This window comes from Mirounga leonina, unplaced genomic scaffold (genome assembly GCF_011800145.1).
Source record: "Mirounga leonina isolate KUSES-001 unplaced genomic scaffold, KU_Mleo_1.0 Mir_357, whole genome shotgun sequence".
Classification (NCBI taxonomy): domain Eukaryota; kingdom Metazoa; phylum Chordata; class Mammalia; order Carnivora; family Phocidae; genus Mirounga; species Mirounga leonina.
In genome coordinates this window covers 1,018,802-1,307,159 of record NW_023270702.1, presented here as the reverse complement: position 1 = coordinate 1,307,159, position 288,358 = coordinate 1,018,802, and the positions used below count along the sequence as shown (strand labels likewise).

Here is a 288,358-nt window from a genome sequence, read left to right as displayed (position 1 = left end):
TAGAAATCATGTCATGAATCTCTTCTCCTTCACTTCGGCCTTACAAATAAAGGAATTTGATAGCCTATCTAGAACAAGGTTGCTGTTTTAAATTGGTCCGTGGCTCTTTTATGTTGAAAATAAAAGACAAAACTTCTATTATCTTGTAAAGTTTTGAAATCGTTTAATACCAATGCATGTCTTTTGAGGATCTAATTTATATGTATTGGGGTCTTTGTTTCCTGTTTCTAATTCTGATTTTGGATGATAAAATTATAGTCTGGTTTCAATTTGGGGTTGTTATTCCCCAGAACATTTTAGAGAAGGAAGAACTCCAAATAGATGTATTTCCTTTGGGTAGTTAATTCTCATTAATGAAGAAGACTCATTTCAAACCAAGGATTAGAAAGTGATCCCAAAATGGGGGGGGGAGCTGACAGAAATCAAGCAATATGCTTCATTTCAAAAGTTTCTTTATTGTTCATTATTACAACAAGAACATCTGGAATAGCGATAAGCATTAGAAACCTAATGACAGTTTCATGAGTTAGAAATATTTATTTATTTGAAACTTTCTTTTAAGTCCTAAAATCTTAGACTCTGAGATCACACATATATATATGTGTGTGTATGTGTGTGTGTGTATTATATATATATGTACGCACATACACAAGTTATGTTTGAGACTACGATATGTGGCAAGTCTGGCTAACAGAAAAATTGTGAAGGTGAAACTGAAATCCTGTAGAATAAGAAAGGACAGAAAAGAATAATAAAATGAAGACATTTCAAGCCAAATATAGTTTCAGGCTGCACTGGAAAGACTTAATATTAAATTAGAATTTATGTCTCTGCTTTCATCTAAAGAGCAAACCACATGGTGGAACTCTTATCCTTTATCCACATTTTTGCCTTATCCTAATGTTAACCACAGGCCCGTCACTGAATATGGGATCAGAGCAGTTTTTTGCATCCCTCTACGAAACCATCTAAATTGTATACAAGAAAATTATCTCCCATCGTCTCCTTTGAATTATTAGATAATTCTTGATATGTAATATCATGGGTCCAGAGTGTCTCCCCACTTCTTTCTGTCTAACTTAAAAAAGCCATTCCCAACTTTTTGAAGTGTGCAGTTGAGAATAAGTGGCCCTCACGTGGCATTTGATTGGTCCCCGAGGAATACCTCTATAAAGGTTTGGTTATATTATTTTCTATCAAAACTGTATTTAGGGGCGCCTGGGTGGCTCAGTCGGTTAAGCGACTGCCTTCGGCTCAGGTCATGATCCTGGAGTCCCGGGATCGAGTCCCGCATCGGGCTCCCTGCTCGGCGGGGAGCCTGCTTCTACCTCTGACCCTCCTCCCTCTCATGCTCTCTGTCTCTCATTCTCTCTCTCTCAAATAAATAAAAATAAAATCTTTTAAAAAAAAAGAATAAAAAAAAAAAAGAATTCAGTGTATAATAGTATATGGAGCCATCAGAAAAGAGGATTAGGGGCTCCTGGGTGGCTCAGTTGGTTAAGCGACTGCCTTCAGCTCAGGTCATGATCCCGGAGTCCCGGGATCGAGTCCCGCATCAGGCTCCCTGCTCGGCGGGGAGTCTGCTTCTCCCTCTGACCCTCCTCCATCTCGAGCTCTCTCTCATTCTCTCTCAAATAAATAAATAAATAAAATCTTTAAAAAACAACTGTATTTAGTTGCCCTGATGAATGTTCGAGACAAAATTTCATCTTAAAAACGCCCATCTGCCTTGTGCATCTGGCAGCAGCACATATACTAAGAGCCATTAACTTAGAAATTTTCTTGCGGCTGTAATTATTGTCATTTCTGGACATCTCATCATATGTCCTATAATAATTGACAGTTTGGCTTGGGGGAATATTATGTTTTAATATAAAAAATAGAAACATTTAAGGGCACCTGGGTGGTTCAGTCCATCAAGTGTCTGCCTTCGGCTCAGGTCATGATCCCGGGGTCCTGGGATCGAGCCCCATATCGGGCTCCCTGCTCAGCGGGAAGCCTGCTTCTCCCTCTCCCTCTGCCTCCTCCCCCTGCTACTTCTGTCTCTGTCTCTGTCTGTCTCTCTTTCTCTCTCTCAAATAAAGAAATAAAAATCTTAAAAAAAAATTCTGAAGACCCACAAATTTACCTGGAACATTTAAAAAAAAAATAGAAGCATTTAAAGATTTATTTATTTGAGAGAGAGAGAAAGAGAGAGAGAGAGAGAGCAGGGGGAGGGGCAGAGGGAAAGGGAGAGAGAGAATCTTCAAGCAGACTCTCCGCTGATGTGGAGCCTGACGTGGGGCTCGATCCCAGGACCTGAGATCATGACCTGAGCCCAAACCAAGAGTCAGCCACTTAACCAGCTTGCACCACCCAGGTGGCCCCAAAGTAGAAACATTTAGACATACTAAAGAAATAAATAGCTCTAGGGAACACAGTGGTGATAGGATTCTTGTTCTGTCAACATTGACACATAACCCGAAGTTGGTAAGCTTGGTAAAATGCTTGCAAAATGAACAAAGAATGAGTAGGAATATAAATTAGGAACTTCATAAAGTATTTGAAAGTTGAGGTGACCGTATCAAAACCATGATAGTGTTAAGAATAAAACATAAAGGGAGCTATTCCAAAGAGCTGTCCAAGGACTTACAGCTATAGAATAAGTGGGGCCAAGGAAAGAAAAGTTGATTTGGGTGGTTCAGGCCTAGATGTCTAGGAGGATGAGAACATTTATGGGAAAAACTCAGCAGTTTCAGGAGAAATGAGTTTGAGTAAAAGTGACACACATAGCTCCAGCAATGTCTAAGCGGGATTTGGAAGTGGAATCCTGGAAATTGGAAACAAAATCTGGGCTGGTGTTAGAGGCTTGGAATTAAATGTCATCATCGAATCAATTGGGTGTAATAGGCCTCCAAAGTTGCTGACATATCGGAAAATTGAGGACCGATCCTTAAGATTAACCCTTGATGAAGCTGGAGAAAAAAGACAAAAGGAGCCAAAGAGAAAGGAGCAATCAAGTAGTAAGGACCAGGATTATAGAGCGGTTCAGGCAGCAGCTGTTAAAAATATTTGCACCAAATTTTACTGTGAGATGTAAGTCTGGCCCAAAAATGAAATATTAGGACATCACTATGCTTGTCAGATATCAGATTATTGAAAAGAGGTGTTTATGTTAGCTGTGGTATTTACAATAGCTAAAAAAAGAAAATAGAAATAATTGGCAAAGGGCCAAAAAATAAAATTTCAGACTACCTCAATTTTCATATCATGTTATATTTTTATTTTATTTTATGTATTTTTAGTTCTCTGTAAAAATATTTCTTCATAGAATATCTTTTTCTGCGTATGCAGGGGCAGGCAAACACGTGGTTTCTGCCTTCGTTGAGCTGAGAGGCTCGGGCAGCAAGAAATGGATTTTAAATATGTTGTCTTACAGAGGCTTGACAAGGTTGAGGGAGGGAGCATGAATTGGGACAAAATAGTTGATAACTAAAGGAGAAAATTTAGAGGACGTCTTTCTTGTCTTCTACTTCTGACAAGGAAAAGAAAAACACTTTATGTATTTTACTGTTTTTGGAGGTACAGCCGTGTGAGAAATCCATGTCAGTGTTCTAGGAAACAATATGCAAAGATGGGTATTAGTTTACCAGTGTTAAGTTCTCTTATGTGTTTTATAATATTTGAGTTTGAGTGAGATAATCGGAGAAAGGAAAGACATACATTAGAAAGAAAAATTATTCAATATTTTGTAAAAGGTTTTGTTATTTTTTTCCTCAGGATTTTGTTAATTACCTTCCAGTTTAGTGTTGATTTTTTTTTCAATTACTTAATAATTTGGTCTTTAATTTAGAATGTAAGCCATTTTTGTCACTATAAATGTATCCTTTGTACTCTGTACCATTGATGGTATAGGTAACTGCTTTTTTTTATCATGATTATGCCATAAAAAGGAAGCAAATAGTTATATCCAGTATATCATTAAAATTGAAACATGTCTAAAAAATACACAGGGATTTTCTAGGTAGTAGGCTAGAAATTCCCATCATATTTATGGCTATTAATGTTTTGGGGCCTTGACTATCATACAAGGTGCCTGGTTAGCCATCATATTGTAATCAGTATCATCAAGTCTAGCTTACCATATTTAATTGCAGTAACTAAAGTCCTCTTAAGTTGCTAATTAAAATGATACAACAAGACAGACATTGAAAGTACAGCTTTCTCGTCATATTGTACTACCATGATTTAGCACAAATGTGTTTCTTTATTACCTCACGGGATTTTCACATTACATAGAAGCCAAACTTTGCAGAACAAAGTAAAAATGAAAAAACAGCCATATCCTTGTTATAGCTACTTGGTTGGGTAGTGTCCACCATTGGCTAGAATATTATGCTCACAGTAAGATGATACTCTCCAATTGTATGCTGTATTTTCATAGACGCATGTATTTTACACATGTACAGTATTTATACACAGGTTTAAAAATCATTAATTTTTGTAGCATTTGAGCCTTCCTCCAACTAATGGTGACACTGGCCAACTTACACAAAACATTAGCCATTGCGTATCTAAGCATACACTTCAATTAAATGTATTTGAGAAAGAAATCCATGTTGCATCATAAGAAGGGAAAAAAGCTTGTGCTCTGTAAACCTGAATATAGTCTTTATTTGAAGGGAATTGAAGTGAAGAGAGATCTTTTTCCTCAGTGAAGGCAAAGATTTTGTATATAGGTATGTCTATATTTTAGAAAAACATTACTTCTCACAAACAAGGTTGAGGTAATTGGCATGTGAATGAGGCATTCATCACAAAAGGGACTATAGTGGCAATGGAAGCTTGCTGAAAAGTGATACCATAAGAAAAGATAATTCTTCTTGTATTTTTGGCAGAGCTTTCATGATTCTCTTTGTGCCAAGGCATTTTATAGGTACAAAGTTGTCTACCTGAAGATTGTGCTTATATGAGAATAATTATTAGTTAATTGAACAACTGCAGACAGAGTTGTTGTGAGTCCAACGTTTGTAAAACATTCTCTTGATGATAATTGCTTGATCTCTGATGACAAGTCTAAGGGCTCTATGAAAAAGTTAAATAAGTGCTCAGAAAATCTAAAAAAAATTTTTTTTTAAAGATTTTATTTATTTATTTGACAGAGACACAGCGAGAGAGGGAACACAAGCAGGGGGAGTGGAAGAGGGAGAGGCAGGCTTCCCGCCAAGCAGGGAGCCCGATGCGGGGCTCGATCCCAGGACCCTGGGGTCATGACCTGAGCTGAAGGCAGACGCTTAATGACTGAGCCACCCAGGCACCCCAGAAAATCTAGATTTTAAAAATATTTTTCTATGAGTGTAGTCTGTTTTTGCTCTTCCTCTTTACTTATATGAGAAGCTATAAAACTTTTCTTCCATTTTTTTTTTTCTCAGCACAGAAATAGAAATCTTGATTCTATTTGGTCAACCCACCTTTTTGGAGTGTTTCTTTTCCTTTTCTTTCTTTCTTTTTTTTTCCTGAAAAATGAAACCAGCAGCATCCTGGCTGCCGGCATTTTCCTCTGGTAAATGTGCCATCATCTGGGGCCCAGCGTTCCCAGCCTGGCTGGCACAAAATACAACTGGGGCCCCAACTTAGGGAGCTTGATATTAACAAAGATCACACAATCAGTCTTTTAATCTACAGTGAGAAGTGTGAGTGTTAGAGAAACTGGAATGTCCACCTCTGCACAAACATTTTTGAGTACTTCTCATGTACCAAAGCTCTGTGCTAAGTGCTCTAGCACGCATGTTTGTTAAATGTTAAGAGCGAATGAACGCATTACTTATTTAATTCTTCCACCCAGCTATGAGGTGGATCAGTCAACCTGCTAACTGTAAGGGATTTTGGCTCTGGGTCAGCACTTTTCAGCTGTTGACCTTATGCAAACAAATCACCATCTCTGTTCCTGTGAATCATCCTAAGGACGGTGGAGACTAATAGTACTTCCTCCTGTGGTTGTTGTGAAGGTCATGTGAAAAAAATGCAAATAAAACACTTCGAACTTCCCTGACTTTATAGATGAGGAATATGGACGTGGAGAAGCTTAGTCATCTGTCCAGGACAGCACAGCTAGTGAATGGAGTTGCTGAAACTCCAAGCTAGGTCTTTTACTCCCAACCAAAAGTTCTTCACCACTGTTCCCTTCTACCTCCCACATGCCAGTGTCTTTGGGTCTTCAGAAAAGTGAATGGGCCAGCTATTTATGATCCGAAGCCTTGTACTAGGGCCAGAACCCTTGAAGACCTTTGCCCCCTGGACAGTACTTCCCTAGACATTTCAGATGTTTGCCTCAGCTTCTCTTCTGTACTCTGCCTCTGTGGTCCACCAGTACATGTTTGATTGGCATATCCCTTTCCTCTGATAAGATAATAATATCTTTGGGTATTGTTTAAGTCTCACCTAAGTCGCCTATATATGCCCGTGCACTGATCATTGGCCACAACCTAATGCTCATTTCTTTATTCTCTTTCTTGGGCAAAACATCACTGCATCACCCATGTGCTGGCAAAATACCCCACCTAGGTCTTGAATAGCATCAGAAGACCTTTGTTTCAGATGAGCTCAATACATGTCTGTGCCTTGGGGGGGGCTCCACTGTCAGACCAAGGAGTTGCCTTACTTATCCCAGCCTGTTTGTTGTGCTGTCAGATGGTGCTCAGTTAATTTTCTATCTAGCATATGACATGTAGGACCATGAAATATAATATTTTACTCTGTCCATTTTCCCCCTTAATTTGTATCATTTCAGTGATAAATTTAGTTTAGTTTTGATAATTTAAATGTAGTTCTAGCATTTGATAAATGCATAAATCCATAAGGGTCCAGAATTCAGTTCTAGTGCATGCATTCTTTCGGCATTTAGCATGCATGCATAATGGGGTCCTTAATAAATACCTTTTTGAAGCTTACATCCTCACCTATACCCAGAATAATCCTGGATAGCTCAAACATCCAGGCATTATGATTGTTTCTCCTATAGACAATAAGTCTAAATTATTAACTTGACATTTATTATTTTATTTCATTTTGCTTTGATTTTCACTTGTCAATTAAAAAAAATGATGTGTTTCTGTCATGATAAAGAGGTCAATCTGACTAGGATTTCACATGCCATTAGTTTCTACTTTGGTAAATATAAATCAACTCCAATGTTCTTTGTAAGGCATAGTTTGAATATGTGATGGTTTCTCGAAAAATCAACAGAAGTTCTCTAATCTACTTTAAGGTCTTTAGTTTTTACCCAAGTTAGAATTATGCGTATAACCAATTTCTACGATTCTACTGAGGAGTCCCTGAACAGATAGAACAAAATGTCTCAGAGAACAAAAGTCCATGGAATCAAATTAAAGCTTGTAAACAGAAGTAACTTTTAATTACATAGGATAAGCAAATAATGACAGCTATTTGACATTTGGGAGTAGTCTGTACATTTTGAAGATTTCCTATCCAAATAATTAATTTATGTTTTATGACAAGAAAAGTGGAAAAAAAACAATCTAGGCTGTACTGGCCTTTCTTAGAATCCATTATCTTCTGTTGCTTTCAAAATGGGATATGAGACAGAATCGTCTTATGCCAAATATCACACTATTGCAGGGTCTATTATGTGCTGAGATTTTAGTTGAACTAAAAAACATATGGAAAAAAATTCAGAATATCTGGTTTGGAGTGAATTTGGCGTGAGTAGCCATTATATCCCAATTGTATCACCTACGGCTATGTCTTATGGGAGAATGAAAATCAAAATTAAAAAGGTATTCCAGGGGCGCCTGGGTGGCTCAGTCGTTAAGCGTCTGCCTTCGGCTCAGGTCATGATCCCAGGGTCCTGGGATCAAGCCCCACATCGGGCTCCCTGCTCGGCAGGAAGCCTGCTTCTCCCTCTCTCACTCCCCCTGCTTGTGTTCCCTCTCTCGCTGTGTATCTCTCTGTCAAATAAATAAATAAAATCTTTAAAAAAAAAAAAAGGTATTCCAAACATTTTAGGTTATGATCTTCAAAAAGATGAAGTTTTACAGGAATTTTTAAAATCTGTGATCCAGAGGATGTTTTCCTGCCTCAGAAAGTAACCTACATAAGCGTAGGTAGAGCTATTCGGCGAGGGCCAGCACCTAACAATCTCTTTGGACTAACTTGAACTGGCACTGATGTCAAGCGGATGAGCAGAGCAGATCTCCGAGTTATGGCTAGCCAAGGAACTCTTCCAGCAACCATCAGCTCTAGAAACTGAGCAGTCTCTTTCTTGATATAGCAGCAGCCTTCGTGCTAGAACATTTGTACTACTGGAGTCAACCAAGGATGTCTCAGAGGGAGTTTCAAGGGAATCCATCTTCTCATCCTCAGCTTCCAGATGTCCTCCTTCCTAAAACTCTCCTGAGCTGGAGGGTGCAGGCCTCGTTACAGCTTCTCCTTTTCCACCTTTTCTTTCGCAATTGCCCTCCTCCCACTTTAACAAAAAAGTGTAGGTCTCTGGAGACATCACCATTGTGAACCTTGCCTTGAGACGTTTAGTACTGGAGTACCAACAGAGAGATGCTGGAAAACTCAGTGTCTAGAAGTCTCCTTAAGCAAGGCAACATAACCCCCTCCCATCCTTGTCACTAAGGGATGCATTCCAATAATACTTTGTTTCTATGCTTTTAACATATTTTTAAATAGTTATCTTATATTTGTGCTATCTAGCTCAGTTATGTACTACTAATAATTGTGATCTTGATTACACAGGAATTTTTGAACACTTAGGGCTTCATTGTGTCAGGAAATTTTTTAAAAATACATGTAACTTGGGGTCGCCTGGGTGCCTCAATCAGTTAAGCGTCTGCCTTCGGCTCAGGTCATGATCTCAGGGTCCTGGGATCAAGCCCCGCATTGGGCTCCCTACTCAGTGGGGAGCCTGCTTCTCCCTCTCCCTCTGCCCGCCGCTCCCCGCAATGTGTGCTCTCTCTCTCTCAAAAATAAATAAATAAAATTTTAAAAAATATAGTTAACTTAGATTTTGAAACATATTTTTGATAATAAAGTACAATGTAGTCATAAAACTATTTTAAAGTATAAATATATAATTCACTAGAGTAAAATCGGGGAAATGGAAATGGAAATACAATTTCAGAGAAAAACAGGACTCATGTAAGATTTCTAAGTGTCAATGAATAGCTTGTTCATGGATTTTTTTCTTTACATGGATGATGGTGGGATGAAATTGTTGTGATATTTATATGCCATTAGTAAAAAAAATGTAATATAGTCATTTCATTTTAAAATGGCAATGTCTATGATATTATATTCTCTACAACTATTTAAATTTGGAGGTGGGAATAGTATACTTTGGAGGATGGTCTTTACTAGATGCATGAGTAAAAAATGTAAAAGCTACAGTTTTTTTTTTTTTTTTTAGTCAGTCTAGCAGAGTGAACACAATTAGCCAGTGTTGATGGTGCTATCCCTAAATCCAAGGGCTCAAATGCCTGATGGTAAAGGCAAATGTAGTAAAGAACTTGTCACACTCATGGCCAAGGGCAAAACCAGGTGGATGTCTGAGTAACTTATAGATAGTATCACTTTGTTGGCATACAGAAGCCCAAGATCTGTTATTGCTAAAGTAGGTCAGAGAAAGAAGAGACAAGAGAGAGTAAGGTTTAGGGGATTATAGCACATGGTTTGGATTCATAGCCTTATGGTGCCATGTGTTCTCCTAAATAAGCTAGTCTGTAGACTTATGATTTTATCATCATCATCTGTGAAAAGACCAATTATGCAAGGTTTTTAGAGGCATCTGAAGACTCTTCTTTGTATGATATCTTGTATTTCAAAGGTGCTAATTTTGGATGGAAACCTAACTAATTTTTGTCTTTAACATAACACAACAAAAGATATTTTTTATCTCAACATCTTATGCTTCATTCCATGAATAGCCTTTATTCAAATGCAATACTTGCTCTATTTGATGAAAAATACAACCTGGGGGTACATCTAAACTCTGCTTAATAATAATGAACCATGATAAAATTTTACTTTCAAATAGAATAAGTTTCCTACAGAGATAAATTTTGTTATTTTTTTAACAAATTTGGAAAAGTGGTAAGTTTTCTCTATTAGTTTCCTAGATTCTAATTAAAAAGGTAGAGATTTGAAGCCTACCAGCAATATATAGTTCCTAAAATATCTTTCCTTTGAAAAAAGTGCAAAATGTTAGTGTATATGCATACTTTTGTATAGAATATATTTTATTTAATAATATATGCTATGAATAAACTTGTATTAAAAGGCCTTTAAAGAAAGAAGCCTAAATAATAGCAAAAATTGAGGCCACTGTAATAATGAGGTGGAGAATTTCTGCTACTGTTCACATTAAAAAGTAAACACCTCACTTTCTGGGGCGCCTGGGTGGCTCAGTTGGTTAAGCGACTGCCTTCGGCTCAGGTCATGATCCTGGAGTCCCGGGATCGAGTCCCGCATCGGGCTCCCTGCTCAGCAGGGAGTCTGCTTCTCCCTCTGACCCTCCTCCCTCTCATGCTCTCTGTCTCTCATTCTCTCTCTCGCAAATAAATAAAATCTTAAAAAAAAAAAAAAACTAAACTAAAAAAAGTAAACACCTCACTTTCCTCTGCTTTTTTTGGAAAAGAAGCTTTTTCACATTCTAATAATATGACAATATTCCTATTTTATAAGACATCTGAGTATAAAATTTTTTGTGTAGCTCATCATCTTCATTTCTTACAATTACCAAAAGGTATTGAAAGCAATTAGAATCCACTGAACTGGGCATATAAAACAAGACCTTACCAGGTCAGTTTTCTCCTGGAGCGGAGGAGGGACGGAGTATATGTAGGAGCACTGAGAACTTCCCTTCATTGCTTCCTTCGGCCAGCTTATGCATCCTCGTTGTAACACAAAGGGAGGGATGGAGACACCTCTCTTCGCAAATCTGCTTCTCTTTTCCCTCAAAACCAAGCTTCTTCCAAAGGTAGTTTTGGGGGGGGTTTTTGGACATTTTATTATTAAAATATTTTAAATATACAAGACAGTTGAAACAACTGGTTGGTGAATACCCATGTACCCATCACTTATTGTCTGCAATTAACATTTGACTATAGCTGCTTTGTCACGTATCTGCCTCTCTGTATATCCTTCAGTTCATCTCTTTCTCGCTTTGGTAGATACGTGACAAAGTACGTTCTGTAAATCTCTACTAGGAGTACGCTAGTACGTAAACTTCTTGCCTGCGTGTACTGCCATGCTCACACCTTTCCAGGTTAGCCCAGGCCGCTTCTGCTTCTCACCGGGGCATGTCTTCATCCACACCAGACTTCTCACCCACCCCTGAACACAACGTGGATTGTTGTGGCCTCCAAAAGTTTGCAAATTTTCTTCCTTCTACAGAGAATACCCATTCTCCTTGTTCTTTCACTATTACTTATCCTTCAAGATCCTTTAACTACTACGATTTCAGTGAAGTTTTTTTCTCATGCCTCCAGGCAGTTAACATCTGCTTTCAGTGGCATGCTGGTACACCTTTAACCACTCATCCTCCAGGGGAAAATGGCCCTAGTTGGTGGCATTTGCAGATTCCCATCGTATATATTCTCTTCCCTACCGCTGATGTCAGGCTGCCAACACGGAGTTAAGGAGAGATGTGCTCAGGGTCACCTGGTAGTTCAGTCGGTTAAGCGTCCGACTCTTGATTTTGGCTCAGGCCATGATCTCACGGTCCTGGGATGGAGCCCGCGTTGGGCTCTGTGCTCAGCGGGAAGTCTGCTTGAGATTCTCTCTCTGCCCCTCCCTCTAGACCTCCCCCTTCTCGTGCTATTTCTCTCTCTAAAATAAATAAAATCTTAAAAACAAAAAGAGAGATGCGCTCAGTCTACTCTCGCTAGTGGACCCAAGCCAGCTTGGGCACACCACTGCTACAAACACTCCATTTGTCACACTCTCTTGTTGTCATTCACGTGATTTCCTACAGCGGAGATCATACTTTATTCATATTTCTGTTGCAGGCAGTTAGCACATGGCAGGCGACATGGGCTAAGATTCTCAAGCACCCTTAATGAATAAATGATTTGGGTAGTATTGTATTCTATCTAGCACTTCTCACATACTCTAATTCAGTTACCGCGGAGGAATTCGCAGTAGTTGCTCACCGGGTTGGAGCTGTGCGCTGGATGACAAAGCACGTGTGATGTGTGGCAGATACCCCGTGTGCTGAGAGTCTCTCTTCACCCCAGCAGTTGGCCCCTCTGGGCACTGAAGCTGCTGCACTTTCCCAGTCCCCTTAGAGGCTGAAATCCACCCTGCGGGGATGCAGCACTCACTCAGCAAGCCACTTGGCATGGGTACCTTTCCAACTTCATGAGAAGTCAGCGAGGGGCTAAGTTAAGGTCAGAAAGGACACATGTTAAAAGCAAATCTTTAAAGATGCCCTAGGTCTGTACATGAGCCTCTTCCACTTTGAGGAAAACTGAATGTGCAGGATTGCCTCGACTCTGGATATATTAGCATCATAGCCCAGGCATAAAAGAAGATCAGAACTTAAAAGTTGAAGAGAGAGAGGGGCTCAGAAAAGAAGTGGTAATTATCACAATGGAAATGCAAAATGAAATTTTACTTAAAATGACTGTTGCTTTTTAAACATATGAAATGTTGCCCTTCAGTTAGGGACTTGGAGGTTAAAATGTTCTGTTCTTTTCAGTGAAAAATAGTTATTTCAGTTTTAGAGTGAAAGATATTTTATGTGCCTTCATTATTTGATATGCTGAATTTTAATTTGAGCTACTGTGGTCATTTCCACGACTTAAAGAGAGCAAGTAGGTTGAATGTGACATTGTATTTGCATGTTGCAACTGATAAAATTCTGAAAAACGTGCCTTTTCCTTGATCCTTTCATAGAATATGGACTATGAGGACTTGCAATGGAACAAACATTATTTGAATATTTCCAGTTTTTGTGAGGTTATCCAAGTGTGGCATTAGCTTAATTTTGATTTTGAATATTTGGAAAATATTGAAGGCAATATCTACCTTGAGAGATACTCATTTTGAATGTCTCTTCACACTGTTTATGATTAGGTTATTTTTGATTTTTTGAGTAAATGTGTTCTAATTTTATAAAAGTAGTAATAAAACTTTTTTTACCTATCTGTGTTATTGAGAAATTTAAAAAGAGACAGCAGTTCTTCATTAAGAAAAGTGTTGTCGGGACGCCTGGGTGGCTCAGCCGATTAAGTGGCTGCCTTCGGCGGCTCAGCTCATGATCCCGGGGTCCTGGGACCGAGTCCCGCATGGGGCTTCTTGCTCAGCGGGGAGCCTGCTTCTCCCTTGCCTGCTGCACCCCCTGTTTGTGCTCGCTCGCTTGCTCTCTGATAAAAAAAAAAATAATGTAACATACTGTGAATCACCGTTTATTGGGAGTACACCTATGAATACAATGAATACATAAAGTAGAATAATCTATTACATGCTCTTCAGTAAGTCATTTGATCTGAAAAAAATTAGGAATGACAGACTGGCTCGGACTATCAGAATGTTCATTTTACATTTCAAATTTAGAATTTATTTGCACATTTTTCTGAGAATCAGTTAATGCTGAGCTGAAAAGGACAGATCTACATAATTTCTTTCTCTCCCTTTCCAATTTAGTTTTACTTTTCTTTGCTCTGGTTGTGGTTTTTACAAGGCCTTTATTGAAAAATGTCTGGGAGATTATCCTTCTTAGATATTTTTCACTTACTTTATTTTATGTTTTCCCTTTCTCATTTCTCTTAAATATATAGTTTTATTTCTAGTTATTCCTTTTTGCTGCTTTTCTTACTGTGCTTCTAAATATAGTCACCACTTTTGGAGTTCACCCACATTTTACATTCTTTGTGTCTGTTGGATGGATTTATGATCTGGCCATACTGTGTGTTGGAGAGGGTCAGAATCTTTTCCGTCACTTAGCACCTCATGACCCCGGAGTGGACTGGGTCAAACAGACTGGAAATATTAACTATAGAGTAGGAATAGCACAGTGTTAGACTGAAAGAATTTAACAGAATAACGGAAAATATATAGATAAGAAGAAAAGCCACCTTAAGGAGACAAATTGCCATCCCACTTTTTTTCTTTTCTTAACAAATGTTCCTTAGTAGTCTCTTGATCATAAATTACCTAAAATGCAGCACAGGGACATCTGACTTTTAGATGGTCTCTAGGAAAGGATTTATTGTATAAAGCATCTTTTTTTAAAAAAAAAGATTTTATTTATTTATTTATTTGACAGAGACATGGTGAGAGAAGGAACACAGGCAGGGGGAGTGGGAGAGGGAGAAGCAGGCCCCCCGCGGAGCAGGGAGCCCGATGCGGGGCTCGATCCCAAGACCCTGGGATCATGACCTGAGCCGAAGGCAGACGCTTAACGACTGAGCCACCCAGGCGCCCCTGTATAAAACATCTTAATTACAAATCATAGGTAGTAAATATTGTTAGAAACCCAGGATAAAGTTCGAGGCAGGGATCCAGCACACACACTGTTTTCTTCTCAAATGTTCTGGCCAACAGCATGTAATTCAAGGAACCTAGCGGATGAGAATCCATGGTTCCACTTAATCATTAGAAAAACTGGATTGGAGAGTGGTTTTCTCTCATGCATTGAAACTTCCTCTACTCATCTTCAGGCAGAATAGCTGCTAGTAATAAGTCCCGCCAGGCAGTATGTTGGGAGATACCTGCCATGGTGTGACTGCCACAAGAGAGAAAGAAATGGTCAAAAATACAGGCTGTGTTCAGGTCAGAGAGACAGGGTGAAGAAGCTGGCTTGCTGGGCTGCACCTTCTGGGGAACACCTATGGTTGTGTGAGGTGGGTGTGCCCTAAGAGCATTTTTGGCAAATTCACCCCCTCGGGAGAAGAAAGTGGCCCATTATGTTTTCCTTTTCCTTGGGGAGAGAGAAAAGCAGAGGATTTGTTTTTTTGTTTGTTCGTTTCTTTTTCCTCCAGACAGTTCAAAATTGTGTGTGTTGATGTGTTTTCTTTCTTAGAGAAATGTTAGGGTGGTGATTAATTGTTTGACTCTCACCAAACAATGAAAAAGATTCCAAATCACATTCCTGAATGTGAGATGAGAAAAAGCAGAACTCTTTCCTTCCCAAAAGGTCAGAAAGCTTGTCCTCATCACAGATTAAAAGACCAAAACTTAAACCAACTAGCACTCAGGGGCTGCAGTCTCTGAACAAATTACCCGACTTAAGTTGTTCATTTGGATTAGGAACATTTCTGATATTATCTGAAAAGAATATTTTGTTGTATTTGTTAGTGGCAGTAGAACTGGAAAAACAATCTTCTTGTGTTAACACTTTCTACAAAGTCCCATATAATGTATAAAAAAAGATATCTTAGCCCCTTTACCTTGGATTATAATAATCTTAAGAAGAGAGGTGTTTTCCTGTGATGTGCACTTCTCCAAACATGCTTTGGGAATTTAATAAAAAATAAAATAGATTCACTAAAGATCATATAGTATTATTTTTAAAACATGATAAAAAATGTTTACAGTAACAATAACCTGCATAGATTAATTTTTTTTCATTTGGAAAATACAATAAGTGGTTGAAGTTACTCAGACAGACCCGTGTGTAACTTTTTACATAAGTACTAAAATACAAACCATGCCACCATCTCTCACTAAATCCAATGCAGTAGTTTTCCATTTTCCCCTCTAGAGCTTGTGAACCAGCAGAAGATGAAAGAGTATCAAGTGCTAAAACAAATGTTTTATGGCCATTAAATAACATACATGAGGTTTCAGGGAACTTAGGGAGTTGAGACTCCCTAGTTTCATCACTTCAAGGGAGAACTTTAGAAAAAGCAGTTTCCTAAAGTAGTCTTCTCAGCATGGAGTCCGGAAATGAGTAGAAAATCCTGGTGACTCACTTGATTCTTCTTGCCAATACACACTCTCTCTGTGTAAACAGAAGAGAAGGGAACTCAATCAGAAGAGAAGCATAGGAACCTACCCAGTCAGCTCCATGATTTTTCTCTTTACCCACTTCCCTTTGGAAAAATCTCGAAAGTTGCGCTTTGGCATTTTGGGGACCTCTCAAGAACCACATCCAAGTATTAATGGCCAGATGGATAGGTTTTTAAAATTAATTCAGAGATAAATCCACCGGGGGGGGAGGGGAGATGGTTTTGCTTACTATAGTCGGTTATATATCTAAACTTGTAAAATAATTACAGTTAGATAAAAGGTCACTGACTACTTAACTCTCTGTTTTAAAATATAGGAGCGACAGCTGCAGCCCGGAAGGAGGTGATAAGGAACAAGATCCGAGCAATAGGCAAAATGGCCCGAGTGTTCTCGGTTCTCAGGTGGGATCATTGTTCTGGTATTTCTGTTTTGAATGTGATTATGTGTCACTTAATAAAAATTCTAATACTGTAATCTGGTAACTTAAGTACTTTACTAGAAAATTTGCTTTTTTCTTATTCTTTTCTTTTAAATGGGATTGTTCATTCCTCACTTTCTTAGTCAAATTGAAATATATCAAATCATTTCCTTAGAAGAAGCCTTTAAATGGGCTAGTTCACGTTTTATCACTATTTTCCCCTGGACTTTAGGACATTTATTTCACAATAGGTTGAACTTGTGGCGAAATAGGAAAGCTCTTATAATTCATTTTATTTTTCATTCTGGCTCTGTGGTAAAAGATGAATTTATCAGGTGCATTTCACTAGATTTTTAGGAAATGAACATTAACCATTGAGCTGGTTCATGTGAATCTGTATTAGTCTAATAAGTCATTGAGAGAAAAACAGTTATTTAACGCTTCAATTCGCATGCAGTAGTTATTTTTTAAATAGATCATGAATCATGTTATTACTGATCCTGCATTGTGAAAACAAATGTTTTCTTGAAGAGAACTAACTACACTTTTCTTTATTTAAATTCTATTATCTACTATTAGGTAAGACAAAGTAATATATTTCTCCTCAAAAACTTTGAAATATGGCATATTTCTATGTGAGGAGTATATGGTCAATTCACAATTACTCATTAACAAGGATAAATAGGCATACCTTGCAAAACAGACCATTTCCATAGTGTATGATTCATAACCAAATTTTTGCCAAATTTTTGTCTCACCTCTTCCTCCTGGAGTAGCTATATGGGCTCTTTGGATTTCTCCTCTTGCTGTGTCTAGTCTACTCCTGGTAGAGTCACTAGAGAATAACCAAATAGCTTGTTGCCAAAAGTGAGGAGCCATGAAAAAGATGAAAGGCAGTATCACCCTTCCTTAAAGACACCAAATCAAAGTCAATAATAGCTCTGCATCGGCCAATCGAACCCTGAAAAGTCACGTGAAAGCTGAAAACAGAGCATCGTTGCTCCTTACAGCCTAATGAATGAGCCTGCCTGTGCTGTAATGCTTTATATTCCTGACTGAATTTCTAGGACTCGCTCACTCATTCAGTAATAGATACACATGTAAAGCATTGATTATATACCATGAAGAGAAAAGGCAATATAGGGGGATAGCAAGTGGGAGATGAGGCACTTATTTTAGTGGATGGCCAACAAAGAACTTTCTGAATAATAGCATTTGAGTAGGAAGTGTGGAGTGACCTTCATGAAGACGCAGAGTTAAGAGTGTTTAAGGCAAAGGGAATAGCAGGTGCAAAGATTCTTAGATAGAAACCAGTTTAGCAGTTTTGAGGGCCAGCAAGGTCTATGTGGCTGGAAAAATGTCTTGTGGGAGCGAAAGACCATGTGAAGATCAGAAGAAAGACCATGTGAAGATCTGAAGTCCACTGCAGAATCACTTGCTTGTTTATCATGCCTCACATTTACCAATAAACACCTTGATTTTTTTTTTTTTTCTATCTGTAGTCTCTGTGGGGAGAAGTAAAAACAGCTCCAAAATTTCCAAGTGAAAGTATAGTTAAGGAAGAAGGGGAAGCCTTTCTTAATATAAAAATTTGTCTCCATCCATGTTAGTTTTCAAACCATATGAAGGTGGTAGGGGCCATGCTATAGAATCATAGGTAGGTCTTAAACTCGGAAAGTGCTTCCAGTCCCCTGCCTCTATAGGCGCGTAGATGGAATTACTCCCAGCTGAGAAATGGTCCATTTGCACCCAGTGATAATCAGTGACTTGACTGAGATTGCACACATTGATGGAAAATAAAAGCAAGGTATATTGTATTGCTCTCCTATAATAAAAGCATTTATAGTAACTCTGCAGAATGCAGGGGGCATCTAGCCTGAGAAAAGAAAGTGAAGCTTAATAAGTAATGATTGAGTGTTAGACGTGTACCGTATACTGAATCAGGCACAATGAATACCAAACTGGAATGACAGACATGTGGACTCTAAACTAATATAAGACAATGAAATGTGAGCTAAATACATGAAGAGATGCTCTGTTGTCAAAGAAGACAGGGCTCCATGGAGCTCTTCTATTTCCTGAAAAAATAAAACAAAAAAGTTCCTGAAGAGGTTGACATTGAAGGAGCGCTGTGAAGGATGGGCTGGATTCCATTAGGTGGTGAACTGTGGGACAGGCATGCCTGGGAGCTAAGTCATCAAGCACACAGTCACATGGTCCTAAAAGCAGTGCTTTATGGGCTCTTGCTAAGTGCCAGGTGCCCTGCCTCGTAGTGTATGCATTTGACAGTAATCCACACAGCAAGCTTGCAAGTGAAGCAATGTGTCCAAACTCAGTGTGCAGCACCACTGAGTGTCTGACTAAATTCTAAGTATTCAAAAGAGCTGGGTCTTAAGACATGAAGGTAAGTGAGGAATCTAGGGAAAAGTGAAGCTGAAAATGTATTTAAGTCCAGATCCTTGATAGCCTTGAATAGCATGGTCATGGTAAAATATTTAATTTTTTGCATGGAGGCAGCGAGAGCCACAGGATGGTTTTCATAGGATGGGAGGCATGCTCTAACCCATGTTTAGCTATTATGTTAGTGGCAGCGTGAGGACTGGATAACAAGACAACTTACTGATGTCAGGGAGGACATCTTGGAAGCGACTGAACTAATCCAAGCCAATTGGGCTATAGGAGGAAAGATACAAAGGAAGAGACAAAAGGAATTTGTGGAGCTGGAAAATTTTAAATGTAATGAGTGGATGTGAATGGATGTAAATGTGTCAGGCCCAGCTGTCCAGCATATCCCTTACACTGTGGTAATTTGCCACGTTACAAGGGAATCAGAACACTGTCTTTCAGCAGCGTGGGCAGGGTGGGTGCAGGCGTGTTGCCTACGATCCACCAATTAAATGAATGCACAGAAAACATCTGTTTCAAAATGAGCATCGTGAGGAGGCAGGAAGTGATGGAGGGACGGTGATTCCTCTCTCAGGTGTGAAACCTGAGGGGCCAGCAGAAGAGCTCCTTTCTCAGCATTTTCGGGGCTAACTATACAACATTAACATGAGCCTAGGTGTTGGCTCTGAACAGTGGCAGCAGCAGATTCCGCAGCGTGGATGGGCACCAGTACTTTTCTGGGCTGCAGAGAGTTCAAGTCTGGCTCTCGGGTTCTGTGAGCTCTTTCATATCCTTTAGTACATCTCTCTGCTGTCAGAATTAGCCAGAGTAGGTTCTGTCATTTGCTCTAAGAATTCTGACCTATGCAAGGGGTGATGAGGGAGAGGATATGTTCTAAGAATTTCCCATACAGATTCTAGCCTCTGCGATGGATAGGATGATAGTGCTGTTATCTAAGAAAGAGGAAGTATTTCTCCATTTAAATATCTAACAGGTATTTTGGGGGAGGACTATGATAAATTGAATTGGGCCTATTTTCCTCTGGGGTGCCGGTGGAATATTCGTTCAGAGACAGGCAGGAATTCTGCCCTGGAGCTTTAGAGAGAGACGAGGGTAGGAAACGCTGTCATGAGAGGGAACACAAGACTAAAGCAGCATAAGTGGATGGTCTCGCTGTGAAAGAGAGTGGACGTAGGAGAAAAAGATAAGAATCCTCTCGAACAGTGCTTTGCAGTAGAAATATAATGTGAGCCACATCTGTAAGTTGACATTTTCTAGAAGCCACAGTAAAGGAGTAGAAAGAAACGGGTGAAATTAATTGTAAGAATGTCTTCTATTTAACACATACATTGAGAATTTTATCCCTTCAACGTGTAGTCGGTATAAAACTTCTGAAAGAGATGTTTCACATTCTTACTTTTGTATTAAGTTTACGAAACCCTGTGTGCATTTCGTACTTATAGCACCTCTCGAGTTGGGTTTCGAGTGGGTACGAGCCACACGAGGCTGGGAGCTTCCATTCTAGAAAGCACAGGTGTGGAGCCAGAGGAAAAAGATCATCCAAGGGACTGAGAAGGGGATGCTAGAGGAAGAGGAGAACCAGGAAAGAAAGTGTTCCAGACCTGGGCAAAGAGTCTTTCCGGAAGGGGGGTGTGGTCATCAGTGGGAAGCACAGCAGAGGTCAGAGGTGTCTGTTTGAGTGAGAACTCAGCGGACATGGTTGGAATTGAGGAATCCCCAATTCCAGAAAGCTGCCAGAAACTGTGAAAGCTTGGGTTTTGTGTGCAGCCGCAAGGAAAAGAAGCAAGGAAGCCTGATTTCAAATATGAATGCAAAGAAAAAGATATGTTCATTTCTTTAGAGGTACTCCCAATTTCCAAATCCATATATTAGCATTTAAGATGATTTCTTCTTTATGTGATCTCTCCTGGTTTGACAGCAGAAGCCTGAAAAGGTTGCAGTACCTACATGAGGGCAAACAATGATTAATGGCCATCTCAGACCTAACACTGCCACTCTCCATTCTATTTCTTTTACTCATTACTTTATAAATGTGTTTTGAGTGTGGACTATGTACCAGGTGCTGTTCTGGTCTAGATACTTAAAACAACAACAGCAACAGAATAAATAAACTGCATAGTTTTTCAGGGGTAATAAGTGCTTTAGGTAAAAATAAAATCAGCAAGGGGAGATAGGGAGTATATAAATAGCCTTCTAAAGAAATCCTCACTTAGAGGGCTATACTTGAGCAGAGGTTCGAAGGCAGGGAGGTAGTGAGCCATGCAGATACTGGAGGGAGAGTGTGCCAAACAAGGGTAGAGCCCTGAGGCGAGGTGTACCAGATGTGTTGGAGGGACACTAAGGGAAGTAGACACTGGTAGGAAATGGAGTCCGACAGATGGGTGAGGTTAGGAGAGCGTGGGGTGGGAGTTAGTTTTCAAAGGCTGTGGTCAAACCTAAAGATTTTGCCTTTCACCCTTAATGAGAGGAGAAGCTTTGGGAAAGCTTTGAATAGGAAGTGGCAGGATCTGCATACGTATTAAAAGGCCCAGCCTGTCTGCTACACTGAGAATAGACAGGGATGGGGGCAGGGAGCGTGATGAGGATGGAGCAGGGAGACCAGTAAAGAAGCTGCTGGAAAAATCCAGGCAAGAGATGCTGGTGGGAAGCAAAAGAAGTCAGCCGCCGTGAAAGGCTACACGTTGTATGATTCCGCCTATCTGAAACATCCAGAAGAAGCAAATGTACAGAAAGTAGATGAGTGGTTATATAAGGGTGAAAGAAATGGAGAGCCACTCTAATGGACACAGGTTTTCTTTTGGGGACAATGAAAATATTTTAAAATTGATTAAGGTGATTGTTTCACGACGCTGTGAATGCACTAAAAATCATTGATTAAATTACATACTTTAAATGGATGAATTATATGGGATGTTACTTCTACTGCATAAAGCTGTTTTAAAAAGAGAAGTGATAGGATTGTGAGAATGGCAAGCTGCTGGAAATATTTTGAGCGTAGAGCCCTCAAGGTTTGCTGGTTGAATGAAAGTGCGAGGAGGTGGAGAAAGGACATGACAGGAGCGAAGGGGTGATTCTTGAAGCTTAACGAAAAGATGAAGTTGAAGGAAGGTTGTGGAAGTAGCTGGTTTGGGGGGATAGTTTAAGACTTCTGTTTGGGTCACGTGAGATAGCTTTATAAAAACGTGACTTTGGTAGTTCTACATATTGCAGATGTTATATATATGTTTGTATTATAAACACTTTCTGATTGTAGAATTAGTGTCTGCTACGTGCAAAGAGATGAGCGTACTCCTATTTCATGGTTATTTAATCATGATGATTTGTTAATAAATCAAAGTGATTAATAGTGCTGTGACTAATAAACAGCATTGAAATGATGATGTACAGAAGACTGCAAAACAATCGTCACAATGAGTAAGACAATAATGTTCTATTAGCAAATCAGTGGGGGGAAACACTGCTGAAAAGAAAAGGTGGTTGCTTTCCTGGCTGGTGGTCATTATTGGTCTACTTATCATGTGATATCAAAATTATTTAATAGCCCCCTGAATGTAACTTCTAGTTCCCTATTCTATAAACTGCAGAGTTGTTTGTTTTTATCTCTCATATATACTCTTTGGTTTTCTCTCGGGAGAGAAATAAGTTCCACTCATTTCTGCTGAGCCTTGGCTGGAAAACTTACATCAGCACTCTGTGGGGCTCATTTTTAACATATTTATGGGTGTCACGGTGGATGCCCAGCAAACACTCTGTATGGCGATGCCTGCTTACAAAATATGAATTGTTTTCTGTATCTTTGGGACTCGGAAGAGGCTGAGCCAGCGCAAGTGTATAAAAACTAGCATGGCAGCTGTCCATTGACGTGACATGGCTTCTTTATGAGTGTATAAAAACAGTACGTTTGAGGGGCGCGTGGGTGCCTCAGTCGTTAAGCGCCTGCCTCTGGCTCAGGTCATGATCCCAGGGTCGTGGGATTGAGCCCCGCGTGGAGCTCCCTGCTCGGCGGGAAGCCTGCTTCTCCCTCTCCCACTCCCCCTGCTTGTATTCCCTCTCTTGCTTTATCTCTGTCTGTCAAATAAATAAATAAAATCTTAAAAAAAAAAAAAATCCAGAGAGCCTAGGTGGAGGTAAATGCGAGTTCCACTATGCATTTTTCTCTCTTTTTTTTTTTGAAAGAAAATCCAAGTTAATGCCCCCCCTCCCCTTGTGCCTTTGCAGAGAAGAGAGCGAGAGTGTGCTGACGCTGAAAGGCTTGACCCCCACGGGCATGCTCCCCAGCGGAGTGCTTTCTGGAGGGAAGCAGACACTGCAAAGCGGTAAGCAGGCCCAGTGGTACGAGTGTGTGCGGGGCAGCTCAGGCCGCGGGGTCCTTAGAGCCCTGATTTTTCACCCACGTTAAGGGCGGCCTCAGTCTTCAGCTCCTCTCAGCCGGAAGAAGGGCTGAAACCCCCCATCAGTTTGACCAGTCTTGTTGGACAGAATAGCTCCCTCGTCCCCGGACTGCAGTCTTCGCCCCCACCCACCGCCCACCCCGCCATCGCCCATGTATCACCGCACCTGCAGGCCCGGGACAGCCCACCGAGGCTGGCCGCACGCGGGATAGCTTTGACAGCTTTGAGCCATTCCGCTGCTAAAAACAACTTCTTAAATTACGTTTCTGCTCAATGTTCCGGCTATCTGTGTGACTGAAAAAAAATAAATCAATAAACACACGCGTAAATACACGGCCCTAGGTCGTATTGTAGTGGAGAACGGAAGGCCATCAAAAGGGTGACTTCATTATCTACTTGAATAGAAGTTGGGAGTCCTATGTGTCTTTTCTCTGATTGCTCCATCCAAAACATAAGAGACTGAGTAGAACCACATTGCATTTTTGAAAAAAATATCTTCTTTTAAGATAGAGATTTTTTTTTTTTTTAATTAAAATGTGTAGCTTTCTGGACTAGTGCTGTCTAGTAGAACTTTTTGTGATGATGGAAATTTCTGTATCCGTACAGAGGCCACTGGCAACATCTGGCTATGGAGCACTTGAAATACAGCTAGTACCACTGAGAGACCGAAACGGGAGTTTTTATTTCAGCTAATTTGTATTAATTTGCTTTACGCAGCCACATGTGACTGATGGCCACCACATCAGACAGCAGAGCACTGTATATTCTTTTACGTTTGTGATTTTGTCTTGCTATCTATTTTAACCAATACCGTCATTAATTAGAGTCCAATTTTAATAATACATGATGAAAATTTGCTCTTAGATTAGACTTTAATTAAATCAATGAGTAAAAAATCAATAAAACAAAAATCCGTTATAACATTTTGAAAACTAATCTCAGCCTCTTGCTTATTTTCCCATATCTTTCCCTGAATCTTTTTTTGTGGTTTTTTTTTTTTCCATATCTCTGTCCTTCAATCTAGAAGATACAAGTATTCCTATGGTTACATGATTTAGACACACCTCTTCTATGTAGAGAGTCATGCTCAGCATCACTATAGTTTTCTTTATGTTCACATGAATTTATTCCAAAATCAGTGTCTCTGGTTTCCACAAAAAGACACAAATTTGTAAATGAAGATAGGACAATGCATAGAAGTCCATTTCCCCCTGAATTTGTAACTAAAAATTATTCTAATAACTTAAAAAAAAAACAAAATTTCTCCCACCAAAATAAACATGCTCTCTAAAAAAGTTAGCATAAATGGATCATTTGTATGCACAAAATTCACAACTACCTAAAAGACTGAAATCTGCATAGTTTCTGATAAGCACATTTTTAAGGTACAGCAAGTGTATTATCAGAGACTATGGGTCACATTTGCTTTGGAAGGATACATTTAATAATGGGCAGTGCATATTACTGATACGTTGGTGCTGGTGTGGTTCCAGATTTTTGCTTTATTTCTGAAATTAAGTTATTTAAGTTCTTAAAATTCTTTGTTTTGTTTCTAGATTTTCACTTGTATTTTAAATTAGGTTATTCAGTTTTCTTTTCTGTTACTTTATGTTGAATCCGTTGGTTTGTGTTATTCTGTGTTGAACTCTCGCATGCACAAACACATACAATATAACAGACATATAGGCTGGAACCTCATGCGTCCTGAGAACTTGAAAACGCAATATATATTTTAAACCACATCCATTAAAACAATTTCAAAATCCACTGTCTGGATTTCAAATTGTCAAAAAGAAGAAACTGCTTAAAGCTTTACTGTTTAGCTTTTCTCCATGGTGGTAAACATTTTACATTCTTATCAGAAGGAATTTAGAATGCACTGTAAGGAAATTATAGTGCACATTTGGCAGTTGCTCTAGTTTTAAAACCTTAAATTACAAGAAATATGCAAATTAGAGCCAAGGGGTAGAATTTTAATATTAAACATTTTGGAGTTACAGAGAAGTTTTGCATTTTAGCCCTTAATTAGGGAAATATCAACTAGCCTTAATAACATGGAAAGATTCATACACCTGTATTAGTGAGAATATAGACCCTAACCTTATTATGAAAATTGCTGAGAAAGCAATGGGCTTTTAAAGTGTTGCCTCTGAAATATGCTGAGGTTTCAGTATTTGAGCTGCCTCTTTAAAATTCTGATAGAATTATTACTGCAACTGACATGTTACCACTTGATTATAGTAGCATTTCAAGAATTTCCTTTCCATAGATGGTATTCCAGTAAGGAAAACTGACTTTAAATTGGGTTCCCTGGCAAAGGAAGTCCAGTCTATATATATTGTTGCCCACCTTTTCCCCTTCTCTCTCACCACTCCAGACAAGCTCTGTGTTTGTCTTTAAAGGAGTTACATGCACTATCAGCTCGGATGCATTGATTTTATTCTTCCTCTAGATTCGCACACACATGTGCACACTCTACTTTTCCACTGCACTAGGAATCACACTATTTAATATTAAATAGTGTGAATCATCCCACTGATATTATGACACTGCTTCGAGTTGTGCCATTTTGTCTGGTATTTTCAAATCATAAATCGCCAGGCATAGTAGTGGTTTTATTATACGTTCTGTGTCAGACTAAGATTGACCTAGTCTCTCACTGATTCAATCTAAACAAAAGAAAATTGTCCTGTTTTTCAAAAGGGTTGACCATGTTGTCATTTATTTCATGAACAAACACAGTTCACTCAGATTGGTGTATCCAGCTCATAAAATAAACTTCTCATTTTTGTCATGTTTTTTCCTTTCTTTTTACCATTTCTGTTTTGTTGTCTGTGCCAGAACCCAGCACTTACAGGAACATTAATTCTCTGAGCTCCCTTGATCGTCACTGATTTGTTCTTAGAGTTAAAAATCCTCTGCTCATTTTTCTCATTCATTTTGCACCCCCTTTCTTCTCTTCAGCTACTGTTGAGGCTATTGAGGCTGATGAAGGTAAATTGGCCAGTCCCCTTTCTGTTGTACCTGCAACAGATAAGGGCTCTGCTGGGTGTATTCATTTTTTTATTTATTTTTTATTTTTTTGCTGTAGCTTGTACAGAGTGTGTGGGTGTTGGGCTAACAGTTGTGGCTCAGTATTAACCAAAATGTTCTTGCTTTAAAGGGGAAAATGTCCTTTTATGGTTTGTTTGTTTGGTTTTTTTCCCCTTAACGCTATGTTTGACTTTGTACACAACGAACCTAGTGTAGTCACAGAAAACCAAAGGATTACATATCTTGAACGATGTGGGGTGGGAGTTATGGCAGCTGTTTGGACAAATATCACATAAAATAATATTCTTTGAGCTGAACCATGTCCCTCCCTCGAATCATTTTCAGTCAGCACTGAAAAGAAGAGAGGAAAAACAGCTTTATTAAATCTCGTCTCCAGAAGTTTCTAGCCAAAAAAAAAAAAAAAAAAGTGTTCATTTGAATAGTGCTTTGTTGTAGTTCAACATTAATTTATGTCTCAAAAAAATATTCCAACGTGAGACAGCTATGTCTGAGATAAACAGTTCTGCTAGTCTCACAAATTTTAACCTACTGGTATTTGTAGGACGGTTAGCACCGTTAAGATATTATAAAGAGCTCAAAAATCCCCAGTGGTTGTGGCCGTGGCCATGACAAGAACAGTGACTGTCCAGTCCTCACTCAGTTGATGGTTCACTGAGTGTCTGCTTGGCACCGGGCACAGTGCTAGGCGCTATACAGAGAATCAGGAATTGTACCCCACCCACTGTGTCCTTGCGCTGCAAGAGGACAACAGCGTTGGCCCTCTAGAAGTTACTTTTGAATCAAGTGCTTGAGCAATATACAGTTATGAGAGGACTGCCTATCAAAATAGTTTTTAATATTATCCATACCATACCCTCCGGAAATTTTAAAAAGAATACTTTGAAGTTCCCCTTTAAAACAAAATTCTTCAGTTGTATTTTGTTCTTGCAAGATCACTTTTTTTTTATTTTTTCCCAAAATTGTGTGCATATGGTCCTTCAATCCGTTGTAAAAAGTGCCACTTTAGACTGTCGAATTTGCATATGATTTGGTTACGGTAGGGGAAATGATAGCACTGTAAGAGAAAATACAACTGCTTCCTAAATAGCAGTGAATAAACTGCTATTTATGTGGGAATTCTCTATTCCTCTTGGCAAATTCTAATCTGCAGTGTGCATTCTTGTTGATAGTTTGGCTGTTTTCTGTGGTTTCTGTGACTCTGTGTTGTGTTAAGTATACTACCAATGTAAATTGCTAATACCCATTGTCTGACCAGCAACTACAGCAGAGCACATTCTTCCAGACCAGGGTTAGAGATTTGATTAGAGACAGAGCCCCATTCGGGACATATCCATTGTTCCAGCTAGAGTTTCAATTTCTACGCTCTCACCCTATTGGCTCTTAAAACCCTGGGATGCCTCTTTTACCATTTAAATTAATAAAATCGCTTCATAAATTATCATGTTGACAAACTTCTGTATTTATTCATTATGATGAAATGATATTCACAGTGGTTTAGAAAAAGAATAGAATACCACTTTGTGCCATTATTTTGTCAAAATAATTGAGTATTCAGGGTGGGTGCTCATTAGACAGCTCTATTATTTTGCAGTTTATTACCAAATTAGAGAAGAATTAAGAAGCTTTGCTTTGGGCCTTGGTCTTTCCTCGTTTCCCCATCTTCTTCCTCTCACAGTTGACTAATCACCATTTTGCTAACCTTTAAAATGCAGAGGGGTAACAAACTATTTCGCATCCTTTAATGAGTTTGGAAGCAACGGTGTAGATCTTTTAAGAATCTCATCCATATTAGTGAAAGGCACTGCACATTTGTGTAGGACTGGCTGGCAAAGTTTCAGCTTGAAACTGCTTTCCTTTTTTTTTTTTTTTTTCCCCAAATAAGGTGGGAAGGATAAAGGTACCCTGAAATTGTCCCCGATCAGCCATGGAGATGCAGCCCAATTCAGCACTCGTGATTGGCCCTTCAGTATCTGGCTTGCACATCACAGGAAGTAAAGCAAACTGACGTCATTGTTGGTTCCCCGTATGTGCTCTGTTTTCAGCTCGCTGGTGGGTGCACCCACTGAAAAAGTCATTAAGTTTCTTGCACAAATGCCTGATCTATCTCTGCAGCACACTAAGGGTTAATGAAAAAAAAATCAAATATCCATATGCCCCCTTGAGAATGCCATGTTTTCACTGAGTAGGGCCCAAACCGATCCTGTCATTTTTGCTGGAAGTTGTGAAAGGCATTTTCCCCTTATTCTTGAAGCGTCGCTTACATCTGCATTGATCTACTAAGAAAGAGTTTTGCTTTGAGTTAGGCAGTAATGTTACCAGATGAACATCAGTTTGACCTGTTTTGCTGCTGAAGGGCGGACACCGTTTTTCTGCTTGGTGATCCAATCTTGGTTTTTCTCAGTTTCTCTTACCTTGTCACCCCCACATGCTTCCAAAGTTGAGTTAGAGAAACAGGAGCTTACAATTTCTTTTTTTTTTTTTTTTTCTTCATGCAACCGTTGAGTTGTTTGCCAAGAAAGTCTTTCTGGGATTCTGAGGTGGCATGGAAATGCCCTAAAGTTAATTCCTTTTAGAGCTCCTTTTAGCTTCTGCTCTAAAGCTCTCTACTAGACTTCTAGGCATAGCTCGCCTGACTCTCCTGACTTTGCCATTACTGGTACAGTGGGATAGCCAGAGGAAGGCTGTGTTACGGTCTGTCTGAGGTTAGGCTGTCTGATGCAGTGATCAGCCAATGATGTGGCCAGTTGATTTTAAGTCTCGATTCCTGTCCCCGGTAGCAGCTTTCCTCTTGACATGTCCACTTCGGATGTCATTGATCTAAACTCTCATGAAGAACCAGAGCAATGTTTACATCTTACTAGCTCGAAGAGGACATTTTGGTTGGCAAGAGACATTGGCTGTTTTCCAAACTTTTGGTTATCTTCGGGTATGGTAAGGACTCTGTTGTGTTGTGTTCAGGTCCTGTCGTTTTGTTCTCTACTAAAGGATTCCCTCACTCACTGCGAAATCTCTAACCTCACCTGATGCAACAGCTGTGCCCTTTGTTTTCCTCTGGCTAACCTAATTTTTCTTTCTTTTTAATGATTTTCTGTTTAGCAATCAAAGGATTTTCACCACAACATAAGATCACTAGCTTCGAGGAGGCCAAGGGCTTAGACCGAATTAACGAGAGGATGCCACCTCGCAGAGATGCCATGCCCTCTGACGCCAACCTTAACTCCATCAACAAGGCTCTCGCCTCAGAGACTAACGGCACGGACAGCAATGGCAGTAATAGCAGCAATATCCAGTGACCACTTCCTGTTCACTTTTTTTTTTTTTTTGAGCTGCAGGGCATGATGGGGATTGCTGCGTATCAGCAGTTGGATGTTCTTGCCTCTGACGGTAGCTTATTTGCTCTGGGGGCCAGGAATTGGATTCAGTTTACACTATCATTAAAAAAGAGGGAGAGAGATAATAAACTATATTTTGGTGGGGGTGGTGATTAAACACCTCCTTTGGGTATGCCTTTTAAAAATGCTTATAGGAAAAAAAATTTAAAAAAGAAAGCTAATGCTAGTATATACTGCAATGTTAGGGGAATGAACATGTTTTCCTACTGCATTGGGGACTTCTAGATAGGTTAATGAAAGGTCTTTTATTATGTTACTGGACACGAAAACTTTGTCTAATTTCTTACTCTATTGTACGTTTACAGTTGCAGCACTAAAAATGGATGACATCAAACATTTTTAACAAAATGATGTACAAACTAAATAAGGACTATTTATTGATAATGTTTTGCTACTCTTGTCAGACAATGGCTATAAAATGAATTAGGCAGTCTTAAAAAAAAAAAAAAAAAAAACAGAAAAAGAAAAAAAAAAAAGAATGTTGCAAATTTGTTAAAATGCCAAAAAGGACAGTTTAATTTTGTACAGATTATGCTTACCTCAGGTTTCTTTAGTGTGCTTGAATGCCCTTCTTTCCATATAACACTTACCTTATTAATTTAGCAATGAGTATCTTTTCTTTAAGTTTTAAAAAAACTGGAATAATTACATCTATCTTTTTTTGCTGTTTATATTTAGGGGTTTTTTTTTTGTTGATAAATCAAGTCTTGGTTGTGGCTTGCTGAATTAAATATTTATGAGTGGTGCATTTTTAAGTATAGTGAACAAGACACCATATTAAGTACAGTGATAAAGCATCTATATTCTGTAAAAAAAAAAAAAATCTGCCTATGCATGTTTTTTAAGAAAAAAAAAATGGCTGTATCGGCCTGTATGGGACTGCAATGCGCTTAGTGGTCTGACATATACTGGAAATGTATGTATCCTGGCGTACTTTATATTCTCTAAAATGCTTAATGCCTTTGAAATTTTGTAATCAAAAAAGCTTTGAAAAAATCTAAAGGGGAGAGTATTCTTAAAAGTTTTTAACATAAGCTTGTCAGTGCACATATATAGATGGTGAGCATGTTTAGCAAACCTTGTGACATTTAAATAAGTTTGTAGTTACATGTGAAACTCTAAATGCATGGTAACTGTTAATGTCATAATGGTTTAGTTATTTTGTTCTGTTCTGTCAGGTGCCACAAAATATGTACTTTTTTCACTTTTTTCCCTTTGTATATCAGTTACGGGTTACAACTGGCTCATTCTGAAAACCACAACAACAAAAGTCCATTCATATTTTTTAACAATTGTATAAGTGCCCAAGTAATTCACTACAGCCTAAAGCCTTGCCTTTGTAATTTGACTTCTGAAATGTTGGCAATCAAAGCATGCACTTGTAACAATGACAAAGAAAAAGCATTTTATATTACTACTCAATAAAATGTGCATGAACTTAAAGAACTCTCATCCTTTCCCTGAGTCTGCTGAAGGGATTTCTGTGCACAACCACCACGCTGTTTTCGAGGTGCTGGGCCCCCCACCGCACATCACAGATTTACTTATTTAACAGGCTTCCTTCCCCAAGGGCCTGGTGATCTGAGGTGTGGCGCCTACTTCCGCTGGAGGAACCTTGGTGGATTTGTGTCTCAAATCAGACAAGAGAAATAAAGAGCAAATGCCATCTTCTGGCTCCCTCAAATGTGGGAGCCAGTTAAGAAACCAGAGCATTCCTTTTTATTGAAAAAAAAAAATTGTTATCAGGTTGTTTCAGTTGTACTGGATGCCCTATCTGGTCAAGCAAAAAGAACTAAGCTGCTAAGTGCATTTTCATCACGGAAGAGAGTTGCATTTGTATTGATATGAAATTTATATACTGGCGCTCCAGCTCATATCTAATCACCAGAAGATTTAAGATACACCAAATTCTAGTTTGTTTCTAACATTGTCCATTTTCAGTGCACTTTGTTTTATGTAATAAAGTATGCCTGTTATATCAAATAATAAGAATATGGCAATTAGTGATATAGTGTACCAAAACAAAGATGTTCTAGATATATTCTCTGGCAAAGACTATCCCAAATTTATTTTCATGAATACAAACATTTTTCCCCCTGTGGATATTTTTCCACTCTTAAAAAAATGACGTCCAAGGAAAATATTTAGATGCAACTTATTAGAATGATGTGGAAGAAATGGTAATTCTTGATACCGAGGTGTTTCTTTTTGTCTTATAACTGCGGAGAAAATATCCTGACCAAAAAAATCATTTTGGGGATTCTTTTCTTTTACAAATTGTGCTGAGGCAACTATGGCATAGAAATAAACATTTGACATTAAAATAAGCAATTGATGTGAGTATGGCTTGGTCTTTCTGGTCAGTAGTTAGGAAAGTAATACTGTTTATTTTTGCATAATTGTTCAGTCTATCAAAGAAATCAATGTATAACTGAAGTTATTTCTTCAGATGGATAACACTAGTTATTAGAGCTTTCTCCTTCATTTTTAAGGAACCTGTTGAATTCTTGAGTTATTCATGCCAGTGAATCTTTGGCCTTACACCCAAACACACACACACACACACAAACAGCCTCCTGTCCCCTCCTTCACCACCCTTAAGATGACTTACCTCCTAAGAAGTTCAGAGTCCATGCTGAGTGGTCATCTTGCTTCTTTTTTTTTTTTTTTTTAAAGATTTTATTTGTTTATTTGACAGAGACACAGCAAGAGAGGGAACACAAGCAGGGGGAGTGGGAGAGGGAGAAGCAGGCTTCCCACGGAGCAGGGAGCCCGATGCGAGGCTCGATCCCAGGACCCTGGGATCATGACCTGAGCTGAAGGCAGACGCTTAACGACTGAGCCATCCAGGTGCCCCAGTCATCTCGCTTCTTAAGGAGTCAGAGCTAGATTTGACAGACCCTCAGTTAGCACTATTTATTATCCAAAGTATCCTCTACTTTTATTCTTTTAAAATAGTTTTGAAGAAAAGAAAGAAAAATCTTCAGAGACTATACTTGTATGATGAGGGGAGCAAAGTGGAGTGGTGGGGGACATCTCTGCACATTGACATTGGCATGCCTAGAGCATCAACGTGGAAGCATCTTGCCCTGTCAGCCCAGAACACGTCATGGTGATGCTAAAGCTTCCAGAGTGCTCTTGTCCTGAAACATTTCTTTCCCTCCCACCCCACCACATTCATGTGAAGTAATAAACCTGAGTATGCATCCATCTTTCTGCCTAGAAACCAGGGCCCTGACGTGAAGTCAGCACCACAGATGGGACAGTGGGAATGGCCTTCCTAAAATGTCCAACACTTTTCCTTGACTACTTCATGTCCCAATCACTGGATCCTTCTTGTCAGGGACCTTGCAGTTTGCCCTGGCTGAGTGCCTACGTTCCTTCAAGACTGGAAACCCTTGAGTTGGACAAATCTGAGATCCCCAAACTAAAGATATGTCCATTTCCCTTGGTATGTGGCTTTCCACTTAATTCATTCAACAAACATTGAGCCTCTGCTATGTTCTCTCACTATTCTCCTAGGTTCTTATTTTTTGTACACACACACACACACACACACACAAGGTGGTAATCATGACAACATACCAGTTTTTGCTATGACGTTAAATGTTAACGTAGTGAGTCAATGTCTGGCTTAACACTGCTTTTTAATGCCATTTTTACTCTATTTCATGGATATTCTTTTTTGATATATTTTATGGTAATATTAACCATAAAAGCCCCTGATGAGGCCCTTTCATGATAAATTCACTTTTTTTTTTTTTTTTATAAATCCATATGTAGTAATGGGAGGCAAGAAGTCGGGAAAGAAATGTTGGACCTATATCTGGTGATCATGTTTTCAAGAGGCAACATTGACAAATTGGAATGCGTGTGGGGGAGTGGAAACCCAGCAGGGTAGGAGAGTTGTTTTAAACAAAGATTGAAGAAACCTAAAAAGTGAACAGAAGTTGACATGATAGCTATAATATTAAGTTGGTTATTCCAATAAACCTTGCTTAAATCAGAAAGATGCTTACTTGTCATAAAGAAGTAGTTAATGAATGAGCCTGTTTAACAGAGAGTAAACTACAGGAGAATGTGGGTGCTTCCCCTTCCCCGGAAGTGTTAAAACCTAGTCAGACTTGATTCAGTGCCCCAAGCATCTCCTGAAGGATGCTGCATGGAAGGAGCTGTACTAGACATAGTTGAAGCGGTTCTCTTCAAAGATAACATCAAAATTACGCTTCTACAGTAGGATCCTAAATATCCATTCAATCATTCAGTTTCCTGAAAGCATAGAACTCTGATTTGCAGGCTGTTCCCTAGAACCCGTGTTTACAGGAATACTGCCATGGGGCTGAGTGTCCTGCATCAACCAAAGCACCCCTTTTATCTATTTTGCACATTGAGCTTCTATACAAGCTGTCAGCTGAGACGTGTCTCTACTAGATTAGCAAAGCCCAAAACTGACTAATGTAGAACATTAGCTCAGAACAAAGTCCCCTTAAACTCCAGTCCTAAGGCATTCTTGTCAAGTTATATTTTGAAGTCATTTTATATCCAGTGCTGGGGATATCTAGTTTTCTTCCCAACAGCATCTTCTTGTCTGCAAGACTGAGTCCAGCCTCTTCGAGGTGGTATGTAAGGCTGTTCACAATCCACATCTCACCAGCCTCATGTATCCCCACTTTTCCCAACTTGACGCTGGGCTCCAACCGTGCCAGACATTTCACAGTGCTCCGAAAACACCGGGTTTCTTTAAGGCCCTAAGTCTTTATTCTTATGTCTTCTATGTCGAATGATCTCACCTTTGTAGAGGTCAAATTTGCCTTAAATACTCAGACAAGGCATTTCCTCCTCTCTAAATGCCATAGTATCTTGCACTATCTCTATTTCAGCACTTAACATACTGTGTATAATTGTTTATTGTCTTTGACTCTTCAGTGAGAATTCTTATCTTTTTTTTTTTAATCAGCATTTAAGAGTGCGTGGCATAATGTTCTTTGGGGAAAGAGCAAGTTGGGAAAGAGAAGAAAAATGTTTTCCAGCATGATCTCACAAAATGGGTTATCCCAGAGCCCAAGTGTTAAATCTTTACTGAACAACAGCTGACACACTTGTCCTAGTTCAGCATGTTCCACTTGTTCTCAATAAGTATCTTCTGGAGACTGAAGGTCTGGAGTGAAGTCTGTATTTTAATAAGTATCCATCAAAATTTTTATGATCAGAAAAGTTTGAGAAACCATGTCCTAGTTTATTTCTATAGTAAATTTAAAATTCAGTCCTATAGTTCCAATTCAACAGATGATCCTACATGGACAAATATTTTATTTCTTAAAATTGTTGCTACACAGAATTGTGCCTAATGAATTTACAGTTGCTTAATAAATAGGAATTTAGATGAAAATGTGGGAATTATTTAAGTATTTATGTAAACCTTAATATTCACTATTAGCCAGGTTATGGGGAGAAGGCAGTGGCATTTTTAAATTTATAATACTTCACCCAGAAAAGATTAGGGTGGTAAAGCATCTGGACGCTTCTCTGAGAAAAATCAATAAAAAAGCCCCATGTGTCTTGAAGAGAATGAAATGCTTTCATATTGAGGAGACTGCTTCTTTCACACCACCCCTCTCACTATAACAACCAGCTTGCCAAAATTTGTTCAAAAAATGTTTCCTGAATGTATATCCAACACAGTTTACCTTCAACAATCTCATAATGTGCTTGACATTTTACCGTGAAAGAGACATTTCTTTGGGTTCAGCAGCACTTTCTCCAAAAGTCCATTATTAAGAAATACACATTAGAGAAGGAAACCACAACCATTGTCAGTTGCTAACGTCCTAGTGTGAATTAACTTATCACAGTTCTCCCAAGGCTGGTCCAAGGCTAATAAGGATGGGTGTGTTTGTAGAGAAGGGAAGGCTACAGCCGGAGCCTGGGGTAGTACTGACAGCAAGCTGGTGGGAGCTCTGGCAGTCAGAGAGGATGGCTGCCCATTGATCAACGGGTGCATTCATTGTGTCTCCGTGCTGGGCACATGCCAGCAGAGAGGGGAACACAGTGAAATTCAAGACCGTCTCTCCTCTCATGATACGCAGTCTAGTGAAAATAAAGCAATGTTTTGTGCCACACACGCTCAGTTCTGCGTAATGCTCTCTACATCAGTTCCAGTCTGGAGTTAGACCTAGGTTGGAATTTTTATAACTCTGCTACTTAGTGGCTGTCTGTGTGACCTTGAGAAACTTACTAAGCTTCTTTAAACCTGATTTGTTCTTTGGTAAAAATGAAGACAGTAAGAGCAATTAATTCGTAAACTTTCCATAGAGATTAAAAAGGACAGAGCAAATAAGATACTTATCATGGTGGCTGGCAAAAACTAAGCAATCAATGAACTTCAGATTTTGTTGTGGCATTCAGCAACATGCTGCATTGCATGAGTGCTTACAATCAATATTCTGTAGATAAAGATTGTGTGTGTGTGTCAACATGTATGTGTGAATGTGGTCAGGGCTGGACAGGTATGCGTAGTCAGAAAATTCTCCTAGAAGAAATGGCCTTTGGTTGGAACCTTCCTATGAGGGTGGTTTGGTAGAGGAAGGAAGTTGGGGGAGGGAGCAGAAGGCACTCCAGACTCGGAGAAAAACTAAGAGCAAACGAGAAGATCCAGGAAAATAGTGATATGTCACCTGCTGTGGATAAAGCATAAGAGGGGTGGGGTGCACAAGAGAATGGTTGGCAACACCAGTTACTCGTAGCAGGAGGTCTTTCAGCTGCAAATAACCGAATACCTGATTAACTGAGCTCAAACCATAATGACATGTACAGTTACTGACAAGAACATCTGGGACTATTTGGTCCTAAGATTCGTTTGGTGGCTTAACATTATCAGCAATGACCTAGGTTCTTTCCATGCTCCTTCTCACACTTTTTTGCTTTTGGCTTCAGTCTTCATGGTTGCAAAGGACTGTCACAGCTCCTGGAGTGATTTCCTAGCACAACACCACCTGCCTACTGGAAGATACCACCAAAATAACCTATAAATAAAGCAAAGCCAAATTTCTTTCTTATCACGGTCCTGTAACCCCTACCTTTGCAGAGCCATAGTGAATCTAAAGGAGCGAGGACAAGGCGTAACACTTATGAAGGTTTTTTTTTGGCTATGGCGTATCTTTCTCTGCAGGAATCTAATAAGGTTAGGCAAAGTGTAAGATATAATATTTTAAGATTGGTAGAAGCAGCAAAGGGAAAGTTAAGTGAATTTTAAAGAGTAGCAATAAATATTTGGGTTAAAGTAATAGACTTTTTTTGGGTATCGTAACTTATTTAAGATATGCATGACTATTGAAAGTAAAAATTATAAAACTATAAGATGCTGATGAAATAAATCAAAGATTTAAATAAATGGAGAGACATGCTGAGTTCACGGATTGGAAAGCTCAGTATATTTAAGTTGTCGATTCTTCTCAAATGAATCTATAGATTAAACACAATCCCAATCAAACCATAGCAAGGGTTTCTTGTAGATATAGACACGTTGATTTTCAAATCCATATTGAATGGAGAAATATCTGGAATAGCCAAAACAGTTTTGGCAAATTCAAAGTTGGAGGGCTTACATTACTCAATTTTTAAATATACTCTAAACCTCAAAATAGTATGGTATTGATGAAGCATAGAAACATAAATCTATGAAACAAAATAGAGTTCAGAAATAGACCCACACAAATAGTCAATTGAGAAATGTACAAAGACAATTCAATGGAAAAAGGGTAATTTTTCAGCAAATGATGCTGGGATAATTGGAGTTCCACTGGCAAATAAATAAATTCAACTTCACGCCTTATGCAAAGTTAACTCAAAATGGATCATAGACTCCAATTTAAAACACAGGATATAAAATCTTTACATGAGAGCACGGGAGAATATTTTTGTGACATTGGGTTTGGTAAAGATTTCACATGTATGACACCAAAAAGCACAAGTTATACAAGAAAAGAAAAATGATAAACTGAACTTCATCAAAATTACAATGTTTTGCTTTGCAAAGGGCATTGTTAAGAAAATGAAATACAACATAACCCATAGTCTGGGAGAAAGTGTGTTCAAATCACATCTCTATCAAGTGGCTTGTATAGAATATATACAAATCTCAGAATATATACAAATCTCAGAATATATCCAAATCTCTCTAAATACAACAACAAACAAACTAAAAGAGCGAAAGATGTGAATAATCACACCAAACAAGATATACAGGTGACAAATACACACATGAAAGGTGCTTGACATCATTAGTCACTAGCAAAAAATAAATTAAAGTCACAATGGGATAGCACTATATGGGTATTTGAATGGTAACACACACACGCATACACACACACATGAACACACACAGAGCAAAAGTTTTTAAAATGATAATATCAACTTCTTGTGAGTATAAGGAGCAACTGGAACTCTCATATACTGCCGGGGGACATCCAAAATGCTACAGCCACTTTGGAAAACAGTTTCTTAAAAAGTTAAACAGTTTCAGATATAGTGACCATTTGATCCAGCAGTTCCATTCCTAGATATTTACCTTAGAGAAACAAACACTCTGCTCACATAAAGCTCTGTGTGCAAATGTTTATAATAACATCACTCATAATTACCAAACCTAGAAACAACCCATATGTCCTGCAGCAGGCAAGTAGATAAACAAATGGTGGTACATCCAATCTTAATGGAATAGTACTTAGCAATAAAAAGAGATGAACTATTTGTTATGGGTTGAATTGTGTCCCCTGACCCAAAGGATATGTTGAAATCCTCACCCCTAGTGCCTAAGAATGTGACCCTATTTAGAAATAGGATTGTTGCAGATGTAATTAATTAAGAGGAAGTCATACTAAAATAGGATGGATCCCTAACCCAATACGACTGGTGCCCATATAAGAGGATGGCCATGGGAAGACAGAGTCACACCGGGAGGAGGCCACATGATGCCAAGACAGAGATTGAAGTATACAGCTGCAAGTCAACGACTCTACGGATTGCTGGCAACCCACCAGCACCTGGCAAGAAGCAAGGAAGAATTCCCCTCCAAGTTTCAGAGGGAACATGGCCTTGCTGACACTTTGACTTGAGACTTGTAGCCTCGAGAACTGGGAGGCAATAAATTTCTCTTGTTTCGAGCCACCCAGCTTGTGGTACTTTGTTATGGCAGCCCTAGGAAGTCAGTGCATTACTAGTACACGCGAAAACGTAACGATCCAAAATGCATCATGCCAAATGGAGGGAGCATCAAGAACTGTGAAGGGTCTGAGGCTTTACCTTACACGCAAGCTAACAATTAAAGCTGCCGGTGTCATAGGTGCGGACAGAAGACGGGAGACTCCTAAGTGAGAGACAAAGGCCACAGCACAGTGGCCAGCATAGGCTGCATGTTCAAGTCCGTTCCCCTGGGCCCTAACCCATGGGTACGCAGGCAGATCCAGGTTAAAACAAAACAAAACAAAAACAAAAACAAACCAAAAACCAGGACTGTGGATTTTTGTCACAGCTGAGGAATGCCACCTTAGAAAACCCCAGTCTTACAAAGGAGGCTCAAGCAATCCTACCCAAGTTTGCCTTAAAATCATTACAAGCCTGGTCAGTAAATGAAATTGCCCTCTCCCTCAGAGGGAGTAGCTACCTCCATCTTAGCAAATGGCCTTGGAATTATCACAGCAAAGGGCCTCAAAGACAGTCTGGAATAAAAGCTGTCACAAGACGTGTAAAACTGCAGTGAAGAATTGACCCCCCACAGAAGCCAGTCTCAAAAGATTACACTGTGTGTATCTGTGTGATTCTACTTCTGAGACATTCTGGAAAAGGGAAAGCTGCTCTGACGGGTTACAGCTAGATCAGTGGTTCTCAGAGGTTCGGGTTGGGGTGAGGACTCAAGATGGGGGGGATTTTTGGTGTGATAGAGCTGTTCTTTGACTAGATTGTGGCAGTACTTACGTGAATCTATACATCGACTCAGAACTGTACATCAAAACCGAAGCTAAGTTTAGTGTATGTAAAATATTTTTTAATTAACAAAACCTTCACCTTTTTTATTGAGATATAATTGACATATAACATTGCATTAGTTTTAAGTGTACAACATAATGATTTGATGTATGTATATATGCAAAATGATTGCCACAATAAGTTAATATCCATCACCACACACAGTTACAATTCTTTTTGATAAATAAGACAAATAATATTTTAAGATGAATAAAATCTGAGGATGTAATGTGAAACGTGGTGACTGCAGTTGGTAACACTGTATTGTAAAATTGAAATTTGTAAGGGAGTAGGACTTAAGTGTTCTCACACACACAAGAAAACATAAATATGTGAGGTGATGGTTGTGTTAATTAACTAGATGGGGGAGTCATTTCATGATATATATATATTATATATATAAATTCATCATTATGTACACTTTAAATATACTATAATTTTATTTATCAATTATAATTCAATAAAACAAAAAAGAATAAGGATTCAAACATATTATTTATCAATATGGAGGTCTATACCAGGATAAATAGCTATTAGTTGAAAATAATTATCTGTAGGGAGTAAACATCGAGGGCTGGAAGATATACAGAATGGCAATGTTACTTAAGTTGAAAGCCTTTTAGCAGTACTTGAATTTTTAAAGCCCTGTACATGGTTTAATTAGATATTTAAAAGAGAAAGATCAAAACCCCAAAATAACAAAAAACCCTTTTATCCCCCCAAAACATTGGTAATGTCATAATGAGTCATATTTTTCTGAAAAGCTCAAAATGGTATCTAAGCAAATATTCTTAAAAAAAAAAAAAGAAATGTTATCCATTCAATCACCTATAGGTAGATATAATTTTTTTTTAACCTAAGGAAAAAGTGGGACTGGAAGAAATTAATGCCCTTATTTGTGTTATATTTTATGTGTTGTTTTTTTTTAAATTAACAGAAGTCAAATGCGAATACACAAAGAATACTTATTATAAAAAGAGGGTGTTTGTTCTGAAAGAGTTACAAATCACTGTTCTAACCATTCCTTCTATTTCAAGTCCACTAATAATTTCTGCAATGCTCCATCCATTGAAGGGATCAGTGGTCAGAGGCAGCCTGTTATGAACCATTTACATAAACCTGGGAAAGTTTGTGTACACAAGTCCACAGGAAACACACACAATAAAGACTCTGAGAATTAGAAGACAAACATTAGCTTTTTAATGTCTGGTTCTGACATTTGCTCAATTTAAAAGGAGTGAGTCTTCCAGGGAAATGGTTTTCCAATTGTGCCAACTTTCAATTACTTTCAACAACCAATTACATGATCTATTTCTTTAAAAGATAAAGTTTTGACCTGACCTCCTTGGCTGAATCGGAAGCACAGACTTTTTCTGCCAATATGTAGGTATTTTTCATCTTAGAAATGAAATGGAATGCTTTGTTACTCCTGACCTCTTTTCCTATTACAAACCAAGCCGTCTGTGCCCAAACTCTTCTTTTCCCTCGGTTTTAATTCCTTTTCCAATATTCTTTTTCTCTTGTAAGGAACATCACTACTTTAAGTGCTCTCAGACCCTAAGGCAAAACTGATGCTTTGGGGAACCTGCTCAGAGGGTAGTTAATTATATTCAAAGCAAATGTTTTTAACCTCCTATTACCAAGACTTTTTGCAAGGAGTGGATACTGGGAGTAAATTAAGCCACTTAGGTCAACAGATAACAGTAACTGGAAAAGATGGTGGGATGTTGCTGTGTTTAATTTAGCACAGAAATCTAACTTCTCATGTGTGACTTGTTTTATAACCAAAGATTAAAGCCATTTCCTCAAACTTGTTGGTTCTTAAAAGAAGGAATGAAAAAATTTAATTCTTTTACTGCACTTAGGAAATTACTTAAAACAGTGTTAATTGTTCTTGTTCCTAGATGCTTCCCCAGATTTAACGTTTTTATTTTCCCCTAGGTTCTTTATTGAGATCAGCTTCCTTGGGCTGCTTCCAAATGACCCTTCCCACAACTCTGCCACATCTGGTCTTTACAGGTCATGTACCTTCCAGACTCATATTTTCTATATGTTACCTATTTGCAGCCTTAAGCTGACATAATATTGTGTTCTTTTGTCATTCCACTTTGGGGGTTCTTTATAATATTTATATATTCATACTCACATTTTTGTTATTAAACATAGCACAACATTTTTGCCTACAACAGTTTTGGGTACAATCACAAACACAAATAAATTAGAAGGCAGAATTACTCACGTGACCAACTATGACTGGGCCCCATTCTAATTATAAGAAAAGTTTTCTACCTCAGTTATCTGAAGACGCACAAAGCAATAACTAAAATGGGACTCAGGTCGAAGACTTTGTCTTTTAATCTCACGGCTCTGAGGAAGAGACTGGGGCAAGCAGATTCTGGAAGCAAAGTAGAGTGCTTCCTTGGAAACTAAAATGGGAAGAGTGGTGAATTCTTAGCAGATTCCTAGCAGAGTCAGAGGCCACAGCTCTTTCTCTTAAAGATTTTATTTATTTATTTATTTATTTATTTATTTATTTATTTATTTATTTATTTATTTTAGAGGGAGAGAGAATGTGTGCCCCTCCATGCATCCAAGTGGGAGCAGGGGCAGAGGGAGAGGGAGAATCTTAAGCAGACTCTGTGCTGAGTGTAGAGCCCGAGCTGGGGCTTGATCTCATGACCTAAAATCATGACCTGAGGCAAAACCAAGAGTTGGTCGCTTAACCAACTCAGCCACCCAGGCACCCCACAGTTCTTTCTCTTAGATGAACATGGTTTAATCTGAACCTTGGAGGAACGGGTCATTGCACTTTCCAAACACAACTAGTTTGGAGCATTTATCTTGGCTGCCCCTTCAACATTTATCAATGCCTTCACAGTCCCATCCTATTCAAATATGACCTTTTGGTCATTGCTATTATAGTGCTCCACCATCTTCTCTCACCCCTACCTTAATCCTACATCATAGTCCTTCTTATAGCCTTCTCATGATTGCTCAATGTCATTCCCTCAAAGTGCCTTTCTTCAACTGGCCCAGTGTATTTAAAAAGTGATTTTTAAAATTTAGCTGCTAATTGTTCTCGTATGAGACCCCTGTGTTTCCAAATCAAATTTCACTTTACCAGTCTGATGTCATACAACATTGAGCTGGTCGCCACAGTTCAATATGCACGTTGACTTCCAAACTCATTAAAGAATAACTGGCTGTTCCTGGAAGAGGCACTCAATATAGACTGCTTGAATAAATGAAATAATGAATGGCAAGTAATCTTTACTATCATCTGGGGGATATATGGCATACTAAAACAACTTATAATTTATTTCTTAGAAATCTGAGTTTGGATATAGCCTGTAATAAGTGATGGAATCCATAATGTAATAAATGAAATGGACTTTACTAGAGGATGAGAATTCTCCTTGAAAGAAGGTGATGGTGGTATCTTGTGCCTTGCTTATCAAAAACTATAAGAAATAATAAAATTAAAGAGAAGTACAGGCCAAAGTTAATAGCAGACTGGGAATTATGGGAGGAATATGGAATCTGATTTTACAAAAGAAAGCATAAATATAGATAATAAACCCAAAATACACTGAGTTTACCTGAAGATCAGAATGACAACCAGTTGCCTGTGAGCAGCTGATAAACCTAGATCACTAGAAGTTTCTATTGTAAACTAAATGTACAACTTGGAAAGCAATTATCAGCTTCTGGAAGTCATCAAAGGGCATCTGGAACAAGGTAAGGGATAGAGTGTTAGACTCTGAAAGACATCCTTAACTTGGAGGCTAGTACTCCTCTAACCTCATATCCCCCACCCAAACACATACACACACATGCACACACACATACACACACACACTTAGGTGTGCACAGTATGAGTCATCCAAAAAGGGAAAGGATGTACAATATCTATACTTAGGGAAGCTATATGTAATATTCACATTTCATTGGGCAAAGAAAAGTAATGATCATTTGCCAAGACATCTGATAGGGCTGGAGAAGAAGTACTTGAACCAGATAGGCTGAATTTAAATTACTTGTTGAGATTTGGCCCAATTAGGAAGGTCCCTGTCATTTTACAAGAAAAGCTACTCAGAGGTTTTACCTTCTGAGTTCAATAAAAAATAAGCACAGCTGAATCTCTAGCCTGCTGATACTTGAGAAAAGAATCTATAGGATGTCTATGGTTCTTGGACCAAACCTGAAGCAATAGTCAGGAACCCTAAGGACATTTTAAATGGAAGGGAATGGAAGATGATGGAGGAAAGAATGTCTTCATCAGAGTTTAGGAAGAAATTAGGTTAGACGTGGATGGTGACATGGTCCAGGCATTACCTAGCTCATAGTGATTTCTGAATTAGGTTTGGGAATTGCCTAATGAACCTGCCAACTAATTGGTTTAGCAAAATTATCTTCTCTGAACCAAAATGGAAATATACTGTTTTACATTCTTGTGGTGTAAAACAGAGAACAGAACAGAAATATTTCTACAGATATATTTATAAATACAAGTGAGATGTCTATGTAAACATACTAAGCATACTAGCTAAATACTCAGGCTGTAGGAAAAATGAGGAGGCAGTTAAAGCCTTATTAAAAGATCTTCATACATATAGTCGACTTATTCTTAAAAATAATTATTTTGTTCAGTTTTGAGAGCAATTTCCTTAACTCAGAAAATCTATTTCTATTCAGCAGTGATGGGCAGATATTGCTCAATGACAGGCTACTCTCCCTTTGTCTTCCTCACTCCCATGTCCCCCTTTCTCTCCCCCCCTCTCCTCTTCCCTGTCCTCTGGTCCCCTCCTTTCCCTCCACTCCTCTCCTCCCCCACCCTTTTTCTACATTCTCTTTCCCTTTCATCCCCTCCCTTCTTCTCTGGTCTTCTCCCACCCCATTCTCCTATCTCATCCTGTCCTTCATCAGGAACAGAGAAAGAAAAAATAAAGTTGAAGAAAGAAAAAAAAAATGCTTTTATTCATTTAGTGAATAACTATTGAGAGCCACCAAATTCCAGGACTGGATCTAAGCTCTCTTGGTTATGGAGTAAAGAATTTAACCATAGTACCCACCCTCACAGTGCATATCATTTAACAGGGAGGCAGACAACCAAGTGAGGCAAAAATGTGTGTTGCATGTCATGGTTGGTTTTCTGATAGGACAAACCATTAAGGGATCCCAGAGTAAGATCACCTCACCTTCACCTCAGCCACTAGTGTCTCCATGCTATTTCTATGCAGACATAGGGGAACATGATCTTACTAAATTTCTTAAAAGATTCTAAGTATAAAGGAACTATTAGATTTTAATGAGTTTGAATGGATATTTAATGGATAATTTGACAAATTGCTCCTGGCTATTGATTTGATTTTATTTTTTTAGCCTTATGGATAATTGTTATAAAACCAAACCAGGTGAATAAAAGATTCTTGAGTGGTATTTATGCAATTCCAAAAGCAGTATATGTTATTTCTCAAAATTATGAATAAAGAATGAATTTTCTTCTGCCTCATTTTAACTAATTTAGTTTTTTTAGTCAGGGATTTCTTGACTCAAGTGATTATGCTGGGCTCTGGGAATAAAATGGTGGGTAAAAATAGGTATTGTCTTTGCTTTTAAGGGCATTTAGTAAAACAAGCAGAGTTAAATCTAGTTGCCTTCAGTAAATTTTCAAAGGAGTAAGTGGGGTTTTAGTTTGGGTTTCCCAAAAGTAGAGCCAGAGACAAAGCTTAGGGTGCTAGTAGTTTAGCCTAGGATGCAGGAATGAGGGAACAGAGAGGCTAAGACTGAAAGGTCACTAACATGGACCATGCTGGCTTGATTCCAGAAGGACCCACATTAAGAAGTGCACAATGCCTCCAAGAGCTGCTCGCTGAAAGCCCAGAGATGGGAGCACTTATCTACCTCTCCTACTGTGTGAGGGCTGCTCCCGGGGGCATGAACTCTCCTGTATACCTGCTGTGGGTTTGCATGTGGGTCAAAGGAGTTCATGCCATGTCTGAGAAGGTTGCGGGGTAGAATGCGGAGGCATGTTTGCTTGGGGGCTGACCCTTAGGTGAATCCATGAGCAAAGGGAGCTGTCCACTGCAATGGCTGGAAGCAGAAAAGCAAGGTTGAGGGGTTGTGACCGAGGGCCAGGGGCATCAGCTACAAATGGCATTCTAAGACTTCCCTTCTCGATGCTGAACAAAAGGATTCAAGTCTCCGAGAGAGGTAATTTGGTGGCTCTCAATAGTTATTCACTAAATGAAGAAGTAAATCTGCTCGACTGATCTTATAAAATTGGTCTGGGGCAGAGTTCCAACCCCCAAATCATTTCTCTCCATTAGTCATTCCCAACTTGGGAAATACCTTGGCAACATCCAAATAAAATATTCTGGTCCTTATGGCTTTCTTTTCTCCCTTCTTTAGCCCCACGGTCCCATGGCTTATGTTGTTTGAAGAAGAACTGACACTATGATAATGAAAACACATAAGCACGATCTTCAGATAGAAGCAAACAAACTGGCTTTGCCAAAGGAATATGCAGGGACTATTTTTATCTATAGGAGTTATGCTCTCATTTGAGCAGTGCATTCTAACTCATCACCGGCACAGTATAATGCTGTTTTCCCCCTGAATAATACTGATGGGTTTACTTTCATCATTCCACACATTAGTTACCCTGGACACTTTCTAGCCAGGAGCAAGTATTTGTCATTGAGTGGTGTAGATGAGAGTGGTATTCACCCTCATATATCTGGGACCAAGTTCACAGATATATGATATATTATTTATAAGTGCCAGTGTGATTAAAGTATTTCATAATAATGTTTGCAACTTAACAACATATTATGAACTTATAAATTAAGGTGGAGGCTATTTGGGTGTCTATTATTTTTATAACTTTTCTGTAAGTTTAAGATACTTTTTTCCCCCAAACTAAATGTTAGCAAACATTACATGATATATAGCTACATGAGATGATTGATGAAATAGGTTAGAAAGTGTAAATAAGTGTGATTTAACAATTAAATAAAGAAATACTAAAGCCCAAAAGAGCAGCCTTTGCTATATAATCTTCTAGATTTTTTTTATGACCCACAAAGAGGAAACCAATCAATTGAAACAAATACAGAACTGCCACAGGTATTAGCATGAGCCCTTGAAGTCATTAACAGAATTGTTATAACTGTATTTCAAACAACAAGGTCAGCACGTGTGCATCCTTGAAAGCGAATGCCTTCTTAAACTTTGTACCCAGACACGTTCTCCTACCTGACTCTAGTCCTGGTCCTGGTTCCAGATATTTGAAAGTGAAGTCAAGACAACGAAGACGTAAAAAAAAACCTCAAACGAAAGCTCTAGGAATGGTAACGACAATGTGTGAGATGAAAAAATATACTATATGGGATTAATAGCAGTTGACATATTACAGAAGAAAAGATTAGTCATACTGAAGTCATAATAATAGAAACTACCCCAAATTAAATAATTTGGAAAAGAAAATGTAAAAATAATCTGTGAACTGTGGGATAACTCAAGAGACTCAACATATATGTAATTAGAGTTTACAAAGGAAAGGAGAACAGTAAAAATATTTGGAAAAGAATGGTCTAAAAAATTCAAAATGTGACCATTACAAACGTGTATATGTAGGAAGCTTAATCCAAAGCATAAAAATCATAAAGAAAACTACACAGAGGTACATCATAAGCAAATTGTTCATAACCAATGATAAAGTGAAAAAATCTTAAAAGCAGCCAGAGGGACAAAAGGCACATGATGCATAGAGAAAAAAAATAACAACAAGGTCTCACAGGAAACAACATAGGCACAAAGAGAGTGGAAGAATGTTTTTAAAGTGCTGACGTTTAAAGAAAGAAAACTGTCTCCCTAGAATCCTATAATCGGCAAATATATATTTCAGAAACGAAGGCAGAATAAATAGTTTGCCAAACACACAAAAGCTGAAAGAATTCATTACTTGTAGCCCCACACTCCAAGAAATATTAAAGGAACTCCTTTAAGGAGAAGGAAAATGATACCAAATGCAAATCTGGATCTCCATAAAGAAATGAAGAGCACCAGAAATAAAATTACCAAGAACTATAAATGGTGTGAAATTCTACCCTATTTGCAAGCTAATAAGTTAGCCTTCCACAATGTCATGAATGCTGGCAGGAGATACGAGACTCCTGCATCAAAGACAAAGAACTTTATCACTAATAACGTAGCAAGATGCATGAGCTTTACGTTTGTGCTGAGTGACCACGCCACTCAGAGTCCCATGTGTTGAAGAAATCCCATGTTCACAGAGCTGTGTTTGTAGTAACCAAATACCAGAAACCACCCAAATTTCTGTCTCCACGTAAATGGATAAACACACCGTGCCATGTCTACACAATGGAATACTAGTGTCTGAGTTAGGGGTGCTAGGGCAGAACACCATAGACTGGGTGGCTTACACCACACGTATTTTTCATGGTTCTGGAGGCCTCAGAGAACCAGCAGAGTTGGCTTTTCGGTGGACGTCCAGTTCCTGGTTTACAGACAGCCTCCTTCTTGTTGTATCATCACACAGTGGAGAGAAAGAGAGCTAGTGCTCTCAAAAGGACACTAATCCCATCATGGAGGCTCCACCCATGTGACCCAATTACTTTCCAAATGCCCCACCTTCAAATACCATCGCATTAAAACGTCAACAGATGGAAGGGGAGAGGGGCACAACTATTCAGTCCATAGCAACTAGTCATCGTTACAACAGAATACACTATTGATATGTGCTACAGTGTAAACATCAAAGTAATTATGCTGAGTGAAGGAGGCCAGATGGCAGGATACACTCCGTATGATTTCATCTCAGTCATATTCTATGTCATATTTGTGGACGAGAATGAATGTCAGGGATGATTGTCAGAGTGAGATGACTAAGAGGAAATTTGGGGATCGATGGATATGCTCATTATTTTGCTGATGGCAATGGGTTCACCAGTGTCAACGTATGTTAAAACTTACCTTATTGTGCACCTTAAATATGGGCAGTTTATCGTATGTCAGCTATATTTCAATAAAGTGTTTTTTTAAAAAAGCCTACCGATAGATAATGCTAATTTGGGGGGGGGGGTCTAGTAAGGCTCCCCCCATTGCTTTCCTATCAGCACTATGGAAGAGCGCAGGCTTTTCCTCATCATTGTATAGCACTTGCCAGTCTGAGAGGTGAAGGGGCACCGCATTATTTTCCTTCGCCTTGATTTGATTACTAGTAAGCTGACTCTTTTTCCAATATTTGTAAGAATGGTATTGTTGCTCTCAAGTAGGATGGAATTTGCCCAGTACTAACTGGCTTTAGTCATGACATTTCTGGGTGGGGTGATTCCCAGAAGACCTTGGATTCTGAATTATTTGGCAAATCTTTGTGTAAATTGGTGGGGGGTGGGGGAAAGGAAAGAAGACTGACCAGGAGACGGGACAATGTATAAATGCAAGTTGAGCAGATTTGGGTTTGGAACCACTGTGTCAATGCATTTGTGTGTTAAAGGGACCTGGCCTAACAGAAGAGGGACAACACAAATAACGTGATCCTTGTTTTCCTATTTCTCTTCTAGTCCGGTCTATCCTCTGAACTTCACTCCTATGCCATATTTGGACCACAGAAAATACAATGCTCCATCCAGGTGTACAGAGATCTCCCTGCACCTCTTCTTTGTGGCATTTGTAAGAATGCTAAAATATTTTTGAAAATCACTGAAGAAAGAACAAGGACCTTTGTAACAAGTGCAGCTGGGCCATGGCATGGAGCCAGCTGGAAAACTTCCTCTCCTCGAGAGTTTTGCCAATCATTCCTGGCAGGAGCCATCACCGTCTGCTCCACTCCTCTGGAAAGCCTCACACGCAGTTCGCAGAGAAGCTATTAGGGCTTTGGGACCAGAGAAATTGTTCCATCTATGAAAACTACTTGCAGATCTTGGGGGTTAGGACTGGAAACACAGTAGAAATGGCCCTAGAGTCCAAGAGGCTTGGAGTGAGCCTCGTGAGGACACCATAGGGTCAGATAAGGGATGTGCTACTGATCAAGTCCTAGACCCCAGGGCTACATGAGAGAGAGTGAGGCGAGGAGGAAAAGAAACAAAGGTCTGCTTTCGGGTTATTCACACGCTAGTCATCCTTCTCTCTGATTTGGCTTTCTTGTTGGGAGAAATTTTTAGGGTGGTACATTTCAGATACATACCAATATAGAGAGGACAGTACCCTAAAGTAACTCACACTGGCTTAAATAACAGCCAACTGTGTTTTATTAAACCGGAGCTTCTCAAAATTCAATGAACATAAGAATTAACCTAAATGTTACAATGCAGTTTTTTATTGTGTGTACTTGGGCCTGAGATTGCCCATTTCTAATAAGTTGCTAGATGATGTGGATTTTGCTAGTCAGTGAATTACTCTTGGAGTAGCAGAGTTCTATCCCCCACCTACCTTCGCCCTTATCTACTTATTTTCCAGATATCTTCTCGTTTCATCCATAAATATTTCAGCAAGTATCCTGAAAATATGAGTTAATTTTAAAACCATGCCATGATGTCATTACTCTACTTTAAAATTTAATAATTCCTCAATAACATTAAATGTTCAATCACTGTTCAAATTTCTCTGATGTCTAATAGTTGTTTTATTTTTTCCTTCACATTTTGTTGGAATCAGAATTGAAATAAGGTCTGTACATTGCAATTGGTTTTTCTTTTTTTCCCTCCTTCCTCTTTTTTTTTTTTTTTTTTTTTTGAGAGAGAGAGCACATGAAGGGGGTCCTGGGGAAGGAGAGGGGCAGAGAGAGAGAGGGAGAGAGAGAATCTCAAGCAGCTCTACACCTGACATGGAGCTCAACCCCACAGCCGTGAGACCATGACCTGAGCCAAAATCAAGAACCAGAGGCCCGACTGACTGAGTCACCCAGGCACCCCTATTGATTTTTCTTAGGTCTCTTATAACCTATAGATGTTCTTTCTCTCCCTTTTCTTTCCCTTTTCCCACCTCCCATTTATTTTTCTTTGCAACACTTCTTGAAGAAATTGCAGAATTTGTTTTGCAGAGTTTCAACAGCCTACAGTTTGCTGATTGCATGGTTTTCATGAACATTTAGTAGCCTCCCCTCCCCCTTTATCCATGGTTTCGCATTGCACAGTTTCACTTATGCCCTGGTCAACCGGAGGGCCAGAAACAGATGATCTTTCTTCTGACATCTCTTCAGAAGGTCAGTAGTAGCCTAACGCTGCGTCATGATATCTGCGTCATTCGCCTTCCTTCACCTCATCATGCAGGCATTTTCTCATCTCACATCATCACAAGAAGAAGGGTGAGTCCAGTACAAGAAGGTATTTTGAGAGAGGAACCACACTCACATTACTTTTATTACAGTCTTTTGTTATAATTGTCCTAGTTTATTTTTAGTTGTTGTTAATCTCTTACTGTGCCTAATTTATAAATTAAACTTTATCATAGGAATGTAAGTATAGGAAAAACATATCTGTAGGGTTGGGTACTATCCACCATTTCAGGCATCCACTGGGGGTCTTGGAACGTATCTCTGAGGACAAGCAGGGACTACTGGATTCCTTTTTACCTTGTTTTTCCTGTAAAATGGTAGTTACAGCTATAGAGGTTAATTTGGGGGGTGAGGGAGTGAAGGAGGCAAGACTATTTCATGGATGATGTTTTGGAGGTAAGCAAATGTGTGGTTCTCTCCCATTTGGTCATGTTACCACAGTCCGAAAATTCTGGATATTTCACAATCAGCTCTAATGATCTTACATATCCTCCCTCCAGTCTACCACTGCTCTGGATAACTGTTGGTATAACCACTAAAGCCTGGAAGTGTATCCTTGCTGCCTGTATGACAAGCTATTTCAGGTTTGTCTTGTACATGTCCTGCCCCAGGCCTGGAATAGGCCTTTTCTCTAAGCAGCCGTTTCTCTTTAGTGGGATAAGGGAATGTTGGCAACAAGGGATAAGCTCCTGTTTCTAGACCTAATCCATGAATATGGCTAGAAAAATTGCTTCTTTTCAAAAGATAATCTATTTATAGGTTTCTACTAGTAATTTCCATTTCAATTCAAGACTACAGTATTTTTACTAAAAGTTATCTGTTATCCACTCCTCTTTTCTCCCACACAGAAAATCCCAGGTCCCAGTGAACCAACAGAATTGCTCGTTGGATTTATCCCCCAATTCATGTGCAGTCATCTTAGGATAACAATACCAGTACTATCTTCAACAATGTGGTTACTAAAAAATATTTTAAGACTTGTTATTTTTTTCCTGTAGTTCTTTTTGTCTTATGTCTCTGTCTTATGACATATCCCATTAGGAACATGTGAACACTTTGCTCTGTTGTTAAGTTGATTCAACTAATTCCTTCCATGAAGTTATGCTACCCGTTTGATAAATACTTAAGTTTGTTTCAATATTGTTTTTGACTTTCAGACATTGCTTTTCTAAAATATTTTTTTAAAGATTTTATTTATTTATTTGACAGAGAGAGACACAGCGAGAGAGGGAACACACGCAGGGGGAGTGGGAGAGGGAGAAGCAGGCTTCCCACGGAGCAGGGAGCCCGATGTGGGGCTCGATCCCAGGACCCTGGGATCATGACCTGAGCCAAAGGCAGATGCTTAACGACTGAGCCACCCTGGTTTTCTAAAATTTAATTTTGTGTTACAATTATGCAAAAATTCCAAAGTCAAATTTATAAAGCAAGGTATATTCAAAGAAGTCTATATCTATCTCTGTTCCTCCACCCTACTTCCTCTCTCCCACTACAGATGGTATTTTTAATAAAATGGCTTTTGGTTTATCTTTCCATTTAAAAAATATGAATATGTATATACATTCATATTCATCCCCTTCTTACATGAACTATACTATGCTCATTTTTTTCTCCATATTTTTTAAACTTTATGTTATGGTGATCAATCCAACTCACTATATGGAAATACTTCTCATGCTTTGTTTACAGCTTTATAACACTCCATTATACGGACAAACTGTTGTTTATTTAACCAGTGCCTCCGTAGGGAAGTTTTAGATTGTTTCTAGTCTTTTTATTACAGATGTGTTATGTCTGTATTTTCTTTTCTTTTTTTTAAAGTAGGCTCCATGCCCAACATGGAGCCCAATGCAGGGCTTAAAACTCACAATCCTGCGATCGAGACCTGAACTGAGATCAAAAGTCAGACACTTAATGGACTGAGTCACCCAGGCACCCTGTTATGTCTGTATTTTTGCCATCATATCGTGGGGATAGATTCTTTGAAGTGGCTTTTCTAGGTGAAAAAATAAATGTGTACATAATTTTGCTAAGTATTTTTTTTTTTTTCAGTTATTGACCACCTTTAAGTGCAAAAGGCAGACAATAGTAGAAATCTTGAAGCTCAAGTTCACCGATCACTGGTACTGGTTTTTGAGTTTTAAGTCAGTCTCCCTGACTTCAATAAACTCTTGGTACTGCTCTAAGAAATCTTCCCTTTGCTGTTTTTCATGACTACTCCATTCTCTTTTCTAGGAGCATCAAATGTTTTCAAGGATTTTTAACATGACTTAATTTATCCTAAAAATAATATGTATAAAATTATAACACAAAAATATAAGATTTATAAAATTTTAAAGTTGGAATGGACATTTAAAAAATATTTCCCTTTATTAAGAATGGAGGAGTATGGGGCGCCTGGGTGGCTCAGTTGGTTAAGCGACTGCCTTCGGCTCAGGTCATGATCCTGGAGTCCCTGGATCGAGTCCCGCATCGGGCTCCCTGCTCAGCAGGGAGTCTGCTTCTCCCTCTGGCCTTCCTCCCTCTCATGCTCTCTCTCTCTCATTCTCTCTCTCTCAAATAAATAAATAAAATTAAAAAAAAAAATTAAAAAAAAAAAAAGAATGGAGGAGTATGGATAGATATTAAACAAAATAAGACTAAAGAGTATATTACTGGTAGAAGCAGGATTAGAATCCAGGCTTCACTGTAGAATCCAGGCTCAAGACTCTTTCATCTACATCTGAGATTCTCAAACTAGTACGTCAAAAGACACATGATTCCATAGGAAAAACATGGTATATCTTTTTGAATTTGATTCTAAGAAGTGATTTGATTCCATGGTAAGTCAATTTTATTCTATGGTAAGTAATATAAAATATTTTTGTATTTTTTTTTTAAGATTTTATTTATCTGAGAGCGAAAGATAATGACAGAGAGAGCATGAGCAGTGGGGAGAGGGGGAAGTAGGCTCCTCACTGCGCAGGGAGCCCGATATTGGGCTCGATCCCAGGATGCTGGGATCATGACCTGATCCAAAGGCAGAGGCTTAACTCACTGAGCCACGCAGGCACCCCAATACTTTTGTATTTAAAGATATAATTGGAGTAGGATTAAAAAATCATGTGACAAATTTAATGATAAAGTACAAAACTTTGCAAACCTTTCCAGCTTGTAGCATCCCATGTAGAAGTGACATCTCTAGACTTCTAGGGTATCAGTTCATTCTCCTCTTCCTGAGAGCACTTGATGGGAAAGTTTGAGGAGCATTGTCCATCACTGAGCCGACTTTCCCTTGGAGTTGATGGGGGTCTTTTCTACCAGTCTAGTAGGCAGCATGTACATACATCCTGCTCGAATTGGGCTAGGTACATGACTAAGGAGGAGAAAGAAAATGAGGAAGCTGCTGGTTTATCTTGTCCTCAGGGATCAATTGACCTCATTTGATCCACATTAGATAAAAGATAAAGGGAGGAGCGCCCTGGCCTCCTGACCCAACATGGGCTGAGAAGTCTTGGAACCTTCTCTGCTGCTCACTGTGTAAAGGCTATCATAACATGAGGAGAGGTTGGGTTGGGAAGGAGTTGCTGTAAAAAAACAAAACAAAACAAAAACAAACCCATAATTTTCCTTATGTATTAAGAGGAATAAATAGTCCGAAGGGCTATCATATAAATATCTGAAGCTAGAACATCACATTCTAAACAAAGACTAATTATGAAGAAAAGTTGCTCATGGCCTAGCCCCGTGGTTCAGTCTGAATGCTTTTTAATTCCCTCGAGGCCCCATTAGCTCATTTCTTTAGCAGAATCACAGGGATCAATCTCTAAAATCAATGCAGAAAGTGAAAACAACGTATGGAAATAATTACCATTGTGAATCCCTTAAATCAACGTATGGAGTATATCGAGTGTACATGGTTCTACACACACAACCTTATACAGAGATTTCTTTGCAAATCCAGAGTTTGAAGGATGGCAAGAACAAAAGAAAGAGCTGGGTGCAGATGTCTGGGCTTTCAATTCATTTTTTGTTTTGTTTTGTTTTTTGAAGTTACCTATCAAATCCCTGGGAGTTAATAATAGAAAGAAAATTCTAAAGTTCTCTTATTTACAGGGCTACATGATTGTAGGAATCAAACGAGATGCAGGAGTAGATGTATGTACAATATATTGGGCACTTCATGTTACTGGTCACAGGAAATGATGTTTATATTTTATAGTGTTATTTCCCTTCTGATGAAGTATCTTTGCATATCTTGGTCATCTGAAGTTACTATGATCCGAACTGCATACCAACAAGGCAAAATGTGATTAAATCAAATTAATTGAGCTGTCAGTGAAGCCCTAGGAGCTTGTTCAGCTAATTAAGATCAAAGGTTCTGAGGATTGTCCATAATGGACGATTTTAAAGAGAAGCCTGTCTTCTTGTGTGCAACTTCCTCTTAAAAGTCTGGGTGTTTGTGCTCTGTGGAACAGCAGAGTTCTGAGTTGGAAAGTTGCTTAAGCCCTCACGCAACTGAAAAGCAGAGCTAGTGGCTTACAATCAGTGGAAAAATAAAACTGGCTGAGAAATGTTTGGGGAGGTTTTTAATGCTTTTGGATCTTTTGCCACGATATGCTCTCAGTTATTTGATCACCAAATGTGCACCCTTCCAAAATGTGCCCCCTTTTTTTTTCCATTGAAAGGTTTGCATAAAGTATCTGTTTAACTGGACTGACGAGTGGGAGAGTCGGCAGTATCGAAAAAGCACGGAGTTGAAGCGGGGGAAATCGGAGGGGTGGATGAACCATGAGAGACGATGGACTCTGAAAAACAAACTGAGGGTTCTAGAGGGGAGGGGGGTGGGAGGATGGGTTAGCCTGATGGTGGGTATTGAGGAGGGCACATTCTGCATGGAGCACTGGGTGTTATGCACAAACAATGAATCATGGAACACTTCATCTAGAACTAATGATGTAATGTATGGGGATTAACATAAGAATAAAAAAAAAAAAAGAAAGAAAAAGCACGGAGTAGTGAACTGTGAACACACCGAGCGAGGAATTGACCAGTCCATTTGTCACACCCCAAGGTTTAATACTGATTCAAAAGCCTTTAGTGAGACCAGGAATTGAGAGATCCATTTGGGGAAACTTGTGCAAACTTGGGAATTCAGGGCAATAGCCTAGTGCTACCACGATCACTTCAAAGCCTCTGAATCCGTAGCCGTGGTGGCCTGCATGTGCTGTCCTGAAACAGTCACACTGTGTGAGTGACGGGGAGGCTGCTGCCAAGGTGCACACACAGCTCTAGGGGGCTGTCACCCCTCCCCACTACTCCCCTCCCCAGCCACGCAGCCTCTCAAAGCATTTCTCCCCACGGACACACAGCACTCATCCTGAGAAGAATTATGGTCATTTATTTCATTTTCTTGTATTTGCCGTAATGTTGAATCCCTCCGATACACGGGTCCTTGGAAATGGCCCAACTGGCCTCTGCGGAGGGTTGGAAGCCCGGTGTCCATCAGAACACAGTTCTAAGTCCCAGCTCTCTGCTGCTTACAAGTTATGTGCCAATGAACAATTTACTTAACTTTTACCAGCCTCAGTTTTCTTTTCTGTAAATCGAGGCTAATCATAATACCACTAGGATTGTTGTACGCCTTAAGCGAGACTTCTTGTGCAAGTCATTTCACGCAGGGCTGAGTACATGAGAAGCACTCCACAAAGGTTAACTAACCATATATTTTTCAAAATGTTAAGAAGGGACTTGAAACTTAAAGATGAAATACAAAGGGGCCTCATTCATCTCAGGCGGCATCAGTTTGGTGTTGGAGTGAATTCAAGGTAATCGTTGGTATCTATAGAAATGGCAGTTGTAGGCATTTAATCTAATGTCATTGTGTCCAAAGAGGAAGTACAGACAAAGGATAAACGTGATGATTAAGAATTTGGCAGGAAGGTGATTCTGTGTGGAATGTTTACTATGCTCCCCTCCCCCCTTATCTCTCAATTGCTTCTATACCTGGCTTGAGACAGAGGTGATTTCTGAAAGCTACGTCTGCAACTAGAATATAAGTTCTTTACAAGACAGTTCCTGTGCCTTTCTGTATTTGCTCCTGGAAATGAAGTCTCCTTAACATAAAATCTCAGTATCAGATAAAGCATAAAATTTCTGTCAGGAGAATTCTGGAAAGGACAAAGGGAAAGGAAAGGAAAAATGTTGCTCTTTACTTGTGTTTTGCTTTGCCTTTATATGTCCCTGTGGTTTTCCTAAGCACGAATGATCAGGTCACCACCTATATTGGAAAATAACTTTATTTTAAACATATTGTTCAGGGCCGTTTATTTTCTCAAACTCTTTCCCCTAGGAAGAAAGGAAAAAGAGTGTGTTGTATCTTCCATGCCGGCGTCAGAAGGCAAGAACTTTGAAATACACACCACGCATCTCATTTAGAGACTTCGGGCAAGAATCACAAAGCAATCGTACTTGCGGCAAAAGCCAAAATGAAAGTCAGTTGTTTCTTCTTCTTTTGCCAATTCCAGTGGCAGGCTCTGGCCTGCAGATCTCAGGAGTTTTAAATGTCTTTCCAGCACAGATCTCCTTTCATGTCTGTATCCTTCTTGCTAAATCTGGACCTCTTCTCTCAACATCCTTCTTGCATTGTGTCCAGGAGCCCTTTTTTGTTTGGAAGTGTTCTGGGTTTTCTCTTCATGGAAACCAACGCCCCAGTTTGCACTGATGTAAATGTCTTCCCCACCTCCTACACTGCGCAGCACTCCTTGCCAGAATGCATTAAAATGCAAAACCATTTGAGGAGAGGCCATGAAATCAAACTGTTTACGAGCCTGCATGTTCTTGATTGAATACTTCAGAATTCCAGTTTTAAATCTTTCAATACGGAAACCATCAAGGGACTCTCACCCAGTCTCAAGCACCCGAGAGTAATAAAATCCTAGCATTACCGATGTCCTGGAGTAGTTGTGATGCCCTATCTTCCAGATGTCTTTCTTCTTCATTCACTTTCTTGTGTCCTAAAACTGGGATGCCTGTGAAATTTTTGTAAACAGAAGTTTGTTTGCTTTCTGGCAGTTGAAGAAGAGCTTGGAGAATTGAGTCCAAGCTTGGTATTGGTGTGCATCTATTCTCCTTCCTCAGTAGACACTGATGATACAAAGACAAATGAAAGGCTATTCCTGTCCAGAAGGATTTCTCATCCAGTTAGCGAGGAAATGAGAGACATCAAGGATCAGGATGCAGGCACATGAGGGTTGTCACGGGGAAAACTAAGGGAGGTGACCAAAGGGTTGCAGGAGAAGATATGTTACCTGTGTCCTATAAGAACAGCAGGGGGAAAAAAAATAAAGATGTAAAAGAGCACATTTCCAGCCTAGGAAAAAGCAAATGTAAAGGCGTAAGCAGTGGGTGTTTTAGTTTCGGGCTGCAATAAGAAAATCCCATAAATGGGATGGCTTATAAGCAGCAGAAATGTATTTCTCACAGTTTGGGATGCTGGAAGTCTGAGATCAGGGTACCAGCACGGTCGGCGTCTGCTGAGAGCCCTCTCTTGGGCTGCACACTACTGACTTCTCACTGTGAGCTAATGTGATGGAAAGAGAGCTAGAGAGCTCTTTTATAAGATACTAATCCCACCCATGAGGCCTCTACCCTCATCACCTAGTCACCTCCCATAGGCCCCACCTCCTTATACTATCACATGGGGGTTAGGATTTCAGTATATGAATTCTGGGGAGGCAAACACAAGCATTCAGTCCATAACCGTGGTAATATTGCACTGGTTCTCAAACTTGTAACCACCAAACAAATTTTAAAAGATACTTATGCTTTAAATAAAAAAATAAAAAATAAATAAATAAAAATAATAAATAAATAAATAAATAAATAAATAAATAAATAAATAAAGGGCGCCTGGGTGGCTCAGTCGGTTAAGCGACTGCCTTCAGCTCAGGTCATGATCCTGGAGTCACTGGATCGAGTCCCGCCTCGGGCTCCCTGCTCGGCGAGGAGACTGCTTCTCCCTCTGACCCTCCCCCTCTCATGCTCTCTCTCTCTCTCATTCTCTCTCTCAAATAAATAAATAAATAAAATCTTAAAAAAAAAAAAAAAAGATACTTATGCTTAAGTTTCATCGTTAGAGATTCCAACTGAATTGGTACAAGATTCTGTCCGGGCATCGGGATTTTTGAGAAGCTCCCTTGAGTATTAGAATGTGCTGTTCAATGTGGAGAACCACTGTTGGAAATTATCTTCTATCTGGACTGTAGAGCTCGTGGGGGATGAGTAGAGAAGAGACTTATAAAGCAGATGGGGTTCACTGCAGGAAGCTCAGACTCAAAATAAAGGTCACAGAGAGGTCCTCAAGGATTTTATGCAGGTGAATAGCAAAATCAAATTTGTGGATTAGACCAAGACCTTAGGTAGGTGGCAGTTGAAGGGACTGTGGACAGGACATTGTGAGTATATTGTGGGTGGGGTGGGAAAATGGATAATCCTGGGGGGGAAAAACAGACTCCTCAGAGGCAGTCTCTGGCTAGGAGGCAGGAAGGACTTGATGACAGGTGGCACTAAGGTGGTGCCAGGACCCCACAACTGTTGCAGCCTAATGGAGCAGTGACACATGGGCATGGGAGTTCTTAGCTGGGTAATTCCATGTGTACACCCACATTTTCAAGATAAGGGGAAGGCTTTTTCAGGTTTCCCCAGATAACTGTCCTCGGTGCCTGCCTCCGTTTTGCTTGTGGAGAACAATCCTCAGGGAACTGCTGCTGAGCTCAAAGCTAATCAGATTGGGAAGCATCTTTTAAAAAAGAAAATGAGGTAATTCGATGGGCTTTTCTTTCCTTCCTTTTTGCAAGCCAAGGCACATTTCTTCACGTTTCCTATCCTCCCTCCTCCGGAAAAGCTGCAGCAATTTTAATAAGGTCATTTGCCTGAGTTCTCTGAGATTATCTGACTTTCTTGCTGGAAATACTACCACCCAACAGGGTGGATTCACCAGGACCCCACCAGCTACTTTGGCCTCAAGGTGATTTCTCTGGTCCCCCGGAACTGCTTTCTTCTGGTACAGTCCTGAAGCAGCAGAAGAGCTCGCAAATGCTCTATCAGAACCATTGTGGCCAGAAGAAACCATTGTGGCAATGGTTTCTGGCTAATTGGCAGCGTGAGCTCTGGCTTATGTAACGGTTACCTCTGGCAATTTGTCCCAACACCCCTTTTGGCAGCAACGCTGTGGTATTTTTAATGGTAAGAGCTTGGCCAGCATTCAGCCAATCAGCTCGTTCGCTTTGCTGGCTGCAATTAGAGTTACTGTTTCTTTCACCTTGTTTCCAGCCAGACCTGGTTCTGTAAATATGTCAGTGGGGGTTTGGATGGAGCTGTGTTCTGCCTCAGTGCCTTAAATCCATTATTTCAGTTCAGAAAGTCATTTTACCTTTACACAAAGCGGTCCCCTGATGTATCTGACCTTAATCCCACATGTCAGTCGGACCCGTAGAGAGGGAGGTAGATGTTCCAGATTTTAATGACACTTTACAATTTGCAAGGAGGATTTGAGGATTGTCAACAGAAAGGAAGCAGCCTGGCTCTCTGGTGTGGTGGATTCATTAGGAGTTGCTTTCTGTCCCTCGTGCCGGTCATCACCTGGTTGTAGCCAGCTGCTGGAAAAGAGGTATAACGTTTCCTGACGGAGCGCAGAAAGGGGAAAGGAGATCCCATTTTCCAGAATTCGGTATCTCCTCTTTTTACCTTCATCACCTCTGCCAGGATTTATTCTGGCATTGCCAGTATTGACGATGGATATAGAACAGAGCTTCCTTATTTACCTTTAGCAGACCTACAAGTGTTCTTGAACATGGTCTTTAAATCGAAGGGAAAAATTAGATGTACTATGTAAGAAATGCACTCCAAAATTTACAAATACTGTTTTCCTCAGAGAGGAAATTAAGCCTTCTTTCATCTTAATTTCTCTGAGGAATTGAGACAAAGACAATGGGGAGAACTCTTTTTTTTTTTTTTTTTTTTTAAGATTTTATTTATTTATTTTGACAGAGAGAGACACAGCGAGAGAGGGAACACAAGCAGGGGGAGTGGGAGAGGGAGAAGCAGGCTTCCCGCTGAGCAGGGAGCCCGATGCGGGACTCGATCCCAGGACCCTGGGATCATGACCTGAGCCGAAGGCAGACGCTTAATGACTGAGCCACCCAGGCGCTCCAATGGGGAGAACTCTTAAGAGTAGCGTGAAAAGACACTGTCCGCACCCCAAAAGAGCCAGGCGGCTCTGCTTTGTGGTCTCTCTCCCACCACCTCCCTTATGTTGAGAGTCCTGGGAGGTCACTTCTAAATTATCCTCTACAATACAAATTTCCCCTAAATAACTTTATTGCCTAGGGGAATATTTGGGGCAAAATAATATAAAATAAATATTTATATTACTACAGGTAATTTGGGCCACATGAACAGAAGAATGTCTTGGATAAATTTTGAATGAATATGTTTAGAAGTATTTCCAGTCCAAAATAAATAAGCAGCATATCTGCCAATCTCCATAATGTTTGTTTCTCTCTCTCTCTTTATGTATTCTTACTGTTCTGATGATATCATTGCAATTTTTTTCAATTAGGTAGTGATGAACTCCATTAAACCTGCTAATCTCCTTTGTAAGAGGGAAGGTCCAGATATTCCTCCTTTGGCATCAAAGGCAATTCTGGGGATTGGGAAAAGAGAGAATAATGAGAGGGCCCCAGGACCCAGCAAGAGGAAATCTGTTCCCTTAACTCTCCTCTATCTTTAACCTTGCCCAACCTGGTTAATGAACTAGTCAGCAGCACCACTCGAATTACTTGGCAAAGTAAATTGATCTAAATCCTGTGGAAGTAGTCAGCGTTCTCAAGCAGGAATTAAAAAAGAAATCTAGTTGGCATCAACCTAAATGGGTGTTTTTTCTGGCACACACGTGCAGGCAAAGTAAGCTGAAATTATAAAAGTAAATAATTCATGAACATGCCTAATGCTTTCTCTGGAAGCAATGATTATTTTATTATCCAAATTTTAACTCTTTAACATGCATCTCCAGAGGTAGATTGGCTTGGAAAATCTCAAAGGGAAATTGAATGCTGTATGAATTTTTTCATATGTTGATTTTTTTTTTCTCCCAACACTGAGTTTTCTTTGGCCAGTAGAAAAAATTTAATCGGTGACTTTGCACAAAGTTTACTGCTTGGTGAATTACTGCAAAATGAAGATACATGTCCATGCCACCCAGAAAAGAAATAGAACATTTCCAGAACCTCAGAACTTGGAGCTGGAGGTCCCAACTTTGCAATAAAGGAAGAAAAATAAACAAAACGGAAACAGTTTTGAAAATAAGGAAATAAAATTGTCATTTTTCATCCTGATACTATTGTATATGTAGAAAATCTGAAGTTATCTACAAATAAAGTATTATTAAGCAAATTTAGCAAGGTCACAGAATACAAAGTCAGTATGTACAAATCAACTCTATTTCCATATCCACGTAGAAAATAATTAGAAAATGAAATTTTAGAAAATAATACTATTTATAATAGCATAAAAAAAATCAAATTTCTAAAGTAGTAGTTTTCAAGGTGTGGTCCAAGAAGCCCTGGGATTCCTAAATTCCATTCAGATGATCCTTTTTTACTCTCATTCTTTTATGAGTGAACAGTGGAGTTTTCCAGAAGTACTTTATGTGTGATAATACATCAAATTGAATGCAGAAGTAGATCTGAGAAGCTAGCTGTTTTCTATTACACAAAGCTTTAAAGGGATTTGCAAAAATGTAAAACAATGCCAGTCTTTTCTGTCTGATTATACTATCAGTTAATAGGAGATGTGGGTTAAAATTTTCCATAGAGTTGTGGATTTGTATATTTCTCTTTTTTTTTTAAGATTTATTTGTTTATTTGAGAGAGCGAGAATGAGAGAATGAGAGAGAGAGCGAGTACATGAGAGGGGGGAGGGTTAGAGGGAGAAGCAGGCTCCTCGCCAGGCAGGGACCCCGATGTGGGACTCGATCCAGGGACTCCAGGATCATGACCTGAGCCGAAGGCAGTCGCTCAACCAACTGAGCCACCCAGGCTCCCTATATTTCTCTTTTTAGTTTTGATAAGATTTCTCCTTTTAGTTTCAGATTTGCTTTATATATTTTACTTTAGAATTGCTTTATCTTCCTAGTGAAATCATTATGAAATAGCCCTCTCTACCTTTATTACAGATTTTTGCCTTAAAGGGGCCTTCATCTGGCATTAATACAGTTATAAGTGTTCACTTTTTCTAAGTGTTTTCATGATACCCTTTTTAAAATTCTTTTTTAGTATTTCTGTGTCCTAATAGAGAAATATTTCTTTTATAAGCAACGTATGTTTTGATTTTATTTTTTTGCAACCTGTCTGAAAACTTTGACTTCTAATTTGAATGCTTAGTCTACTTACACTTAATGTAATTGTTCTTATATTTCCATTTAAATCTATAATCTTACTATTTGTTTACGATTTTTTCAGCTTCCTTTATATTTCTTTTTCTCTCATTTCTTATCTGTTTTGATTAACTGATTTTTTTATTATTTCATTTTCCCTTTTATCAGAGTCTAATGTCAATTAATTTTATCCATTCTCTTACAATGTAAGCCTCTTACTTGCTGTTATATTTTTATCACGTTTTAATTTTACATGTATTTTAAACTCAACAAACATTACTATTGTATTAATAGTCAGTATTTATTTATATTTGCTCACATATTTACTCTTTTTGTTACCTCGTATTCCCCCTTGCATCTCCACTTCCTTCTGGGATTGTTTTCCTTATGCCTAAGTAACTCTGCATCTATTTCTTTTAGTGTAGGTCTGCCAACAATGACCTCTCAGTTTTAGTTGGCTTGGCATGACTTTATTTTGACTTTGTTCTTGAAGAATATTGTTCCTGGGTATGAATGCTAGGTTGCTGGTTATTTTCTTTCAGCATTTTGAAGATACCATTCTGTTGTCATTTGGCTCAATCTGCTGTTCCTATGAATGTGATAGGTCTTTGTTATCAGTTTTAAAATTTAAGTTTGACAAAACAAATATCTTTATCACCTATGGATCTGTTTTAGTTATCTCTTTTCCTTTTGGGTTTTGAGCAATCGATCTGTGTTCTGGTGTGCATGGTAATATTTTATCTGCTAGATATTGTGTATAAATAATTGGAAAGATTCTGAATGTCTTTCCTTCAGATAGTGAAATTTTGTTAATCTGGGATTAAGCTGATCAAATATGAATTTAATTCTGTGAGGTTTGACCTATTTCCAGTTCACCTTTACCTCTATTGCATAGTTTTCCAGGAGTCCCCATAGAAAGTTTATGATGCTTGCCAGGTCTACTTCATCTGTGTGGTGTCGAACTCTATGTCTCTCTTGTATTTATGAGAGTGTCAGTCACCCTGTTTAGCTTCTCTATCTCTTTCATTTTGAGGCTCTTGGCTCCAGTTTACTTATGAATAGCAAATGCATCTAGGGGCAGGGTAATGAGAATACTTGACTCACCTATTAGCATTTTCCTTTTCTCTGGGACCTTGAACACCTCAAGTCTTGGCTGCTGGGTAGCTCTCTTATGTCTTCAAATAGTGTTTCTGTTTTTTAAACCCAGATTTTCTTCTGATTTTTGGTGTGAGTTTGGCTAATCTGGAAAGAAGGTCCCCAGAGATCATCATTTTCCCTCTCATTCCTTTGATCTATTTGGTTACCAAGTTCTGAAACTGTACATGTGATCTCTAAAATCTGACCCTTTCCCTTCATTCTGAGTGCCATACACTTGAGTTCAGGAGCTGATCTTCTACTATCTGAATTATTTACCAAGGGCCAGCTAGTAAATATGTCTGGCTCAATCATTTTGCATTCACCTTAGATATTACTTCCAGGATGAAACATACATAACTCCCCAAATTGAACCTATCTTGGTATTTATATAACCTATAAAATAAAAATCCAATTTGTATAGGAGGTACATGGGCATTGCAGTAGATAGATGCTAGTACACAATTAAAAGTTACAAAATTTTTGAATGGACAAAGAATAATAAACTGAATATAATAATTGCACAAAACAGGAGATAAACCAGTGTTTTCCCAGAGGTTGGTTCAGGCTTTTCAGGTCTACCAAAGTGCCCTGTGGAAATGTACAACTGATGCTGATTGTACTGATAAGTTGAAGATCCAGACTGGGTGAAAAATTCTCCTTAGTCTTTTTCAATTTTTTTCATTATTCTGTGTAGACCTACTCTCAACCCCTGACTCATAGGTATGCTGGCTCCAGGCCTGCCTTTTCTTCAACTGCAAATAGCAGATATAAAAAAATAATATCAATAAATTCTCAGTGTTTACTCTGAGACTATGTGAATCAAAGGACACATGTCCAAGGACAGCATCTCTTAGCAGGTCCAGATTTCAAGACTGTGTCTTCACATCCTATTGCTCCCCTAAACTCTACACTCTGCTTCACCAAAATACTTGCCTTTCTTCTCATTTTCATAAATTCACATCTATTGTGGATTCACATATATATTGTTTCTGGAGTACCCTTCTCCACTTTTCTCTTTGGAAAATCCCTCATTACCATTCATGAACTAGCTCAAGTTCTACCTCTTCTAGGAAGATTGCTTGAACCATCTTTGCCTTACATTAAAATTAGATCCTCCCCTTTCTCTGTTTTCATATTTTGCACAGTACCTCTATTAGGTCATTTACCCCTTTGTGATTTTTTGTTTATTACTGTCTTCCTGACAAGAATGTAAGCTTTTCAAGGGCAGGTTTTCAAATCATTTCTTTGCAAACCCATGACCAACAGAGTATTTAGAACATAAGAGGAACTCAGTAAATATTAGCTAGAAGAGTAAGGTTTTCAATATTATTGAATCTACTCAGCAACAAGTTATTTCCTTTATCTGGATACAATATTTGGCAAAGAAGAGGTATTCAGTTAATATTTGTTCAACTGATGAATCATATTAATTATTGGACGGAAGTGGTACTTGATTCTGAAGATGTAGTCTTTTTTAATAAAAAGAATTTTGAAAGAATAAAAAGTTTGGGTGAGAGTTTACAGGCTGATAGTTGGAGAAAATATTTCTGAAATCATTTCTCTGGAAATTAAACCTAAATTCTTTTTCATAAAACCAAGATTAATTAAGGATAAAATCACCAAGGCATAGATAATTTGAGAAAAATTAGTTAGCTATAGGCCTTAAGAAAAATATGTCAAATGTCACTATACATAATTTATCTTAGATTTTTGATTGGTGAGCCATGAAAGCCATATTCTGCAAATGTTTAAAAATTAAAGAACACCATGTCTATTTCATACTGCTCCCATACTCTGTGAAACCTTCAAACTGTGCAGGCAAGGCTCAATTGCCATGGGGCTATATATGGACACTTAATCCAGAGGGATTTAAAGGAGCAAGTTTTGCTCAATGAAAACCATTGGCAGAACTTCTGCAACATATTTTTATGCACATAAAAATTAGCTTCAGAGATATATAATTGTGAGTTTTTATTACAGAATCTTCAGGTCAAATTGTATTTTACCAGAAGATTTTATGAGTTTTTAAACACAGACAAATGTAAAAGATTACTTTTTCTGCTAATGAAGCTGGTAGTAGCTTCTTTCCAGGTACTGAAATCAGGGCAGTGGGTTGGCTGCCTCACAAACTTTTCAATCTCTGCATGTGCAAGAAAGTTGAAATACATGTTAGACTGACTGGACCACACTCACACTCCCCACCTGACTTTCTGTATGAAGATAATTGCTGAGGTTCACAGTATGTTTTGTTGATCCCACAGCTGACATAATAAAAGGGAAAACTTACCAAACTTGATTTATAATGAGAAACTTGGACATATAGATGATTGTTCTGCAAACATCTATTCAGTCACAGCTCAATGTAAAATAGACTGTGTTTGAAAAGTCTTCTTGACATTAGTTATTTATAATATTCTTTTTTATATGTATAACATTATAAACAGCTATTGCTTGGCCAGATCAGCATTTGAAAACCTATTTAATTCACAACGTGACTGAAAAATTACACATTTATAATGAAAGATACTACACAAAATCTAATGGCCACACTAGGAATTAAACAAAGTTAAATCAATATTAAAATTTAATTCATTTTTATTATTAAATATAAGTTCTTGAGAAAAATAAAAAAACAGTAACAGAAATGCAAAGCTTTGTGGGGATTTGTTAAGGAACTTCTGGAACTGTTAAGGGGATTTATATTTTGAGAGCGTAAATTCTTTATTGCTTCCCATTTTGTGTGAAAATTCTCTGGGGATTTTTCTTGATAGAGATCCATCTCTGCTCCATGTTTATACCAGACAGAGTTGATATTTGGGTTGATACTGGGTTCCCTAATGGAAAAGAGGTAAAAAAAAATAAGTAAAGTAAGGACAGATGTTGGCGGGGATGCGGAGAAAGGGGAACCCTCCTACACTGTTGGTGGGAATGCAAGCTGGTGCAGCCACTCTGGAAAACAGTATGGAGGTTTCTCAAAAAGTTGAAAATAGAGCTACCATATGATCCAGCAATTGCACTACTGGGTATTTACCCCAAAGATACAAAAGTAGGGATCCGAAAGGGTACGTGCACCCTGATGTTTATAGCAGCAGTGTCCACAATAGCCAAACTGTGGAAAGAGCCAAGATATCCATCGACAGATGAATGAATAAAGAAGAAGTGGTATATATATATACAATGGAATATTATGCAGCCATCAAAAGGAACGAGATCTTGCCATTTGCAACGACGTGGATGGAACTGGAGGGTATTATGTTGAGCGAAATAAGTCAAATAGAGAAAGACATGTATCATATGACCTCACTGATATGAGGAATTCTTAATCGCAGGAAACAAACTGAGGGTTGCTGGAGTGGGGGGTGGGGTGGGAGGGATGGGGTGACTGGGTGATAGACACTGGGGAGGATATGTGCTCTGGTAAGCACTGTGAATTTTGCAAGACTATTGAATCTCAGATCTGTACCTCTGAAACAAATAATGCAATATATGTTAAGGAAAAAAAAAAAAGAAGACGAAGAAGGTAGCAGGAGGGGAAGAATGAAGGGGGAGAAATCGGAGGGGTAGATGAACCATGAGAGACGATGGACTCTGAAAAACAAACTGAGGGTTCTAGAGGGGAGGGGGGTGGGAGGATGGGTTAGCCTGGTGATGGGTATTGAGGAGGGCACGTTCTGCATGGAGAATGGGTGTTATGCACAAACAATGAATCATGGAACACTACATCTAAGACTAATGATGTAATGTATGGGGATTAACATAAGAATAAATAAAAAAAAAGAAATAAGTAAAGTAAAATTTTCAGAAATAGTCAGCATAGAAAATGACAAAACATTTCAGAAAGAGATTAGTGAAGAATTAGTCAAAGACAGGATGTACACATAGGACCAGGAGCCCAGAATGTGCAAAATCTTACCAGAAATGGAGACAGAAAGAAGGAGCTGTTTCCATGAACATTTCATATTTTTTTAAAAGATTTTATTTATTTGACAGAGACAGACACAGCGAGACAGGGAACACAAGCAGGGGGAGTGGGAGAGGAAGAAGCAGGCTTCCCACGGAGCAGGGGGCCTGATGTGGGGCTTGATCCCAGGACCCTGGGATCATGACCTGAGCCGAAGGCAGGCACTCAATGACTGAGCCACCCAGGTGCCCTAACATTTCATGCTTCTAATCCAGAAAGTAAATGGCCATCTATAGAATCTTCTCTTTGTTATTCTCAAAAAGAGTATCTCAGTTGTGATGAACTCCTGGCAAATCTTGATTTTAAATGTATTACCCTTACCTTCTCTGCCCAGCTGCTTGATGATAAATGTCCCTACTGATCTTGCCTGTAATTTTTCCCCCTTAATTGACATTTTAAGGTTTTTTTAATGTGTTATGCAGAGAAAATCTTTGAAACACTTCCCTTTCTTAGGACTTTTTTTCTTTTAACATTCAAATTTTGTTTTTTTTTTAAGCTATTAAATCCGTAATAGCTCTAAGTAAGTAAATTATTAGCTTGAATTAGGTTACCCTCCAAAAAGACAAAATCGGGAAATTGAACAGCTTTCCAACTTCTTTAGCTGATGTTCTCCTTGTAATAATAATTGATGCTGGGTGGGCATATCCATAGAGATGAAGGGAAGGGTGGGCAGAGTTGACCCTATGCTGCAGATGATAGTACATATGGTCATGGGGCCAGAGCTAAGAAAGAGCACCAAGCATTATGAAGCATGAGTGGAAACTAGTTAATGTTAGGATTATGGGCTTGGGTTGGGAAATTGTCAGGGATTTCTTGTCCCTGAAGAGGACACAGTAGCTCTAAATGAAGTACTTGTCTAACCATTTTTGCTACCCCTTCCAAGAATCCCATCTTCCACATCCACTACTTGCTTGTTCCTGTTCTTGAACCTTGATTAGAATTCTTTTTTTACTGCAGTTATCAGGAGTAGGGTAGAGAAATAGAGCATGAGATTGCACCCCAGACACACATTTCCCTACAGAAGGAGGTAAGGAAGGGTAGTGGCATAGAGATCCATTTCTCTTTGCCTGCCAGCAGCTCTGGGAGGGGGCAGTCTCAATGTTGATACTATCTTGGTGGTGAAAACCTACTAGTAGTCATAGAAGTGCTGCATAAAATCCTTTCTTCTATATGGTCCCAACTAGTACCCTCTTAACTCATTTATTTGCTTTGAACTAAATACAAGAATATTAAACACAATGCAAATAGAAATATTTGCATGGAAACATATTTCAAGCAAAAAATAAAGAAATTTTGAATGCCAAATCACTTTGAATTATTTGCAGTATATCCCCTTTCTCAGGATAAATAGATATTTGGATATATGTATTATAAACATGTGTCTATTTTTATGTACCTTCTTTTTCTCTGATTCTGGCAAAAACCCTCAAAATATTGCTTTTGAGTTGTTCTTTTGATTTTATCCCCAGAACATTTATTCAAGAGAATAAATTTGGCCATTTTCAAACTGTGAGAATATGGAATGCATAAATTTTCCTGGTATAAAATACGTTTTTGGTGTATTTATGTAACTCAAAACAGATGCATCTACAAAGTTTACACATAGAAGCAGAGATTACTGAAGAAAAAGAGTCAGGTCTGACTAGGAGAAGATTTTGGTATTTTTACCCTACAAATGCTTCCAATGTATAAAATTGGTACTAGGGACTTGGTTCCAATGGCTGGGTTCTGGGAAGATTTTTGTAAAATGGCACAAGATGAGCATCTGACTACAGAACATTTCAGCTTTAGGTCTACCATCTTAAGCATAATTATGTTTATTTTTAAATTGACCTGGAGAGAACTCAAAGGTTGTTTCTGCAAGATCTTCTAAATAGTGGTAGCATGGTCTAGTCTGAAATTACACCAAGCTTAAAAGTTGAATTTTTCTGGCAGTTGATCAAATCAACAATATGGTAATCTGAATTGGCTGCTAAAATGAAAATGAGACTTTTAAAAAATGGTTTCTGGAGTCCAGAATTTATTATGCAAGCCACAGACTCTGTCTATGGTACAGTTACTGAAATGAGGTCTCAGTGTTGGCCTGTGGACTGAGGTATCTAGGTGAATGAGTTTCTTTCCTAGAGCAGGCATAGGACTAGCAGTATTTACTAGCTCTACTAGCAGTATTTAATTGCTTTAAATAAGGTTCTTATCTATTTGCCCTCTGAGAAGAGGGAAGTCCAGCAAACACATGGGAATGTGGACAGGGACTGGTGGATGTTTTGGCTCTAGCAATATCAGGAAGTTATTAGGTATATGGTTGCTGATAAGGCTAATAGAATATATCAAATCCTTTATGATTCCTCCCCAAAAGCTTTGGTCCCTTCCTCATTAAATAAATGGTCACATTGTGCACCTAGATCTCCAGTGGATTAAATTTTAAGATAGATTTGGTCTCATTCTTTCATTCAATACATACTTGTTGAAAAATTACTTTATTGCAGGCACATATCAGTACTTCCTAAGGGTTTGTGTGTGTGTGTGCTTTTCCCCCCTTCAAATTAACAGGACTGAAAATATTAATTTATTTCATTAAAATCTCATTTTTCTCTTCAAAGTCTGATAAATTGAAGCAACCACTTTTAAGGAACTTTAGTATTTTTATCCTTTATACTTTGAAGATACTTAACTCTTTTAACTATTTCAATAATATGACCAAATGAAACTTACAAAGGACTGAGGAAGTTCTTTACTGCAACTTGACTAATGTTACAAATAGTTTATCATAAGTTTGTGATAAAATATTTTTATACTTTTGGTTTTAAAATCACAAGTGTAAATTAGTAATTAGACATTTTAAATTATAGTCGCAACTCTAATATACCAAGTTCTCTTAAACATTACAAGTATATCAAATAAATAATATACAAAGGTTATTTCTTAGTTTAATGCAAAAGTACTAATATTACGCATTTAATTTACTTCATTATTTCTAACCTTAATCCTCAATCTTCCTGGAGTTAGACATTTTTACCCTCTAATTAAATAATTTTTCCATCTCCAAGCAATTTGTTTTTCATCCCAAGCAAATTGGTGTTACCTTTTCAAGGAGTGAAGGATTTGGGTAGGAAATGAGATCTGCAGCCCCTGACGTTAGGAGATTTTTCTCATGATCATGAGAGACAGGTCTAAGCCCTCCAAATGGTAGATGAGATTTGGGAAAGGGTAGCAATAATAAATATGAAGTTTTTGGTGTGAGCAGTTGGGCAGATAGTGGTACCATTTCAAAACTAAGAAAGATGGAAGAAAAGCACACTTTGGGGGGAAAATGTAAAGCTGTGGTTTCAATTTCCTAAGTATGGGGGGCCAGTGGACGTTGAAATGGATTTGTTAGAAGGCTGACTAGAAGTTTCTGGAGAGAAGGCTGGGTTAGAAATTTAGGTTTGAAAATCACAGGAGTAGATATTCTTTAAGTCTATGGAACTGAAGGAAAGAATGCTGGGGGGAGAAAAAAAGAAGACAGAAGACTGAGCACCAATGGGTGAAGGTTTAGAGTTCAGGGAAAAGGGAAAGCACTAGAAAAGAACAGTGAGGGGGAGTGCGGGTAACTCAGTTGGTTAAGTGTCCAACTCTTGGTTTCAGCTCAGGTCATGACCTCAGGGTTGTGAGATCAAGCCCCGCATCAGTCTCCATACTCATTGGGGAGTCTGCTTGAGATTCTCATTCTCTTTCCCTCTCTCTCTCTCACTCTCTGCTCCTCCCTACCTATGCTCTATTTCTCTCTCTCTAAAATAAATAAATAAATCTTTTTAAAAAGAAAAGAACAGTGAGAAGGAACAATGATGCAGGAAGAAAACATAAACAGCTGTGAGATGCAGCATGAAAACCAAGAGAAGAGAATGCTTAAAGGAGAAAAAATTTCAAGAAGGAAATGGAAAAGGAAAAATATAGAGTTGAAAGCCATACTTAAACAATTAGAATAAAAGCAACTGTGAATGGGAGAATCTGTGGGTAGGCTTAACGAAATCACACATAAGGAAAAAGAAAAGTCCCAAAAATATAGCATAATTTCAGAAAGAGAAATAGATGTGGATGACATAGAGGGACAGAACGTACAGAAAGCAAAAGAGCTCAGCACATAGGGACTAACAACAAAAATATCTAAAAATATGAATAATAAACAATTTCCTGAAATAAAGTCCAACTTGAATCTGCAGATGACTGCAGAAAATTGATACAGAGCTGATGACAAAAATTTATATCCTTGTCAAATAATGGAAATTATTGATACAAGGAGAGTGAAAGAACCCAGATAGGGTTGTTGTGAAGATAAATTGTGTGACGCATGAAGAATTGCTGCTGGAACATATTAAGTACTCAATAAATGCAGCTGCAGCTCTAGTTTTCCTCTTTCTTGTCCTACATTCATGCATTATTATTGTTGTTAGTATGATTATTAATTCTTGACTATTTCACTGCTGAGTATTGATATTGTTCAAGACTGAGTCTTAGACCCCTCTGTCTTGTCAGTATATTCTCTCTTCTCAGGCAATCTATTCTATACACAAAATTTTAGTTATCCTCTGTTCACTGATGACTCTCACCCATACGTCTCAACTTGGATGTCACAAAGCACCTGAAACTCAAATGCCCAAGATGTGTTTCATGCTCTCCTCCACATCAGTGATTCCTCTGCTATCTGGCCAGAAAGCTCATTCCTCTCCCAGTATTGCTGATCTACACAAATGGTACCACTCCTCCCTAGGTGTGGGGGTCAGGTGCTGAGGAGTCATCCTTGGTCTCTCCTCTATCCACGGCATGACAGCATCTGCTCCTGCCTCCACAGTGTGTTCCTCACACAGTGGCCAGAATGACTTATATAAGCCAGATTATGAAATTCTTCTCCAAAATTTTCCAGTACCTTTCAGTGTCATACCGCGTAGTGGTCTCTGGTCCCTACTATTTCTCTGGTTTCATTTTCAATCTTCTCCCCCTTGGTCATTCCACAGAAGCTAGAATGGAATCTTTCCTCTCCTCACATACAGCAAGAAGACTCTCACTTCAGGTAACCAGCTGATTCACTACTTGGAAAGCTCTGTCCACAGCTACCCACATGTTTCCATCCATTAGTTTCTGCTCAAGTGTTACTCTATTCCCTGATCTCTCTCTGTTCCTCTTATTCTTTATTTTTCTTCTAAATACCTAACCACTATCTGATGTATTTCATTTCTATTTGTCTCCTTTTTTCTCTCTTGTACTCTAAACTCAGCCATACTTTATTATTCAATCACTTGCTCTTGCCACAGGGCATTTGCACATGATTCTCATGCTACTTGAAACATGTTTTTCAACATCTTCCCCCACCATTTTACCTAGTTAATTTCTTTAACTATTTTTATTTTACCTTGGATGTCACTTCATCAGGGATGCCTTGCCTGATTCATAACTCTTGTCAGTTGCCTTTATTTATGATTTATAAAACTATTTTCCTTTTCATTTATAGAACTCATTTATGTCTGTTACCATACACTTAATTGTATATATGATTATTTTACCACCACCCTCACTAGTTTTTTTGGTCAACATTATGTTGTCATCTGTGTTTAGCTCATAACCAGCACATTCAAGAACCCAAAATATTTGACAAATAAATAACTGAGCCCCTGGATGATTGTAGTAGTCTCTCTTTTTTGTTTATTGGCTTGCCATCACACCAATAAGCTACTTTGTAATAATTAACTATCTCCGATTTCTCTTCCTTCAGCCTCCCTTATACTATTTCCAAATTAATGTTATTAAAACATATCTCAAGTCACATCTCATCAGTGGCCTTCCATTCCTTTGAAAAGAAAATGAAAGTCTCCCAACTTCAAGCCCCTCCCTCCCTTCATTTTTAGTCTTACCTTCTCTGCATGGATAATATAAGTGTGAATGTTATTAATAAAGAATTTGTCTCATTACACTGGTGACTAACATCTAATTAAAAGAAATAAAAATGAGGCTGGGGGTATGATATGGTTTATATAATCTTGAGAAAGACACTCAGGTTTATAATTGTATCGTGTCATTTCTTAAAACATATCACTAACAAGATCTACAGCATTAATAGTGTACATTGCAGAGAGAGATTATTAGTTTGTTGTGTTGTACTGTACCTTGCTTTGTTGTACTGTGACTTTTTTTTTTGAGAGCTTTTCTCTTACTTCGGGGTTCACTTTCATTATGGCCCATGATTGAGGAGAAAATTCTTTTCTTATTCTATGAATTAAACATATTGTCCTTTGTTTTATGGTTTATTTTTTGCTTCTAGGTTTTAAACCTAATGAATCTCACTTGATATGACCTGATATCCTGCACATATTTTGATAATTGGATCATCCTAAGAAACAGGAAACAAGCTGTTTCGTTTGCTGATGGAGTCAGAGTGAGACAATGGTGTCCCTGGTGTCACCTGATGATTAAAAATTTGGAAACAGTTTGTCCTATTTAAAAGTTGTCACATTTCTTATTTGAAATAAAATAAACATTATTGAAAAATGTTAACCCACCATATATATTTAGAGTGTGATCGTCATACTCCTTCATATTTTTATAAAGCTTTACAATGTACAAAACACTGACATGCAGAAGTTATTTTTGGATATCTCTTAAAGTGCCCATACAGCCTCTATTTTCTTATTTTATAAGTAAAGTCCCTGAAGCTCAGAGAGGTTGTAGGTGGGCCAGGTCCTATGTCCTAATTATTTTTACACTGTACCACAACAGTTCTCCACAAAGTATAATCCTGCAAATAGTTCTTTTAGTTCTGAGTCCTTTTGTTATTTTGAAGATCTCTGGTATAAGCACAGGGAGAATAAAAATGTAGAAATACAGGGATTTTCAAATATGTGGATCTAATTTTCCATCTCATTCCCCTTTGGTTTCTAACTTGGTGAAGCTGTTCAGACAAAAGCTAGGTTTATTTATTTATTTATTTTTTAATCTGGCGTGGGTCTACTCAAAAGATCCTTATCTACCCAGAGGATTCACAGAACTAATGATTAACTTGAGCTACCTCTAGCCCATCTGGCACCTTTCTTCTTCTTCTGGACCAATAAAGAGTTGGGTTGAACACGGCTTGGTGAGTAAGGTCTGGGATGTGATCAGCCCCAACCCACCCTCTCTCTCAATGCCATTGTACAGGCTTGCTCCGATTCAACTCAGAAATACTGGGTCTACCTTTAGGCAACTTCAAAGGGGGGAAGCCTTATCAGGCTAGGTTGCTCCCTGAGAACTTAGTGCTATTATATCACTCAAGGGTCACTCAAGAGGAAACTTAATATTTTCATCATACACACCATTGCTGAAGTGTTGAGCTGTCCTATCCATGGAGTCATGTGAACTGGAATCTACCCAGGTCCATTTTTAGGAATCTTCATGGATGTTAAAGAAATGGCTTGGACGTTATCTGGCTATTATAATCATATTGCTGTTTTCTGGATGCCTAAGGGAGTCATAGATAACTAACTGATTACCTCAAATGAGCCTCACCCAATTGATTATGGAAATTCTGCCCAGAATCCCAGTATGGATCTATATGGAATTAACACCTGTCTGGGTTTCTCTGAACAGCTATGAGAAGTTTGTCTGCATGAGGACAAAGGAACCTCTCAGGAAAAGTCATCTCAAGGGAAAAAAGACCCAAGCAGGAGCTTGGGTCCTTTTTTAGCAAGAAAGAACTTGTCACCTGAATGGTGGTGGTGATCTGAGTTTGATTTGCTGGCTGTCAGTTGAGTCAATCTCCGGCTAGCTTCTGAAAAAGTGTCTGATTCCTAGGCATAAATGGAATTACAAGTAAAATTAAGAGAGTATTCTATTAAGAATTCCATACACTGGGAATATTGGTTCAAGCAACGTAAAGAGGGGGTTCTTTTGATAAAATATGATATGGAGGGGAAAAGACATTGAGTCCCTCCATGCTTTAATACTCGATCATAATGTTTCTCTAGGCAAAGATGCAGCTTGAAGATGAGGCTGTGCTTCTTTTCAGAACCATAAGCACCCAGATGCACAATTAAAGGCTTAACAAGTCCTTTTAGATGAAGATGGTAAGGTATTAGAGAAAGGTATCAGTGCTTCTCTGCTTGGCAGGTGTCCTGGTCAGTTAGTTTGAGGAAGAGATGAAGCTGCCTTTGTTAGTTACAAATTCTGCTGTCTCATCCCAGGAATCTGTAGTTGATTTCCAGTCTCATGTAATCAGTTTATGCTTCTAATACAGGCATATTAAATGCAAGGCATGTGTACTTGCATTTTCTCCAAGCATGTAACCATGGGAAACATGGTTGATCATCCATAAAACTGTTTTCTAGAGCCCAAACGTGGCCTGAGTAGTATCCTTAACACAGTCCTCCAGGAAGTGACTAGAAACTAATTTGCAACCCCTGTCCTAACATGTTTTGGAAAGAAAATATGGTAAGCTCCTGGGATCGTAAGTTTTATTGGAAAGGAAAGTCCCAGAGCATGCTCTATTCATGCAAATGACATGTTTAAGGTAGTTGCTATTGTCTGAAGGGGAATCCTTGCAAGAGGAAGTGTCTTTCCTGAGCCCAAAGTTCCCATCCAAGAAAACGGAGAGGTCCTAGCCTGAGTGTTCAGATTGTATTTTGAACACTTGAAATGCTGAAAGCTTCTTTTAGCCTGTGGTTGCCCAGTAGGTATGTCAGCTCACCTTTGGTTTTCAAGAACATACCGAATAAAAGAGATTCAGTATAATAAAATATGTCAAATATGGTAAAGATATAAATACAGGACTTTTCTGCTCTTGCCTTCTTTGATTCTTCTTAGAAAAAGGCTCCATTCCTGGATCCAACCTACATGTGTGTGTGTCTCAGAATACAACTAGATAAAAGGAAATAGGTCCCTGTTCATTGAGGGGCATATAAACTTCTTTTTCCAGGTAAATGACTTTAAAGTAGTGAGGTTATTTTAATAATCTCTTTAGTGTGGAGCATGGGTTCTATTGGTTCTTTCAAAGAGACCACAACCAATGGCTGGTCAGGACAGATACTGCACTTATTTGTCTATTAGTTATTGAAAAAGACAGGGTAGAAAATTCTGTTCGGATAGCATTACAAGTGAACAAAGAGAGCAGGCAGCCAGGAAGTAGGTGGAAATAGCAGGTGAAGTGCTTTATTGATTAAGCAATTTCCCAGCCAGGTGAGACAATGTAGGATGGGCATGGGATTTGGGCTTTAGGATGAGTGGCACATAGATCAAAAGGGTAAGAAAGGAATGGTTCCAAAATGGATGCATATTTTTAAAAAATATGAAGGCCTTATCACATTTTTGATACTCAGGTCAGCTGGTTTCCTTGGCAACTAGAGCCCACCTCATTTAGGTGCTCAATCTATAGTAAATGTAGGCTACTCTTGGACTGTACCAAGGTCTCGTCACTCTTAACTCAAAATTCCGCTCATCTATGTGCTGTAATTTTAATATCCCCCATTTGACAGTGTGGATGATCTCTATTTAGCAGAGGTATGATATATGCAGCAGTATAAAAGAGAAACTCAGCAGCATAAGGAGGATTTAGGAGCCCAGGACTGAAATCAGACATCCAAGTACAACTCGTGCATTGACACTGGAAACCTCAGTGTCCTCTTCAGTAAAGTGGGGTTAATAAAAATAATAAAAACTCCTTTATGATACTGTAGTGTGAACAAACCAGGCATTTTCTATATGTCTTAGATAGGGTGGCCAGGGAAAATACACAACACTGAATTAAATTTGAATTTCAGATAAACAAAATTTTTTAAGTATATTGTATGCAGTATTTAGGACATATTTCCAAGAAACATTTATTGGTTGCTTCTCTGTTTTTTTTTAAAGATTTTATTTATTTATTTGGGAGAGAAAGAATGAGAGAGAGAGAGCACATGAAGGGGGAGGGTCGAGGGAGAAGCAGACTCCCCGCTGAGCAGGGAGCCTGATGAGGAACTCGATCCTGGGACTCCAGGATCATGACCTGAGCCGAAGGCAGTCGCTTAACCAACTGAGCCACCCAGGCGCCCCAGCTTCTCAGTATTTTTATTTGTTAAGTCTGACAGCCCTAGTCTTAGAGGATGAGTGGACATGGAGCTTTCACTCTTAATGGGGTGGTACAGCCTGACTTTGGTGGACAACTCTTATAGACAATGCCCAAGCCTGTAGGAGCAATGGTGAGTTGTCTTTATGGGGCCTTTAAGATTTTAATGGCTGAGGCAGCAGATATGTAGATAGGGATTTCAAAGTAGAGCAAAAGAGGAGAAAGATGGTGGCATCTGACTGATAGCTCAATATGCTATTGATGAGACACTTCCTGGGGGTTCCCAAGATTGAGAGACTGGAAAAGGAATGGAGATTCCATAATCAACTCAGGAACCCAAGATAAGAGAACATACCATTTACAAATTAAAAAAAAAAAAAATCCCTAGGCAATGATGTAGCCTGAAGAAACATAGGAATGTAGGATCCAGGACAAACTCTAACTCTGTAAAGAGCATGGTGAAACCCGAGTGTTGGGTAAATATTTATAACAGAAATGCATAGCAACCTTGAGTTCCAATGTGATTTAAAATGGTTAACCCATTGTTTCTCCCTGATGAAGAGGTAAGATTTAATAATTAGTCTGTAGGCTGCTATTTTCCCTGGTGCTGTCCTTGTGGAAGGCGGTCAGCAACACAACTCCCTCCTGGGTAAAGTTTGAATTTAATTACGTTCAGGGACTACACGGAATGCACCAATTCATTAACCTTGTTTACTTCAAGATGCTAAATTGATGCACTTATTCAAATAGGGTGGTTTCACATACTCATCTTAGGCCTCTTACTTGCAAAAGAAAAATGTCATCTTTAGCAAGTAATTATAGCCCAAAAGGCCATAACTAGGAAGCAAGGCCTTATAAAAGAAACACTGAAGATGCCATTAGCAGCTGGTCCTGGGAGAACCCAAGGGCCCGGCTGACACGTTTTGAGCAAAGTGACCAGCTGTAGCCCTCAATCTATATGGCCCACACTGCCAGCCCACACCGTGAGACCCACATGGCTTAGATTTTCAAAACTGTAATTTCTGCTCATGGCTGATGGATGACCAGCCTGATAGACTTCTAACACAGGGAGCGAAGGAACTGCCCTCCAACAATCTCTAAAGAAAAAAGTTACATCCACAGGAGGTATTATTTTTCTGCATTATTTTCGTGTCACTCTAGAAAAATCTCAAAGTGCACAAAATCTCCAATTCCATGCTCTTAGACCACAGTCACTTTAGGAAGGTTTGCCAAGTCTTATCTCTTTCTCATTTTTTTTTTTTTTCTGTAAGAACCCATCTTATAATTGGCTTCCTTGACCCAGAAATAATTCTGGAGCATCTAAAGCTTAGTGTCGGTCAGCTCGGCTCTTGGCTACTCTGAATTCACTAACTCTAGGCCTCTGGAGTTTCTTGACAAAATTGGCTCAGATCACATTTTCCTGGATAGCTTAATTTCAAATGAACTTTGTCCAACACTAAGGTTATTCCAGGAGTTTACAATGGCCCTAGGAAGACTCCAGCCTGCTGCATGAAAGCTGCATGGTTGAATGAGTGCTAGGGATAGCAGGTGACACCTGCCCAACACCGCCAACCTATATTGTTCCCTCCCCAACTTCTCTGTGAACTTTCTCTCCTGATACTTTTTTCCTGCTGAGAAGCTTCCGAAATTTTCTCCTCATAGTAGTCAAAACATCCACCACCAAACAGAATTACCCCGCTAGATGAAACAGGCTATAGAACCAGAAGATTCTATACTGTGGGAAGATCATTCAAGTCACTTCCCTCTAACTCTGAATCCTGATTTTCAGGTCCAAGAACAATGAAAACAACAAGAACACACAATAATAACAATGTCAGACACGTGCCAGATGCGTGCCATGTATTATCTCTAACGCTTGAAATAGTCCCGCAAGCATTTCCAAACAGGAACATGAGGCCCACAAAGACTGAACAACTTGGTCAAGGGCATACACAATCAGGAACTGGCAGTGCTAGATTCATACTCGGGAATGTCTGTGTCTAAAGCTGATGCTTTTTCTTCTAAAATATTCTGTTGCCCCCAATTATGGAAACTGTTCTTAGGAAAAACTTTGCACATTAGTTTGCCAAAGAGAGGTTGTTCTGGTTGTAATTCCTGCCTATATAAAAAACTGTGAGTTTGGTTCATGCCTCAGTCAAGTCTCTTTTCAATCCCCTAGCTGAATTAAAGCTTCCTGCTTTGAGTTAATAGTATAAAAATCACACTCCTAAACATATAATTTTGTTTCCTTTAGCCCTTAGCCCGTGCCCCTTTCTTGATAGAGCACCCAGCCAAGTGGGCCTTTGAATCTGTTTCTAATAAAGGAGGCTGATTCTGCACCTTTTATTTTAAAGAGGAAGATAAAGGAAGGTTGTCTGTCACTGATTTGTCTCAAGGCATGTAACAGCAAGACATCTTGGTAGAGCTGAGGCTTAGCCCTCGGGCCACTGCATTGATTGTTATTTCTTCTGATGTCCACACCTCTTCGCAGGCTTCCAGAGCGGGGCTGGGATATTGCAGAATATCATGGACGTAACCGTCTGCACTACTGAAAGGAATATGCTCCAAACAGTCTGCTCATTGCTGCAGAAAGAAATATCATATGAGAGACCAACTCTTGGTCTCCGTTTCCTCATTTATAAAGCAGTTGGCAAAATTTTCAAAACTACAGGTTTCTTTTATGAAAGAAAATCCTATGCAGAAACCCCGAAACTGATAGAACGGGAAACACTGTGGCTGAAACACAGGGTTGGAAAGCACCACCAGGGGCCTCACCTGGAGTCTTCCCTATTCCTCGCCCTGAGTTGCCTTTGGGGCACTTGCCTAAGAAGCTCTCCAAGACACAGCGTGACAACGACTGGATGAGATTTTCTTGAGGCTCGTCTCCAGCTCTGGCATTCAAGGATCTGTGGATTCCCTTCCTCCACGCGTCTGTCACATCAGGGGCACGGAAAGGCGTTGTCCCCTCCTGTAGCCATTGATCCCTCTCAGCCCACACTGGCGACGCTCCTACGATTCTGGAGGGTTGATGTTAGCTTCTCTCCTACTCCCACGCCTCTGGACCTTGTGAGTTCAGGGCAGGAGCCCGTCCCATTGCCTCGATTTCCCCAGGCACTGCTATTCCCGACTCGCTCTCAGAAACTTCGCGAAACAGTTATCTTGCTTCTCATTGCATACAAAGGTCAGGACATTCCACGTTCTTCAACGGTTTTCAAGAAATATTTCAGCACATTCGACTCTGGATGTCTCGGGGAGGAAGAAAAGTGTTACATATTCACTTCCTTGTAGAGCTAGAGACCCTTTGTAGAGGAAGCAAGCCAATGGTGATGACTTGAAGGTAGGATGCGGGGTTCGGACTACTACTGCCTCCCAGTGGTCCTTCGGGGGATCGCAGTAATGATGCTCCAACAGAGGGAAGAGAGTTCTAATGAAAAATCACAACAGATCCAACATAATCCAATGCGGAAGAGCCCTTATCTGCTGTTTTTTAGTAGTAGCACCGTTAGAAATGGGCTGAGTATCTTTTGAGCAAATGTGTTCGGGAATCTGCATTTGTATATCAGCTTTGCCAAATTATAAGCTGTGTAAAATAGGGTAAAAAACGGACCCCCTCTGAGCATTAATTTCCTTTTCTTCAGTAGAGATAATGACACCCACCTTGCAAGGTTTTGTGAGAATTAAATGACGTGGCGTGCTAGATTTCCCACCAAGTGCCTGGTACATACTTGGGGTTCAGTTAAACGGTAGCTATTTTCCTTTAAATGAAAGGGACATTGGACAAACTGTGAATACATCCTGTGGCCGAAAGCAGAAAGATCATTTCACTGGTGTTCAGTAGGGGAAATATGATTAATTTTCCCTCTTCTTAGACAAATATTTGTGAACACTGCAGACATTATGCCATTTTAGTACAAAATCAGAGTGGTCTTGAAAATGGTAAAACAGCCAATGATGTAATTTCCCCTAAAGTGTATCATATTTAGTTCTCGTCTCAGAAAATAAGAGAGAGGAGGAAAAAAAAAAAAAAAAAAACAGAAATAGAGACTTGACAAGTAAAAAGAATCACATGCTTTTAACAGTGCCATGTAATGGAGTTCAACCAATAAATTCTTTTTCCTTTCTTTTAGATAAATCTTCAAGGAAAAATCATGAGAAGAATGCTGGGGATATTTCTTGGTTTGGATACCAGGTTGTGGCAACTTCCTTTCTTTTTAAAACTTCTTTCAATTTGCTTAAGTTGTTTTCTTAGCTATTTTATCATAAGGAGGAGTCGATGGGGGTGGGAATGCTATTTGGGGATCATCTTTCAAGAAAAACGATCCAAAATACTCCACAAGGATGAGCCAAATAAAATAGCATTTGACAGGTTAGAAGCTCCACTGGTAGGTTTTACAATCCATATTCCAAGCACCCAGAACTTCCTGACAAGAGCTGGTGCAAATTATTCTTTTCACATGTTGATTATCACCTGAAATTGTATCTGTAATATTGCTTCCAGGATCATAACAGCTGAGGGATCAGAGACACACTATCTAGAAAGGAAAGTTTTAAAGAAAGAGCATTTACAAACATGAACTCAAATATCCCATTTCAGAAAAATATAACAGATAGGCGGATGTTACATAAGCTCCAGGAATACTCTGTGTGTGTGTCTCTTCTAATTGGGACTGAGTACATGCAGAGCTATGTTTAAGCAAAACCAGTTACCATGGTGACACAGTACCCCATCTAAGTGCAGTGTGTGACTTCTAATTCTGTTTGTGTGTTAACTATTTAGCTGAAAACCAGGGAACATCTTAGAAGCCCAACAGACCGATCAAGAGTACCTCTCCAGGTTTCTTTATTTTTGCCCTGTCTCTGTCCTGGTCAACCTCTTCTGTCTTCAGACCAAATATTCAGTTTTCTTCTCTACATGATTATGGGTGAATACTTCTTTTTTCTTTTGACTGTACAACTTCAAAAAGAATCCAGAAAGGCTGACTGTTTCTCCTGTTACTACAGGACAGAACTCCAACCTGCTAAACAAGTCAATTCATTTTTAGAGAATTTATTTGTTAGTTCTCATTGGAGGTGGCATTTTCAAAATAAATCCCTAATATTAGAGCCTGTTGGTCTCTCTAATTTTAGACTTTTCCCTCCCACGCCCAGTCACGAGTTCTTCATTTTAGAGTCATGCTCTCTGGCTGAAGTATGAGGAAGCTGTTTTTTAGAAAAAAATGGAACACCAGTACATGTTGAAATAAACAAGAATATATAAATTCCAATCCTTTAGAAATTATGTTCTAAAAACTTAATGTTTGATAAGAGCTCTTTCAATATTTATAAGAGCAAATTATACCCATTTTTCGTGATTTCGTAGTTAAGCACTTGCTGTTTTGTCAGATCAATGGCAGGGGCAATTCCAAGTGAAACTATGAAAGTTACTTAAGAAGCTTAGTGAGTCCCTGACAAGAGCCAACCCTTGGTTAACCAAGTCTTGGCCCCATGGTCTGGAGGAAAGAATCACCTGGGCCAGGAATTAAACATGATCTCCAGCCAACCTTCTGACAGAGTTATTTAGAAGAACCAAATCTATTAGTTGAATTTTTACCTCTTCTCCCTTTTCCACATTGTAATAGGTGTCCTGATAAATTAAGCTTCCAAAAAAGCTAGAGGAACAGAAGAATTGAAATATTACACTTTATCAGTGAAGAAGTGAAAAAAATTATGGCCAGAAAGCCCAAGGAAGAACAGTTACCTGTCGCTTCTGTGTGATAGATTTAGTTTTCATTGACTGAAGTAAATGTCTGTTCTTGGTTAGTGCTATAGGAAATTAGATTGAAAAAAAAAAAAGACTCCATCTGGCCTTCTGAGTCCTTGCAATCTAGTGTGGAAATAGGAATATAGAGTTTTGTAGCTAGTTATTAAGTGGTAATCTTTGCGACTTTAATGTCTACAGCCTTGGGAGTCCACTTATGTAAAAGGAGTAATATGTGCTATAAGACTATAAGCTGAGAGTCTTTGAATACCAGATAATCACAGAATTTATTCTGAAAAAACTCAAATTATTTAAATTAGATGGTAATAGTATGAATTCCTGTGCTGTGTGGATGAATAGAGCTAATCTATAGAGTGCTGAATGTGGGAGGTGTGCTGTGTGAGATTTCTTTTTTCTCTTTGTGTAAGCGATCGTGAAAATTTATGATATGCCTATTTCATTTGTTTGCACAGCTAAATAGTCATTTCCAAGAATGTGGAACAATTGCTTTTCTAGGAAGTAAGATTTCAGAACCATTTTTATTCCAAATTTGGGGTCAACTCTAATGACAGATGCACCATCCTTAGGAAAGTCAAACTGACTTTCTCCTGCTCAGGCCTAATTAATGTATGAGCTAGCTATGGTTTGGTTGAGCTCTTTTTAAAAATTCCTCTTCATTTTTAAATTATGGGACATAATTGCCATAAACCATTCCCTCCCTTTGTATCTCCATTCCCTTCTGATCTTTATCTCACTAGTACCTCTCTCCCACCAAAATGCAACCATCTACTCCATGAGAACAATCACTGTTAACACCTTGGTTTGTATCTTAAGATTGTTTTTTTGCATATGCAATTATATATGTAAACATACATATTTTGCCACCTCATTATACCAGGAGAACCTGGAAGTGTGGACAGTATTGACACACTTATCTCTGGAGTCCCGAGGGTGGAGCAAAGCATTTCCTTTAATTCATGCCACCTGTCAGTTCAGACAGATCCCAGTTGAGACATAATCACAGAGATCTCATCCCTCTCACTCTGGTTTACTCCTTCTCCTCCTCCACAAGCTCCTGGTCTTACCTATGACTTTCATTGAAAACTTTGATGCTCAAGTGCCTGGATGTCACCTAGAGACAGAAGACAGAGTCCACCCCTTCTCTCCTGAGCTCTACAGAGCCAAAGAAAGCTGGAGCACCTTCCAGTCTTCAGAGTAAAATATCTACAAGCCAAACCAGTACTTTTCTGGCTAATAGTGACAGTTTCTCCTGGCAAATGTTTGTGTGTTATGCTCAAAAATCTTTATATTATGTCTCACCAAGGACCACTCACCCTTAATAAGACATGACAAGAGCAGGGAGAGACAGGAGAGGAAAAGAAAGTAAAGAGGAGGCCCCTGAGTGCTATCTAGAAATATTTGCCCCCTGCCCCCGCTACACATTTATATATTTTAAAAATGAAACCATCCTATATAGATTATTCCATGTTTTATATATATTTTTTTATTTAACAGTATATCATGGAGAATATTTAAAGGTCAGGATATTTTTGATGGTGTATAAAATTCAACTGTATGAATGTTATCACTTATTTATTTAACAAATCTATTTTGGAATATTTAGTGTCTTTTTTTTTTTAGTATCTTAAATAATGTTGCAAGGAAAATCTTTGTATGCATAGTACACATACTTGAATGAGTGTATCTGTAGGATAAATTTCTAGAAATGGAATTGTTGGCTCAAAGTCATGCACATTTTAAACTGTTATGTGTATTGCCAAGGTGATAAACAATGCTGAGAGATTCTAGTAGTATGCTTGATGGAGCATTCGGGACACATATTTTAATTATTAATTATCAAATAAGTTTCTAAAGATATGGTTTATTAATCTGGGAAAGAGGAGGAGTTAAATAGGGAGGTGGGAAATAAGTAACCCCTCACTAAGACATCCTGGATTCTTAGGTATAATTTTGCTTTAAAGATAATCATCCTGTAGACCTTACTCTGGAAGCTCTCTTCTTTTTATCTTGATGCCATTTATTTTTAGTAGTATCTCTTATTTGTTTATCTGCCAAGTAGTCCTTCAGTCCATCCATCCATCCATCCATGCATCCATCCATCCATCCATCCACCCATCCAACACTGATTATGCTTTTTGTTTGGCTCTGTATTTTACAAGTAAATGGAATTGCTTGGGAACAAGATATACTTGCTCTTAACCTTCAAGAAGCTTATTATCCTACAGATGGATATTAATAAATAAATGAATTAATTGTACCTTAGATGAGTGACACAAAGGAAAAGTACTAGGTGGTACGTAATAGAGGAATCAACTGAAGAACACTTCTTTGACAGTCATCTACTGACTTCCCTTTTCCATGTTTTTAATAACTTTAGCACTTGACTCCTACCCTCTATCATTATCCTTGTGTTCAACGCCTAACACCCTGACTCACAGTTTCTTCTACCCTCCTCTATTCCATCAAACTTATTTTCAGCAACTCATCACAATAGCCTCATTGTAAAACTCCAAAATCCGGAATGGTTTTACCACTATATTTTCAAATTCTGATACTCTTTCACTATGACCACCTTATTTTCTCACCCCTACTGAACATACTCTTATCCTCCTTAGAATTGCACAACTTGAATGACTATTTACAATGCAAGTGTTTACATGCAATTGTCTCATGTAATCCCTCTCCCAAATCGCATGAAAGAGTCACTATTGTGATCTCATTCAATGAGTATAGAAACGTTAGAAGTTTAGACTTACCCAAGGCCTTCTAGGTCATTGAGTGACTTGAAATAGGTCTATTTGACCCCAGATCTGGGGCTTGTAACTCATATATCATTCTAAATCAATTATCATTTCGGTTTGGGTATTTATAAAATAAACAGATGAAGATGAAAAGGGAAATATAGCAGATTGCAAAGTAGGGGCAATATATTCACAGTGTAGCCTTCTAAGATTTGATAATTTTTTTAAAGATTTTTTAAAGATTTATTTATTTGGGGGGAGGGGCAGAGGGAGAAGGAGAGAGAAGCTCAAGCAGACTCCCTATTGAGTGTGGAGCCCTGACACAGGGCTTGATCCCAGGACCCCAAAATCAAGAGCTGGCTGCTTCACCAACTGAGCCACCCAGGCACCCCTAGCCTTCTGAGATTTAACAAAAGCTCTGACAATGTTAACTGGACTTATAACCCTCTTACTCCATCTCTGGGAGTTCAGGGAGGTGAGCGCTTGTACAGAAGACCGACAAAGTCACGTCACTGTGTCTGCTGCATGCCATGTGCTTTGTCAGACTAACCGTGGGTGATGTATTAGACCCTAATACAGGAACCTATTAATAAGTGTTACTGGTACCATGGAGATTTCCCCTTTTTTTATGCAAATAAAATTTGCCAAGTACTTTTGTCTACGTCAAGCATCTCAGAGAGCAGCAGCCTATTTTAATTTTCCTAATGAATCTACCCTCACTGTTACTTGTCTCACTTTAGTTTTGTTTCTATTTGGTTGTATTGCATTTTTAAAAACATTTCCTTTTTTATGTCTCTTTTCATAGAGAGAAACTCTGAGAGCGGGGACTTTGTCTCCTGTTTTTTACCTAGCATCTCAACAGTACCTGTTGAATGCATCTGTGGAATTAAATGGAACCTAGGATCTGACGGTTAACAAAACCAAGTTTTAGAAATATTCATTTGTCCATTTGCCATGCTTTATTATTATTATTATTTGTTCATCTCACCAATGTATTCTTTGAATCTCAACCACGTGCCAGGCACTGTGTTAAGCACCAGGAAAGTAAAGATAAATTAGACACAGCTTTGTCCTGGTGGCCTCACAAAAAGACATTGATTGACATAAAACTAGACAGAAAAAGATGTTATATTGCACTAAGGAAAAGTAGTCCATAAAAATCTTGTTGAAACCCTGGGGGAGATACACACTGAAAAAAAAAAAAACCTATGACAAAAAAGAAAAACTAGAAATCGCTTATTTCTAATTTAAGATGCATACCATTTCATTTTTGTCTGTGTTTTGTGTTTTGTTTGTTTAGTGTCTGTTGTTTTATATTAATGGATATTATAAATATATTTTTGCATAAGATCTCAAAGATGTCAAAATTTACTTTCCTAGGCAATATTATTATTTAAGAGTAGAACAAACGATGGTTGAAAATAGAGGGTAGGGGCACATTGGCTCCAAACCAAGAGAAGTTTATGTCTTGCTCAAAGATGGAATGAGGTTGATGTTCTTGATCAGCTAACATTTCTCCTCTCCAAGGTCCCCCAGGGAAGCAGCTTCCTTCTTTTGGCTCTACCATTCTTTAGAACAATAGTTCAGACCCATGTGGTTCTCCAAGTGTGGTCCCGAGACGAGGGGGACTGGCCTCATCTAGGACCTTATTAGAAATACAAATTCTCAGACCCCACCCTAGTCCTACTGAATACAAACTGAGTTCTGGTGATTAACATTTTTAAAAGCCTTCTGGATGACTCTGATCCATGGTAAAATTTGAGAACCACTGCCCCCAGTGTGGAGCCCCACACTCTGTGCATCTAGTAGGTGGTGGGGTAAAAGGAACACCTGCTTCATAAAAATCTTGACCCAAAAATGTCACACATGAGTTACTTCCTCCACATTTTATCGTCTAGAAATAAAATAATGATACAGCCACAGGATCTCTTCTACAGAGTCTTAAATGCAAACTCATATAGGATGTAGGAGAACTGTGCTTTGGGGGCTGAGGTATGGCTGTGGTGGGATGCTCTGAAACATGATACTGAGAGCTGGGTTCCAGAACATCTGTGTGCTATGTGGTGGCCCTAATACAATTCAATAGATACTGGCAAGATTTGGGGACGGAAAAAAACTTCTTTTGCATACTGATGATCACCAGCGGGAGAGTATATCTTGTTTGAATAATGTTGTGTGAAGTGACAAGTGGGAACGATGACTTCACCACGAAGAATGATTTAAAAAAAGTAACGGGGCAAGTAGAGAGATTTGCCCCTGCTGAAGGAGAGACCAGGCCAGTTATTTATTTATTTATTTATTTATTTATCCATCTATCTTTTGGAGGGGGTAGAAGAGGATGTGGAACTGAGGAAAACAAGTTAAAGATGAGCATGTGTCAACTCGTGGAGAGGCCTTCTTGAAAGACAGATTCCCTGGCCCCAGCCCCGAAGTTTCTGATTCAGTAAGTCAGGGGGAGAGTAGGGGATTTTGCATTTTCTAAGTTCTCTGGTAATGTTGCTGTTGCTGTTCAGGGAGCCTCACCCATTAAGGATTGTAAAAGGAGCCTTTCAGATGAAGCCTGGATTTGGGGAAAATCCTCCTTGCCCTGGGGCTTTTTGACAGGTGTTCACGTGAAATGCAGGCCAGAGTAGTTTTCTTTTTGCTGGCAAAGTCAGACGTGTGCGCCTGACCTGAGGGTTGGAGAAGAGATGTTGGCTGCTCTCCAGAGGAAAAAACAACAACTTTGCACTTTGAAGGAATGTTTATTAATCCTCATTATACCAGCAGTTCTTCTTGTAGTGGGAATAAGGAGCTAAAGGTGTAACTCATTTCATTAATTAGACAATCTTTTTCAGTCACAAAAGTGTTTTATTACTCTTTCTTCCTTTCTCACCCTACCCATCAGTCCTGTTGAACATTTCCTAATATGCACAGACATACATACATAGATGTAAACACACAGACAGACACACATACACATACACACACACACTTCCAGTCCCTTCTACCTGTAGACGGAGGTTTGACTTCATGTAGCTACTAAGACATCAGCCTTCATTGTAGCCAAGTAAATGCATTAGGAACACGAAATTATCTTGCTTAATTTAGTTGTCTCCTATAGGATAGCTTGCCTAATAAGTATGGTTTTTCCTGCAGTTTAGGCTGAGTCTGTGAATTTATTGAATCCAATTGCTCTTGCTGCCTTCCGATCGCTCTTTGTTGCTTCTGAATTAAAATTCTGTGTTAGCTACAGCCCGGTATTTCTGCAAACTGCAGGAGGTGTGCATTTTCCTTGTGTGTTATTGTTATTATGATATTAATTATACTACACTCAACTGAATGTCAGCAGTGTCCCAGGAAATGTACTGAGCAAAGATTTTGAAAAGGTCCCTGCCTAGGGATTATGTAAAAGCCATTCAAGTAGAATTGAATTAACATATGACTTAGTTTAGTGTGGCTGAACTTGAATATTGATTGATTCTTTGGATGAGAAGTGAGTTTGTGGGAAAGTAAAAGAAATGAACTCTAGAAATTTTAGGATCTAGTTTTCTGTCACATCCCATGATTTGAAGTAAGAACTGGGTTGCATCTGCAGCAGATAATTTGTGCTTATCCTTCTATTTCTTGGAGTTGAAATAGTAGGATGCATGGACTCAAATTGGCAGTAGGGGAGTGGGAATGATGTCTGATGTCTTCATCACACCATTTTTCAGACCAACTGTGCTCTAGCTTCTTAGCTTTAAATTCTTCATTCTGTTTTTCTCTTACAGGTGGATGAGAGTAACGTTTTGTTTCATGTTAAAAAAGGTTGTATATTTTCTCTATTTTCCTGGGCCACTTCTCCCACCTTGTTTAAATTTTTTTTTTACAGAAGTTTATTATATGTGAATGAAGTACATAAAGTGCATTAATTAAAAATGCATGGATTGATCTATTTTTCCTGTCTACACCTATATAATACCTGGCTCAAGACAGACTATTCTCATACCAAAGAATTTTCCTCATTTTTCAGTCAATACCTCCCCCAAAAGTAATCACTACTCTGATTTCTATGTTCTAACATCTTGAATTAGATTTGCATGCTCTTGAACTTAATATAAATAGCACCATATAGTGTACTTTTTGTGTCTGGTTTCTTCTGATCACTATAATGTCTGGGAAAGTATGTGGTTGCATGTCTGTGGTTGTAATCTATTTTTTATTTCTGTGTAATATTCTGTTTTATGAGCACATACAATTCATTTCCTCATTTTCTTATTATTGGATATGGGTTGTTTCCAGTTTGGGCTGTTATGACGAAAGCTGCCATCAATATTTTTATACGTGTGTTTTGGTGGTCACATGAAATAATTATTCTTGAATCATGGAATCAGCATATGATTAGCTCTAATTTGTAATGGCCATATTCCAAATTATTTTATTAATTTATACTTCCTCCAGCAATGTTTCAGAGTTCCAGTTGTTCCACATTCTCATCCGTGTTTGGTATTGTAAGTCTTCAAAATGTTAGCTATTCTTGTGGGCATGCATTAGTATCTCATTGCCAACCTAGTTTTTTTTTTTTTAATCAATTAATGAAACTTCTAGATTAAATGAAAAAGAATTCTTAAGGTTGTTTAGAAAATGTCAGTTTAATCAGCTGTCAATATTTTAAAGCCATGAGAGACATCTACACAGTTATTAACTAGTCAGGTTCAGTGACAAATGGTGAGCTGAGATTCACACAAGAAATTATTATTATTAAATGCATGCTAGGTAACAATTAATTTGCTAAAGTATTTATTGTTGTGACTGTGATACAGCACTAACATTGTTTCTAAACACTCCACAGTTTGTGCTGCTTTCAGACCCTAATGTAATCCAGATGTCCTCACCCGATCTAAGTACAGTTCTTTAATGAACTCCACAGTCTTTAGAGCCCCAAGCATTTACTCTAAGAACAGAACCCACAAACTAAACAAGATAATTTTTTTTTCTGAGAAGCTGCTATCAACATTTTTGTACACTTTTTGGTGATCTTATACTCCTGGGTCATTAACTTTTTTCAAATAATTTCGAAAATTTGTCACAGGGCGCGTGGGTGGCTCAATCGTTAAGCGTCTGCCTTCGGCTCAAGTCATGATCCCAGGGTCCTGGGATCGAGCCCCACATCAGGCTCCCTGCTCCGCGGGAAGCCTGCTTCTCCCTCTCCCATTCCCCCTGCTTGTGTTCCATCTCTCCCTATATTTCTCTCTGTCAAATAAATATATAAAATCTTAAAAAAAAAAAAAAAAAGAAAATTTGTCTTTGTGCCATAATGGGAAAGTCAAACGATGAGGTGTTTTCTCTATTAATTGTTTTTGGGAAAAGGCTGTTCTTTTGTCTCCATTGGGCCTTTTTTTTATCCTTTTCCAGCTTACCTTTGTTCTGGGTGTCAGAGTAGGGGCTGACTAGGCCAGAGACGCTGCTGCAATCTCACTTTCAACGAGTGGTGTTTGGAAATCCAGATTTCTGGGTTGGATTAGAGGCAAACAAGACTTGAAGGAAGGGGACCACATCTCAGTTCAGGCAGTTTTGTAGTTTCTTTGTTCAAGTCTTCTGACAACTTCTTTTGATGAACAAATACTGAGTAGGGTGGAGCAATAGAACAATAAGTGAAAGAACAATGGAATTCTTTAAAGTGGTTTTTAAAACATCCTTAACAATTGTCGGAATGACTTCTATCTGCAGTTGAACCCAAATGCTGAGGCCAGAGAAGAAAGGGAATCACTGACACAGAAGAGGGAACTACTTTAGCAGTATGTGATGTTGATGAGGTCCAACACAGCAGTGTAATATAGTTAATAAGTACCAAGACAATTCAATGGGAGAAAGAATAGTCTTTTCAATAAATGTGGACAATTGGGTATCCACATGCAAAAGAATGCAGTTGGACTCCTACTTCACAACATATTCAAAAATTAACTGAAAAAGGATCAAAGACCTAAGTGTAAGAGCTAAAACTATAAAGCTCTTAGAATAAAACGTAACTGTAAATCTTTGTGACTCTGACTTGCGCACTGATTTCTTAGATTTGACACAAAAAGCACAAGCAACCAAAATAAAAATAGATAAATTGGACTTCATCAAACTTTAAAATTTCTGTTCAAAGGACTCTATAAAAAAAGTGGAAGACAACCCACAGCATGGGAAAAAATATTTGCAAACATATATATCTATAAGGGACTAGTATCCAAAATGTATAATTATTCACCTCAATGACTAAAATACAAATCACCTAATTTTTAAAAATGGGCAAAGGATTTGAATAGACATTTTCCAAAGAAGATATACAAATGGGCAACAAGCACATGAAAGGATGATCAACATCATTAGTTATTAAAGACTACAAATCAAAATCACAGTGAGATACTATTTCATACCTATAACAATGGCTAGAACTAAAAAGCCTAATAATAGCAAGCACTGGGAAGAATGAAGAGAAATAGGGACCCTCTCACATATTACTGATGGGATTGTAAAATGACATAGCCACTTTGGAAAAACAGTTTGGCAGTTCCTCAGAAAGTTAAACGTAGAGTTTCTATATGACCCAGAAATTTCATTCCTAGGTATATACCCAAGACAATTGAGCATCTATCTATACAAAAACTTATACATGATATTCATAGCAGCAATATTCATAATAGCCAAAAAGTATAAACCAAATATCCATCAATTGATGAATGAATTTAAAAAAGTGGTATATCTATGCAATAGAATATTATTCAGCCATAAAAATGGACAAAAAGGGGCAACCTGGGTCAGTCAGTCAGTTATGCATCTGCCTTAGGCTCAGATCATGATCACAGGGTCCTGGGATCAAGCCCCAAGTCAGGCTCCCTGCATAGTGGAGAGTCTCCTTCTCCCTCTGGCCCTCCCCACTCTTGTGCTCTCTCTCTCTCAAATAAATAAATAAAATCTTAAAAAAAAAATCTGGGATATGTTACAGCATGGATGAACTTTAAAAACATGCTAAGCAAAAGAAACCAGATATAAAAGACCATATTTTGATTCCTTTTATATGAAATATCCAGATTAAGCAAATCCACAGAGACAGAAAGTAGGTTAATGTTTGCTAGAGAAGAATGGGGAGTGATTGCTAATGGATATAGTATTTTGGTGAGGGTGGTACTCTTCTGGAATTAAATAGTGGTGATGGTTGCTTAACTCTGTGAATATATGAAAACCCAATGAATTGTATAATTTAAATGAGTAAATTATATGGTATGTGAATTATATTTCAATTAAAATATTGTCTAAGAAAAAATAGTTAATGTAATATTTGTTTATTTTCTGAATATGCAATATCTTTATATTCTTGTAAATCTAATATTTAATATTTTAATATTATTTATTACTGTAATAGAAATATATGACTTTGGATTAGTTCTTCAATCTTTATAGGCTTTCGGTTTCTCAATATAAAATAATGAATCAATATGAAAATAATTGTCAAAATCTCAATAAGAAACTACCAGTTTCAAATATTCTGTGTTGAAATAGTCTGTGTAAAATATATGAAATATAGAAATCAAATATCAGCAATTTGATTCTTATAGACTGTCTTGTATGAAAAAATATGTAAAATTTAAAAAATTATAATAAGCAGTGTGTTTTATTGACAAAGTTTTCATTTTATTTCCTTTTATTCTTCTATGGTGAAGTAGGAAATTCAAAACACAAAATCAAATGTAAAGATTTTATTCTGGAAACAACTAAGTGTCCCTGAACAGTGTCCATGGGGATGAATGGATAAAGAAGATGTGTGTGTGTATGTATAATATGCATATATATATATATATATACACATATATATAATACATATAACAAAATATTATTCAGCCATGAGAAAGAAGGAAATCCTACCATTTGTGACAATATGGACATTGTGCTAAGTGACATAAGTCAGACGGAGAAAGACAAATACTGCATGGTATCACTTATATGTGAAATCTAAAAAGAGGTCAAAGTCATAGAAACAGAAGTAGAAAAGTGGTTGTCAGGGACCGGGGATGGGGAAAATAAAAAGAGGCTGGTAAAAGGATACAAACTTTCAGCTATAAGATGAATAAGAGCTGAGGATCTGATGTACAATATGGTTACAATAGTTGATAACAAACACTGTATTGTATAATTGAAATTTGTTAAGAGAGTAAAACTTAAGTGTGGGAAGTGTTTTCATAAAAAAAAAAGATATGTGAGTTGATAAATGTGTTAAAATTAACTAGATGGGGTGAATACTTTCACAATGTGTAACAAACCACCACAATGTATACTTTAAAAATCTTACAATTTTTTATGCCAATTGTAGCTTAATAGAGCTGGGGAAAAATTTTTCAAAAAATTGAAATGTCAAAAAAATGACAGTAAATTTCACCCACCCTCCTCCCCAAGGAAAGAAGTTAGTGCAAGAGATTTGTCGCCTCTGTTTGCTATGGACATATTAATGAAGAGGGTGATGTGGCAGAGGAAAAGGGAGAGGGGAGTGGGGAGGGAGAAGAAGGAAACGGGGTAAGCGGAGAGGGGAAAGGGGAGAGAAAAACATCAAACTTTCTGAACAGCTATTTAAAATAAAGTGAGCAATCCAAATTATCCCCCACCTGCTTTCTTCTAATTTCAGATGTTCTAAATTCTAAATCAACCAGAAGTATATTAATTATAAATACGACCAGTGTTAAAGCCAATATACTGATTTTAGTTTTATTCCTTTTTAACAATACAAGTGAAGTTTTCATTTTCTATGTGCATTTTTAGTACACTGGGGCCTATGCATAAACATTGTATAACACACATTTGAGACCATTTTTAAGACTTAGAATGTTATTTGACAAGTATATTTTGATAAAAGTTTTATTCTTATTATATTTTTGCTTCTGTGACATACTATTGGGCATATATATGATTTCTTTGGATTCTACATAAAAAATAAAGCCTCAAATATCTAAAGCAAAATGTGATTTGCTTTTAACCTGATTTCCAGGAATGCATTGGACAGAATTGAGATGCAAATGAAACAAACACGAAATTGGAATAAATTGAAATGCAGGCAGTCCCCTGCTTTTAGATTCAGGGAGTTCCTGAAAACCAGACTTGTTATTTTCACATTTTAATGAGTGATTACTTTTAATGGGAAAAGGGTTTTGACTTGCAAGTCTAGAACTGTTCTGTTTTACTGCCATAATGAGTGTCGGAGGGTGATTCATTTCCATGCAAAGGAAATGGTCCGTTTATTGGAAGTTTCCTAATTTCTTTTCTAGGACAATGTCATATCTGCATTATGAGTAATCAACTATATATATCATTATGTTTCCAAGAGTGTAAATTTATCAGCGTAAACATAACGGTTCACGATGTTTCCCAAATCTTCCTGGAATATACTTTTATGAAGGACACAAAAGATGTTGTTGACTTGATTTCTTTACAAAAAATATCAGTGAAGGTACTCTCTTGATTTCTTTTTTAATGATTCTTAAATGTCCTGAACCTTTTCCTGGACTTGAAATGATGTGCCTATCTTAAGTGCGGGGAAAGGGGGAGAACGAGCCACGTGACAGCTGAGCGACGGCAGGAGGGGCTGGGGCTGGAGCTTCAGGGCACCTTGAGGCAAAAGTCCACAAACCCGGTGGCAGAACCCAACAAAAATGTCTGTAAGCCCGTGTTACCAAAGTGGTAAAGATAATAGTATTATTTTAGGAAACTTATATTTGTTTTCACCTTCATACTTTATTTTGTTCACTACAGTTTCTATCCTCTAGCCATTCTACAGACCCCAGAGAATATTGTCTTAAAAATGTATGAAACAATATGTGTCTATTGTTAAATATGAGGAAATGTAAATAATGAAAAAATAATGGGGTGGGGAAGAAAAGAACTAACCTATTTTGGAAAATAGTATTTTTAAAGCAAAAGACCAAAAGAATTGTATACACATGCTGTCTTCTCATTAGTAATTATTTTTTTCTTGTAGCAATATGGGTTAGCAATTCTGAGACTGCTTTTTGGGTGTACTAGGATTACACAAATAAGTAAAACATATTGTAGATAATTAAAACCACATTTCTTACGGTCGGAAAAAAAATGTTACAAATGAGGAATAGGAAAAGGCTAAAATGAACGCTGTGGTGTTGAATTGAAATTGGAGTCATCAGTATGAACCTGTGGTTTTTAATATAGTTTTACAGATAGTTACACAGATAAATATAGATGTGTGTGTATATGTGGTTGACTGTACATACATAGATTTTTTAACATGTCCACTGAGTGTGCCTAGAAGAAAGGCAAACCCAGTAGCAATGAGCATACCTAGTGCCCAGACCTTGGTTTCTAAATATCATTCTCCAACTAAAAAAAAAAACAGGTCTCTGGAGAAATAGTTGATTCCCATACTGGGTTAGGGAAAATACAAGATCTGAGAATATCTTTTTGTACCAGAAAATAAGGAAGTGATTGAAAAAGAACGGATTATGTTGAAAGGACAGGACTCACACTAAAGGAGCTCCTGGTGGCCAAACCTGGAACAAAATAGATGAGAGTATTGATTTATAACCAATAGAATAAAATGAATATTTACAAGCCCATATTGATATAAATAAATAATCAGACAAGTAGAAAAATGGGGGAGAAGAGAGGTAACTCTTTCTTACAGAAGAATTCCAATTCATCAACATAGAAGAGGCAAAGGAAATACAAACTTTATTAGGTAATCCCCACAGTAGTAATTGTAGGCACAATCCATGGATAGTTGCTAAATTAGCAGGTAAAAGTTTTAGGAGAAGCAGGGCATGTGCATAATTTCAAAAGGTCTTACACAATATATTTATTAAATACAAAGGGAAAACAGGGAGATAATTAGCAAACACCAACTTAAAATTATTAATGTTAATATCATCATAATTAAGATCTTTCAACATCAGGTATACTATATTATGATGCAGAGGATACCAATTCTGTGATAGCCTTGCCCAAAATGCATAACTTCAGTTTAATTATGAGAAAATATTAGTAAAACCCAAATCGACAAACATTCTGCCAAACCATTGACCAGCAGTCTTCAAAAGTGTCAAGGTCAGGAAAGTTAAGACTGGGGAACTGTCACAGATTGGAGAAAACTAAGAAAACATGATGATTAAATGCAATGTAGGATCCTGGTTTGGGTCCTGGAACAGAAAAAGGACATCAGTGGAAAAATTGGTGAAATTTGAATAAGGTCTGTACTTTAGCTTATAGTATGTACCAATATTAATTTCCTGGTTTCAAAAATTGTATTCAGATTATGTAGGATATTAACATTAGGAGAAGCATGGCAAAGACTATATGGGAAGTCTGCATAGTAGTCTTTCTACAACACTTCTGTTGTAGAAAGATTTAGACATCTCAAAATAAAAAAAAATTTAAAAATACAATTAAAACCATGTGAAATCCCATCTCTGGAAAATGCCGATATGACTCTTCATGACTTTTTCCTATGTGTGTACATATTTTAAACAACGACAAAAATTTTTCCTTGGTGGTTAAGAGTACAGACTCTGGAATAAGAACCCCAGTTCTCCTACCTATGAGCTTTGTTACCTTGGAAAAATTTCCTTGCATCTGTAGCTTATTGGAACAATAGGAAGAGTAATGATGGTAGCACCCTTACAGGCGTGAAGATTACATGAGTTAATACATTTAAAGCACTCAACACTATAACTAGCACATAGTAAGTTCTCAATAAAGGCTAGTCATTGTAAAGATGGCTTATTGTTTTGTAACCCTGGACTAGGTAAGTGTTTAAGGACACTAGCATGCATTTAATGGCATGCATGAGATACTTGCGTAGGTAAGAAACATTCCTGGACTAAAGGAAGTAAAATCCTAGTTGCAAAATTCTAGAATTACACTACATAACACTAATATAATTACCTTGCCTTTTGCCTAACTGGAAAGTATTGAAGTTGAAACTCTTCCGTGTTATCAGTTACGACTCTAAATGTAATTATATACAACCACAATTGAATTGTGTTTATTTTCTTCTTTAATAACATGAGCATTGTATTTAAACAATTATAGAGTAAGATTATATGGAAATGGCGTAATAAAAACCAAATATGTTTGATTCCCACTGACTTCCTTTCTGAAAGTTCAGAAACAACAGGGAATCAAAACAACAACAGAGCCAGCAGCACCCATTGCCAGAAGCCATAATCCAACAAGTCTGGAAATCCTTTGCCTCGACGTGACATGCTGAATTAGCTGGCCCCAAAGGGCAACAGCATCTCTAATAAGCCGAGTAGATTTTGAGAATCTGGTCAGCATTCTTGGAAGTTAGTGAACACAGAGCCAATGCTAGAACCCAGTCCAATGACCTTTCCCAAATCTTCAAGTGAACAGTGGTGCATTGAAAGGAGGAAAAGCAAGGTCACTTCCTGTCTGGGAAAAGTCTGATAGTCCATTCTGTGAGTTAAGATTACTGGGGACATTGAGACCCTCATATTTAAGCTTTGTAAAGATTAAAGCAGCAGCAATATCATTCGGCTGGCTTTTTCCCTTGTCACCCGTCCCATCCATATTGTTCAGGCTAAAGCATTATTGGACAGATGGGCAATGTCCTGATTATAGGAAAACAAAATAACAAGTCAGTGGAAGACCAAATTGCTAGAGAAAGAAATTTCAGAGGTATCACTGTGTGTTGAAAACTCCTTACCGTGAGAGAGAACTTATCTCTAAAGCCCACTGGCATGTTGGGAACATGGTAGATGATTTTACATGAACAGTTCTTCAGGGAAACGTAGAAGGGTAAGCTCATAGCTGATTAAGTAAATATAGATTTATCCATAATTAACACAAGATCATGTAGTTTTTGTCACAATAAATTGCTTTCTGTTTTTCTTTTCCCATTTGGTCTTCTTTAAGTCCATAAAATGCCAATATTGGAAAGAGTCATTTCACTAAATTTTACTTTTAACTGGTGTCACAGAAACCTGGTAAAACCACTCCGACTGTTTTTAATTAACTTCCCAACAGTACAGGGAGTGTGTCGACTTCAGCTCTGAAATACCTATCTCTACTTGCTGGATTCTTCTTTCTCCTTTCCCACTGTCTTTATCTTTTCTCCTCTGCACTATGCAATGTCCTCAAATAGTCTTCCTCTTTTTATTCCCTTCCCTGTTGTGAGCTGTTTTTTAAGTCCTAAATAATTATGTCGTTTCTCTGGATTGGATTCTTTGATAGGTCTCCCTTTCCTACAGATTGAAATCCAACTTCTTAGAATGACTAGCAAGGATTTTCACAATTCTTCACAACCTGTCTTTCCAGTCTCACCTACCAAAATTATGTTTCATATCCTGTGCTACATGACACACACCATATCCTTTCATGCCTTCATGTCTTTGTGTTGCTTGCTCCTTCCAGCTGAATTGCCTTCTCCCTCACTTCTGCAATGGTAACTTGCTGGTATTCGAATCATTCTTTCTATCCTAGCTTGAATGTATTTTTCTCTGATGCTCTTCTCTTTATTATTACCCAGTTTGAATTAATCACTGTCTTATTGCTCTACTTATACAACTACTACAGAGCATATCATAGAACATCATATTTAATTGTGCATGTAGAATATGAGTTCCCTGAGAGCAAGCTCCATGTATTACTCATGTTGGTTTATCCCAGCTTTTCTATACTTAGTAGGAATTTAATAAATGTATGTATGAGTAGATGAATAGACAAATAACTGTGACCCAGGGCCTCAGGTACTCCTCAGAGACTTAGGTAAATTTAGACTAAACTGATTGATGTTTGGATAACACTATTCTTCAATCTGTGGGACCATCCCTTGCATTATGGACATTAAGCCTATAAATGGTGCTCTGCGGTTGTCATGACAATCTAAAACACAGCCACACATTGCTCTCTACCTCCTGTAAGGGTGGTACTTTCCTGGTTGTAAACAATTGCTGGCTTATCCTTTCATTGTGTTTCATAAGAAATCCAAACAGACTTGTGATCTTATGAGGAAAGAGTTGCGGAGTAGAACATCTTGCATTGCACAGGATTCTCTCAGCTCCCTGGCAGCACCTCTCCATTTTCTCCCCAAACTTCACACTTCCAACACTTGATCCCTCTTCTGACTTCTGTTCTACAGGAAGTATTATCCAGTCCCTTTCATGCTAATTCCTTTTCCTAAGGAAAGTGTCCCCACCTGAATGGTCTGTCTTCTTTTCCCTTATATTCCATGGAAAGTCTTATCATTGTATTATTAAAGCAAATATTATATATTATGTTAATAATCAAATCAGAGTTCTAAATTTCCTATAGGCATCCTCAAATATTGCTTATAAGTTCCTGGGAAAGCCCATTCTATTTAGGGGCCTATTATGAACTGAATGTTTGTGTCCCCCGGCATCTTTCCCAAATTCATACCTTGAAGTCCTAATGCCCAGTGTGGCCGTATTTGGAGATGGTGCTTTTAAGGCACAAAATTAGGGTTAAATGGGGTTATAGGGGTAGACCCTGATCCAATAGGATCAGTGCCTTTATAAGAAAAGACACCTGTGCTTGGTCCCTCTTTCCCTCTCTCTGGGTACACACGAAGGAAAGGCCATGGGAGCATGCAGCTAGATGATGGCTTTGAATGAGCCAAGAGAAGAGGTCTCAGAATGAAACCTGTGTTGTCTCTTTTCCCATCGTTATGGCGTGCGGTACCATGAGCAGCAAAGTCTCCTATGACACCGTGTACAAGGCAGTGTGGGAAGTCCTGCATGCAACCAGTGCAAATGCCAGAAGTTTTTGGATATGGTGGAGCTGCAGATCAGCTTGAAGAACTAGGACGCTCAGAAGGACAAATGCTTCTTGGACACTGTCAGGCTTAAGTGCACTCCTCATCCCAAGTTCCCCATATGTGTTTTGGGAGACCAGCAGCACTGTGATGAGGCCAAACTGTGGATTTTGCCTACACGGACATCGAGGCGCTGAAAAAACTCGACAAGAATAAAAAATTAGTCAAGAAGTTGGCCAAGAAGTATGATGCTTTTTTGGCTTCAGAATCTCTGATTAAGCAGATCCCACGAATCCTGGGCCTGGGCCTGAATAAGGCTGGCAAGTTCCCTTCCTTGCTGACCCACAATGAGAACATGGTGGCCAAAGTAGATGAAGTGAAGTCCACGATCAGATTCCAGATGAAGAAGGTGCTGCGTTTGGCAATGGTTGTTGGCCACGTGAAGATGACAGATGATGAGCTTGTGTACAACATCCACTTAGCTGTCACTTTCCTGGTGTCAATGCTCAAGAAGAATTGGCAGAATGTCTGGGCTTTATACATCAAAAGCACCATGGGCCCAGCTTAATAAACCCTGTGCTACCGTTACCTGTCTGTCTGTGACTAAGGAGAGGGAGGTGTTTTCTGAGCTGACATTGCATGCTATAGCACTGTGTGGATGATTGCAGTTTCTGGCACCCAGTGATGGGTGATCATTTTCTCCATACTGCAAACCAGGAAGTACGTTGCATCTACCTTCAAAACCATGCAGTCTTATTTATTATTTACATCTTTTGGATACTTACAACATGTGACAGTAGGGCTGCTAACCAGGACTCAAGCTTTTCTGAACCTAGAGAGGGGCAGATCTGGGCTAGGACTCCAGCCTATAGTGTTCCCACTGCTTACTAGTGGAAAGAGGGGTAGGACCTTCACATTGAGGATGTTGACAGGCCTTGGCAGCATGCTTAATCTGTGGTCTGCAGTTGCTTCCCTTTATGCCATAGGTTCTTTTGTTTTGTTTTATCTCTCTAAATCATGCATCTGGGCTCTTGTTCTGTAGGGATGACAAGGAATGTTCCAAATGGAGATTGGGGTCCTAGATTCTTCCAATGGGAGTGGTCTGAAACCCTGATTGATCTAGAATTTGCTTGTCTGACCCAAATTGCATACTCTATATTCAGGGTAGTAATTTACTGGTTGGATGGTTAGGAAGACACAAGTAGGAGACCTGGGCAATATTGTAATTCATCGACCTTGTTTTCTAGGGGGGTTTATTTAGCAAATGGGTAGAATCAGGCTGTGGAAACTTCCAGGTCCTCTGCCCTCCAGGTATGCTCTTCCCCCTTCCTGACCTGAGGCAGTTGCCTGTCAGAGTTCTGCCTCCAGCATCTAGTATTGGAAGTCAGTTTCTGGTGTGATGAGAAATACCTATGATTTAATCTTTGACTTGAATCTGCTTTGTTGAACTTCAGTAAAGTAACAAGTTCATCCCTCCATCTTTTAATACAGCTCAAAGGCTAATCCAAAGCACTAATAAAAATGCTACATCTTCTAGAAATAAGCTTGAATCATGAAGAATACAAGGTTTTCACACACACACACACACACACGCACACACACACACAATGAAACCCATTGCTGGCATCTTGATTTTGGACTTCCAGCCTCCAGAAGGTAAATTTCTATTGTTTCAGTCACTCAGTGGGTATTTTGTTATGGCAGACCAAGCAAAGCGCTACAGGGCCCCGTATTCCTCAGTGTCAGGCATGAGAGAGCCGACATTAAGGAAATTAAATTTCCTTAATTAGGATGTAATAGTACAGAAGCCCAAATCACCTTCCTTCTCACCAAAGCCCTGCCTCTGGGGTCCCATTCTCATGCCCTAAGCTTCCCTGTAAGTCACTGCTTGGGGTATACTTGCTTCCTTCCCATGTTATTAGTCTGTGGCATGTCTGGCTGGCCTCAGCTGTGTATCCTCATCTTGAGGGTTTCTTGCCTCACAGATTGTGCTGAGTCTTGGTTTACATGGCCTGAGATTGGGACTGCAGAATCCCTGCTCTCACAGGCATTTTTCCACCTTTCCGCTCATCTTCTTCCTAAGCCCTACATGAGGGCTTGATGGGCGTTGGTACAGTGAGGTAGAAAGAGTCAAAGCCTGGCTTCAAAGAGTGCTGGGCAGTCTGCTGGGATGGGTTCTCAATGACTATGCTGCTGTTGGCCAAGAGAAGCTCAGTGTACTGAGGAATGCACCTAGCACCTGGCAGTGGAGTGACCCAATGTGGAGCCTATGGATGAATGGGCACCCCTGAGATGCACATTGCATGAGAAGCTCAGTGTGCTGACACAGGGAGAAGCTGCCAGTGACCTGGAAACTGCAAAGTGAGAAGTCATGAGGGTAAGATGGGAGAGTCTGGGGGAAAGAAAGCCATGGGACAGCCTGTGCTCCAAGGAAGAAAGTGTGAATAAAAAGCTGCATGAGCTCATTTCTCAGAAGGGCTCTCTGATGACCAAGAAAGGGAGCAACATTTTGGATAGGCTTAGGAGAACCAGGGAGACTTGACTATAAGTTTGCTAGTGATTGTGCTGGTGTCCTAGGTGGTAGGTCACAAAAGCTTGGTCAGTGGTCCTAAGGATGGTGGTACAAACTCAAAGACCCTTGTGAATGATCAGGAACAGAAACCCATACTCGCCACATCCTAGTATGCTGGGGCTGCAGTAACAAATTACCAGGGACCAGGTGGCTTAAACAACAAAAAGCCATTTCTTGCAGTTCTGAGAAGTTCTAGATCAAGTTGCAAGCAGATTCAGTGTCTGGTGAGAACCCACATCCTAGTTTGCCAATGGCTGTCTCTTGCTGTGTCCTCACATGGCCGAGAGAGAGAGGAAATAAGCACTCTCATGGTTCTTCTTCTAAGAGCACTAACCTCAACACGAGGACTCTACCCTTGTGCCCTATGATGTGTTAATTTGATTGGGTTAAGGGATGCTCAGATAGCTGGTAAAACATTATTTCTCAGTGTGTCTGTGAGGATGTTTCTGGAAGAAACCAGCATTCGAACTGATAGACTGAGTAAAGAAGAGTAGTCTCACCAATGCCAATGAATATCATCAAATCTCTTGAGGGCCTGAATAGAGCAAAAAGGCTGAGAAAGGGCAAATTCACTCTCCACCTGAACCAAGATGTTCATCTTCTGCGCTCAGACATTGGTGCTCCTGGTTCTCAGGCCTTTGAACTTAGACTGAATTATACCACAGGTTCCCCTGGTTTTCTAGACAGCAGATTATGGACTTGGCCTCCACAATAATGTGAGCCATTTCCTATAATAAATCTCTCTCTCTTTCCATCTCTCTCTCTCTCTCTAATATTTTTGTTCTGTTTCTTATGAAAACTCTGATACATAGCTTGATTACCTCCCAAAGGCCACATCTCCTATTACTTTCCCATTGGGGGTTAGGGAGTCAACATGTGAATTTGTGGGGGACACAAACAGGCAGTCCACAACACCACGTTAGGCTTGCCCAGAAGAGCTGCTCTAAGAAAGCAGAAAGAATTGGCAATGAGGCCCTCTAGTCCCTGCTGAGCAGGCAGTTGGGGGCAGCATGGTCCCATGTAGTTACCACCCCCGTGAGGGAAATGGAAGTGTGGTGGACTTGGATGAAGTATTTTGACCTCACATAAACAAAGCCCCAGTGAATGGGTATCTTGTACAAGGTGCTCTAGCAGCTGGGGCACTCATCTCCTCTCCTGTTGGCTAACCTCCTGCAATGCTGGCCTGGTTCTTCTCAGAGCACCTGGGGAAAGATGGCAACCTCTCTAAATCCATCCACATTTCTCTCTCTTCCTTATACCTGCCCCCTGGAGGACCTCTATCCGATGTCTCTCACTGCCTGCTGGATTTTTTCATCCCAGAAGAGAAAGGCTCTGACATGGTTTGAACCCGAAAGTGGACTTAAATGTGTTGGCAGCCTGAGATCTTTAGCTCCTCCAACCCACTCTGATAATTCTCATGCCACGTGGTGCTGGCAAACCACGTCTCTTCCCGCCCTCGGAATTCTGCTCAATCTGCTTCATTGCCATGGAACTTTCCCAGGTGGACTCCGTCCTGCTTACCACACGTCAGTCACTTCACAGTCCTCTCCGTGCAGATGTCTAAATATAGCTTGTTTATGCTCCTAACTGTGCCTCTGCCTTTATTTTCCTTTTGTTGTGTTCTTAAGGATTTGGGGGACCTCTCCCGTCTCCCCCTCTAACGGCAGCTGCTGTGGTGACAATAGCAAAGTACTGTCATTTGTGCAGGTCTACCTCTGTGACTGTCCCTGTGTTTCACACCTCAGGAACAAACATGATGTTGTTGAAACCTCACAATAATCCTCCGAGCTAAAGATTTTAAGATGCGTTTTCTTTGAGAAGTCATATATTAATGTGTGCATATTGCAAAATATTTAAAGAAACAGAACTGTTTATAATAAAACTGAAGTCACCCCTCCCGTTCTCTTCTCCATGGTTACCATTAATAGCGCTGGGCTGTGGTTCCTTCCAGATCCTGTGTGCGTGTGACTGTGTGTATGTGTGCGTACATATGTTCACACGAAAGCTTGGATGTAGATTTTTAATATAAATGGAATCACAGAATAAATATAATTTTGTGATTTTCTTTTTCACTGAACAATATATCTTACAGCTAGCAGGAGGGAAATATAACTGTCCCCATGTTATAGGCAAGGAAACGGAGGTTTGGGGAGATTAAACAGCTTGATCCTATTAGGTAGGAGTTTCCATTACATGATAGGTTCCTTGAAAACAGGATAATCTTCCTGTTTTATGCAGAGTTTCAATGCCTTGTACTCCAGTATTTATAGCTGTCTTATTCCAGAAGTTTGGTGCTTCTCTTCTGAAGCTGGATCCTTATTTCCCTCTGTGTGCCCGAGTCTCAGCCTACCTGATACCTGTAATTTAAGTCATGCTGTACTTTTACTATAGCTCATCTAGGTAGTGCATTCTCCACCAAGGAATTCGAGCCCCTTCCATCTGCTGGCAGACTTCTGAGGCTGCCTGCTTGCTTGGGGAATTCTCTTTGTCTCTGACCTGCTGATGCTACACTTTTCTGGCTTGACATTAACTGGCACTATCTACCTGCTCATCGTCTTTCCTGCCATCTACTGGGCTCCCAGGCTGGGCTTCCTGCTAGTGCTGCAGCCGAATCTCCTTTCATCACCTCTCTCAGACCCCAATACCTGCTCTCCATCACGGAATGGTCCCCTTCCAGGTCCCTGGCAGCATGCTTGATCCTACTGAACTCCTGCCTGCCCTATGTTGAGATGAAATGCAACTTGCCATTACTTTAGGAGAATACCAGATTGACACTCAACATAAGATGAGATTACAGTATACTCCATTGAGAGAAAAACAAATATATGGTCAAGGCGTTGGCATAAAGCAGAGCAGATAGAGTGAGCCAGTGTTTTACATTTTTATTTCTCATTTCTTTAACATTTATGAAATGGTTATCCTGCTTAGGCTAATCAGCAACATTTCCTCTGGCCATCCTGAGCTTGTTGGTTTCTTTTATAAAATATAATACTGCTTTTTGTTTTAAGAATTAATTATCTAGAGGGGCGCCTGGGTGGCTCAGTCAATTAAGTGCTGACTCTTGATTTCAGCTCAGGTCATGATCTCAGGGTCGTAAGATGCAGCCCCACATCAGGCTCCACGCCCAGCGTGGACTCTCTCCGTCTCCCTCTGCTCCTCTCTCCCCATGCAGGTGCTTTCTCTTTCTCTCTTTATAAAAATAATAATAACAATAATAATCATCTAGAAATTGAAGGATTTTTTTTCAGAGACCTTTGAAACTCTTACTCATGAGGCTTTTCTATTTTAGTAAATAGTCTTTCTTCATTTTTCAGCAACCTGTCTTATTTCTCTCATTTCTTAATCAATGATGCTATGATTTTTTAGTCACCTGGAATGTATACATGGGAATCATCATGTATCTTCCTCTTTCTCCTCTATTGCTGGTACCTGGGCCCTAGTCACGTACTCAGAACTACCTTCTTGTTGATCTTCCAGACTCCAGTTTGCTCCTTCCTTCACTGTTCCCCACCTCCATGCTGTGATATGCTTTTCCTATAGGCATTATTTTTATTACATCATTGCCCCCTCCCCCCAGTGCTCTCTCTCTCTCAAATAATTAAATAAATAAGTCTTTTTTAAAAAGTAAATATACACATTATTTTTATTAAATCCAAGTTGCCATTAATTATAAAATACATCATTATTCGATTTACCAGTAAAAAATTAAAAAAAAAAACACTGAAAAATTGAATTGTGATTTACATTTCTATTTTAAATTTATCGAAAATAACTTTAATTTATTTTAGAAAAGTTTGGTTATACAGCACTCTCATACATATATAAAATGGAATATATACACTAAGTATATTAGTTAAGATACTCCTAAAGCTTCACGGATTCTGACTATTTTGAATCATATTTCTGCTCCTCTGTTGAGGCCTGTGCTTTTCCACAGTGTGGTTCTCTGTGCAACTAAGAGCAATGCTGATGTAATGGTTCTTTCAAGAGCACTTCACTGTTGTTTGGGGGATTTTCTTTCTTCTTCTTTTTTTTTTAAGATTTTATTTATTTGACAGAGAGAGACACAGCGAGAGAGGGAACACCAGCAGGGGGAGTGGGAGAGGGGGAAGCAGGCTTCCCGCAGAGCAGGGAGCCCGATGTGGGACTCGATCCCAGGACCCTGGGATCATGACCTGAGCCGAAGGCAGCCGCTTAACGACTGAGCCACCCAGGCGCCCCTGTGGGATTTTCATTCAAGCTACACACACACAAGTTTTGATGCTGTATATTTCTTGATATTATCAGAGAAATATCTTGTCTTATATTAACAAACTGTCTTATATTAATTCCTCAAAAGTTCTTACAGAACTTTTTCAGTCAAGTGTCAAGGGGTTGTGTTTGTCCAGTTGTGCCACCAGAATATCAACCAAATTTGTGTATGAATGGCTAATGACATATCTTTACTGATACCAGGCTATCAGCAGCATTAAGATACCAGTGCCTCTAAGACTCATCACTATTTTAGAGGTATTAAAAGGTGGAAAAATGTGTTTTAGTAAGATGAAATATAAGAATAATTGTTCAGTTAATTTACCTCAGTGAATTAAAAGTGAATATATTTTTTTTTTAAGATTTATTTATTTATTTGAGAAGGAGAAGGAGAGGAGAAGGAGAGAGAGCACATGAGAGGGGGGAGGGTCAGAGGGAGAAGCAGACTCCCCGCCGAGCAGGGAGCCCGATGCGGGACTCGATCCCGGGACTCCAGGATCATGACCTGAGCCGAAGGCAGTTGCTTAACCAACTGAGCCACCCAGGCGCCCAATATAATTTTTTTTTAAATAAGAAAAGTCATTGTATGAGGCAGCGCTATTATGTAGAGAAATGATTGGACATGTATTTTTTTTTTTTAAGATTTTATTTATTTATTTGATAGAGCGAGAGATAGCAAGAGCAGGAACACAAGCAGGGGGAGTGGGAGAGGGAGAAGCAGGCTTTCCGCTGAGCAGGGAGCCCGATGCGGGGCTCAATCCCAGGACCCTGGGATCATGACCTGAGCTGAAGGCAGATGCTTAACGACTGAGCTACCCAGGCGCCCCTGATTGGACATGTATTATCAGGACTGTGGTCCAGGTTTTATCCTTAAATCGCTTGTGACATTTAAATTTCACCTATCTGGATTTCAGTGTCATTGTTTAAAAAATGAGGGCAGTGATCTAAATGATCTCTAAAAGTTTTCCAACACTAATAGTCATGGCACCTGAAACCAATGAGATTGAAATTTGAAATCACTAGCCCAGATTCTTGTCCAACAGAAAAATCCCTTGGACTACAATTCTGGCCAAGAGATTTGAATTTGTCTGATGAAATTTGGCATTAGCCATGTGTGGCAAAGGCTGGACTCACTGGGGTTGATAGTATGCAATCCTTATCCATCTGAGGAGAAATTGTCCATATGCAACCTCTCCTGGTGGAGATGGTGGGGGTGGGGAGGAGAAAGTAATCAAGAAGATTAACCTGGAAGTTCATCTGTATGGAGAGTGCTAGACCCTTGGAGATCTCATTTTTTTTTCTGCCTGAATATTGACAAGGGACCAGAGGCATTCTGCTGGAAGGAAATTAGATTGCAAAATGGTTAATCCTCCCCAAATGGCAATCTGGTCAAGAATTTATGCGTGGAGCCTGAAATATACACAGCAGAGCCAAGTGACTCAGTCAATTTAGAAAAGATCACATTTTAATTAAATGCAATGGGAGAGAGGAAAGTGGAGAAATATTACCCTGCTTTTTAAAGATATATAGAACCTCTGTAAATACAATAGGTAAGTAATGTTATTTGTTTTTTTATTAGCAGTAAAGCCATACAATACAAACATAAGGGTATTTCACTTTATTATCATGACCTGTTAGGTCCTTTCCTTTGTAGTTAGTCCTCAAAATGCAAGGACTGTTTTTTTTTTTTTTAATTAAATAAATTACATGCAAAGAAAGGGACTTAAAATGAAGTACAGTTGCTAAGAAGATTGAATGTCTTGTTAATTTTTTCTTGCACTTTAAACAAATAAACAAACAATCACAATGGTTAGGTGGGACTACACCCTGGGTAAGAATATCTTTGTGCCATCTTAGAGTTACATATTAGCACCATCTTTTTTGAATCCATAGATTAGGAATTGTAATTGCACGTAGTCTATTTCCATCAGACCTAAGGAATAAAAGTAAATCTGAAATTTTCAGTTTTTTAAAATAAGCATTTGATTGATTTCCCTAAATTTCAGTCTTATAGGTGAGAATCTTTAATTATCACACTTTGTTATATCCCGAATCAGAAGTCTTAACACCTAGTCCCTTTATCAGCTTATTTATTTTTTTTAAAGATTTTATTTATTTATTTGACAGAGAGAGAGAGAAAGAGAGAATACAAGCAGGGAGAGGGTGGCAGAGGGAGAGGGAGAAGCAGACTCCCTGCTGAGCAAGGAGCCTGACGCTGGCCTCCATCCCAGGACCCTGGGACTATGACCCGAGCTGAAAGCAGACGCTTAACTGACCGAGCCACCAGGCGCCCCCTTTATCAGTTTAATAAGAAATAAGCAATGGAAAGAACGTGGGTTTCAAATTTAGACAAAACTGAGTTCAGATTCCGTCAGTCACTTACAGATAATATGACCTCAGTTAGGTTCCTTAAGCCCTCTAAATCTTGGTTTACTCACCATTAGAATGACTGGTACCCAGCCCAAAGACTTTTTGTATGGCTTCAGTATAATAGATGAGAAATATATCCTAAGCACACCGAAAACCTTCGATAAGTGGTAGCTACTATAATAAAAACAAACAAATAAACAAACACACTTGGAGTATTTGGACCCAGCATTAGAATCATGAAGGAGTGCAAAAGGAAGTGGACACATAGGTCTTGATTGCCAGGCATTGTGACAAGCAACAGTCATATAGATTTCTAGTCCCAAAAAACAAAATGCTAAGAAGTAGATATCAAAATATCTCTCGGCATCATGCACCTAGTTCAATTCATATGGTCATATGAAAAGGGCACACATTATGTCAAAATACCCACTGGGCAATTTTTAAAGCATGAGTAATTTGACATCACTTGGTCAGGCACCAAAGTATGGCCAAGGCCCGCTTGTCCAAGGCACAAACTGGTGTGTGGAGGTATACATTATTACCCTCAAATAGGAGCCATTGGTTCCCGCTGACTTAAGCTACCTCTACAGAGAGAGCTTCAGTTTCCTTTTGAGGGATATCAACTGAGGAAGAGAAAGTTACATTTGAAATTAGTGCTTAGTCTCAGACTTTGGACAGTACCCGAAATTAGTAGTAATAGAGTTTTTGCTACTGATCTTCTAGGCACTACCACTAATAAATCTGCTATTCAACCTAGGTCTTAAAGCAACTGAAATCTAGTAGTTTGAAAGCATTGTGGAACCTGAACTTGCTATGTTTTTTTCCCTTTGCCTTGTGGCAGGTTCTCTGGTATCAAGAGAAAACTGCATTTGAGGAAACCCTTTCCTGTTTTGACTCATTTGTGGTTCTCACTTAAGTTTTAAATGTCTCTGTTTTCAGGCTATTGAAGAGTTCAAATACCATTTATAATACATTTACTAAAAGAGTTCTGGAAAACAAGTCATTAGTCAGCCACTTTGATAGGATTCTCCTAATCAAAGATTTATTGGGACAGTTTAGGAAAGAGTCAGATAAATGTTCTCCCTACCTGGGAGATGGGAGATGTAAACAGTGCTCTGTGGAAGATTTATGCTGAACTGCTCCATGCCATCTTGTATTTGATTAACTTTTATCAACCAGAACAAAAAACCCTTCCCAATGCATCATTTATATGAACTTTATAAATGAACCATCTTTCTATTGCCAGCATAATTCACCATGATATAGCCATTTAAAAAGCCTCCAAGGGATAAGCAATTAACACAGGACATGTTTGTGTGATAATTCTGCAACAATTTTATTTTGAAAAACCTGAGTGTATTACTCTGCAATCTAAAACTCTAAAGGATAGACATCAAGTTTTCCAGATGTTTTTTTTGAGTATGCTCTATGCCCAACATGGGGCTTGAACTCATGACCCCAAGATCAAGAGTCACATGCTCTATTGACTGAACCAGCCAGGCACCCTGGATTGATATTAAGTTTGAAGTGTTTCTGAGAATAGATAGGAATAGCAAATCACCCCAACCTACAATCTTCTTGATACCACAAATTGTTTTTGATCAGAGAATACCAAGTCAAAGGTGAAATAAAACAATTAGCTTATGAGGTATAAAGTGTGAGTCCCCTAGGATCTGGACGACAGTATATATATTTACTCTGTCTTTGTGCAGTTTATATTTCCTCAACCTGAGATTTCAAACAAATAGGACAGTGGCATTTTAAAATCTGAATGACAAAACCTAAGTAAATTGTTCTGAGTGCTCAATGATGACACTTTGAATCGATTTTTAATCCTATCAAGAAAGACATTCTTTAATAAATTAAAAGATCCTTCCTGGTGAATGTGAAAAAAATGTTAGGTCTCCTGGGAATACAAATACCTATTGAATCTTCTTGTCATTTTACTTCATTAGCTGTATCTTCTTAATAAAAAATTACTAACATAGACATTTCTTTCATAGTTAAAAAACGAAAAAGAACAATTAAGGTAAAGGGCTTATGAAAACATTAAAAGTAGAGATGGTTTCCAAAACGTTTTTGACTGTCCTCAAATGATTGATTGGCATTTCCAATCTCCTTGACATTTCTGTGACCACAGATTTTTTTTTTTACATGCTTATGTAAAAGGAAATTTGGTATAATATTCTTCTCCTTTCTCTTTCAGACTTACTGTCTAATTTTCTCTTCTTTCTGCCACAGGAGACTGGCCTCTATGGACTCCTTTTCCCTCTGGTTTCTGTTGGGTTTGGCAGTGAGAAATCCCAGTGGAAGGTTAGAGATTGGGAAGAGATAGAAGGTGGGTTTTCATTCTCCTGCTCTCTCCTGGACAAAGTGGCGATGTTCTTCTACATCCCCAGATGCTGTCTGTGGGCTTTTCTTCTATGGCTATAGCTCTTGCTGTAGAGGTCTGTACTGTTGTTTTAGCCCCATAGCCCCAGTGGTGCTATGAGATCCCCACAACTGCAGTCACCACATTCTATTGGTTTTCTTGACCTTGTGTACATCTCTGAGAATGTTCTCTTTACTAGACTCTCTTTAATAAAATTCTTTTAGCTCTGTAAACTTTTAGTTCTGTCTGCTTCATGTTGGGACCCTGACATATGTACTTGGCATTTTACCCAGATAGATGTGCAGCCCACTAATAATATAACACAGACACAGTTAGAGTGAAAAGAGCATTTATATAGAAGGAAAAATAGCACTGGAAATTAGTCCCAGGATTCTTTCTCAGCCCTGCCAATAACCAGCTACGGTACCTTGGGAGTGTCATTTAACTTTTGAGTCACTTTCCTTATTTGTAAAACAAGGGATTAGGCCAGTTTAATGTTCAACTTTCAATAATCTAAATTTGTATAGTGATGTTGCAAAATGAATCTTTCATCTAAAGCCATAGAAAGCAGGGATTATTGTGTTCTTCACAATGTTTAGCTCAGAACTTCAAATACATGGATACTGAGGACTTGATGAAAAATATTATTCTGAGTATTCTGAATATATTAAGTTACTTGGAAACAGTTTGATCCTTTCAAGTCTTGCTTTTAAGCTTTTAAGCTATGTTATGCAAAGCTTTAAAACAAGATTCTGAAGGATCAAACTGGCTGATACATTTGTAACTTAACTATATCCCAGAACAGAGCTCAAGGATATCTATGGGGACACAAATATATCAAGCACCCAAAAAGGTAAAAATCACAGTCTTACATCTAATAAAAATGTTCCAGATATGCAAAGAAGCAGGAAAATACAGCCCATATGTGGAGAAAAATTAATAGTAACTGACCCAGAAATGACACAGAAGATAGAATTAGTAGAAAAAATATGAAAACTGTTATTATAAGTATATTATATATGTTTAGGAAGCTAGGAGGATGATTGTACATGTTAAATAAAGAAACGGATGCTATAAAAAATTCCCAAATCAAACTTTAGAGATGGAAACTTCAAGTAGATGAAATTATGTCTGAGATGATGAATACAGTTGTTCCATGTTATTTTGGTAGTTAGGATCTATAGAGTTGTTATAAACACTGGATTAGTAAATAATTAACAATTGCTCCCAGGGAAAACATGGGATTGGGTTCTTATGAGTCTCTGATCATAAATCTTTCATTGACCAGTCACAATGAATTCAAGGCCAACAGCACCATATGTCGTGCCTGAATGAAGCTCATCTATCACATATATTTTTTTCTGTAAGGCACAGCATAATGTTTTTGTGCTTAGGAACACTGGACAGCACTTTAGGACTATTCTTGGGGGCATCTTGAATGCTGGAATCACCAACAAAAAGTGCAAAAATGTAAGAAGTGTGGCATTAAATGAACTGGAAAAAATACTTGTTTACAGTATGAGAGCTGAAACAAGAAGACAGGGTTTTGCATCATTCCACCTCAGTTGTGAATATATGCATTCATTGGGAAACTAATTTTTTCTTTGCAATTCTGCTCATGTCCAAGAATGATCATGAAAGTGCAATGAGAACTGATTTTGAGGTTACAAATAAATTTTACTGACTAGTGAATTTGCAAATACAGAATCCATGGATAATGAGAATTGACTGTATTCTGATGGTATTAATAGAGATTAGGCTTTAGTGAAGAAAAGATTAGTGAAGGTGAAGAAACAGAAGTAGAAACCATCTAAAATAAAGCACTAAAAAGAAGATGAACATCTTCAAGTAGAATAGTATACATGTAATTGGAATTCTCAAAAGTGAGAAGCAGAAAAAGTATTTGAGAAAATAATGACTGAAAACTTCCATACTTGATGAAAACTATAAGTCCACAGACACATGAAGCTAAAAAAGAAAAAACCAAATGCCAAAACAAGAAATATGGATAAAAATCACTAGGGCACATCATATTCAAATTGCTCAAGACCAATGATAAAGATAAAATCTTAAATGCAGCCAGAGGGGTGGGGGTTGTATTAAATTATGTACAGAGGAAAAAACTAAGCATGACAGTAGATTTCTCATCAGAAACAATTTGAACCAGAAGACAGTGGAGCATGATCTTTAAAGTAATGAAAGAAAAGAACAACTAACCTAGAATTCTGTACCCAGAAATAATCTCTCTCAAAAATGAAAGTAAAATAAAGACAGTTTAGACATACAAATTTGAAAGAATTCACCACCGCAGGCATGCATTAATATCAAAGTAGATTTCACAAGCACAATTTTTTTTTTAAGATTTTTTATTTATTTGTTTGACAGAGATACAGCGAGAGAGGGAACACAAGCAGGGGGCGTGGGAGAGGGAGGAGCAGGCTTCCCGCTGAGCAGGGAGCCTGATGCGGGGCTCGATCCCAGGACCCTGGGATCATGACCTGAGCCGAAGGCAGATGCTTAATGACTGAGCCACCCAGGGGCCCCAATATCAAAGTAGATTTCAGAGAAAATGACATGACCTTTGAGAAAGAAGCCCATTTCATAATGATAAAGGGGTCAATTTATCAAGAAGAACTCACAATCTTAAGTGTTCATACATCTAATAAAAGAGTTTTAAAACTTGGGGTGCCTGGGTGCCTCAGTTGGTTAAGTGTCTGACTCTTGGTCTCAGCTCAGTTTTTGATCTCAGGGTCGTGATTTCAAGCCCCATGTTGGACTTCATGCTGGGCATGGAGCCTACTTAAAAAATAAATTAATTAATTAATAAATTAAATCTATCAAGCAGCATCTGGTAGAATTGCAAAGAGAAATAATAGACATATTCACAATGATAATCAGAAATTTTTATATCCCTCTCTCAATAAATGATAGAACAAGTAGACATAAAATCAGTAAGGATATGGGAGACTTAAACAACACTGTCAACCTACTTGACCTATCTGATATTTATAGAACATTCCACTCAACAGTGACAGAATTTTCATTCTTTTCAAGTGTACAGGAAATATTCACTAAGATAGGTCATATGTGGGCCATAAACAAGTCTTAATAAAGTTAAAAGGACTCAAGTCATACAAAGTATCTTATCTGACTAAAATTAAGTCTCCTTACAACTTGCAGCCCACTGATAAATCCCTGTGACCTGCAGAACATGACATTCCTCAAGGAACTCATGGCTGCCTTACTGTTGATATTTCATTAAAGACTAAAAACAATCCTCACAATCCCAGTATGGCTCTTTCTGCCCACAGGTCTTGTCCCCATGCTATAATAAAAGCACCTTTTTTGCACTGAAAAAAAAAAAAAAGAAATCAGTAATAGAAAGGTATCCCCAAACCCCCCAAATATCTAAAAACTAAATAAAACAATCTAAGTAAACTGTGGGTCAAAGAAAAATCAAAGTGGATTAGAGCATTTTGAGTGAAATGAAATGAAAATTGAAACAGAGGGTATCAATATATTTGCAACACTGCATTACTCAGTGGGAAATTTATAGAACAAAATGCCTGTATTATAAAGAAAAAAGTTCTCAAATAACCTTGCTTCCATCTTAAGAAAGTAGTAAGAGAAGAAAAGAGCAAATAAAACCCAAAGTAAGTGGAAAGAAGGAAATAGTAAAAATCAGAGTAGAAACCAATGAAATAGAAAACAGAAAGACAACAGAGAAAATCAATGAAACCAAAATTTGGCTCTTTGAGAAGATCCATAAAATTGATAAACCTCTAACCACTAATCAGACAAAACAAAACAAAACAAAAAAAACACCGAAAAATATGAGCGTCGCCAATATCATGAATGAGAGAGGTAACATCATACAGGTTTTACAGATACTTGGTAGATGATAGGGAATCAAATGAACAACTTTATGTCAATATATTCTACAACTTATAGAAAATGGATAAATTCCTTGAAAGTTGTGAACTACCAAGGCTTACTTGAAAAATAAATATGTAATACAAATGTCCCTGCGTATTTGTAATAATTTCAAATTTAAGTTAAAAACTTTTACATAAAGAAAATCCAAGACAAAGATGTCTTCAATGATGAATTCTACCAAACATTTAAGGAAGAAATAATACTGATTTATATACCTTCTTTTAGAAAATTAAAGAGGAAATATTTTCTAACTCATTCTATGGAGCCTGAATTATTTTGATACCCAAACCAGAAAAAATGCATTGCAAGAAAAATAAAACATTATATTTCAAAAGATGCAAAAATTCTTAACACAAAGTTTAGCAAATCAAATCCAATAATATATATAAATGGTAATACATTATAATTAAGAGAGGTTTATCCCAGAAATGCAAGGTTAGTTTAATATTTGAAAATCAATGCAATTCACCATACTAACAGATACACACACACAAACCCTCAACGGATGCAGGGAAATCAGTTGCTAGAATAAAAAAATCTCATCAAATTAATAATAGAAGGGAAATTCCTCCATCTTATAAGGGATAGTTTAAGAAAAACCTACATCTAACATCCTACTTAGGAGGATAAGACTGCTAGTGAGTATTTCTTTCTAAGGGTGTCTGCTCTCATTCCTTATATATAACATTGCACTGGAGGTTCAAGCCAATAAGGCAGGTAGAAGAAGTAAAAGATGTTCATATTAAACATGAGGAAACAAAATTAGCTTTTGTTACAGACTTCATAATCCTCAATGTAGAAAATCCAATGGAATCTACAAAAAATTTACTAGAGCCAAAAAATAAAGTTAGTAATTTTTCATGATACAAGATGAATATTCAAAAGTCAATTATGTTTCTGCATACATTAGCAAAAAACTATCAGAAATTAAAATTTTAGGGACACCTGAGTGGATCAGTCGGTTAAGCCTCCGACTCTTGATTTCGGCTCAGGTCGTGATCTCAGGGTCGTGAGATAGAGCCCCACGTTGGGCTTTGAGCTGGGTGTGGAGCCTGCTTAAGATTCTCTCTCCCTCTCTCTTTGCCCTCCCGCCCCCTAGCATGCATGCTGGCGTGCTCTCTCTCTCTCTAAAAAAAAAAGGAAATTAAAGTTTAAAACATATTATTTATAGTAGCATTAAAATATGAAATACCTGGGCATGAATGTGACAAAAAAATCTGTAAGCTTTATACAGAAAAAACTATTAAAAAAAATCATTGAGAGAAATGAATGCAGTCTTAAAAAGAAAGATGTACTGTGTTCCTGGATCCTAAGACTCAATATCAAAATGTCAATCCCCCTCAAAGCAATCTATAGATTCGATGCAATCACAATAAAAATACCAGAATAATATTGTATAATGCCCTTCCATAAGCTGATTCTAAAATTCATATAGAAATGCAAAGAACTAGAATAGCTGAACACATTAAAAAGAATAAAGTTGGAGGACTTACAATATTGGATTCCAAGACTTATTATAATGCTGTAGTAATCAAGACAATGTGCCATTTGTGTGAAGCTAGACAGATAGGTCATTGGAACAGAATGGAGAGTCCAGAAATAGACCCACACATATGCAGTCAACTGATTTCAACAAAGGTACAAAGATATGTCTATAGGGAAAAGTTAATCTTTTCAACAAATGATGCTGGAAAAATTGGGTATTCATATGCCAAACAAGAAACAAAACTTGAATTCATCCCGCACGTAATATCTAAAAATTAACTCAAAAATGGATCATAAACTTAAATATAAATCCTAAAACTAAAAAATATCTAGTGGAAAGCATAGGAGAAAAATCTTTGTGACCTTGGGTTTGGCACAGATTTCTTAGATACAATGCCCAAATCATAATTCTTAAAAAAAAAACAACAACAACAATAAATCAGACTTCATCAAAATTAAGAACCATTACTTTTAGAAAGACACCATTAAGTGGATGAAGAAAACAAGTTACAGACTTCAAGAAAAGATTTGTAAATCACATATGTAATAAAAAATCTGACCCAGAATACATTAAGAACATGTAAAGCTCACAATAAGAAATCAAACAACCCAATAAAGAATTAGTGGAAGATTTGAAGAGACACTTCAACCAAGAAGATACATTGATAGCAAATAACTATATAAAAATATACTTAACAGCAGTAAGCAGTAGAAAAATGCAAACAAATTTAAGTGACAGTGGCTAAAATTAAAAATCCCGGGGCACCTGTGTAGATCAATCGGTTAGGCATCTGCCTTTGGCTCAGGTCCTGATCCCAGGGTCCTTTACCTATAATGTATGTATGTTTATATATTATATACAAGTACTAGTTTATATGTTGTAAAACATTTCAAAATGCATATCAAATATAAAGATGGAATAAACATGAATTTTAAAGTGATATATTTTATTAATGGAACCAAAAGCAGTATTTTGAAAGCAATGTGAATGAATAGCTTTAACTATTAAAAAATCTTGGTTTAATTCATTGTGCTATACAAAAGTGATTATTTGGCTTAGTTTATTTAACATTTAAATGGTTAAATGATTAAAATTATTCCAATGGCTTCCATAGCTAAAAATGTTACTACAGAAAGAAACCGTTAGTGCAAATAGAAGTGATGTACACTGGTTGTGTTTCCTAAATCAGTAGCTTCCACTCAAAATTTTCTTTTTTGCCTTGTTTTGTTTTTGTGAAATTCTGTTGTTTTAAAACAATTCTTTTTTTTAAAATTTTATTTATTTATTTGAGAGAGACAATGAGATAGAGCATGAAAGGGGGGAGGGTCAGAGGGAGAAGCAGACTCCCTGCCAAGCAGGGAGCCCGATGCGGGACTCGATCCCGGGACTCCAGGATCATGACCCGAGTCAAAGGCAGTCGCTTAACCAACTGAGGCACCCAGGTGCCCTTAAAACAATTCTTGTAGTAAATTTCCATCTCCCAGATGTAAATCAATTGTTCTTGCAAGTTAATGGGAAATGTGTTGCATTTAAAATTTTTTTAACAAGTGAATTCAAAACCTTTCGGGGGCTCCTGGGTGGCTCAGGTGGTTAAATGTCCAACTCTTGATTTTGGCTCAGGTCATGATCTCAGGGTCATGAGATAGAGCCCTGCATTGGGCTTTGTGCTCAGTGGGGAGTCTGCTTAAGATTCTTTCTCTCCCTCTGCCCCTCACCCTGCTCATGCTCTCTCTCTCTGTCTCTCTCTCTCTCAAAAACAAAACAACAATATCTTTCAAACCTTCATTTGGAAATTGCTGCTAACAGGTTTTAAAAGTGTAGATTTTTTTTTATATGATGCTCATTGTTTTCAACAAAAGAAATAATGAGGGAAATAACTTCAAATATCCATTTCAAATGTTTTCTCTATAGCTCAATTTTCTTTCATAAAACAGTTATTTCCTTATTCCTTGTAAAAATGTCACCTTTACCAATGAAGGACAGATTACATCTGTTTGTTTTCAATATCTGCCTCACAACAGCCTCTCCGTATCACAGAGGAAAGCAAACTTGGAACACTTTTCTCTTTTTTAGAGATAAAAAATATCGAAGCTGTCTTGAAGTTCTGTAACTCTGATATATGCTTTGTCACATGATGACAAGTAAACCTCTCTGTGGAACGAAGGATTTTCACAGTCATTCCTCATTTCATTACACCTATTGTACAGACATTTTTAATTTAAAGGTCCCATTGGCAACAAACAAACAAACATAACCTGATAGATGAGAATGTAGCATTTGGGGCATTTGGGGCTCAATTATTTGTTGCAATGGCTTGCCCATGAAGGATGCAGTGATTGAATTGCAGATGTTTGGCCATTTCCATGACCTTCTAGATTTCTTCTTAGAACACCAAAGTGCCTACTATAGCAGAGGTTAATTTATACAGTATTTTTTTTCATTCCACAAATCATGGTGACATAAGACATTTACACTGAGAAAATATCCTCTGCAGTACATCTGTCCTTTAATGGCTCACAAATTGTAGTTTTATGTGTATTTTGTCACTGAAAGAGAATCTAGCAAATACAATAAGCTGAGCATAGTAGAAATGTCTGTTTCTTTAAGTCTTTAACATTGTTTCTCTGTATCTTCACAGTATGTGCTAACAGTGAAATGAACATTGATTTATCATCATATTAATTTATTTATATTGTTTTCGTCATTTTTGCCCCAGCAGAAAGATGTTCCTCAGAGATATAATGACTTCTGTGCTTTGATAATAAGCAAGAAAGCCCAGAAGATGTATTTAAAGCTTTTTCATTATAGTGAGTGGATATTTATAAATTAGTGAATTGGCTATTGTATGATTTCAAATATTGCTAAAAAAAAATTGTGGAGGCGTGCTTCCTGTCAGGTGAGTTTCTGCTAGTATTTTCTTCAATCAACTGTTTCTTTGTAAGAATCTTTTTAACGCCCTCATCTATTGTGTGAGGACTGGTTTAGTTTAAAGTGGGCGTGGCCTGTAAACGCACCTGTGTGACACGCGCTATCGGAGTCAAGGGAGCGCATGGCCCATACTCCCGTCGTGGCGCTGCCGCTCTCTATCCTGGCTTCTGCACTACGTGAGGGGCCTGCGTCACTAATGCTCGATGTACTACGTGTCATTTTTTTACAATAAAACTAAATATCAATAAAATTCCTAATATGCACTTTTTTGTACTTTAAGCAGCTTTAAGAGTACCACATCAGTTGTGTCTCCATCACTTTTGAGACCGTTTTTACAGAGCAACCATTGTGGGAAGAAGACTGGAGTAAAAAAGTTGGGATTTCTGGCCTTTGGAATGAATGAATGCACCTTGAGTGTTAACGTATAGAGAAACGCTACACTCTGACAAGTAAGAAAAATGTCGAGATACTGAAGGGCAATTTGTGTCCCTGGAGTAAACAATAGATTATAAGGATTTCTAGAGGCTCCCTGGTTTTCACTCAGCCTCATTCATTTACCTCTGAGATAACTGAGCTGACATTTTTCATATTTAGACAACTTAGGGAAAACTTAAGGAAATTGATGAGCTTTTTATACATGACCTCTACTGGGAAAAATCTTTAATTAAAAGAATCTTTAATTGCACACCAATAATTAAAAATCAGTAGTGCTTTCGACTGTCAAACTCCTCCATCTCAAAGAATATTAGCATTGCTTTGATAATGGTCTAATAGGAATAAAACAATATGAAGAAGATTGGGAGGAGCAACAATTTTACATCTACTGAAAGGTGGAGCTCTTTAGGAGTTTGACCAAAGAGAATATTCAGCTTCTTCTTGGAGACTGTAGTTTGTATATAAGAAGGTCGATAACAATTTTAAAATGATGGACATATAAAAAAATATATCATGCCATCAATGAAGTGAAAGAAGATGCACATCCTGTATCGAACTGTCCATCAGAGAATTACAGTTTAAGTTGGTTATATATTAAGTGATTTTTGTATGAAATGGAGGAAGCCTTCCAGCAAAAAGTAAGAAAGCCAGAAGGTCGCCTTTTTTAGCTCTCATGTAATACACATCTGGGTCAGATAACCCCAGGGAGCCCCAGAGCACCCTCTTCCATTAGGACGGTAATGTGTGAACCAGGACATTGTGGTAAATACTTAGGGATAGAGACCAACAATTCACATTCAAATACTATTGCATTCCTAGGACTTTACTTAAGCAAGTTTAAGAGTAGTTTTGTTTTGTTTTGTTTTGTTTTGTTTTTAAGGAAACACTGTGACTAGGCAAATTCATTTTTTCTTCCTGCATCCGACTCTTCTAATGCCAGTGACCATGTGTGCGATGCCCCCCTCCATCATTATCCACGGCCCTCTGTGATTCTCATCCACTCAGAGAATCGAAATATGGATTTTGTCTTTTTAAAAAAAATTAATTCTGCTTAGGACTTGGTAAGTGCTTCAGTGTTCCTACCTAAAAAAGTTTATGTTTTGGACATTGCTTATCCCCCATTTCTCTGTTACTTCTTCTGTTGGATGTCTATTGGAACTTCCCCTTCTGTACTCCTTGTCTATTAACTCCCCTTTAATATCTTCTATCTCTTGATACTTCTGTGCTGCATTCCAAAATGATTTCTACAAATCCATCTTCCAATTCACTAATTCCTTCTGCTGTACCTAGTAAGCTTTTAACCTAAATTTGGGTTGTTTTTCTTAATTTTGATTTCCATATTTTCATTTCAAGATTTCCTTTTAGTTCTACTTAACTGGAGCCTGTCTGTTCATTTTCCATTTTATCTTACTCTTGCTTTAGATTTCTGTTACTACTGTTATCTATTGGACCACTTTAAACATACTTATTTTAGGATTCTCCCATAGTTTTCTATTATTTGTTGTTTCTGTGGTATAAATTCTCCAGCGTATTGCATTTGTGGTATGCTTTGTGGCAATTTGTGCCTTCAAGTTTTGTGGGTTTTTTTCTTTTGTTTGTTTGGTAAGTTTGTGAGCTCATCTTTTGAAGAAATTGTTTCTATGGAAGTCCTGCATACCTCATCTGAGGCTATCTCTGGGGGATAGCTTCCTGGTTGCCTGTGCCTGAGCTCCATGTTTTGCCAGAACTGAAATAGTTTTGTGTTAATTTCTCCAATTGGAATTTCCTAGCCTTACACACTGAAGGATTGAGTCTCAGATCTCTCAGCTTCCTTCCCCCATCAACTGGAATGGCTGGCTTCCAGGCCACGTCCCTTAGTGCAGTGGCAGAGATTTTGTAATCTTTTCAGTAACGGGTTAGCCCTTCTTTACATGACTTTATGTAAAGAGCTAAGAAACAGCACTTTGCACTGGGACTGTGGCTGTAATTCCTGTATCCATAAAGCATGCCCTTTAACCCACTGGGCATGTATCTGGTTCTGATACCCGCACGCAGGAAGGGGGGCACATGATGCTTCCTTATTGGTCTGGTTTTGAGCTCTGTATTTCCTGCACTGAAACATTTTCTGAACTTTGAATATATTTTAAAATGTTTTATTGTCACTTATCTAGCATTTATGTCACTTAAAAGAGACTAACTTTATTTTTTTATGTAAGTAAAATTGACATATGATATTATATTAGTTTCAGGTGTACAACATAGCGATGTGACAAATCCGTATATTACTCAATGCTCGCCACAATAAGTTTAGTCACCATCTGTCACACAATAAGTCATACGTTATTACAGTTTTATTGACTATATTCCCTATGCTGTACTTTTCATCCCCATGACTTATTTATTTTATAACTGAAAGTTTATACCTCTTAATCTCCTTTATCTATTTTGTCCATCCCCACCCCTCTGGCAACCAGTTTGTTCTCTGTATTTATGTCTGTTTTTTTGTTTGTTCATTTGTGTTGTTTCTTAGATTCCACATACAAGTGAAATCATATGGTATTTGTCTTTCTCTGACTGACTGACTTCACTTAGCATAATACCCTCTAGGTTCATCCATGCAGTTGCAAATGGCAAGATCTCATTCTTTTTATGGCTGAGTAATATTGGTGTGTGTGTGTGTGTGTGTGTGTGTGTATCACATCTTCTTTATCCACTCATCTATCAGCAGACACTTGGGTTGCTTTCATATCTTGGCCACTGTAAATAATGCTACAATGAACAGGGTTACATATATCTTTTTGAATTAGTGTTTTCATTTTCTTTGGGTAATATCTAGCATCTGTTATAATTTGAGTGACAGAGTCCTATGTTAGCTCAATCTATTATACAGATTACAAGTTTGGACATCTTTTTATAATACTATTTTGTGTTTGAATTGTAAAATTTGTTGGAGGAGGGAACTCTTGAAAATCAGGGGGAATCTTTTGTACGGAGTGCAATCTAGATTCTAGGTAACTGGTTACAAAACTTAAATGAAATCCCCCTTCCTCCAATGTTTCTGTCATGGAGGAGGACTGAAAATAAAGTTTTTGAAAATAGCGTCAAATGTCGATGAACCTCTGCCACTCTGCGTCTCTAACCAAATTCTTGACCACATTTTCTCACTTTAGTTTTATTCTTGTTTATTTAGTTGGATGTTGTACTCTGTGGAAAAATATGCAAATAAAACATCTTTCTTTAAATTGATCCATTGAATGGTTGGATTAAAATAGTTGAGAGTCACCAAGAAATTAGTGTGGCAGTCTGACTGGTGTAAATGCTGTTCTGACCAACCACATCTCTTATTCAAGACTAAGGGATCTTCCTCCAGCAGCTGAGAATGGTATTGGCACCTCTCAACTGTTAGCCCTCTCCAGGAATTGCCTCATTGCAGAGAGCCTCTTTCCCTAAATTTAAGCCCTCCTTCTGAGGCAGTGCACACCCAATACCTTGTCAGTGTGCGAGCTCAATGTCTTTTCTTTTTTTTTTTTTTACCATTTTTTTATTCTTATGTTAATCCCCATACATTACATCATTAGTTTTAGATGTAGTGTTCCAGGATTCATTGTTTGTGCATAACACCCAGTGCTCCATGCAGAATGTGCCCTCCTCAATACCCATCACCAGGCTAACCCATCCTCCCACCCCCTCCCCTCTAGAACCCTCAGATTGTTTTTCAGAGTCCATCATCTCTCGTGGTTCATCTAATGTCTTGTTTTCTGACGTCTGGTTGTGATTTCACCACAGCTCGCTCTCCTCAGTTTTCTTCTCCTCTACTGATCACGTTGATCCTGAGAGCACTCCCCAGTATCTACCTGGACACTAATTTCCATCTTGGAATCTGCTTCCTGGGGCACCCAACCTGTGGGCATGAGACCCATCACCTGTCCTTACATTCAAAATAGTTCAGTGAGAAGAACACTGAACCTAGTTTTTGTTTTCATTTTTTTTTTTTAACCCTGAGGTATAAATCTCAGTTTTGCCATGAACTAGTGGCATGATCTTGGGAAATTTATTTTGTATTTCTGATTATTCATTTCCTCCTATTCATGTAAAGTGGAAGTGACTATATTAACATCAAGCCACTGTGGAAGTAAATAGGATAACGGATGTGAAACTGCCTAGGGAAAGACCTGGTAAAGAGTAAGTGCTCACAAAAAGTTCGATGAAATTGTTCAGAAGACATGAGTATTTTCTGAAAATTGGGCCTATATGCCTATATATATATTTGTCCAAACATCAGGAGGGGAGGAGGTTATCCAGATGCTTTGTACTGATGTATAGGGATATTATATCACATTTTTTGATAAAGGGTGCTATTAGGCTTAGGGGAGGAAGGAGAGGGAGGGCACAGGATCAGGAACACTGGCAGATGGAAAAACAATGTTTCCTTCATGGCTTTTACAGTCAGATGATTCCTTTGTATTGGAATTTGAACTAGAATACATATTTATTAAAGGCCAGAAACCTACCTTCTCCTTTTTTTTTTTTTAAATTTAGGATTTACTAAAGTGGCTTGAAGCGAGTAGCTACTCAATAAATCCTTCTTATATAATGAATTACACTTCTTCCTACAGAGGTCAAAGAATTTCAGAGAAAGACACAGAAACCTACATAATCCATTTTTCATTTTTCTTTCCCCAGAGAGAATCTAAATCCTTGAACTTGTTCTGGAAAAGAAAATATGAATACATGTTATGAATAGTTCACACACTTCGTAACTGCATGATAAATGATGCTATTAGAAAATGTGTTATGAGAAAAATATTCAAGAAACATAACGCCATTGAAGTTAGAAACATCTTGATAGGAAACACATTTGTGACCCTTCCTACCATCTTAACATGACAACAAGGCCACAGACAATAAAAGACCTGAAAGCTTAGACCCCCCAGTCTCTTGTTTTCTCATAGCTTACATTTAAATTTCCATCTTCTCCTTTTTTTCAAACTATGCTGAATAAATATTATGACATGATTTTGTGTGTGTGTGGCAGTGATTTCATAAAGAAACACATTCTGTTTTTAAATATCACATTTTCTTCGTTTTTTTTACATCTATTGTATATACCATTTTATTATTTTTTTATTATGTTATGTTAATCATCATACATTACATCATTAGTTGTTGATGTAGTGTTCCATGATTCATTGTTTGCGTATAACACCCAACACTCCATTCAGTACATGCCCTCTTTAGTACCCATCACAGGGCTAACCCATCCCTCCACCCCCTCCCCTCTAAAACCCTCAGTTTGTTTCTTAGAGTCCATAGTCTCTCATGCTTCATCTCACCCTCCGATTTCTGCCACCTTCATTTTTCCCTTCCTATCTTCTTCTTCTTCTTTTTTTTTTTTTTAACATATAATGTATTATTTGTTTCAGAGGTACAGGTCTGTGATTCAACAGTCTTACACAATTCACAGCACTCACCATAGCACATACCCTCCCCAGTGTCAATAACCCAGCCACCCCATCCCTCCGACCTCCCACCACTCCAGCAACCCTCAGTTTGTTTCCTGAGATTAAGAATTCCACATATCAGTGAGATTGTATGATACATGTCTTTTTCTGATTGACTTATTTTGCTCACCATATACTCTCCAGTTCTATCCACGTCGTTGCAAATGGCAAGATTTCATTCTTTTTGATGGCTGCATAATATTCCATTGTATATATATACCACTTCTTCTTTATACAGTCATCTGTCGATGCACATCTTGGCTCTTTCCACAGTTTGGCTATTGTGGACATTGCTGCTATAAACATCGGGATGCACGTGCCCCTTCGGATCCCTACATTTGTATCTTTGGGGTAAATACCCCAATTGCTGGGTCATATGGTAGCTCTATTTTCAACTTTTTGAGGAACCTCCGTACTGTTTTCCAGAGTGGCTGCACCAGTTTGCATTCCCACCAACAGTGTAGGAGGGTTCCCCTTTCTCCACATCCCCACCAACATCTGTCATTTCCTGACTTGTTAATTTTAGCCATTCTGACTGGTGCGAGGTGATATCTCACTGAGGTTTTGATTTGGATTTCCCTGATGCCGAGTGATGTTGAACACTTTTTCATGTGTCTGTTGGCCATTTGGATGTCTTCTTTGGAAAAATGTCTGTTCATGTCTTCTGCCTATTTCTTGATTGGATTATTTGTTCTTTGGGTGTTGAGTTTGACAAGCTCTTTACAGATTTTGGATACTAGCCCTTTATCTGATATGTCGTTTGCAAATATCTTCTTCCATTCTGTCTGATGTCCTTTGGTTTTGTTGACTGTTTCTTTTGCTTTGCAAAAGCTTTTTATCTTGATGAAGTCCCAATAGTTCATTTTTACCATCGCTTCCCTTGCCTTTGGCAAGGTTTCTAGGAAGTAGTTGCTGCGTCTGAGGTCAAAGAGGTTCCCACCTGTGTTCCCATTTAGGATTTTGAAGGACTCCTGTCTCACATTTAGGTCTTTCAACCATTTTGAGTCTATTTTTGTGTGTGGTGTAAGGAAATGGTCCAGTTTCATTCTTCTGCATGTGGCTGTCCAATTTTCCCAACACCATTTGTTGAAGAGACAAATGTCTTTTTTCCATTGGACATTCTTTCCTGCTTTGTCGAAGACTAGTTGACCATAGAGTTGAGGGTCCATTTCTGGGCTCTCTATTCTGTTCCATTGATCTATGTGTCTGTTTGTGTGCCAGTACCATACTGTCTTGTAATAGAGCTGGAAGTCCGGAATTGTGAGGCCACCAGCTTTGCTTTTCTTTTTCAACTTTCCTCTGGCTATTCAGGGTCTTTTCTGGTTGCATACAAATTTTAGGATGATTTGTTCCAATTCTTTGAAAAAACTTGATGGAATTTTGATAGGGATTGCATTAAATGTGTAGATTGCTCTAGGTAGCATTGACATCTTCACAATATTTGTTCTTCCAATCCATGAGCATGGAACGTTTTTCCATTTCTTTGTGTCTTCCTCAATTTCTTTCATGAGGATTTTATAGTTTTCTGAGTACAGATTCTTTGCCTCTTTGGTTAGATTTATTCCTAGGTATCTTATGGTTTTGGGTGCAGTTGTAAATGGGATCGGCTCCTTAATTTCTCTTTCTTCTGTCTTGTTGTTGGTGTATGGGAATGCCGCTGATTTCTGTGCATTGATTTTATATCCTGCCACTTTACTGAATTCCTGTATGAGTTCTAGCAGTTTTGGGGTGAGGTCTTTTGGGTTTTCCACATAAAGTATCATATCATCTGCAAAGAGTGAGAGTTTGACTTCTTCTCTGCCGATTTGGATGTCTTTTATTTCTCTTTGTTGTCTGACTGCTGTGGCCAGGACTTCTAATACTATGTTGAATAGCAGTGGTGATAGTGGACATCCCTGCCGTGTTCCTGACCTCAGGGGGAAAGCTCTCAGGTTTTCCCCATTGAGAATGATATTCGCTGTGGGTTTTTCATAGATGGTCTTTATGATATTGAGGTATGTGTCCTCCATCCCTATACTATGAAGGGTTTTGATCAAGAAAGGATGCTGTACTTTGTCAAATGCTTTTTCTGCATCTATTGAGAGGATCATATGGTTCTTGTTCTTTCTTTTATTAATGTATTGTATCACATTGATTGATTTGTGGATGTTGAGCCAATCTTGCAGCCCAGGGGTAAATCCCACTTGGTCGTGGTAAATAATCCTTTTAATGTACTGTTGGGTCCTATTGGCTAGTATTTTGGTGAGAAATTTTGCATCCATGTTCATCAGGGATATTGGTCTGTAATTCTCTTTTTTTTAAGAGATTTTTTACTTATTCATTTGAGACACAGAGATACAGAGAGTGAGACAGAGAGCAAGAGCAGGGGGAGAGGTAGAGGAAGAGGGAGAAGCAGGCTTCCCGCTGAGCAGGGAGCCCGATGTGGGGCTCGATCCCAGGACCCTGGGATCATGACCTGAGCCGAAGGAAGACGCTTAACCATCTGAGCCACCCAGGCACCCCTGTAATTCTCCTTTTTGATGGGATCTTTGTCTGGTTATGGGATCAAGGTAATGGTGACCTCATAAAACGAGTTTGGAAGTTTTCCTTCCTTTTTTTTTTTTTTTTTTTTTTGGAACAGTTTCAGAAGGATAGGTATTAATTCTTCTTTAAGTGTTTGGTAGAATTCCCCTGGGAAGCCATCTGGCCCTGGGCTTTTGTTTGTTGGGAGATTTTTGATTACTGCTTCAATTTCCTTAGTGCTTATAGGTCTGTTCAGGTTTTCTATTTCTTCCTGGTTCAGTTTTGGTAGTTTATACATCTCAAGGAATGCATCCATTTCTTCCAGATTATCTAATTTGCTGGCATATAGTTGCTCATAATATGTTCTTATAATTGTTTGTATTTCTTTGGTGTGGGTTGTGATCTCTCCTCTTTCATTCATGATTTTGTTGATTTGGGTCATTTCTCTTCTCTTTTTGATAAGTCTGGCCAGGGGTTTATCAATCTTGTTAATTCTTTCAAAGAACCAGCTCCTAGTTTCGTTGATCTGTTCTACTGTTCTTTTGGTTTCTATTTCATTGATTTCTGCTCTGATCTTTATTCTTTCTCTTCTCCTGCTGGATTTAGGCTTTATTTGCTGTTCTCTCTCCAGCTCCTTTAGGTGTAGGGTTAGGTTGTGTATTTGAGACCTTTCTTGTTTCTTCAGAAAGGCTTGTATTGCTATATACTTTCCTCTTAGGACTGCCTTTGCTGAATCCCAAAGATTTTGAACAGTAGTGTTTTCATTTTCCTTTTTTTCCATGAATTTTTTAAATTCTTCTTTAATTTCCTGGTTGACCCACACATTCTTTAGTAGGATGCCCTTTAGCCTCCATGCATTTGAGTTCTTTCCAACTTTCCTCTTGTGATTGAGTTCTAGTTTCAAAGCATTGTGGTCTGAAAATATGCAGGGAGTGATCCCAATCTTTTGGTACCAGTTGAGACCTGATTTGTGACCTAGGATGTGATCTATTCTGAACAATGTTCCATGGGCACTAGAGAGGAATGTGTATTCTGTTGCTTTGGGATGGAATGTTCTGAATGTATCTGTGAAGTCCATTTGGTCCAGTGTGTCATTTAAAGTCTTTATTTCCTTGTTGATCTTTTGCTTAGATGATCTGTCCATTTCAGTGAGAGGGGTGTTAAAGTCCCCCACTATTATTGTATTGTTGTCGATGTGTTTCTTTGCTTTTGTTATTAATTGGCTTATATAACTGGCTGCTCCCATGTTAGAGGCATAGATATTTACAATTGTTAGATCTTCTTGTTGGATAGACCCTTTAAGTATGATAAAGTGTCCTTCCTCATCTCTTAATATAGTCTTTGGTTTAAAATCTAATTTGTCTGATATAAGGATTGCCACCCCAGCTTTCTTTTGGTGTCCATTAGCATGGTAAATGGTTTTCCACCCCCTCACTTTCAATCGGGGGGTGTCTTTGGGTCTAAAATGAGTCTCTTGCAGACAGCATATCGATGGGTTTTGTTTTTTAATCCAGTCTGATAGCCTGTGTCTTTTGATTGGGGCATTTAGCCCATTTACATTCAGGGTAACTATTGAAAGATATGAATTTAGTGCCATTGTATTGCCTGTAAGGTAACTGTTACTGTATATTGTCTCTGTTCCTTTCTGGTCTATGTTACTTTTAGGCTCTCTCTTTGCTTAGAGGACCCCTTTCAATATTTCTTGTAGGGCTGGTTTCGTGTTTGCAAATTCCTTTAGTTTTTGTTTGTCCTGGAAGCTTTTTATCTCTCCTTCAATTTTCCATGACAGCCTAGCTGGATATAGTATTCTTGGCTGCATATTTTTCTCATTTAGTGCTCTGAATATATCCTGCCAGTCCTTTCTGGCCTGCCAGGTCTCTGTGGATAGGTCTGTTGCCAATCTAATGTTTCTACCATTGTAGGTTACAGATCTCTTGTCCCAAGCTGCTTTCAGGATTTTCTCTTTGTCTCTGAGACTCATAAGTTTTACTATTAAATGTTGGGGCGTTGACCCATTTTTATTGATTTTGAGGGGGGTTCTCTGTGCCTCCTGGATTTTGATGTCTGTTTCCTTCCCCAAATTAGGGAAGTTCTCTGCTATAATTTGCTCCAATATACCTTCTGCCCCTCTCTCTTTCTTCTTCTTCTGGGATCTCAATTATTCTAATGTTGTTTCGTCTTATGGTATCGCTTATCTCTCAAATTCTGCCCTCGTGATCCAGTAGTTGTTTATCTCTCTTTTTCTCAGCTTCTTTATTTTCCATCATTTGGTCTTCTATATCACTGATTCTGTCTTCTGCCTCCTTTATCCTAGCAGTTAGAGCCTCCATTTTTGATTGCACCTCATTAATAGTCTTTTTGATTTCAACTTGGTTAGATTTTAGTTCTTTTATTTCTCCAGAAAGGGTTTCTCTAATGTCTTCCATGCTTTTTTCAAGCCCAGCTAGTATCTTTAAAATCGTCATTCTGAACTCTATTTCCGACACCCTACTAATATCCGTATTGATTAGGTCCCTGGCAGTCGGTACAGCCTCTTGTTCTTTTTTTTTTTTTTTTTGAGGTGATTTTTTCCATCTTGTCATTTTGTCCAGAGGAGAATAGATGAATGAGAGAACAAAATGCTAACAGGGTAACAACGACCCCAGAAAAATATACAATAAACAAATCAGAAGACACCTTCCAGAAAGTGGTCGCTTTTCTGTTTAGAGATTTGCTGCTCTTCTTCTCTTCGATCCCCTGTTGAGTTTGTAGGTGTTCGGAATGGTCTGATTCCTATCTAGATGAATTCCTGGGACCAGATGAAATTTAGGTCTCCTACTCCTTCCCCATCTTGTTCCTCCCCTGCAAGGGTATTCTTAAAATTGCCCTGGACCTTATGTTTCTTACCTCCCTTAATCTCACTCCATTCCCATTTGGCCCTAAGCTCTTGGCTCCACAGGCCATGTCTGATCCCACCTCTGGCAATTTAGAATTGGTGTCTATAATTTGTCTCACTGGGGTTAGCTTCTCAGCTCTTTCTAAAAGATTTTGGTCTAAATTTTGATTCTCTCCTTGGCAGAATGCCTCAGATAATATAGCCCATCTTTATCCTAGCCTCTCATGACTTGGCCAACACCGTAGCCAGACTGGCCATGGATTTTAATGGAGTAGAAATCATGATTATTGCACACTATTCATTTCTCCTTCTGCCCTTCTTTCTGTTTCATATAGGTAAACAAAGCCTCATGTGGCTTGAGAAAATACTGTAAAAATAGTGTGTAATGGCTTTAATAAAAAGCGAGTTGGAAAAGTAAAATTTAGAGTGTATTTGGCTTTTGGAAACATAGAGATCATAAACAGCAATTGACATGACAGCATTCCTGTTTCATGTTGCATTGAATTTGTTTGATGGTACAGAGCAGAGTCTCACTTTTTCCAAACAAAGAAAATCACCAGGACTCTATACACTTCGTACTGATTTCACTGAGCACATTCAGTTCCATTATTACAGGAAGAAGAGTGAGCCTACTGTTTCTGAGAGGGAGCTGGCCCTTTTCAGAGACCACAGGAGCATATTATGCAGCCACCTGTTTAAAGAGCCAGCAAATTGGCCAGCAATTATTAACCTGCCTTTTTCTGTCAAAGTGCTTAGAATAAGATTGCAATTATGAACAGTAGAGTTAACACATTTTTCATATCTGTTATTAACCACATGCAATGTCACCAAATACATAAAATGGATATTTAAAAACCATTTCTCCCCTCTCTTTGCATTAATAGGCTTTAGGTTTAAGAGCTTCCAGCTTATTTCCTATAAGAGATTTCTACCTATATTGATTTTCACCATAGACTGTAAAGCTAGAGCAATTGACCCTTTATATTCATTTAAAAGTGGGGACATAGAGGCTGGAGAGTGTTTAATATCTTAGTCACCATCAGAAAGGAGGCCAAAAAAGTAAAGAAACAGACTGACCCAGGTTGAATTGCTGTGGCTTAGGCATCAGCGAGATCTAGGTTTGGTATCTTATTTTGATCTGAACATGTTTTATGATGTCAGGCACCCAATTCAAGCTCACTAAACCATAGTTTTATCAGTATAAAAGGTTTTAAAAAACGCTATATCATAAGATTAATGAAAAATATTGAATAAAAGCATGTAATTGGCACATGATAATTTTAACTAAATAGTAACTATTCCTTTTGAATTTTTTTTTACTAACTTTATTTAGAGCCAATCCTAGAAACATCAGTCAGTAGACCTAAGTATTAAAGTGGAAAGAGGATCTTTCTATCAATCAAAGAGGTGAGCAATTACAACATAGGAATTACCATGCCATTGGGGTTGAGTTTAATGACTATAATTTGGAGAGGAGACTGGGTGAATGGTAAAGTATACAAAGGTGAGTACTAGAGAAAAATCTCTGAAAGATGATTTTGTAGTCATCAATGGAACCAAAGATTCTTCTCTGCAAGAAGAATGGCTCTTTCTGCAAATGCCATTGACTCAAAATCATCTGGCTCTGCAGAATTTACAAATGATTGTATAAACTCAAGGGTTATCTACTTTGCTCTGAGTGGTTCACATTCACAAACTCATTTAATTTTGCCACAGTTCTGTGAGACGGTACATTCCTAGATGTGGGAAGTGAGACTGTAGAGATGATGTATCCTGTTTGTGGTTTAATGATTCATGAATCAGAGACAAGGAAACTCAGATCCATCTGACTTGAACACTCAAATTCTCACCAGTCTTCTAGGTTCCTCCCCCAGAACTAGAAGTCCACCAATAAAAACATAAGTGCATTCTGTTTAAGAAGAAAATGAGAGGGGGAGGAGCAAGATGGCAGAGGAATAGGAGACCTAAATTTCATCTGGTTCCAGGAGCACAGCTAGATAGGGATCAAACCATTCTGAACACCTACAAACTCAACAGGAGATTGAAGAAAAGAATAGCAGCAACTCTTTGAACAGAAAAACGATCACTTTCTGGAAGGTAGGACAAGCAGAGAAGTGAATCCAAGGCAATATTTGGGAAGATAGAGGGCGGAGGAGGGTGCCTCTGTCAGCCGCTACTGGCAAGTGATAGAGCCACAGAGCACAAAATCAGAACTTTTAGAAGTCAGCTATGCTGAGGGACATCACTCCAGTGGCTAAGCGGGGGGATGGAACCCTCGCTGGGACAGTGTGGTCTCAGGACCCTCAGGGTCACAGAAAGATCGGGGGGCCTGAGTGTGGCAGAGCTCTCAGGTATTGGAGCAGGGAAGTCGGCTGCAGAGACAGATCTGAGGAGTGGGCTCTTAGCTCGGGGTTGCCATAAACCATGATCTGCGGCACTGTCAGGCCACTGCTCTTCCAGCAGTGACCCAACAAGCAGCAGATCCAGGGAGACTCCCCTTCCTCCCCCAGGAGGAGTGGTGTGGGAACACACCACAGGACTCTGCTGGGTTTGGAGACTCCACACGGGGTTGGGTGCCAGAGATAGAAATGCTCAGTCACAGGCCAGGTGAGCATGGAGTGTGACTGAAGACCAGGGAGATGGGAGCAATTGACTGCTTTTCTCTGGTGCCACATTGAGGAGTGGAGCCCCGAGTTCTCAGCTCCTCCTGGGCGGAGATTGGAGGCCGCCATTTTCACTCTTGTCCTCCAAAGCCGAACGGAAAGCTTGCAGGGAACAAAGCTCCTGAGAGCAAACCCAAGCAGATGATTTAGCCTGGACCTGGCAAGGGTGGGACAATTCCGCCTCCGGCAAAGACATTTTAGAACCACGGCAACAGGCACCACCCCCAGAAGATCAGCGAGAACAGCGAGCCAAGACCAAGTTTACTGATCAATGAGAACGGCAGAACGCCAGAGCTAGGGGAATACTGCACATAGAATTCATGGCTTTTTTCCCCCTGATTCTTTAGTCTTTCAAAGTTAATTTTTTAAAACTTTTTTCTCTTTTTTTTTTTGAATTTTTCTTTTTCCCTTTTTCAACCAACGTCTTATCAAACCCTTTTTTAAAAAATCTTTTTTATTTTTCATTTTTAGAGTCATATTCTATCCCTTCATAGTAGTTACCCTTATTTTTGGTATGTATATATAAGTTGTTCTCTCTTTAAAATTTTGGGATACAGTTTCTTCTAACAGACCAAAATATACCCTAAATCTCTAGTGTATGGCTTTGTTCTAGTCTCTTGCCTGACCACATTCTCTCCCTTTTTCTTTTTTTAATCCTCTTCTTTATTTCTCAACCAACTTATCTTATCAATTCCTTTTATAAAATCTTTTATAATTTTCATCTTTACAATCATATTCCATCCCTTCATTGAATTTACCCTTATTTTTGTACATATATAAGTTTTTTTCTTTAAAATTTTAGGAGGCAGTTTCTTCTAGCAGACCAAAATTCACCCAAAATCTAGTGTGTGGCACTGATCTATGCACCAGCCTGATCATATGTGATCATACTCTGATTTCTTGTTTTTGTTCTTTGTTTGTTTTATCTTCTTCTTTTTCTTTTTTCTTTCTTTCCCTTTCTTTTCTCCCAGTTTCAGGCCTCTTCTGATTTGTTTATTGTATATTTTTCTGGGGTCATTGTTACCCTGTTAGCATTTTGTTCTCTCATTCATCTATTCTCCTCTGGACAAAATGACAAGATGGAAAAAATCACCTCAAAAAAAAAAAAAAAAAAGAACAAGAGGCTGTACCAACTGCCAGGGACCTGATCAATACGGATATTAGTAGGGTGTCGGAAATAGAGTTCAGAATGACGATTTTAAAGATACTAGCTGGGCTTGAAAAAGCATGGAAAACATTAGAGAAACCCTTTCTGGAGAAATAAAAGAACTAAAATCTAACCAAGTTGAAATCAAAAAGACTATTAATGAGGTGCAATCAAAAATGGAGGCTCTAACTGCTAGGATAAAGGAGGCAGAAGACAGAATCAGTGATATAGAAGACCAAATGATGGAAAATAAAGAAGCTGAGAAAAAGAGAGATAAACAACTACTGGATCACGAGGGCAGAATTTGAGAGATAAGCGATACCATAAGACGAAACAACATTAGAATAATTGAGATCCCAGAAGAAGAAGAAAGAGAGAGGGGCAGAAGGTATATTGGAGCAAATTATAGCAGAGAACTTCCCTAATTTGGGGAAGGAAACAGACATCAAAATCCAGGAGGCACAGAGAACCCCCCTCAAAATCAATAAAAATGGGTCAACGCCCCAACATTTAATAGTAAAACTTATGAGTCTCAGAGACAAAGAGAAAATCCTGAAAGCAGCTTGGGACAAGAGATCTGTAACCTACAATGGTAGAAACATTAGACTGGCAACAGACCTATCCACAGAGACCTGGCAGGCCAGAAAGAACTGGCATGATATATTCAGAGCACTAAATGAGAAAAATATGCAGCCAAGAATAGTATATCCAGCTAGGCTGTCATTGAAAATAGAAAGAGAGATAAAAAGCTTCCAGGACAAACAAAAACTAAAGGAATTTGCAAACACGAAACCAGCCCTACAAGAAATATTGAAAGGGGTCCTCTAAGCAAAGAGAGAGCCTAAAAGTAACATAGACCAGAAAGGAACAGAGACAATATACAGTAACAGTTACCTTACAGGCAATACAATGGCACTAAATTCATATCTTTCAATAGTTACCCTGAATGTAAATGGGCTAAATGCCCCAATCAAAAGACACAGGCTATCAGACTGGATTAAAAAACAAAACCCATCGATATGCTGTCTGCAAGAGACTCATTTTAGACCCAAAGACACCCCCCGATTGAAAGTGAGGGGGTGGAAAACCATTTACCATGCTAATGGACACCAAAAGAAAGCTGGGGTGGCAATCCTTATATCAGACAAATTAGATTTTAAACCAAAGACTATATTAAGAGATGAGGAAGGACACTTTATCATACTTAAAGGGTCTATCCAACAAGAAGATCTAACAATTGTAAATATCTATGCCTCTAACATGGGAGCAGCCAGTTATATAAGCCAATTAATAACAAAAGCAAAGAAACACATCGACAACAATACAATAATAGTGGGGGACTTTAACACCCCTCTCACTGAAATGGACAGATCATCTAAGCAAAAGATCAACAAGGAAATAAAGACTTTAAATGACACACTGGACCAAATGGACTTCACAGATACATTCAGAACATTCCATCCCAAAGCAACAGAATACACATTCCTCTCTAGTGCCCATGGAACATTGTTCAGAATAGATCACATCCTAGGTCACAAATCAGGTCTCAACTGGTACCAAAAGATTGGGATCACTCCCTGCATATTTTCAGACCACAATGCTTTGAAACTAGAACTCAATCACAAGAGGAAAGTTGGAAAGAACTCAAATGCATGGAGGCTAAAGGGCATCCTACTAAAGAATGTGTGGGTCAACCAGGAAATTAAAGAAGAATTTAAAAAATTCATGGAAAAAAAGGAAAATGAAAACACTACTGTTCAAAATCTTTGGGATTCAGCAAAGGCAGTCCTAAGAGGAAAGTATATAGCAATACAAGCCTTTCTGAAGAAACAAGAAAGGTCTCAAATACACAACCTAACCCTACACCTAAAGGAGCTGGAGAGAGAACAGCAAATAAAGCCTAAATCCAGCAGGAGAAGAGAAAGAATAAAGATCAGAGCAGAAATCAATGAAATAGAAACCAAAAGAACAGTAGAACAGATCAACGAAACTAGGAGCTGGTTCTTTGAAAGAATTAATAAGATTGATAAACCCCTGGCCAGACTTATCAAACAGAAAAGAGAAAGGACCCAAATAAATAAAATCATGAATGAAAGAGGAGAGATCACAACCCACACCAAAGAAATACAAACAATTATAAGAACATATTATGAGCAACTATATGCCAGCAAATTAGATAATCTGGAAGAAATGGATGCATTCCTTGAGATGTATAAACTACCAAAACTGAACCAGGAAGAAATAGAAAACCTGAACAGACCTATAAGCACTAAGGAAATTGAAGCAGTAATCAAAAATCTCCCAACAAACAAAAGCCCAGGGCCAGATGGCTTCCCAGGGGAATTCTACCAAACACTTAAAGAAGAATTAATACCTATCCTTCTGAAACTGTTCCAAAAAAAAAAAAAAAAAAAAAAGGAAGGAAAACTTCCAAACTCGTTTTATGAGGTCACCATTACCTTGATCCCATAACCAGACAAAGATCCCATCAAAAAGGAGAATTACAGGGGTGCCTGGGTGGCTCAGATGGTTAAGCGTCTTCCTTCGGCTCAGGTCATGATCCCAGGGTCCTGGGATCGAGCCCCACATCGGGCTCCCTGCTCAGCGGGAAGCCTGCTTCTCCCTCTTCCTCTACCTCTCCCCCTGCTCTTGCTCTCTGTCTCACTCTCTGTATCTCTGTGTCTCAAATGAATAAGTAAAAAATCTCTTAAAAAAAAGAGAATTACAGACCAATATCCCTGATGAACATGGATGCAAAATTTCTCACCAAAATACTAGCCAATAGGACCCAACAGTACATTAAAAGGATTATTTACCACGACCAAGTGGGATTTACCCCTGGGCTGCAAGATTGGCTCAACATCCACAAATCAATCAATGTGATACAATACATTAATAAAAGAAAGAACAAGAACCATATGATCCTCTCAATAGATGCAGAAAAAGCATTTGACAAAGTACAGCATCCTTTCTTGATCAAAACCCTTCATAGTATAGGGATGGAGGACACATACCTCAATATCATAAAGACCATCTATGAAAAACCCACAGCGAATATCATTCTCAATGGGGAAAACCTGAGAGCTTTCCCCCTGAGGTCAGGAACACGGCAGGGATGTCCACTATCACCACTGCTATTCAACATAGTATTAGAAGTCCTGGCCACAGCAGTCAGACAACAAAGAGAAATAAAAGACATCCAAATCGGCAGAGAAGAAGTCAAACTCTCACTCTTTGCAGATGATATGATACTTTATGTGGAAAACCCAAAAGACCTCACCCCAAAACTGCTAGAACTCATACAGGAATTCAGTAAAGTGGCAGGATATAAAATCAATGCACAGAAATCAGCGGCATTCCCATACACCAACAACAAGACAGAAGAAAGAGAAATTAAGGAGCCGATCCCATTTACAACTGCACCCAAAACCATAAGATACCTAGGAATAAATCTAACCAAAGAGGCAAAGAATCTGTACTCAGAAAACTATAAAATCCTCATGAAAGAAATTGAGGAAGACACAAAGAAATGGAAAAACGTTCCATGCTCATGGATTGGAAGAACAAATATTGTGAAGATGTCAATGCTACCTAGAGCAATCTACACATTTAATGCAATCCCTATCAAAATTCCATCAAGTTTTTTCAAAGAATTGGAACAAATCATCCTAAAATTTGTATGCAACCAGAAAAGACCCTGAATAGCCAGAGGAAAGTTGAAAAAGAAAAGCAAAGCTGGTGGCCTCACAATTCCGGACTTCCAGCTCTATTACAAGACAGTATGGTACTGGCACACAAACAGACACATAGATCAATGGAACAGAATAGAGAGCCCAGAAATGGACCCTCAACTCTATGGTCAACTAGTCTTCGACAAAGCAGGAAAGAATGTCCAATGGAAAAAAGACATTTGTCTCTTCAACAAATGGTGTTGGGAAAATTGGACAGCCACATGCAGAAGAATGAAACTGGACCATTTCCTTACACCACACACAAAAATAGACTCAAAATGGTTGAAAGACCTAAATGTGAGACAGGAGTCCTTCAAAATCCTAAATGGGAACACAGGTGGGAACCTCTTTGACCTCAGACGCAGCAACTACTTCCTAGAAACCTTGCCAAAGGCAAGGGAAGCGATGGTAAAAATGAACTATTGGGACTTCATCAAGATAAAAAGCTTTTGCAAAGCAAAAGAAACAGTCAACAAAACCAAAGGACATCAGACAGAATGGAAGAAGATATTTGCAAACGACATATCAGATAAAGGGCTAGTATCCAAAATCTGTAAAGAGCTTGTCAAACTCAACACCCAAAGAACAAATAATCCAATCAAGAAATAGGCAGAAGACATGAACAGACATTTTTCCAAAGAAGACATCCAAATGGCCAACAGACACATGAAAAAGTGTTCAACATCACTCGGCATCAGGGAAATCCAAATCAAAACCTCAGTGAGATATCACCTCGCACCAGTCAGAATGGCTAAAATTAACAAGTCAGGAAATGACAGATGTTGGTGGGGATGTGGAGAAAGGGGAACCCTCCTACACTGTTGGTGGGAATGCAAGCTGGTGCAGCCACTCTGGAAAACAGTACGGAGGTTCCTCAAAAAGTTGAAAATAGAGCTACCATATGACCCAGCAATTGGGGTATTTACCCCAAAGATACAAATGTAGGGATCCGAAGGGGCACGTGCATCCCGATGTTTATAGCAGCAATGTCCACAATAGCCAAACTGTGGAAAGAGCCAAGATGTGCATCGACAGATGACTGTATAAAGAAGAAGTGGTATATATATACAATGGAATATTATGCAGCCATCAAAAAGAATGAAATCTTGCCATTTGCAACGACGTGGATAGAACTGGAGAGTATATGGTGAGCAAAATAAGTCAATCAGAAAAAGACATGTATCATACAATCTCACTGATATGTGGAATTCTTAATCTCAGGAAACAAACTGAGGGTTGCTGGAGTGGTGGGAGGTCGGAGGGATGGGGTGGCTGGGTTATTGACACTGGGGAGGGTATGTGCTATGGTGAGTGCTGTGAATTGTGTAAGACTGTTGAATCACAGACCTGTACCTCTGAAACAAATAATACATTATATGTTAAAAAAAAAAAAAAAAGAAGAAGAAGAAGATAGGAAGGGAAAAATGAAGGTGGCAGAAATCGGAGGGTGAGACGAAGCATGAGAGACTATGGACTCTAAGAAACAAACTGAGGGTTCTAGTGGGGGGGGTGGGAGGATTGGTTAGCCTGGTGATGGTTATTAAAGAGGGCACGTATTGAATGGTGTTATATGCAAACAATGAATCATGGAACACTACATCAACAACTAATGATGTAATGTATGATGATTAACATAACATAATAAAATACAAAAAATACACAAAAAAAAGAATACCCTTGCAATTTTCATATACATCTATATGCCTCAATCTGTGCATGGCATGTGAGGTGTCTGTGTGGCTGAAAGCACATCAGGATGCATAAATTGTTCATTCCTCTCTAGAAAAGCTGTATATAAGCAACTGCTTGTAAGATATGACTGAAAGAACATGTGGTCAGAGGTGTCATCTTTCCTTAAGAACCCTTCCAGCACAACATAGCAATTCATCCTTTTTCCCCCAATGTTCTTACTGCAGTGTTAGATACAAAACTGTTACTCAATAAGCATCCTCTGATGAAGTAAATTCATCTTTCGATTAAGTAAAGCCCCTTGAAATAGGTTTAGCTGGAAAAGATACATATTTAGAATCTATAAATGAAAGGCATTGTCCTTTTTTTTTTTTTTTTTTTTTTGGCTGTTAGATCTTATGCCACTTTATGTATCAGTTAGGTAACTTACTCAAAGTCAAAGAGTTAGTAAGTATAGGATTAAGGGTATGAATTCAAGTCTGTCTGATTCCAAAATTCTCAGTCTTTGCAATATGTTGGAGTTGCTGAAAACAACACCGATGGCAATGATAATAGTAACAGAGGGATACCTTCTGTAAGAATGACTTGATTCATCAAATTGTCATTATTTTCACTATAAATGTAGACATATTGACATATTTTTATTCATCAGAAGTTGAAAAAGAACATTATTTTCTGTCCAAAAAAAAAAGTCAGATAAATATGCAATGTTTTAAGACTGAAAAATTAGAATTAAGAATGAGTTGAGTGTGATCTGATATAAAAGATAAATTGAAAAAATTATTGAAGTAATCACATGTTATCAGTTAATATTTTTATGAGATAAGGGAACTTTAGTTTTCCATCATAATTGATATAAGAGGTTTTATGATCAAGAGATCACAAAAATATAGGAATTCTTATTCTATATAAATAAAAAACTTGAAAACACACACACACAAACATATACACACTTGAAAATAAATGTCTCAGTCTCACAGAATTCAGGTAGTATGATGTTTTATTTATTTTTATTTTTTTTATTATGTTCAGTTAGGCACTGTACAGTACATCATTAGTTTTGGATGTAATGTTCAATGATTCATTAGTTACCTATAACACCCAGTGCTCATCACAACACGTGCCCTCCTTAATACCCATCAACCTGTTACCCTCACCCTCACCCTCCTCCCCTCTGAAACCCTCAGTTTGTTTTCTGGGGTCCATAGTCTCTCATGGTTCATCTCCCTCTCTGATTTCCCCCTGCTCAGATTTCCCCTCCCCTTCCCTATGGTCCTCCATGCTATTGCTTGTGTTCCACATATGAGTGAAACCATATGATAATTATCTTTCTGGAAAACAGTATGGAGGTTCCTCAAGAGGTTAAAAATAGAGCTTCCCTATGACCCAGCAATTGCACTACTAGGTTTTCACCCCAAAGATACAGATGTAGTGAAAAGAATGGGCACATGGACCCCAATGTTCATAGCAGCAACGTCCACAATAGCCAAACTGGAAGGAGCCAAGATGCCCTTCAAAAGATGAATGTATAAAGCAGGTGTGGTTCATATATACAATGGAATATTACTCAGCCATCAGAAATGATGAATACCCACCATTTGCACTGACATGGATGGAACTGGAGGGGATTATGCTAAGTGAAGTAAGTCAAGCAGAGAAAGACAATTATCATATGGTTTCATTCATATGTGGAACATAAACAATAGCATGAAAGGTATTGTCCTAACACACAGGAAGAATAGTCTTCAAAGGCTAGTGTTTAATAGTAAGTCAATGGAGAGGCTCTGGAAGAATTGGCTGACTAGTGCAATGCACCTGCTGAAGTCCTAATCTGTACCTAATGCTCTTACTGTGGTGTTAGGAAGATGGAAAATCAGGTGAATTTGGTTCTGTCAAACTACCACACATTTGTTCTACTCTAATATATTGTCAAGGCTGACCATTTAATGTGGAAAGCACCCTTGGAGAAAATATTGATAAGGTAAATTATGAATCTTAAAAAAAGTCACTTGAACTACAACCCAAGTGGTTTATTGGTAAATGGAAAGTTACCTTGAGCCAGTTACCTTCAAAGAGAAGCCAACGGGCTGAAGGGTAGCTCTTGAGTTTCATAATAATCTGTGAACGAACAGTTAATTATTACAATTTATTATATTTTGTATCTGTGGCTATTAATTAGCAATAATATCTCATTGGCCACTGGGAGTTTTTCTTTTATGCCTTGTATTCATCTGTAAACATTGACTTGTTCCACTCTAGGCTACAGAAACTAAAAAGTCAACAAGATGACAAAATGCCTCATAGTGATGACTGTGGGTAATCTGGGTTTTTCCGTTTTATCCTATCTGGATTTCTTTTTTTTTAAGATTTTATTTATTTTTTATTTTTTGAGAGAGCAAGATAGCGAGAGAGAGCATGAGCAGCGCAGAGGGGCAGAGGGAGAGGGAAAAGCAGGCTACCTGCTGAGCAGGGAGCCTGATCCCAGGACTCAGGGATCATGATCTGAGCCAAAGGCAGATGCTTAACCGACTGAGCCACCCAGGCATCCTTATCCCATCTGGAGTTCTGTAACTGAAACAAAACTAGATGCTATAAAAATATTACTTTGGAAGGTAAATGAGAAATAATTTAGAGTCTAAGTTAAAGTGTCTGTCAATCTTTGTTAGGTTGTGGTAACACATTCAAAATCTCAGTGGCTTAACAAAAAGCAGTTGTTTTTTGTTCATGTAAGGGGGACCAAGTAATTCTCTGTGTCACTATTATTCATATTTAGCAGTTTAGCATTTTAGCTTGCTTTAATCTTACAGTATTTTCATGTTAATAGCTGCTTCTGCAATTTGCCAAGATAGGGGAAAAATTAGAGTGTTATATTTTAAATAATTCTACCTGCAAATGCACATATGACTTCTACTAACATTTCACTGGTCAAAACAAGGGGACAGGGAAATATAATTTTCCCTGGGCTCAGAAGGAGAGGGAAACTGGAAATAGTGGGGAGAGGCATCAATTTCTACTACAGACTGCTCTTCTTATCATTGAAAGTTAGGCTCACTGTCTTTCCTGAATATCAAATATACCCACTCTTTCCCCAAAGGTGGCTAATTCAAAGACCCCCTCCAGTAATATCATTGAGCTGAAAATCCGGGACCTTTTGAGGATGTTTGGTAGTTTCCTCATTAGAGTGTAATGTGTAGTAGTCTTTATATCATGTCTAGATGTGGTATCTTTTGATCTTCTGCTCCATACCAACATATACTGGTGGAAATGGGACAGAATGATTACAACAAGCATTTTCATTCTGAAAGAAGAAGAGTGGGGGACCTACAGAAGTCACTGGGCCCTAGTGATGCTGATCATCCTGAGAATATATATCAACAGTCCCTTTTTCGAGGACTTAAAAAATTCTACTCCCTGGGAAGTCTTCCCCAATCCATCGTTCCTTGCCATCCCTAGCTGTGTCCTCTGAGAGTTTCTTTCCTTTATTCTGTTCTTCTCGGCTGTATCTATAAGACCAGCAAGAGATACTGGAGAATTTTGTACTGGGTTTTAAATACTTCATTGCCCAGGAAAATCACATGGCTACTCCCAAATTCAAGTGGGTGGAAACATTCCTGTGTCTAAAAAAGAATTAAAAACGTGAGTGAGAAGCACTAATATTCTACCACAGATGATGCTATCTTTTACTAAAGAGAACTTTATTTACATCTACAGCTCAAAGGGTTGTGAGCCATCTGGGGTCACTTTCATCTAGTTTCTGAAACCGAGATTTTCTGGGCCACTCGGTGAGGTAATAAGAGGGCTGCAGTCTTTTTGAAGCTTGGTTAATTAATTCCAGTTCACCTTTCATCCTCAATTCTTTGGTTTCCCAAACCAATATATGGGACTTTAATTTTTTATGTTTCCCATCATTTGAGCTGCTAAAAGCACTTCTCAGCTTCTCAGCTAGCTCTCTAGAGTTGGCAAGTGCCACAAGTGCAAAAGGAGCCCCAAATGTTAGTGTGCGGCTCTGGAGTTCATTTTCTCCCACATCTTGCTCTGGAAAATTTCTCATACTTTGCAAGTTTCTTAGTTATTTTCAGTCAGTCATTGTAAGAAACAGAAGTCATTTTCACCAAGACTTTTCTCCCATATTTTTTTTTTTCTATTTGGTTGATGAGAATCATTATTTAGATGTCTTATTGTTGGGAGTAAATACACAGCTTATAAATTTATTTTCAGGGATATTGGATAAAAGTTATAAAGCACACTATGTTAGAATCTGGCTGTGATTTTTTAGGGATTATAATTTCAATATAGGTAGCTGTTACCTAGTAGGTGGTGGTGATCTTTAGCCTAGCACAAAGCCATGACTCATTTCTATTCTTATGGTAAACCATGAGGACCAAGTCCATGTGGACCTGGGGCAGGGATGCAGGTCTGGGAGAGTCAAGCACAATGAGGACAACTGGGTAGGGAATATGGAAAGAATCCAAATAGGCCTGGTTTTAAAATTGTATTAGTCCCAATGGAGTTAGGGCTCTGAGATCAAGGAACTGCCTGGGAAAAGTGTTTGCTATGACTAAGACTGCAGATAGAACTTCATTGTCTTTGTGCATCCAAAACTAGAAGGTGATTTATCTAAATAAGCTTGGCCTTCTTAACAACTTTCTCCTTGACAATGAGTTTTATTATAAATACTCCATAGAAGCTCCTCTTCTTGTAGATCCTATAGTTTATTGCTTCACTTTTCCCCCCATTATTTTCTCTTTCTTCTCTTGAACTTTATGCTTCATATGTGCACTCAGCAGTCCCAGTCTGACATAGGACTTGGACTTTGGCTACCATTGTGCCATACTTACTAGCCCCACTCATTACCATGTCTAGTCCTGGCCCTAGGAACCTGAGTTTGAGATGGATCCCTCTTCCTCCATGCCTACTCCAGAAGGGATGTCAGATAGAAGTCATATCTCATCCATCAGAGCCTAACAGTGGGTTAGAAGACTGTGAATCTAGAAAACAATACTGAGCAACGTGCCAGTAGAGGCTATGAAATTAATTTGGAAAAAGGATTCAGCATATCAACAGAGAGAAAGAAGTTGATGTCACACCAAAGGCTACCAGACCAGGTCTAGGGACACTGTCTTGCTTTTCTGTATTTTTTTCAGCCATGCCAGAGGGAAGGAGTATGCTTTACAAAAAATTAAAAGCTGTAGCATAAGGAGTCCTCTAGCCAGAGGGTTGTCAGATAAAATACAGATACCCAGTAAAATTTGAATTTTTTAGTATAAACATGTCCTATGCAATATAAGGGATATACTTATGGTAAAAAAACAGTTTGTTGTTTATCTGCAATTCAAATTTAAGTGAGTGCTTTGTATTTCTATTTGCTGAATCTGGCACCCTATCTAAGTCTTGGAAAAAAGCTGCTGGATGGGATGGACTCAATTTTGTGAACATTTGAAAGTCATTTTTAAGATTAGAGAGATCATATGCTATTCAGAAAATGGAAGGGTTTCAACTTGGCTGGAGCTTGGTTTGAACAGGAGGAAGCACAGTGACAAGAAATAAATCGGGATGGGTAGGGATAAAACTCCTATTGTAATTCCATCCAGACTGAAGATCTGGATGCTGTAATTACTCAAAAATCCACATCAGATAAGTGACAAATTAATTAAGAGTTAAAGGGAGGCAAATAGTTTTCAAAAATAAATAGAAATGACCAAATAATGATTGATTACTTAGCAATACGATCTCTGTTGCTTGGTGTGATTTAAAATTATGGCTCCATTGATGTTTAAATTAAAATGCTCCAGTAGCCTAACATTATAATACCCCTTTCAGCACATTGTTAAAAATATGACTGTATTACTTTAAACTATGCTTGCCAAGGGAACCAAGATGCTTCTTACATTTGATAAATGTGGTACTCACTCACAGAGAACACAAAATTATGATTTGGGGTAGCTAAACAAATTTCTGATACGGGGAAAATACACAAACATGAATGGGTGTTACTGAATTAAAACTTTGAGGTATCTGAAATTCAAAAAGCTAGATATGAGAAAACTGTAGATTTGACTGGAAGTTCCCAAATATTCTACTTCACTCTAAAACTACTCAGGTGTCTTTTCTACTTCTTGCCAGCTGCCCCCTGTTGCCTATACCCTTCTCAAAGCACTTGGTCATCAAGCTTTGCATATGGCTACTTGCATTCAAGTGTTTTTCAAATTTAGTGAAAGTGAACCCCTTGTGGAGGCAAAATTCTTTTTCTCTTCCCATATCAATGTAAATTATTTTAATGAAAGTGTTCCTTAAACACACTCAGACATGAATTGATATCTTTAAAAAGTATCTTATACTTTTTATACTTTTTATACTTATAAACAAACTTTTAAAATAATAGATTTTAAATTAGCACCGTTAATGTGGTAGAGTATATTAGTTTGATGGCACTGCCGTATCCCTACTTGAAAGAGAAATATGGTGAAGATGGTAAGACACGAACCCTTTTTTGTGGATGTCATTCTATTGTGGAAGGTGTGGTAATTCATTTTCTCATCCAGTTTTCTCTTTTCAAACTAGTGCAAAACTTCTATTTGTTTAGGGCATTGTAATTGCATTTGTACTTCACCTGGTACAAATGTAACATTACATATGATGTCCAGTTCTGTTTTATTTATTTATTTTTGTTCTTCCCTTATTAGCTCACAATTAAAGTAGTACTCTTCAGTGGTAACACGAGAAGAAAATGGACATTAAAATCACATGAATAGCACCTAGCATGAAGTGGTCATACACACAATCCAGTATATGTTTATGCAAACATTTAGTATGTACTTATTAAAATAAAAATAGAATAAAATAAAGACCTTATGTAGACTTGTTTAGCAAAGGCGTTGACATTTTTAAAAAGGTTGTAATTAGCTCTGAGATAATTAAAATTATTTAATTATTTGAATAGCCTCTCAATAAATGCATAAGCTGGGAGTGTTGCCTGTATACAAACTATTGTCTCCAGTTTTGCAACTTTGGGGATCCTGTAGCAGATAGCACTTGCTACCTGAAACACTGCATTTTCCACTCGTAACTCCAAACCCTCCAAAACTTGTCTCACCATTCAGCCCACCTAATTTTTCTATTTACTCTCCAAGTTCATTATGATGTAGATTAACTTCACTTCTTTGATTTACATTGTCTTTTCCGGGCTTTGCTCATTATCTAGCTTCTTTACCCAAAGGAGAATCTGAGCAAGCACAAAAGGAGAGAAGGGAGGAAGGGCAAAATAGGAAATATTCAGGAATTAGTAACTTTTCTTCTGTTGAACACATCTTTTGAGTTTTAAGTCTACATCTCCATTTAGCCAGATATTTAAACTCATTATAACCAATATGGAACCCATCATATTTCCAAAGATCTGTGCACATTCTAAATTTTTTGTTAGTGTCAGACAAGATGGGTGACAGGCATTCCTCACTAGAACTGTCTCTGGATGCCAAGGTATCTGCAGTCTGCTTCTAGTTCTGACTCTAATCTCATCTCTGTGGGGTTCACGAGACTGATGGAAAAACCCAAGGGCTAAGTTGGACTTTAAACAGACCAAAATTAATAAGAATAGAAGAATTAAAAGCTGATAGGAAGTAAAGATAATAAAATTTTATTTGCATACCACAAAATTACTGCATTTTCCCAAGTCTCTGCCCTTAACAACTTTCCATCCTTCCCATGGTCTAGCCATTGGCCTTTCTGGGGACAACTTTGTAAGAGATAATCACTGCTTTGCCTCCCAAATCAGCGTGGGCTTACCTTGTTTCTGATTGCAGTTTGCTCTATTTCTTCTTGTTTGTGTTCAACCTTCTGGAATTCTCTTTTTCCCCCAAATATGCTTGGCCCAAGATATCAATATTATTTTTCCCATTCCTCAAATCCTCCGGACCCCACTCTCTGCTGTGGGAAAGCCTGCTCTCTCTCACACTTGTCTTAGCCCTTGAGATATTGACCCCAGTTAGAGATCCATGGTCCTTGATTCTGGCTTGCCTGAGTTAAGTAATTCTGTATTCAAGCCTACTAGGTTCCAAAGTAAACCACCAGCTCCCTATTCCAAATCTTCAAAGCCATTATTCCATATCTATCTTTAATCTTGGTTGATGGTGTTAATATACACCTAATCCAACAAGTTGGAGACTGATACTTTTCTTTTCTTTCCCTTACAATACACATTTAAAGCCATTTTCCTGCTTGCTGTTATAGCAAATCTCCTGCAAGAAGTTGCCTATGCTCACTCTCTGTTTTACTTTCATGATTCCTTTGAAAAGGCCTTTTCCAGTGTAATCCATAACCTCCATGCTGAACAGCACTCCTACATTTAAGGTTTTGATGGTGCCACTAATATCTGCCATTTCCCATGTGTACGGTAGTATTTTCCAGTTACTGTCTTGCCTGGGGGAGAGGTAAAGAGACTGTGACTTGTGACTTGGCTTCCCTAATTACAATAGCTCTCTTGCTGCAGGACCACAACCCAATGTGATAGTTTTGCTAGGTAAATCAAGCACTCCAATTACACATTTAGGGACCAGGGATATGACCATCAGGGGTTGTCTATGGATCCTGTGGACCCACTAGAACCAGATCCATTTACTAGCAGCAAGGACTGCATTTACTATAGGCTTGTCTTTTTCACTTCTCTAAAAGGAGTCCGTGATATCATTTTACATCTCTAAGTATCAACGTTAGTTTGGGCTCTGTGTTCATCAATCAATGAAATGTCTAGGTTTGCTTTTTTCCCTAGGGTACGGTTTCCCAAATAAATAGCTATAGGTCTCTTTGATGGTGAAAATAGGAGAATTATTACTATCTGTGCTTTCTGAGGTGTCTCTGTGGTGTTCTTTTCTCATAGGGACCTAGCTTCTCCCTCATTCAGGGTTCAGGGACTGAGAAAGGGCCATACATAAAAACTGGGCAAGGGATCATGACTCTTCCTTGGAGTAATTGTCTTCAGCATCATGATCATCCATCTGGATCTTTTTTGATTGTATAAATTAAGCAATTCCTTATTGGCTGTCTATACATCTTGCCTCTAGGATCACTGTGGTCCATTCACCATCACAACAGTACTTTGTGTGTCAGCACTCCTAGTGGAGTGCTGGTGGACCTTGCTATTTGTTGCTTCTGATTATTAAGTGCCACCGCTGGTCTCTACTTTTCCAGGTCCTATGACCCTCCTTGATATCAGGTCAACCTGTCCTGCATGGCATCTCCTACCATCATTATTGGCCTATACATAACAGCCACAGTGAGCATCTCAGGGATGCTGGTGCTCCTCTCACCAGCACATTCCTAATATGTCTCGGTGTCCTTCAGGATCTTCTGAAAAATAGAGGTATCTGGTAGGTTTTCCAATTGAACATGCCATTTTTCTGAGCTTTTGGATCCCTTGCTCCATGAACTGCCATAACAATTCTGGCATTTCTACTTCATTAAGAAGCTTGGAAAAAGTGATGGTTCCTGCCAAGGGTTATCTTTGCAGCCCCCAAACTTTCTCCTGAGGTCCTTGCCAGGGGGTTATCATTAGAGAGTGCACCCATCACATAAACTCTCCCTTATGTAGTTCTCTTTTTGCTCAGCAACCCCAGAGTCCAGTTCATGTACAGAATCGAGCATCCTTGGGGGCCAGTTTATATACAGTATCCAGCATCCTTGGGGGATATAGTATTCAGTCCATGACATTGTTAATGCTAGATTCTTGCAGTTCTTTTTCTCCCTTAGCAGGAGCAGCACATCCGTGTTCAGATTTGACCCCAATTAGTCTAATTGTCAGCAGGAGGTGCAGATCCTGAGCAGAAGAAGCATTGTTTTGTAAGTCACCTGCCTCATCTGAAGCCTCTGCATGATCTTCAAGCAAGAAGGGGCCACTGAGTAAGTGGCCAACAAGGGTGAGTGGGCCCGGCGGCAGGCCCAGTGGGTTCAGGAGATCATGGTTGTTCAATATTCACTGCATTCTCACAGATATTCCCATTCTAAATTGTAATGTCTAATTCTTTCCATAATAGGGTTCTGGCCTTGGAGTAAGAGACCTTTCAAAGCTGAGAATCCTTCCTTGGCTGAAACTCTGCTATACTTTGATTAAGTCCATCACCCAGACTTCAGCTCTCTTCCACCTCCAGCTTCAGGAAGTTAGGAACTTGAAATGCACAGGACTTTCACATTTTGTCTTGAATTGATGATTAATCATCCTGACCCTGTCACTATCTCTTTCCAGTGAATCAATGGTATTCAGCAACAGCTGCCTAAATCCGTTGTTTTTATAGTGTTTGTCTCATACGTCTTAACTACCACAGGCACGTTATCAGCTAGTGTGCCCTCTTCCACCCGTGTCTCATGCCAGATCACTACTGGCAATGGTTTTAATAATTACACCATTACAGCAAGCCAGGGCCTATCCATACTCCATCTACCACTAGCAATGAGATTCTTACTACCAGATTCTAGTAAATGATCCATTTCCCTAATTCTACTTTAAAATTGGCTTCCTAAGACCACTCCTGGCCCTGACTATCTTCAGTTGGGTTCCCCGGAAATAGACTTCAAGGTGACGAATTGTGTGAAGATTGTTTATTGGTGATTGAGAATTAAACGTGTAAAGGACTTAAGAAGGCATGGCTGGGCAAAGAGAGAAACTGACTGGGAATGTGGTTTCAGTGGAGGCTTTGGCCGGTCCTATGGGAGCTCTGGAGCTCTGACATTGTTCTCAACTGAGGGAAGTTGGGGAAGGCTGGGCTTTTATATCCCTTTATCAGCCGATCTTAAGCCATAGTCTTCCTCTGAGAGGGGCTTTAACCTCAGGTGAGGGCAATGCAGAGTGAGGGCCACAGCTGCAGGGCATCAGCAATTAATATTCTGTGCAGCTGGGATTTGGAGGGGTAGGGCCTGAAGAGTGGAGCTAAGAGCATCACCATCTACTGCCTCTTTCTACTCTAAGAGATTATGAGTTCCACAAGAGCAGGAAACTTTGTCAGTGTTGTTCTACATTTTATCCTAGAACAGCGTTTGGCAGATAGTCAAAAAAATCTTCCAATCTTCAAATCCTAACTATTCTTCCCTTGAAATATCTTCCGAACTTGTATATATTTTCTATTTCTACTGTTGCATTAGTACATATCCCCATTACTTATTGATCGATTTAATGCCTGATTTTCTAACTGGTCTTCCTTTTAAGCTACTTTCTAAACTAAACCATTCAACACCAAGATCATCTTTCAATACCCTAATTCTGATACTGTTAAAAGCCTTGATGGCTCCTCATGACCCACAGGATAAAAGCCAGGCTTCTTGTTGTGACACACAAAGCTCTTCACAATTTGGCCTAGGGTCACTTCACTTTAATGTTCTCCTGTTATACTTCCCCCACACACCATGCTGCACAAGGAACTTCCGGTGGTGCATGAGCGTGAGAAACTTCTTACTAGGGTCATTGAGTGTGTTGTTGCCTTGGTCTGTTATATCCTTCTTCTCATTCTATCCTAACTGGTAAATGTCAGTTATTCTTTAGAATCAAGTTCTTATCTTCTTTGGGTATGTTTTCCAGTTCTTTTAGGCATAAGCAGTGGTTCATTTCTTGGGCTCCTACGGCAGTCAAGACCTAGCTCCATTATGGAAGATCATCCTGATTGCTTACTTTTTCTGCTCTCTCTCACTAAGTGGTGATAGCCCTGATGGTAAGTGGCTCACCTGGCTCTCTCTGTGCCTCTACCAGAGTCAGTGTCTGTTAAATGAATGAGTGGAAGATTTAGTGTCTCTTGATTAAGGGCCAAGTACATGCTGGATGCTATGCTAAAAACTGGGTATAAAACAGAGTAAGAATAACATGTACCTACCTTCATGGAGCCTACTTTTTGGGAATGAGTATTATTATGGATTGAGAAAATGAAAGCAGAGAGTTTCTAATGTCTGGCAGCCCAGGAACTGACTCAAAGACTCACATTCGGTTGACTGATCACAGCTTCTCAGGGGAAGTTTCTGTGTGGACTGATTTGTTATTTTCATGAAATAAGGTTGTAGGGCTCAAAGCGAAACCATCTTCGATTCATATTTCCCATTATGACTTCCTTCTGTGTTCTGCCACCACATGTACTTAACCCATTTAGAACAGAACACTGTATTCTCATATGACAAAAATGATTATCCTTTCAGTTGTCTCTGAGAAGATCCTAACAGTGCCTGAAACAGATGTTGTTTAAAACAGTTTTGTGCATAATATTTTCTCTTGATGGTCTCCTGAAAATAAGGTACAGACAGTTCATGGCAATAGTTTGAAATAATGGCTCACTTTTAAACCCAATGGATTATGTTTTACATAACCTGATACAATATTTAATGCTTAGCTGCAAATTTATCCTCCTGGAATACAAAATTGATGACATTATAGAGGATTAATCTGAACAGAATATGGCACCAGTTGTCAGATCATTCCAAGGATAGTTACAGTGAAGAATTCGATTTTGGGAGAAGAGTGTTAGGTTGATGTAGGGTTTGTATGTGGTTATGTTTATACATGAGCTCAGATACTGATGTATAGATATAGTATTTTGTGATTTACAATAAAACAAAGCAAAATAAAAATAAGCAAAGAAAATATATTGGCATGAAAAGCCTGATGTCAAATATGGCCTTGACGCTTTTTGGGAAGGAAATCCACATCTCCCTGGTACATAGGTTTAGTTTACCGGAGTTCACAGCAAAGTGATAACATGAGAAGAGCGTCTCTGTGATGAAACTTTATCAGCTAACTATGCCATATCTACTTTTTAGTGAGAAACAAGCCAGAGCATGTTAATAATTAGGAGATGTAAGAAGCTGGAATGATATAGGATTAGATGCTGTGAAGTTCCTTAAAGGAGCCATTTCAAAGGTAGTAACTGGAGCTGTATTTTGAAATGGCACTTGGTTCCCATCTTCTTACTCAACTTCTCCTAACTTTTTATTAAAGTTAGAAAGATGTATATCACTCCCGAAAACTAAAACTGACTAACAACCTGTTGTCAGAATCTTGGAGAAAATTTCTATGAGAAACAAAGGCAATTCATCAGGATGGAGAAAAATCATGAAATAAAATAATCCACTTTATTGAAAGAAAATAGAAGGACACATTGTGCTTCTCTGGTGGCTTACCTTTCATTCAGTAACCTGGGTCCATGTCCATCCAGAAAACAAGGAGATCTGCCTTCTCCTGCAAAGTTGCTCTTCCTTTTTAATATTTCTGTATTTATTTTGGAGCTTTCAAAAACAAGAGTCCTAGAAGAAGTAGGGTAGGCTGGAGATACAGATTGCTTTTTTTTTCCTTTATAGACTTTATTTTTAAGAGGAGTTTTAGGGAAAAAAAAAAAGAGGAGTTTTAGGTTCACAGCAAAATTATGTGGAAGATACAGAGATTTCCCATATACTCCCTATTCCCACTTGCCTAGTCTCCCCCATTATCAACACTACCAACAGAGTGGTACATGTGTTGTAACTGATGAACCTACATTGATACCTCATTTTCACCCAAAGTCTGTAGTTTAGGCCGGGGTTCACTCTTGATGTTGTACGTTCTATGGGTTTGGACAAATGTATAATGACAAGTATTCATCATTGTAGTTTCATACAAAGTATTTTCACTGACCTAAAAATTATCTGTGCTCCACCTATTCACCCCTCCTTCCCTTCTAACACCTGGTAATCACCAATTTTTCCCCCCTGTCTCCATAGTTTTGCCTTTCCGGAATGTCATATAGTTGGAATCATACCAGATGCAGACTATTGGTTTCTTTCACTTTGTAACATTTAGTGTAACGCTTTCAGATTGGTTTCTTTCACTTTGTAACATGCATTTAAACTTCTTCCATGTCTTTCCACTGTTTGATACTTCATTTGTTTTTAGAGTTAATAGTATTCCATTGTCTGGATGCACCACAATTTATTTATCCACTCATCTATTGGAGAACATCTTGGTTGCTTCCAAATTCTGGCAACTATGAATGAAGCTGCTATAAATGTCTGTGTGCAGGTTTTGTGTAGTCATAAGTTTTTCAACTTCTTTGGGTAAATACCAAGGAGCAGGAATGCTGGATCATATGGTAAGAGTGTGTTTAGTTTTGTAAGAAACTGCCAAACTGTCTTTTAAAGTGGCTGTACCATTTCATGTTCCCATCAGCAATGAACCAGAGGTTTGTTTTGCTCCATATCCTCGCCAAACTTTGCTGTCATTGTTTTGAATTTTGGCCATTCTAATAGGTGTGTAATGGTATCTCATTTTAATTTGCATTTCTCTGATGACACATGATGTGGAGCCTCTTTTCATATGCTCATTTGCCACCTGCATGTCTTCTTTGGTGAGGTATCCATTTAGATGTTTGGCCTATTTGTTAATCATGGTGTTTGTTTTCTTATTGTTGAGATTTAAAAGTTCTTTGTATATTTTAGATACAAGTCCTTTATCTGACGTGTCTTTTGCAAATATTTTCTCTCCCAGTCTGTGGTTTGTGTTTTCATTCTCTTGGTGGTGTCTTTTACAGAAAAGAACACAGTTTTAATGTATACCATTCTTTTCTAGAACAGGTAGTAGACAAAGAAAGATTCTTAGTATGAAAATACACTAAATGAAGGCCACTAAAAATGAGAAATTAGTGGTAATACACAACAACTCTCCCTCCAGATCTGATCAAAGGAGATTTGACTGTCTCCACATGGAGAGGTTGTATAATAAAGAATTTGTTTGGTCTTTATCCCTGACTTCTGGAAGGGATACTAAATCCTTGTAACTTCTTGAGTATAGGAGCTCTTTTTATTTATAGTGGATCTTGATGTTTTTTGCTAATGAGTGTCTCATGACGGGGTGGATGCTAAGCCATAAAGACCAGCCATGTGATGAGAAGGCTGGAGCTTGAGCCATGTGGTATCAGCCAACTCTTCAACCTCCAGAGAGAGATGGAGGGATGGAAAATGAGTTCAATCACATGGTGAATGAGTCCATCAGTCATGTCTACATAAGGAAACCCTGATAAACAACACTCCAGACACTGAAGCTCAGTGGAGAACACATTAGTTGGCCAGGAGGGTTACATACCCCAACTCCACAGAAAAGTGTAGGGAAGCTCTGCCCTCCCTTCCAGACATTGTCCTATGTGTATCTTTTATATTAAAACTGCAATCATAAGTGTAACACTTGACTGAGCTCTATAAGTCATTTTAGTGAATTATTGAACCTCAGGGGGTTATAGGAACCCTTGAATTTATAGCGAGTTAGAAGTGAAGGTGGCCAAGGGACTCCTGAAGTGTGTCTGGCGTCTGACGCCAGGGCAGTCTTATGGAGGTATGTTAGTCTGCTTGTGCTGCCATAAAATAATATCACCGTCTGGGTGGCTTAAACAACAGAAATTTATTTCTCATAGTTCTGGAAGTTGGAAAGTCTAAGATCAAGGTGCTGACAAGTAGCTTTCATTCTGAGGCGTCTTGGCTTGGCTTATAGAAGGCTGCCATCTTACTGTGTGATCATATGATCTCCTTTTCATGTGTTTACAGGGAGGAGGACAGGGAAGAAGGGGGAGAGAGAGAGAGGGAGGAAGAGAGATGGAGAAAGAGGAAGAAAGGGAGAGAGAAAGGGATTTAAATTGAGTGTGGGCTCTCTGATACCTCTTCTCATAAGGACACTAATCCTATTAGATCAGGGCCCCACCCTTATGACCTAATCTAACCTTAATTACTTCCTTAGAAACCCTATCTCCAAATATAGCCTCCCTGGAGGTTAAGGCTTCAACATATGAATTTGGTGGTGGGGGGGGAGAGACATAAACTTCAGTCTAGAATATACTGAGCCTTTAACTGTGGACTCTGATGTTAGCTTTAAGTTGTTTTCATCAGAATTGCACTACAGTACATCCACTTGGGGTGAAACAGAACATGAGGTAAAGAGAACAAAGAGACATCCATACCCCTTGCACTTTGGGGAAAAAAAGTGACTTGTTGTAGCAGGCCCTGTTCCCCAGGATTTAACACCTCAGTGGCCTTTGATGGGTGTTCAACTGCCAATATGTACATTTCTTTACCTGGCAGGTTTCACCCAAACTGTGGAAGGGAAGTCTACCCAGAAGTGTGACAGCAGCCCACCAAACATCATTCAGAGCTCCCTGGCCCCACAGGTGGAATAATCTGCAGGTGTAAGTTGTGTGTGCACAGGTTCCCAGAGTTTTCCCATGGATTTACTCACAGCTGTGACTGGTTTGACAATGCAGCGTTTATTAATGACTTCCCTTTCCTATATCTTTCCCCTTTTTCTACTGGTGTTTCTTATATGTCCTCCCAAAGCTACATACATTAGATTATTTTTCCTATGATCAACTTCTGTGAGAATAAAAAAATAAGAGAAATTTTTTGGCTGAGAATGAGTTAGAGGGCAAATTAACTCAGGGCTCCTGAAAAAAACGATTATATTACACTGAAAAGTAAACATCCTCAATAGGAAATGAATGAGCATAGTTCTGAAAAATGTTTTACTATAGAAACCCAAAGTGAATTTGGAAACTGTTGGACAGCCTCAATACAATCAAAGCCATGTAATATAGACTGTATAGCTATGTAGATAACAAGGACATACCGAATAAGAGGGTATGGATAAAATGAAAGGGAAATTTAGTAAAGATGGGTTGCATGTTTAATAAAAATTCTGTACTAGTGGGATGCCTAGGTGGATCAGTTGGTTAAGCCTCCAACTCTTGGTTTCAGTTCAGGTCATGATCTCAAGGTCCTGGGCTTGAGCCCTGCATCGGGCTACATGCTCAGTGAGGAGTCTGCTTAAGATTCTCTCTTTCCTTCTCCCTCTGCCCCTCTCCCGCTCTAAAATAATCTTTAAAAAAAATTCTGTACCAGAAAACTAAGTCAGTGATATGGACTTCAAATTTATTTATTTATTTATTTAGTTAGTTAGTTTTTATTTGAATTCCAGTTAGTTAACATACAGTGTTATATTAGTTTCAGGTGTACAATATAGTGGTTGAACACTTTCATACATCACCCAGTGCTCATCACAAGTGGACTCTATAACCCCCATTACCTGTTTCATCCCCACCCCCCCGCCTTCCCTCAGGTAACCATCAGTTTGTTCTCTATAGTTATGAGTCTGTTTCTTGGTTTGCCTCTCTCTCTTTTATTCCCCTTTCTCATTTGTTTTGCTTCTGAAATTCCACATATGAGTGAAATCATATGGTATTTGTCTTTCTCTGACTTATTTCACTTAGCATTATACTCTGTAGCTTCATTCATGTCATTTCAAATTACAAGATTTCATTCTTTTTTAAAAAGATGTTATTTATTTATTTATTTATTTATTTATTTATTTATTTATTTATTTGAGAGTGGGAAGAGGGGCAGACAGAAAGGGAGAGAGAGAGAATCCCAAGCAGACTCTGGGCTGAGCATGGAGCCTGATGCAGGGCTTGATCCCAGGACCCTGTGACCGTGACCTGAGCCGAAATCAAGAGTCAGATGCTCAACCGATTTGGCCACCCAAGTGCCTCAATTTCATTCTTTCTCTATGGCTGAGTAATATTCCATCTTTATCCTTTCATCAATTTATAGACACTTGGGCTCTTTCTATAATTTGGCTATTGTTGATAATGCTGGTATAGACATTGAGGTGTATATATCCCTTTGAATTAGTATTTTTGTACCCTGTGGGTAAATACCTGGTAGTGCAATTACTGGATTATATGGTAGTTCTAGTTTTAACTTTCTGAGGAACATGGAGCTCAAATTTTAAAAGATTATTTAAAAGGCAGAAACAAATAACAAAGATAGAAAAATATGTCAGATGAAATCTGAAAATTAAACATGGTGGTTTTCAAATATACCTTTTAGCTTTGACATCTTTTGAGTTTCAAAGCCATATAGGCAACTGGCCACATGACATTTATTTGCTTTTGGCTTTCACATTGAATCTCTAAATTCTGAATTCATCAGTTTTCCTTCTGTACTTCATATCTACATTTGGCTAGAAACAGAAACCAAGTTATCTTTAACATCTCTGTAATCATCCAGCATCCTGCCCGAAGGCTTCACATTGAATTTAGCAATCTACGTTCTTTTGAAACAGCCTGCTAACCATGTCTCAGGTTTGTCCATGTTTGCTTATGTCCATTACCACTAACTTAACTAATCTGGCCTTTTATCCATTCAAGTCTGGGTCACTATGAACATCTCCTAATAGATTTCCTGATGTAAATCTTTCTATCCTCTAGCCTAGTCTCCACACTATAGCCAAATTGTGTCATTAAACTTCTAAAGCCTAATTGTATCATCTCCATGTTTAGAAGGTTTGTTGTCTTTCTACTGTCTTTGAGATAGTATGTACAGTGCATAAGCTGCCTGAGCTGGCCCTGAGTGACTTAGCCACTGTTCTGCCCTTGTCTTCACCAGTAGACCCAACATGAATTTCTGTAATTTCTCCAACATGTGACACTCAATTTCTTTTAGCTCCAAGGCCTTTCAGCATTCTGCTTCCTCTCTCTGGAACTTTCCTTACCTCTTTGCCTGACTAATACCTGATGCTAATGCTTTTTTTGACTCACTGACCTACTTTGGGCGCTCTGGATTTATTGTTCCCTGGTGCCCACTATCGAGCCTAGTATATCATATCTTACTGGTATTATAATTCCTTCTATTTTTTAAGATAATAAAATAGATGGTGTATATTTTTCTTACCACTCTATCCTCTATGCCTGGAATGTTTCCTGGTGCTACTTAGTAACTATGTGTTGATTGGATGCTTGAATACATGAGTGAGAGAAGTTAGAGCTTCAGCTTTGGTAACTTAGTTATTCCTGAAAAGGGAAAAAGTAATTGGAATAGAACATTGGTTCTACTTCCCATGGTAATAGGAAAACACAACATTTCCTGTGGTAAAGGACAAAAAACCAGTGCATGTTGATATTACAAGATAAGATAAAGTGTCAAACAGCAGCTTTCCTGTTGTCTGGAAATTGGCTATTGGAGCCTTTAGCTAAGAACAAGAGACAAGCTCTTGGAGGCTAGCCATTGACCAACAGGACATAATGAGGGATTCATTTTATATATTCACCAGACATTCAATAAAACTTTGGGAGTGCATACATTGTTCCCTGACTTAACACTTGTCTGTAAGGGCCAGGTCACTAAATGGGGCTAAGATCGCTGGAACTTTGAAAAGGGAAATGGCACAGTTGAGGAGTGAGTGTAAGGGAGGAGGGAAGCCTGCATTCCCACTCTTTGGTATGGAAATCTCTGAGGTAGATAACATAGATTTCTGATGATTCCCATGACACCAGTTTTATACAAGCTCTTCTGAAAAACTGAATATATCTGCTCTCACCACTATTATTCACCATTGTACTGGAGATTCTATCAAAGGCTATAAGGCAAGAATAAGAAATAAAAAGCATCTAAATCAGAAAGGTAAAAAAAATTAAAACTGTTTTTATTTGCAGGTAACATGACTATCTGTGTAGAATACCTGATGTAACCAGCCAAAAACTCTGCTAGAACTAGTAAGTTGTAATAAATGAGTTTGGTAAAGTTGCAGGATACAAGATCAATATACAAATTCAATATCATTTCTATATACTAGCAACAAACAACCACACGTTAAAATTTTTAAAAAGTACCATTTATAACAGTACTAAAAATATGAAAATTTTAGGTATAGATTTGACAGAAGATATATATCTACACTACAACTTCAAAACACCTAAATAACTGAAAAAATATGTCCATTCACAGATCATAAGACTCAATGTTGTTAAGATGACAATTTTCCCCACTGGATGTACAAATTCAATGCAATACCAATCAAATTCCCAGCATGCTTTTGTTTTATAACAAGCTGATATATAATATTTATATTAAAATGCAAAGGACTGAGAATAGCTAAAACAACCTTAACAAAGAAGAAATAAATTGGAGGGCTTCCACTACCCAATTTCAAGACTTATTATAAAGCAATGATAATCAAGATAGTGTAGTATTAGCATAAAGAGAGAAAAACTAGATCAATGGGAAAGAACAGAGTTCAGAAATAGACTCACATGTATTATAAATTGATTTTTACTGAACTGCTAAAAGGGGAAAAGATAATCTTTTCTACAAATGGTGCCAGAACATTTGGATAGTTGTTTAGAAAAATGAAGCTTTTTATTTTCCTTATATGATATACAAACATTAACTTCAAATGGATCATAGACCTTAATGTAAGAGATAAAACTATAAATTTACCAGGAGAAAATATTCATAACCTTTGTTTAGGCAGAGATTTTTTCAGCACAACAAAGAAGAGAAGAAATATAAAAAGAAATAAATTAACAAATTAGGCTTCATCAAAATTAAGAACTTTTCCCTTCAAAAGACACTGTACAGAAAATGAAAAGGAAGACATAGATTGGGAGGAATATTTATAGAATATGTATCTGGCTATGAATTTGTTTCTTGAATATTAAAAACTCTTATGACAAAATAATAAAATTAAAACTCAAAAAATGGGCAAAAGATTCGAACAGACACTTCACAACAGAGGACAAACATAAGTATTTTAAAAGATGTTCATCATCATTATTCATCAGGGAAATGCAAATTAAAACCACAGCGATGTATCTATCACTACATACCTAGTAGAATGATTAAAAATAAAAAGATGACCACACTTGGCTTTGTGAGCACATGAAGCAACTGGAATTTTTACACACTACTTTTGGTAAAGTAAAATGGAAGAATGACTTCAGAAAAAAATTGGCAGTTTTACACGTCTCATATGATCCAGCCTTTCTCACCCTAGGTATGTACCTGAGAGAAATGAAAGCATATGTTCACAAAACGTACAAAAATGTTTATGGCAGCTGTATTTATAATAGCCAAAACATAGAAACAACCCAAATGACCATCAATAGGTGAATGTGAAACAATTTTAACAAATATTTCCTTTAAATTAAAAAATATTCAAATTTATTATGATTATTTAAAAATTAACCTTGTATTCAATGTCATTTTCACTCATCAGCAGTCTTTATGACTTCATCGCTCTAGAGTTTTTAATATTAATATATGGCTTGGTCTGTCGGGGTAGTTTCTAAAATAAGTTTTCAAGAATGTTTCATGAATAATACATTTTCTGATCCCCACTCCCAATTTGTGGAAATATTTCTACTGCCTCTTTGTTTGACATTCATCTTAGCTGTTTGCAAAATATTGGGTCCTGAAATCATGCCCCAAAAATGGGAAGCAAAATTTGTTTTGTACTCCTGCAGAAAAAGTAGGAGCAAGACTGGATTTGTTATTTTGTACATAACTTTGTTTGGGGGAGGAGCGGAGGGGGAGAAAGATGGGATTAAACTAATATATTCATAGGCTGCTTGTTTTGATTCATGTTATTTAAAATGTTTGAAAGAATGTGTCTAGTGTGAGTATCCAAAATAACTTTGAATGAAATTTGTGAGGTATTTTAAATCTATTTGACTGGTTTACTGTAGTCTCAATTTGTCGGGGGCATAAACATGAAAAGCTTTTGCTTGATCCAATAGTTGGTACTTTCTACATTTGATGGTACTTAGTTTTCTACTGGGTACCCAGTTCCCTAATTCAGATCTCAGTTTGACTCAATAAAATCTTCATTTATTTTAGCAAGTCTCATTTCAGTTACTCAGAGCCAAACATGTTCTTTTTAAATTGTAATCTCCTATTCAGTTCAAACTTTACCCCTACTCACTCTATCTTCTTCCCTCAGGCTACACTAGGGTTTGAAATGGAGAGGCTTGGAGTGAAGCAGGATTCTACTCAAATCCATCTGTAGTGAAAGTCTCCTTTTGTTTTTTGATGCAGTTGGAAAACAGAGGAAGACAGATCTTGATTGGTACCTGCTTTCTCTGTGTGCTTCCTAACTTTGTTCATACCCTATCTCTCTCTCTCTCACACACACACACACACACACACACACACACACACACACACACACACACACGACTGTATTGTCTGTACAAAATCCTTGGGAAAACGGGAGAGAGTTTGGGGTCTTTATGTGACTTGGAGAAAACTTTTATTATGAAAAAACAAAGTATGAAGTATTGAGAATATATTAAATGTTGAATTTGTTTAACCTCATGTAAATCTGTTCCAAGGTGAGAAGAGAAAGGGGAAGTCCCAGTGATGAGAAAGGTCTTTTTCCATATCCCTCTTCATATAGAGGGAGAATCTTTCCAGGAAGTTCTCCAGCAGACATCCTGTAGGCTTCATTGACCAGAAATGTTTCACATTGTCATCTCCTATGTCACAGATCCATCTCGTACCTGGCATGTGGCCATCCCAGGAATATTTCCATGTTCTGGCAACTCCAAACAATGTCACACTGCCACCCCAGGACTGTGTCCCATAGCCACCCAACTACTATACCACATGGTTACCGCAGAAGAGTGTCACATGCCTATACCAGAAATGTGTCATTCTGCCTCCAAGAACTTTGGCATGTGGCTACCCCAGAGATGTGTAACATCATCTCAGTGCTACTGCAGGACTATCACATTGCACCCCACAACTGTGTCACATGGCCACCCCAAAACTGTGTGATATCACCACCTCTTGCAGCAAGAAACTACACATGCTGTGAACTGACATTTTAGATTCTCTTGTGGGAGGTAATCTGTCCTAGCAAAGAAGAAAGGAAGTGAAAATGGCCAGTTATTGGGTCGGCAACCAACCCGATTTTGTGTACCATTAAAATGTGTGTGTGTGTGTGTGTGTGTGTGTATTAACAGCAAGAGCTAGAGAGAGAATGTGAGTTACCTTGAGATTCAAGGAACTTATCCTCTTACAAGTTGGGTTAAATTATGGAATTCACAAAGGCTAAACCATTCTTATGAGGAAAGAAGAGTGAAATTGCTGAAAGAGAAGAGAAAGGCAATAAATAGAATAAGGCAGTAAACAGAGGGCACCTGGGTGGCTCAGTTGGTTAAGCGACTGCCTTCGGCTCAGGTCATGATCCTGGAGTCCCGGGATCGAGTCCCGCATAGGGCTCCCTGCTCGGCAGGGAGTCTGCTTCTCCCTCTGACCCTCCTCCCTCTCATGCTCTCTGTCTCTCATTCTCTCTCTCTCAAATAAATAAATAAAATCTTAAAAAAAAAAAAAATAAGGCAGTAAACAGAGGCCTTGTCAACTATATTTTTCATGTTCCAGTCTGTTCTCAGATGGACTTCCGGTACCATCAGAAAAAGCTCCTTGGGGTTGTTCCCACACCAGGAGAGCATCCTAGGGGTTAATTCTAGGATCTAGGCTTCCTTCTTTCTACCAGGGTGGTGACGAGATTCCATCAGTTCATCCAGCAGGGAGCATGTCAAATGGAAGTGGTGTAGGCTTACCCAGCTCAAACTGCTCTTGTTGCTAATGCAATGTCTTCTCCGTCTTTTCTGGGGTGGGGGGGACAGGGGGCCATGGGAGGGGTGGTGAGGACTAGCATCCTAGCACAGAACTCAGAAAATGTTATCCAGATCAGGGACCACCCTTCCGGGGGAAGGGAGCTGAGAAACTCAGTTTGTTATCAGGGCAACATCTCACTCAAAACTCAAAGGCAACACACGGGACATAGCATTCTGCTTGGATGGAGCTGGTCTGACACTGGCAATCACCTTCCCTCCCCTCAAAGTAACTCATTTCTTGTGGTACTTCAAGAGCCTGACTTTAAATATGACCCGACTGGTATTTTGACAAGTTAATTTAAACACTTTAAAAAATTCTTCAGCTTTTTTTCTTTCTTTACTGAGACTTAAATATTTACACAAAACCTTGAGGATTATTTGCTACTAGAATTGTCTATGATTGTGAAGTAAAAGTATTGAGTTAGCTACACAAAGAATGGAGACACATGTTCAAGAGGCCACTGCTCAGAGGGCATGATACATTTATCTTGGTGGTGTTACCTAATTCAGGGTATCTTTGAAATGGCCGCAGAGCTTTCCGAATGCAGATGGTGGGGGACCATGTTCAGGCAGTTGTGGAGGCTAAGGTGTTGCCTGCAGCCTTCCAAGATCCAGGGCTTTTGCAAGCAGCTGAGCACAGCTTTTGAGAAAATTACAGAGCAATGTTCCTGTGAGGAGAAGGAAGCAGCCCTCCCTCCCACGGCCTAATTCCAGGCAATGGCGCCCACCGTGTTCTCCTTCGTTTCTCCTCAATGACAACCTGACTCTCAAAAGTGTCACTAATAAGCTGGTCCCCAATTAGCTGTGGAGGTTTTTCAGAGCTCTTGGCAATGTTCCTGTAGCTTCTGGAGGCTGTTGCTGCCTACAAACTGAGGATCATTTCTGCTTTGAGCGATTCAAAGGCTGGAGCTGCTGGGAAGGCAACACTCTAGTTTCATTATTCCTTGCTAGCAGGAGAACAGAATACATTGTTTTGCTCAACTATATCATTTGAGGAAAAAAAATATGTAAGTCCTCTTTCCTGAGCCAGCTCTCCATTACTTATTTGTGCGAGTGCATGGGGACATCCAGCAGCCCATGGTGTGCTCATGCACGAGTCCTCAGAAAATCCTGCACAGCAATTTAGAGGCTATGGGGTTATAATAAAGGAAGCCCAAGCTGACGGTTTGGAATGAGACTGCAAGGCAGCAACAAGATCTGCCATTTAGCTTTCATGAAACAGGGACAGTAGGTTCACTCTCGAGGTGCCTTTCAGTTTGACTTGGGCTTCCAAGTGGGAAGGTCAGTTCCATTTGGGTATTTAAACAAGTGCCATGGCAGGCTGCCCCAGCCTTCCTCTAGGAGCCACTTTGCTGATAGAAAGTTAATCACTGCTTTGCATCTGTGCCTAGACTGTGCTTAGGACAAATGGGAAGAATACCCCGTTCTCCTTGCAAGGTTTCAGAGCAGACTGGTTTGTCATCTCTGGCCTTTAAATATAGAGTTGAATCTTGTTTGTCCTCAAAGAAGAGCTCAAGGATCCCAGTCCTCCCTGCCAGTGGTCCTCATCAGTCCTTTCCTATGGATCCACACTTCAGGCTCCTAGAAGTGATATGCAGCCAATATGATTATTTCCATTTCACAGATGATTTAAGTTTGTAGGTCCAATCTCTGGGAGAGCATAGCTTACATCCAAGTCTAGTTAAGCCTAGCTTCCATGCTCTTTTACTATATCATCTTTCATAAACCAGGAACTGAGCTTATAGAGACCCCACATAGGGCAGGTAGTAAAGAAAACAAGAGGAGAGATTCCTGCCACTAGTTAGGCTCTTTGTACCCCAACTTTTGGGGGACGGTGCACCGATCAGCACTGTAAAGGTAGAGTACCTTTTGGAATATTCCTAGTCTAACCTGAGTGAAATGAGAAGTGGAATTTAGAAGGATCTCGGAAGGCTGCAGGCATTTACAGAATACATAATTCTGTAGCAGGGGGCTATTTATGTGTTCTTTGTCATTTATAGAACATATAGTAGGTACCAAGCATTTTGCTAAGGGCCTTTAATGCAGCATCACTAGTAAGAGCTTAATAAATGTGTGTTCGTTGCTGATGCCTTTGCCCATGGTCACTCATACATACACAGAAGAGATTAACCGCAACATTTGTGTTTGGTGATTTTCTTAAATAACACTTTGTACATTTCCAATTATTTAATTATTTGGGTGAAGTCTGTTTGCAATGTTAAGAGAACAAACTGAGGGTTGCTGGAGGGGTGGGGAGCAGAGGATGGGCTAGATGGGTGATAGGGATTAAGGAGGGTGCTTGTTGTGATGAGCACCGGGTATTGTATGTAAGTGATGAACCACTGAATTCTACTCCAGAAACCAATATTGCAGAGTACGTTAACTACCTAAAATTTAAATAAAAAAAAAAAAAAGTGAAAGCCCTTTAAGGGCAGCATCTGTTTGTATGATTTTCCTCTGCTCCCAGGGGCTTGTAAAACCTTCTCAAAGCACCATAGGCTGTGGATGAATCTTTGCGAAGGACTAATTGGCTCGTTACACTGTGCTAACACATGGACGTGACAAGGTGTGCTCTGAAAGATCCCAGAAGGGCCATTGTCGCATTTGACCAGGAATAACTTCAGGGAAAGAGACATATGATAGGAGGGTGGAGGGGGGATCTTCTTCCTTGCCTGTCCGCTGGTTGACTGGAGATCCTCTACTAGTTTCATCTAGGAAATAGGGGACAGAATACAGTCTGCCTTTTAAGATAGACATAGTTTTGTCTTGTTCTAGTGACTGTAGAAAATGGAAAATAAAAGATTTAGGGAACAAGAAAAATGTGGTTTTCCTTTTTCTTGCAATCTTACATACTTATACCTCACTTTTCTCTTTAAAAAAATGCCACCTCAAACGTACTTTCTTCTTTGTACAAAGCAGCATCTTATACAAATACAGAATAAATTGGCAGATGAAGGGCAGGGTGAAAGTAGACTTTGGCCCTTTGGTCTGCCCTGCTCTTCTTAACATGTACTCCCTTTGTCCTTCCATCTCATTTTGTCATTTGTGGAAGTGAATGAGAGAATAGAAAATGAAAAGGTTTATTTACTTGCTCAACATGAGCAAGTAAGCAGGCAAGATGAGGCACATATTCTAGATGAGGCACTGTGGCCTCCGAGGGATTAATATCTAGTGGAAGATGTTGGATACAGACATAATAATTATGGTGCCAGCCTGAAGCTGGGACTATTAAAGTATTCCAAAGATGATGATGATAGTGGTGGTGGTGGTGTGGGTGATGGTTGTGGTGATGATGATGACAGTGATGATTGTAATGATGGTGGTGATGGTGGTGGTGATAATGACAATGATAGTGATGGTGATGGTGATGGTGGTGGTGGTGATGATGATAACGACGGTGGTGTTGGTGATGGTCGTGATGGTGATGGTGGAGGTGTTCATGATGGTGGTGATGATGATGATGACAGTGATGATGATGATGATGACGTTGGTCATGATGATAATGATGGGATGGTGGTGGTGATGATGGTGATGAGAGAGAAAAAGAGAGGGAGAGAAATAGAAAGAGAAACAGAATTTCTACTTGTAGAGATTTGAACTTTTTCATGGAGAAAGTGGCACTTGGATCAGGCCTTAAGGACTGGTAAATCTTTGAGGGAGAAAAACTATTTTGAGGGAGAAAAAATCTAATTTATCGATCCTAAGGAATTCAAAGGAATTGATGTTGTTAAAGAATAAGAATCAAAAAGATCAATGTAAGGTAACACCACCAATCTACACAGGCATGTAGGGGGGTCTTTGAAGCCTGGCTGTAAATCCAGGAAAAGTTTTTACATGGTGTACCTGTTTGGGGAAGTGAGTAGAATGGACTGGAGGAGGGAGAAACAAAAATGTAGGAGATCAGGCACTAATTTCCTCTTTTAGTTGTTGACCTATCAGAGATGGATCAGTGCGTGTGAAGGAAAGTGAGTTGATGGGAGAACGGCTTTAAAGATGAGGAATGTTGAATAGACGCCAAAGAACAGAGATGAGGACTAGAGCAGAGTTTGTAAGCTTATCCGGAAGCATGTCTCCTCACCTTGAATATAAGGTCTCATTAGTTTCTCCTGTTGCTGGTCCCCCCAGATGTGTGCCAGATGTGGGCGGTGGGGGCTGGGAATGCACAGCCATGGCCACTGCAGTGTGCAGGCCAAGAAGGGGAAAGCCCTGGGAGATAATCCAGGAGAAAGGAAGGTGGCTGGTGTCAAAAGAACTTTCTCTCACATGGGAAAATCCACACAGAACAAAACCTATTATGTTTGATTCCAAAAACTGAGTATGTGGTCAATAGGGAAACAAATATGGGTTGTGGGGTAACATTACTCATTTGGGAGTGAAATTTCTTTTATTTACTGTTTTATATTTAAGCTTCTCGTCTGAGTAATATAAACTAGGTAATTATCTCTCTTCACAGTTAGCTAGGCATATATGACATCTCAATCTTCCATTATTTTCCACTCCTCTGGTTTTCATTTTGTTGTCATAATGAACGTTATGTCAGGACATAATTATATCAGACTGAGTTATTGAGGGAAATTGCCAAATCTCCTTCATGTAATTCCAAAATTGATAAGATTATCATATTTTTACTTTGAATGCAGGTAGAACGCAGTTTTGTGGGAAAGTCAAGTTTTCATTAATAGATGAGGGAAAATCCTGGATTCGTGCAATTCTTTTCTCTAAGGAAAAGTATTTTTCAGACTTTATGAATCCTTCTGCCATCTTAGTGAGGATTGTATAAGCAAGGATTTTCTATGTTTACAAATGGGGCAGTTGAGGCACTGAGTGGTTAGGGGTGTGGCTTTACTAAAAAAACATAATAAATTTCTCAGTGCAACTTGGAATTTATATTGTATTTCTCATTTATGTCAAATCCCATTGCCTTAGAAACATGGACGGGTGTGAAGACTGTTGACATTTAATTGACTACATAATTCACCAGAGGGAGTGAATTTCCCATTCCCTAACAACGTGCAGCAGAGACTGGGAAGTTGGCGTGGACTCATTTCTGAGCATTCTCTCATTCCGCCTGAGCCCGCCCTGGTGTCATCCATGTGTCTCTCTTCTGAGATTTCCCTCAAAGCTAGAGTAACAGTCTCTTTGCCTTCTTTCTCCCCTATATATATTCCATCTGTAAACAGAAATAAAAAAGGCAAGCAAAGAACATTTCACTTGTTAAATGTAGCTATTTTTTTGCTGCAGGCCTGCCTACTTAAAGATTTTTTTTTTTTAACCCTAGTCAATGATAAGTTGTTACCAAAATCCAAAACCCAATTGATCTAAATCTCATGAGGTTAACGCCCTAGACTACTGGGAACTTTGGCAATGTAATTTGTGTTCGGTTATTGCCCTGGAGAGGACACTGTTCTGTTTGTATGTTCAGTGAGACTGAATTAATACTGGTTCCTAGGGAACCTCATCAGGCACCCAAAGTATCACTGTTTGTTGCCATTCATTTGACAGCTTGCCAGCAGATTTTCAAGCCAATTCAGATCAATTGAATAAAGTCTTAAAGTATTATTTCATGAGACTGTCGCCAAAGGTGGCAGGTGGTCAAAAAAAAAAAAGTGAGTTAATCACAAATTTTTATTCATATCTCCCTGAAACTATTTCTCAAACTTAGAATATGGTAAAAGTGACAGTGTTTTACTTTTATACTCTCTATTTAAGTCTGTGTTTTATTTGCAGTGAGAATTTATTTTGGTTGACTATTTTTTTCAGAAAACAGTATTTCTTATATCTTTTTGATGAATTATAATTCCTCCAGTTTTGTAACATCTAATTTCAGGTTCACTTTTTTTCTGTCTCTTTTATTACACAAAACCTTAGAAATATATTTTAAAAATATCAATAGTTTGAAAGTGTTCTCTGCTGTACCCAAGCTGCTGTCAGTTCCTCTTTCATGTCTGCATGATATTTCCTTATCAGAGGATTTCACAGCCCCTTCATCTATTCTTCATTTATAATTGCAATCTTAATCCTCTTTCCCTATGTAGTACATTTACATTTTCCTTTTTCTTCATGCTACGCACTGCATTCCAATCTCATTTTGGAATTCTGGTGAGCACCTGGAGAATTGCAGAGTCCCAGGTACACCCAAGAGCAGCACCCCTTCTGTGTCCCTCCCCACCTCTAGTTCTGTCCTTAAAAACAAATATGGGGATGCCATCTTCCCTGTCAGACGTTGGGAAAAAACATACATCATCCTTTTCCTCCTTTTTTGTTCATATATTAAATATCATCTTCACTTTATTGATGTCATTATCTTCCATCTGGTTAAAGTCTCTCTCAGTAAATACTTAAGTATCAGTTTACACAATCAACTTAGGGTTTTTTTTTTTTTTTTTTTTTTTAGATTTTATTTATTTAATTGAGAGAGAGAGAGAATGAGTTGGGGCTAAGGACAGAGGGAAAAGCAACTCCCTGCTGAGCAGGGAGCGCGATGTGGGACTCAATCCCAGGACCCTGAGATCATGACCTGAGCTGAAGGCAGATGCCTAACCGACTGAGCCACCCACGTACCCCCCCTAGTTAGGATTCTTTGGTTCTCTGTAGCAAAAGCTAACTCATTCAAGACTACATGGTTTCACAGGATTGATGGGTGGAGACCAAATCCTAGAAATAGGTAGATTTCGAGCACCCCTAACAGCTGGGTGTTAGGAGCCATAACACTGCTCTTGGCAGGAGCAGCCTATTCTTGAAAGGCCTGAGTGAGCTGGGACTCTAGTAGAGGGACCTGGTCCCTCTACTAGAGATTTGGATTCCATGAAAGGAGCTCTCTGTTGACTGACCTTGGGTCATGAACCTACTCCTTGGCTAAGAGGATGAGCCCCTCTTATTACAGTCCTATCAAACGGAACCACTGGGGGAGGAGGTAATTCCTCATTAACAGGGATGTTATTAAGAAGTAAAAATTGATGCTGGGTGGTCACAACTACCACTGGGGGCGCCTGGATGGCTCAGTCATTAGGCATCTGCTTTCGGCTCAGGTCATGATCCCAGGGTACTGGGATCGAGCCCCGCTTCGGGCTCCCTGATCGGTGGGAGGCCTGCTTTTCCCTCTCCCACTCCCCCTGCTTGTGTTCCCTCTCTTGCTGTGTCTCTCTCTGTCAAATAAATAAATTAAAACAGACAAACAAACAAACAACTACCACTGGGCTAAGTATGTCCAAACAGAAACCCCATTTCCATTTGTGGGGACACGCATGAGATCTCACATGTGGATGTTTAGAATTATTCTATATACTGTCCTTATGTTTCAGAGAAGCCTGGGATCTAAGCAAATAATGGTGGGGGCTCTTGGGGGACACAAGTGAAAAGGAAAGACACAAGTGTCTAGTCAATGATCTCAGTACAGATCCCCTAGGGCCCTGTGTGGGTAGAGGTGGGGTGGAGACTGCTTTCTCTCACCAAGTCTTGGATTCGGCACAGAGCCACCCTCAGCGACGTGGTGCCATGTGTGATTCGGCAAAGTCCCAAATTCCTTGATCTTCAGGTTGGTGAGGTGAATGTCCAGGGACCGTAGTTTATTGCAGAAGTCAATCGATTTGTTGTCCTTGGTATTAGTTACTCAGAAGCTATAGGATTAGAAAACAGCTTCCCATGATAAAAAGGTAGCCAGTTAATTCTGAAGGATGTGGATGCTGGATAACTGTATTATATTGTTCTTGTCTTTTTTTTTTTTTTTTCACTATGAAGAAATTACACAGTCCAAAAAGTTTCTGATAAAATTTTGATTCTAAGCTGTATTTTTCTCATATTTAATCTAGAGTAAATAATTCATTAAATAAATATTCATTAAGTAATGGCCATGTTCATTTTACAAATACTTCTTTTGCTTTTAAAAATTAGCTTGTATTAAAATAATGTATGCATATGAAAAAAAATCAAACGGAAAAAAGGATTCAGACAGAAGACAATGCATCTGCTGCTGCATTTTTTTTTTTTTTCCATGATGTACCTGCTGCTCAGAGGAAGCAATTTTAACTGTCCAGGCTGGTTCTGGTTCTTCTTCTTTTTAAAGATTTTATCTATCTATCTATCTATCTATCTATCTATCTATCTATCTATCTATTTACTTATTTATTTATTTATTTATTTAAGAGAAAGAGAAAGAGAACAGGAGCAGGGGAGGAACAGAGGGGAAGGTAGAGAAAGAATCTCAAACAGACTCTGAGCTGAGCATGGAGCCCCACACGTGACTCCATGAGGAGCTGGATCTCACAACTGGAGATCACAACCTGAGCCAAACCAAATGTTGGGTGCTTAACTGACTGAGCCACCCAGGCACTCTGGTTCTGGTTCTTCAGCTCATCACTTCCACCATTACAATAAATATGCACACACTGCTGTTTTTTTGATTCTGCAATTTAGACTTCTTGTTTTGATAAATGAGGTTGCCTCTTTTATTATACCACCATCCAGCTCCCCTTCTTGCATTATCCCAACAGGATTATACTACTAGGTTTTAGATTTTCTTATTGATTATTGCATGACTTTGAGTAATGTAATAATATTATCTCTTATTCTGTCAAATTATTTCAGATTCTCCTGAATTCCACCCTTAGTTTAATATTATTGCCCCCACTAAGTCCTCCAGCTCATCTCTCTTTTTTCAGCTTGTAGACCTCTGATCTTTTATTTTTATGTTGTCAAGTTTGAAAATATCCACATCCTTTAATTCACGTGGAAGTTTTCCAGTCATTATCTAGAGATTATTGCTAATAGAAATGGATATAAAGTGTTTGCATTCTTTAACTATTTCTGGGTATTGCTAGAAAATGTGCTTTAATTACATTTACTATTTGTAATACCTAATGTCCCTTTTTAGTTCTTGTACTATTTGAATTTATCACAGCCTCCATGTTTGCAATTCTATATTCCAGCCAGGCATTCTACTAACTCACTCTTACTTCTGGTTATCTCCGGTAGGTCAATCCGTCTTACCCTTTCTCTGGTCTGGGCTGATTTCTCCCTGGAACAGCTGCCCTGCTTTCCTGGTGTGGGACCCATATTTCTTGGGTTCTAAGTTTTCTTTATCTTGGTTAATTTCACAGTTTTTTGCTAGAGTGTATCCTCAAGTAACTTTTTAGGAAAAAAAAAAGGTATGTAAGGTAAAATATCTGAATTCTTGCATGTCTGAAAGATTTCCTTATTCTTCCCTTCCATTGAGAAGGAACAAGTCCCATCGGCTGGTGGCAGGCCTGGTAACAGTGAGGTTCTCTGGTAACATAAACAATTTCACAGAACATCAACATCAGACAAGGTAACTCCGTGACCATGATGAAACAAATCAAAAATCCAGGATCTAATGGGACAGGGGTAGCTATACTTGTGGTGGACACAGCATAATGTATAAGTTGATCAAAGATCAAACCACTAAATTGGATAACCGAACCTAATGCATTGTGCGTCAAGTATACTCAAGTAAAAAGTCAATGAAATAAAATTTTAAATAAAAAAAAAAACCCAGGATCACTCTGTAATCATGTCTGAGAACATATACAAAAACAAGAACATGGAGCCAACCATACAAATGTCCAGTCTCTTCTCTCTTCTCTCCTAGCTCATATGAATGACTCTTGCTTTCGTATCAATTAAGTTTTAGACCTAACGGTTCATGTCTCCTGACTTCTAGATGAGAATTATTAAGGTACCTACCCATAGGATCTCCTGACAGCACCTAAATCAGAGCAAATCCCACTTCTTTGCATTCCTTCCAACACCACTCACCACAAGCCTACATCCTATAATGAAAGTGCCCTGACATCTGCTTACAGAGATCCCCACGCCTGCCCGTGGGGTGAGGCCTTCCTTCCCTGCAGCAAGAATCAATATACTCAATCTTATTCAGCTACAGGTGAGTTTCCTGGTGGTTTTTTGATTGCTGGACATTGACATAGGTTATTTATAATTTGGCCAAATATAGAATTTTAGGTTAAAGAATCTCCTTGTCTCAAAACTTTGGAAGTATTGCTTACTGTCTATCAGCTTCAGTCTTTCTGATGAAATGTCTGGTGCCAATCTACTTTTTGTTCTTTTGTAAATGACATGTATTCAGTTTCTCTGAAAGCTTTAGGGGAAAATATAACATTAGGTAATACTTAGTGAGTACTCATCATGTTTCAGACATTAAACAATGCATTCTTCATGCCTTAGCTTATTTAATGCTCACAAAAGCCAAATGAGGGAGCTACTACCTGAGGTTAATATAAATGAAACAACTGGCTCAAGGTCACATAGCTAGTTAGTGGCAGAGCTGGACTTCAGCCCAGATCTGTCCTCCTCTTAATCCCTAAGGCTGTACAATTATGCTAATAATACCTCAGGATTCTCTCACGAGCATTCTGGCATAAAGGTTTACTTAGTGAAAAATTTGAAACTTCTGATTAAAATCAGGATTTGAGATTACATATGGCTTTTATTGGTGTGCAAGTCCCAATTTACAAATGGGCTTAGCTTTAAAATTTCCTCATCTTTAGCTGAATGTAATACAACCTTGGGGAAAAGAAAGTCAGCACCAGGTCCAAAGAGAATAGAATAAGATGAACTTCTCCACACACACACGTTGGAATCATTTTGAAACACTAACATTCCTGACTAGCAAGGGAGACTAGATGAGAAATTTGCATTATAAAAACCTGGAAATGTCATTTAGAATGAGTTAAGAACCTCTGTGTTTATCTATCTATCTATCTATCTCATCTATCTATTGGTATTTGAAATGCAAATATTTGGTTATAACAAATAAGAATGCAAAACTGCCAAAGAAATCGAAGTTGATAGTTTACAATTAAAATATAAGAGATCCATGTAAATGAAGGTGGGGTAGGATAATGTTTGGCAGAACTGCATTTGATGATGTAATCCCTGCATCCAAAGCTCTCATCAGGGTTTCCACACCATCTGTCAGATCATACTAAAGCTGAAAAAGTACTCGACTCTCAGCAAAGTCTTAATAACCTTAGTTTATCCCTTTTCTCATTCCAAGTTTCTTGCCTTGACTCTAGTTTTCTGGGCATTCATGAAAAGGAAGAGCAAGTGATCAGAGCCAGTTTTGGTGATGCGATGTTGCCACCATTTTTAGCAAGAAGGGTCCCCTAGCACCCAGAGTTTGAAAATATAATGACTTTCCAGCAGCGGTGAATAGTGCTATATGGTGTCTTTACTGTGGCCTAGCAGGAAGGACATGGGTTTGGAATCTGGGTCATGGCGCAAAGAACATGGAACCACTCATTGACCTAGAGCACAGCCGATCTCTTTGGAGTCATTCCTTCAGAAACTGTAGAGTGATTATACCTTCCTATCACTTCTCATCTTAAGGGGCTCTTTTCAATGATATGATAACTCTTGTTGGTCTCCAGAGTGGGATACTGTTACAGAAAATTGTGTGTGTGTGTGTATGTGTGTGTGTGTGGGTGGGTGGGTGCATGCAGTAGAAGTGGAGGTGGGGATCAGGCATTTTTGTGAGGATGGATTTGCCAAGTTCCCTAGTAACTGTGGAAGCTCAGCTTCAATGCTAATAAAGCTAGCTGCTTCTGCTAATTCTCAACTGAGTGCACACACTGATTAGTAAAACAAAGTTACAAACTCCTGCAACCATTAGTGGCTGGCCAATTGACCTCTATTTATGTAATACCCACCTTAGTAGGGATACAAAGTTGCTGAAGAAGTCAAGGAAAAAGAGAGAGTGGACTCTCAGATCCTGAATGCCTGTAGGCAGAAAACTCACAAAGATTTTTCTTCCCCCAGGAAGGGGGGAAAAAGTATCTTCATTATCATGTCTACTAGGTCCTTTGGGTCTCTGTATTTGCAGGTTTTCTTTTGCTCTCCTGAAGGCATCTTGGGATTCAGAAGAGAAAACATGGATTCTGTGAGAGCCAAATCTCTGGATGTTTCTAATGTGTTACAGCTCAATTTTAGTAGCAGTTTCTGATGCAATATGATTAGAGCTGAGTATATTTAGATCCAGTGGCCCAGTCATCCTCTCCAGCAATTTAGTGGTGCCAGGGAGAGAAAGAAATGAAGAGAAGGAATAGGAATGAGTTGTTGGGAGAGGAAAGTTCTGTTCAGTTTCTGCTGACAAAAATGCTGATAGACCAAAAAGGAAAAAACAAAACAAAGAAACACATCACACACAGAACTGCAAATCCTAGTATTGATTAAACTTCAAACTTTTTCTAATTTTATCTGCTATTATCAACATGACTTCTCTGGACCAAAATCAAAACAAAAAAGATAACAACGACAAAAATAGACAAAATATGTAATGCTCCATTCTCTTAAAGGATACTTGTTTTTTTTTGCAAAATCAAATAATAATTATTATTGCTCTGAATAGAGTTGTATAGACTAACATATCCCTCCAATATTTATTTCTGTTGTTGATGCCCAACAGTCAAGGTGAAGAGACAGTTATTTCATATGCATCAAGATTACTGCTAGCAAAAGATGGTATAGTGGTCAATTTTGGGTTGAACTATTGCTATGTGATTATTCACAAATTCTTGGAAAAGCTTCTTTGGACTTAACTCTGACTCAGTGGCCTTTATTTTCCAGGATAAAATGCCACCAGTAATCTTCCTTCACTGTCTTTATATAATTTCCTTCTTTGGAGTGGATGATTTATCCAACAAACTACTACTAGGAGAGTAGCAAGGTGTTCAATGTCAGGTTCAGGAAAATCAGCTGTTAACAGATCATTGCTGAGTTCAAAATCAAGCTTTGCCACAAACAAGCTGTCTGATCATGACCTTAATTTTCATATCTTCAAAATAGGGATATTAATAATATTCAACTCAAGGGGTTATTGTGAAAGTTTAGTGAATTATATAAAGTGGTCAAATTGTATCTGATGTGGATTAAGTGCCAAACAAGGGAATGGAAGTTCATTTCCAATTAGGGTGAGTGGACTCCAGATACAACACACAGAATAGTTGAGACTTCACTTTGGGCTTAAATAAATTCAGATTTTATGAACTCTCAGCCATGTCAAAACCTACAGCAGAACCTCAATGAATGCAGCACGTATCTGCTGGTAATTAACTGTGGAGGCTCTGGAAAGCCAACCATTTCCTTCTAAGACCTATGTTCTCGTCTTTCCTAAACCTGGGGTCTAAAACCTAGTGCCCTAACCTGCAAAGCTGTTCTTTCTGAACAGAGATTCCTGTTTTACGAGGGACATTCAAGTTCTCCCAAGCTCTTTCCATATTTAAAATGTGGTTGACGTTCTGCTAATTGCAAAAACAATAGCAACAACAGTAACTCCCATATACGTCCGAGGAATTGAAGAAACCTTTGTGAGCTATGGCTCCAGTTTGGAAACCCCTGACAAAGGCTCTTGCTATGGTAGCTGGTTGCAGAATGAGCCACCGAGGTACCTCAATGACTATACCAACCTTCTTCGTGTTTCATTTTCTTCCCAAGGTTAAGTCTTTTGTAGGTTTTCCAACTTCCACTTCTCCAGATAGCCCTAGATGACTTCATGATATGAAGGCCCAACACACAATAAGTACATATTAAATATTTGTTGTATCCATGAATCTCTGTGAATCTTTTAATGTTGCCCTATGAGAGAATTTCCTATCTCACATGACATATCACCCAACTGAAATCCCCCTTCATGCCATATCACCCTATTGAAATCTCCCTTCTCTATCACTTAATCATTTGCTGTCAAATATGATTCCAGTCTGCCAGCCAATCCCCGGCTATTGTGTTTCCACAAAACCCAGAAGGTTCAGACATGAGGATATGTAAAACTACTGGTAACATAATTCTCTACAAATCATTAGAAGTCTGAGATCTTGCCTCCGTGATGAGAATTCACTGGAAGCAGACAAGATGAAAGCACATTTACATTTAACAAAAAATTCCTAAACATCATTGCAGTCTTTTCCTTTCTCTTTTATAGATGCTGTTGGAATCTAAGCATTGCAATAAGAGAGCCTTCTTGCTACCGAGTGAAACCTGTAAGAGAAAATTGGATTTCACTGAAGTATGGATGTTCCAAACACTCATGGCTTCAGTCTCACTTGAAAAACAGCTCCCTCACTGCTCAGAGATGTATTAATATCCCTCCCCTGTCAGTTCTTTGGGTTGCATCGAAGCCAAGAATGAAATTCACTGGAAGTTGTAAGTAACAGAGAATCTTTGTCGTAAGTGCCAGAAAATTATTATGGGGAAAAGTTACATTTCATAAGTATTTTTCAAAGGTTGTTTCTTTTCATATTTTTTCCACTAATGTGAAAAGAACTTCATATCTAGACCGCAGTAAGTTGTTCACTGGCTGGACCTAGGTTGAGATATGGTGTTGAGCAAAAAAGTTTACAGAAACCTTGGAACTTTGTACCAGGGAAGGTAACATCCAAATGATTTGAGATTTAGGGATGTCATATCCTAACAGACTATGATTTTATGGCTTTTGGGGTTTACATTGCTTTGCTACATTTCAAGTAGTGACACCTTCAACATGTGTCCAGAATTGTACTGTTTATATTTCTGTGAGTGAATGTCTGCAAGGGATAAAGTCTGCTTCTTCTTTTTTTTTTCAAAATTCTCAATTGCTTCTGATGTTTCTGTAACATTTTCTTGCTGTCTTTAGTTGTCATTTTCCACATTTTATTTGCACTAAATGAATCCAAGGGAAGAAAGTGACAGAAAGTGAATAAGGACTTACATGATCCTTAACAGTGTTAAGGTATATTGGTTTAAATATGAGAGAGTCAGAAAAGGCTGTGTTCTCATTGTAAAAATGACCCTATTGTTCATGTGTTTCTACATTAAGACAGTCTAGCTAATATTAAATTTGGTTCTTTAGAAATAATGGAGGCGAATGGATTCGTGGCTAGTATTTAGGTTATAATTTAACACTGACGGTGTCTCATGGTACTCCTGAAGAGTAATGAAGAAGGCAGTAGTTTATAATACAATTTTAGGAAGGCTTGTATAATTGTGTATGAATGTGAGTGTGTGTATGCATATGAGTATTTATTCTGGCAACACAAAGGAAGCATAATCCAGTTCTTCTCCTGGTATAAGGAAAAACAGCATTGTCCTTCACTTTGGGAAGGAAACAGTGACCATGTCCTCCCAAATAAGTGGTTAAATTCTTTGCATATGATTTTATCAAACAAGTAACAACAACTCAAATTGGGCTCATTAAATGTTGTATCTGAGAAGAGATTTCTGTAATATACCTAGGAAACAAAAATATTTTATTAGTAACTATTAATACTTTGTTAATCACTATTAAGACATACTGACATAACATGTTACTCAGATTAAGCTACTTACCATTTGTTGTTTTTTCTTATCACTATCAGGTGACTCAATTTTGCTTTTCCCAGCTGGAGAGCTCAAGGTCGTCTTCTGGTCCAATAAAACTTGTTGATTCTTCATAATGATTTTCCCCATGAATTCTTTTCTTCCCATTTCTACTGTATTATTATTGTCTAGGTTTTTGGTGCTTCAACCCATGACTGTTTCATAACCTCCCATCTGATCTCCACGACTCTGGTCCTTTTTCTAATCTATTTTCTAAAAGTATGTGTAGCCAAATGCATCTTCCTGAAAGGCTGCATCCATTATAACACTCTTGGCAAAAAAAGACAGCAGCCAAATCTCTTCAGTGGCTTCTTATGCCTGGAGGATAAAGTTCAGACTTCTCCAAAGTTCCCTCAAAATATGCCCACATTGATTTTTATAGCTTATCTCCTTGGGGCATGAACTCTCTACTCAATCCAGACAAATTTGCTCACTCATTCCCCAATTTGTCTAGCACATCAAAATGTGGACATCTTTACCTGTTGCCTGTCCTCTGGTTGCATCAAATAGTTATCAAGGTGTTCTGCAGGGCATGTTCCTAGAGGGGCCATGGAACCATTACTGATAACACAGAGAGTAAATGAGATTAAAAAAAAAAAAAAAGCAAAAAAGCACAAAGGAGAAGGAACAACATTTCCGGTACAGAGAGGCTAAAGTTGTGGTGCACTCAGGGGAGAAATGGTGGGCTGTATTAGCTTTCTAGGGCTGTCTTAACAAAATGCCACAAACCGAGTGGCTTAAGCAACAGAAATTATTGTCTCACAGTTCTAGAAGCTAGAAGTCTAATATCGAGTTGTCAGCAGAATTGGTTCCTTCTGAGGCCCGTGAGGGAAGGATCTGTCCTAGGCCTCTCTCCTTGGCTTGTAAATGGTTGTTTTCTCTCTATGTCTCTTCATAAAGTCTTCTCTCTATGCATGTTGGGCTCTCTGTCCAAATGTCTACTTTCCTAGGACACAAATCATCTTGGTTTGGAGCCTATTCTGATTATCTCATTTTAACTTGATCACTTCTAAAAATCCTGTCTCCAAATTAGGTCACATTCTGGGGAAATATGTCATGAATTAAAACCAATAGATAGATAGATAAAGGGTTCCCTTGCTTACCCTAAATAAGGTATATTTTTTTCATCATTTTAACTTCTTATCTTCCATGCTGATTTATGACATCAACCATTGTTGTAAATGGCAGTAACTTTAGACATTTCCTGCTTCTGGAAATTTAACCAACAGCTTACTTCACTTTGTTTTCTGGAGCAATGGAAGTAGACAAGCCCTGAAGAGAGGACATGGAGATGGAGATAGAGGAGTGTTCCTAGGGCCAAAATGAGTAGTACTCTTGGCCAACCTTGCAGCCACAAACAGTTGTACATGTGCAATGGAGGATTATAGGGCCCAGGAAATGGGGCAGGAAGAGTGTCCTCCCTTGCTCACCATGAACATCACTTTTCACTGCCCGGAGTAACATAAATATCATTCTTGCTATTGATTTTCTTTTCATGGGTACACAAAGTAGAAGCAGGGAGGAGCTGAAAGCATAGTAAACCAGGTTATAGGCATCTAGTCCAGAGTGGATAAGACACAACACAGAACTGAATGTTCAAAGACGGTGCCAATCCTCTAGAAATTCTATAGTTCGAAAATAGTGACAATAAAATGTATCACTACAAAATAGTGGATAATAAAATATATACACACTATGGTAAGTGCTATGTGATACCATCTTGAAAACAAGATTTGGCAAGGGTGGGGGAGAGAGTAGTTGGAGCATTTTATTGCTGTATAACATATAACCACAAATTTAATATTTTAAAATAATACCCATTTATTATCTCACATTTTCTGTAGATCAGAGAATTAGTCACTACACTGATGGAGGTCTTCTGGTCAGGGTCTCAGCAGCCTGGGAAATCAAGGTGTCTGTTGGGCTGTGTTCTCATCCAGAGATCAGGGTCTATTCTGAGGTCATGTGGGTTGTTGGCAGAATTCAGTTCCTTGTGGTTGTCGGACTGAAGTTTCTGTTTTCTTGCTGCTTGCTGGCCGGGGATTGCTCTGTTTCTAAGAGCTGCCCTCAGGTCTTAGCCATGTGACCTTTTCAAAACATGGGAGCTTACTTCCTCAAAGCAGTAAGAGAATCTCTCTAGCCTGCTGTGACTAAGTCTTGGTATAATGTAATGTAATGTAATCATGGGAGTGACTATCATATTCATAGGTTCTGCCCACACTCAAAGGGAGAGAATTATTATACATGGTGTGTACAACAGGTGGTGGAAATATTGAGAGACAACTTAAAATTCTATATATCATTAGAGCTTAAAAAAGGAAATACTGAAATGTTGTTGAAAGTCCAGATTAACAAAACAGCATGAGATATTGTTTTCTAAACTCCCTCTATACACCAAAATATTTTGGGACGTATAAATACTATAAATCCTTGGAAGCTATATGGTATTGTGAGAGGAGTATATGGTATTGTGACAGGAGAGGGTTGAGAGTTGCCGAGGGCAGGGGGTAAATGAAAAACAGTTGTAATTATTGGCATAATTAAAATTCCCTTTTCTGTTCCAATTTATATTTTCCTATTGCATCCACTGTTCAAAGGCTGGCCCTAAATTTTGCCAATAATAAAATTTCTGTAAAAGTTTAATTGTAATTAGGAAAAGTTGGATGAAGTAGGAAGAAATGAGGCATAATCTGAAGGACCGCCTTCAGGCTCCTTGTCTAGAGACGTGGCCCGAGAGCCACATCAGCAGAGCACTCTTTACCCCATCTCTGTCAGTGCTTGCTTCTGACTGTCTGGAGATTATATTCTTTCTCTTCAAGTAAATAGCAAGGTCAGTTTCCCATGAATATGGAATAAGAAAACTGCACCCCTATTCCCCAGGGGTAGGTGTAGTTGTATATGTCCCACTGATGAGGAACATTGTCATTTTCTGGAGACTTATTCCACAGTATAACTATGCTCAGTGCCACACTGAGTAGTGGGAAGCCACTTCTAATTCTGGCAGACCTGTTTCTCTGAGATCTACACTAAAAAATATAGATGAAGCAGCTATGTTCGTCTTCAGGTGTGTGGGATGCTCCTGTTTTATTTTGTCTCCCAGTAATGACAAATGCCTAACCTCATTAGCATCCTATTTTCATTTTCCCTTAAGTTAGTTCATCTGGTGGTTCCTGCCAGCTTAGGTGGGAAGGGGTGTTCCTCTCCCCATGCCGTGCTGGCTCGTAACCCTGGTATTCTTGGCCTGTCACTTTCATGTTACCTGCCCACTGAAAGGTGTCCTAGCACTTCTCAGCCCCCAGGGGTCACACTCCACTTTCCAAAGGATCTAATAAATTCACCTCCAAAGAAACTCAGCTAAGTCGTAACAGATGAAAATACAGGAGCTGATGTCTGCCAAGAAGTAAGCTCCTTCATTACATGAGATAATGTGTCCAGCTTTGGGGTGAAACTCATTATTATTGGGCTAAAAAGACTCTCTTCAAGTATGATTTCATTGTCTGAAAATATGAAACGGTTTCCTCTTACAAAATGTAAAAAGTGTAAGATTTACACATATTTTCAAAAATTCAGATCTATTATGTGGTTGACTGGCATTACTGTCTGCTACGTTCAGAACATTTTAGCTTGCAAAGACTAGTGACAATGTGAATGTAAAATATCTTAACAGCAGTATATACTTACGTATATTGGCTTGAATTCGGTCTTTTAAAAATAGATGTAGGGGCGCCTGGGTGGCTCAGTCGTTGGGCGTCTGCCTTCGGCTCGGGTCGTGATCCCGGGGTCCTGGGATCGAGCCCCGCGTCGGGCTCTCCGCTCGGCGGGAAGCCTGCTTCTCCCTCTCCCACTCCCCCTGCTTGTGTTCCCTCTCTCGCTGTGTCTCTCTCTATCAAATAAATAAATAAAATCTTAAAAAAAAAAAAAAAAGATCTAAATACCTACTTTCTCTGTTCCTCTACCAGTGCCGCTGTTTCCATTACCTGTTGATGCGTAACAAACCGCACTACTGAAATGGAAACAACTTAAGTGACTTAAAACAATAACAACATTTACTTTGTGCGTGAATCTGTAATTTGGACAGGATTTGGCGGGGACAGTTTATTTCTGTCGCCTTGGGCATCAGCAGGGGTGGCTCGCAGGCTGGGGGTTGGAATCATGTGAAGTTCGATTGCCTTGCTTTTCAGGTGCCTGGGTTGGGAAGCGTCAAACAGCTGGGGGCGGGAGCAGCTAAGGCTCCCGGGCATCTGTGTGAATGTGGTCTTTCCAGGGGATTTTCCAGCACGGTTGCATCAGCGTACTGAACATCTTGTCACCTTGGGCTACCAGGTGCATGTCTAAAGGGAGAGAGAGACAGAGACAGAGGAAGCCATATGGCCATTTACTACATAAGCTGGGTGGCCTTAGGGCATCACTTCTGCCACATTCCCTCTTTGGATCCAGGTTCAAGAGAGGGGGGAGCGGAGGATGGGACTAAGCTTCACATCTCCATGGGAGAGTGGCAAGTGTCTGGGAGGGCGAGTGCGACTAGAAATATCATTGTGACCATTTTTGAGAAATACGATCTGCCACAGCCTCATTATTGGATTTAGGCAGGTGTGAAAATAGAAAGTTCCTGAAGGAGTGGATTAGAGGTGAGGACTAGAAAGCAAGTCACAAGCTGAGAAATGGTGTGGGTGTGACTTAGTGGAAAGTGTGCTGAATTTAGAGTCCAAAGATCTGAGTTGGAAGCACACACTGAATGTGAGACCATAAGTTACTAAACCTCAGTGAGCCTCGGGTTCCCCATGTGCGAAGTAATAATGATAACTGCTCAGCACTGATGTGAAGATAAAATAAACTCATGCACATAGGAAAGTGGCTATTAGAGTATAAAGTGCTAAAAGAAGTTAAATGTCAGACATTTGACATTGCTAGTCTTCCAGGATTTGAGGGACATGCTTCTCTGAAAATATTTGGGAACTGTCTTGAGCTCAGTGCAAAAAAAAAAGTTGGCATAGCTGGCTGAGACCACTGTCTTTAGAAAAGCCCATGGATCCTGCCTGGCGGGAGTCCGAGAACTTGGGGATGCTGGATCCTGTGGGCCCTCTAGCAAAACACTGAACCTAGGGAGTGGCGTTGTGTACCCCGAAACTAGCACTTAGCCCATAATTAGTGAGAGTTCAGTTTGCATCCTTCTGCTGGGACCGCCCTCTTTTTGATTTACTTTATTTTTTTATCCAAAGGAAACCCAGCTGTAAAATGGAGCTCTGTGCTTTTTTAATTATTCCTATATAGCACCCACTATCAGAAGGCAATGGTGGAACAGACTTTTTCTAAAGGCTAGAGGCAATAAGGGAGGATTACTACTGTCAAAAGTTCAGAAAAAACAGAAGTAAGACCAATGAATCACCGAAGTAATAATTAGTCAAAGTGTATTGTGCACAAATCCAAAAAATAAGTTGGCAAACTGGAAGCACCCAAACCAAAACATGAAATAAGGCTCGGGGTGGGTGGGGGGAGAGGGGTATGTTATTACAATGCAGCTTATATAGAAGAAAGGCAGTGACTATTTATCCTTCACAGTGATTGGTTATAAAATAATTTTCTTAAATGATAGGGACTTGGTCAGTGGTTACCTCATGGTAACCTCGTGAAACAGTATAAATTGGCTTATGATTTCCAGAGGCATAAACAAGAAATGACCCAGGTCAAGTTAGTCTTGCAAAATAAGCTAAATTAAGCTTTGTTTGTATGACTAAACTGGTTTTGTCTGCTCAAGAAATTTTCAAGGCTGGTCTCCATTTGTTTTTGATTTTAACACTACGCACCCCAGCACACGACTTCTCATCCTAGATCTTAAGAATCTCTCAGCCAAACGTTCTTCACAGGTATTACCTTGTATCTGCCCCCCTCCTCTTTGCGTTCTCTCCTCCTGTGCCTCTTTATCCTTCAGCAACATCCCCCTACCCCCAGTCTCCTAATTAGGTATGCAGTGCGCTGGAGCTTTCTCCTTACATGTCAGTCCCTGCAGACCAGGCCTGGCCACACACCGCTACACCACCGACAGAGCCAACTGAGATGGGGTTTCCTAAACAAGAAAAGTTGAAGTCAGGATTTTATTTCTCCTATTGCACTGATTTGTAGTGTTTCTCTTAGCAGGGTTTTATGATTTAAATCTCGGTATTAGGGGCTCAGTCAGCTAAGCGTTTGCCTTCAGCTCAGGTCATGATCCCGGGGTCCTGGGATCGAGTCCTGCATCGGGCTCCCTGCTCAGCGGGGAGCCTGCTTCTCCCTCTCCCTCTGCCACTCCCCCTGCTTGTGCTTTCTCTCTTTCTCTCAAATAAATAAATAAAATCTTTAAAAAAATAAATCTCGATATTGTAGATCTACTAGTTTTTCAAAGCGACACGAACTCCTGGTTGGTGATGGTAATTGATATCACCTGGTTTAGAGCCTCAGCTCTTTTTCCGCCTTTAGTTGTAACTTGCAGGCACTTCCAGTGCATCTATAGAATCCAAGCAAAGAAGCTATAATGAGTTACACAGTGTTTCCCTTTTTTATTTGAAGAAGGCTTGGGGAGCAGGAACTTTTTTCTGTTACCCTCTTGCTTTCCATATCAGAATGTTGATCTACCTTTGGTCAGATTTCATAATGCCCTTCTGTCCTGCGTTCTGGTATTTCTACTTTCTTTTTCTTTAGTCTACCCATTTCTACCCCCTAGAGTACAGGGTGAAGAAGGAACCAGAGTCTGTTGAACTCCCGTTACATACTGGGCATTATTCCAGGCACTATGTCTGTGTCACTTCATTTAATGTCCAAACAGCCCAAGAAGAATTGACATTATTCCTCATATTACATAGATGGAACCAAGACTAGGAAATTAATAAATGTGGTCATTGCAATGTTTAGAGGGGGACTTAAAATTCAGGTCTTCTGGACTCTAGGGCACCTGCCCTTTCCATGAATCCATGCTGAGTGGGAAGGACACAAAAGTATGATAAATGGTCTTTTTTTTTTCTTTTAAAATTGATGAAGAATGATTATTTTTACTCGTGAGATCCTCTCATCTACAAATCGGAGCAGCTCTTTTCCTCCTTAAAAGTTAGCCTTGTGTAAGTTTTCATAAGATGTTCAATCTCCATTTGGGGTTTTATTTTCTGTGTAAAAAAAGTCAAGTCTCATGCATTAACGAACTCCTTCCTCCACTGCCCTTATGTTCAGTTGGGGCAATGAACTCATCAGGACTTGACTTGTTGCCTCTAAGGTTGGCAACTGTTGTTACTAGGGGTGTCACCCGTGTGCTCAGTCTTCTCACAGAAGTGCTGGATTTGGCTCAGGTATTTTTAGCTTATTTTCAGATGTTTTTCCAACTGTTTACTGTGGTGAGATGACAAAACAGATTCACAGTTCAGAACGACCCTTTTGGAAATAACAAACCTGATGCTTCCCTGTGCATTGTGTAAAGATAGTCTTGGGATATGCCTTGGGGGAGGGTTGCAGAGAAAACCATCCTGCCTTCTGCCAATGTTCTTTCACTTGCCTTTGCCAGGCTGAGGCCTGAGTAGAAGGGAGACGCTCAGACTTTGGGAGAATTCTGCTTCCTGACTTTGGAACTAGAAAAATTAATTATACAAGCCATAAGCCAGGAAATGGTAAGACAAAGCAGCGGCTCCTGACAGATCAGAAGAGCCCGAGTCTCACAGTGCTGAGCAGATAGGGAGGAGGGCAGGGACGATCCCAGGACAGACCCTCACTCACAGGCCACTTGTCTTGGGTATGGGTCAGTTTCCATCACTCGAAAGAGTGTGAGAATCAGCTCTTCTGACCGTTATCGCTGCACTGATGGGCATCTCTGAGAATTTAGATACAGAGCTGGAATAGTCTGTGATGGATTTGGAGTTAGGAGGCCAATGGTGAGACCTTATTTTATTGTGCTCTTGGCAAGTCACTCAACTTCATTGATTCATAGGAATCTCATCAATAAAATGGAGATTGTCTCAATGCCTATTGACTCTTGGGAGAACTTTGTTATCTGTATGTGCCGCGCAAGTGTTTACTGTTGTTATCGCAGATGTTGTTTTCCTGCTTGACTCTAGAGCTTCTATTCCACCAAGTGGACTTATGCCTGCCCTGATTCTTTAAGGCTCTGGGAGGGAGAAGGCCTTGTTGGCTTTCTGAGTAAATAGCTGTCACCATGAGCACGCACTTTGAGAATAGTCCCTGGGGTCTGGCCAATTTCAAGTCTGGTTCTCAATTAGAGATGTGAGAGCTCCGTGGAGAGTTCATAAGACCATTACTAACCTCATTAGAGGCTCCAAACATACACGTCACCAGTTCAGTACCCCATGGTGAGAGAAGTGAAACTGACAACAGATTTCAGAAAATCAATGACAGGTTCTTAAGGCAAAATTATTTTCCTAATAAACTGGCATTGCTTGAGACCACCTGATGACAGCTGTGGGAAATTCCCAGGCACATGAATTGGCTGATTCGTGCACTGGTTCCAACAACAACCAGCTTGGGTGTTTTCTAGATTTCGGACTCATCCCCTTCTAGTGTTTACTATTTGACATGATTTAGTAGGGTGCTAAAATCAAACCCCTCTTTGGCTTTCAGGGGAAGCTTGACAACAGTTTAGTTTAATGAACAAGAGCACAGGCTTTGGGATTCAACTGACCTAGAATTCCTGGTCCCCATTTATAAGTTGTGTGTCCTTAGGTAGACTACTTAATCTCCCAAGTGAATTAAAGTCAGAGTGGCTGCTATAATAAATACGTGCCAGAGACTGAACACAGTAAGGGTTTATTTCTCCCTTACATAAAATAAAAAAGTTTTTCCCGACCTGCTGGTGTCTTTCATCTAAGAGGCAGTGAAGAACCCTGGCTCCTTCCATCTTGCAACTCTTCCATCTCCACCATATAATTTTGGAGGTTGCCACGGCGGAGGAAAAGCACAGGGATGGTACGTGGTGGGTTTTAGTGGGCCCAGCCTGGAAGTAGCATAATCTTTGACTCATCCATTCTGCTCCACTCGTTTACATGTCCATCCTTGGGCATAAAGGTGGTTACCCATCTAGTCTCTGGTTATGTGCCCAAGAACAGAGGAAATAGGTTTGGTGATTTGGTGGAAGAGAAAGATGAAAAAGAAACTGTCTCACAAGAGTTAGGGGGATTATACATGATAATACATGAAAATGTAGTACATAGTTAATGCCCAATAAATATATTATTGGTATTATGATAATTCCAGCTCTAATTTTTATATAATAATTTTAAGCACTAGGAGTGTAGATTCAAATGTTGTAATTTTCTAGCTACCATAGGTGAATATTAACATTTCATGGGTAATAATTCTAAAGTAATAAGAGAAGTTTGGCTTTTTAGGCACACCATATACCAGATAGTGTGTTAACATTGACATGCATTTTTTCATTTAATCTTATAAAAACTCTCTGAGGTAGGCATGATAGGGTTATGCTCATTCATTAGAAGAAGTCTAGAGAGATTAAGAGACTTCTTCAGAGCCACTCAGTTAGGAAGCGAGAGAGTTGTGTATCAGTGCTCACGTTGCTAACCGCTAGGCTAGACAGCATCCCCTATGCTCAGTGAGTAAGGAAATTGGCTCATTTTATAATTGAGTCATCTCAAAGCCAGGGATTTTGAAATCAATCATCATTTTCCACAAACATTTCTCACATCTATGTGGATTCAAAGTAGAAAGCAGATACAGGTCTTAGTTTCTAGAAATCAATGAACAGCCATGACCTGGTCAGAAACACACTATTGAGAATATACTTCAAACAAATGCATCATACAGAACTGTGGGAGAATATTTTTTTGATAAATTAATCTATGTGTCTGCCTACCCCCCTCTCCCCCATTTACTCCTTTCTTTTGTCCTAATCCCAGCAGATAGTTGGTTCTATTTAATTGCCTTAGCTCAGGGTTGAGGGAAGGTAGAAATCAGGAATAGATTCATAGTGTCTTCGGCTCTTCTGCTCCAGAAGCAGATAAGGTCTTAGTGAACCTAAATGAAAATACATAAAATGACCAGGACAAATAATAGAAAGAGGGTAGTGTCCTATCCAGGCTAGAAAAAAATTCCTGGCATTTGAAAGAGGAGATGGGAGCAGGTGATGAGGATAGAGGGGTTCATGGTCCCCAAGGAAAGAAACCCTGGGTTCTGTTTACTAGGCAGATTCCAGGGAGGCAATTAGAATCACAGATTATGAGGAGGTCCAGGTAGATAAGACTATAGATAGCTTCACACAGATTTCTTCTGTCCCAAGCTTTGTATTACTGGAATACTTTTCAACTCTAACACAATGATCCCCTGAGAATCAGGTTAAAATACAGACTCTTGTTCAGCAGATTTGAAGTGAAGCCCGAGATTCTGCATTTCTTCCAAGCTCCCAGGTGATACCAAAGCTGCACACTTAGCATAGCAATGGCAGAGAGCATCACTGGATTCGAAGGAGCCACATGGATAGGAAGGAGCATCCAGAAGTTATGTGTGAGCTGAATCATCCTCTGCATACTTCAAATGTCATCTGAGCAAGTACCATCCATCACCTCATCCAAGAGTCCAATGAAAATTACCTTCCCCTTTGTTTCACTCTTCCCTTTGTCAGCAGTCAGCACCTTGACCAGTGACATCCCACAGAGGTCAAGGCCATTAGAATCCCAAGCCTTTGCCCTATTCCCACATGATGTATCCCATATGGACACCATTAAGGCATCCTATGACACCTTAAACTCAAACAAAGGAACATAGAGCCTTGGAAACCCAGTGAGGTGGTCATGATGGAAAAGTCCTCACACTCTCACTTGTGAACCAATCCCCAAACCACAGTAGTTAGTGTGTTCATAATGAACAATAAGTATAAAGCATTGGCTCTGGAGCTCAACAAACCAAGGTTTGCATTGTGGCTTTACTAACTAGCTAGCTAGGCATTCTTAAGAAATATCTTTAATTTTCCTGAACTTCATTTTCTTCATAGATAAAATGAGATCTTTTCTGGAATGCAAATGAGAAAATATATTAGATTGTTTCTACATCTGTGAGTGAAAACTGAGTCAAGTGACTCAGAAAGGGAATGAGTCAGGTAATACCTAGAGTCCTCTTATATAGTTTGGAAGAGGCTTTTTAAAAAACACCATTTGATCTCTTTTCAGATTATGTTCAGGCAGTTTATTCCCTCCCAAGATATAGAGCTCCTCTCCTGTCTCGTGGTGCCCAGCAGTATTTGGCATAAAAGCCTTAAGGGGGACCAATTGTAAGTCTTCCTTCTCCATCAATGATCCATTAATGACTTCTCCTACCTCTGCCTTTAGGCCATTTATCTATAAAACAAGTTCACTTTCAATTCTTCTGAACAGTTCAAAGCCAAGGCTATTTCCCTTAGTTACCTTGATCTCAAAGGAAGTAATTATTTGATATCCAGACTCTCTCATGATTCAGTTTTACACAAATCAGATTTAGACAAAATTGCCAATCAATGATATTTCTGGAAGCTCTGGAACAAATTTTCCTCTGTCTTGTTCCTTCTCTGTTTCAGGGCATGAAGCACTTTGTTTAAGAAATTCTGCCACATTTGGTTTAGGGAAGGTAAACCTTGCTATAGATACGTAATCACTGGCACTTGAAAATATTTAGCAATTTTCTTTACACCATTAGGTTTAAAGGGGTAGCTGGGGGGTCGGGGCAGCAAGCAAGATGGCCGCAGCGGAAGGACCAGTGACCTAGTATTTCTGAAGCAGTGCAACCATGCCTCCCTTTCTAAGGGAGCATAAAGTGCTTGCAATGACAAAATTAGTGACTAGGCAAAATAAACTTTCCCATGCCAAACTAGGGATGGAAGCACTTTACAAATTTTCCTTTGTGACAGCGGCAGCAGCTGTATCAACGACTAGCACTGAGTGATGGTAATCATCACTCGAGGGAGCAAGGGGCACAGTTCTATGAAAAAAGAAGGGGAAAGACATCCCTGGGAGAACAGGGAAAGGAGAACGTGTGCTCAAATTCAGACACTGGACTTAGCATCAGAGGTAATAAGCAAGTTGGCCTGACGCGGACGATGAGTTCAGATGGGAATAAGTGATGAGGAAGCCTACCTGAAAATGGATGTGTTCATAGGAAGCTTTCTCATCATTATTAGGAATTTAGAATAAGCATAAGGATTGATTGAAGTCCCCTGCAAGTGTTTAGGCAGAGAAGCAATATCATCGCAGCGTATTTAAGGAAGATGGTTTCTGTGGTTGTGTGCTGCATAGATTGATGAAAGTAGAGATATTTTTGTGGTAGACTAAAAAGCAAAATGATCATAATCTTTGCTGCCATTGTGTCTTTAAAACCAAAAGGATTATGTCTGAGGTGTGTTTCAGAGGGGGGAAGAAACGAGCTGCACACAGCTTCCTTGGATTGGCTATTGGGTGTGAAAAGCAGACAGAACTTTCTCAGCCATCATGTAAAATCAGTGCAGCAATGGAGAGAATATACTCTTCAGGAGGGTTAAAGGAGTAGGAGGGGCACCATTTGACCAGTGATGGATCACGACACTGACATGTGCGAAAGGTGGAATCTGGCTCATTTACAGGTTTTGTTTGCAGAGCAGAGTGTTTAATTAAATTCAGTGACTGAAGTCAATTCAGCGGAGGCCCCACTCCTCTTGTCTTACGTGTAGCCATATTACGGTATAATTTTACCTACCTGGACTCAAAATGCATTTAAATTGTGACCTCTGTCTTGTCTATTCTTTGAGGTCCTGTTTCTGCAGTTTTGCAATGCTGTGTTTCTAAATGGTAGCAGAATTATAAAACTTGCCTTTGCCTTTCATCCTGTGGCAGCATGGTTACACAGCTCCTACACACAGATCTTGCGATTATGCAGACTTTGGGGAGTCAAAAAATTATGTTTCTCTATCAGTGTGTAGGTTACAAGAAGATCATGAAGAGTCCTTTGAAATGCAAGCTAGAAAAGAAGAGGCAGACAGTAATAAATTTTTGGCCACGGGGTCTTTGTCAAAAGCAATTTTTTAAAGAAAATCTGCACCAGTAAACAGTGGCATGAGAAAAGGTAGAATCAGAGGACAGGCTCTGATGTGGTTTTAGTGAGAAAGGGATCACTTACAAGACCAGCTATGGTAGTTGGAGTCTCTCGGGCAAACTCAGTAAATGGCCAGAGGAGAAACCTAATGTCCAGAAGAGGGCCGAGGTAGATCACAATTTTTCTTTCATCTTAGCTTAAATCAGTTTTATGGTCCTGTCTTGCTCAATTGAAATGGTGGGCAGGAAGCTGCTGAATGGCTTATAAAATCTGGAAGGTATGAAGACTCTCAGCCAGATTGAGGAAAGGTACAGAGAAAACCAATGTGTAGTTGACTCAAAAAATGTTTCTGGCCAATCAAAGGAGCATGGCCAACATTTTCTCTTGGAACAAAATACAGTATTAAAAAGGCTTAATTTGGGGACGCCTGGGTGGCTCAGTCGGTTAAGCGTCTGCCTCCGGCTCAGGTCATGATCCCAGGGTTCTGGGATCGAGTCCCGCATCGGGCTCCCTGCTCTGCGGGGAGCCTGCTTCTCCCTCTGCCTCTGTCTCTCTCTCTGTCTCTCATGAAAAAATAAATAAAATCTTTAAAAAAAAAAGACTTAATTTGTTAAAATATGTCTTCACTGGGAAGAGTCTTGAATGGATAGCATGTGCATCCTTTCTTTACAAGCCTGTAGAAGAGCACCTGATTTTTTTTCTAAGAAAGCAAGTATAAAAGCTACTGTTTGTTTTCAGATAAAACCCAGCACATCCTTAAGTGGATTTTGTAGGCTTTGAGTATTGCCTTCCTTCTGTACTACATTACTGGCTACTGCATGGGATTGGAATTCCTTAACAGTTGCTTTTGTTATCAAGAGAAAAAGGTGAACCACATTTCATAACATCAAGCTCTATCTGCCGAGACTCTACAGCTCCAGAAATCTGGGTTGGTGCAAGGAAACCTGTGTTCAAAGAGTGTAATTATTTTGTACCAAGGCAAGAAGATGGGAGTATACAACGTAATCAAAATTCTTTCAAAGTACCCTATTTAGATGCTCAACTTTCTAATATTCTAAATGCTTAAGTGTTACAACCTCAGTATTGCCTCAGGATCAAGGAAATTTTATGGGAGGCCAAATTATAGCTTTCTTTCTAGGACAACACACGCATGATTTAGCCAAGGAGAAAGGGGAAACACATGAGACCTTTCATTTGAAGATGATTTTAAATGATAGCATCTTAATTTGTGGATTTCATAAACTCTTATTTTGAAATACAATCAACACATATTGAGTACCTACAATGTATCCAATACCATGATTAGTGTTTTGGCATATACAGAGTAATTATTCTCTCCATGCCCTGGAGGGTAGATATCGCTGGTAGCGCTGGTAGCGTTCTCATTTTAAAGATGAAAAACACCGATGCCTAAAGGAACTTGCTGAAGTTTACACAGTTAACAAGTGTCAGAGTGGGAAATTCAACTCCAACTCTAATGTTTATTCTGTGATGTACAGATAAGCCATTGTTCAAAATGCTTGCATTTTGGGAGAATTTTCTAGTATTTTCTTGTTGAATAATTTCAGTGTACTTGATTTCTAACAGCTTTACTAGTTTTTCCAGTTGTGCATGCTTGTGTGTGATTGTGTGTGTTTGCCAGTGTTGTAGAGTTTGGGGAATAGGCTGTTTTATGAAACAAAATATTCACTCTTCTTTGGAAACATTTCCTTAATTGTCATCTACCCCTGATTTAAGTGTGGGAGCTGGATAAATGAAATACCCTCTAAATTCAAGTAAGATGTCCCCTTTTATTTCCAAATAGAGTATAATCCATGTAGCTCACCTCATGTACTATTTCAGAAGTTTTTGGACTTGTTTATTTACATCTCTTTTTTCCCAATGTGTTTTGAATGCTGCCAAATTAATATTTATAAAGCTCTGTTGTTAGAATTTTCCTCCTTACTCAAAAATTTTAGTGGTAAAGAAAATTCTCACATGAGAGTCCCTGCCTTCCTCAATTTCCCTACCTGCTTAAAAAGATTTTCGTCTTTGCTTGTTTAGTTCCTCGTCCTTCATCCTCTAAGGAAAGAGATTGCAACTTGGCATTCAGGAGATCGTCTATGGGGATGGTGAAGCCACCCTCATTATTTTCACCAACCTCTAAATAAAGTTAAATGTTTTGAATAGTGAACTTAAATGGCAACAAACCATAGTAATGTTAATAATACCTGGGGCTTTTCAGCGATGGAAATCACAGATATTTATACAGCATATTAGATAATTGTCTATCATATTTTAGTTGTTGCCAGTATCTCAAAACATCACTTATACTAATCACCACATTGTATATAGCAGTTAGTAATCCTATCACTAGATCTTGTTATTTAATGTATAGATAAAAGATATATTTTACTATAATGTAATATTTAAAAAATATTTTTTCACAATGTTTCAATATATTTGGTTTTCTTTGTAATACAACAGTTGATTTTAGGCATTTAGAAACATTGTGTTGAGATAAAGTCTATTGATGTCACGGGATTACCATGTGTTCAACTGCACAAAAATAGTTATCAGCTCCTGCTATAAAGAGAATCCAATCTTTTCTAGGGTCTCCAAGACTGCATCAAGCAGAATTGATGTATTGATGGAAGAGGAGGCAAAGGAAATGGGAAGGAGGGAGAAGGGGGGGAAGGATAGTAGGAAAGTGGGCGGGGAGAGAAAATATCCAAAGTGGTGGGCATTGGGGTCAAGAAGTGGAAGGTGAAAGGTGAGGGAGTGGGGGAGTATGGAAGGTAAGGAAATTGGAGAGGGAAAGAAAGGATTTTTAGAAGTGGTTTTATTGTAAGTGGGATCCCTTTTAATGTTCCTAGGAAAATAGAAAAAGAATTTCTTTTATTTTTGTTTGCTTATTTCTGAACTGCTCTTCTTTCCCTGACTCTATTCAAAACTGGGTGATGATGGGTGAGATGTATCAGGGAGTGCCAATGAAGGTCTTCAGAGAACATTCAAGTTGATTGGCCTGATCTAAAAGTCTCCCAAATTGTGGCAGCCTTTCATATTTGTATCCCTTTAGTTCCCACAATCGGTCCTCTGTTGGAGCCAAGCTGTATCTTTTTCTCTCCCTTGACCATCCCCAAGCATATTTTAAGGATGTGCCTCTGCTCCTTCTAGATTTTCTGCCTCAATTGTCTCTTTTCAGTATTTTCCATATTCTTCCCAAAGACCGAGGTCCAGCTCTTCTACCCCCATCAAACCTTCCACAGTGACTACACACCAGTAGTCTTATTCTGGAAAGGACCAAACAGTAATACTTAATCTGAAAGGACCAAATAGTAAATATTTTAGGTGCCTAAACAAGTCTCCGTAGCAAGTACTCACCTCTGCCCTTCTAGCACAAAGGCATCCATAGAAAATACGCAAATGGGTGAGTGTGGCTGTGTCCCAATAAAATTTTATTTACAGAACTAGGTGGTGGGCCATGTTTGGCCCACAGGTGATGGTTTGCGGACCTCGGCTCCAGATCGTAACAATCTCTTCCTTTCTCTGAACTTTATTAACAGATATTTTCATAACCCCTCCATTTGGTTCTAGTTTACAGCCTTGCACTTTTAGTTGTATTTTCTACTAGAAGCTTTTCCAGAGATGAATTTGACAATGCAAATCCTATTGTTGAAAAAAGAAATTAATAACGTATTGCATGTCAGTGAGATAGAATATGTTAGAGGTATACATGTTTGTATAAATATTTCTAGTCCCCTATGTCTGTCGATAATTCAGCTTCAATTACATGTAGTGGCCAATTTAGACAAATCAATCCCTAAACTATCAAGAAACATTTAAAGCTTTTTAAAAATACTGATACTGTTGACTTGTACCTCAGAGAAGAATTAATAACTTTATTTCCTACAGTGAATTTTTCCCTAATCTTTATATCTGATTTAAAAAACTCATTAAAGTTAAACTATTTCTTTCCCTAATATGTTTTAGTGAATTTTACTGGATGTTTTTTTATATTTGTCATAAATGCTGTTATTTCCCAGAAAGATGGAGTTTAGAATTAAAAAGCCTAAATTTGAGACCCAGCTCCATCAATTACTTTGTGACATTAGGTAAATCATTTCATATTTAGGATCTGTACTTTAGTTTTCTGTAATGACAGGATAATATATATATTTACTAGGTTTAAACAAACAATGAAAGTGAAAGTGCTTTGTAATGGGTAAAATGATATAAATGTCACATATTGTTGTTGATGATGCTATTATAACATTGGGGATCCTTTTGTTTGGTGGGTTTGTGTTTTGTTTTGTTTTTTAAGAACTAGTTGTAGAATAGAGTTAAGGGAAGTGTTAGCCCCATTTGTTGTCATTCTAGCAGCACTTGGTCAAGAGCCCAAGTGAATGGAACTTGTTGAAGGTAAATTAAAAAAATCAAGGTCAAATCAAGAACCCTCTCCTTGCCCCTCAAGATTTAGATAGACTTCAGAGAGAGTGAAAAATCCAGACCAAAGTTTATGGCGGTACCTAAGTGGGTCTAGATAGGTGGGCTAGATGGGAAATATTACACCATAAATATGGAAAGGACATAGTTGAGTGTTGGGTAGAGACCTTAAACTGATTCAGGAGAATCATTCTGAGAGCAATCAGAAAAACTGAAAACCGAAAACAAGGCTCAAATCTGGCAGGAATAAAGGGTGGGGGGCCAGCCACAGCTAGAAAAAAAATGGATCACAGAACAAGGCTTTTCTGGGGCATCAAATTTTCAGAGAGCAATCTTGGGTGGGCAAGACCTGGTCAGAAGCCCATTAGTTGATGGGTGGGAGGCCGCCACTTGACGCTTCCATGTTTGGCTGGAGATGATGCGGTAGAGCTCTGGAGCCAGGCAATTTGTTTGAATCTCAGATTTGTCCCTTTATTAGCTGTGTAATGTCAATTTTCCCTAAACCTCCTGCTCTTCCTCTGTAGGATATTGTGAAAAAAAGTGTCTAATGCAGGGCCTGGCATGCAGATTGCAGGAAATCAAGATTAGTTCTCTTTAAGACAATCTGCCTCTGGATTAAGATAGTAAAATATTATTTCTAAGGAACTTTCTGGTTTTATGAATGTTCCTCAGATTTTTTTAGACCGACATGTCATTTTTGAGCAGACTTCAAGTGGCTAGCTGAGTATTATGAGTAGCTAGGAGGAATTAGATGGAATAAGAACATTTAGGTTTTAAAAAGCCTTTATTTTTTTTTAAATTTTTTTTGTCTTTAATTATAGCATGAACAAGACTGATTTCCTGTTTTAGATAGGTACACCTACTGGAAAATGTGTTAATTTATGCGTATCAACTGCGGTATATCAAGTTTTCTTCACACACTTCACATAATGGGCTTTGCTGTGGAGGCCATTTTCTGAATTCAATATAAATTGAAAATTCGAAAGCCCAGTGTGAGTATTCTTGTTATGCAACAATTTTCCATCTGTTAACTTAGAATTTCCTTTCCATTTTTCTTTTTTGTCTCCTAGACACTGACTATAAATAGACTTATTAGGATTAACTTCTATATTCATTTCCTACAGTTTCTGAAGTTTATTTCCTTTATTTGTGGCATTCTCTTACATTCCTTGAACTTATTAAGTTAAAAATTATTTGGTTATTTGCTTCTAAGCATCTCTGTGTGGTATTTTCATGCTTTGAAGCAGATAGGTTGTTCAATATGTAACAGCGTATGTAAGTAGAAATGTTATGTCAATATATTAATATAATATATTAATTGTCACTATGTATTAATCAGACTCTGAATTGTTTTAGTAGAAGATAATAACTCTTGCTACTTTTTTTTTTAACTTTTTAAAGATTTTTATTTATTTATTTGAGAGAGAGATAGCGAGAGAGAGAGAGCACCAGTAAGGGGAGAGGGGGAGAGAGAAAAGGGGACCCGGAGGGGGTAGAGGGGGATAGGGAAGGGGGGGAGGCAGAAGGAGAAGTAGACTCCCCACTGAGAGGGGAGCCTGATGCGGGGCTTGATCCCAGGACCACGGGATTCTGACCTGAGCCAAAGGCAGATGTATAACCAACTGAGCCACCCAGGCGTCCCAGCTTTTGTTACTTTAAACAGAATGGGAATTGCTAGAGACTATTATGCAGCTCAGAGAATCATTGAGAGATATGGATAAATAGGCCCTGAGCTTTCAGGCAACAGAACCTCACTTGGAACTGGCTCGGTAGTGATTGTTGCTGCCACCGCCAACCTCAAAACAATGGCACTACTCCAGAAAAACTGATGCTTGGCCACCTGCTCTCAGTAGCTCACTTCCAAATCAAAGTCTCAGCAGGTACATCTGGTTGATGGAATTTAAGGCACATGCTTGCACCCTAAGTGTAAAGGAAACTAGAAAAATACTTTTTCTTAAAATTTCAACTTAAGAGGGTATAGGATTCAAAATATAAGAACCTGTAAAAGTGTGGAGAGATATGCAAAGTTTTTGGGTGAGCAGTGAATGACATAAGTCCACTGTACTCTACTTGGTCTTCTCAGTAACAGTGGAGAACACTGTTTTAAAAGGTTATTTGAAAGCCAAAAAACCCTCTTATTTATATAGTTTTATTTCCATTTTTAGGACTCATATGAACACTCTTTACGTAAACATGTCCAGAATCGAATTTCTCATTCTTGCCTGCATGTCATTCATTCACTGTCCCTCATCATTGCTCCTTTCTCCTAGTAGATGGTGTCATTACTCTCTGAGTCATCCTTGCTCTCTCCTTCTCACTGTTCCATCCATCACAAAGTCTTCTTACTGGTTTAAATTTTGAAATATGTATCAAATGTATCCACTTCTGTCCATCTGAGCTATCACAACCCTAGCCCAAGTCAACATTATCTCTTTCAGACTACAGCAGAAGTTTCTTAATTATCTCCCTTCATTTCCTTATCTTATTAGTTAAGATCAACCTTTCACCAAAGAAGATGCGTCCCTTCTGCTATATGCTTACATGGCCCCCATATTTTTCCATATAGTACTTTTCTAATTATATTTTTTTCTACGCTTATAATTTAATAATTATTTTTGTAAGTGATAAAATGTCTGTCTTTCCCACCAGACTATATGCTCCTTGAGAGCAGGCACTGTGATTGCTCATTGATTGGCTTCTTAAATATAACATGAACACCTAATAAATACGGTTTAAAATGTATGAATGAGGTTAACATTACATGCTAATTTGGGGAGATTACATAAATTTTTCTGGGTCTTCTCTCCGTGGCTTGGAAAGTCTTAAAAAATCTTTATGCGGTGCTTGATCTTTTGAGAAACTAACACTATTTTTAATATAAACCTCTATCTTCGAGGAATTAAGCAGAAAGAAAAGTTTTTCATTCTAGTTGGACCAGCACATGGCCTTCGTTCATGAATGTGCCTCCATGATTACTTAAACCAGAGTTACCTACAATTTTATTCTTTTTTTCCTTTACGTGTTGAGTATTTACTATGTATTATGTAGGCAGTGTGTCCAAAGCTAAGGATGAAAAGGGGATGTAGATATCCCAATTTGCTCACGATCTATTGGAATACCTTTAACAGCCACTTTATAGGATTATCTAATAAATAATCTATTTCTAATGAAGAGTAAATAAAAGACTTCATAATGGAGTAGTTAATTTCGCTGACAGAATGAAAACCAGGCAAGGTTCAACTTGAAGGGTAATCACAAACTAGGAAAATTATTAAAAAAAAAAAAAAAATTCAGACAGGGATAATAGAAAGGGTACAAGTATGAGTGTTCCATTGAGTAAACATGATTGTGTCTCCTAGTTAATGACTGGCAATTAAAAAAAAAAAAAAGACCAGATATTCCTTTAGGCCAGATGAAAGAGAATAGCTCGAAAACTACATATTGTGATGCAGTCCTACAGAGAATGTTCTTCTATGAAAACTGGTCCTGTGCTTTAGGTTAGGTTTCCATTCGTGTTGACAGTTTTGTGTTTCTCTGTCCATTCTTGCTGACCCCACTCCGTTTGTGATAGTCTACAGAAATTTTAATACGGTTGGTCTGGAGGAGGATGCCATCTGCAGTCACTAAACACAAGTTGCCTTCTTTTGGCAAGCCCACTCCCCATTGCTCAGCCTCTTCAGGGACATACCTTATGAGTCTCCATTTAAGGCCAGAATAATATGGAGTCATTTTAATCTTGGTTTCTTTTCTTCTCAAATCAATCACTAGCATTTGTCCACAGGAAAAACACTCTTGGAGTCTGCTTGACCCAAGTAGAAATCCTGGGTTGGCTACTTATGACTTTAAGAATGTTACTTATCTTCTCTTAGATGATTTCCTCAACCAGAAAGTGAAGATGGGAGTATTTCCTTACACACTTGGCATCATGATCATAGGAAACTGCAGAAGCAAAAGTGCACATGGCAGGCAGTCGATACACATTTCTTATTTTTGTATCACCCCTTAATTTTATAGTAATGCTTTTGTAATCGAAACAATCCATATGATAAACTATCCTATCCTACAGCTATTGCTATTACCCATTAGATTAAGACAGTCTCAGGGGCCCTTTAACACTTAACATAACTTCAGTAATCTTATGTCAACATGACCTCTGAAATCCAGGGTGTAGTGGCCCCACAACTTAAGGTCCCTGAAACCACCTGATTTGTCAATCAGGAACATGAACTCCAGGTAAAGACACGAAGTCAGCTTTGTGTTCCTCCACTGGGCTGCAGACATGTGGTTTATGTGAAATAGGTGCTCAATTCCTGTCAATAAATAACTTTCATATACCCATCTTCCTTCTCCAAACCTAAGCAGGTGACTTAGCCTGTGTCTGGGAATTGGTATAAGGCATCAACTTTCCCCAGTACAGTTAAAGTGTAAACAAAAAAAATGAGGGAAGGTTGTGTTTGTTCTCATCAGCACTTACGCAAGCGGATTACTCTCTCCTTTCTTCCCTTCACCGTGTCTCTCCCCACCCTCCCTTCTGTATTTATGAAGAATGAAAGCAAGACCCTGCCAATTTCTTTTGAGTTTTATTATTCTGACTGGTAGGCATCTGCTTTCTGCTTCTCCTTTTGTGTAGAAAGCATTAAGCCTCTCTTCCATTTGCTTTAAGATGCTTTAACAGTCATGTCAGTAGGATGTAATTAAAAAAGACAAGAACAGCAGGGAAAATGCCAGGCAATTACTAGGAGACACTGGGTAAAAACAAGGTTGAGACAAAGTAGTTTATATCAGAAGGAATTCTGATTACCGCCATAGTTATTATTGGTATTTAACACTTATTGGGCACCAACATGGAGTTACACACTGTACAGAACATAGAATTAGACACTTTTCTAGCCAGGAAGGATATTTAAAGAGCTGTGAGGTACTTCAAAGCTGTTAGTCACAGACGATATTCTCCCGCTAGGAGGATTGGAGGCTTGAGTTTTTATAAGGGAAATAAGTGAGATAATAAAGTAAAAAATGAGAATAGCTTTTAGTGAGCACTCAGTACAGATTAGTTATACAGAGGGGAAGGCAGTCTTCATCATTCATAGCAGCGTCAGGTCTCCAAGTGCAGCTGCTGGCCTCCTTCTCGTATAGACAGCTGAATTCTTCAGACTGGGTCTTCCTTTCACGAAAATGCCCTGCAAAATACTGTTCTGTCTTTTCCTGAGAAAACGGTGAAGCATTTTCATAGCATTCAAATAATATTACCAAATGTAAATATTTAACCCTAAGTAGGCCAGACAATTTTGGAAGTCCCTTGACTTGGCACAAGTTTATCTTTTTTTTTTTTTTTTTTTTTTTTTTTTTTTATCTCTGTGGATCTTATACCTGGAAGAGTACCTGGTAAATAATAGGTGCTGATAGAGTGAGTTAGGAATAAATAAATGAAAACATTCTGAATTAATAGAACTAACCCAAAACGTGTGTTCTGAATGTTCCACACAGAAAGCTATATAAAAAAAAACAAAATCAAAAACATTTTAGCCAGCCATACCCAGCCACGAGAGTGCCATGAAATGTGATACATGCAAATGGCAGTGATATGACATGTGAGAGCCAAGAGATCCTCTTTCTGTTATGTTTGCAATTAACCCCGCTCTTGTTGAAGTCTGCTTAGTTTGTGTTTACCGGGTTACTTTCAGGCATGAACTCATTCTTATAAGTGCCTTTTCAGACAAATAAAACTCTCTTAAGTCCTAAAACTATGTTGGATGGGTATCTTTCCAAAATATGTATACATTGCCTTTTTTTTGGAGGCAGAGCATATTCTGTTCAATTTTGATCTGCACATTCTTGAAGTAATGTTGGAAAATTGGAGCCGATTTAGAAAATAACTTTCCACAAGCTTCATGGCCCAGGCCACAGATCCTGAGCCTGTTGCCTTCCCAGCTTGCAATTCTGAGACACGGAGAACTCAAAATTCCAATCTGGTATTCCAGGTGGTTTTAAAGGATGTTTGTCTCGGAGGGAAGATAGAATATATTTGATTTCATAAGTGCACTTTAAAAGAAAACTTGATTGGGGCGCCTGGGTGGCTCAGTCGTTAAGCGTCTGCCTTTGGCTCAGGTCACGATCCCAGGGTCCTGGGATCGAGCCCCGCATTGGGCTCCCTGCTCAGCGGGAAGCCTGCTTCTCCCTCTGCCTGCCGCTCCCCCTGCTTGTGCTCTCTCCCTCTGTCAAATAAATAAATAAAATCCAAAAAAAAAAAAAAAAAGAAGAAAAGAAAACTTGATTTATGTATTTTAAATAAGTTGGGCTTTGTCAGTATTCTTGTTCTAGGATCTGCAAGAGATGGGCGAGGCCTGTACCAAGGTTATCAACGTGAGCTATCCTCAAGATGACAGCGCAGAAAAGACTGTGATTATTAAATCCATGTCATTACAAGGGACCTCCTTTCTCTCCATTTCTTCTGGTAAGTCACCAGTGACTGAAAAAACTGGAGATTAACCTAGCACAAATGGCCTTCTTTACACTGGACATACTTGAACTTAAGCAAAACTCATGAATACTACTATGTCTCTGATTCTGTAGAATATTTTCTATTGGCTATGACAGCATAACCTTTGGACAATAATCATTAAGAAAGGCAAGTCTTGGGAAAAACAATTTCTTGGGTGAAATCCATATTAGTGTAAATCATGAAGATTTCCCTGAGAATATTTGCCATTTTTTTAAAGATAAACGGATATCTGTGATTCCTATTCACATAAAAACAGGATGAATTGGCTAAATTCTTTCTCTGCTTATGCATAAAAATGACGAGGTCGTTGGGGCATCTGAGTGACTCAGTTGGTTGTGTCCAACTCTTAATTTCAGCTCAGGTCATGATCTCAGGGTCGTGAGACTGAGCCCCACGTCAGGCTCCAGACTGAGCATGGAGCATGCTGAAGATTCTCTCTCTCCCTCTGCCCTTCCCTGCTGCTCAATCTCACTCTCTATATCTCTCTCTCTCTCAAAAGAAAAATAAAACAAAAAGTTAAGAGGTAGCTCTGATTTCTGAAGCTAATTAAGTAGATTGAACTGAATGCCTTGAGTAGTGTTTATGACATAGTTTACCCTGAACTCCACCCTCCATTTTCTTCCCACACTCACTGGAGCACTCACTGCTAGTCAAATATAAATGTAGACTATGAAAAAAAAAAAAAAGCTGCGTATTTCTCCCACTTGACGGCTCACCTTAATGATATGTGCTCTTTAAACTGTCCTCAAGACTCAAACTCAGGCCAGACAATCCACTACTTTAATCAGAAGTCCTTCACAAAATGGAGGCCTGACTTCCCAGTTCCTTTTCTGAAGCTGAGTCATAGCTGAAGTTCCTCTTCTGCACATTGGAAACTTTCAAAACCAACTGTTGTCCCCAAGTGACTTCCGTTAACTTTCCAGCAACACCTTTTTGGATTATTATTCACCAATGAGGGAATGTGACAGAACAGAAGATATACTGCTTTGAATACAGTTTGGTGCAGATTAAACATTTTCTAATGAACTGAAAAGTAAACACTTAGGACGGGAATTGGAAGAATAATTTTCACAGAAAATGAAAATGTGTGAAAATTATTTTTACTGCATTAGTTCTCACTCCTGCAGTATTTTGAATATTTGCCAAACTGTGTGAATAATTAGTCTGGTTTAAAGCCAAATATGTTCATTCGGTTGTGTGTGAGAAATAAATTTATTGTGCATGGCTTATTTCTTCTTACCTTCTTACAAAGTAAACACAGCCCAACTGACTGAAATATTGCTGTGTGATCTGCCATGAGGTGGTCCTAGATTCATAAGATCACAGATTATGCTTCACTTTTCAATCCATAACTAATTAATAGCTGTGATAGACTTACATAGCAGCCAGTCTTAAAGCTGAGAGTTCTAGGTGGTGGACCTGAAAAAAAAAAAAAAAAAGCCAATTTAAAAGAAACTTTGCATTTGATACAAGTAGGGCACACACAGGGATTTTGTTTGCCTTACTTTGACAAATGTGGAAGTAATGTTGATTCTAGAACCACACCTATAATTATTGCAAAGATCATTTGGGAGTCCCAGGGGTTACTATTGACTGTCCCATTATTATATTGTGCTCACTCATGAACTGTTTAGTATTCCTTCAGTTGGACTACAAGACTGAGCACTCCTACCGGGCAGCTGTAAGGTATACTTGCCAATGGTTGATTCTCAAAAAAGCCTGTTCCACATAGTGGAAAAAAAAAAAAAAAGTCCTGAGTGCTCCCATGGTCCATGTCCTGAGCATACACACTTTCCATTTACTTGTCCACAGGTTTTCATTCAGTCATGAAAATGAGCTTTGAGGTAAGGAATTCTGTTCTCGGGTTAGCCATATAATTTTAATCAAGAGACTTCAGAAGGCAAGAATGACCTTACATTCCTTTTTCTTTTCTTTTTTTTTTCAGATAATTCCATGGTTGGAAATACATTTTAGGAAAACATAAAGCAAATGTGGTACAAGAATGGAACTTGAAAGGTGAAAAAGATGATTGTGTTATCATCGGAAATAATACACTCTGATTTAGAGATTGACGTGAGATTCAAAGATCGGGGCTATGTTTTGGATAGAATGGTGGTGGAGAAGGCCAGACCTGTGCTTGAAACTGGTTCTGTTTCAAGAACCTTAGTGTCTTCAGTATGCACAATAAGATGTATGTACTAGACACTAACCAGGCAGATTTACTCTCACAATTAAATGAAATAAGGTCCAGTACCTACGATAGACTAGTTGCTCAGCAAGCAAAAGTTATTTTTTTTCCATTTATATTAAGAGTAGTGATAAAGAAAAACCCCTACCAAAATTTGAATAAATCTGTTCTCCCTAAATCCGAGAAGGCTATTTATATTGGTTCAGAGTGAAAAATATCCATTATATCTCTGATGAGAACATCATATTTCAAAGTTTAGACCATCATAGAAAGTCTCATGGGAGGGCAATCCGCTTGGAGATTCAGTTTAGCTAAAAAGTTATTTCTGTGGATATTTTAATCTTTTATGTTGTTAATCATCTCTGTAGACTGGGAGGCTGTTGGAAATTTATTATCATAATGGTTGTATTTTGCTTATTCTGGCAATCTGGCAGTTTCAGTGAATAATGAAATTTTGGAAATCATGAAAATAATAAAATATAGATAAACTGGAGCTGCAGTGGGTAAACTTTAATAACAATCTAAGCAAGAGCTTGCAAACCAATCTTGAGATCCTGTCACAGAGCGGAGGACATGAGCTCCGGCTCTCATTTCCTCTGTAACTCAACCAAAAGCATTATTTGTGGTTCTCATGTAAGTAAGTGCATCGCTGTGAACTTCACCAGCTTCGCGCTTGACAATATCTTTCATGTTCATCTTTTCTTCCTTCAACGTTGGTGTATCTTCCATGGCTCTTCCCTTTCAGAGTCTTCCCTATCCATGAAGAGCCCTGCTTTTCCTTCCTGCATCTAGCTCCACCATTGTCTCCTCCTCCATCGTCATCTAAAAAAGCCCATGTCACTGTGTGGTCAGCAAGTCTTTTAAGTCAGGGTATGAGATTTAGGATTCCACGGTAATATCCTGTTTCATCCAGCAATCGTCTATTCCATGGAACTCTAGAAGGAAAAAGATTGACTAATATTCACATCCTAACCCTCCGTAGTATTATTTACTGGTGCGTATCTTAATGTCTTGGAAATACACAGAGAGGATCCGATGACATAATCAAAGCCATCTTGCCAATACCCTCTCAAGGAGTTGATGGCGAAAAGGAGGGCCTAGAAAAATCAAAGCCTTACTCCAGTAACACAAAATATCTGCCTGACACTCATCCTCGGGCAACATGTTCATAAATATATTTCTAGAGAAGGTGGAACTCTAGGGCCTTATAGCACCTCTAGATGCTTTTCTGGTCTTGGTGAATACTCAACGTCTCTTAATTTCTGTTGATTGTGAGAATTATTAGCACGAGAAGCACACACTTGCTAATTACTTCCCTGCAATCACACAGAACAAGGCAGAAGGTGTTAGGAATAGAACCGAAGACTCTTGATGTTTGGTTCCTTGTGCTAATTATCAAGCACATCTCCTTCCTCTCTATTAGCCGTGCAAAAGGTGTCGCCAGTAAACCATATGTTTATCAGGCAGAGAATGTGCTGCACGGTCTCTCTCCTCTCACTGTCAGTGAGCGCAGCAATTAGGAGCACAATTAGGAGCTTTGGGACGGGAGAGTTTCAGGCCATGAGGCTCTTGCACTTCCCCTGGGCTCAGAGCCCCGGGGGTGGAAGGGAGGCAACTGCTATGGCTATGGTTACGTGAGCTTCCTAACCCATGCAAGCCAACCCTTCACCACCTGCCTGGTGGCAAAGCCTATGGAAATATGGATCCAGCTGGACGTGCAGATAATTTAAAAATATGTATATCCTTATGATTGATTTTATAATGCTATCACCCCTTCCCCATTCACCTCGTCCCTTGAAGTTAAAATAAAATACTCTGTGGCAGCGAGGCTGTGAGAAGCTGGTGATTACAGGGTACATTAACAATAATGCCCCATTTAGGGTCTGGTGGTTTGTTGGAACAGGGAACACCCTCAGCTTTGCTTTGAGCTATTAATTAACCAACCGGTCATTAACTGCAGCTAACAATTGATTTAGAAGGAATTATTGCTTAAATAGCAGGAGGTATTTAAGAGGAAAATAAATTAAAACAAAGAACTGCTGGATCCTGAGGAAAAAAATAGGAGCTCTTGAAATATAGAGAATAGTTGCAAGGGCTCTGTAATTATCAAGTGATAAACAGTCATTGAGAAGCACATTCCTTTATGTTTTTCCAGAAATAGTGACAGTGTCTTATAATCAAGGACCCCACTGTCTTTACTAATTGAATGATCCAAAATGAATGATGTTATGAAAAGCATAACTGAAGTAGTAAATTGTCATTTTAGTGGATACCAAACACTTACATGAATCACAACCACACTGTCTTGGCGATGTATTATGAAAGTTCAGTTTAGACACAAAATTTTAAAATAAACAAAACAGCAGCGTACCTATCGCCCATGAGCTGAATCACATGGCACACTTACTGAATGACTTCAAGGACGTAGTTTTCACCCTCTATCTGTCCTAGAGCTAGTTTATTTTATTTATTTCATTTTTTTAAAGGTTTTATTTATTTATTTGAGAGAGGAAGAGCAAGCACAAGCAGAGGGAGAGGCCGAGGGAGAGAAAAAGGGAGAAGCAGACTCTCCACTGAGCAGGGAGCCTGATGCAGGGCTGGATCCCAGGACCCTGGGATCATGACCTGAGCTGAAGACAGACGCTTAACCGACTGAGCCACCCACGTGCCCCAAGCTAGTTTATTTTAAAGGCAACAGTGTCTCCTGATAGTTCTCCTGTTCCTATTACCTTGAGAATCAGGTTTACAGGGGTTATTAGTTTTTATATAAAGCAGCAATGAGAAAACTAATGGGAACCAAAGAAACTACAGAAAATATGTAGTTTTGAGTGAATGATTTAAGAAATCATTTACTCAAAGAAATCATTCACTCAAAATTTTACTAAAGTCAGCTTTAGGAATTACTGTAACTAGTAATGTGCTTTGCACAGCACCATTTTAATTGAAACCTGTGCATCTTGGAACCGAGTCCCCACTTTGCACAATTCTGGAATACAGAGTTTCAGTTAGCACAGTACTGTGTAAAGCAAGGACTACCTGGAATGAAAGAGATTTGAGAATTTGAGAGTTCCTTAACAGACTGACTTAGAATTAGCATTATTAAATGCATGAACAGACAAAATATAGAAATATCACTGAATTTCATTAATAAAGTCTGTTTTAAGAATTGTTTTTCTTCTATCACATACTCTTTAAATATTGAAATCAAATGGTAAGAAAAATGAAAGTAAATCAAAATAATTTGTTTACTTATTATTAGTGTGCTTATTGATTTGACCATGACTTTTTTATTTTTTGAGAGAGAGAGAGAGAGAGAGAGCAAGCACATGGGGAAGGGGCGAGGGAGAAGCAGAGAGAGAATTCCAATCAGGCTCCATGCCGAGCACAGAGCCCATCGTGGGGCTCAATCTCATGACTCTGAGACCATGACATGAGCTGAAATTAAGTCGGACACTTAACTGCCTGAGCCACCCAGGCACCCCTTGACCATGACTTCTTATATTACTTTTTCTTTTTTCCATTTCATTGTCAATTTCCCATTGTTAGGATATGGCTTCCATGGTTGTGATGGTTACTTTTATGTGTCAACTTGGACGGTGATATTGAATGAGATTAATGTTAACATGTTAAATGGTGAACTCTGGGTAAAGCAGATTGCCCTCCATAATATGGGTGGGCCTCAAAGTCAGTTGAAGGCCTGAATAAAACAGAAGACCAGCCTCCCTGAGCAAGAGGGACTTCTTCAGCAAACTGTCTTCACACTTCATCTGTACCATTGACTCTCCTGGGTCTCTAGCCTACCAGCCCAGAGCCATCTCTCTCATACACATATGAGTTTTAGCACATGTATAGATTCCATGTGACCAGCACCACAACCAGGACAAAGAATAGTTTTATTTCTCAAAAAAACTACCTCAGCCTACTCCTTTGTGCTCACATGCTTCTCCCATTCCAAATCCCTGACAATGAGTGATCTGTTCTCCATTAAGGTCAGTTTTTGTCTTTTTAAAGAATGTTATATAAATGAAATCACACAGGGGCACCTGGGTGGCTTAGTCGGTTAAGCATCTGCTTTCAGCTCAGATCACCATCTCAGGGTCCTGGGATCGAGCCCCACATCAGGCTCTCTCTCAGTGGGGAGTGTGCTTCTGCCTCTGTGTTCTACTTCTCTCTCTTTCTCTCAAATAAATAAATAAAATATTTAAAAATAAATAAATAAATAAATGAAATCACACAGTATATAACTTTTTGATACTGGCTTCTTTCACTTAGGATAATGCCTTACAATTTCAACTAAGTTGTTGCATATATCAATAGTTTGTCATTTTTATTGCTGAGTAGTATTCCTAAGTCTGCCTAAGGTCTTTTTGCATACAATAAATTTGTCTACATAATTATTGATATGTATTGAGATTGTAAAATAGATGCATTTTCTGTGGTGCTTTTTTTAAAAAAAAATCCATAACATGTTATGAGAGAAGTATATTATTTGGACATAAGAGATAAGTATGGCCCAGATTATTTATAAAAAATATTGTATTTCTGCATTTTTTCCTTTGCATGGCCTATAATTTATCTTATCTTGTTATTACTACCTCAATTAAGGTTATTTTTCTCTTTATCAAATTAACAAGTCTGCTCTTTTACTTTATGTCTCACCACTATTTTTTTATTCCAGTAGCTTCTTGGATCTCTAAACACATTTTCTTATACTTCTTTTGTATTATGTAGGTGTTGTCAAGTATAGGCATGTCTATATACTTACTTATTGAAATACATGTTTTTTAAAAAGATTTTATTTATTTATTTGAGAGAGAGAGAGAGCACAAGTGGGGTGAAGGTCAGAGGGAGAAGCAAGCTCCCCGCTGAGCAGGAAGCCCGATGTGGGACTCGATCCCAGGATTCCGGGATCATGACCTGAGCTGAAGGCAGACACTTAATGACTGAGCCACCGAGGTGCCCCAAAATACATGTTATTTAATTATAATAACACTGAAATATATTTTACTTTATAAATCAGTTTCCTTTTATTTCTCCTTTTTATAATAGAATATTGTTTAGGATTTTTAAATGTTATGTGTGTTATTGGGTCACAGTGTTTGGAATAAAATGTGAGAGCTTGATAGACTAAGGGTAGCAGGTACACTCATATCATATATAGTTGACATACAGTATTACATTAGTCTCAGGTGTACAACATAGTGATTCAACATCTCTATACATTGTGCTATGCTCACCACAAGTGTAGCTACCGTCTGTCACCATACAGCGCTATTACAATATCATTCACTATATCCCCTATGCTGTATCTTTTATTCCTGTGACCTACTCTTTCCATAACTGGAGGTCTGTATCCCCCGCTCTCCTTCACCCATTTTGCCTATCCCTTACCCCCTCCCCTCTGGCAACCTTCAGTTTCTTCTCTTTATTTACAGGTCTGGTTCTGCTTTTTGTTTCACTCATATGTGGGATCTAAAAAAAACAAATAAATGAATAAACAAACAAAAAGCAGAATCAGACCTATAAATACATAACATATGAATTTCATTTCGGTGTATTAAAGAAGTAATTTTTCTAAATATAGGACATTAGTTTAGATAGTTTTGAGAACGACTGCTTTAAGTTATGCCTATAGCTACTTGCTTTTCCTTCTCCAGAGCCATTACAACCTCCTAGTTTGACTAGATGATTTCTAACTTCCCTTTGTATTCAGAGAATTTAGAATATGTACTTATGCACATATATTTTTTTTATCCGTGTTCTATCAGTCAGCTTAGGCTGCGTTATGTTGTGGTAATAAACAATAACAAACAGCCCCTAAGTTTTAGTGGCTTTCAATAACAGGATTATTTCTTGTTCAGGTTACATGACCATTATGAGTAAGCTTGATGCCCTGTTTTGTCTTCATCTGGAGACTGAAGATGAAAGAGAAACATCAACCTGGGATATGCTGGTCTTGCCTTAGAAAAGAACAATGTTGGACCAAATGATGTCTCTCTCTTTTTTTAAAAAAAGATTTTATTTATTTGACAGAGAGAGACACAGTGAGAGAGGGAACACAAGCAGGGGGAGTGGGAGAGGGAGAAGCAGGCTTCCCACCAAGCAGGCAGCCCGATGTGGGGCTCGATCCCAGGACCCTGAGATCATGACCTGAGCTGAAGGCAGACGCTTAATGATTGAACCACCCAGGTGCCCCGCAAATGATGTCTCTTAAACCATTTTTTGAAAGTGTTTCATGTTAGTTCCACTCACATTTCATTGATCGAAACAATTGTGTAGTCAAGTCTGAAGTTTGATCCCCTTATGAGGACGGGTCAGCAAATATGTTTGAGTAATGATATATCTTACCATATGTAGCTCATACATATTATTTCATTTTTACTATTTTGTTATTTTAACTATGAATATATATGGAGCTTATATTTTATAAACATATATTGACTGATTACATGTGTTAGGCACTGTTTTAAGTATTTCATATCTTGTTTATCTTCTTAACTGAACCATCAAAACAACTATGAGAGACAGCTAACATTTGCAATGGTTATGAATTTGCAATAAAATCAATTTCATCTTAACAAATTTTATATAACCTTAGCCCATTGACTGTCAGTAAACTGCTCATGTAGCTATTTTTCACAGTTGACTTTTTTTTTTAAATTATTATTATTTTTTTTATATATAGAGAGAGAGTGCTTGCATGGAGGAGGAGGGGCAGACGGAGAGGGAGAGAAAGAGAATACCAAGCAGTCTCCACGCCCAGGGCAGAACCTGAGGTGGGATTCGATCTAATGAACCTGAGATCATGACTTGAGCTAAAATCAAGAGTTGGATGCTTAACTGACTGAGCCACCCAGTCATCCCTAAAAAAAAGTTTGCTTTTTAATTGTAAGCTTATAAATGTGCCTAGGCAATTTATTAAATACTCAGCAGAAAAACATTGTCACATGCAATTAGGTACTTCATAGAGGTGTTGTTTGTTTGTTTGTTTTGTTTTGTTTTTAATTTCTCTACAGAGCTTAGAGTGTCTTGAAGAGAGAAGCCATCTTTGACTCTCTATTATAGCTAGTGCTATTCTTTTCCTGTCCATATCTTCTCTGTATGCCCATCTGAGCACTTCCAACAGTCAGCATGTTTGACTCTTGGCCTTTGGCTTTCTCTGGTGACCAGAGTCTGCCAGTCTACATGCTAGATAGGCTGCAAGTGCTCCTGATGTAGCACCTTCCAGGAACAGTAACCTTGCCCCCCAGTTGGAGTGACTCTGAGACAGGCTGAGTCCCAGAGTTCCTGGTGGGATTGGGCTTTGATCCTCAGAGCAGTAATCTATACAATAACCCCTTTTTTTGGCTTCCGTCCTTCCCTATTTCACTTTCCCATGCTCTTAACTATGCTTTCTGGAATTACTCAAATGAACTCAAACTATTTACACTCATATCCTTATCTCAGGATCCACTTCTGGGGAACACAATCTAAGATGCTTATCATGTGGATTAAGGCCTGGCAAGTAGTAGGTCCTTAGTGAATGTTGATCATATGGTCGAAAGAAGTAGGAAAGAAAGCAGATATCTTCCTGAAAAATATTGCCCAGTGAAAACATGTAAAGTCAGTTTTTAAATATAATATTTCTTTCAGTCTTTCTAACCAAATCACCTGCTTATAATTTAAGATTTAAAAATATTATCATCTCTTATATTTTCATATTTCTGATAGCTTCTCATACTTGCTATCTTGAGTCTATCAACCTCTCACATTTTATTCCAAGTTTTAAAGTCCTACAAAAGAACATGCCATGAAAATTAATAATAATAATAATAATAACAGTAGTCAATATTTATTGTTTGCTCTGTGCTAACTACTGTCCTAAGTGCTTCACATGTATTAATTTATTTAAGCATCGTAACAAATCCAGGGGCACAGTATTATTATTTATCCACCAGTTGGTTGATTAAGAAACACAAAGAGTGGGGCACCTGGGTGCCTCAGTTGGTTAAGTGTCTGCCTTTGGCTCAGGTCATGATCCCAGGGTCCTGGGATCAAGCCTTGCATTGGGCTCCCTGCTTAGCAGGGAGCCTGCTTCTGCCTCTCCCTTTGCCCCTTCCCCCACTTGTGCTCTCTCTCTCTCTCTCTCAAATAAATAAATAAAAATCTTTAAAAAAAGAAACACACAAAGAAAACAAAATTACTATTTTTGGATGATAAATTTGAATATTTAGAAACCCAAAATAACACACTTCAAAACTAATAGAATTAATAAAATAGTTTAATAATAAAGTCAAAAAAATACTTCAGGAGACAAGAGTATCAGACAAGATTTATCACTTCCCCTCCTTATACGTTCTTTTATAATCTATCCAACCATAACCCCTACCTATGACTATGAACAACTGGACCAGGAAGCACATAGTCTGATGTCAAATAGGAAGGCCTGTTTTGATAATTTAAGCCAAAAGACATGGAGATTAAGTCAATTTGCGTCTGGAATGAGGATCATGTCAAGCCAAAGCTGGAACCATATCAAACCAAATCCAGCCACAAGCTAGACATTATCATGATGAGTAGAAATCATGAAGAAGCAGAGAAAGCCAACTAGTAAAGAGGAGAGAGAATCGAGTTGAGCAGACACTTGGCCTGAGACCCGACTAAATGGATATATCTGTATCAAGAACTTGGAGCCAAACATTCCAGGAGGAATGACAGCCAATACAAAGGTCCTGAGGCTGAGCAAACTTGGTAGAGATGAGGCATAGAAAAGAGGGCAGAGGGTAGGACCAGTGTGAGCTCAGGGAGGGTGATTCCAGATAAGGGCAGAGGGGTAGCAGCCAAGCGGAGTGGGGGCTGGTGGGTTGTGGTGAGAGATTTGGATTCCTTTATTGGGAAGCCCAGCCCAGCTCTGTTCTGCCTCCCTTTGAAGCTGTTCCCATTGGCCTCGTTGAATGGAATCTCACCTTCTTAAGAACATTCACAGACATACACCTCTAACAATTGGCATATAAAGTCCTGAATTGCAGATTTTTCTTTTACATCATTTATCTTCCCAAAGATGTTGAGTCTTAGAAATCAGAAGCCATGAATCTTTATATGCTCTACAGACCGTAGTGAGCTGGTATGGACATGAATGCATCATACAGATTTGTTGGCTAAATGAAGGGGATAATAATGACATATTCCCTACCAGTGGCCAAAGTTTCTTACTATGTTTTCTCCATAGAAGTTCTATGGCACATTATATGGCATGAAACTGTTTTTCACTGCGGCTCTCCTCGTCAAATTAGTTTCTCAGTGAAAGTAACGACTGTGAGTCAATGAATCTTTTGTTAGGATTTTGTATGTTTGAGTGGCTGGGAAATGGGGAGTATCATTTTATAAATCCAGGAAAAATTACACAGCCTTTTAAGCAACATTTACTGAGCCCCTACCACAGGGCAGTTTTGTGTTTATTGTTTTACAAGCATCTCTTGTTTCATCTTCAGACAATCCTATGAAGACACAACTAGTAGGTGGCAAAATCAATCACCCAGCAGGGTCGGGTGAACCTGAGTTCATACTTTTAACCAGCAGGCTAAAGTTGCTCTAGGTTGCCTGGCTGAAAGAGGGAAATTTCCCTCTTATTTTTGTTCTTAAACTTATTTACACATCTAGCACCTTCTCCCTGTTGTAGGATCACACACACACACACGCACACGCACACGCACACACACACACACACACACACACATATATATATATATATATGGATGGGATTTTGATTTTTCTCTAATGTTTGCAAGGCCAAGGAATTCATACTCATAGAAATGAATTCATCCAGTAGTCTTGCTCTTCCTGTAGTATACTCCCAACCTTCAACTATTTTTCTGATATTGACTAAGAAATTTTTATATACTTAGCTGTGGGTAGTATTTACAAGTGGAGTATGTTATTAGCAAAACAAACTGTTTCATGATACCTGTATTTATAAGAAAGTACATGGAAAATATGTGCACATTTTTCTACTGAAGAAGAAAAATGACCCATGAAGAGGTCTGTAATCTTTGACAATAGCCATTTTCTTTCTTTTTGCCTCTATCTGAGGTTTATATCAAATATTTGAAAAACACTGGATTAATGATAATTAAAATTTTATCTGAATGGGTGGCACCATAATGTATCAACTTATTTTTTGTCTTTGAAAACTATTAACTGCTAAATGGGATTTGTAAGAATACTGCAAGTATAAAGTAACAGCTTGTGAATTATATGAACAATAAAAACAATGTCAACTAAGAATAATTTCTTTTGCAACCTTTTCCCAGTTAGAACCAGCTCCACCAAACTGCAATTAATCTTAGCTACATTCTAACATAAAGACCTGTGATTTCCAATGGAACCTTTTCTTCAGTCTAAGAGAACCTTCAGGATGTTATATTATTGGAGTAGAACTTGGCCGTGTGGCTGTAGTTAGCTGTGGATGGTGCTCAGAAAGCTTTAAGTCTGTTCTTCAAGAATGGTCACCCAGTACATGCTAGAAACTTCAGTTTTATCCAGCAGAAGATAAATAAAAGAATACTTCCTTATGTTAAAACAAACATGGCTGTATGACAGAATAGAAAGCGAAAGTGGCACTCATTTTAAGTACATAACCTAGGACTTCAAAATACGTTAAGTTGAAATGACTGGATTCAGGTTTCAGTTCTCTCTGTCATTTGAAAAATAACTGACCTTATTAAGACCCGGTGTTAACCAGACTAATATGGTTTGAATCTTGGTTTTGCTATCTCCTGACTGTGTGGCAAATTATGTAACCTCCCTGGGTCTCAGTTGCCTCCTCTGTAAAATGGGGATAATACTGCGTCACAGGTTTGTTATAAGGATTGTATGAGTAAATATTTGTAAAATGCTTAGAACTGTCCCTGGCACATAGTGAGTGCGATATAAGTGTCCGTTAATTGAATTCAATTAAATTAAGTTGGAATCTAAGTCTTGAGAACATTTAACTGCTGTCAACATGAGGAGGATTGGCTCTGAGAATGACTGGGTAATATACCCAAGACCCCCCTTCTCCTGCTCCTGCTTTGCTTTCCTTTCTCTCCCTCAATGGGGGAAGTTAACTATGACTATATCATCACCCTCACCAAGCACGGGAGTGCATCTTTCGATTTCAAACCCTTTGTCCTTTCAATTGTCCCATATATTCCCAAAGATACAGAGGTGTCTCAGAGCATCCTCAAATTTCTACGTGTATATAAATCACTGGAAGATGTTGCTAAAAAATAGATTCTGATTCAGGAAATCTGGGCTAGGGCTTCAGATTCCGCATTTCCGATAAGTTAGTGGGTGATGCCTCTGGTGTTAGTTCCAGGATCATACTCCGAGTAGCAAGGTCCAGCAATGTTTGCCATCTACAAAAAACATCCAGCAGAATTTAAAATAGGTGCTTCTAGGGGCTCCTCGGTGGCTCAGTCGTTAAGCGTCTGCCCTCAGTTCAGGTCATGATCTCAGGGTCCTGGGATCGAGCCCCACATCGGGCTCCCTGCTCAGCAGGAAGCCTTCTTCTTCCTCTCCCACTCCCGCTGCTTGTGTTCCCTCTCTTGCTGTCTCTCTCTCTGTCAAATAAATAAATAAAAATAAAAAATAAAAAAAATATTTAAAACAGATGCTCTACTTTGGGTCCCAGACCCATATACAGTGTCTTATGGTATTGCAGCCAACAGAACTCTTCTGCTCTGAGGAAAATGACCAGAATACAACACTGACATTTTAAATGACTGTCCATCTGCTCCTTTTCTGGGGCCGGGAGGTGAGCAGAGAATTTCGAAAACCTCCCCCACCCAGTTTGATCTGCTCCATGAACATTGGACAATGGAATTTTCAGAGAATGTGTGTTCCATAGTCCTAAGCAGAGACCCTGCCCTGGATCCAGCAGCATATGACAGGCCTGTGGGTGGCATCCGAGGCAGGTCAGAAAAGTGTGATTTTCTGGCAGCTACAAACAGGATTTGCCAACCTGAGGCAGGGCCCTCAGTAGAAGCAGCAGGAGAAGAGATGGGGTCGGGAGGAGAGATGGAACAGAAACCCCCTCCCATGGGCTATGCCAGCATATTGGGGCTCAGCCCAGGGCCAAATTAGCGACACAGTTCAAGGGGAAATATTCACAGAGACTCTCCCTGTGGGAGATTCGCAGGAAGGCTCTGTGAAAACACATTGACAATGCTACCAGGTTAACAAACCCATAAAATAATCATTGTTTTTTCAACTTTTAAAGTTCCACGCAATAACTGGCTCGTTGGATGTTTGTCAGGGGACCAACTCCCTAAAACTTCTTCCCAAAGAAAAGTTTTCTTTTTTTTCCTTTTTATTTAAGATATTTTTTTGGAGCAGTTTTAGGTTTATAATAAAATTGGGAGGAAGGTACAGAGATTTTCTCTGTATCCGCACCCAACCACGCATAGCCTCCCCTACTATCAACATCACTCACCGGAGTGACACATTTGGTACCAAGGATGAACCCACACTGACATGCTGGAGTCACCCAAAGTTCATAGTTTACCTTAGGGTTCACTCTTGGTGTTGTACGTTCTATGGGTTTGACATAGATACATCAGGTATAATTGACATAGATACTTCATGCACTGCCCTTAAAGTCCTCTGTGCTCTGCGTATTCCTCCCCCTACCCAATCCCTCGCAACCACTGATCTTTTTATTGTCTCTATCGTTTTGCTTCTTCCGGAATGTCATACAGTTGGAATTTTACAGTACAGAGCCTTTTCAGATTGCCTTCTTTCATTTCAAAAAAAAAAGCATTTAAGTTTCTTCCATGCCTTTTCATGATTTGATAGCTTATTTCTTTTTACTACTAAACAGTATGGGATAAGTTTTCTTCTAGGAAAAAAATTCACTTGGAAAATGCTAGTTCACTTCAAATACTTAAATATTTGAGGATTATAAGGAAATCCTTTAGAAAAAGTGGAGGTACAAAAATAATATACAGTTTTAGAAAACATACATGGGGGAATTAAGAACCTTCTATGCACTGGAAACACTGCACTGAACCTCAGAAAATTTGTTTCCTGATTTGGGAGCTTTGGGGGCCTGGCCAGAGTGCCTGCAACCGCGGGAGGAATAACGAACATGCCGTGCTGTTCGTTGTGTGTAGGTATCCCAGGCTATCCAGCATCTATGTCCAGCAAGTGCCATCTGCTTCTCCTGGCAGTAAACAAGGCCACAGGTGGAAGTCCTCCTTCAGCACCTCAGCTCCAAGGGCTCACCCAGCTGGATGTTTGGACAGGTGGCTCTGTCACAGCTTGCTGTCCTGTACCCTGGATTCGGAACAAGTCCTGGGAAAATTTGCTTCATACCTCACCATCTTTGACCACTTGCTCTGATTATTGTTATGGCTTTGAAATGATTTAGAATGTCATCCAAAGTGCAAAAGGCCATTCTTTAAGAAGACCAGAGAACTCAAAACCCAAACCCCTCTGTTACTTTATATACTAACCTAGGTGTCAGGGCTTTCTCATTCTTGGGTCAGTTTCTTAGAACCATACCATTTCCCTTTTATTTCTTTTCATTCTACTTTCTTCTACCTTTCCCATCTGCGCTCCTCTACTCCAAGGCCCACCTCAGCACGAAATCCTTCGCCAGTGGAAGTGTCTCATTCACCTCTCAGGGCTTCAGACTTGGTGTTTATAAAATGGGGATAGTAATTATCCTGTGGGATGATGTCAGTGAAATCACTTTGAAAACAGCTAAATGTTCAAGTATCAATTTTTTGCTGTTAGATAAGGAAACAGCAAACAGAAAAATCTAAGAACCCTAGGAATTCTGGAACTTTCTAAGAGAAGTTGGAGTCTAAAAATGCTATAACTATGTGTACCCGTTTCATTGATGATGAATATTCTGGAATAATTATATTTTCTTTGATTTGCTCTTTACCTACCTTCCTGTTTCTGTTTATCCTTCTTTTCTGTCCTCTCCCTTTCTCCATTTTTCCTAACCATCTCCCTTCCCAATTTCTTGCTTCTCTTCTCCTAAGAATAAACATGGGGAAGATTTTGATTGGCTTGAAGCAAGATTTCTGTGATTGAATGAATTAAGGTAGGTTGAGGTGGTCCAAAACAATTGTAGTTTATGCCTCTACTATGGAAGTCCTTAGTGCAGCTTGCCAAGTATTTCCAGCTCTCCGCATTTGGCAGACATGGTAGGATTGTACTTCCCAGTCTGCTTGTGACTGGATGGGGCCATGTGACTAGTTCTGGCCAATGAGGTGTGAGCAGACGAGGTTTGTCATTCCCAGGCTGGCGCATCTGGTTGTTAATATGAGACTCTCCAGAACCGTATCCTTTCGGTACAGCAACTGGAAATGTTTGCAATGATACCTACACTATCAGCCTGAGCCTATGAATAATTACAAGGAACAGAGCTCCTACGAGACCTGTGGTGGACGTATATCACGAGGAGGAAAGAAATGTTAGTCATTTAAGACACAGATTTTGGAGTGGTTTGTTTTGTTTTGTTTTCTTTTCTTTTCTTTTTTACCACAGTATGAGTTAGACTTTCCTAACAGATGCAATCACTAAACAGTGAACTTCTCCAGAGAAGAGAAGAAAGGAAAGAAGAAGGGAACTGCTTTTATTTTGAGGGTATTTTGAGGGTACTTCAGGATTTTAAAGAATTGTAGTACTACACATCCATTAGCATCTTTTAACACAATGGATTTTAACTCATAGGTAACTAAGAAAAAAACAACTTTTAGTGGAAAACCTAGATTTTCACAAAGGTTAAAATGGCCACAGTCTGAATCTCAACAGAGAATGTGAAAGTAAATGGTTATCATTTATTCATTCAAACATCTATTTATTTGATCAATTATTTATTGAGCACTTACTTGGTCAGGCATTGTGTCAGGTGCTAACAAACAGTAACCACCTTAGATAAAACCTTTACAGTATCCAGAACCATTTTCCATATATTATCTCATTTACCTCATAATAGCAAAATGTTCATTCAATTTTGAAGATGAAGATGAAGATTGAGACACAAGGAATTGAGTAACTTGATTAAGCTCACTCAGGTAAGTAGAATAGAACCAGGATTTAACCCCTATTTTCACACAAAGTCCATGTTAAATATGTAACAGTTATAAGAAAAGACTATTGGAGAAAGATTCAAAACAGAAATTTACTTAGAAATTTCCATTGTAAATTATTTGTATGTTGGAAAAAGGAATTTTTAACCTAAGTATGTAGATGCCTTAGTATGTGGGCCCCTGAAATCGTAGACAACCCTTAGGAGATCCTGAAAGTAGTCAATGACCTAAAAAACATTCAGAAAAATTGCTCTACAATTATATTCTTATTAGACTAGCTCAGAGACGATAGAACTCCATTTTCAACATTTTATTTCCCATTAATTCCAGCATTATTGAGGAAATAGTAAATATATCTTCTTTCTTCTTTTTGTATTTGTAAAATAAAAAGATAAAAAAATATAAAGCAAGTCAAAAATTATTTGAAAAAAATTTTCCTGTATTTTATTAATGACAAAACTGGAGGAGGGGCTCTTGCTTCAACGTTCTGGTTTGTAGAATTATGGATAGCGGAGATGGAAGAGAATATAAGTCATTTTAGCCCCCACTTTGTTTAGAGATGTATAAACTCATGCTCAGCCAAGGAAGCTATGGCTTCAGTGTGGAGCTGGGGCCAGAACTCAGATCGGCAGACCCCCTCCAGTCATGCTGGAATCCATTTGAAGAAAAATACTTCCTGGCTTTTCCTTCAATTTTGATTCAAATGGTATATCACCACATTTCAAAACATCTTACTAGACATATTGGTAAATTAGAATGTGATAATTTAGGCATTTGAGTCATTTAAAAAAAGTGTTGTATTCACAGTAGGAAAATGAGAATGCTGAGATGTAACATTAGCACAACAAAAGGTAGCACAGCGAAAACAAAACCTTCTGCCCTGTGTCATGAGCTGCCATCTAGCTGACATAAAATATGTGTCAAAATCCTTCTTGGTACGTATCGATAAATACAAAATTAATTTACACATACAAGTGGCATTGGGATTTACTTTACATATTTTAGTTTCCTCTCCCTTCTACAAGCTAATAACACTGAAACTGATACAGTACCCTGGAAGGAACTGAGAGCCAAATCATGTGTCAAGAGACACGAAGTGAAGGTCTAGCTCAGCTCATTGAGTCGTTGGTTATGACCATTTGGGCCACTTCTCTGAATCTTGGTTCCCTTGTTTTTAAAATGAAGACACTGAGGCGCCTGGGTGGCTCAGTCCTTAAGCATCTGCCTTCGGCTCAGGTCATGATCCCAGGGTCCTGGGATCGAGCCCCGCATCAGGCTCCCTGCTCTGCGGGAAGCCTGCTTCTCCCTCTCCCACTCCCCCTGCTTGTGTTCCCTCTCTCGCTGTGCCTCTGTCAAATAAATAAATAAAATCTTTAAAAAAGTAAAAATAAAAAATAAAATGAAGACATTGGACTCCATTCCCCAGGATGCCTTCAAGCTCTAGCACTCTCTGATCGCTTCTTGGCCACGCTTCTGGCAGGGTTCAGAATTGGCCACCAGTTGGTTCAAAAAGAGCCTGCCATGAGAGGCCTACTTTCAGAGTTTGAGCAAATAAATGATGAGGCGGTACCCAGGCATCAGCCATAGTGGGAAGGTTTTATCAGCCCTATATTTGAAGGAAGGAGGTGAAGGAATAGTAACCAGAGCCTAAGGAGCACTGGGACTCTGGCTGAGGGGCTCTAGGTGATGTGTATGGAGGATATGCTATAGCGAGAGGTACAACCTAAGTAGGGAGGAGTCAGGGAAGAAATAGCCTGACCTTTCTTTCCTCCAGCTTTCTACTATCCTGCCCCTCAATGGCCAAAGCTGACTGAAAGCAAGAAGCTTAGTGATGCAGTCCCCAGAGGTCAGCCGACCAGGGCCAGCCCAGGGTAGAGAAGGATGGAGAAGGGTGTCTGTAGTGGGGAAAAGGAACTGCACAAATTCTGATATCAAATAAGCTTTTATTATCAATTCTTCTCTTTGCTGGTCATTCAAATAAATCTTAATGACATGTTTTCTTGGATCTCCTTTGGTGTTGACCATTGCATTCCTTGAAAAACACATCAACAAGAACAAAACATAAGTACTCGTGAAGGGATCATTCTGCTCTGTTTATTTAATTTCTTCTTTGCTAACATTACTTCATTTAGTTCCTTCTGTTATCCAGCCCACTAGTGAAGTCTTTTCCCTTCTGGTCTAGTTCACAGAGCCGTGGTATTTACATACCTTTTAAATTCCATTCTGCTCATTATCTAGGCACCATTTCTAAAAACCTCTGTAAAACCAACACATTAAAAAAAAATCACATCCCTATTAGGGGGAGGAATAAATGGCATTTTTAAAATTTAAATAGTTGTATAAACAGCAAAGGTGGGTGCAGTTTACTCTGATCAGATAATGAGTTTGTCAGGTTGCACATGTATTCTGGAACAAGGATGATGTGTCAGATCTCACATCACGCATTTTGTGTGCGCCAGTAGGTGGCATGCATAAATACCATGCAGCACGGCACCCATCTGCGTGGGATCCCTTCTACTGAGAGTCCCTGCAGGGAGCAACTCTGACTCCAACAAAGTCAGGTTTTGCAAAGAACTGCATTTATCTCTTGCTTTGATTCAACTCCCTGCAAAGGTTTCTCCAGGACACAGTGTCACTCTTACCAGGTCAAACAAGATTCTCCTGCCAGGCAGGGTGCCATGAAGAATATCTAGCTTTGAGCGTGAGCCAAAAAAAATCAAAGTGGAAACAGAAATGTCAGAGGACTAGAGAGCAAGTGCCAGGTGTCCCCCTAGTTATCATTAACATCAATATTTCACATGCAGTGGTTTTATTCAAGCTCACACAAGATAGAGAAGTCGTTGTCAATAACCTAAAGACGAATACAGAGCAAATGTCACCTTGTCCCTTGATCAGCTCCAGAAAGGTATACACAACAGCAATAACTTCTTTGTTGTACACTTTTGGAGGGGGTGGAGGGACTGAGGTATGGAGACCGAAAGGGAATTTGTACTCTCAGAGAATGAAGGGTGGAGCTCTACTTTTAATAAACTTTATTGAGGCTGTCCTTGGAAACTCTGTAATTGACTCAATCTCTGGTTCTCCCTGGGTATGAGAGGCATCCAGCTTACTGTACATGAATCTCATGACTTGCCTCATGCTCTATAGGATACAGGCTTGGGACTTCTGAATCAGGAGAAGTGGTGGTATTTGTGGCCTCCATTGTTAGTACGTGACATACACTTTCTCCTTTTCTCACACAGGATGGCCCTTGTCCTTTGAGTAAAGTGAGAAGAGTGATTCCTTTGGGTATTTTTTTAAACAACTTCTGCATTTTGAAAATTCTCTTTTGAATTGAAGACTGAATTATTTAGATTTTTTTTTTTTTTTTTTTTTTTGTCTTCTATCTGCCTCTCTGAGCAATTGTCAATAGCAGACTATCCTGGAGGTGGGCCATTCAATCAAAGAACAATTGGGGGGAAAAAGTCAATCTGTAGTTTTAAATAAGAATATTCTAATTCCAACTCTGAGATGGACAAGTAGGCAATCATGGAGTGTGGTATCCTCTATGTGAAAGAGCATGACCTTATATTCTAGAAGGTGCTCTCTGTATCTGTTGGTTGAGCCTCCTCCTTCCATCTCCCTGTCCTTGCCCAACATGTTCTGTTCAACTTCTCTCCCCTAGACATTGCTTCTGCTGCATCCTTTACTGGGAATGGCTTTCTGAATTCTTCCACTCATCTGAATCTTACTCCTTTAAAGACTCAATCAAGCCCCTTCACATTCATAAAAACTTTCCTGACCACCGCAAACCATTGAATCTCTGAATTCTGTCTGGACCTTTACTTAGTACTAAAATATTCTCTAATAATTTCGATGTTATTACATTATTTCCTTTAGTAGAAAGCAATCCGCAGGATATCTAGGTATGTGACTATATTATTTTTATCTCTACTGTGGGAGGCAGCTCAGTGCAAGGCACAGAGTATATAATACCTTCTTTTCCAAATTCCATGTGGTTCTAGATTATTCTTCGTAACATCATCCTATTCTCTGCCTAAGTTTTCCTCTAGTAACAAATACTTCTATTTACCCGAGTCCTGTCTTTGCAAGAGCAAACAGAGGAGTAGATTTCTTCTCTAGCTCCTTTGTGTGCATGTGCAAGTGCGTGCGTGTGTGCATGCGTGTCTGTGTGTTTAGCAGGGGCATGGGGAGGAGAGAGAGAGACATTGGAGACTGAAGGACTGACCGGTATTTGGATGAGGGTAAGGACAGTGGTCAGACAGGAAAGAGCTAAACCTTTGAGAATCCTCCATTAGTAGAAAGCATAAAAATCAGTGGAATAAAACTGCTTTTTTTTCCATAAAAGAAGAAAAATCAAGTTTTGGATAACAAACTGGGGGAATTTTTACTAAGTATTACATTTTTGAGTTTTGAAACAGTATCTAGTAAATGAAGCAATGGAAATAAATAAGAAAATGGAACATAAAAAGGTAAATACTTGACAGCCTTGTCTTGTCCATATTTTATAACAATAGAAGATCTATAAGCTCCCTGAGGACACAGAGAGATAGCCTGGATATTTTTAGAATTGGATTATTTATAGCTATTTATTAAAAATACATTATGGCACTTGAATTTAATGAATACAAAACACTAGTCATAAATACCAGGGGAAAGAGTTAGCTTAATTTGGGTACCTAAAGGGATAATTTTATTTGGGTCATAAAATCCAAATGGTATGTGCGAGTGGTGTTTCTAAAAGGGTATTTAAGAAAATCACAGAATCTACAGAGGCTATCTTTTCTCTGACCCTGAGAGTATTCCCATCTAAATGACAAAATGTCTTATTGTGCAACATGGCTGTTCAGATCAATTAGGTGACCCATATAAGAAGAATATATATTTTCCTGGATGTGAACCAATTCTCTAGCTAAGTATATTTTCATCTCTACATAATCATATCTGTGTGTGTCAAGCTACACAATTTTCCCTTGGCAGCTTGAAACCAAGTTTGGAATATTTTGGATATTACATAACTAATTGTTCATAATCTGATATCTAAGTTGTTGAGTGTTTCTAGGCTGACGGGTAACCTTTCAGATCCAAAGAGAAAAATATCTGGTCAGATATGTTTACTTTAATAAGATAAACAGCTTTGCCACTAGCCTCTGTGGTGCCATTTGTTTATTAAGAAAAGACACTCCCTCAGTGTAGGTATAGCCTGCAAGCCACAGCTTGGCTCCTGAGCATGGGCGGATTTCAGCCCCCACTCACCCCTGCGGCCTGGCACTGACGTATGAGACACAAACTGTGCAACAATATGCCAGAGCTCAGAGTATTAAGATGTTAAACATCTAGCGCTGGAATAAGGCTACAAGAGATTTTGCTTGCATTTCTATCCAGCAACCAGTATTCTTGATAAACTGATAATCAGTCTCAGATACCCGAATCACCCTAGAGATGGGTAAGAGAAGAGGGAAGGTGTTCTCAATCTTCTCAACAAGGAGGAATACCTGCTATTGTTCTTCACTCATGAGGCTTATGTTTTGAGACAATCAGTTCAACAAAATAATTGAATTCCTTAAGTAACTATTTGTTTGCATATTTTGATCTTTTAGTCAAGCTGATGTAACTGCCAACAGAGCTTCTGATGAGCATATGATGAATATTGTCATATTGGGTTGATATGATTTTTAGTTTAGACAAAATAAACATCTTTTTATTTAATCCATGTGTCTATACCCCACATAAATGCATGATTTTCACACGACTTATGCTTTTTATATTTATTTACGTACTCTGAGGGTTTGAAACTCTAAACTAGGTATAACTACTCCAACTTCTGTCATGAGTAATCTTTTCCTCTTAAATTTATTCTGTTCTCATTATTGATAATCCTGAGCTATAATGTAGGAAGAATTAAAAGGGGAAAATTATGGGGATAGAGAGGTTAAGTGAGAATCTCTCTCACTCTTTGATTTATTTTCCAATGTCTGAAGATAGAAGAGGATTCTGTCCCAGAATTGCCGTTTTACTTTATTTTTTTCCGACAGAAAACATTTTAAGTATATGCCAAAGAGTAGACAGATGTTAAGTAAACCTTGACTCTCCTTGCCTGATAATGGAAAAAAACTGGTTATCTTCTTTGGTTAGTTTTCATATATTGGAAGATATGAAAAATTAGAATGCCATAGTATTCTACTAAAGTCATCAGGACCCTGAATGAATTGACTGGATTTAAAGGAAAAGAAATGAATCCCTAAAGAAAATTTGGGGAGGGGGATATGAAATAATATAACTGTGAATATGAGTAATGTTTCACTTATGCAAACTCCTTTTAAAAACCATGTATAATTCTAGAAATATGTATTCTAGAAATATATGCATGTATTCTAGAAAAAAAATATGTATATGGTGATATTGGGCCTTTGTCCTAAATAGAAAACACATATCATCAGTCTCTGTTTTAAGGTTTTTTTCCCTAAAGGAATACCTTGCTTTTGATAATATGTGTCAGTGATTAATCATATTTTTGTCTTTTCTATTTAGGACAGATAATGTGATAATATGTGAGCAGACATTGTCAGTACTCAGCAGATCCCCTCAGACCCCTCTGACTGTTTCTGTGTGCCCATTCCCTGGCTTCAGTATGCTTGGCCCCTGGAAGCCAGCACTTCAATTCTCTTTGGAGGACCGCCCTTGGGCTACTAGTGCCATGGTGACTGCATGCATAGCCAGCCAGCATCCTTCTCTAAGGTTTCACATGTCCTCAAGGATGGCCCTCACGAAGGACAGACTGGAACGGGTTTTGAAAGCTCAGCAAACTTGCCTCATGTTGGGATAAACACTGGGGCAGAATTTAGATTCCAGAGCTCTCCTATAGGATGAGACTGAGTTTGGGATTTTGCCTGAAGTTGTGTGCTCGCTTGTCTTCTGTCTTGCCCTCCTTACCTCCTTTTTCACAGGTTTCTCTTGGGAGCCTTTCAGTATTGAATCCTCTTCTAATTGTCTTCTTCTGGGGAAGTTGACCCAAGACAATTTTCCAATATCATTGAGGTAAAAAACTGTTCACATGCATGTGAAGATTTAATACATCTTGGATGCCATGCTAATTTTAAGATAAAATAATGACAGTGTTTCCTCCCCATCCTCCAGCAAAGACTGGGAATCATGGCTGTCTGGGAAAGCATAAATGAAGTTAACTTTTCTCCAACTAGAACCACGGGAAATGGTGGTAGTCGTTTTTGATTATAAAAATCCTAATATATTGGTGGCTATATTAATCCATAGAGGCATCAATGACCAACTTGGTGAAATTGGGTAATTCATAGATATGTAAGTTCAAAAGAACTAGCCAGAGACCTTATGTTTCCTAAGAGAGAATGTAATAGCACTGGGTGTGGATGCCTAGTGAGGCTGAGTATTTATTTATTTATGTCTGAAAGTGAATGAACTGGAGGTGACATGTTTTTCTAGTCCTGGCTCAGCACATGACTTTAAATTTCTGAGGAAACCGTTATGCTCCTTCTCTAGACCTCAGTTTATTTGTCTTGCACTACCTGTTGTGGTTTCAACTGAGCATTTTATATGATTTCATTTTTTCTTCTTTCTTAGCATATCCATTATATTTCTTTTCTTTTCTTCTTTTTTGCACTCTAAGTGGTTGCCCTTGAGTTTGCAATATACATTTATAGCGAATCCAAGTCCCCTTTCAAATAACCCTATGCTACTTCACTGGTAGTGTGAGTACCTTTTAATAGCAAAATCATTCTAATTTCTCCCACCCACCCCTTGTATGATTGCTGTCATTTTCACTTATATATAAGCATTCATAAGCATATGTATATGTGATATATACATAAACATACATAATCTAACTGCTAGTGCTATTATTTTGCACAACCTGTTAGGTGCTAGGTCAAATAAGAATAAGAAGAAGTTCTTATCCTACCTTCACTTACTCCTGCATTGATGCTCTTCATTACTCTTTGTAAATCCAAATTTCTGACTTACATTATTTTCTTTCTCTCAAAAGAACTTTTAACATTTCTTAGAAGGCTGGTCTACTGGCAACAAATTCCCTCAAGTTTTGTTTGTTTGAGAAAGTCTTTTTTTCTCCATCACTTTTGAAGGGTAATTTTTCAGGGTATAGAATTCCAGGTTGGGGTGTTTTTGTTTTGTTTTGTTTTTTTCTGTCAACACTTCAAATATTTTACTTCATTTTCTTCTTGCTTGCCTGGTTTTTGAGGAGAAGTCAGATGGAATTCTTATCTTTGTTCCTCTTTAGGAAAGGTTTCCTCTGACTTCTTTCAGTATTTTTTTTCTTTACCTTTGATTTTTCTGAAGTTTGAAAATGATATGCCTGGGTGTAATTTTCCCCCCATTTATCCTGCTTGGTATTTTTTGAGCTTCCATAATCTATGATTTGGTGTCTGACATTAATTTGGGAAAATTTTCAGTCATTATTGTTTCAAATATTTATTTTCCTTTCTCTCCTACTTCTTTTTCTGGTATTCTCATTATGCATATGTTATACCTTTTGTAGTTATACACTATTATTGGATATTCTGTTCTATTTTTTTTCAGTCATTGTTCTCATCACTTTTTGGTTTTAAGGAATTCTATTGATATATCCTGTAGCTCAGAGATTCTTTCTTCAGCCATGTCCAATTTAACTAATAAACGTTTCCAAGTATTCTTTATTTCCTTTACTGTGTGTGTGTGTGTGTGTGTGTTTTAACTCTAGCATTTGTTTTTGGTTCTTTCTTAGGATTTCCATCTCTCTGTTTACATTACCCATCTATTCTTGCATGCTTTCTACTTTATTCCTTAAAATGTTAACCTAATTATTTTAAATTAGCAGCTTGATAATACCAACATCCTTGCTAAGTCTGGATCTGATGCCTGCTCTATCTTCAAGTTGTGTTCTTTTCACTTTGGTATGCCTTGTAATTTTTTTCTTGATACCTAGACATGGCATACCTGACACTGGTTCCTATGGCATTTTCCACTAGTGAGTCTCTGGGACAGTAAGCTACGCATCCTTATAGTCATCTGTTCACCCGTCCAGTCTTGTGGGCAGCAGTTTGCCCTGTGGCCTCCCCCCTGTTATAGATCCAAGAAGAGTTGTTCTGTTTAGCTTTTTACTTGTTGTTAGGATGAAGGGGCAACTTCTAAGCTTACATGCGGAACTGGCCTCCCTGTGCACTGAATGTTTAAGTTCCTTCTAATTTTCATTTTGTGATTGACTTACTGTTTGTACAATCAAAAACAGACCCCTAAGAAAAAGTCATATATGAAGTTTCAGAAGCTGAAAAGCTTAAACAAATCTCAGTTAGTTACTAGTTAGCTATACTTTCCTGTGTCTGAGAATGTGGAGGGGCACTTGCTGGAACATCAGCAAGCGAATCTGCTAAGAATTGAGGAAAGCAGTGGAATATTCATTGGCTAGGAAAAAAGATACCTGATATCTCACCAGTGAAGCACAGCAGAATTTCATGTGTTGGTCTTATTGTGCCCAGGATTCTGTTGCAGATTAGAGCCTTGGAAGACAGCAAAGGGAAGAATAGCAGGGACACAATAAAAGAGGAGAACATTACTGTCAGAAGAAAAGAGAAAGAAACAGAAAAAAATACTAATATTGTTTCATTTTGGGGGAAACACCTTCTCAAGCCTTAAAAGTCCCACTTTTCCCAGCCTGTCGTCACCGTGGGAATGTTGAGGGAACTGAAAATTCCCTGAGGTTCAGTCTGTAAGAAGCATATGTCTTATTGTGGCCCTTAAAGATTAATTTTGATATTATGCATCAATTCCACAAATGCTCAAATGTATCGTACAAGTGGGCTGGAGCCATTAAAATACTGAATATATCTTCAAAGTGCCAATGGCAATGCTGACCTGAGTCACCTTGGGTGGTAAGCTAAGGTTTAGTGGGATAAAAGATCCCACATCCCTCATCCTTTTTTTTTTTTTCACCTCATTCTTCATTTTGAAACAGGGGTATGATCAGATAATGTCATTCTGGAGAACAGACTTTCAGAATAAGTGTGAGAAATTCTCTTTATATTATTAAAGTATTTATAGTCAGAAATACTTTACCAAAACTGCAAACCATTCATACTTCTCAAGGATATAAAATGACTTCTGATATTAGGATTTCAGGGATAGGGGCACCTGGGTGGCTCAGTTGTTTAAGTGTCCAACTATTGATTTTGGCTCGGGCCATGATCTCAGGGTCATGAGATAGAGTTCACATCTGGCTCTGTGCTCAGTGCAGAGTCTGCTTGAGATTCTCTCTCTCCTTCCCCCACAGCCCCCTCCCTGCTCTATAAATAATAAATAAATAAATAAATAAATAAATAATAAATAAAATCGTTAAAAAAAAGGATTTCAGGGGTATATGGAAATTCAATCTTATTTTTTGTATTAACTCTTTATTTAATGTTTAAAATAAGTATGTTTATGTGGTATAAAATTTTAGAAGTATAAAATGAAATTTATACTTCTTCTGCCCCTGTTCACCCAAAGTTTCTTTGTGGAGGTAACTAATGTTACCAGCTTCTTGTTATTTTTCAGAGTTATTTTATATAAGCAAATAGTTGTGTTTGTGTGTGTGTTTTACACACTGTTAGGTACTTTTCTTTTTTCATTCAACAATGTAATTTAGAAATTATTCCATATTAGTGCTGAAAGATCTCTTTTCATTTTAACTATTGTTCAGTACCCCACACTCCCTATCCCTCTTACTTCCTTTAAAAAAATAGAACTAATTGCCATCATTTTTTTGTTTATTGTTTCTGATACCAAACTAGAACCTTAACTATATGAGAGTAAATATTTTCAATAATTTTATTTACTGCATGCATTCCCAATGCCTCGTACAATGCCTGGAACATAGTAGACATACAATAAACATTTAAATTTGTTTAATGAATGAATATATTAGATTTTACGGCATATTTTATTCTATTATATGTATTTAACAGAATTTATTTAGCCAGTCTTCTATTGATAGGCATTTAAGTTTTGTCCAGCTTTTGCTATTATAAGCTCTGTTGCCACGAAAATTCTGTTATGTACATTAGTTAATCCATGAGCCAGTATATCTTTAGATAAAATTCCTAAAAGTAAAGTTGCAGGTTCAAAGGAGGTGGGCATTTTAAATTTTGATTGATAATGCCAAATTACTCTCTTTATAATGATAATTTATACGTCTATCACTAATATATGTTTGCATAAGTAAAGTTGTGCTAATTTTTTTAAAGGAAAATTTATATTGATTGAAATTGAAGTGAATGCATGGTGCTTTTCTCCATTAGGAAAGTAAGTTGGAACTTAGCTTTAATATAAAATTAAATATTTTATTCTTTGCTTTTAAAGACTAGTAACTCTATACAGAAGTCCAGAACAAATGTTAATTCATTGTCATCTAAGATTCCACATCTTCAATTCCTAAATTACAAATTATGATTTAAAAATAAATGCACTGTGTGCCTTTCAACAGTAAAATCATATTAAAAAATTTGAGCCAAGGAAAATTATTTTAGTTATTAATTATAATCATTAATAAAGAAATGCAAAAACTCAAGCTCTCTTCTACATTTCACAATTCTTTATGGAGGACTTTAGATTTCAGTGTAATCTAAATTCCCCTGGGAATATTTTTTTTGGCCTCATCTCTATTCATCATCCTGAAAATGCAGTTTACTCTAATGTTAGAGCATTAAACCATAACAAGAGGGGAGATTCAAATTTTATAAGCAGTAATGTGAAAGGAAAAGACAAGTTATGTTATATGCAAAGGCATATCTCTTACCAAAGCAGTTTGTCTACTTTGTAATTAGGTAGATTAAAATATTTAATGAAATTTCAGAGGAAATAGGAAATAATTGATTAAGAAATTATTACTCAAAGAAGAAACTTGCTGATCATAGTCCCTTTCCTTGTTCCTACACCCCCCAAGGGAAATAAACCTTGTTCTTACCTTGGAGACAAGGAGCAAACATATTTTTCTTTCTATGAGTCATGTTGGAAATGTATAGAGGGAGCCCTTTAAAACCAGGCATAGTTGCTCATAATGCTCCAAATAGCAATATTTCCTTTCAAACAGCATATCACCAGGCTGCCTAAAGAAAGAAAGCAGTTTTTGCTTGGGATACAAGCAATGAACATAGTAAATGGTTACACAGAGAACCCAGAACTGGTTTGAAAATGATTCAACTATGAAAACAAGTGTTTAGTGTGAAGACTTGTTGCATAAGGAAATGCCAATATTTATTTTTGGAAATGTCAGAGAATTTAAGAGAAACTTCAATCCCAATTTAAAAAAAAAGTTTAATACACTTCAATAAAGAAAAACTCTTCCTATTGGTTGATTGAGTTCTGGACATAATTTTAATTTAGTATGATGTGTTTTCCTTAGAGATAGGATTTCCCAATCATGAGCAGAGGTAGGAATTGTAGTAGGACTAGCTGTACCTTTAAAGTCTAGGATCTGATAAGCCAATAGAATTTTCAAGGATCAAAAAGTAGATATAAAAAAAATAAATTTTGGTACATAATCAAATGGGTGAGCCAGTGGGTGATTGGAACCAGAGGTGGCAGATCTAGAATGACAAATCAAGGCTCACAAGCTATTGGACATGAGAGAGATGCAGCAATTTTAGAAGAAAATAGTCTCAGATCTTAATTAAGGTGGAGAGACAAGATTACTGATCAGAACAAGTCAAGGCTTCATTTGAAGAGAAGTGGAACAATAGACTAAAGCAGAGATTTTCAGAAGTACAGTGCAGCACATCAAATATGAATAAAAGGCAACTTTAGCAACACCATTTCCAATATTTACAGGTGTTTTATTTCTGTTGTTGTTGTTCTTCCTACTGGCCATTCTTCTCCCTTTTGTTCTACCCCCTGACATTATTGGGACAGGGTCATCGTGCCTGTTTGGGTATTAGACTCAACTTTGCCACAAATTGCCTTTCTTCTGATTCCACTTAATCCTGGCCCACCCAAGCTCAACGGTGATTCTTTGAATACTGGAGTCTAACTAAATTCTGGACTTGGCACTGGGTTATCTTCTCTTGACTCACTTTTGTCTATTGGCTTTTGGCTTAGGCAGCCAAAATTGGGAGGGGGTGCCCTATACATTCACAATTTCTCTTATGGGCTCACTTTCTGAACTACCCCCCCCCACACACACACACACATGCCCCCTCTCCCAGTGCTAGAGAGTGCCTTTCCATGGACATATCCAAAGATCAATATTGACAGTCATTCAGATTCTGGGGAAATAGGACCAGGACCCAATTATTATACAATCCAACATTGGTAAATGTCGATGATAGTAGCAGTGTGCTGGGTGCTTTTCACAGCTTTTCAAACCTATTTCTCACAAACGCCCAGGGTGTTAAGTATATTACTCCAATTTTAAGGAAAAAAAAATGAAATAACTTGACCAAAATCAATAGGTAGCAATCCAGGGTGCAAACCGGGCAGTCTGTCTCCAGGTTTCACAATTTTTAACAGGCATGGGATCACATCTATAGCAAGAGAACACTGAACTTCATCCTGATAACTTACTTAGCGACCTAGATTTCTAAAATGAACTTTAGAGAAAACAGGACTGGTCTCAGAATTCTGGATATGCTAAACCTTCAAGTGACAGCTAGATACAGTTAATCTTAGACTTAGCCTAGCTGAGCTCTAGATTTTGCCGACTAGAAACAATGAGGTCTCCAGTCAATTTACCGGAAGCTTTTACTGCATGGGAATGGAAAAAAATCTTACTGGTTTCATCAGAAGATAGTGTATCAGAGGCTGGCTAGATACTCACCACCAATCCTACTCCTCTTCTTGGACACATAGACTACATTTTTCAGCCTCCACTGTAGTTAGGTTGGGGCTATATGACTGTGTTCTGAACAATCCAATGTGAATGTAAGTGAAGTATAATGCCTACAAGTCTGGCCTTTCAAACAACTTGCAAGATCTTGATTCATGCTTTCTTTTGCTCTTTTTTTATGACTGGAAGAGAAGAACTCTAAAATGACCCAAAGACTCAATGGAAAAAGGCTATTTTCTGAGTCATTCTCTAAAGGAGAGCTTTTTAGAAGAGGGCTGGGCCTATGTGGAACTGTGTCAAGAACAAGTAATAAACTTTTAAAAAATTTATTTTGCATATGTTAAGCCACTGAGATTAGGGTTATTCATTACAATAGCTAATGTTAATTTGCCCTAACTAAGGATGTCAGGCACTTCCTTGATACAAAGAAGCAGTACAACTCCTTGTAGAAACCAGTCCCCATCTGGCCACTTTGTTCTTGGGTCTTGGGTACACTGGTGCCTAAAGGTTTGAGAGGCACTGGGAGGACAGGAAAGCTGCTGCATTAAAACCCAAACAATTAAGCAGAGAACCCACTTTCTGCTTTGTTCTCACCAAACCCAAGTCCCAGGAATAGGGTCCTGTCTCTATTCTGCCCTGCATTATTTCTGAACAATTATGAAAATAACTATGCTCAACATATGACCAAACATGTCTTCTTACTGCATGCAAAGCTATGGCATGATCAGATGTTGGATCAAAACTCCCTTTCCTCCTTGCATCTTGGTTGTATGGCTTATATCTCTTATTGATCAGGCTGGAAGACCCTATTGATCCAGGATACCCAATGGCAGAAGAGCTGAATAAGGATACTTGTGGCAAGCACTTTACATCCCAAGGCATTATGTACATTATGTTGTATGTCACTGAACCTAAAACAAACAAACAAACAAACAAATTCAGCAACCAGTGGCTAGGTCACACTGTCGTATGGACAGAGATATCAACACTGGGTCTGAGACTGGGGGGCACCAATAATTTCTCTTATATCCATGGAATACCCTGGGAAATAATATGCTGCTTGCAGGAAGGTTAGTAATTAGATGGGATGAACATAAAACTGTTAAGGGAAAAAAAAGAAAACCAACTGTCTGGCTTAATGAAGCAAATCTATCCTCAGGTCCTCAAGAGTATTGCAAGTGTCACACCTAGATTGTTCTCACATCTGAAAATGTCAAGAGTTTAGCAAAGCTACTCATGGTATTGCTTCCTCAGCATCCATTTTGTTTGGCCAAGTAGCCTGCGGGGGCTTTACACTGACAACAGTCCCTCATGTGAGTGCATGCCCTAGATAACAGCTGCAGAGTCACAGGCAAATGAAAGTTCCTGACATGACTCCCCCGAATTCCCTTGTGCTCAACAGTTTCCCCAGACTCCCAGCACCTTAGGTAAGACCCCGCAGGGCTTACCCAAACCCCATTCCTTTGGTTTAAATTGAGCAACCTGTCCCTAGCCTGGGAACCCCAAAGCACTCCACCAATGGACCCCTTTGAGGCTTGTGCCTCAGGTCCTGCCTCTCCTTGCACTCAACCTTGACCTCTCTGTGTGACATATAGTGTACTTCCTTCAGGACCTATGAGTAACAAACTTCTCTACTTCAATTATTTCAATTTCCCTTGTGGTCTGTTGTTGAACGCTGGCTCACCATCTGGCACCCTGTGCTCCACTTAATAAATATTAATTTAACAAAGCCATAACAGAAGGTCAGCAGGACTAAGATAAGAGAGAGAGGCAGAGAGAGAGGGAGGGAGAGAAATTAAAAGAAACCATGAAGTGACCCGTAACAAAATTCTAGTTACTGTTCTTTGGTATATTTTTAAGATGATTTATTCCAATGGAAAGAAAACAAGCTATTTTCTTTCAGTCACAAAGGATAAAAGATTATCCATGTCTAAATTTAGGAATGAATCCAAGTCAGTTGTGTGATGTAAGTCCTCTCTCATGCAAAGAAGTGGCTATAAGTGGAATAAAGTCTTTTATATACCCCCAAGAGTACATTTCCTTATTCCAATATTAGAATCAACAATAGGGTCAACAGAGTCTTATAGGGCAGTAACTCAGTAAGCAGGAGATGTGTTGTCTATGCTTAATTGTATTAAGAAAGAGGACATTTTGTGGCACAAAGAACATAACAAGTTGGAACTTTAAGAAACAATGAAGTCAAGGTTTAAAGAAGGCAGTGCAAGGACTAAACTCTTTAATTAGCAATCATGCTTTAAGCTAGAACATTTATACTAGAGATCCAGACCTAATATTATCTTGCTCTTCTTCTATGTTATCTTCTAGGAGTTTTACAGTGCTATATTTTACATTTAGGTCTATGATCCTTTTTGAGTCAATTTTTGTGAAAGGTGTAAGGTCTGTGTCTATATTCATTCTTTTTAAAAGTTCTATTTATTTATTTGAGGGAGAGAGAGACTGAGAGATAGAGCAGGGTGAGGGGCAGAGGGAGAGAGAGAATCCTGAAGCAGACTCCCAGGTGAGTGCAGAGCCCAGTGCAGGGCTCGATCCCAGGACCCTGAGATCATGACCTAAGCTGAAATCAAGAGTCAGATGTTTAACTAACTGAGCCACCCAGGTGCCCTTATATTCATTTTTTTTACCTGTGTATGTCTAATAGTTTCACCAGCATTTATTGAAAAGTCTGTCTTTGCTCTATTATGTTGCTTTTTCTCCTTTGTTAATGATCAGTTGTCCATGTTTGTGTGGCTCTGCTTCTAGGCTCTCTATTTTGTTCTATTTATCTATTTGTCTATTCTCTCACCAATACCACACTGTCTTGGTTACTGTAGCTTTATAGTAAGTCTTGAAATCAGGTAATGTTAGTACTCCAACTTTGTTCTTCTATCCATGAACATGGAATATATTTGTTTGTTTAGTTCTTCTCTGATTTCTTTTATCAGAGTTTTGTAGTTTCCCTCATATAGATCTTGTATATATTTTGTTAAATTTATACCTGAGTATTTTATTTTTTGAGTGCTAATGTAAGTATTATTGTGTTTTTAGTTTCAAATTACTGGCACATATGGGAAGGTGATTAATTTTTGTAGATTAATCTTATATCCAGCAACCATGCTGTAATCATGTATTCATTTCCAGGAGTTTTTTGGTTTTTGGTTTTTGGTTTGAGATTTTCTCCAAAAATGATCATGTCATCTGGAAACAAAGATGGTTTTATTTCTTCCTTCCTAATCAGTATACTTTTAATTTCCTTTTCTTGTTTTATTGCATTAGCTAGCACATCCAATATGTGATTGAAAAGGAGTGGTGAGAGAAGACATCCTTGCCTTGTACCTGAACTGGTAGAAAAGCTTCTAGTTTCTCAACATTAAATATGATGTTAGCTGTGGGGTATCTTTAAGCTTTTCTTTATCAAATTGAAGAGGTCCCCCCTCTATTCCTAGTTTACTGAAAATTTTTATCACGAGTGGACATTGGATTTTATCAAACGCTTTTTCTACATGTATTGAAATGATCACGGGATTTTTTATTCTTTCGTCTGTTGATGTGCTGGATTACAGTCATTGATTTTCAAGTGTTGAACCATATTCTAAATGTTGCATACTTGAAATAAATCTCATTTGTACATTGTGTATAATTCCTTTTATATATTGTTAGATTTGTTTTGATAACATTTTGTTGAGGATTTTTGCATCTATGTCCATGAGAAATAATGATGTAGGTTTCTTTCTTCACAATGTCTTTGTTCGGTTTTGGTACTAGGGTCATGCTGGACTCCTGGGAGTTAGGAAACATTCCCTCTTCTTCTATATTTTGGAAGAGATTACAGAGAATTGGTATAATTTCTTTTTTAAGTATTTGGTAGAATTCCCAATTATACAATTAAGGTTTTCCTACCACATCACTGGTTCTGGTGTGGGTTGATGCTCATGGGTAACAATAAGTTGTAATTCTCCATATGTCTATCTGTCTCTTCAGTTTTGGGGTCAGTGGTTTGCCCTGTGACTTCAACTTTTTGATGGATCTAAGAAGAGTTGCTGATTTTCAGTTTGTTTGGTTTTTTAGTTGTTGTTAGGTGGTGTGATGACTTCCAAGCTCTTTATGTGCTGGACTACAAACTAGAAGTTCTTAATGATATTTTTAACATGAAATATTGGGTATTTTTACAGCTAATTAAATAGATTTTACAGCTTTCTTACAGTTTATTTTTTCCAGTTAGTAGTTAATTAAGCTTACTAACCTATTTTTAAATTTGTGTGGACAGCATTCTTTCTTGTATATCATGATTTCCCTCTGGGTTCAACCTTTATTTTGCTTAAGTACATCCCTTAATTAACTTTTTTAACAAGGGACTGTGGGTGGTGAAATGTCTTGATTTATTTTAATACCTAAAAATATCTTTATTTTCCTTGATTTTTTTTTGTTTGTTTGTTTTGTTTTGGCATAGCTCTAAAAAATACTTAGGGCTACAAGTGTGTTTGAAGTGTTGATGATCAGTGTGTCCTGTAATTCACATTAATTCTCACAGCTAGCTGTGTTCTTCATCTGCCCATGAGCTGAGTGATCAATTGCTGAGTCATATTGTCTTGATTTTTAAATAACAGTATAACTGGGCTTATAATTCTAGGCTAAGAGTTATTTTCCTCCAGACAGTTGAAAGTATTTCTCCATTTGTTCTGGCTGTTTATTTCTTACATGATATTTGGGATATTTCAAATCTACTTATGAATGGAAGAAATGGCTTAACTTTTTTACTGGTCTTGGCTTCAAGTAGTAAGTCTAGATCTGGTCCTCATCTGACTTAGAGCACTTTTAATATGAAGCCTCACAGGCCAATGGCTTTAGTCATGCTCTACAATTTTTTTCCTATTTTTTTTCTGTTTTAATCCACAAAATTGTGCATATGCTTTTTTTTTTAATTATTTTTTTTATTCTTATGTTAATCCCCATACATTACATCATTAGTTTTAGATGAAGTGTTCCATGATTCATTGTTTGTGCATAACACCCAGTGCTCCATGCAGAATGTGCCCTCCTCAATACCCACCACCATGCTAACCCATCCTCCCACCCCCCTCCCCTCTAGAACCCTGTTTGTTTTTCAGAGTCCATCGTCTCTCATGGTTCGTCTACCCCTCCGATTTCCCCCGCTTTATTCTTCCCCTCCTGCTACCTTCTTCTTCTTCTTCTTTTTTTTTTTCTTAACATATATTGCATTATTTGTTTCAGAGGTACAGATCTGAGATTCAACAGTCTTGCACAATTCACAGCGCTTACCAGAGCACATACCCTCCCCAGTGTCTATCACCCAGTCACCCCATCCCTCCCACCCCACCCCCCACTCCAGCAACCCTCAGTTTGTTTCCTGCAATTAAGAATTCCTCATATCAGTGAGATCATATGATACATGTCTTTCTCTGTTTGACTTATTTCACTCAACATAATACCCTCCAGTTCTATCCACGTCATTGGAAATGGCAATATCTCATTCCTTTTGATGGCTGCATAATATTCCATTGTACATATATATCACTTCTTCTTTATCCATTCATCTGTCGATGGACATCTTGGCTCTTTCCACAGTTTGGCTATTGTGGACATTGCTGCTATAAACATCAGGGTGCACGTACCCCTTCGGATCCCTACTTTTGTATCTTTGGGGTAAATACCCAGTAGTGCAATTGCTGGGTCGTAGGGTAGTTCTATTTTCAACTTTTTGAGGAACCTCCATACTGTTTTCCAGAGTGGCTGCACCAGCTTCCATCACCAGTGTAGGAGGGTTCCCCTTTCTCCACATCCCCGCCAACATCTGTTGTTTCCTGACTTGTTAATTTTAGCCATTCTGACTGGTGTGAGGTGGTATCTCATTGAGGTTTTGATTTGGATTTCCCTGATGCCGAGTGATATTGAGCACTTTTTCATGTGTCTGTTGGCCATTTGGATGTCTTCTTTGGAAAAATGTCTGTTCATGTCTTCTGCCCATTTCTTGATTGGATTCTTTGTTCTTTGGGTGTTGAGTTTGGTAAGTTCTTTATAGATTTTGGATACTAGCCCTTTATCTGATATGTCATTTGCAAATATCTTCTCCCATTCTGTGGGTTGCCTTTTGGTTTTGTTGACTGTTTCCTTTGCTTTGTAAAAGCTTTTTATCTTGATGAAGTCCCAATAGTTCATTTTTGCCCTTGCTTCCCTTGCCTTTGGCGATGTTTCTAGGAAGAAGTTGCTTCGGCTGAGGTCGAAGAGGTTGCTGCCTGTGTTCTCCTTTAGGATGTTGATGGACTCCTGTCTCACATTGAGGTCTTTCAACCATTTGGAGTCTATTTTTGTGTGTGGTGTAAGGAAATGGTCCAGTTTCATTCTTCTGCATGTGGCTGTCCAATTTTCCCAACACCATTTGTTGAAGAGACTGTCTTTTTTCCATTGGACATTCTTTCCTGCTTTGTCAAAGATGAGTTGACCATAGAGTTGAGGGTCCATTTCTAGGCTCTCTATTCTGTTCCATTGATCTATGTGTCTGTTTGTGTGCCAGTACCATGCTGTCTTGATGATGACAGCTTTGTAATAGAGCTGGAAGTCTGGAATTGTGATGCCGCCAGCTTTGCTTTTCTTTTTCAACATTCCTCTGGCTATGCGGCATCTATTCTGGTTCCATACAAATTTTAGGATGATTTGTTCCATTTCTTTGAAAAAAGTGGATGGTATTTTGATGGGGATTGCATTGAATGTGTAGATTGCTCTAGGTAGCATTGACATCTTCACAATATTTCTTCTTCCAATCCATGAGCATGGAACGTTTTTCCATTTCTTTGTGTCTTCCTGAATTTCTTTCATGAGTATTTTATAGTTTTCTGAGTACAGATCCTTTGTCTCTTTGGTTAGATTTATTCCTAGGTATCTTATGGTTTTGGGTGCAATTGTAAATGGGATCGACTCCTTAATTTCTCTTTCTTCTGTCTTGTTGTTGGTGTATAGGAATGCCACTGACTTCTGTGCATTGATTTTATATCCTGCCACTTTACTGAATTCCTGTATGAGTTCTAGCAGTTTTGGGATGGAGTCTTTTGGGTTTTCTACATAAAGTATCATATCATCTGTCAAGAGTGAGAGTTTAACTTCTTCTTTGCCAATTTGGATGCCTTTGATTTCTTTTTGTTGTCTGATTGCTGTGGCTAGGACTTCCAATACTATGTTGAATAGCAGTGGTGATAGTGGACATCCCTGCCGCGTTCTGACCTTAGGGGGAAAGCTCTCAGTTTTTCCCCATTGAGAATGATATTCGCTGTAGGTTTTTCATAGATGGCTTTTATGATATTGAGGTATATACCCTCTATCCCTATACTCTGAAGAGTTTTGATCAAGAAAGGATGCTGTACTTTGTCAAATGCTTTTTCTGCATCTATTGAGAGGATCATATGATTCTTGTTCTTTCTTTTGTTAATGTATTGTATCACATTGATTGATTTGCGGATGTTGAACCAACTTTGCAGCCCAGGATAAATCCCACTTGGTCATGGTGAATAATCCTTTTAATGTACTGTTGGATCCTATTGGCTAGTATTTTGGTGAGAATTTTTGCATCCATGTTCATCAGGGATATTGGTCTGTAATTCTCCTTTTTGATGGGGTCTTTGTCTGGTTTTGGGATCAAGGTAATGGTGGCCTCATAAAATGAGTTTGGAAGTTTTCCTTCCATTTCTAGTTTTTGGAACAGTTTCAGAAGAATAGGTATTAATTCTTCTTGAAATGTTTGGTAGAATTCCCCTGGGAAGCCATCTGGCCCTGGGCTTTTGTTTTTTGGGAGATTTTTGATGACTGCTTCAATTTCCTTAGTGGTTATAGGTCTGTTCAGGTTTTCTATTTCATCCTGGTTCAGTTTTGGTAGTTGATACATCTCTAGGAATGCATCCATCTCTTCCAGGTTATCTAATTTGCTGGCATGGGGTTGCTCATAATATGTTCTTATAATTGTTTGCATTTCTTTGGTGTTGGTTGTGATCTCTCCTCTTTCATTCATGATTTTGTTGATTTGGGTCATTTCTCTTCTCTTTTTGATAAGTCTGGCCAGGGGTTTATCAATCTTGTTAATTCTTTCAAAGAACCAGCTCCTAGTTTCGTTGATCTGTTCTACTGTTCTTCTAGTTTCTATTTCATTGATTTCTGCTCTGATCTTTATGATTTCTCTTCTCCTACTGGGTTTAGGCCTTATTTGCTGTTCTTTCTCCAGCTCCTTTAGGTGTAGGGTTAGGTTGTGTACTTGAGACCTTTCTTGTTTCTTGAGAAAGGCTTGTATTGCTATATACTTTCCTCTCAGGACTGCCTTTGCTGCATCCCAAAGATTTTGAATAGTTGTGTTTTCATTTTCATTGGTTTCCATATATTTTTTTAATTCTTCTTTAATTTCCTGGTTGATCCATTCATTCTTCAGTAGGATGCTCTTTAGCCTCCATGTATTTGAGTTCTTTCCGACTTTCCTCTTGTGATTGAGTTCTAGTTTCAAAGCATTGTGGTCTGAAAATAGGCAGGGAATGATCCCAATCTTTTGGTACCAGTTGAGACCTGACTTATGACCTAGGATGTGATCTATTCTGGAGAATGTTCCATGGGCACTAGAGAAGAATGTGTATTCCATTGCTTTGGGGTGGAATGTTCTGAATATGTCTGTGAAGTCCATTTGGTCCAGTGTGTCATTTAAAGTCTTTATTTCCTTGTTGATCTTTTGCTTAGACGATCTGTCCATTTCAGTGAGGGGGGTGTTAAAGTCCCCCACTATTATTGTATTGTTGTCGATGTGTTTCTTTGCTTTTGTTATTAATTGCCTTATATAATTGGCTGCTCCCATGTTAGGGACATAGATATTTACAATTGTTAGATCTTCTTGTTGGATAGATCCTTTAAGTAGGATATAATGTCCTTCCTCATCTCTTATTACAGTCTTTGGTTTAAAATCTAATTTGTCTGATATAAGGATTGCCACCCCAGCTTTCTTTTGGTGTCCATTAGCATGGTAAATGGTTTTCCACCCCCTCACTTTCAATCTGGGGGTGTCTTTGGTTCTAAAATGAGTCTCTTGCAGACAGCATATCGATGGGTCTTGTTTTTTAATCCAGTCTGATAGCCTGTGTCTTTTGATTGGGGCATTTTAGCCCATTTACATTCAGGGTAACTATTGAAAGATAGGAATTTAGTGCCATTGTATTGCCTGTAAGGTGACTGTTACTGTATATTGTCTGTGTTCCTTTCTGGTCTATGTTGCTTTTAGGCTCTCTCTTTGCTTAGAGGACCCCTTTCAAGATTTCCTGTAGGGCTGGTTTTGTGTTTGCAAATTCCTTTAGTTTTTGTTTGTCCTGGAAGCTTTTTATCTCTCTTTCTATTTTCAATGACAGCCTAGCTGGATATAGTATTCTTGGCTGCATATTTTTCTCATTTAGTGCTCTGAATATATTATGCCAGTCCTTTCTGGCCTGCCAGGTCTCTGTGGATAGGTCTGTTGCCATTCTAATGTTTCTACCCTTGTATGTTACATATCTCTTCTCCCGAGCTGCTTTCAGGATTTTCTCTTTGTCTCTGAGACTCGTAAGTTTTACTATTAGATGTCGGGGTGTTGACCTATTTTTATTGATTTTGAGAGGGGTTCTCTGTGCTTCCTGGATTTTCATGCCTGTTTCCTTCCCCAAAGTAGGGAAGTTCTCCGCTATAATTTGCTCCATTATACCTTCTGCCCCCTCTCTCTTTCTTCTTCTTCTGGGATCCCAATTATTCTAATGTTGTTTCGTCTTATGGTATCGCTTATCTCTCGAATTCTGCCCTCATGATCCAGTAGTTGTTTATCTCTCTTTTTCTCAGCTTCTTTATTTTCCATCATTTCATCTTCTATATTACTGATTCTCTCTTCTGCCTCATTTATTCTAGCAGTTAGCGCCCCCATTTTTGATTGCACCTCATTAATAGCCTTTTTGATTTCTACTTGGTTGGATTTTAGTTCTTTTACTTCTCCAGAAAGAGTTTCTCTAATAACTTCCATATTTTTTTCAAGCCCAGCTAGTATCTTTAAAGGGATTATTCTGAACTCTAGATCTGACATCGTACTAATGTCCGTATTGAGTAGGTCCCTGGCAGTCGGTACTACCTCTTGTTCTTTTTGTTGAGGTGATTTTTTCCATCTTGTCATTTTGTGCAGAGGAGAATAGATTAATGAGAGAACAAAATGCTAGCAGAGTAACAACGCCCCAGAAAATATACTCTAAACAAATCAGAAAAGACCTGAAGTAGTGGGAAAAGAAAGGGAATGAGAGAAAAAAGAAAAAGAAAAAAAAAGAAAAAGATAAAGATAAAAACAAAAACAAACAAAACGAAACAACAGCAACAACAAAAAACCAGAATGTGATCAAATATGATCAGGCTGGTATATAGATCAGTGCCACACACTAGATTTGGGGTGTATTTTGGTCTTTTAGAAGAAAGTGCCTCCCAAAATTTTAAAGAAAGAAAAACTTATATATGTACAAAAATAAGGGTTGATATGATGAAGGGATGGAATATGACTGTAAAGATGGAAATTATAAAAAATTTTATAAAAGGAATTGATAAGAAGTTGTTTGAAAAAAGAAAGAAGAGTATTTAAAAAAAGAAAAAAGAAAAAAAAAAGGGAGAGGATGTGATCAGGCAGGGGAATAGAAAACACCATATACTAGAGATTTAGGGTATATTTTAATCTGTTAGAAGAAACTATCTCAAAATTTTAAAGAGAGAACAACTTATATATATAAGCCAAAAATACAGGTAACTACTATGAAGGGATAGAATATGACTCTAAAAATGAAAAATAAATTTTTTTTTTTAAAAAAAGCGATTGATAAGATGTTGGTTGAAAAAGGGAAAAAGAAAAATTTGAAAGAAAGAAAAAGAAAAAAAGACAGTTAAAAAAAATTAACTTTGAAAGACTAAAGAATCATGGTAAAAAAGCCATGGATTCTATGTGCAGTAGTCCCCTAGCACTGGAGTTCTGCCGTTCTCATTGATCGGTAAACTTGGTCTTGGCTGGCTGGTCTCGCTGATCTTCTGGGGAGGGGCCTGTTGCCGTGGTTTCCAAATGTCTCTGCCGGAGGCGGAAGTGCCCCGCCCTCGCCCCCTCCCGGCTAAGTAATCTGCTCGGGTTTGCTCTCCGGGGCTTTTGTTCCCTGTGAGCTTTCCGTACAGCTTTGGAGGCGGAGCGTGAAAATGGCGGCCTCCCAATCTCCGCCCCGGAGGAGCCAAGAACTCGGGGCCCCGCTCCTCAGTGAACCCACAGAGAAAAGCCGTCAGTCACTCCCGTCTCCCCGGTCTCCGGCCGCACTCTGTGCTCGCCGGGCCTGTGACCGCGCGCCTCTATCTCTGGCACCCGACCCCGGGTGGAGTCTCCAAACCCCGCAGATCCCTGCAGTGCACTCCCGTGCGGCTCCTCCGGGGAAGGAAGGTGAGTCTCCCCGGATCTGCCGCTTGTTGGGTCCCTGCTGGAGGAGCAGGGGCCCGACTGTGCCGCGGATCACGGTTTATGGCCACCCCGAGCTGAGAGCCCACTCCTCAGCTCCGCCTCTGCAGCCGGCTTCCCTGCTCCGTTACCTGGGAGCTCTGCCACACTCAGGCACCCCCGGTCTTTCTGCGACCCCGAGGGTCCTGAGACCACACTGTCCCGGAGGGTTCCACCCCCCGCTTAGCCACCAGAGTGACGTCCCTCAGCGGAGCAGACTTTTAAAAGTTCCGATTTTGTGCTCCGCGATTCTATCACTTGCCAGAAGCGGCCGATGGAGGCCCCTCCCCCGCCGTCTATCCTCCCAAATATCGCCTCGGATTCACTTCTCCGCACGTCCTACCTTCCAGAAAGTGGTCGCTTTTCTGATGAGAGAGTTGTTGCTCTTCTTTTCTTTGATCTCCTGTTGAGTTTGTAGGTGTTCAGAATGGTTTGATCCCTATCCACCTGATCCATATCCTTAGAGGAGACGAAATCCAGGTCTCCTACTCCTCCGCCATCTTGTTCCTGTGCATATGCTTTTAAAATCCAACATTTCCACTTGGTTTTATTTGTCTTCTCTTTTCTATCATTCCCACATACTTGAATCAGAAGTTTGTTTCTGTTTACTACTCCATCTTTAGCAGACGTTGAATTATATTTCTAAAAAGTATATGACCATGTTACACCTCTGCTTAAAATGTTTTTAGCTTTCCTTAAGATTCATGTTGATAACTTTTAATATGGCACACAAAAATTTCCAAATCTGACCCCTGATTAAGCTTACAGCCTCATCTCATACCACCCCCTTGTATTCATGCTCTATTCTAGATATACTAAGTTTCCTCTTAGTTTCAAGATTTTCATTATGTCAAACACCTGAGCCTTGGCAGATGTTGACATTTCTGTCTAAAATGACCCTCTTTTGTCCTTCTGGCCATCTTCTACTTCATCTTTGCATTCCTCTAATTTCCCCAAGCAAAGTGATATACCACTGACATGTGCTCCTAACTGAAGACTGTCATCACAATATTATTGCTTACAAATGTGTAAGTTTTATTACTTAGAGCCTATACTATCTAATAAAACTTTCTGTGATGTTGTTAGTGTTCTGTGTCTGCACTGTTCGAAAGAACAGTGATGATAAAACTATTACAGATGCAATGTTCAAGATGGTAGCCAGTAGCTACATGTGTCTACTGAAGAATTCAGATAGGTTGAGTGACTGAATAACTAGTCTTTTTTTCAAATTGATTTAATTTAAATAGTGACACATGGTTAGTGACTACTATATAAGAAATGAAGTTCAAGATTCTGATGTTTCAAAAGCAGAAAAGATGTGGGGCCACCAGAATGTGTTCCCAGATATAGTGGTTCAATAGGACAATAAAAAGCATTTTGAGAGGAAAGGATTCCAAGTTCCAATAAATTTGTGAAATTTGTGACTTTTTATGCCGAATAAGTAGCCCATAGTGGACATTCAGTACTCAATGATTGTTAAATGAAGGAATGAGCAAATTCTAGCAGATTGAAGAATTAATGTTTCTACAGAAGAGCTGACCAAATCAAGGGAACACTTTATTACCTTAGCAGAAAATAAGCTTTTATTCTTTTTAGTTTGTTCGAAGCTATTTCATTGGTTCAGCTTTTCCGGGGTCCTGAGAGGGAGTAAAACAATACAGGGATTAAGGCCTAGGGTGGCTTGGAAAATCCACAGAAATATAGTTCTGATAACTGAGAGATTATTTCACATTGAGGTTTCTCATATTATGGTTTTAGAAAAAGTCAATACCAAATATAAGTATAAACTGATGTGAAGTTTTCTTTACTCAGAAACCTAGTTCTTGGCAAGAAGGAGCAACTGTTTTATATCCTCACCCATAACATCAATTATTCCTTCTTCTGCCTATGATTGAAGAAGTCCATTTACTTCTAGTTTACTCAAGAGAAATCTGAACTCTGATTTGGGACAGGAGCAAATTTTTTTTTTTTTTTTTTTAATTTAGTCTTTTCATTAAGGTCCAGAAAGCAAATGGGAAGAACTACTTTCAGGAAAAACAGTAACAACCTTAAGTTTATCATGTTCACAAACTGACTTGAGATTGTAGAAACTTTTCATCCTATGAGAGTAGCAAGAAAAATCTGAAATGCTGAGGTGAGGTCAGTGTACAGAAAGAAACGCTACTGAGCAGGTGAGCTAAGACAGTAGATAATTACTAAGTCTGCCATATTTGTGTGCCTGTAAGAGTTTCAGAGCTTTCAGTGCAACCATGAACTAAGGTCCTCTGGCTTGATCATAACTGTACCAAGTGCACATTCTCAGTGTATCCACGTTTCCTTCATTGAGATGTCTAAGATTTTTAAAGAAGGCAAAGCTGCTACAGAACCCATTAAAGTTAGTTTCTGGAGCTATGATTCATCTTAAGAATCTTATAAACTGTCTGATACTTTTAAGTTTTTGTTGCATAATCCAGTGTATCATTCAACATGGACTAAGTTATGCCACGGTAACCAGTAACTCTCAGATCTCAGAGTCTGAAAACCCAACAAAGAGTTATTTCTTGCTTGCTTTTCACCTCTTACAGGTAGCATTCCCTGACCCAGGCTGAGTCAGGCTCCACCTTGACACATACTTTTAGTTTCTTTTTGCAAAGAAAAGAGGAATGTAGCAAATTGCACAGTGGCCCTTAAAGCTCTGCCCAGGAGGGACACAGGTGATGACAGCTACATTTATCTGGACAATCGCAGGTGATTTGATGATGTTAAACTTTCAATGATGTAAAGAAGTGCAGATCTATCCTGGCTTGAAAAGAGGGGAGAAGAAGCAAATATCTGTGAGCATTCCAGAGGCCACCAGAATGTGTGCCCAGATATAGTGGTTTATTAGGACATTAAAAGTATTTTGAGAGGAAAGTATTCCAAGGTCCAATAAATTTGGGAAATTTGGGTCAAAGTGGCATATATTTCTTTATTTTTGGATAGTTAGTATTTAATACTGTAAAATGGATTATGAATATCTAAGAAGGGGTTAATATGAGGTATTTTTCAAATTCATTAAACTGTGGGATATTTTTCTTCACAGGACATCTGGAGAAACACTGTCCAGTGGTCTTTTCAAGATAAACTAGATGGTGTACTTTGAGTCCTTCCCCAATTTATCTAATTTCTCTTTATTTATGAATGGCCTATCTGATATTCATTTAAAATTATAAAAAACAATTATCTGATTAGAGAGGGATAATAAACAAGTTTTCCAAATAAGGATAATGGATGCCTACCTGGAGCTCTTCCGCCGCTCCGCCACACTCCTGGAAAAGTTACAAACTAGAATGTTATTGATGGATGTTGAAGTCTGGAGTAGAAGATAGACTATAAGGTGTACTTTAGATTTTTCTGAAGCACTGAAGTATTGTCGAAGGCTTTACACAAACCACCTGAATATGATACATCTAAGTTAACAGTATGGGAGTGATTCCGTTTTTAAAAGCCTACCAGATATCAAGATATGACTTAAGTATGAATGCAATGCGTTAAAAAAGTTAGTAAATAATGCTCTGTATGCTACCTATTTGATTAAAGTTCATTAACTCTTGCTCAGAATAATACATTCTGCTAATCTGGAGAAAAATATAACAATTTTAGTAACTGCTACGTAGCATATTGCAACGGAATTGGAAGACTTGGGGAAGATAATAGATTTTCAAATATTTTTAATATCATAATATTTTTTTATTAAAAGTTGACACTTTATTTCAACTGTGAAGAATTATCACATATGATAATGTCATATGAACTGTGAAGAATATATCACATATAAAAGTAAAATTAAATAGTGGAAGAAATCTTAGAAATAATAAGTCATTAATGAGTCACCTCTCTAGAACTCTTATTCAGTAATTCTTATCTGTTAGAAATACAGCTGTACAACAGGAAGTAGATTACAAAAATTCATCTGAGTCACAAAAATCCCTAAAATAACATTTATGGTTTCATTAGTCACAAACTTATTTCCAAATTACTTTTATTTTGCAAACAACTCTAACTAGGGTAGTTGTTTGTTTTCTAATTACAGAAACTGAAAGTAACATATAAAAGAGAGTAAAACTTGCCAAAGAGGAATATATACCATGAAAAGTGAATGGAGAGTCCAGACAAGTGACTGAATAGTCTAATGAGTGAAATACTCAGAGGACACAAGTCTGGGATGATTTTGCCTAGGGCCAGAGAAGCTAGCTCAATAATTCATACTGATGATGATCCTTCTTAGGCATCAAAAATTGTTAATTATTGTTGGTGCAGTAGCTGAGAAGTCAGGGACTTCTATGGTATCTTTGAAAAACTCTTCCATCCAAAATTACAAGAAAAAGAAAAGGAAAAAGGTGGGTAAAAGCATGCATCCCTAAGAAGCCATCAAACTCAACTATCCAGAATGATCCATTCTTCAAGGGTTTTTAGTTCTTCCACATTGTGCTCTTGAGAAACAAACCAAAAAATCATTTTGACCTATAGGTGGCAATATTGGTATTATTCAAGTCAAGCACAAAAAGATGGGATGAATAAGGAAACATAATTTAATGGTTCAACAAAGAAAATGACTGAATCTTTGATGAACATAAAATAACTTGAAAAAAGAAGCAAATGTGCCAAAACTCATGAAATTAGTCCTTACTTATAAAATACTCCTATTGAATTATAAATTCAAATTAAAAAAAAAAAAAAAACCTGAATTACTTGTCCTGAATAATGAGTCCTACCATTATTGTACATTGAGTGTATTTTGTTTATTCATAGTGGTTTGTTAAGCTATGAATAAAACCAGTTTTTCACAACTATATTCCTAACGCTTTTGTTTTCAATTAAGAATATTAAGGTAAAATCCAAATTAAATGGTCCAATATACACAACTAGTAATTGTGTCAACAATTCTGTGGAGAACCCCAAACCACTCAGCTGTTTGTCCCTGGAACACTCAGTGAATTTCCGATGTCTGTTGAGATAATGGTGACCTGCATGCTGGCTTGTATGGTGAAAAGAACTTTCAGCACTTTAGTACAAATGTGTTTTATCTGTTCTTCAGTAAAGGTAGTGTTTCTTAAAGTTCATAAACCTATGCACTAATTAGTTCAACAGAAAAGTGCTATAGCCTCTCTCCTACCCCTTCCTAGATTCTGATATTGCCCCTTACGAACCAAGTACACATTTTGTTGAGAACCATTTGTGTACCCCAAACTCCCCCTCCATTTTACTTTCATACAATTTGGATGTATTTTTTTCATTTTCTTATTAAAAATTATCATATTTATTATGTGGCCGTTTTCTCTTCCTGACTTCAGAAATTCTGATGTGTTTCATCTCCCCAAGTTGATCATCACAGCCCTGAGGAAAATCAGTTTCACTTGATGAATATTACACTGAATAGAAAACAGAGTAGGGGGTGCCTGGGTGGCTCAGTCGATAAGTGTCTGCCTTCGGCTCAGGTCATGATCCCAGGGTCCTGGGATCGAGTCCCCCATCGGGCTCCCTGCTCCGCGGGGGGCCTGCTTCTCCCTCTCCCACTCCCCCTGCTTGTGTTCCCTCTCTCGCTGTGTCTCTCTCTGTCAAAAATAAATCTTAAAAAAAAAAAAAAAAAGAAAACAGAGTAGGATATGTGAGCGAGCCAGCAAGAGAGAAACAGAAAGAGAGAGAGACAGAGACAGAGAGAGAACTACAATGATACGGCATGAGCAAAACATTGACTAACAACTTTTGGAAATCTTCAAGTAATAAAAACAAGCAGTATGCAGGATGTCTTACCTTCTAGACCCGAGATATCCAATATAATAGCTGCATGTGGCTATTTCTAAATAAATTTAAATAAAAAATAAAACTTGAAATCCCCAGAGTATATGCTATCTTGTTTAGTGCTGCTTCTACTCTTATCTCTAGCTTTCTTTTCCCCCTTTTTACAAAGCTACCATGGCCAAGTCCTTTGTCCAAAGCGATGTGCTCAAACGGTCAACTTAGTCCTGACAAAGGCTTTCCAAGCTCTCGCCAAAGATTGACCTGGCATCCGTTCTGTGCTGTACTCTTTAATTAACATTAATTAATTCACTCCTTTTTGGATTTTCAATTTGCCTTGATGAGGCATTATAAATTAGAAAATGTAACATACTCAGGTTATAATTTAAAGGGCTCTCAGCTGATAGCTAATTAGCTTGATTCAGGAAGGATAAACCAAAAGAATGAATGTTTAATGCTAATTTAAAGGACATTAGTTGCCATGGGCAGAATGATTAAAATGCCACTGTTTGAAGCAGAAAAATTAGAATGCAGCAGCAGTGGCAACCATAGATGATCAGTGGTTTTCGTATTGTGCCTGGATTATACGACACTCCATCACCTGCCTGCAAAAAGTTTGATGAGTTCTGGAGAGTTATTTTGGTCTGATTAGGACACAGAGCGGGCAAATTGTGAGTACTCTTATCTTTCAACATGGTTCCATTCCTTTCTTATCAGGCATGCGGTAGAGTAACATGCTAGAATGAGCTGCGTTTACCTGGCTTGATGCATTCATGACAAGCAATGGGGGGTTGATCCCAGGTTGTCCTTCCATCCTCGTTAACAAACACTTCCATAGCACTTACTGGGTGCCAGGTACTCTCCGAAGTATTTTGCAAGTGTTGGCTCAGTTAATCATTATAAAAAATCTATGAACTCTGTACTATGCTCACCCCCATTTTTCAGACAGAAAATTGAGGCACAGAGAGTTTCAGTAATTTACTCAAGGTCACACAGGTGATAGGTGGCAGATCCCAGGTTTGAACACAGGCAATCCGACATCAGTGACTTTCATCTTAAGCAGAAAATAATTCCAAGGCCATAGATTATTAGCAGTGAAAGATGGGCTCGCTGTTAGCTTCAAATGTACTATTATCACCATCCAACGTTTATCATCAAAGATGCTATCACTCTGAGACGCTCTAGGACATAGCCATAATGAAATGTAAGAAGACAAAAACCACTTACCCTGTATCTAAACATTCTCGAGAGGATCAGCAAGATGTCTCTAAAGCTGCCAAATAATTAGTGGAAAAGCAAAGGCATAAAGCTTAAAACAAGACTGTTCCTTTTTCATTCAATGATTCCAACATTTAAAACAAAACAAAAAACTTCCACGAAGCGAGGCCCTAGTGTGAGCGCTGGCCATAGAGGGATGAGGTGGACCCTGCCCCCAGCTCAGCAGGAGCTACCGGTCAGCTGAGGACAAGGACATAAACACAAGGGCAGTTTGCTACAGCATGGAAATTCGCGCACAGAAGAAAGAACACATATCGAGAACTAAAAGGAAGAAAGAGTAGGGAGAGTTCACCGGGCTCCTCGAGTGAGAAGTACAGGGCAGGGAAGTTTCCAGAGGAGGCAAGATTTGAACTGAGGCTTGAAGAATGGGGACCAGGGAGAGTGGAAGGTCTCCCAGTTGCGGCAATAGTGACAGTTGGGGCTGCCTAATGCTTTGTTGTGGCGGCCTGGCGTCAGCAGCATCCCTGGACCCCACCCACTACATCCCAGTAGGACAATTCAAAAATATCTTGAGACATTGCCAAAAGTCCCCTGGGGGAACCAAATCGCCCCCAGTTAACAAAGGCTGAGCTTGGAGGAAATAGCGGTGGGAATGGCTGGGGTCAGGGGGAGAGAGAAAGATACCTGTCAGGGAGGGGCACGCCTGGAAAGAGCTGGACGTGCAAAGTGTGAGGCGCTACATGGCTGCTCGTGGTTTTGATGATGACCGAGGAGGAAAAAATGTGTGGTGACCTGGAGTGAGCCTGTAGCAAACACAAACAGGCCAGAGACTTAACTAGAGGATTCAGTGAATCATAAGTTCAAGCCGTGCCGCCCCGGCTGACTGTGGGGGGCCAATGCCAGCATACACACCAATTAGGCGGGTTGCAAATAGATGTGGTGACTCATTCTGAGCAAAGGAACCGCATTCTCTTGGAAGGCAGGCTGGAGGCTTCCAAACAGACAGCTGTTTTCTAAAGGAAGTCAGACGTGGTCCAGCATGGGGAGAGAGGAGGTGTGGAGCTCACCTCCGTCTTTAAGCCATGCCTATGGACAGCATTAGACTAGGTGGTGGGTTATCTTCAACTCTGACAGCCATCGGTGTATCCAGTGAGGCCTCCCCGAGCACTAAGATCACTTCTTCCCTATTTAAGGAGAGTCTCTACCATACTTGATGACAATCCTGTTGAGTGTTTCAGTCCACCCCTTTTAAACTTTAATTTTTTTAAATATTACCTTTCATTACACTCTTAGAAGAGATGAAACCTAATTCAATTTCTCCTTGATGACTTAAGCGGGTCACTATCATCATCAGGGCCATCTCTCTAAAGGATGGTCTAATGTATTTCAGATCCTTTGGCAGGTTAAGTGGGCCAATGACTGCAACTATGGTTTTGTAAACTTTCTGTCTCATTATCACAGGTGGATGACAGATGCAGATTTTCACAAAGTTCTCGTTCTGTTGTTCTCTTTTGCCATCATTTGAAAATGCTGTCAGTAATCTTTTCCTTTTTTTTTTTTCCAAAGAAACATGATAACTAAGTTTGCTATATTTATATGTAGGAACAGCTAGTAAGTTCTGTTGATCATCACAAACACTTATATAGTGTTTAACATATGCCAGGCAGTGTTCTGAGTTTTAAAACCCTTCTGTGTGAAAAGTGTTTGGGTTTTAGCACGTGGAGTTTTTGCAACTATGTTAGTGGTCTTTCTTTTTCTGTTGAAGTGCATGCAGTTCTGTGTTCTGAGGAGTTAGGTTGCTAGAAGTTTGCATTCAACTAAATGAGACTCTACTGTGATATAACCCTTGCAGTAATTGCTAAACTCAGAAAGCAGGTTATACTTTTAGCAACCTAAAACTCTTTTCAACAAAGCAGCAAGAAGCAAAGTGAGATTTTTCAAAACCAAACCAAACCAAAGCATTAGGCCAAAGACTTGTGCACACAATCCATTTAAGAGTCGCATCTTTTTGACCTCTTTCAAACAGGAAGCCACTTAGGACCCCTTATCAAATGGCTAAAGCATGCCTATTCACAAACAGGCAGGTCAAGAAATTCAGGGATTTGAAGAAAAGTACGAGTGTTTCAGGACGGATGTGTTCAAAAGGCCTGGAAAGAAATGCTGGGAGGGTTGCCCTCTCTTCCTATGAAACATCACAACTTCTGGTGGGAAATCAAGAAAGGAAACTGGGCAACCATGATGATTAGTCACAAGGAAGGGGACAACAAGCATTCTGAAGCCAACAGCTGCAGAACAATGGGAACCGTGTGAGGCTATTTTTGTTTGGTTTCAGCAATTAATTGAACCTGCTGGAAACTGACAGTGTACTCAGGCTTCTCACACTCTTCTCGTACTAAAAGTGGAAAGTTTCCATGCCAAAAAATAGTTATCTTTTTTCCTGCTTAAGAATGATTAAAATGCCACACGGCTCTTTCAGCTTCATGTGTTTATCTCAAAACGAGCTTATTATGAACATAAAAATATTCAAACCTACAAAAATGACAAGTCTCTTATTGTGTTTCCACTGCTACTATTTTGCAGCTATTGTAAAGGCTGGGATTTGGAACCCTGAAGCTGGAATTGTAATGTCTTGGGGACCTTCCTTGGCAGTAGGTATGGAAAGGAGTAGCCGAAAGCCTTCATGAGCAGATGGCTCTTGTAGTGGCCCTCATCGTTCTTTGTTGTTTTGTTTTTCTGTTTCGTTTTTTGTTTTTTGTTTTTCTTAATTCCACATGGCGCCATAACAAAAAATGAAAACCAACCAGGAAAGATTTGAGGACTCCCTACAATTTTTCTAGTGCTTTCCAAACTGCCCCAAAGTGAAGGCAGGTGAAATTTTTACGATTTCAAATTAGAAAATGAAATTGTACAGAATTGTGAAACATAAAAACAAAATCAAAAACAAAAAACCCCCCTGTGGCCAGCTTACTGGAACGGACAAACAGTTTCTGGGTTTGGCAAGCATCTTCCCAACCACCAGTGGTTGTTAGGAACAGACCTGGCTTAAGGAGCTTGAACATATTTTCATAAGTTTAGAACCTCCCTTTGAACTGGAAGTCTAAAAGCTCCAAGGCACAAGAGCTTTAGCAAAGTGGGCACAGGGACCACAGAGGAACACCTGGGATGGTTTCGATAGACATCGACTCCTAATTCAATCAGTGCTGGGGGAAAGATGGGCAACTTCAGGCACTTTCTCTGAAAGGGGTTGTCTCAAGAATGCCAGAAAGGTGGAAACAACTGGAAAATTGTAGGTCCCTGGGTGGGAGCCATGCATGCCCATGCCATAGCGGAGGAGACAGGAATGAGCAAACAGGAGTGAATGTGAATACAGAATAAGTTCGATGAGATGATGCAGTTGGGAGAGAGATGGTGAGCAGGAGGTGGAGATGACCAGGAAGGGCTCCCATAAACCACTCTAATTCTTGTGCCTTCTTCAACCCTTCTCTTCTTAGCTTCCTAGCATCCCTGAGACCTGAATACGTTATTCTGTCCCTTTCTTCCAACCTACCCGTGTGGGCACAAAAATCATGACATTTTCCAGTAGACATTTATTCTACCTTTTCCTGGTTAATTTTCTTCCATTTGGGCCCTCTATATTTTACCTATTGGATATGGTCTGCTGAGATAGCATGTGATCCTTGCAGTTTTTGGAGTTTTACTTTTGAGCAGAACATCAAAAATACTTCAAAAAGTTAGAGAGCTCATTTCCCTCAAGGGAAGCATCTGAAAAGACTGTTTATCGGGTCCAGCTGTCTAAACTTCCCAGAGCTGATTTCTGTCCTTCTGTAGTCTGGTTCTTTACTTTTCTTGTGATTCTGTGAACCATTCCAATACATTCTTTTTCCAATTGTCAATTTTAATCCCCATCACCTATTTCACCCATCCCCCCCACCTCCCCTCTGGTAACCATCTGTTTGTTCTCTTTGGTTAAGAGCCTGTTTCTTGCTTTGTTTCTGTCTCTCTTCTTTTCCCTTTGCTCATTTGTGCGGTTTCTTAAATTCCACATATGAGTAAAATCATACGATATTTGTCTTTCTCTGACTGACTTATATTTCACTTAACAATATACTCTCTAGCTCCATCCATATCCTTGCAAATGGCAAGATTTCATTCTTTTTTAGGGTTGAATATTATTTTATTGTGTATACACACCACATCTTCTTTATCCGCTCACTTACTGATGAATACTTGGGCTGCTTCCATAATTTGGCTACTGTAAATAATGCTGCTATAAACATAGTGGTGTATGTATCCCTTTGAATTAGTTTTTTTTATATTTTTGGGGTCATCACCCAGTAGTGCAATTAGTGGATCATAGGATCGTTCTATTTTTATCTTTTCGAGAAGCTCCATACTGTTTTCTACAGTGGCTGCACCAACTTGCATTCCCACCAACAGTGCACAAGGGTTCCTTTTTCTTCACATCCTCCCAACACTCGTTGTTTGCTTGAAGTATTCTGACCTCAGGCTGATTGATGTACAGTGTCAGTCTTCAGTGGTTTGTGTAGAAATGAGAGGGGGGAGTGATGGGGAGAGAGAGAGAGAGGGAGAGGGATTGATAAGAGAAAGAGAGTGCATAGGGGAAGGAATATGATTAGGAAGTCAGTTACTCCAGGACCAACAAGGCCTAAATTAGATTAAATAAATGACATAGAGCACCATTTCTGATCTGTAAACTCTCCCTGTTTTATTACTTCTTTCTTCAGTACTTATCTACAGATCAAGCCCTGCGTAACAATCTGCAAGTCAACTCTATTGCCCCACAGAACCAATAGAGTTAAGCTAGGTAGACAATCAGAGTCAAATTCTTAAGATTTATATGATTTGAAAATTTCAAATGATATTTTAATTTTTTGATATTCCAGGTAAAGCAATGGTGTGCTTAGTTTACTTGTATCTTTTCCCCCTTATAGTCTCATTTTTATACTATTTATACTTTTTCAAACTACATATTTTTTATTGAAGTATAGTTGACATATAATCTTATATTAGTTTCAGGTGTACAAAATATGATAGTTATGTACATAACAAAATGCTCACCATAATAAATGTAGTTACCATCTGTCACCATGCAAAGCTATTACAATATTATTGACTACGTTCCCTTTGTTGTACTTTTCATCTCCATGACTTATTTTATCACTGAAAGTTTGTGCCTCTTAATCTCCTTCACCTATTTCACCTCTTCCACCAAACCCTCTCCCTTCTGGCAACCACCAGTTTGTTCTCAGTATTTATAAGTATGTTTCTGTTTTTTCTTGTTTGTTTTGGTTTTTTAGATTCCACATATGAGTGAAATTATATCATATTTGTCTTTTTCTCTGAAATTACTGAAGTGAAGTGAAATTACTTCACTTAGCATAATACCCTCTAGGTTCATCCATGTTGTAAATGGCAAGATTTCATTCTTTTTTATGGCTAATATTCCATTGTGTATATGTGTGGTGTGTGTGTGTGTGTGTGTGTTTATCACATCTTCTTTTTCCATTCACCTATTGGTCGACACATGACTTTCTTCCATATCTTGGCTATGTAAATAATGCTGTAATAAGGATAGGCATGCATGTATCTACTCAAATTAGTGTTTTTATTTTCTTCAGGTAAAACCCAAAAGTGGAATTACTGGGTCGTATGATGGCTGCACCAATTTACATTCCTACCAACAATGCATGAGAGTTCCTTTTTTCTCCACATCCTCACCAACACTTGATTTTTCTTATCTTTTTGGTTCTAGACAGTCTGACTGATGTAAGGTGACACCTCTTTGAGGTTTTGATTTGCATTTCCCTGATGATTAGTGATGTTGAGCATCTTTTCATGTCCCTGTTGGCCATCTGTATGCCTTCTTTGGAGAAATGTCTATGCAGGTCCTCTATTTTTAATTAGATTATTTGTTTATTTGGTGTTAAGTTATATGAGTTTTTCATATATTTTGGATATTAACCCCTTATCAGATTCATCATTGGCAAATATTTTCTTCCATTCAGTAAGCTGTCTTTTCATTTTATTGATGGTTTCCTTTGAGGTGCAAAAGCTTTTTAGTTTGATGTAGTCCCAATAGCTTATTTTTGCTTTTGTTTCCCTTGCCTGAAGAGATAGAACCAGAAAAATATTGCCAATGTCCAAGAGATTACTGCCTATGTTTTATTTTAGGAGTTTTATTGTTTCAGGTCTTACATTTAGGTCTTTAGCCTATGTTGAGCCAATTTTTGTGTGTGATGTATACATTACATTTTCTTTTCTTTTTATCACTTTAATTCTCTTTGCTTTTATCTTAGATGTGTCTTAAATATATTAAAGTCTTTTTAAAGCAGGTAGTCTGAAACATAATTACAGATGGAAATGGCACCCAAATTAAATACCTAGTAAATACAATGTTTTACAACCACTAACCCATGTACATCATGACTCATTTTTATCAAATCTTGAAAACTCATGTAACAGCCACTTGGTTCCTGCATATTTTTGTACCGTAGGTCTTCATTTGTTGAGGTACCTTCAGTACCACCTCAAACAATCACTTGTTGCTGAGAACAAGTGACCTAATACAGAATCTATTATACATGGTAAGTTAGCACTGATTTACTCTAGATTAATATTGTGCTTGTGCTACCATTCACATTTCCAATAAAACCACACACAGAACAAATGCAATTTTCTAACACTTGAATCATTTGAATTCAATTGTTAATTCAATTGTTTTCCATTGTTAATGTCTCATTATATACTCACACATACACCTGGATCAAAATATATAGCATTTTATAAGATTTGGGCAATTTTTCACCAGTAATTATACATTTGGGGATATTTTTCCTCACCTCTGATTTATTGATGGTCCTGCCTTGTTTCTATAGCAATGTCTTGAGTTACTACAGCTTCAAGCTTTCTGAAAAAATGTATTTGTTCACACCAGAGGAGCACAGAAGAGAAATGACTGCTATAAATTCTAGCTATACTCAGGCTCCTGAGTTACCGACAGATAAACCCAGGTGGCTTTCATCAGCCACACACGGTTATCAAGGATCATTCAGCCAGTAAGCTTGTATTCTTGTCCTGACTGTCATAGCAGGAAGATGTCTAAATGACAGACTTCTTTACAACAGCCCCAAATTGTGGGGAATCAGATCATGGACCAAATTTCACATCAATTTCGGGCAAGTTAATGGTATCAACAACCTCTTGGTTCTATTTGATAAACTGGATCCAAGTGTTTTTATCCATTTAACTATACTAAAAACCCCTACTCTGGAGCTTGTAACCAACTGAGTTTATATATCACAAATCCATAGGTATGAGAAGCCCAAGCCCCCTAAACAGAAGAAATAAACAAAAAAAAAAGGTATATACATCATGCATGAGACAAGGACTACAGGGGGACCGATGAGGGTATCTTAGTAAGTCTCGTCCTGAATTTAGTCATGTTCATTCTTCAGATAAGTTGATAGTCAAGTAATCCTTTCTAATTTTGACATAAAATAAAAAATCAGAAATTCAGACACCACTGATTTGTACTTGTAAAATGATTTATTTAGGATTTGAACCATCGTCTATTTTTTCATATTCTGGGAGATAAATGTTGACTAAGCAAAATGAGGAAAATATGACAACATAGTTCAAAGATGTTTTAAAAAAAACTAGTAAAACGGGGGTGCCTGGGTGGATCAGTTATTAAGCGTCTGCCTTCGGCTCAGGTCATGATCCCAGGGTCCTACCCTGCTCCACGGGAAGCCTGCTTCTCCCTCTCCCACTCCCCCTGCTTGTGTTCCCTCTCTTGCTATGTCTCTCCCTGTCAAAAAAATAAAGAAAATCTTTAAAAATAAGTAAATAAATAAAATAAAAATAAATAAAATCTTTAAAAAAAAACTAGTAAAACAATTTTAAAAATAATTAATGCATAAACTACAATCACCCATTATCTTTAGTAGAGCAGGTCTGGCATACTTCTACAAGCAAGACACATCTTGTGTCCTTTTCCAGGTCCATAGTTTTGATGTTTCATGGCTTCTTGACTTCTTCCCTTCAGCCTATTGTTACTGCTTGTCACCTTTAATTATTGCCTTACTTTTTTGTTCCCAGACAAGTCTACTGAAAGCCAAGCCATCACCATCTTCACTCCCCACTCATTCCTGTAATGTAGCCTCACCTTCCACTTTTTCTCAGTGAAGTCACAAACAATACTGTCATGGCCAAAATCAATGTTTGCACTTAAGACGATATTATTGGACCTCTCCACTGTATTTCACATGACTAAACCAGTCCATTCCTCCTTAAACTTTTGGCTTTCATGAGCTGTCATTCTTCTGCTTCAGTCCTTCATTCAATTTTCATTATCTTCATAGAAAAGTCCAAGGTTACTAGTCTTCATATTCAAGCTCTTGATTATCTCTTCAAGTTCATATTTTGCCACTTTGACGTCCCAGTCTCATTGCTCTATGTAACCACTAAACCAGGGCCATATTGACACTTTTTTGATTTTGTGAACTTACTCTGTCCTTTCTGGACCATTTTCCTTTCCTAGAACACTCTCTAACCTACATTAACCCACATTTCTTTACCCCTCAGCTTAGCCACCATTTCCTGCAGCATCTTCTGTGAGATCCAGGTCCTCATTAGTGGACTTAGCCGTGTGCTTCTATAGAACCACATGGTTCTATAGTTTCCCTCACTATAACCTTCATCAGAATGCACTGTAATTCCTTCCTCTGTTTTCTTAGCAAGTTTTGCTATAGAATCAAAGAATAATATCCACAGTTATTTTAAAAGGCCATTTAAATAATTCTCCCTTCTCTCCCTACATATATATGTGTGGGACCATTATTTCTGCATATGCTTCAGACAAAATAACCTATCACACTAGATTAAATGTAAAATCTGCTGTCTTAGATATAGGAGAATCTACTGCCTTATATTAAGCCAGATCAATTTGCAAGAAATATGAAACGGTGCCATCCGTCTAATAATTTTGTTTTGAATTGGAAAATGTAGTTTTTTAAAATAAAAATTATTTATGATGATGTAATGGATTTGCTGTTATTTTTGAATAAATTATAAAATTACTACAGTGAATTTTTTCAGTTTTTTTTTTTTTTTTTAAGATTCTTTATTTATTTATTTGAGAGAGAATGAGAGACAGAGAGCATGAGAGGGAGGAGGGTCAGAGGGAGAAGCAGACTCCCTGCCAAGCAGGGAGCCCGATGCGGGACTCGATCCCGGGACTCCAGGATCATGACCTGAGCCGAAGGCAGTCGCTTAACCAACTGAGCCACCCAGGCGCCCCTCAGTTTTTATTTATAATATTGTAAATATTGATGTATATAACTAAAAAAAAAAATGAAGTCCTTTGAGATCCTCAATAACAAAAAGCTGTTTTAGAGTTCTAAAACAAAAAAGTCTGAAAACTGCTGTTATAGCTCTGTTTACAAAAACTGAACAGTACTGAGCCTTCTACTCTACGAATCTGGCATCTCTCTATTTATCTAGATCTTCTTTAATTTCATTCAGCAGTATTTTGTAGCTTTTAGTGCAGACGTCTGCTAATATTTTGTTAATTTTTTTCTCACTTTAGTTTTTGTTGCAATTATATATATATACATATATATATATTAAGATTATTTATTTGAGAGAGAGAGCGAGAGCACGAGGGGGGTGGGGAGAAGAAGAGGGAGAGGGAGAAGCAGACTTCCTCCTCACCCCCCACCCCCGGGCTGAACACAGAGCTAGATGTGGTGGTGGTGGTTGATCCCAGGACCCTAAGATCATGACCTGAGCTAAATGTCATGACCTTAACCGAGTCAGTCACTTAGGTGTCCCAGTTTTGGGTGTGATTATAAGAGAGTAATTTTTTAAATTTTCCTTTTTCCATTGTTTCTTATTAGAATATAAAAATAAAATTGGATTTTGTGTCAATTTTGTATTCTGTAAACTTCACTGAGTAGTTCTAGTCATTGTTTTGTAGATTCTTGAAGATTCTAAGTGCAAACAATCATGTCACCTATGAATAAGGAAGTTTCACTGCTTCCTTTCCAGGTTCCATTCTTTCACTTGCCTGCTGCTGTGGCTATATCTACGGGAAAAATTTAGAATTGAAATGGTGAGAGCAGATATCTGTTTCTTTTTCCTCATCTCAAAAGGGAAGTTTTTAGTCTTTGATCATTTGGTATGTAGAATTTTTTAAATTTGTTTTGTGTGTTTTTCTTTGTAAATGCCCTTACTGCATTGAAGAAGTCACCTCTTATTCATAGTTGAATAAGAGTTTTTAACATGAATGGGTGTTGAATTTTGCCAAATGCTTTTTTTTATATCTTTCTAGATCTACATGAGTTAACTACATGGTTCACTTCTTTTATTCAGCTAGTGCAGTTAATTATATTAATTGATTTTTTGAATGTTTAATCTTTGCATTCCCGATATAGAAATTATCTGGTCATGAAATATTTGCTTTTGTATATATTGCTGGATTAAGTATGCTAATATTTTATTAAGGATTTTTGAATCTATGTTAAATTCTATTGGTAACTAATTTTAGCTACTTTAAATTCCTCATCTATTTATTCTAACATGTCAAGGTCAGTTTTTACTGACCATTTTTTTTTGACTACTGGCTACAATTTTCTGGTTTCTTCTCCCATAACTTGTGATTTTTAATTATATACTGAATACTGTATATGATGCATTAAAGGTGATTTATATGCTAATATCTTCCTCTGAAGAATGTTGATTTTTATTTTTAGCAAGCATTTAACTTTGGCTGCAACAAAATTGAATTGTGCATCCCATGCTATAACTAAGGGCTGGAACCTTGGCTGGCTCCCCTCAGCCTTGGAGCTACAGTCTTCGCTTCTTGATGCCTCCCTTGTACATTTGCAGTTCGAGATTCGGCCCAAGACTGGGGCTGAATCGACACAGTATTGTAAGCCCTTCCTCATTTCTCCACTTACTTTCTAGCCACTTGGGTTCTACTAAATTCTGTCCTCTGCCTCATCAAGTCCACAAGACTATGATATCTGCTTGAGTTTTTGCCACCCCATGTAGTATGGACCGGACGGGAGTGTATCCACGGGAGAAAAGCTGCACAAATGCAAACTCACCTATGTGTAGTTTCCTTATTTTGAGAGCCGATTATCCTTTAATTCTTGATCACCTGTCATCACTCTCCAATGCCTTAAAATACTGGAAAGTGGAATAGCTTTAAGTCTTTCCTTTGGAACAGTGATTGAAATAGCTCAGACTTATTTGCCAAAAGGGCAAGAATTCCTTTTGAACAAACCATATTTAGGAAACATTTGAATTGAAAACTCTGGTTTTGTTTCATATTCATAGCAAGTGTTATGCTAGAGAGGAAAATATCCTCTATGGTTGTTTCTTATTATAGGTAACATTTTCATGGTTATAGTTATGTGGGGATCAATGGATACTCAAAGGTAACATTTAGAGAGTCTTTGGCATGTGGTAGAATTGTACGAAGTACTTAATGCAGATAATTCTATTTAATCATTACAAGCCTCCAATAAGGTAAGCACTAATATTATCTTTATTATATATATTATATCCTTACCTTTATTAATAAAGATATATATGTCCTTATTATATATAATATCCTTATTATATATATCTTATTATATTATGTATAATATTATCCTTATTGTATATGTTCATCTTATGTATAGGTGAAGAAGTTGAGGCCAAAATAACTAGCAAACACACCACTGGTAAATGATAGGGTTGGGATTTAAGACCAAGAACTTTGTTTTCTCAAAATTAACTCACAATCCCATTGGTTTATTGTCTCCCTGTTACTACTGAAGGGATATCTGGAAGTTTGCTTGAAGGGGCAGCTGGCAGTATGAACTCGTTTCCTGGAACAGAATGGTCAGGTAGGCTCCAAACTTTATGTCCCTTCTCTGTAGCAGACACTTTCATCTGCTTATAACTATTTTCTCCTTAAATTTTTAACAGTTCTGTGAGGCTGATATTATTAGATCAGATCCTGATAGAGGCAAGCTTTGGAATACAAATATCCCAGGTCTTTATTCATTTCTTTTCTTTTTTTTTTGAGTGAGAGGGTGTGCACTCACTTAAGTGGGGTCGGGGAGGGGGCTGGCACACAGAGGGAGAGAAAGAGAAGGAAGGAATCTCAAGCAAACTCCCCGCTGAGTGCTGAGTGCGGAGCCCACTGCAGGGCTTGATCTCTTGACCTTGAGATCATGACCTGACCCGAAATCAAGAGTCAAGAGTTGGACACTTACCCGACTGAGCCACCCAGGCACCCCGAGTCTTTATTCATTTCATACTGCCTTCTGCTCTTCAGTGCTGCCTCCTCTGTCCCTGTCTCCCCTGCATGTCTCACTGGACCTCCTCATCTGTTAATCTCACTCCAGTCTAACTTCAAACCACAGAAACAATGGCAAAGGCAGTGACATGACCTCCAAATGAGACAAAACAATACCAAATCAAAATCTTGTTAGTTATCGCTCCCATTATAAAATGGTACTTGCTGTATTCTTTTAATTTGTTCCCTTTTCCTCTTTTTTCTTACTGAGCACATTTAGGCTTAACAGATAATGCTTAAGATATTTTCATATGCAGATGCCTTTTTTTCTGCATCACAACATTGGTTTGGTTTCTAGAAAAACATGAGTAAAATCTCAGTGGCTTCCAAGGACATGAATTATTTAATATTTTACGTTAGTTTATCTCATTTACAGGAGTGTCCCTGGGACATATTCATTTACACAGGAAAGACGTCAGGGGGAACATTTTAAAAACTATAATAATAATAATGGCCAAATAGAAGTCTGAAATCATTGTAAACTACTTTCTACTCTCAGATTGCATTAAAGTGCATGGCATATTTACAAAAATTTCATGAGGCTTTTAACTTGGTGGAGCTCATTCAAGATGTCCAAATTACTTATTTGCATCCTGCTCTGAATAAACTGACTATTTAATGACCTGATACCTCACTCTGAATCACTGTAACACAGGTCCCTAGTTAATATACTCCTTCTGTTGTTTGATTATCTCATTCTTCAAGAGTGAAATTATAAAATCAAGCCCTGAAATGCATAAATCAACTTTCCTTCTATGTGCCATAATATTGAGTTAGGGAAATTTACTTGAAGTATATTGAAGTTAATTAGGAACTTCCCACTTGCCTCTCATTTATCCTTTCCTCTTAGTACCAGTTTGTGCTCTGACCATGCTGTGTGCTGTCATTTTCAGTTACACCAGGAGAGTTAATTTCCCGTATGTGCCCTTCTCACTGCCACTCCAGGAATGGAGAATTGAAATTCTAGTCAGTTCGGTCTGTCACGGCAGACAATTTCCAAACCATCTGCTATCTCAGAAAACAATCCGTCCCGACAATGCCCTTAGCCAAGTCACAACTCTGATATTGTTACTTGTAGTCAACATGAAGATGACTAACCTGCCATAGCTAACTGTCATGTGTTTTGACTGAGCAAAAATAGATCCTGCAGACCCTCGTGTTAATTCCTCATTAGGACAGGAAAGCCCGGGGGAAGTTAATAATGCCTGTGACATCCTATCTGAGGGGGACTGTTAAATGGGAATTGCCCTTTATGACTTTTCCTGGAGGATCTTGTCAGGCCTTAATTAAGTCATCCATTAACCTCTACAAATGGATTAACTATATATTTACTTGAGAGATAACAGTTGCTGGTCATTTTGTGAGAAAGCGTTGTTTTTTTCTAAATTTTATTTATTTATTTCTTTTAAAGATTTTATTTATTTGTCAGAGAGAGAGAGAGCAAGCACAAGCAGGGGGAGCAGCAGGCAGAGGGAGAAGCAGGCCCCCTGCTGAGCAAGGAGCCCCATGCAGGACTCGATCCCAGGACCCTGGGATCATGACCTGAAGCAAAGGCAGACGCTTAACCAACTGAGCCAGCCAGGCTTCCCAAGAAAGTTTTTAAAAATGTTTTTCGTCTTTATTGGGATGGAACAGAAAATAACCCCTCATGTTGTCGTAGTCTAGAGTACTACATTATTTTTTTATCAAGGTATAATTGAAATACAACACTTATTAGTTTCAAATGTATAACGTAATAATTCGATGTTTGTATACATTGCAAAACTGTTCACCACAATAAGTCTAGTTAACATCTGTCACCATACATAGTTAGGGATTTTTTTTTCTTATAATGAGAACTTTTAAGATCTACTCTCTTAGCAACTTTCAGATATACAATACAGTGTTATTAACGCTAGACACCATGTTGTACATTCCATTTCCAGGACTTATTTATTTTATAACTGGAAGTTTGTATTTTTTCACTCCTTCAACCAATTTCCCCACCCCATCCCCAGCCTCTGGCAACCACCAATCTGCTCTCTGTATCTATAAGCTTCGTTTTTGTTTTGCCTTGTTTTTTAGATTACACATACAAGCAATGTCATACAACATTGATCCTTTTCTGTCTGACTTATTTCATTTAGCATAAGGCCCTCAGGGCCCATCCATGTTGTTGCAAATAGCAAGATTTCATTCTTTTTTCTGGCCAAATAATATTCCATTATATGTATAAAATATAAAATATATAATATAATTATATATTATAATGTATAAAACAATATATTTTATATTATTATATATAATATATTTATATTTTATAATATATATTTATAATATATATTACATATATATATCAGATTTTCTTTTTTTGTAATATATATTAATTATATATATCAGATTTTCTTTATTTTTTTAAAGATTTTATTTATTTATTTTAGAGAGAGTGGGTGCAAGTGTGAATGGGAGGAGGAGGGGAAGGAGAGGGAGAGAGAGAATCTCTAGCAGACTCTGCGCTGAGCACAGAGGCCTCCTTAGGGTTCGATCTCACGACCCTGAGATCAAGACCTGACCTGAAACCAAGAGCCAGACACTCAACCAGCTGAGCCACCCAGGTGCTCCTATACAAGGTTTTCTTTAACCATTCCTCCAGCAGTGGTCATGTAGGTTTTTTCCGTTTCTTGGCTATTGTAAAAAATGGTGCAGTGTACATGGGAGTGCATATATTTTTTCAAGTTTGTGTTTTGTTTTTTAATTTCAGATAAATACCCAGAAGTGGAATTGCTGGATCATGTAGTATTTTTATTTTTAATTTTTGAGGAAATTCCATAGTGTTTTCCACAGTGCTGTACCAATTTACATTCCCACCAACAGCACACAAGTATTTACTTTTCTCCACATTTTCACCAGCATTTATCTTTTTTTGATACTAACCATTCTAACAGGTGTGAAGTGATAATCTCACTATGGTTTTAATTTGCATTTCCCTAATGATTAGTGATGTTGAGTAACTTTCCATGTGCCTATTGGCTATCTGTATGTCTTCTTTTGAAAATGTTTATTCAGATCCTCTATCCATTTTTTAATTAGAATTTTTTAAAAATTTTGCCATGAGTTGTATGAGTTCTTATATTTTGAATATTAGCTCCTTATGAGATATATGATTTGCAAATTTTTTTCCCAATCCATAGATTTTTTTTAATGATGACTTCTTTTGCTATGCAGAAGGCTTTTAGTTTTATATCATCCCACTTGTTTATTTTTGCTTTTGTTGCTTTTCTTTTGGCATCAAATCCAAAAACTCATCACCAAGACTGATGTCTAGCAGCTTGCCATCTATGTTTTCTTCTAGAAGATTTATGGTTTCAGGTCTTACAATCAAGTCTTTAATCTATTTTGAGTTAATTTTTGTTTATGATATAGGATCGTGGCTGTCCAGTTCTCCCAGCCCCATTTGGTGTTAGAATACTACATTGTTTCCAGTCACCATATCCTTTTAACTCAATTTGAAGTATTCTCTCCAATCGGATCACTCTCTTTGTCCCTCAGGCCCTCTTTACCTTCTTTTTGACCTACTGCAATAGCCTTTTTACTCCTTCCCTCCTCATTGGACTCTCCTTACTCCAGTCCATTATTCATATTCCACATCCATGTTATTTTTTTCTTAAAGACAAATCTATCCTGCCAAATTAGTGTTTAAAAATATCTGTTAACTCTTGCAGCACCTGGGTGGCTCAGTCAGTTAAGCATCCAGCTCTTGATTTTCACTCAGGTCATGACCTCAGGGTCGTAAGATGGAGCACCGCATCAGGCTCCATGCTAAGCAGAGAGTGTGCTGGAGATTCTCCCTCTCCTCTGCCCCTTCCCCCTCATTCTCTCTCTCTCTTTCTCAAATAAATAAGTTTTTTTTAAAAAAAATCTGTTAACTCTCCATTTACTAAATTATGAAGCTCTAAAGCTTTCTAATAGCATAAAAGAACATTGATAATCTGAAGCAAAAAAGGCTTTGCAGCCTTTCTTCCTTGATGTCCAGTCACCAACAGGTGTAGCCATGCCAAATTCTGCTACCCAGCACTCCCCAGTTTTTATTCTCTCTGTGCCTTCTACATACTTTCCTACTGCAACATATTTTGAGATTTCTTCCACACGGCACAATCTTTTTCATTCTTCAGAACTCTGTTCACAAGCTTCTTTGTGAAATCTTTCTCACTACCTCAGCCAGAGTCAGTATCTCCTTTTTCTAAACACTCAGAGCACTTTTATCATAATTCCATAATAGTACTTATCAATTTTTATTCCAATAATGTATTTACATGTTTTTGTCTTAGCAGACTGTAACATCTTTGAGGCAAGGGACAGGGTTCTATAGGTCTCGATATAAGTAGGACTTAACAAAACAGCTTCGGTAATATTAGGTGCCCGATAATTGTTGCTTAATGGGTTAATTCAACTGGCTGAGGGAGAGAGGGAGGGTATTTATTTGGTTTTCAAGATTCTGTCTCCATTGTCTTGAAGAGTGGCTAAATTGAATGTATATCTATAAATACGAATAATGAGGAGATCAACAAACCAATTAATGCATTCATTCATTCTTTTCTTTAAAAGGCATTTACTGGGGCACCTGGGTGGCTCAGTCAGTTAAGCGTCTGCCTTCAGCTCAGGTCATGATCCCAGGGTCCTAGGATCAAGTCTCACATCGGGCTCCCTGCTCCGTGGGAAGCCTGCTTCTCCCTCTCCCACTCCCCCTGCTTGTGTTCCCTCTCTCGCTGTGTCTCTCTCTGTCAAATAAATAAATCTTTAAAAAAAATAAAAATAAAATAAAAGGCATTTACTGAATCATTTTCTATATTTCTGACACACGATTCTGATACAGACTGCCAACATATAGGCAATATGAAGTATGTAAGGGAAATAAAAAAAAGAAAGAGAGAAGATAAAATGTGAGAGCTGAAATAGACCTTAGGGAGTTATGTAGATCAGCTATTGTCAAATTCTTTTTAGTTGATTGACCTGTTTGTCAAAAAAAAAAAAAAAAACCTTATACAAAAACCTAATAAATAAGACAGATAAAGGAATAGCTGCCTAATTTGAAATAAAAGGTGAAAAGGGAGATCTGCTTCCTTGGCCACATCTTTTTAGAGACTCTTGAAGTATCCCTGGGTGAATCCTAAAGCTCCAAGTTACAGGGTTACAATTTATCTAGACCAATCCCCATGTTTTGTTTATGGGAGAACTAAGTGAAAGCAAGAAATGCACAGTGACTTGGGCAAGTGACAGTGTTAGAGAACAGCATTGCTGGATTCACTGACTTCCAGCTTTTGTCTGTTTGTGTTCACATAAACCAAGCTAGGAGGATCAAAAATGAACCCAACATACAAGACTGAGTGGTTGCAAACTACTCTTAAAAACTACTCAAGGTGCCAGTAGCTAGCAAATAAAGGACAATTATTGTGGAGGCAATGAAAAATGCTTCTGTTAGAAGCTGGGTCTTAAGATAATAATAAAAATGGTTTGGACAAGAGGAGGTGGGAAGAAGTTCGTGGATGAAGAATGAAAGTTATCTAATAAGGAGAGTTTCTGGGCCGGAATGATGTTAACTTCAGCCAAGGGGAAGGTTAAAGAATCATTATGAAGAATTTCATGTTCTTAAAAACGCCAATACCTTTTCATCTAACTATTAAAAGATAACCATTCTTTAGTAAAAATGGCACTTGAGGTTTGTGTAATGACACACCTTTAGTAAAATAAGGCAGCTAAATGTCATCCCTCAATGTTCTTCCTTGCTTTGCTGTCTTTGTAGAAGAGCATGGTACTGATCTGCTTATAATCCATCAATAGCCTCCTGTTGTCTTAAAGATAGAAATCAAATTCTTTAGCAGGACATACAAGTTAGATCTTCCTTCACCTCTTCAACAGAAGCTCTTTTAAAATTTCCATTTTCTTATATATATATATATTTGGATTTTATTTCTTAATCTAGTCTGAAAATACTTTCATTTAATAAGAATATTTAGACCATTTGCATCCAGTGTAATTGCTCATATATTTGTATTCTTAAAAATAATGTTCCTAATCAGTTTGCCAATTCTCATCTTTTTATGTCTTTTTTTTTCTTTTTTGCCTTCTTTTGAAATAATTTGTTTTTTATAATTCTTTTTTTAAATTTTATTTTATTATGTTATGTTAATCACCATACAGTACATCATTAGTTTTTGATGTAGTGTTCCATGATTCATTGTTTGCATATAACACCCAGTGCTCCGTTTAATACGTTTAATACCCACCACCAGGCTAACCCATCCCTCCACCCATTTTCATTCCACACGATAGCTGTGCTGTTTGTCCTTTTCTGCTTGTGCAGAGTCTGAAGCTTCCCAGTTGCTGCTTCCTGACTGCAGTACCACCCACCCCCCCAGGCAGTTTTACAATAATGCCCTGTACCTCCACTCTTAACAGGTATCAACCTGTATGATAAACATCTGCTGCACTCTGTGCTAGATAAGGGTTGTGTCATATGCTGTTAAATTGTCTGCATTTATCAAAATACCTTACAGGAAGTGGAGGCTCAGTAAATATTTTTGGATGGACGGATGGATGGATGAATAAATATATTGATAGAATTTCAATTTCATTTGGATTCTATTTGATTGGAATAATGTGATTTCAGATGCCAAAAATCCTATTCATTTAGAGGTCTCTCCTAATGTGCCTGCCTGAAATTTCTGTCATTTTTTTCTTGCTTTTCTTTTGTAGCATTCATAACTTTCTGAAGGTTTTATAAGGTGCATACATTGTATTAAAAAGTGAATCACCGAAAAAAATTATTAAGAGGCAGCGAGCTCTTTAAGTTAAATTTTAATCCTATAAATCTTATTTTTTTTAAAGGCAAATGAATTATTTGCTAGGAAAAGATGTCAATTCCCAAATGCCCAGTGTCACCTAAATGGGAGAGCAAGGACTGGACTATTGGACTGGTAAATTTTAATAAAAACCCAAATGGATCACCCATTAGTGTGGGAAATTGTGGGCAGCCTGGGAGCAGCATAATTACTGGGGAGAGTGAGGTCAAGAGAGGAGATTGGTGTTTCATGCTTTCATGTTTCTAGCATGTTTCATGCTAGAAGGAGAGAAAAAGCAAGGGAAAAAAAGATATTAAAAGATACTGAATTCAAATATCAACTTATTTTTCATAAAATTTATAGAGTAGCCTTTCTGATTATATCATATTTCTGATACATATTTTAGTAGGGATGCTTCATGCAAATGAAAATCATAATGAGATGTCCCCTCACACTTGGCAGAATGGCTAGAACCAAAAAGACAACAAGTAACAAGTTTTGGTGAGAATGTGAAGAAAGGGGATCCCTTTTGCACTGTTGGTGGGCAGGTACTCACATGTTCATTGCAGTGTTATTTAGAATGTCAAGATATGGAAACAATATAAGTGTCCATCGACAGAGAAATGGATAAGAAAACAACACACACACACACACACACACACAGAGGAATACTATGCAGCCATAAAAAATTAAATCCTCCCATATGTGAAAACATGGATGGATCTTGAAGGCATTATACTAGTGAAATAAGTCAGACTGAAAAGGTGAATACTGTATAATCTCACTTCTATGTGAAATCTAAAAAAACAAACTCATAGATTTTCCATAGGCAGAAGCCCTGGGGAAATTGAGCAAACGTAGGCAAAAGGTATAAACCTTTAGTTATAAGATAAATAAGCTCTGGAACTGTAACGTACAGCGTACAGCGTGATGACTATAGTTAATGATATTGTATTCTATATTTGAAAGCAGCTTAGAGAGTAGATAGTAAAAGTTCTCATCACAAGGTAAGTTGTAACTATAGAGCTGATGGATGTTCATTAAAGTTATTATGGTAATCACTCCACAATATATACATATATCAAATCATCAGTTTATACACCTTAAATTTATACAATGTTATACATCAGTCATATCTCAATAAAACTGGAAAAATTATTTCCAGTTAGATAACAAAACAAAATTGAATTCTATGCTATGAACAAGAGAGCCACTTAAAATAAAAGTTAAAAATAAAATGAATTTTCTAGATAAACTTTTATCAAACAGAAAGAAAGCAAATATCACAGCTTAATATCAAGTAAGGTAGAATTTAGGACAAAAAGCATTGGCTGAAACAAGAATGTCCAGAGGGCAATTTTAAACAAAGATAACAGTTGAAGAATATCTACCAACTGATAACATAGTAAAATTTTTCATGAAACAAATTTCAGGATTATTAGAAAAATAGAAAATACAATTTGGATTTACTTCTCTGAGTCCAAAACGTATCAAGTAGATAAAATTCAGGTAATCATCCCTGTGGATGGTTCTAATATGCATGCATTTCAATAACCATGGTTCAGAACATCAGTTCCCCAACAATATACTTCACATGTCTTACCATGGTGTATTACCTCTGAGTAATTATATAAAGTACAAATTTTGCTACCAATCCTCTATTCCATAAATTGCTATGTAAATATCAGATGCACATCATGATCAGTGATCAACTATGTCACTTCTTTCAAAGTTGGTGGTGACTGGCCACTGAGCATCTGTTATTCCCATTCATTTGCAGACAGCAGAGTGTATGAATGTGTTGCCTCTTTGCCTCTCAGTGACAAATGCACAGGATATTTTACAAAAGTAGGTAATAAAAGAGAGAATTGACCAACAAATATGAAAGTGCAGTGAAGAAAAGGAAAGTGACAGTGCTCAAAGTGAAATTTGAATTGATGTCAGTGGAGTCATGGAAGACATGGCTGACAATGTCAGTACTGTTGTTTGAATTTAGATGTACTGCCAGAGGAACTCACGGAAGGCAAATATCAACACACATGAGAAAAGTGACTGTGATGAAAAGCATGAAAACGTCCCAGAAAAAGTGATGTCAGTGAAAAACTTCACATTAAAGAAACTTTCAGAGACATTTTACAATATTGAAAGTGTAAAGGATTAAATGTTGGAAGCTGACCCAAACTTAGAAAGGAGTATGACAAATTGCCAAGGCACAGACCAAATGCTTGCTCTGTACAGTGATTCATATAATGTGAATATCAAACAGCTCTTGATAACTTTTTTACAAAGTCATAAAATATTTTAATTTGCAATGTTTATAATATGTTAAATAGTAAATAAACAAATTTATTGCAATTTTTGTATAATTTTTTGCCTTAAAATTTTTTATCTCTTTATAAATTTATAACTGATAAAAAGAGAGGTTTTAACATTTTGACAAAAATTTCTAAAGTCAAAGAGCACTTTAATTTTTTCAACTGGCTATTAAAAATGCTTTGCTCAGCTCAATTTGCATGGTTATTTTTAGAGACCCACACTACTGTGCAATGCAAACACTTCTCATAAAAGAAAAGATTCAGAAAACCTAAGTGACATAACTAAGAAGGTAAAGCTGATGAACACATATCAGACTCAGTACCCTAATAACAGAGAACATTTGTTTTCATGTGAATATGGAACTTTCACAAAAATTGTATTTGGGGCCTCAAAAAAAAGCTTCAGTAAATTCCAAAAAAAAAAAAAAATTACAGAAAAAGTTCTTTGAACATCACAGAATAAAATAAGAAATCAGTTACAACATCAGAAAAATAGGCTCTCCTCTTGGAATTGTAAAATGTTTATTTTAACAATTCTCCATCCAAAGGAAAATACAAAGCAAAAACAGAAACTACAGGATACAGTGCAAGCCTTGCTCAAAGTAATGTTTATAGCTATGAATTTTTATCAGTAAAAATTAAAGTGTGGAAATATAAACTGAGCATTTGACTCTAAAAAAAAAGTCAAAGAATGAAAGCAGAAAAACAGAATTTAAAAACAACTTTTAATGAATTAGAAAATGTAAAAAATACATGAGCAAGCTAATTTATTAAACAATTAATAATAAGTGAATAAACTAGTCTCATCACAAAATAAAAAAGCACAAATATATAGAATAAGAAATAACAAGGGGTAATAATAACACAAAGAAATAAAAAATTATGAGTTAAAAAAATAACATGTGAACTTGGATAAAAGGGATAATTTTTTAGGAAAATATAATTTACAAACTGACTCAGAAGAAGAAGATACAACAGAAACACATTTCTACAAAGAAATGTAATTTTCAAAGAAGTAATCTTCCAAGAGCATCACATCCATTTTCATTAAGAAATTCTGCCAACCATCAGTGAGTAATTAATTCCAATATTATTGAATTTTTCCAGGACATAGAAAATGTAGAAAACTTTCTAATACTTTAAGAAGTGAATGTAATATTGACAGCAAAACTGGGAAAAGATATGAAAACTATAGATAAATATTTCTTATGCATATCAATAAAAACAATTCAAAATAAAGTATCAGAGAATAGAAGTCAGCAGTTCACAAAAGAAGTAACACAACGTGAACAAGGGTTCTTTCCAGAGTAAAGGATGTTTTAATATTAAGAAACCCATTAATGCAATATATTATATGATCATCTTTGTAGATGCTACAATGACATTCGATAAAACTTAATCCATTTTTCAAATGTATGAACTATCACTTACTAAATAGGAATTGAAGGACACTTATTTAACTGTTTCAAGTGTGTCAGTGTATAATTAGCCTTAAGGCTAGTATCTTACCTACTGAAGGAATTCCTATTAAGTTAGAAAAACACAAGGATATTAGCTAAAACTGATTACTGTAACCAATGTTTCAGTACTATTAACATTGTATTGGAGTTTTAAGTCAATGCAATTAGGTAAGAAAAAGATATTAGAAATATAGAAGTTGGGAAGGAAGAGACAAAATTATTACTATTACTTTCAAAAAATAACTAATAAGAAATGCAAGATAATTAATCAAAAACAAAATAATTCAGTAAGGTGGGGGATGCTAAAATTAATATTGAGAAATACATAGCTTTTGTATTTATAAAAGCCACCAAGTAAAAAATATAGTGAATCAGAAAACCACATATATGATGCCAACAAAAAATCCCTAGTAATTAACTTGATCATAAATATGTAAAACTTACATGAGAAAATATTTAAAACATCCCTAAAATACATAAGGATTCTCTTAAATTAAAAAAAACCCACAGCTAAGATTCAATATTATAAAGATTTCAGTTCTTCTTAAGTTAATTCATATATTTAATGTGATAACAATAAAATATCAACTTTTCTGAAAATAGACAAGATGATTCTAAATTTCAAAAAATAAAACTTTCTGAATAATTAAAATGCTTAATATACAGAATTACAAAGTAAAACAAATAGAGGCAGTTTACTCAGTAATATTCTCGGTGGTCTTGCCTTCCACCCTAGATATCTTTCTGTCTATACCTTTCCAAACTGGGTCCTTCCAAGAAAGGTCAATTTGCTGCTATGAAAATTAAGATTTTGATCATGTGTTTATTTAACTGTTATCCTCCTTGGCCAGAACCCCCTGCTTCCCTGATCACTACCCTCCTCACCCTCAGACTCACTGATTGCTTCCCATCAGGCTCTCTGCTTTTTACCATTAGGTAGAAAGGTACAGAAAGTATAAACTTATAAAGGTACAGAAAAGAACTACTTTTTCCTATCTTTCTCTGAACTTGTGCTTCTTTTTTTTTTTTTAAGATTTTATTTATTTATTTGAGAGAGAGAATGAGACAGAGAGAGAGAGCACGAGATGGGGGGAGGGTCAGAGGGAGAAGCAGGCTCCCCACCGAGCAGGGAGCCCGATGCGGGACTTGATCCCGGGACTCCAGGATCATGACCTGAGCCGAAGGCAGTCGCCTAACCAACTGAGCCACCCAGGCGCCCTGAACTTGTGCTTCTTTTCAAATAGATTTCCAGATGATGTATATACCCATGCAGCTAGAAAGGTGCACCTATTTGATCTCTATTTAAGGAAGAACTTTCCTTTCAGCTGCAGGGAGAGCAGTCAGCTGATAGCTTGCAGCTGTCCCTGCCTTTAGAATCCACCTTGGAATTCAAGCAGAGGCCACACTCTTCCCAGAAAGTCCCCAACTTCATTGGCTGGGCTACAAGGACCTAGCCATTTCTGCCCAACATGGAATTCCTCTAATGGGTGTTTTGTGCTCCAGGGTGCCCTGTTGGGTTGGCCAAGACTTCGTCAAACCTGCACTGCACTCTGAGGCCCTTCTTGACCAAACTTCTTCCTTCCCTCCTTTCCTTTCCCAGGAGTAAGCCCAAGTAAACCTCTCGCTCTAAACTCCATCTCAACTTCCTGATGGACCCAACTGACCTTATGTGAAACTGCTCCAGCCAACTCAGGGTACCCTGGAAATCTTTTTTTTAAGTAAACTCAACTATAAAATCGCTAAGCTATTGCATCCAGAGAGAAATTAAACCACTCCCAATCCTCCCAAAGTTGACTGAACATGATTGCAATGTAGTAAGCTTGGAGCCAAGAGATCTGGAGACTAATTTCCTAACAGTCAAAAAATAAGTTTCAACTGAAAACAAAGTTAGAGGCCTAAAAGCACAATCATCTGGAATCTGTTAGTGGAGGGGCAAATCCTAAAATGCTCATGGACTGGTTTATGCCTAAAGACTAACTTTAAGGGATGAGGGCACAAAACGATGTGTGTTCATACTGATGACTCTGAATAATCAAGAAAATTTCAATTAATTGAATTCCTCTTTATGGATACAAAAAAGCATAAAGTATTTTTGGGAAGTTTTTTTTCCTCCAAAATGTTAAAAATTTTAAAAGCTGTAATAGTTGCAGGACCACATTCCACCAACGGAATTTAAACTAATGTAAACACCACGAATCCTTGACAAGTGAGATGTTGTTGTAACACATCTTTTCAATCACATCTTAAAATGTGCATTATCTAGGCTATAGTGGAATAAGTTATCTGAAAATCTAAAAACAATGTTAAGACTGGTGAGCATTCCTTAGCGGCCTACATGAAATAAAATCTGTGATTAAAAATTACTTTTGGCATTTATTTTTATGGCAGCAAAAAATGGTTTTCTGAGATAAGTGAAAGAAAGTGTGGGTGAAAATAAACTGAGCATGCCTTCCTGACATTTGAGCAAGTCAGGGGGCCGAGGAAAGCAAACTAGAGCATTAAGTCAGTTTCTTATTACAGCTCTACTTAGTAAGTCATTAAGTCTGTTCATGATATGCTTCCCTGATGGTAGTTCCAGAGTGAAAGAAATGAAACCACTAGGTTTCTTGAGCACTGAGGGTATAATTTTGTGAATACTCAGTAATTAAATAATATAATTTTTACATTTTCAAATACTTTGGTGGGAATTGCATATATAAAATCTCTAGTTTAACAAAAACTCTAAACTTGGCCCTTTTAGGGAAGATGTGTGTGTGTGTGCGTGTGTGTGTGGTGTGCAATGATCTGGCTTAAGGTTATGCTTTCACTGCATATGCAGTGATGTGCTGAAGCAACCAACAGAGGCTTAAAAGTTTGAATTCAATTCATATCAGCCAACACCTAATTTCTTATGTCAAGCTCAGTGGCAGAAACTTGGGATGCAGAGAAGATTAAAACCTCTTGCTGTTCTCAAGCAATCTATAAGTAACAGAAGAGACACATATGTAAATAAATTAATAACATGTAACATGTGGTATAAACCATGGAACAGTATAAATGTAGTCAAGATACAGAGACAGTTTCTTTGCTGAGGTGTGAGAAGAGGATAAAAGGAGTATGGCTGGGAAGATCTAACAGAGGAGGGATGTTGGGGATGAGTCTTAGAGAGTGATCAGGGATTTGCCAGGTGAACAAGCGTAGAACACGTTCTAGTCTGGGGACCCCAAAATATAGACATGGAAAGACATGGTACATTTGGGGAACTGCAAATACTAGTCTGACTGGACGATAACTTGGAAAGGAGGTGGTTATGAAAAAATCTGGAACAATGGGCAGGGGCTGCATCATGGAGGAATCTGTATGACCTACATGGGAAACACATGAAGAACTGAATTTTTAAAACCATGTTATTCTAATTCTAAAGATACCTGCTCAGGGGTCTGAATGGTGCAGTCAGTTAAGCATGACTCTTGGTTTCAGCTCAGGTCATGATCTCAGGTTCATGAGATCAAGCCTTTCAGGCTCTGCGCTGAGTGCTGAGTCTGCTTGAGACTCTCTCTCCTTCTTTTTTTGCTCTCCCCACCTCTCCTCATTCTCTCTCTCTCTCAAATAAATTTAAAAAAATAGTGATACTTTCTCACTTTTGTCCATTAGAAAGTATGATTAATATTTTACACTATTTAAAAAAAATCTTAGCTAATCTGCCAGGTAGTGTTTTAATTTTTATTTTTCTGATTAGAAATATTCCTAAACTTAAAAAAAAAAAAACAACTTTGTTAGTTAAAAGTATTTTCTACTTAGAGAAGTGTTTCTTCATATTGTTTGTTCATTTTATGTCTACATTTAGTGATTTTCTTGTTATTTCTAGGGGTCCTTTACATATTAACAATTTAACACTGAGTGTCTGAAAACAGGTTCCTCCTTTTTTATTTGACCTTATTTTTATGCAGAAAATTTTAAAGATTTTTGTAGTGAAATTTATTGTTCTTTCTATTGTTTTTTCAATGATAACTGCTCTCATTCTCCCCCCCCAATTTCTCATTTTCTCCCCATACATTCCTAATGATGAAGTGATTAACTCCCCAGTTCTAACTCTGTCCAGGTTTTTATACCTCACAACATCTCATCCCCCAGGATTGATCAATTTTGCAATGATCAGCTGGTTTTTCCTATTCTCATACAAGTATCAGGTGCTTAAGACCCAATGTGCTTTTAGTTCATTCTTTCCCACAAATGCATATATGTTGGCAAATGACTGAAGCGTCATGTGTTTTGAACAGGTAACAACGTTCAGGCGTCTCCTGACATTAGCTATGTAGTTAACAAGGCCTCAGAGGAATGCCTACCAGATACCAGCATCTGTTATTTTGAGGGCAGTTGGGTTTATTGTCCATGTTCCTGAAGACACATTCAGCCAGGCAGTTAGGAAGCAAGTGTTTATTGGGTGCATACGGGGTGCAATGTACTAGTTGCTTGCCAGTTGCTTTTTTAGCACAATAAAGGCTCTGGAAAGGGAGAAGTTCTTCAGAATTGACAAGAATTGATAGAAGCAACAAAGTTAAAAATACACATCAGCAATATGACATGGTTAAAACTAACAAACCCGAAAGCTAAATGTATTGTGAGGGTAAAGCATGCATCTTTGTCTGCGAAGCATTGCTTCAGTTCACATCTCTACCATCTTTGCTAAAGTTTATCACCAAAACCTGAAGGAAAAGAATTGGCAAGAGTTCACAAAAAATAAAATTATTTGAACTTGATTCTCTTTTTAACCAAGCGACCCGTTTCCCAGTTTACCCATTTTTCTCAAAAAGTTCCTTCTTTCATCAACTAGCAAGTCCTCTTCTCTTCACCTGTATCCAACCTGACTCCAGTTACGAGATTCTTACCATTAAATAATCTCCAAAAGGCCCCTCTTCGCCCCTCCCCAGCTTCTTCTCACCAGTCCTCTTTCCTCTGGTTCCCAGCAACCATAAATATGTTGCTTGTAACTGTGAATCTCCCCATCTTCACACCATTTGTTATAGGTTGTCCCACAAATGCTTTCTACAAATTTTACAGATACTTTTTCATCAGGCTGATCTACTGCTTAAGAATTTAAAATAATCCTCCACAGCTTTTCAAATCAGGGATTGTGGTGTTGGTGAAAAACTGTCAAAGTTTGAGAAAAGTCTTCTAGGTTCCAAGTCATCATGCCTATCCCTCAGGAGGCTGCTACATTAGGGTAGCGCAAGTACTGTAGCCAGTGTTAGGTCAAGCATAAACACACATGAAAATACCATGAATGCAACACATTACTATTCCATACATCCATGTCCATGCATAGATTTACTCTGACAAATAAATACATATCTAAGCAATAAGGTATCTGCATGAGATAGTTCTGAATAGTGTAGTTATTTATTTAAATTTATTTAATTTTAGAAGGAGCAAAATAAAGGAATTGTTGATCTGTTCTGAGAATGAATGTGTTAGGTCTAAAATACATAACAGATCACAAATAACATTTACTGGTCAGTAAGAACCAACCAGAGAAATGTTTGATTTCTTATTCTAATTGTTATAATACAGTGTACCAGCTTGGAATGCAAATACAGACACAGGTCTAATATTGGTCTAATTAATTACTTGAATGCCACACACCGTAACTGCAGGAAGTCCAGCACCTTCTCCTTAAGGCCATCTCTTTCCAACCCAGATGTCTGAACCTCAGCAACTTACACTCCAAATATTTAACTTCTTTCACTTGTCCTTTAGAAATATAATTGGAATCTGGGTCCACCAATTTCCTGCTGCTTTTCATAGCATTACTTTTGAAGTGATGTTGCAGATTTACAAGACAGTGTTTGTGAATTGCGCCTGGGAAGACCTTGATGGGCTCAGGTGACAATGACATTTTATATTGTGTGATTCAGGTCTTTTTAAGTTTCCATGTTCAGCCATTGTAGTCAAGCCTAATCACTGCCAGAGTGTCTGGGCCTAAAGAATCTTCTATCAAATGCATTTGCATGCTAAGACAATTTCTTCCTGTATTCATTCCATCAACAAATGTTTATCAAGTGTCTATTTTGCATGTGATGTGTTCCCTGTATTACTTAAGAATATTACATTCTGCTAAGGAAAATAAGAGACACGGATCTGCAAGGAGGACAGAAAAAATAATAAATAAAGAAGCAGCCTTTAAGAATTGTTAGATATAGGTAAAGAAGAGCACATATATACTGATTATTCACTAAAAGGATGTAAAACCAAGCAGCCCACTAGATAAATATACTTGAACCACCCAATACTCATAAACAATCAAACATTCATACAGAATTAAGTTGCCCGCCCATTTCTGGCATCCATTTTTTTGCACTTTTGTTCTCCACCTGATATATGCAGATAAAATCCATTGCTGCTCATCAGGTCATCAGGTGATTTACAGCTGTGTTTAGGCACATCAACTTACTTTTCTGATGAAGCAAATTCCAGGTATCTCCCATCTGCTTTCATCTCCCTCAACTCCAGTTCTCATAACCCCACCATCAGACTGATGCAGCACAGATAGAGACAGACAAGACATATGCAGATAATGAACACTCGGGGCGCCTGGGTGGCTCAGTTGGTTAAAGTCTGCCTTCGGCTGTCATGATCCCTGGGTCCTGGGATCCAGCCCTGAGGGCTCCCTGCTCAGCAGGGACCCTGATTCTCCCTCTCCAACCTGTTCATGCTCTCTTGCTATCTCTGTCACTCTTTCTCTCTCTCAAATAAATAAAATCTTTTTAAAAAGATAATGAACACAGGAGATCATCTGTCTTATTGTGTACTTGGAGGCTACCATGGGACTGAGCTAACTCCCTATCAACAATACACAAGGCACTTCTCAGGTGCTGGAGGGATAGCAATTAACAAAACCAACAGACACCTCTGGCTGAGTGGAGTTTGCATTCTAGTGGTGATAGGATTAGCACTTGTGCATGACCATGAGCAATCAGCCCTCATCACGAGTGAAATATCCACTCTAGATTTTTTTTTTTTTAACTAAAGGAATTTTTATTTCAGGGGCCTTTTTGATGTCCTCTTCCACTAGGACTTGTTGGGACCATTCTGATTCATTCTAATTGTTCTCACTAATTTTTATTCTCAAGGGACTGGGTCAGTGATTTAGTTCCTTCTATGCATCATTCTGAGGTAAATCAATTCACCAACTCCCTGATTTGCATTGTGGGGTTTAGAGATTTTGGTTAATCCCTTGTCTATTCTATTATATCCTTACTCCCAGTTTAGACAATGAATGACCCTCACTTTACAATTACATAGGAAGGAGGGAGGGCATTCAAATAGCTATTCTCTAAGCAAAGAAGACTTGTCCAAAGATTACCTGTGAACTCACTGGAAGGCACAGAGGAGGCAGAATGTCTTTTCACTCCTTCCTCTGCAGCTGTCTTATACTTTATATGTATCTGAACAGGGATCCTGTTCCATATTATTATTTTCCATTTAAGTAAGTGAAAGCAACTAAACAAATTGTAATTAACTCCTCATCCCTTTGACTAGATATTCTGGTAAATAAGAGAAAATTGTCCCACCTCAGTCTCTTAAAATAAAAAAGCCTCAGGGCATATTGGTCTGCCAGAAACTGGGTGATTTCTGTTGTACAGAAGGCTCATGGGGGAGCTCTGTTGCAGCGAGGCAGGAGCTATTGGAATATGGGCAGAGGGGCACCTGGGTGGCTCAATTGGTGTCTGACTCTTGGTTTGACTCAGGTCATGATCTCAGGGTTGTGAGATTGAGCCCCAGGTCTGGCTTCTTGCTCAGCAGGGAGTCTGCTTGAGATTCTCTCCCTCTCCCTCTGCCCCTTCCCCCGCTCACTCTCACACAGTCTCTCAAATAAATAAAGAAATAAAATCTTAAAAAAAAAAAAGAATATGAGCTTACTTTGCTTAGATGATGCCATGAGACCCAACTCAACTTGCCTTGACTGTAGTGTAAGAACAATCCAATAAACAGAAGGAGGTTCTACACAGCCATATTTGTGCTCAGGAAGAGTCATTAACATCACCCAATCCTCACAGTTACCCCAACCTGTTCTGCTGTGACGTGCAGCCTGGGCTGGAATACTAGTGGATGACAGCGATTGGCACCATTTATAGGATCTCTCATTCATTTTGTCTACAGCACTCAAATACACCTCTTTCCCATTTATAGTGAAACTTGTGAGTGGACAAAAAAAAAAAAATGTGCAAAAAGCTACCATAAATTATTCAGGATGATGCAAAAAACATTTAGCAGAAATACTCTAGAATACTAAAAGGATTAAAAGAAATGCTTCTTCAAGTACTAATTAATGACTTTCTCATTAACTTCTTTTAGATTTCTGAATGTTTAAGTAATTAATCTTTAAAAAAATCCTTTCTCTCTCCATTGAAAGGTCTCTGTCCCTTTTCATAGCTTATTTATTACAGTTTATATTAAGCTTCTATTTAAGATTTTATGGTAATTACATCCTCAACCCTGTCCTGCTACTTATTTCTAGAATTGTGCAAGGCAAGGATGCCCACTCTCACCACTTCTATTCAATATTGTACTGGAGGTCTTAGTTATTGTACTGAGGCAAGAAAAAAATTAACAAAAAGATGTAAAGGAAGAATTAAATCTATCATGATTGTGTACATAGAATACAGCACCAGAACTAATAAATGAATTTAGCAAGATTTCAAGATACATGGGAATACAAAAAAAATCAATTGCATTTTAGTATATTTTCACAAAGCATGAAATTTAAAAATTATTTTAAAAAGCAATAAAACCAAAACATTTAGGGGTAAATTTAACACAACATATGCCAAACCTCTACATTGAAAATTATGTGACATTACTGAAGAAAATGGGAGATAGAATATGCTTATAGATTGAAAGACCCGATGTGGTTAATATATCATTTTTCCTGAGTTTTATGTACAGATTCAACCTAATCTCCATCAGAGTCCAACACAATTTTTTTTGGTAGAAATTAATAAAGTGCTTCTAATTTGAGAAACAAGACAGAAGATCATAGGGGAAGAGAGGGAAAAAATGAAACAAGATGAAAACAGAGAGGGAGACAAACCATAAGAGACTCTTAATCTCAGGAAAAAAAGTGAGGTTTGCTGGAGTGGTGGGGGGTGGGAAGGATTGGGTGGCTGGGTGATGGACATTGGGGAGGGTATGTGCTATGGTGAGCACTGTGAATTGTGTAAGACTGGTGAATCACAGACCTGTACCCCTGAAATAAATAATACATTATATGTTAATAAAAATAAATAAATTTAAAAAATAAAATAAAAAAGAGATGCTTCTAAAATTTATGTGGAAATTCAAAATACCTAGACTAGCAAAACAATATTGAAGGAAGTATCTCAGTGTTAGCCATTCATTATTTTGACATTTACTGACTTAAAAGTACCAAATATTGTTCTAAAGACTGGGTATCAAAAAATTAGTAAAGAATAGTCATAAGTCTCAAAGAGGTTGCAGATCAACGAGGGAAACGTTCAAATATAGACAATTTACAATAATAAATCCTTAAAAGATTAATTATAAAATAAGATGAAAGAACACAGTTTTGGAAAATTCAATCAGGCTTCACAGAGTATTCACTATCAGAGCCATGATGCAAAAGGTGAATTCTTTTTACCAAAATTCCTCTACAAATTGTGAGCAATTTTACTAGGAGCTAGTCATCCTTTAGAACACAAATATTAGATCCACGGGTAGAAATTTCTGGGTTAGAGGACAAGAGGTGCCCTACTCACAAAAAGCCAAGATAGAAATGGGGATACAAGGAAAGAATTGTGAGCAAATGTTCTTATCTAACACAAAAGCTCTTAAAATAACTCCAGTAAGAAAAAAATATAAAATAACACAAGAGTTCACACTGAAGCCTAGGAATGAAAGGAGGGATTCAATTTATTAGATATTTCTGAATAGAGTGGCTAGAACTTGTAACAAAGTAAATGTGGGCTATGTACAAGACAAGAGAAATCAAGAACGAATATTTTTTTTTTTTAAATAGGAAAATAAAAGTTCACATATTTTACTTTTAGTGACTAATCATCCAGATTGGGTCTTTGAAGCTAGAACACCATCTTTAACAACTCTTAAATTGTTCCTTTTCTTTCCATTCCTATTTCCAAATCTCTTATTCTTATCTTTACTACCACATGGCTGGATTGTGCAAGTCTCCTTAATTATTTCCCTACCTTGAATATCCCTCTCCTGCTTTTTCTTGCACACTGCTGCTATCCCATCTTGAATATGCTAAAAAGAAAGACAAAGTATTATTTGCTTGCCAAATTTCTAACTTCTTACCTCAATCTTCATCCAAAGCCTAAGACCTAACCTCAAGTTTATTTCTGCCTAAATTCTATTAATAAATTTACATGAACTATCTTCTCCAGGCAAAAAGAACCATTGTAGAGCTTCAAAACCTACCTTTGGGAGCACCTGGGTGGCTCAGTCGGTTAAGCATCTGGTCATGATCTCTGGGTCCTGGGATCTAGCCCTGCATCAGGCTTCCTGCTCAGCAGGGAGTCTGCTTCTCTCTCTCTCTCTCTCTCTCCTTCTGCCCCTCCTCACTGCTTGTTCTCTCTCTGAAATAAATAAACTAAAAAAATCTAAAAAAAAAAAAAACAAAAACAAAACCTGCCTTTAGATTTCAGCCTCCATACCTATGCTCAGTCTATTTCAGTTGCCACAACTGACCCCTTTTCCCAGAAGTGCTCACCCACCAACTTAATGAATCTCTAGAGGTCCAGCTTCCATCCTGTCCCTTCCAATGCTTTCCTGCACACACCTGCTGGACGTGAAGTCTTTCCACATTGAACTTTTTTAGTAATAATCGATCAAGTTATTTAAATAGTATCATCTACGAACTAATAGTGTTAATTTTTTTTTAATTTGAAACACATTTTAT

General features: G+C 38.4%; 2 protein-coding genes and 1 pseudogene across 7 annotated transcripts in view; all 3 read left to right on the top strand.

Annotated features, from left to right (window-relative positions):
* PPP3CA (protein phosphatase 3 catalytic subunit alpha) overlaps positions 1 to 31,945 on the top strand; it is a 311,802-nt gene extending 279,857 nt beyond the window's left edge. For 3 of the 5 annotated variants that reach the window (XM_035030165.1, XM_035030169.1, XM_035030168.1), the window contains 4 exons: positions 16,274 to 16,358; positions 23,000 to 23,097; positions 26,137 to 26,166; positions 29,323 to 31,945. In XM_035030165.1, the coding sequence (XP_034886056.1) occupies positions 16,274 to 16,358; positions 23,000 to 23,097; positions 26,137 to 26,166; positions 29,323 to 29,519 (410 nt within the window). In that variant the 3' untranslated portion in view covers positions 29,520 to 31,945. The remainder of the gene's footprint in view (positions 1 to 16,273; positions 16,359 to 22,999; positions 23,098 to 26,136; positions 26,167 to 29,322) is intronic. The other 2 variants (XM_035030166.1, XM_035030167.1) reach the window with 1 other exon arrangement.
* Positions 31,946 to 50,605: 18,660 nt separating this feature from the next.
* On the top strand, positions 50,606 to 207,236 carry LOC118027043. 2 transcript variants are annotated; one of them, XM_035030164.1, is made up of 6 exons: positions 50,606 to 50,970; positions 57,272 to 57,413; positions 82,626 to 82,687; positions 179,569 to 179,789; positions 204,733 to 204,879; positions 206,873 to 207,236. In XM_035030164.1, exons 1-4 carry the CDS (start codon positions 50,839 to 50,841, stop codon positions 179,725 to 179,727), a joined length of 495 nt encoding a protein of 164 aa, XP_034886055.1. In that variant the 5' UTR covers positions 50,606 to 50,838; the 3' UTR covers positions 179,728 to 179,789; positions 204,733 to 204,879; positions 206,873 to 207,236. The 2 variants fall into 2 exon arrangements, with proteins under 2 accessions (XP_034886055.1, XP_034886053.1); XM_035030162.1 differs by lacking the exons at positions 82,626 to 82,687; positions 179,569 to 179,789; positions 204,733 to 204,879; positions 206,873 to 207,236 and adding an exon at positions 80,990 to 82,454 and having other exon boundaries at positions 50,610 to 50,970.
* On the top strand, positions 98,406 to 103,388 carry LOC118027042 (annotated as a pseudogene).
* Positions 207,237 to 288,358: the final 81,122 nt, after the last annotated feature.

Coding starts and splice junctions, on each gene's coding strand:
- LOC118027043 (XM_035030162.1), top strand. CDS start 50,839: ATGATCTTTCTTCTGACATCTCTTCAGAAGGTCAGTAGTAGCCTAACG. Junction 50,971..57,271: donor ACATCATCACAAGAAGAAGG/GTGAGTCCAGTA, acceptor TCTTTCCCCTAG/GAAGAAAGGAAAAAGAGTGT. Junction 57,414..80,989: donor CGGCAAAAGCCAAAATGAAA/GTCAGTTGTTTC, acceptor ACCTCTTCGCAG/GCTTCCAGAGCGGGGCTGGG.